The sequence below is a fragment of the Corvus cornix genome, chromosome 1A (genome assembly GCF_000738735.6).
Source record: "Corvus cornix cornix isolate S_Up_H32 chromosome 1A, ASM73873v5, whole genome shotgun sequence".
Taxonomy (NCBI): domain Eukaryota; kingdom Metazoa; phylum Chordata; class Aves; order Passeriformes; family Corvidae; genus Corvus; species Corvus cornix.
In genome coordinates, this window is record NC_047057.1 from 12,631,159 (window position 1) to 12,834,605 (window position 203,447).

Here is a 203,447-nt window from a genome sequence, read left to right on the forward strand (position 1 = left end):
GGCATGGACAGCTCCACCAGACCAGGTTGTTCAGGGCCCCATCCAATCTCCCCCTGAGCACTTTCAGGAATGGGACATCCACAACTTCTCTAGACAACCTGTTCCAGTGCCTCACTATCCTCTAAGCATCCCTTCCTAACATCCAATCCAGATCTCTCATCTTAGTTTAAACCCATTTCCTATCACTGTCTGCCCATGTAAAAAGTCACTCTGTATTCTTCATAAGCCACCTTTAAATACAGGAAGGCTGCAGTGAGGTCTCCCCAAGAGCCTTCTTTTTTCTGTGTTGAAAAACTCCAGCTCTCTCAGCCTGTTGAGTATTTCTGGTTTGAGTCTTAACAGACCACACTGAGTAGGACTACAGCAGTCCTCACAAGCTAAACCTTTGGAGAGACATGATATACTGCTGCATTTCTACTTCTGAGTAACATCTACTGCATGACCATGCCACATTAACAAGCTCACAGATGGAGCAGTCACAGTAAGAAGTTTCAGTAGGGTTTCTTTTGTCCAACATGTAATAAGCACAAAAACACAGCAGCTAAGATTTCCTTGGTTTCTGAGCTTACAAGAAACACAAACTCTTGCTTTCTGTGACAGGACCACCTTCAGCAGTACTTTTGGGATGTTAAAGTCTCCAGTTCAGTAATTTCCCAACTCTGGCACAGTCCAAGTCTCCAAACTGGCAGTATTTCCCCCCATTTTCTTCCTAAAGATCCTCAAAAAGTACCGTTGTGCATATACTACTCGGGAACCATTCAATCACTGGTTATTTTCATCTTCATCAAAGAACTGCTATTGACAGTGTTTCAGGGATAGTGCTGCATTATAGTCATGTCTGAGCACTACCTCACTCATGAAAGTAGCTACATGGACCTTAATACTGCTCTCCAAAGCAACTAGGAGCTCATCAGACTCTACTTCAAGTAACAAGGTTACTTCTGGAAGGAGAAAAACCACTGCCCCACTTCACTATCCAAAGGTGATAGCAGTGAACCTGGTGCTAATTCCCACTAATCCCAGGATTAGGAGGCCACACAACAGCTTTAAAGTTGCTTCTTTAAGTGAGGAACTCAACTGTTAAGAATTGTAGAACTAGCCAATAACCTATTTTCCTCCTAAAGCAAAACCTTACTAATCTCAACTTTTTCAGAAAGGCTCATTATAACACAAAGCCTGAAGCAGTGCGCAAAGGAAATTCCTGTCCTGCTGCTGTTTGAGCATTCAACAGTCCTTCCACATCCAGGTCGATAAACTGATCAGTTGTCAGTCACTAGAACTCCTTTACCTCGCAAATAATGCAAATTCATTTGACTAGTGATTACTGAGACCCACAGGTATCACTTTTTGCTATTAGCTAAGAACTCATCCTGTAGGAATAATTCTTCACTGAATACCCCAGCTATTAGATTATCAGCCACTTCTGGAAGAAGCAAGCTTATTTCAAGTTTTACCCTGTACCAAAAAAAATATGCTTAAATCTAAAATCCTGTGAACACCTAACTAGCCTGTAGTTGAGAATAACATTTCACTTAATTTTACAGGCTACAATTTCAGTGAATCTGAAGTGCTTTGGCCACCCACAACTGGAGGTCAATCTAGCAATGACTTATATAGTCAAGGTTCAGAATTATTTTTTGAGAGTGCCTGACTCAGTGATTCTGGCTACATTAGCCAAAAGCCTTTAAGACATGCCCCTCAAAACTCCCTAATAACTACAGCTTTCCTGACAAAAAGCACACCTAACTTCACTAACAATTAAAACCTGCACATCTCCATTTTCCCAGCAGCTGCTTCTGTCTACTTCCATACAAACAGGACCGTTTGTCAAGCCACACAATGAAGATTCACATTAGAGAACCATCCATTACAATTAGGCTTATGTTTGATCCATTCTTCACTACTACTTCCCCCATGAAGAATGAACAACTGAAAAAAGGTGCAGGATCATCTTTCAGCATGAGCACTTCAACTGTCTCAACTATGACATTAATGCATAGTCAGATCGATTACACTGTTAGCATCTCTCTCCTTTCTCCCCTAAATACCCTTGAACTCCTGTCAGTCCCTTTGCAGGGCCAAAGGTAAACAACGGTGTTTAAATAACAGGTCTTAGCAAGGGCTCAGACCACACATACGTGCACAGACAGGCTACCATGGCAAGTTAGAACCACAAGTTTAACTGTTGGAGAACATCCAGCCCATTGAAGTATCCCCATTAAAGAACAAATTGTAGTTCAATAGAAATTGTTAGTTTCCCCGGTAAGCTACCATAAATGTAAACTACACGCCACTTTTTACCCAGTCTCCCTCTCCTACAGATCTTTTCTTTCCTTCGAGATTAAAACACAGCTTGCATCAGACTGGCTGTTGGGCAAATCCCCTGTCTCAAAGAAATATGCACATTTTGCTTTTACTCATCTCCTGCAGCACAAGTAATTCAGAATCCATAAGACATTGTTTTGAGACTGCACTGCAACACTGCTGGAGCTACTGCTTCTTTGAAGATAACTAATACTGCTTCCCTGAGAACTGCTAATAAAAACAACCTTGAAACAAGAAGTTACTACCAGCTCATTAAAACTTGCCTATAGCTTCATATAAGCACAGCCACACCTCCGTTCAAGTACTGCTGCAATAAGCTGTGAGTTATACAGAGAACTTTTAAAATAATTCATTTATTGGTTTTCAAGCAAAATCTGTATCAAAGTGAGTTACCTAAAAGGCTGGTTTAAGAATTAAAATTCTAGCTGATTTTCTATATAAACCATTCTCTAACATAAGCATTCAAACAATTATTTTACAGTGAGGCAGGCAATTACTCTGTTTCATAATTATAGAACACATGCCTAAATGCAAGTAGCAACAAAAAGGTTTATTCCCCCTCATCTTTAGTTCAAATTAATGTTCTTCCTTAAACACATCTGCAACAAAGTAGTCACAATGTCAAGTCCCACATAAATCTGTGCTGTATTAAAAGAATCACTGTACACTGAAAGCATCCCTGGAAGCTTCCATTACAAAGGGAGTATTTACCTTGTGTCATACAATGCCTACACAAGAAGGATCAGTAATCCAGTCATTTTAATGTTTGATCAACAAACCAACTGCCTCCTCCTAACACCATTTCCAGTAAGCTTTTTATTAAAAAAAAAAAAAAAAAGAAAAAAACCACCACAGCCTCACAATCTCTAGGACTCAAGAATCTTGCGCTTTATAGTCTGCACAGAAGTCAGCTGGCACAATGCTGACAGCCACCTTCTGACACAAAAAAGGGGGGATTGCTCTTTCAGAAACCAGAGCTTACGTCCTAAAACCTAAGCTCAAATGACACTACAGGCTTTTGAAAGCTTCACACTGTGTCATGCTTAACTGGTATCCTCTATAAACCTACAAAGGAAAAATGTAGTGCTGTTAGATGCTTCTAATCCTGTTTTTCTACCCCTCCTCCCACAATATAGGGATGCTCTGCAGGCTATATATGCGACCAGTATGAACTACTTACAGTAGCTCCCAAGTCCCCAGTCAGTTCTTATGTAACTGAACTCCACCTCACCATATTACTTATGTAACGCATAATAAAGAGCATCTATTATACAGGAATCTTGTATATTAGTCATACAGTCAGTTACTTTAATTCCCGTAGTTCTCAAACAGCACATTTGTGAAATATTCAGGCTATCAGGTTACTACTGTGGAGGTAAAAAGAAAAAAAAAATCCTATCTGCCTAGGGACGGACTAAGAACAAAAAAAGTGAAACATTTCTAAATAGAACAAACCAACATATTAAACCATCAACAATTTTAACTGTTAATTTGTTCATGGGGTTAGATGCAGTGGCTAAATTTACACCCTGGCATACAAGAACAAGACATGAGAACCAGCACTAAACTGCTCTGAAAACACGAGAACCTCAACCAAACAGTAAGAGGAGTTGCACTCCTTTAAGAAAAGAGTTAGGATTGGAAAACATACATTTTTTGCTTCCCATCCATCGAATATTGAAATAAGACACCCAGAAAATAGATTTGCCAACCTTCCAGGCCTATCCAGACCTGTGTAACAAGTTCATTTTCCTATGGATCTCAAAGTACAACATGGGGAACGTTCATCATATTCGCAGACTGTATTTTTCATTTGCACTAAGCATCCACATCAATTCCCATGTTAAAGACGCAGGCCGTATGCGGCCTGATTTAGGAATATACCCATCACTCCACAGAAAGCTGCTCAACTCCTGCAATAGGAATCAACAACACACAAAGAACAGCGATCCGTTTTTCCTGTTCAAACAGAATAAAGTCATGAACACCGGGCAGATTTTCCCTTGGCCCCTCCATCCCGTACCCCCGGCAGAGCAACACTAGAACAGCAAAGACCTCCTCATCAGAAGAACAACTCCGCATAGCCTGTGCGTTTTCCTCAGCGGCTTTAATGAAGTCATTTAGACATCGCTTAAAACGACTGTTCCGGCAAGAACCGCTTCATAACCCCCGGGAACTTAACTTAGAGCAGAGTGCCTTCGCACCGAGCGGGCAGCACTACCGTGAACGCACCCGGCTCCCACACTCGGGCGGAGCCAGCAGGCGCCCAGGGAGAACTTTCCCTGGCGGTGGGTAAAGCCTTGCGCAGAGAGGGGGCGAAATGGAAAGCTTCCCCCATGAGCAGCTACACCCTGGAAGTGGGTGGAGAGTAAGGAGAGAAGCGAGAACCTTCCTCGGCAGCAGCTACACCCTCGTGCATATAAGTCTGATGGGGGAAGGGAACCAGCGCGGGACCGACGACGTTGTGCGGGAGGAGGGGGAGGGAAGCCCGGGCTCTCCCGGGCAGCCCGCCGCCGCCGCCTAAGCCAGCTTGGTCCGCAGCCAAACCCCACAGGAATGCAACGCGGTCACATGACCTCCGGCGGACGTGCAACTCCCTTCCCTCTCCAGGGACACCCTGCGCCATCTTGTACTGACGCAGTTACAAAGGCAGGCACGAGTTGCTCCCCTCTCGCTCGTTCCCCACTCCTCTCCGCACAGCCCCGGTACTGTTTGGGAAGGAAAAGCCCAGGCCTGGTCCTGCTTTCCTTTTCGCCAGCTCTTCAGGGACGCCCTGCCCGCGGAGTCCTCCCTGACGCTGGGATCATGGCGCCTGTTTTCTCCCTTTGCCTCCCCCGGCAGCTCCCGACCCTGCCCAGCTGCGGCTGCCCCTGCTGCAGGATGATGTCAGCACCAGCCAATCAGGGCGCGCCGGGCCACCCCGGCCGGCCCGGCCATTGGCTGCGCCGCCGCTCCCGCCCCCCTCCTGACTCGGCCTCCGCCGCGGTTCGCTGCGGAGCCGCAGCCAAGGCACAAGTGCGGGGAGGGGAATGGGGGGAAAAAAAAAAAACCCTACACAAAAAACCGACAACCAAACCCACCAAGACGCCAGCCGCCATTTCGCGCAACAACAGGCAGAACCCGAGCGAGCAGCCCCAGCCAAGCGCCCTAAGGAGAGAGAGAGAAAGAAACAAGAGACACACGCACAGAAGAGTTAGACAGGAAAAAAATACCCATAGACTCCGCCATGATCACAAGACGTTTAATCACCCCCCCTCCTCCCTCAGACTTAATGCCCCATTACAGCCGCCTCCTCTGCGTCCAACCAGCTAGCAGATCCCTTCACCTCGGCTCCCTCCTGCCGCAGCAGCAGCTGTTTAGAGCCCCAAACTCTCTGTGCCCAAGGTGTGGGGGGACGCTAGTCTATGACGCTGCTGCTAACTGCTTCTCCAATCACCCGAATGTGGCGGCTCCATCGAGGCAGAGAAAGAGCTGCCAGCCCAGCTTTTATCTGGTGCCCCGAGTTTGCGCACTGGAGGAGGCTCGCTCAGCCCCTGGTGGGCGTCGAACGAAACCCCAGCCGCCGCCTCCCCTCCCTCAGTCAGCCGTATCGCTGGAGGGGCTGAAGCCGGGCAAGGGAGGCAGGGCGGCGTACGGGTACAGCGGGAGCTGGGAGGAGATATGGTAGCAGGAAGAGGGGCTCCTTACGAATGGCAAAGGCTGTGTCTGCCCTGAAAGACTGAGCGAGTTCCTGGCTGTGGCAGCGCCCGCTGGTCGGGATGGAAGGGCGCCATTCCTGCTTCCCGAGCGCTGTCCCTTAAAGGGCAAACGAGGCTCGTTCGCTGGTTGTCTCGTTCCCTGCAGAACAGAAACGCCTTCAGCGAGTGCTGTCCCACTCGCTTTAAGGAAAGAAGCTTTCTCCCACTTGCCTTATATATGAGTCCTAAGCGCTTCGGGGAAGATTCTCAACCTCGAGTGTCAGAGTTTCAGTCAAAACCTCCTGAGCAGGTCTGCAAATACTCCCGCTCCTTTCTCGGTCCCCTCTTCCCCGCCCCTCAGTTCTTCTGCGTGTGTGAGATCCGGCGGGTCTGCCCGGCTTTTCGCGGTTTGGGCCGAAAATGTGCTGTTTGAGATTCACAAAAAACACATATGCCGAGAGCATCGATGGTCGTGAGGAAGAAGCCGGAGGTTGGGGGTGTGATAGCGGCCGAGGAGGGAGTTTTTGCGCTTATTCCTCCGAGGATGCAGCTGTGACTCAGACACCCTTGCTCCCACCCGCGCTCGGGCCCACAACAGGCCAGGACGGAGCCCCCGCCCCTCCCGCGCGGGCTACGCCGCCGGGGCTGCGGATCGCCCCCGGCGCCAGCCCCCGCTGCAGCCGCCCCTCCTCCGCTGCCCTACTTCCCGCCTCACGGCCCCCCTGCCCAGCCCCTGCCGCAGTCTGGTGCCGCGGCCGCGCCCAGACCCCCGAGCCATTCAGCGTGTTGCAAAATGGACTCTAAGGGCTCGGCGGGCGCGGGCTGCGCTCCCGGCCCGTAAGCAAAATGGCGGCTGTTTGGCTTCGCCTTGGTAACCCTGCCCCTGTCAGGCGGGGCGGGTGAGCCCCGTGCAGGGGGAGGGAGGGGAGAGCGGACGCCATTTTCCCAGAGAGAGGCAGTGACATAGAAGAGAGCGTAGGAGGCTGGAGGGAGGGAGGCACGGGAGCAGCGGCGGCAGCAGCGGGGTTTGTACACAGGTCCCAGGGCAAAGGCGCTTTTGAGCTGGTCCCTGTAGGGTTCTGCACACTGAGCTAGGTTTGGGGGGAGGGGGGGTCTCCTCTTGCCCTTTTCTTTCTTTTGCTGGAGCCTACTGAGGGCTGAGTCCTGCCTAGGGTAGGGATATCCGCAGTGGGCTGTTGCATTGTTTTGGTTGGGATAGAGAAGGGGCTCAGCTGAGGGGTCCTGTTGCCTGGCCTGTGACCATTACAGGTGAGTCTTTGGTTATTCTGTTGTGGGTGCTTTGGGGGAGGGGGGGTGGAAAAAGGGAATGAAATGCGACGGGAACGTCTCATTAGCTTCGGTGCGAGTATAACTCCTTCCCACCCTGAAATGTGTTTAATTTCTGTTTAAGTTGCCTTCAATTTGCTTATCCTTTTGTGGGGTTTGGTTAAAAATGGCAGGCTGTCGCTATATCTTATGAATATGGCGGGTTACTGTAACTGGAGGAGCTGAGGAGAATTTTTTGGCAGTTACGCCAGATTTATGCATTATGCTTGGAAAATGAGCCAAAAGGAGCTATTATGTGACAACATAGGCTTTCTTGGGCTGACGGTTTTCAGAACGGGTTTGTGCGTTATTGGGACTGCGTATTGAGTTTTATGAAGCTTGGGGAAGCCTATTCTTTTCCTCCATCCTGTATATTTTTGCTTTGTGGTACTAAAATGGCTCGTTATAGGCCTAATCTCTTTGCCTTCCACACCCCCGCCTCCCCGCCTGCCTCCCTGTTAATATCTCCGCTTCGTGGTGTAACCTGGACAAACGGAGAGCTGTCCCCAGGAGTTTCTGTGCCAATTTAAAAGGGGATCATTCTCCCCACCCCCTTTCTCGAGGTTGTAAGTAGTTACAGTGGTGCACCCCTTTCTTGCTTTAGTTTCTGCAGCCAGTGTTCGTGTTCCTTGGGTGGCATATTTCAGTCTTTTTCCTGAAGCAGTAAGTGTTGGTGGGTTAGACCGTATTGCTGCAGACATAGGGGAGGAGAAACAAACGGTTCACTGTGTACTACTAAATAGGGTAGAGAAACATAATATAGTCTGATTATAAAGGTCCTGTATTCCCCCATACTCGTCTATTAGGGAATGTGCGGTGTCTGAAAGCCCTGAGGTCCCTAAAATGGTACCTACTACGTGTCGTCAAAAGCAGAAGTTCAGTGCTGCATCTAGATTTAGGAATGTTTTAGTCCATTTATTTACAGTACCTTAAAGGAATAATAACGAAGCGTTTCTGTTACTCAGGGTTCAGATCAGAGAAAAGCAGGAGATATCCACGGCAGTACTTACAATGCATGATTAATTGATTATCATCACTATACTTCTAAAGTTACTTTTAAAAAAATATGGAGCAAATTTATTAATTTCCCTCTTTTGTCCTTTAGAGATTCTAAAAATGGCGGCCTCAGGCTGATGTTGTGGTAATCTAATCAGCTCGGGTCCTCCACACCCCATGCAGTGCGTTTGTCTGCAGCATATTAGTGTCTTACTATGTTTAAATGAAAAGGCTGTTCCCTTCAAATAACGTACAAAACACCTCTTGACTTTACTGTGATTTAAAAATGCTGTGTTCCAGCTGATTAATTTTATTGGTTATGTGTGTGAAAGGCAAGTGAACGAGACCACTCTTGTCGGGGAGAAGGGGGGTGGAAAGAGGCAACAGACTCAAGCAGCTCCTTCGAGGGGTGTGTATATGGTGCTGTAAGGTAATATGTATGTCAGTTTAGTAAATTGGAAAAGCTGCTGCGTTTGCGATCAGTACTGTCCTGTGTCTGTCTTACTAACGATATAAAATCGGTAATATTTATCAACACGAGCAGTAGATTAAGATCACTGAGGCAGTCAGCTAAATTCTTCCTGGAAACACATTTGTGAACCTCATGTTCATCTTCCAGGAAATACCTTCACTGGACATCAGTGTAGTAATTCCATCTATTTGTAGTTGGAGAATACGAAATGAATTTAAGGGAATAATGCATGCAAGATTATAACCTGTTACTTTATTTAAAGACATGAAATTTCTTGCTGCCATGTAATCTTGGCATTACAATTTTTTTTCAATTTATTTTGTGTATTGCTGTATAAATTGTATATGTGGTAATACATGCACAAATACTGAGGGAAGGGGCAGTTCGTAACCCCTAATTTTTTTCCTAAATGAAATATGAACCTTTTAGTATCACCACTATAAATACGGTTGAGTGGGGGGAAGGGAGGTCACAAGGATTCATTATTTGGTAGTTGGTGTAGCGTACTCTGATGCATACTATAGAGGCTGCAAACTGTATGTTTTAAGCCAAAATAACAAAAAATAATTTTTCACTTTTTTTTTAGTGCCTGTCTTTAATCTCATCCTTTAAATTAATGAGATATTAATTCCTCTTCCAGTATAGCTTTAGAACCTTCTGGATTTAAGCAATCAGAAGTGATATTGAAGGTATTGAAGTGGCAAAGCTATCTTCAATCTCTGATGAATTTTAATTTGGATACCATTTAGAAACACTGATGTGGGATTTAAGGTATACCTAAAGTTAAACAGTAAGACAGTTAGACTTTTAGGGTGTTGTTAATGCATACCTTTAGTGTGTTTTGAGGCCAGAGGCTGAGTGATTTCGTTAATTCTCCAGTAATGCATGCTCCCATCATCTTTATATAAATGTGATTTTTTTTTTTTTTTCCTAAACCATGCCTTATTCTCTTTATTTAAAAGTACATGAAAAAAAACTCTAAAGAGTATATGGGCCTTTATGGAAACCTTTTTCCGTTTTTTCTTTCCTTCAGTTGAAAGCTCCTATTCTTGATTTTTTTCTGACATTGTGACTTAGGGGGCTGTACAGTCTGCAACTCTTCATGGCCTCTGTCATGTTCTCAAGCAGACATCTGATTCACAATTAGAGGAAAATAACTTTGTACACTTCACAAAAAGTGTTTGGGGGAGGGTAATGAAATAACCCAAAAAATACAAATTTTCAAATTTTATAGCTTGTTTTCTCCACTAAGAACCTCTTGGGAATTTAGAGAGATCTTCCAGAGTTTTCCTGTATGAGTTTTAATGAGTCAGTTTGCCTTTGTGACTCTTGTTTCTCCATTTGTAAAAACAGATCTGTGATTTTTTTTAAGGAGATGATGAGTCTACGAAACAAATTCTACTCTTATTTTTTAACTCCACTGATGTTTTTATTTATATATTCATAAAGAATGAAATATCTCTCCCCCCCCCAACCTAATACAAACCTCTTGAAAGGGGGAAGGTTTGAAATCTAAATTTCTTTTTTTTTTTTTTAAGATACGTCTCTGTTCCACAAATATTGTGTTACAAATGCAGTAGTATGGATTGAAGTTATGAAACCATATATGTATCTTGAAGCTTTTTGTGTCTGAAGGAAAAATTTGCTTAACTGTCACTTAGCCTTTTGGGTGAGTGTTTTTGCTGTCTGGGAAATTCCAGAGGGGAAATAATACTGACTCTTTAGACTAAATCTAGGGAAAGTTTCTCTTAGGACTAAGTAACCTCTTCAGGTTATTTTGAGGTAATGCAGCTCCTGATTTCTCTTGCACAGTTTCAGCACACACAACTATTAAAGTTCTGTTGGAAAGCAGCAGAAATACAGAAATCAGTGTCACACTGAAGGCCGTGGTGTTTCTCCAGTTCTGATCTTGGTTTGACTAAGGACAGTCTTAATTTTGCATGCATGCTAATACTAATTTTAGTAAGGACTATTTGTGGGACTGAGTTAAGGAGTGGTGTATGTAATTGTGGAATCGTGGTATTGTTCTGACGAGATCAATGTAAATGAAAGTTTAATTAAAGTATTTTGCTGTTGTCATGCGACATTCTAACAAAATTTAGTAGGAGGGGTATAGATGGGTGAAGATACAAAATAGAACCCAATTCAGACTTCTGCAGAGATCCTAAAGAAGTGCATCTATGTTATTTGCCTCATGACTTCCATACAAATGAGTATTTGTGAATCTCTCAAAAGCAAATTTCGTTGGACAGTGTTTTTTCAACAGGTACACTGTTCAAGTGTTTCCACTGTGCAAATAATAGTTTTGATTTATTGCTGAGAGTGACACTTAAGGCATCTCTGGGGGAAAAAAAGGTTCCAGCAAATGTGGAACGTGGATTAGGAAAAAAACCCTCAATTACATCCTTCCAAATTCTGGATTATTTAAAATATTAATTATAGTGGACTTTGGAATTGTGCAAGATGGATATTTCTGTCTAGTTCAGTGTTCACATTTTCTTAGTAACCAAAGGATTGTACCCACAAAACCTGATTTCTTTGAGGATCCAAAATTCTGCTCATGACCTTCATATTACAGAAAAAACCTGCTGTAGTTGTGTTCAAAGAAAAACTGCTGTTACCTTTAAGGCATAACAAACAAGTACTTAAAAGAAACCTTTTCAAGGTTTCATATACTTGCTAGGAGAAAATGACATTATTTCCTCTTGCAAATCTTAATGTGTTAATGAAACAGGCAAGATTTTAAGCTGTGTTGGTTGTTAGAAAATTTTAGTAATTAAGGTTATCTGTAAACCTTTGAAGATAGTTCTGTTCCACAGAGTATTTTTTTAACATGCCTGACCCTGTATATTATTTTTCAGAATTAAAATATGGGTAAGAACTATGGTAAGTCAGTGTCCATTCAAGTTACGTATTTCAAAAGTGCATGTGAGGAATATATTATAGTAACACACAGATTGCACCCTGTGCAAGTAGAGTGTGTTTGTTACTTTTGCATATTGTATTACAAGAGTGCTATCTCTTGTTTCATGTGATAGTTCATGCATTGCTTAGGTGGAGATCCAGTGTTGTAAAACCTAACTGAGACTTGGAAGGGACCAGCAATTTTGCAAATCAGGCACTTGCCAAAATAGTATTGTTCCTAGTTTTACAGTTTAGTTTTAAGTTAGCACTTGGATAGTGTGGATATAAAAATTTCATACTGCAGGCTCAGGTTAAGGAAAGCTTTTTTATTTTTATTTTCATTTGTAGTTGCGTTTTGTGTATTTGATACCATTGTAATCTAGGTAATCATTCACTTTTATATCTTCATCGCAAAAAAAAATTGCCATCAAGTTCAAAGACAAGATGATAAGACTAAATTTTCACTACATTATTGTAATCTATATTGCAATTTAAGAAGGAAGACATATAATCTGTTGCTGGCCCCCTTATCACAGAATGGTGTGAGTTGGAAAGGACCTTGAAAATCACCTTGTTCCAATGCCCTTGCCATGGGCAGGGACACCTTCCACTAGACTGGGGTGCTCAAAGCCTCATCCAGTCTGGCCTTGAACTTCCAGGAATGGGACATGCACTGCTTCCCTGGGCAACCTGTTCCTAGTGCTTCAGCACTCTCACAGTAAAGAATTTCTTCCTACCATCTAATCTAAATCTCTCATCTTTTGGTTTAAAACTTTTCCCCGTTGTCCTATCACTATCTACTCACGTAAAATGTCACTCTCCCTCTTTTTTTATAAGCCCCATCTTGGTAGTGAAAGGCTTCATTGAGGTGTTTGGAGCCTTCTTGTCTCCAGGCTGAATAACCCCTGTTCTCTCAGCCTTTGTAGGAGAGGTGCTCAGCCCTCTGGATTATCTTTGTGACCTCCTCTGGATCTGCTCTAACAAGTCAACTTCTTTCTTGTGTTGCGGACCCCAGAGCTTTATGAACTGCAGGTGGGATTTCTTGAGAGTGGAGTAGAGGGGCAGAATCTTGACCTTCTGCCCATGCTGCTTTTGATGCAGCCGAGGGCATGGTTGGCTTTCTGGGCTGTGAGCACATGCTGCCGAACTGTGTTGTGCTGCTTGTGAACCAGCACCTGCAAGCCTCTGTGCTCCTCAGGGCTGTTCTCCACCCATTCTCTGCCCAGCTTGTACTCGTGCTTCAGATTGCCCTGACACAGGTGCAGCACCTTGCACTTGGCTGTGTTGAATTTCAAGAGGTTCACAGAGACCCACCTCTCAAGCATGTCAGGGTCCCTCTGGATGATATGCCTTCCCTCCAGAGTGTTGCCACACCACAGAGCTTCATGTTGTTGACAAACTTTCTGAGACTGTTTAATCCATGTCACCAACAAAGATTTTAAACAGCTGTGGTCCCAATACCAGTTCATGAGGAATGACGCTCATCACTTGTCTCCACTTTAACATCAAGCTTGACATCTCGCAACTTGTGCGAATGCAACCATGCAGCCAGTTCCATATCCACCAAATGGTCCGTCCATCACATTCATGTCTCTCCATTTTAGCGTTAAGGATGTTGTGCAGAACCGTTATTTATCAGTCATAGAAACTGATGAAACTAACAGCCTGTATTTGCCACTTGAGAATTTAAAATTGTATACAGGATGGTAGATTTGGGTCTTTTACCCTGAAGAGTTCTGAATACTTAAATTTGTTTGGTGTTCATTACTCTTTAACTTTTCTAAATTGATAGAGCTAAAGATACTTTTTAACAGTTGGTGATGCTCTTAGGTTGCCTTGAGTAGACAGAGGCACCTAACTTCTAATTAGAGTGGTTATAATGGGGCTGGGTTGAAAACTGTATCACGAGACAGATGATATTCCAAGTCTAGACGGTTAATCCTGTTTTAACTATTGATTTAAAGAAACGTTTCCAATAAGGAGTGGTTTTAGTCAGTTCTGGTTAAACTGAAGACTTGAGAGTTGCAGCAGTTTATATATAGCTTTTGAGGAAGGTACAGAGTGATTACATGTCTCCTTTGGTTTCCAAACCTATCATTCTAGAACTGTGGAAGAAACATGAATAGTTTATATATAATTCGTAAACAATACAGTAGTTATTTTACTGGTGATAAGGGTAAGGTTCCTCCCTCAAATGCCTTACCAAGTAATTCACTGATTTTTTTTAATTTCTTTTGCTTAGAATAGGAACGTTTGATGTGAATCTTTAATACCTTTAATATTATGCAGGATTTTTATGCATGACTGTGTTGTGGGGTTCTTCTAAATGTTTGTTCTCTGTCTTACTTTCCAGTCATATCTTTTGTGCTGAAAGACAAATGAAAGCCAAACACTGCATCTTTTTGTCCCCTTCTGTGTGGCAGTAGTAGTGAAAATTAAAAGCCATGTGTTGAGCTTCCATTGCTGGGCAGAATTTCTTTGTGCTTGAAGATTAGGTATTTTCTATCTCTGTTACTACAGTCAAAAATACATACTGAAACCTCCTTTGAAAGCACAAAGCTATAGAGTTAAAATGCATGGAATCTAAATTTCCTAACCCAGATAATACAGTTTTGCAAGATAATTGCAATTGAAAATAAATTGGGGTTTGTTTTCTTGAAAGTAGGAAAGGTCTTTCGATCTTAACACTTCGGGTTTTTTTGTGTGTGTCCTTGAACATGATATAGTCCCTCCATCTGTTCCCTCATTTTTTCTTGCCAGTACCCTCCCCAAGTTTTTGTAAAGAACATTTTTGTTACCAAGAATATTTTTGTTACCAAAAAATATAGTCTAGGTCGAACTGTAATTAAAATTACACAAAGGAGTTCTTCTAACTGCCAGAAAGAATTAAAAGTGTGTGTTTGAAAGACTGACTTTCTGACTTGCTTCTGTTTAGATTCCTAGGCCTAAGTGTAGCAGTTGGGCGAATGCTTACAAATTGCTTCCATGGGTAGAAGTAGAAGCACTGTTGATCTAGTTAGGTAAATCAAATGCCACAGATTAAAAAGAGGAGCTAGTTTTTGGAATCTACATAAGTGAAAACTTATCAAAAGAAAAATATGTTTAGCTGAAGTGTCAGACTTGAAATAAGTCAAAAGAATTTACTTCTTCTGTAGTAGGTAGCTAATAATTACAGTAGACTCCCAAGTCTTACTAAGCAGCATAGAAAAAAAATAATTAGTCTATTTGATTTCATGAAGCCAGCAAAATGTTTATAGTGTTGAAGGCAACACCAGTATCTATTTTTAGCCACATATTTTTCCATCCCAAAATCTGTACTTGTTGGGAGGAATATTGGTGACTGAATTGCCATTACTGTTATATTTAATAAAAAAAAAATAAACTTAGCCCATACAGTTACAGACATGAATTAGAATTCTTACAGAATGTGGACTGTATCTACTTGCAGAAAGCCTTTATATTTTAGGATGTTTGTCAAGAGTAACAACGTAAGGTAACAGATGTAATGTTTTCTTGGTGAGCAATTGTTAAGTCACAGGCATTTTGTCTAAGTTTAATCAACTGCTTTTTATCATTTTGTGCTAGATGGAGAAATAAGCATTTGCAGTAAAATAGTTGACACAAAAAATGACATAAAGCCAAGATACTTTTACTGGGAAATCACTTTATTAGTGTTCTTAGCTTTTGAATTCTTCATTAAAGGCATTTTACATTCTGTGATATACCATAGCAGGCTAATGTCAGGTAGCTAATATATATACTTCTTCAAGCAATAAGTGATATTGCTATGAAAAAATAATTTTTCTCTTACTTCTCTTCATGTGCTGTACTTGTTTTGTAGTTTACAGTTCTTTGACTCTCCAGCTCAAATAATTTATGGTTTTTGAATGGCTAGGCCTTTTTTTGTGTGACTTACTTTCAGTTGTATAGCAGGTGTTTAGTAAACTTAGAGACATCAAGCAATTTGCAGTTAATTTTCAATTTTGGTTGAGTTCTGCAAATAGAAAACAAAATCTGTAAGCATGGTGTTTGAGTATCTCTGCTTACTGTGTCTTTGATAGATTTCTGTTCAATAAACTCATTCTTACTCTTTCTGTGACTGCTGTTACCTTTATTTCCCTTCTACCACTCATTCTTTTTCTCTTCCTAGTCCCATATTTTGTCTAACTTCCACTGAGAGAAGAAAAGGAGTGAAGAGAGTGAGGAGGTAAGGGCAAGTCTTCATGTTTTAAGGGACTGATGTAAATATTTGAGTAAGAGACACTGCTTTCACTCATGGGAATAAGCAAGGGCAGCACTGTTGGACCAGATAGTAAAGGAAAATGGCTTATGTCCAGTGGAAAGCAGCTTTGCTGTATAGCAGAGACTTGGGTAAACTGGCAGACTTACTCTTGGTTTATACTTAAAAGTGTGGCTTGCTCTGTGCAGACTAGAGTCTGTGTAGTGCATGTTATGACCTGTGTACTGATGGAAACCTTGTTACATGATAATTTTTTTATCATAAATCAATTTTTTTATGCATAAATCTTGGATATCATGAAGGAGACAGGGGTTTTCATTTCTTTCTTTGAGATACTAAACTCTGACCAATTCATAAAGTTTGGCTGCCATTCCAAATGTGACTGTGCTCTTTGTTGAAGGTAAAATCCTGTGTTTGTCTCAGGATGTTCATAAGCCGAAAGAAACAGTTTGCCCACAGAAGTTGTGGATGCCCCGTTGCTGGAAGTGTTGAAGGCCAGGTTGGATGGGGACCCTAAACAGCCTGGTAGCAGAAGGTGTCCCTACCCATGGCAGGCTTGTTGGAACTGGGTGATCTTTCAGGTCCCTTCCAACCCAAGCCATTTTGTGATTCTGTGCTAGTAAATCGTGCTTATTTGCACTACTTTAAAAGCGAAGTTGGAGGAGGAGTCTTACTTTGTCAGTTGTAATAGCAGTATTTCTGCTGGTCTAATCATCAGGTAGGTCTGTGTCAGTACAACCAATAATGTCATAAAACAGAAGTTTGACAGGGCTAGGAGCTTAGTACCCTTGAGCTCTCTGAAGCTTACTGAAAATTCAAAAGGTGATGGGGGCAGCTATGAGCAGTATCCTGCAAGAAACAGGGAGAGAAAGCATAATAATTTTAGCCATTATCTGTCATGCTTAACTTCAAACCAGCCATAGCAGGTACTTTTTTGGGTTTTTGTCTGACAGGGCACATGAGGAGGAGGTTAGAGGGATATGAGTACTGACAAGGTATAGGTGACAGTGGACAGCATAGGAGGTTTTTGAGGGGCTTGTGAGTGAGGCTGGAAGAGTTATTAATACTGTGATGGGGAGGAAGATACTGCTGAGAGGGATATAGAGAACATTAAATCAGTGGGAATGTTTGAGCACACACTACAAATACCAGATTCCTTTTAGAACATGTTGTTTCTTCTATATGATGTGCAGGAGTTGGTCGTTAATAGGTATTAATTTGTGTATTTGAGTGTGCCTACTATGTCATATTTTTCCTACTCCCCTTTCTTACTTGTCTCAGCACAAATTAGAAGTAAGCTGCTAATTTATCTGTTACATTACCATGGAAAGCAGCAAACAGTAGCAAAGGTCTTAAATTGGACTCACAGTTGTTCCTAAGCCTGCACAGTTCTTACTGCACCTGCAGTGGTGTAACATCTGGAAGTTGGATATCCATCCTAATCTCTTAGGAAAATCTATACAGTTATGGAGCATGTTAGGGGAAACAGAGAAAACTTCCTTGTATGTAAGATTAGTCATTTATTCATGTATTCTGCTTCTAGGTCTGATTAAAGATGTGTTACCTTCTGAGAAACACACAGCAATGAATAAATATTGATTACTTTATACATTTATTTATGGTATATGTATATATGCTGCATATTTTTTCCACATTTGTGTGTTGATACATGCATATACATATATACATGTGCATAGTGTAGTTTACTATTTGAAGGATATCTAGAGTATACCATTAAAATGCCAGTTGCTCTTGCAAATTTTAAAAATAACCTAATTCTTGTTAGACTTGTATGCTCAGAGCACTAGTAGAAAGCAGTTTAGAAAAGCGTGATTTTATTTAGTAAAATCCTCTTTACATCTTCTCTCTTCTCCCTTTCCCCATTAAAAAAAAGTTAAAAAAAAACAAACAGAAAAACCCAAGAAAAAAACGGAACCCAACACACACATACCTTCCAAACCAAAAGCAAACAAATTCCAAAGAGGAGAAAAACCTGTAGGTAGGAAAGCCAAGTAGTAACGCTTAGTTTGTTGGTTTTGTGACAGTTCAGGACATGAGTTTTCACACTGTATTTGTGGACTCTGCCAGACTATTGGTAGTTGCATTTTTAATTAGATTTCTCCTGTATAGATCATGCTAGGGCATAGGTGTATCAGCTTTCCTTAGCTCCATTATTGTGGATTTCTTGGGATCAAGGGTGGTTCCCATGACCATGGGTTAAAATTATTGGCATGTAAATCTGAAGGAAAGTATGACAAGAATTGCTTTTGCTCATGATTGCAAAACGTGTGTACACATATGATGTAATTGGAGGGAGGAGGAGAATGTTTAGATCGCATTCTCAATAAATCCAGCTTATTAGAAGATGCATGGTGAGGTAATAAAATACAATAAAACAGAATACTACCTTTTGGTCATCTGTTACCTGAGATGACTTTGTATAAACAAGTAACAATAAGATATGCAGGAGTCCGCAGAGGTCTGAAAGCAGTAATACAGTCTTGGAAATCTTTACATCTTGACTGAAGGACCTTATTGGTATCAGAAACAGTAATTAGTTTTGTAGTGATTCTTTGTAATTTTGGAGCCAACGTGGACTCACAGTAGCATGGATTTTCAGCTGGGAGCAAATGGAAGTTAGAGTTTTGGTTTGGGCTTAGTGGTGTAGAACACTTTTACAATCAAATTGACTTGAAGTTACAACCAGGTTAGCATTGTGAGCTGGTTAAACTGAAAGGTTTTGCTTGGCTCAAGACTGTCATGCAGGTAGTTTGTGTTTTAACACTGATGGGGTTTTTTTTATCTGTTAGTCTCATAACTCTTCTACCCTTTCTCTTTTCCCTTGGTCAGTGCTTGAGTGGAAAATTGCCTGTTTCAGCAATTTCATTTGTTGCTTAAAGTTAATTCCCTTAAGATTTGTACACATCTCATGAAAATGAGCCTTTTTATATACTTTATAACTAATGTGTGTATTCTGATACTTAGTGCTGCTCCAGGAAATGGTTACTAATTTCTTGCCTGGATTTAAAGGTGTGAGGCAAGGGGTTTACCAGTACTCTTAGTTTAGCAAAGGAGAGCCTCTTCTGTACTTGTGTTCAGGGGAAATAAGCTCTACTTGAACATGAGGTGGTGAACTGTCCATTGTGGGATAAGTTGGGAAACAGTGTAGTTTTTTAGGTGTTCGGGCCTGACAATTAATTACTCTTGGCCAATTCAGTTACTCAATTTACTACATATGGGAAAATTACTGCTTTTACCTTTTATGTATTTTGTAGTACATATTTCAAGTTACATAATTCTGCTTTTAAGTAAAGGTAGTTGTCATATGTAGATTAGAAGGTTTTGATTAATTTTTCTTCAACTCTAGTTCTGTGGATTTTGTATATGGACCTTGTGAAAATACAGAGTAGATAGAGAGATGGTAATTTGGTTAGTATATTAATATTTCTGTAGTGACATTAGTTAAAGACTTTAAGGTGAAGTTGTATGCGTCAGTATAAAATCTAAATAATTATTTATCTTCAACCAGCACTGTTTTCTCTAATGAAATACTTAGCCTAATTATAGGCTAATTAGAATTAAGTTTTCCTCCTTAAACCTCTGTGTTTAGGGAGATCCTGGTAATTCTCTTCGCAGAGGCATTCTGTGATGAAATCTCCCAAATCTTGAAACTATCTAATAACTACTTAATAGTTATTAGATATCTAATATTCTAATATCTAATAAAATCTAAACTATCTAATAACTATTTTTTTAATCTTGTAATTGTTGATGGGTGATTACTGATAACTGCAATTGGCAGAAAAAATATTGAAGAACTTACATGTATACTGAAGTCATAAAAACAGTAACAATAAGACTTAGTATTTTTGTAATGCCTAGTGATGTGAGAAACTTGAACTGATTTAGCAATCAACTTAATTTAGTGTAGTCTTCAGTGTGTGGGAAATTATTATATTTGAGGTAGGATATAATTTAATTGTGAGCTTAATTCATTATTTCACTGATGTCCTTTTTTTAATTAGAAAACAAATGTTAAGTCTCAAGTTGCTTTGTTCTCAACTTCTATAGTAAATGTATTTTTTGTAACTTCTGTATGCTTTTTGGTTTTTGTATTTGTCACATGACAATAGAATCTGAAAATTGATTCATGGAAAGGGAAAAACAAGGAACAGTAACCCTGTGTAAAAAAACTGTCAGAGATGTGAAGAAGAATAGTAAAAACAGCTTTCATTAATTTTTTTTTCCTCTCTGGTTTTTGTAGTATTAGACGTAAATATGGTTAAAAACAACACCAACAAACAAAAAACCCACACCATTTTGTAATAAATAACATTAAGTATTATAAGTAATAATACTATCTTGATATATTAAAGTCTCTTTAGGATTTTTTAATATTTAAGACAAATAAGTTGTTACTGGTGTTGCCACCATCTCTTATAATTGATTTTTATGGAAAGTTTTGTATCTCTGCATCTAGATGAGAGCTTTAGTATTCTTAGACATACAACATAGGGTTTAGCAGGTTTAAAACTACTAATGTAATTTCAGGAGATCACCCACTTAACTTCTGATTCAGGAGCTGAGCTGTCTCTGTTTGGGGCTTTTTCCTCCTTTGTGTACCAGTGGAAAAGTTAAATTTTTTCTTCTGATGTGACACAAGTGATCTTAGCGGTATGTGACAGAAAGGAAATGTGGTCTTTGTTAGACCACAGAATAATGTTGTGTAAGTGGAATACCTCAGGGATAATATGTAAGGGTTTTTTTGTTCTTTAATGCATAAATTATGTTCTCTGTACAAAGTCATAGAGATTAATATTTTGGAATGTATTATGCTCTTATACTGCTGTTGTTAGAATACAATTAATTTTTTAAAAAAGGGTTCTGGTGTCATAAAGTGGATCATGAGAAGTATGGTGAGGCTTCAGATATTTTAGACTTGATGTGGCTGTTGAGTCAAAAAGCTCCTCTGTATTCTGTAGAGACGCGAAGTGCCATTAAAAGTATAAACCAGTATGAACGAGCAGTGAAGTGTGATGGGTGTGAAGAGGTTGATCTTGGACAAGATAAATGTTTTAACCAGATAGAACAGAAATTTGTTTGGGTATAAGATGGACATTTTATTATTAGGGCAAGAGAAACTTTCTTACTGCAACTAAATAAAAGCAAAATTTATTTTAATAGGGGATGGTTTTTTTTCATGTAATAAAGGTGTAGGGTGATTATGAGAAAATTTGTGAATCTAAGACATTGCCAAAATTCTTTCAGAGCTTAGAGTGTACTATCACTAATAGAGTGGACTATAACAAAATTGGAGGGCGTCTACTGTTATTAATTAAGGTACAGTAGATGAGCCATTTTGTCCAGTAAAGAGCTGATCAATGAACTTTGGACTAGCAGTTTGTATATAGTGGCTTTTAACTCTGTGACCCTGAAATTAACTGGACAAACCAGTGTGGTCTTCCTATCTTTAAAATTCATGTACTGCTTGAAGAAAGACTTTCTTAAACAGGAAGTTGTGGAAATGAGTGTACCTATGAAAACCGTTTCTTAAAGGCCACAGATGACAGATTGTCAGAGTTCTGAAAGAATAATTACTTGAAATAGATGGATGCTTGCAGAAATTGGAAAGTACCAAATCATGACAGCAGGTAGTATTCTGCTTCAAAGGATAAGCAATCTCTTCTTAGATAAAATTCCCCAGTGGTTGTGTTATTTCCTTTCTGAACTTATAAAAGTACTGGGAATATAAGTATGTCATGATAACGCTTCTGTTTCTGTTGGTGAGCCTGCTTTCTGTTGGCAGAAAATAATTATTTCCCATCATCCCAAATTTGACATCACTGTAGTAATCATTATTGGATGGCCTATATATAAGGTCACAGTTTTGTTTAATAAGTGGGTGTAGTGTTACTAATTTATCCTGCATCTCCCCCCACTCCCATTATGGGCATTTGTTGAGCATGGCTACTCATAAATAATGAGCAGTATTTGTTTGAATTAACTTGGCTGTGTAAGTATTGCAAGCCAGTGACTGCCTCCATTCTTCCATACTTAACTGTAGGTAGAGGAAAAGCGTTAGAGGGTTTTGTGTGTGTGATGAAAAAGGTCGTAAAAAACAGTGAGTTACTATTGCAGTCATGTTCCACTTCCGTTTAGGTGCCACAACATCTATTTACTGCTCTTCAGGCAAAAAAAATATTTGATTCCTCAAGTTTCTGATTTTATTCGGTGTAGATCAGGGTATTAGAATTTCTGACTGAATTCTGACAGAGCTGTATTTGAGTAGCTTGCCATAGGATAGGGGGTTTGTTTTGGCTGTTTGTCCCCCCCCGTTTCCCCCCCCCCCCTTTTTTTGTTGTTGCTTTGTTTTGTTTTTTGTTTGTTTGTTGTTGTGGTTTTTGAGCAAGAATGGTGATGTATTTGCTTTGTCAGAGATTGTCATTAATTGGGATATGCATTAGCCGCTGATTTTCAATCTATACATAGCTCTAAAAACATGTGTAGCTCTTCTTCTGCATTACATTTTAAAAAGCACCCCAAATATCACTTGATTATCAGATTTGGTAAGCAAATCTCTTCTTTCTGTGTTGACAGTGGAGGTTACTTGAATATATGATGATTGGGTAACCTCAGGGGGTGTTTTTGCCTGCATTATTTTACAGCTGATGCTCTACCTGGTTAGAAGTGTTTAAAACCGCACCATCACCAAAATCAAGTTAAAGTACAAGAAATATCTAAGTGAGGATCTTGATCCCAGGCAGTGGTGTCCAGTATGTCTTTTAGACCTACATTGAACCACTAAAACTGTTTTTTTAGAATTACCTAGTAACAGGCATAAAGTAAAAAGTCCATTCTGCTAATGATTTGGTAACACAGGTCACACTGCAGGGAGTAATGGAACAGCCATTAACCCTGGGCTAGCTGATATACCTGGATTTAAAACATTCATGGTTTCAGTTACTGGGTAATTTTTTTACTTTTTCAGAAGGTGGGAACTAAATGGTGATTTGATGTTTCCTGTAAATTGTAGGTGCAGCTGTTCAGGATTCTGCCCTACAAGTAGAGTTACCTGTATGGCGGCAAAATGAGAGCTCACTTAAACTGTTAGAGGGGTTTACGGTTTTCTTCATGCCTTCTACTGAAAGTACTCTATACCTGCTTTTGGTTTAACATATTTTTCTTGCTACTTATTCTTGAAAATAGTATGTTTTTTCTTAATTTTATGCATAGCTAGTGATACGGTTTGTTATTTGTGGTATTTAGTAAGAAAACGCCAGCATTTAAATGAGGAAAGCAAAATATTCCGAAGGCTACTTGGCCCGATAGCTTTCCAGTTCACTGTATAATAGGACCAAAACACACCTTTTGCTGTCTAGAAGGAGAATGAACTGTATGTTTAGGCACTTCAAGCATCTTGGTATGTTCTTATGTTAATTGCCAAACTTCAGTATTACAAAATTTAGGAAGTTAGATGAAGACTTGCTGCCATCTCGTACTTTAGAGATGTCTTGTACATGCCACTTTGTCATCCTGAAAGTGCTGACCTATTCAATAAAAGAAGAAATTCAGATTTAATTCCACAGTGTTTGTCTCAAGTCCATTTTTCACTGGGGGCTTGTGGTTTTTTGTCATCATGGTGTTTGACAAGGGTAAGATGTTAAGATGAAGTTCAACCAGGGGAAGTGCGGGATTCTGCACCTGGGGTGGTCCAACCCTGGATGTACAGACAGATTGGGGAATGAGAGGCTGGAAAGCAGCGCCATGGAAAGGAACCTGGGGGTCCTGGTCAGTGGAAAGTTGAACCTGAGTCAGCAGTGCCCTGGCAGCCAGGCAGGCCAGCCATGTCCGGGGGGGCATCAGGCGCAGCATCGCCGGCCGGGCAAGGGAGGGGATTGTCCAGCTCTGCTCTGCTCTGGGGCAGCCTCACCTCGAGTGCTGGGGGCAGTTCTGGGCACCACAATATAAAAAAGACATTAAACTGATAGAGAGTGTCCAAAGGAGGGCAACAAAGACAGTGAAGGGCCTTGAGGAGAAGCGACTATGAGGAAGGGCTATGAGGAACAACTGAGGTGACTTGGTCTGTTCAGCCTAGAGAACAGGAGACTGAGGGGAGACCTCATTGCAGTTACAACTTCCTTGTGGGGGGAGGAGGAGGGGCAGACACTGATCTCTTTGCTCTGAGGGACCAGCGTGACAGTACCTGAGGGAGCATCCTGAAGTTGTGTCAGGGGAGGTTTAGGTTGGATATTAGAAAAAGGTTCTTCCCCCAGAGGGTGGTTGGGCACTGGAACAGCTCCCCAGGACAGCGGTCGCAGCACCAGCCTGACAGAGTTCAAGAAGCGTTTGGACAATGCTCTTGAGCACATGGCATGACTCTTGGGGATGGTGCTGTGCAGGGCTGGGAGTTGGTCTTGATCATCCTGGTGGGTTCCTTCCAAATGAGCACATTCTGTAATTCTTTGAAAATACATTAATCTCAAAATTGTTGTGCTCTTGTAGACATCAGCTAAGATACAACATTTTGTGGCGTGAGTGTCTTTACTAGGCACAGTACGTGCTTCATTGCAAAGTGGTCTGTGGTCTTGCAGTTTTGACATTTTGGAAAGAGTTTGCAATTATTTGTTATGTAAGTACTGAAGATACTGGTCTTATTTTACTTAAATTATGTAGTCATTTGTGTAAAACCTGGTCTGTATTAGTGTATAAAAGTGCATTAGTTTACTAATCAGTGAATAGCTGAGAGCTGTTTACGTTTCTCCTGTACTTGATTGGATCTTCTGCCCTATGCAGTAAGGGAAGTGGGGGACTTGTAGTAAGTGGCAGACAGGTCAGATGCTTTATGCACTCGTGGAAGTCAAGCAGGTTGTAGTTTGCTCTACAGTTAAAAGCTACTAGTGATTATTTTAATTTTACTTCTTTAAAAAAATCACTTCAGAAAGTGGCACTGAACAGGCGTTGTGTCTTCTAGCAGTGATTTATTAAAATGGAAAATGTTTCCTATCATTATTGTGAATTGTTAGAATGGTTTTGCTTTTAAAAAAATCCTAAATGGTAGTTAAGACATTAGATTTTTTTTTTTTTAAGTGCGAAACAAAAGTGAACAGTGCTGTCTGAGACCTAGTTGCAAATTCTCTAACTAGGTTTCTGTTGAAAGGTACAGCAACTAGGCTTTGACAACACAGAGCAGTAAGCAAAAGTATTTCATGTTCAGTAAGTCTGCCATAAAGTGAGTCCTTGGCACTTCCCTGATTGTGCTGGGGTTTTTAATAATAAATTTGAGTGATTGTCCATTTGTAATATTTTCAGGTTCAGTTGTTAAGATCGTCACACTCCTTAAAGAAGTTTATTTGCGGTTAACTTTTAGAGAGGATTGAATGTTTTCCTTTCCTTTTGCTTGTGTAAAATTAATGAAATAATTGTGACAGATATAAGTGGCAGTTTTTAAATTAAAATACATACGTGATGTAAAATTGCCTGGGTTTAAAATGAACTCCCTTAATCTTTTGCATGTTTTGGGTTTTTTTAACAGGGTTTGTGGATGCACTTAGATGTTTGCAATGAGCACTGTGGCTGGCATGCCCCAGTGTTTTGGATACCAATGCATAGGACTCCGTAGTAATCGAATTTATCAGAAACGAACGTCATGAGCATAGTGATCCCATTGGGGGTTGACACAGCAGATACTTCTTATTTGGAAATGGCTGCAGGCTCAGAGTAAGTATGTGAACATAATTTGTAAGTTTTCTTACTTAATTTTTTAATTACTTTTTTATTCGTTCATGACTCTTCCTTGAATACAATTGGAGAAAAATGTCTGCTTAGTTTTGTTGAATCTTTAATTAGTTAAATTAGTAACTGTCACTTTATTCTTATGTCAGTTTCTTCCACTTCAGGGGGAGCAAAGGAGAGAAGCTAAATGTTTCTACAAATGCATATTTTTCTTGCTTATTACACTGAGAAGTAAAGATGCTGCTTGGTTTACTTTTCATGCTTCAAATATTTTGCCATTTCAGTTTCCTTTTTAACTACATGTAAAAAATATTTTTGATTTTGCACATTACAAAGGTAAATTAATTTGGTGCATTAAACTGCAAGAAAGTAGTAGTAATTAAGACAAGGGTGCATTTCTTCATGGAAATTGAAGGCCTAGCTTAAATGGCCAATACCATGTCTTCAGAAAGTTATTTCTAGTTGTAAAGCCTAGTAGAAAATAATTCATTTAGTAACTGTGTATAAGCGATTACAAAGAGCCAATGAAATCATGCATTCAGTAATCTCTGGCTTTGCATGAAGTAAGTGTAGTGAGTTTCTGGGTTTTGGGGGATGAGGATGGTGGCTTGTGGGTTTTTTGTTAGGTTTTGGGGGGGGGGGGAGGGGTGTTGTGCATGTACCTGTGTGGTTTTTTGTGTTGTGGTTCTTTCTGTGTTTTTCCCCCTAGTCTCCTGTACAGTATTGATTGGCTGAGGTTTAGGTATTGTTGATCTCTGACTGGATACTTCTCTTGTCAAACATCTTTCCATGTGTGTAGCATCAACGTGACTGTCAAATGTTTGGAAGAAAAACCACTTTCTTCTCAAACTTTGAAGGGAAGTTTGAGGTGAACTCTAGAATGGCTTTTTTAAAGGATGTTTCTCTCCTGTGCTTCCAGTTATATATGAGGCTCTTCCAGGTTTGCACCGTTTCTTTGAAGAGAACCAAGAATTTGCAATTCAAAGTTTTTTGTTACATAAAATTTTTAAAGTTGTTTTATCTTTTCGTATTATGAACACTATATACCTTGGTACAGAAGATTTTTTAACTTCAGTAAACCATTCATGTATCTTTTCATTATCTTTTCCTGTGCTTTTCTTTTATGTTTAGAGAGGGTCATGATTCCTGAGGTTGCTGACATTCCTTGCAGACACAGCATGTCATGCTGAAATTAAAATAAATAAATATAGTTGTCAGTATAAACAAGATAGGGTTCACAGTGTGTCACTTGCTTGATGCTGTGGCAGAGCGACCCAGTTAGTAGCTGCTTTTCTTCACATGTTAAGTGGCTGTTACCAGTTAGATGAATTCTTGTCATCTCTGCCATACTCGTGCTGAAATATGTGTAGCTGCATGATTGGTGTACGCTGATTCAAAAGCCATGTCCCTGTCACAAGAAGTGTGACACAAAGGTGTGTCCCTAACCTACCAGCTTACACAGTTGTAAACCTTTTCTGTCACTGTCTATGTGATTTTACTTTTTGTTCTTGTACATTTTCCTCCAGAGAGTAGTGTGTTGGAGATAGAGTGCATTAATAGCAGTCATAGATGGTCTTTGAGCACGTTCTGGGGTTTTCCCAAGAGGGAGGAGCTGAATTTTTCCACTGTGACTGGCAGGTCTGATATTGCTTCATCAGTTGCTGAAGCATGAGCAAACACAAGAATGGGGGAGTGGCAAATTTGATTATGCAGGAGAAGCAGCTTCGGAAAAAAGCTCTTTGTGTAGTGCAGTCTCTTAGTGCTGGAAGATTATTCTTTATGCTTCAAACCAAGGCATAAGCCCATTAAAAAAGGGGGTCGTTTATACGATTAATAGTTCCACATATTTTAATAATTGTAGCAAATAGCTGTCTATAGAATAACATACTAAGATGTTTAAACACCTTAAAAATTGGGTGAGATGGTCTGTTTCTTACATTACGTGTACTTAAGTGGGGTCTCCAGATAGATCTTAGTGCTGTCATAGTCAAAACACACATATTTTGCCTTTACTTATAGATCTTACTAAAGATGAGTATGTGTGACTTTTTAGTGGTAAGGTCCTTGTAATAGTAAGCAGAACAAGCCATTTCTGAAGGTTCAAAATGTGCTTCCTTGGCTTCAGAGAGTGCTAGTGTAGCTTAGACCATAAGTATAAGCTACACATTGGGAAATGCCATTGGTGGTACTGCTTTTCTGGTTTTAATATTTATACATGTTCTTTAGAGAGAAGGCCTGTGTAATAAACTTCACAATTACAGTGTACAGATCACTGTATTGAGTTCAGTATCCAGGAGAAAAAGAACACTGGTGTATTCTTAAATACAGATAACATCCGACCAGCCTATACTTGTAGGGCCTGCTACAAGGTGCTTGGGTAGCAGAACCCACTCAGTTGTAGAGAAAGCAGTCCTTGGTTCTTGTTGTCTAGGTAGTGAAGCCTGTCAAATGTGTTTGGTTAGAAGCGTCTTGAAATAGAAAATGTTGTTTCTCATGCAAAATATATTGTATTCTTTTATCTGAGATGGCCTTCAGCTAGATACTGTTCAGGTGTGCTGGTACAAACAGAAAACAAACCTGGATTGTGGCAGATTGATGTTGCTGAGGTTGCATTTGGAGTTTAGATGCATTTTCAGGAAGTACTGTTAGCTAGGTTTTCACAGCTTAAAGCTTGGATACCGCACCTGCCTTTGAACATTTTAGTTCTAATGAGATTTTGTTTCCCATTTGAATATCTACGTATTTATGCCAGTGGTTGATGGCCCCAAATTCTAATAGATTGTATTTTGGGTGTTAGTCAAACGCAGTGTGCTTTTTTTTGCTTTTACCCCCCCCCCCCCTTTTTTTTTTAATTTATTGCTAAATGGTCAGAAACAAAACAATATTTAAAAGGAGTGGAGTGGGGAGATCACATTTTGGAGACGAATTGACTTTCTTTGAATCGCTGCAGGTCGACTCCCTTGATACAAGTTAGCTATAAGCGTTTGGGGACTGAGGTTTGGTAAATTAACTGGTCTCGTGTGTTCCTTTAATTTCTCACTAATGCCATCTGCTGGCAACATGCAGAATATTTTGTTTCCATTTTAGATATGAACAGTAGGAAATGACCCAGAACATGTAGTTGTTTAACTTGCTAAATGAAAATTCTCTCAAGGTTTTTTGGTTTTTTTATATATATATAAGCATCTCTGCTTTTATAATTGATTTGAGAAAATACTATATTTCTGTTTTCAAGGTATAGGTATGTCTTAAATCACTGCAGCCCAAGAGCATGTAGAAAGCTTTTTTATGGAGCTTTTTGTTTTGTTCCCTGTGAACATTTCACACAGTTTTGAATTGCTGACCACAACGCTTAATGAGTATATATGATATTTTAGCAAAATAACATGGTCAGTTTATCCCAGTAATGTTTGTTTATGTAGGAAATAATACTAACGTTTTGGTCAAACTTCATATATACTGTGTTGTAATGCAAACATTGCAGTTTTGATGAAAACCAGAAATACAATAAATATCTTTCTTCAGTAAGACTGAAGTTGTTTGAGGTGAAGCTGAAAAATGTGGTATGATCAGTAGGCTGACAGGCTTAGTATCTCAGTCTCTTACAGAACTGGCTAATGTCCAAAAATACAGGCAAGGAAAACCTTACAGTGTTCTCACAGATCTGAATGCTTACACTTTTTCCTCCTGAAAACTTGCTGGGATGCCTGTAGAAATGCCATTGGTGGGATTAGGGGGTGTTTGTCTGTAGCACAGTAGTTAGTGCCTTGCTGCTTGGGCCCTGCTACTTGAGTCCCAAAAAAATGTAAAACTTGATTTTTAAATTAGGTGATATCTCATGCTTTAATCATCTGTACAATTAAATATTTTTCCAAGAGGCATTCCTTCTCAAAGCTATCCAACTCTGAGATGCCTATTTCAGAAGAAGGGCTTGACCTTTGAACAGACAGTATTATATAGGGCATGGTTGGCAAAACCAAGGAATTCAGTGACCTATCTGCCAAAGTTGATTCTGTCTGTGGCTCTCTGGAAAAAGGGTGCTCATTCTGTACTGCTTATGGGGTCTGTATCACCTTTCTGTTGACTGTAAAGGAAACCTGTGAAGGTTAATTTCTAGCTTCAGTGAATGCTTTTGGAGCTCCTTCCTCTAGTTGTTGGTTTCTTCCACACTTCCCCAGCCCAGTGCAGTGGGTAAATGGAACAGTAACAGTTACATTCAGAGCTCTAGTGAGCATCTGTTACAATTGAAAGTAGTGTCTGTGCCTGGGTGAGCATTTGAGAAAAGTTTTACTGAAAGCTGATTGTGCTCCAAATTTGTATTTATGTTACAACTTCTTAAATAGTTGCCTTTCTGTATCACCTGATTTTTCTCCCACCATTTTTGTGGTTTTCCTTGTTCAAGTAATGACATGCCTTTTTCGTATTAACATTGTTCTCTGAATCTGTTTTATGAGTGTTAAAATAGTGATAAATGAATGGTTTTGGAGGCTTTACACTTCTGCTTCCCACCACTGTTATGCCTCTAAATACTAAGTATTGTTCTCTTAAGTGGTTTATAAATTGTTAGAGTAAGTAAGAAATGGATGTAGGGATGTCTTTCCTCATATTTTGCAAGAGACCTGGAGTATCTTTCTGATTATTGTAGTCAGTTGATGAAATACACAACCTCTCTTTCTTAAGACACTTTCATTCTGGTATGTTTCACTGAATGTTTCTGTGTTTAAGTTGCTGGTATTTAGGTCATAATAATACTCACTTTTAATGAAGGAAACTCTGCTAAATTAATCCTGGATGGATTGTACCAGAATCCCCTCCTGCTTGTCCTTTATTAGTAAGCCTTCCTGCTCTGAAAACTTAGTATTTTCCAGCAAGACCTGGGTTGAGCATTGAATGCAGAGTGGGTAAGAGTACCCGTGTTATTACTTGTGCCATTCAGGAAATGGTGAAGAGTAGTAGTAGTAGAAGCAATGCAGTGATGAAGATTTATTTGTACTGGAGAAGCTAATTTCTGCCCTAGCCATGAGGAATGTGTAGCTAATGCCTCATTCACTGGCATTTTAGTTGGCTAGGTCATCAGAAGGATTACTGGATCGCAGAAGAGGTGTATGATTACAGCATAGATGTGTTGGTGAATAGGTAAAAGCAAATCAGTTGGAAAGGCACAGTTTTTTTCATTTTTGTCTTTTAGTCATGAGCTAAAGTTCTGAGCTGCTTCTAGAAGCTAATTCTAACAAACTCCAAATAAAATCGTATTTTCAAGTTGTGAAGGGGTGTAAGAGTAAGCGAGGATTTTTCTGGGTTTATGAGGTAACAAAGAGCAAGTGCTATCAGAGTTGGTTTGTCTCATGCCAGTCAGAAGTTGTATTTTTAATATTAATACTTCACATGATTTGTGTGCTCACATGTTTGTTCACTCAAAAAAAGGCAGCTGATGACTGTTGGAGACAATAATCTTTTAAAAAAAGATTTTTTTCTTTGGACTCTAGAAACTAAAGCCCTCCCCCAGTAGTGCTTTTAACTAGTTTCTTATTAAACAGTTTTATCATGTGGTAACCTCACATGGGAAAAAGCTCATAAGGAGAAATGGGCAACCAAACCCATAAGTAGGACACTTTCAAATAGATGTGAAAATACTGCATTTTGTTCAGAAAGTTAATGATTAATTATATTTTTTCCAATGTTGTTGGTGTCCTTTTAAATCAAGCTAGTATTGCTTCATGGCATAGCAAAAAAGCCTCTGTCAGGTATCTTAATGTCGAAGAAAAAAATCCCGTCAGTATCTATTTTAATTTAAGATTCAGAAATACCAAGTTTATTTTAAAAATCAGTTCAAGGAATTGATAAGATATGTGATAGGAACTGGAATTCACGCACAATAAATATAAAACTAGAAAAGTAAACTTGATTTATGATGTGAGTCAAGTCCACTTCAGTTTTAAATGTTGATACTTTGTGGTGCCTTTCACTGTTTAAAAAAAAACTCACTGTAGGTAACCTGGATTCAATTGTCTTAGTGTGATTAAATCATATGGTGCAACAAAAAACCTGCAAGTTATCTCAGTCACGCAGACACGAGTAACTGTTTGAGAAAGGTCGTGAAGATGTAATTTTTTGTGCTCAAATAGATCTTCCTGTTTTAGTACTCCTTTATCTTCTTTCATATTGTGGTTTAGTGCATATCTACCATAGTTTGTATATTGAAGAAGGCACTGCCTTTGATACAAAACATTCTCTTGCAAATTGTTATCACCTTTTTCCCTCTATTTAAAGATAAATCAATAGAAACTACCTTGTTCAGATAATTTGCTCTAGTTAGGATTTCTGGTTGTAGGAGCAGTTAGTGCAGGTGGTGCCCTGCCACTGCCTCTGTGTGTCGCTGCAGGGCTCTATTGTTGTGCAGCCCTCGGAATCAGCATCAGTCCTTGGGCAGAATTCCTTCTGGCAGCTTCTGTTACTGCTCGATTTTTTTTTTTTTTTTTTTTTTTTGGGGGGGGGGTTTCTTGCATGAGGGGGCTGCTGGAGGGGTTGCAAGTTTGTTCCTGCCTCCGTGTGCTCCTTTAAACAGAATCAGCAGGAAATTAATTAGAAGTTGTGCTGCAAGTACCTCCAATTTATTGATATAAATTACATAGTAATTGCATTTGTTCTTCATCTGTCTTTTGCCTTGCAGACCAGAATCTGTAGAAGCTAGCCCTGTGGTAGTTGAAAAATCGAACAGTTATCCACACCAGTTGTATACCAGTGGCTCGCATTCACACAGTTACATTGGTTTGCCCTATGCAGTAAGTTTTGTGCTAACTATTCTGGACAAAATATATTATGTAAAAATCTGCTGGTTTTATCTGGAAAAGCTGATTCGTGCTTATATTTCTGTATCTTACTGGGAGTTGGGTAAGTTGACTAAAAATGGTCTGTTAGAAGCAAAATACAGAATATAGTGCACTTAAATATATGACATAGTTGAGAAGTTAGAAAATAAGATTGAATTGTGACATAACTAAAATTTTAACCTTTTACTACAAAAATAAGAAGCCTGAAGTTCTTTGGCAAATCAGTTCTTACATGTTGGCTTGAATAACCATCGGTGTATGAACATTTACAATAACTTTACCTTTTAACAAAATCCTAGGACCATAACTATGGTGCTCGGCCTCCTCCAACGCCTCCAGCTTCTCCTCCTCCATCAGTGCTTATAAGCAAGAATGAAGTAGGCATATTTACCACTCCCAACTTCGATGAAACCTCCAGTGCTACTACCATCAGTACGTCAGAGGATGGAAGCTATGGGACAGATATTACCAGATGCATTTGTGGCTTTACACATGATGATGGATATATGATCTGTTGTGACAAATGCAGGTAATAAATATTAAAGTAAATTAAAAAATAAAAATTACTTAAAACTTACGGCTGCACTGAAAGTAAATGTAACTAAATGGTGTTTTAATTACATTGAGTCACAAGAAATTTCCTTCCATCAGAAAGCGCTTGAAGGTTGTGTGGTTTTCTCATAGGCAATGTACTCGGTTAAGGCCAGTGAATATTGTATAATTTATTCTGGTCAGTCTTGACTGCTCATTAGTTTGGTCATGCCTTCACTTGTGCATTGCTGCTTACTAAGGGTATACCTTTTCCCCCTCTAAAAATAATGTCTCTGGTACTCTGTCCCAAGTTATTTGTTAGTATGGTAAAATAAAGACCTGGGCATTACTTAATCTGCATGTACTGAGTAATAAAGCGTCTTGGTGAATTGTGTATATGTGAATCAAAGAACTGGAAGGATGCAAAATAATGTGAAAGAAACTTCTCGAATATTGGTTTCTCTGTGCATGATCCTTCTGATAACTGTTTAATTTTCAAAGGATTTAGTTAATAAGTATTAAAAGACTAACCTAGATTCTTATTGGAGAAGCTGAAGTTAAATGTTTAGACTTCTGAGTTTATGCTTAAGCACCTACTTGATCATAGTATAATAAGAGACTGCTGTTAAATACTTGGAGTTGGAAAAAAAAATCAGAAATTTTTAGAGCTGATATATTTAAGAGAAGAAGACAAATCTCATGTTTCTACTCAATATTAGCCTGTATTTTTCCATTCAGTATGGTTAATGAATGCTGCTGAATTTCTTCGATCTTTGTGTATTTATAAAATGATAGTTATAGCTAATTAAAATACTAATTTGAGCTCCATTCTTCTGTCTGCTTATGTAACAAGCTTGTTAGTAATTTCTGATGGTCCCTGATTCTGATAATCTTGCTCATTATTTTGAAATGTATTAAGATGTTCTTCCAGCAGTAAAGTTGTAGGCAGTCACCAGAGTAGGTAGAGTTTTTTCCTTCGAAGAAGAGATTTTCTGTGAGGAGTTGTGAATTTACCACGACTCTTTCCAAGTGGGAAGATAACTATTTTTGTGTCCCTCATCCTTCTAGCAGTGTAGGGATGAGTGTTAGCTACTGTTTTAGGTTAGCCTTCAGTCTAGCAAGCAGTCTCTTCCCTGACTCTGGGAATCAGTTAAAGCTCTTTCTATGCTGCACAACAGACTACCAGTTTATAACAGGGTGTATAAAAATATGTATTTATTTTTCTCTTAAAATAGGTAAGGAAATCAAACCATATCTTAGTGTATATTTGTCAGTATAAAAATATTTTATGTATCCGTTTCTAAAAGGAAATTGAATCCTTTTGTTTAAAACCAAACCACTTGTTTCTACGTAAAGCGTAAGTCTTGTTGCTGAGGGTATTTGTCTCTATCTTATTGTCTATTGTGATAATTTGCCATTTTATTTCTGATGCTAGAGAAAAATTTCCAAGAGATAAAATGAGTCAGCTAGCAGAGTGGTGGCAAAGACAGTGATTGAGATGTAGTTTCAGGCAGTATTGAATCTGAGTAAAGATGCCAATGAAAAAAAAGAACAGCTTACTTTCTCTGTGTGTTCTGCCCACTGTTTTAAAAAGTGTACTTTAAAGTTGGGATTTTGTTTTGGTGTTTTCGTAGTGTCTGGCAGCACATTGACTGCATGGGGATTGACAGACAGCATATTCCTGACATATATCTGTGTGAACGTTGCCAACCCAGGTAAGTAGTTTTGTTGATTTTGAACTCTAAAACTGAATGGAACAGTGCACAACTGATGTTTTCTAAGTATCTGAACATTCAGGTAGTTTTCTGTTTATTCTGTAATAGTCAATGGTAAATGCTGGAGGTCTGTTTTAATACTTAGACATACTGATTTATTTTCTAATTTCAGGAGTTTAGATAAAGAAAGAGCAGTGCTGTTGCAACGAAGGAAAAGGGAAAATATGTCAGGTGAGTGACATGTAAAGCTCTTTCCTTAGTAAAGGTCATAAAATAAGTATAAGTTACGTATATAGACTTAAGAGTGCGTACATGGTTCCTGCAGTTTTGACAGTCTTCAGCATATAAGGTTCAGTAAATCAATGCCTTTTACTTGACTGTATTTTACCAACATAACACCACATCAGAATTGTTGTAGTTTCACATGTCTTTATTAATGGTTTTCAGCACTGCCTTTTTTTTATAGCAGTGCGGAATAATTCAATCTGTTGAACAATGTTCAAGTTTCATAATAAGCAGTGTTGCTTTTCTAATAACTGTAACTCCTTTGAGTAAGGTGCTGAAAATAAGATGGAAAAGCTTCAAGTTTCTTCTATTGGTATGAGAGAGGGTTTCTAAGTCTTTCTTTCTGGAAAAAAGTTTTGGGAGGAAGTGCTGGTTTGTTGGATGTAGCTTGGGTGTTTTGTTATGGCTCTGGGTTTGTTTGGGCAATGGGAAAAGTTGCTAAACTGAGTTAATACAATGTAGGTTATAACGATGCTTTGAGGGTTTTTTACCTTTGATAACCAGATGGCGTGTAGTGCAAGTACCCGTTTCAATCTATGTATTTTATGCAAGTAGTTCTTGTACCTGTTCATGGGATTTTAAAACTCATCTGGCCTAACTCGTCAGAAGTTCTGTCTGGCCAGTACCAAAGTGTTTTGTAGAATTCTTGGTTGGCAGCTGGTGCTTTCAAGCTCTGTTACAAAAGTAATAATTTGAGAGGAGGTTATCCTCCTAAATGTAACATATTTTACTTTCAGATCACGTCTCTGAAGCAGTGGAGTGTGTGTGTGTGTGTGTTTTAAGATTTCTTTTAAAAATACCATGTAGATATGGTCCTGCTGCCCACTTCTTCGGCTTCAGAAAATTTGGGGGTATGCGGCACAGCTGTCCTTGATGCCATTGACACTTGGTGTTGTCAGGTACTAAGTTGCCTAAAGCCCCCTAAAGGCATTCATGACCTACTTAAAAAAACACAGTCATTTTTTGTTTTGTCTGTTTTCATTTCAACAAAACCAAGCTTATTTTACAACGTTTTGGTTGATGACTTGGTCACCCAAATTTAAATTCTAAATATTTCTAGAACTTAAAATTATTTTTGCTGATTCTATTAAAATAGTAGAACAAGTAGATTTATAACTCGCTTGGAGTTAATGAGTTCACTAAGTGGTCTGACAGTATTGTGAGGTTGAACTTGAATTTTCATACAGAATAGGGGAAGTTGATGATCTGAGCTATTCAGTCTCTTAGGATTTGTATGCACACTATCTGATCATTTACTGTAAACTTAAGGGAAAAGAAATAAAAAATCTTAGGAGGAGCTGACAAGATCTTACCTTTGAAGTTAGTGTTTAATCCTCCTCAGTCTTGATGATCAGTGTTCTAAATCTGTTACGCATTCAATAGGAAAGGAAATACTAAATGGTAAAGCAAAAGTATCAAAACGGAGTTAAAAAGAAAGGCAAATTCAGGTCCTCTTTAATCTAAAATGTGGTCAAAGTGCAATATTGATTATTGTGATTTATTAATACATAACTTGAATGTCTGTGCTTACACCTCTTAATTTCCATTTAGCCTGGCTGAATGCACATTATATTGACTGCTGTACAGTTCATTTGGACTTGGTGATTTTGGGTATAAACTGTGTGAGACATTAGTAAAATGGGCAATTTTCATGGATGATTTCAAGTAGGAAAAGCAAAAGTGGCATCAATTTGAATGGATCTTTTCAATGTTTTAGATAGTCAACAGGAGCAGAATGTTACTTTTAACTTAATTATCACTAGTTTACAGGTATTTGATAAAATGTAAGTGCGTATTTTGGGTGCTCTTTGAATAAGTCTATATATATAGGGCTTTTTACTTAGATATGAGAATTCTTCACAGTATAATGTTTTCGTTGTAAAGATTTCTAAAGAGTTGCTGGCTTAGCTGTGTTTCATCCAAAGGTAAGCAGTGGGGAGAAAGTAGTAGATCAGTTGGTGTGTTTCAAGAAAAGAGCTTTTAAATGAACATTTCACATGGTAGAAAATTGTGTGTGTTAAACTTTTATATGTAACCACATCACCTTTCTTTCTGGCAACATTTTTAGCCTGTTGTTCTGGGGCCTGTCATTGCATGAGATGTTGTTGATTTTGTGTTTCTGGTATAAAAGTCCAGTTCTGGTGCATCTTACTGTGCACTGGATTACCTACTATGGTTCAGTGAAGCAAGCACCTTCGTTAAGCCCGTACTTAGTTGTATACTGGATGGTTTGGGTTTGATTGGTGGGTTTGTGTTTGGTTTGTTTTTATTTTTTAAGATAAAATATCTAGATGTACAACACAAGGATGTTGCTTTAAGCTGTTTGGCCTTGAAATTGATGCTGTCAAGATCACTTGCTGCTTCTGGGTAAATTAATCTGGGCCCATAACTTGTTGTGAAATTTGGAGAGTTTGTATCTTACTTATGACATGAAAATTCAAGATCTCCCCTTAGTGTGCTTTACCAAGGCTCTTCAAAGTGAAAGCAGGTTATGTAGGTTAGGAAGGAGTGTCTCAAAACAACACTATGTAATTATATGCTCAGTTGAGGTAATTATTCTTTGCAGTAAGTTAGAGCACAGTGTAGACAACAATATTGAAATGTTGCTTCCCTAAGGAAGACAGTGTTTTGTGGGGTTTGGGACAAGGGGAAGAGGTGTGTGGCTGTGATGTCATGATTCTGTAGGCACTACTGTATGTACTACAGATGCTGACAGTTTCAAGAGGGCCTGGGGTTTCTGTTTCTCAGGTGTTGGTTATTCTGCTACTTCTTCTTCTTTGATTAGACATTTCTTCTTTTTGTGTGCTTTTTGTGCTCATTTAGAAAATATTCTCCACAGAGAAGTAAACAAATTGAGAAAACATCGTCAGTTCCTAATTTATGAAGTATAATTACGTGCCTGATAAAGTGTTCAAAAGAATGACCAAGATGGTAAAATGGGTTTGTTTGCTATGCACAGAAGAATCCTGTTAAGGAATGTTGTGAGCAGGAAAAATCCAGAGTAACCAGTAGCTGCAGTTCTTTATTTAGTAAAGAAGGTTTCGCGAATTAGGACTGCTGAGTGCACTGATTAAAGCAACATCCTTCTGAGATCAGAAGGAATGTTTTCTCTGTTCTCGTATTAAGTATTTGTAAAGCCTGCTTCTGTGCCTTATGAGAAAGTTTTGCTTAGTGTGAAGTGTGTTTACTGAATGCAGACTATTTGGAAAAACTGCTAAAATCTGAGAAGTCTGTACTGAGCACATGCAAACAGCAGTCTCTTATCTGTGTGCATCATCTCTCTTCCAATCCTCCCCATCCTTCACAGCCTTTCATCTTGACAGAACTAGGGTAATCCTGTTTCAGGTCAGGATATGTGTTTGTCTGACATAAATGCTGATGTGTGCTAAATTTCAGGCTGTGGCCTTTAGGTCTGTGAGAGCACAGCACAAAGAAAAATGTCTGTCAGTTTGTGTCTGATGGTCTCTTTTCTCTTCCCTAAGTAGCAGAATGTTATATTAGGGGATTTTGAGTACAAAAGGCTTTTGGCTAAATTGACATATAAACCCTGAAAAAGGCATTTGACAGTGCAAATTGCAGCTGAAATAGTTGATTATGACTTACATGTGATGAATTAATAGAGGTTCACTAGAAATGCTGGTCAGTCATTAATTTTAATCCCTTCTAGAATACAGTCTTCTGAGAGAATCCAAATGCCCTATTACAAGTAAAAGCTATATATAAGTGAATAAGTTAACAGTTTGTTTTGGGGTTTTTTTACCTTTTTTGTTCTGATTCTAATTCTGCTTATAATGGACTATGGTCATTAATTCCATTCAAGGAATGGAATTTAATCTGGTACCTTTTTCTTACCTCACATTACAAACCTCTCTTAATTACCAGTTTCTCATTGGTGCGTCATTTTCATGGTGTTGCAACTGTTGGTGAATTTTGCATATGAGTGCTTGGAGCGTTTGTCAGTATGAATTTCAGTGTTTTGAAAGCAGATGTAGAGTAACTAGTGAATGTTCTTTCTGCAGGACTTGATTATTTACAGAATATTCTTTGTTTTAAAGATGGGGATACCAGTGCGACTGAGAGTGGTGATGAGGTTCCTGTGGAACTGTATACTGCTTATCAGCATACACCAACAACAATTACTTTAACTCCTACAAGAGTTACAAAAGTCAATGATAAGAAGAGGAAAAAAAGCGGAGAGAAAGAACAGAGCATAGCAAAATGTAAAAAAGTAAGTGAATTTCTCTTATTATTCTGTGTTAGAAATTACAGCTATGTGACATTTCTTACCAAGAGACACTGATTTAAAAATCAAGCTGTTTTACTACCTGGTTTTAGCTTGAAATGTACTACTCTGCAGTAAATGATAGTCTTCTTGGGTGCCTGACCCCCATGGCCCCTCCTTACTTCAAGTTAATGTATCCTGGCTGGGAATGTTCAGTTTTATAATTGAGGCAGAGTCTCACCACAGGAATTGAATTTAAATGACTCTTTGAAATACTTAGAGGTGGGACAGACCAAGCTTTGGGATACCCAAAGGAGAATTCCTTGATAGTCTTCATTTGTGGTGGTTTTGAGCACAGAAATGTTTGCTGTCAGTTGTCCTGATGTGACTCCACGTTCATTTATTTGAGTTGCAATTGTGTGGAAGTATGCTGTCAGAAAGTTGGCTGCTAAACTAACTAGATTTTTAAAATGCTGGCATTATAATGTTTAGCTACAGGTGTACAAACAGTATGATACATGGGAAGACAATACCTTTGTGAAGAAGTAAAGTACATGGAACTTCCTAAACAAGTGGTTTTCATAGTTAATTTCATTGGCTTGGATGAGAATTTTGTCCTTTAAAACTTGAAAGTCAGAATAAGTTACTGATGTCTTTTTGGAAATCTTTAGTAAAATGTTCCTTTGATTGAACAATCCTCAAGACAAATCTACTGCCGTGTACTCTTCCGTTACCTCTGATATTTTGGCTCGGATTCTGAAATTCTAGAGAGTCAAGTTGTAAGGAGGGAGAAAGGTGGAGGTACCTGACCACTGTGCACTTAGGTTGGAATGCTGAATTGGTTTTTAAAATACATTTTGTGAGATGTAACCTCTTACCTTCTTGAGATTTCAGCATAGCTTGTTCTGTTGTTTTCATCTTGCATGTTTAATTGAAAAGTTAATTCCTTTAGAGATTTTGTATTTCCTCCAGTGACTATAAATATCTAATTTTATTCCAGGCATTTCGAGAAGGATCCAGGAAATCTTCAAGAGTAAAGGTAATGTGATTTTGTTTGGGTTTTGTTTCAAACCTTAACTGTACATTACTTAAATAATAAGCATCAAGAGTGTAATTTGGGCTATACACTAAGCACTACAATATTCTCTTCTTAGTAACTAATACATTACATAAGCATCACAGTGATTTTAAATTAAGATAATGAGCACTACATCTTTGTCCTGCGAAATTAACTGAAATAATTAGTGCAAATTTTTGTCAAGAATAGGTGGTTTTCAAGAGCCAGTGGATGAATTGGGGCTCATGTGTGCTATGCAAGGGAGTAAAATTGAGTGAACACCTCATTCGAACTTAGTGGCTCCAGCTTTTCATAACTGTTAAGCAGCGAAATAATGAAATGGCTGTATTGCATTTGAAAGCTAAGTTAGTGGTTCTGCTCTTGTCAAACCTCCCATCTATACCTGGTGGGACTCCTGGATGTCTGGTGGGATTTTACTCACTGGTACTGGCATAGTCCGAGGGAATCATTATTGGGATGTCTGCTTTGTAAGATCTAAGTGTTACAGCAGTCTTTTAATTTTCTGTTAGATAAAAATGTCCATGGTATGAGAACTAGGTATTTCCATAGTTCATTCATGCTTGGTATATATCAAAACAAGTGGGATGCAATTTATGCTTCAAATATGTAAGATGTGCCTTGTGAAGATGGAATTGGGGAAAAAAAATCTCTAATTTTGTGAGGTTTTTTTAATATGGTGCTTGTAAGGTTCCACTGTTTTTTCATGGTTGTCTTAGCATCACACCTTTTAAATGCTGTTTGTCTGTATGGTTTTCTTCATGCACAAAAGAAATGTAAACAGGTGATTTGAATTGCTGAACTACTTGTGTTTTATTAATGTTTAATAGTGTCTCTGCTCAGGTGGATAGAAAAGGGAGCGTTGGCTGGCTGCTGCTGTCCGTAAGGAGCTTTGGTTGGCTGCAGCCTGGCTGCTGCTTGTGAGGTCTGGAGGTACAATGGCACTTTCTTTAAAAGTGAAAGGATCTGAAGCACTGCAGAAGAAAATTGTATAGTGAGGAGCAGATAAGGAGAGAAAAAATTTATGTGCAAAGCCTGTAACATTAGAATTACAACCTTAATGTAGCAGATGTACGATTAGTAAAGTTTAGTAAGTTACGCAGCGGAAGAAAAGATAGGCATGATCTTTGAAGTTGAAAGGGGAAAATCAAGTCTGTGTATTACAGGATAAAAGCTGGAGTTCTCTATATTTGCATATGTTCACAAAAGTTGAGTGGGCAGGGAGATCTGACCCTCCAACTCCTGCACTTAGATTTGTGATGCAGTGCAGTTGTGGGAAGAAACAATGTCATTCTCCATTCTCATCCCACTAAGAGTGGGAATCGCTGTTGAGGAGGAAAAGTATTCCTGAACTTGGATGATATTTAGTAAATAATAAGGAAGGGACAATGAAAGGACAAATGTAAAGTGACTGAATTTAACTCAATGTTTTTAAGTAATGCAAAGTTTTATACCAGACTTGCTAAAAAAACCCAAACTTTAAATCAGTGGCATATCTTTTCCCATCCTTTTGTGTCTTGTTGTAGACTTTTTTTTTTTTTTAAATTTTAATATCTTACCTTCTAATATCTGGTCATTTACTTTAATTTTTAGGGCTCAGCTCCAGAGATTGATCCTACTGACAGTTCGAACTTTGGATGGGAAACTAAAATCAAGGCATGGATGGATCGTTATGAAGAAGCAAATAATAACCAATACAGTGAAGGTGTCCAGAGGGAGGCACAAAAAATAGCTCTCAGATTAGGCAATGGAAATGACAAAAAAGAAGTCAGCACCAGCAATCTGCTTTTCAAACCTCCAGTAGAGGTAATGAGCTGTGCCTTGTTGTGTTACTGCATGCTGTTTGTGCCATGATATTAGATGCCTTAAAAAAAACCCAAACAACCAAAAAACCCCAAACCAAACCAAAAAAACCCCAAACAAAAATAAACACAGGAGGGGAAAAAAAACCAAACCAAAACAAACCACAACAAAAAAGGGATTTCACATTCAGTTTCTGTTCCTTGTCTTACCAGATCTAAGCATCAGCATTTTAACATAATTTTCAGAATTTGTAACTGATTTTTATACATTCTGTACCACCCTGGTTGTGTTTACACTTGCATATCATTTATCCTAAACAGTAGCTAAGGTGTTAGTCTCAGCCTGAACACTGGATTGTCCTTAGACTGTCTTTTGACACACAGTCAGCTTTAGTCAACTTTGCTGCTGTTTCTTGCTGAGGGATATCTCGAGTGGTTAGAGTAGAATCAATCATTGAAGCTGAATTTGGTTTTTTCCCCCCCTACTGTGTGTATCAAGATGTTCATTGTCTACATTTTTCTTAAGGTGTGGTAAGTGTTCTGGATGTTCATGGGTGGTGTTTCTGATACTGACTTTTTTTTAAACCTTGTGATCCTGTAATTTCTAGTTTATGAAGAAATTGTACTATGTCTTTTTCTAGCCTTACTTATCAGGAATTTATCAGTTACTTACAGGCTTAAAATCAGAGCCATGTAAAAGACTTAGCATTTTATAGCAGAAATCTTGAGGAGTAGTTACTGTAGCAGATTAATGGAAGCATCTTTGCTTCTTTTTCTCAAAGACCATCATGGCATATGGGACACCCTCCTTAGAGGAATATCCCTACTTACAGAGCCTTTTGCCTACATAGAGGCTACTTCCTTTTTGATTGGTGATGACAGTTATGAGAGGTGTGAGTTCACTAATTGCCAGGGTATGTATTGGTTTTTAATTAAAGCCATCCTTCCATCTAAAGATATGAAAATGAATTTGGAAACTCTCTCAGGATTCTATTTTTTTAATTATTATGTTTTTTCCCTGTTCTGTTTTTCCTTGAATGGTTTGTGAATGTCATTTTATGTCTGCATGTTTTGTTTTCTTCAAAGGAATTGAAGCCTTTTGAAAGTGTTGTGCAAAACAGTGCAGCAATTCATCCTAGTCATGGTGAAAGTTAAGTGCAGTAAAGGCTATAGTACTTGAATTGTGAGAACATGGATATGTTGGTTTTCAGCCATGTCCTGGAGAACTAGGGCTGAAGCATTCCTTGTGTCTAAATTGATTAGTACCAGCATTGGTAGGGGAGCAGGACAGCTTGGTCAGTTCAGTCTGGAGGTTTAACTACAAAAAGGAGGGCCTTTTTAGTTCATACAAAATTGTTTAGTAGTTGTGAAAGTATAATCTGCTGTTAATAATAATGGAAAAATGGTAGGAAGTGAAAATTCATAAATGAATCTGTGTCTTTACAGAGTTATGTGCAAAAAAACAAGAAAATTTTAAAGGCTGCCAAAGACTTGCCTCCTGATGCACTTATTATTGAATACAGAGGAAAGTTCATGCTGAGAGAACAATTTGAAGCTAATGGATATTTCTTTAAAAGGTTTGTTCATTCCTAATGTTTTAGTAAAGTAATTGTTAAAATGCTGTTTGCCAAACAGTTGCTTCAAGTACAAATGGGTCTTAGTTACCAGCAGTGTATTTTACTTCGTCTGTATTTTACTTTGTCTGATTAAAAGTAATGACAACTGGAATCTTTTCTGCCCCTTTCTCTTCTGGATATCCTGTTGTTTAGGAGCTAGTTTTCTCTTTTTTCTTCTTCCCTGATTACAGGATTCCTGCATGCTCAGTTGGGTAGTTGTGCACCTTAAACTAGGAAATAGACAGGTTCTACCATCCTAAAATAATTCATATGGTAATGATAAAGGCTGTATCTTTTGTGAGAGAAATGGATTTTAAGTCCATCAGGCTGAGAATGAAATTGGACACAGGTCAGCTTGGGGCCGTTTTACTGCTAGAGTTCTCTAGTTGGTTAATTGACTGTGCTGTGTGTGACTGCTTCCTTCTTCCTGTGAATTGTTTTCAAGGTTGCCACTAACTGCATGAGCACACCTACTTGGGAATTTGAAAAAGGCCTGTTGGAGGAGATAAAACACACAGCTTTTGCTCAGTAAAGATGGAAGGGTTCCTTGGCATTTGGAATAGCAGAACTTGAAGCATGGCTTCACAAAGTATTTTGGAGGCCCCTTTCCTTCAGGAGGGTTGGTGCTAGTGATGCTGCAGTTGTTAGGCAGATGTAGAGGTCTTACTTTTTCTTAAATGATTCTACATGGCATATAAATACCTGAGTTTCATTTTGGGGCCTGTCATAAGAAAAGTTTAAATTTGAAAAGCTTGGTATTTTCCATGTCTAGTGCTTGCTCTGTTAGTGTTCTCCCTTTAGATCCTATGCAGATGATACAGGGCTGTACCTCCATCTTGAGGTATTCTGAGAATACATTTGGGGAATGTACCAGTTAAAATCATGAAGCTTAAACATATCATTCTTAGATTGACCTCCAAGTTTGGTATAGTGTGCCAAGCATCATGTTACAAAGCTGACTAATAAGAACAAGCACTATTGAGCATCATAAAAATTACGAAATTCATGGTTTTCTTGTGTGTTTTTCAGGCCATACCCATTTGTTTTGTTCTACTCCAAATTCCATGGGCTAGAAATGTGTGTTGATGCAAGGACTTTTGGAAATGAAGCTCGATTCATCAGGCGTTCGTGTATGCCAAATGCGGAGGTGAGCGCATTTAGAAAGTTAAACTAGGTTTTATTTACTTAAAAATCTCCTTTTCCTTGAGGTTCCTGATAATTTGAGCAATCCCTACAATTTTTATACAAGTACTTGAAAGTAATTCATGGTAGTATAATAACATTCTCTTGACTACAGGTGAGGCATGTAATTGAAGATGGAACAATTCATCTTTATATTTACTCCATCCATAACATTCCAAAGGGAGCAGAGATTACTATAGCATTTGATTTTGATTATGGAAATTGGTAAGTATTTGAGAATGCTGTTCTAAAATACATCAAATGCTCATTAAGTTACTTTGCAATTCAGAATGGCTTTGGTTTTGTATCGTTTGCTTTCTTGCATGCTTTAGTAACAAAAGGCTCCTTAGGCACTGTATTTACAATGAACAGTGTGTGCGTGGGTACAGCTGTGTATTTTTATTACTGCGTTTCTGTGGCCTGCTCTTAAGCCAGCTTGGGTGCAGTGCTGTGCAGACATGCCTTTGCTACTTGACCTGAGCTATGTATGACCACAGAGTAGGTGTGGTAATCAGCATGGGTTCAGACTCCCTCGAGATAGATACCCTGTACTGTTAAGAGTTGTAGACATACTCCTTCTAAAAGTACATCGTAGTTGTGTTTAGTACCTGTAGCTGACAGCGTGTTTCAGTTGAATGTGTTTGAGTAACATTTCCTGTGTATCCAAGGGGAGCTTAAAATTGTGCAGAGTGACTCTGAGTTTGGTGTGCTCATGCTGTAAATTGTGTCTGCCATCTTTGCATATGACTTTGATGCATCTGTTTATTTTGTGTGGGTTGTATTTCCGCCTAGGATTATACTCAGATTTTAGATGTCTTTTGTCTTTCAAGTAAAATACTAACCTTGAGTTCAAAAGAATTCTGTGTAGCAAAGCTAAAGAAGCCAAAACTTGTTTTAACCAATAGATAAGGTTTTTGAGTTACGGTAGTGTTGTATATTATGGTGAAAACTTGAGTCACCTGCATTTTAAGGTGGTTGGTCTGCATTATAGCAGATGCTAAATGTGAAATATCAGTGATTTAGTATTGGAGGGTGTCATTGCTGTACAGCCTAATCAAATATGCCTTCTTGCATTTAATTACTTGCAGTAAGTACAAAGTGGATTGTGCTTGCCTCAAAGAAAACCCTGAGTGTCCAGTTCTCAGACGTTCTGAGCCTACAGAAAACATCAATACTGGATATGAAACTAGAAGGAAAAAGGGAAAGAAAGAGAAAGATGTTTCAAGAGAAAAGGAGACTCAAAATCAGAACATCACATTGGATTGTGAAGGAGCAGCCACCAAAATGAAAATTGCAGATAATAAACAGAGGAAGCTCTCTCCCCTCAGGCTGTCCATTTCTAATAATCAGGTACTGACACAAGGATACTCAGAAATAAGAACTTTTAAATACAGATACTCTCTTTTTATAGCTACTAAGGAATTTTAACAAGTCACTGAAAAGCAATGTGGACATTTATCAAAAATCAGAATGATGGATAAGCTGTTTAGAATTTTATATATTATTTTCAGTTTTCCTTTATATTTGGTTGTAATTAAAAGTATATTGGTTTGGTATACCGGTTTTAAGTATATTTTTTTTCCTCTGAATGTCTTTGTGACTCTCTGATGTGAAGGCCTCGTGTCATGGTTTCAGGAGCTCCCAGTCTGTCCTGAAGTGCCTTTTGGTTAATTGTGTTACTCAGTAGTATTTTAAACATACCAGTAAATAGCCCTGTTATTAAAACAGAACTCCAGCCCAGAATACTGAGTGTTGACTGCAGCTCCATTTTTAATAGAGCTCTGCAGCTCCATGTTTAACTCAGTTGGGAGGAAGAAAGTGTGTTTTGAAGCTAAATGTGTAGGTAGAATGATAAAGCTACCTGGTAATGTACTGTGATAGTAAATTTTAAATTAGTCTTTTTTTGAATGTGTCAATTTGAAAGAGCTCTTGGGAAGGGTCCATGACATAAATTACTGATTTTGCAGAGCACCTATTAAAGATAACTATTTAACATGATTAGATTGTTACCTTAGTAACTGCCTATATTTCTTCATTTTGGGGGTGGTGGTGATGGGGTTTTTTTGTTTGTTTTTTTGGGTTTTTTTGTTTTAATATGATGGTTTTTGATGATGATTTAGGGGCTGAGAAAAGGGAGTTATTCTGGGAGGGAGCAATTCCTAGTTCTTTTAACGTCATTTAGGACTGAAGGAAATAAGATAAAAATGAGCATGTTGACACCCAGTTTCCCTAAGATGATAAATTGTTCTGGAGTGTTAGTAGCTAAATAGCTTAAAAATGCTTGGAAGTCCAGAAGGCATGCACGTGCCTTGCAAATTATCACCTCCAGAGAGGTAGTATTTAAACTTTCTCATCTTAAGTGATACTTGCTTTGTGTTTTGTGTCATGTGTCCAAGAAGTGATAACTGGTATATGGAACCTTCTCCCGATCTTCTAATGTAATATACAGTGCTTATATAGAACAGGAAAACTTCTATTGTTTTTCGGAACTAAAGAGTAGGAATTGTGGGAAGAATAAAGCTGTTAAAAGTACATTTACATTTTCCCATACACTTTCTTTACAGTAGCATCATATATATCATCCCAGGAAAAAAGCTACTAATTGACTGGTTTCTATGTTTAGATATACATTTTAAGATAAACTATAAATCTTTGTCTAGTCTTTTATGTAAAAGTGAAATTAAATATAGGACTAGTGAACACTTAATTCATCTCAAAGTTATGCTTCCATGCTTGGTTTTTCTTTCAAAACAGGAAACCATTGTTAGTTAGATAACTTTTGTGTTTCCATATGATATGGCACTGTCATTAGATTATATAGTGAGTGTTTAAATGGAAAGTGTGACTTCAGTTGAATACACTTCTGAGCTGAGAAAAAAAAAAACTTCTGTGTAATGGTTAACATCTACTTTGGCATTCATTCTATTTTACTAAAACTAATACTATTTTTATGGGTGTATGACATAAAGCTCCTAATTATTTAACTGATTATTAAGTGGTTAGAGCAGTGGGCATTGTTAGTGTCCAAAAGTTTCTTTTGGTTTTTTTGAAGTTTTAATTTTGATACTTCTCTTTGCTTGGTGGGATGGGGGAGCGGAGATGGAACACTTTCATCCTGTTTTTTTGGTTTGGTTACTTTTGGTGTAGCAATCTGAGGATTCTTAGCTCTGTGTAGCTTTTAGTTCACTCTAGTTTGTGAGAGGAGTAGAACTTCTGTAAAACAGTCATTTCTGTCTTCCAGGAGCCAGATTTTATTGATGATCTAGAAGAAAAAACTCCCATTAGCAATGAAGTAGAAATGGAATCAGAGGAGCAGATTGCAGAAAGGAAAAGGAAGATGGTAAGTTGGGAAGCAAGTAGTTGCCTAAAAGGCATCACTAAGGCTTAGTGAGACCTGCTCTTCCCATGCTAATTGCTGCTTTTTTGTGGGCTTGTAGAATCTGAGCATGTGCAAAGTCAGATCCTTACATGAACTTATCCTTAAAATGCAAGGCTTGCTATTTGAGGACACATCATCTGGGTTCATTACTACTTTCTGACAAAAATCTGCTTTTATCTTCAATTGTATATAATCTGTTTCGTGTCTTTAGATGATTTCTGCAATGTTTTTTTTAGATCTAATTATTTGTTCTTTATTATTGCTTGTTATTTGTAATGGTCATTTTTATAAATAGCATTGGGAATCTAGATTTTTGCCTATTTTATTTGAATTCCCAGCTTAAGTCAACAGTCTCAGAAATCCTAATTTTCAGATTTGGTTAGAATAGTGCTAATAAAAGTACCATCTTAAAATACGCTTTTTTTTGTTAAGTATTCAAAAATTTTACCAAGTTCTTAAATCCAAAATAGGATTCTCTTGTTTGTCAGGCTGGTATGGATGCAAGCCTTTCTTCAGAAGTCTAGTATTTGCAGTGATTGTAACATGTCAGTTTAATCTGAGGTTCTGCTGGACTCCATCTTCATGTCAAACATACATTGAACATGTTTTGAAGTACTTAAAAAATAGAGTAATTACATATTTATATATATGAAAGATTATTACTAAAACTGATCATGATTATTGTTAAATCCATCAGACAAGAGAAGAACGGAAAATGGAAGCTATCCTGCAAGCTTTTGCCAGACTGGAAAAAAGAGAAAAAAGAAGAGAACAGGCTTTGGAAAGAATCAGCACAGCAAAAACAGAGGTTAAATCAGAATGCAAGGAAGCACAGATTCTCAATGATGCTGAATTTATTCAGGTAGTTATCTGGAGCTTTATTTTAAAGCTAGCTTTTAACATCACATATTTTGTCAATTTGGATGGTGAGCTGCATGTTAAGATGTAAGAATTTTTTTTTCTTCTGAACTCAAATATATGTGACCAAAATCTATGTGGTTCTTTGACATTGTATTTTATTAGCTCCTGAATTTTTTCCAAATAAGATACATTTAGAATTCTTTAATGAAGAATTTCAGTTTACATGAGTTTATGCAAACATACACACACCAGCTGTGTAATTCAGTCTGTCTTTGAAGTTCAGGATAGAAGCATTTATTGATGCTGAATTTAGTCAGAGGTGACTTTCCTTAGGCACCCTCTGTAACCAGGGGAGAACAATTAGTTTCTTCAGTGGGTTTTTCAGGAACATACAATACTATAATCTTTCTGTTATTTTAAAGGAAATGAGTTAGTAAAGTGTATTTTTTTTCTGAGTTCCATCAGATGATACTTAATGTTTTATAAACAGTTTTTAACTCTGTTGTTAATGGATGCTTCTTAGTTTACAAATACTTACATAATGATTCTCAGTCCAGGTGGTTTGCCTGAGCAGTTTGTGTCAGCATTCTTTTAAGTACCTTCTGTGACAAAGCTAAACACCTAGTAAACTATAAATTGCAAAAAGAATATTGGACTGAAAGACATCATCATATAAGCAGTTGATTTCTAGCTTATGGATGAATGAATGTCAGTTCTTACACAAATCTGTCATGATCTGACTGGTGATGGTTTTGTGTGAATACTCTGCTGATGATACAGCACGTGCTTGGGAGGAAACTACAGGAAATCCTGTCATCCTTCAAGAAGGAGAGAAGTATTGTAGTTCTGACAATAAAAATGAGATTGAGGCTTTTTGGACCTGTAAAAGAAGAGGGAACTGACTTTTTTTTTTCCCCCTAAGAAAGATAGGTAGTTCTTAAATGTGTGTGGGATCTGTGTACTAGACATCTGTCTTGTCCCAGGAACCGGCAAAAGAAGAAACTGCCACCAAGCCCACCCCAGCCAAAGTTAATAGAGCTAAACAGAGAAAAAGCTTCTCCCGGAGTAGAACTCACATTGGACAGCAGCGCAGGCGACACAGGACTGTCAGCATGTGTTCAGATATCCAGCCCTCCTCTCCTGATGTGGAAGTCACTTCACAGCATAACGAAACTGAGAATGCTGCACTGGTAGCTGAGCCTGAAACAGAAACTGTTGTTACAGAAATGGTTACTGAAACAGAAGCTCCAGCACTTAGTAAATGCCCTACTAAGTATCCTAAAACAAAGAAGGTAAGTCTCTTGAGGAATGGGGAAAACAAGATGCACCTTAACAGAGTTTTAAAAAAATTATAGGCTGCTTCATCAGTATTCAACTGCATGTATGTTTTCTTTAAAATGTTCGCTCATTTCTTGGAAAAAAATCACTCACTGGTAATAGATTCAAATACATGTAATGAATGTCCTTTGGTGGAAGTTAGTTTGGATTTAAGACACTTCCAGAATACATCGTCCAGAGCAGTTTTGGAACAAAATATTTTCTAAATTGATTGAAATAATATACATAACCAAAACATAACTAAAGCTGTTAATTTAAAGAAAAACCCAAGGAAATAAAAGTTGCCTTTCTTTCCTTTGTTCATTGTGTGCTTCAGATAGCAAACAATATCTCTAAGGAAATCACTAACTTCTAGTACTTCTCAGAATGTCTGTTCTGAAGTGAATTGATAGAAACACCCCAAATGTATATGTGCATGTTTGGGGGAAAGATTCTTTACTCTTCAGTGATTCATTTTTTAATTTTTTTCCATTGGACTGCATTGCGAGAAACTTGCAAGAAACAGCACAATATTAAAAGACACTCAAAAACCTTAAATCTGCAAGTGCAATTAAAGCAGTACAGCTCTCTGCTTTAAAATTCACAGAATGCATTAAAAAGTATTTGTAGTGTGATGTACAAGAAGTCATGAAAATTTCCATCAGTGGAGGAAAAGGGGGAGGAAGTCATAGGTTGAAACTCCTTGTCAATAGAAAAATAACAATTTCAAGATGGTTTTTTGTCTTAAACCCCCAAACATAACTTACCTTTTTTTTTCCAAAAGGTACCTGAGTCATTCTGTAACACTGCTTACTGCATCACTGTTAAATTCTTGTGAGAGGGAACGCTAGAATCTTTCTTTCTTTCTTGCCTGTTGCATAGCAGAAAAGAAGGAAGGCATCCTTAATACTATGAAACAGAAAAAAAGTGCAGTAAAATTCAGGTTTCCGGTATCTGTGAAATGCCTCTGCATTGCACCCAGTGTACCCTAAGTGCAGAGAAGGTCTTGCTTTAAAAATTAATTAAATAAAAATGGGTTTCTAAAAGACAACTCAAAATTAAATATATTATGATAATTTGTGTTAAAGCCTTAATATCATATTAATACTTTTTAATGTTGCACGTCCTTAACTCTGAGTCATTGTAAAATCTAGGAGGTTAGTTTATCTATTAATAGAAACAAAAATCCACTGGCATATTTTTTAAAAACACTGAACTAGCTAGGAAAGAATACCCTTTTTGGACCAGTGTGTCTTCATATTAAATTACACCACATTTACTATTACAGTTAAAGAGTGTTCAAGGCAGCTATGTGATGTGTTGACTGAGGCACAGTCTTGACAGTATGGAAATCTGATGTGGTGTTTCTTTAACTTTGTTCTGTTAATGTTACACTATTTCTCCTCAGCCTCACTGTTCAGGTGCAAGTTTAAATTTTGGTTTGGAATTCTGTTACTAAATTGACATCGTAAATACAGTTGATCTGAGAACTTGTATTGTAATGTTCAGTCAGAATTGAATGCAGAAGTAAATGTAGTTTACAACAAAAAAAAAAAAAATTACACTACCCCCTCCCCCCCCCCCCCCCAACTGGCATGTAAGCAAATCTGTACTGATTTCTTCTGCTGTCCCCATGATTTCTCTAAAACTGACATCATTTTTGCCAGGTATGTTTAAACTTGGAGGCTGGAAACAAACTGTTTCTGGTTTGTGTAATAGTTGACTAGGTGAATAATTGAACTAAACACTTTTTAAAAGCCACTGATAAACACACTCATAAAACACTATGTTTTTTCTCTCTCTCTGTTTAGCACTTGGTTAGTGAATGGTTAAGTGAAAAGAGTGATAAAGCAGGGAAGCCTGTGGACAGTCTGCCAGAAAGGCCTCTACGCATAACCACCGACCCTGAAGTTCTAGCTACTCAGCTGAATTCTTTACCCGGACTCACTTACAGTCCACACGTATATTCAACTCCAAAGCACTATATCCGTTTTACTTCTCCATTCCTTTCAGAAAAGAGGAGGAAAAAAGAACCTGTGGAAAACATTACTGGCTCTTGTAAGAAGGTAATGCTTCCCTTCATTATGGTATTCTATCCCATATTAATTAAAAAGAAGTTTTTCTTTACTAGCATAAATTCAGGCAGAAAAAAGGCTGGTTGGGAAACCAGTCGTATTGCACATTTTGAAATGTTCGTCATTAAAGTTTTAAGTCACTAATTTGAACTTGTTGTATTACAGCGTTGGTTGAAGCAGGCTTTGGAAGAAGAAAATTCAACAATGATTGATAGATTTAATTCACCATCACAAGAGAGATCTAGAAGTCCGGCCATCAATGGTGAACATAAAAGTCCTTTATTACTGAATGACAGCTGTTCCTTAACAGGTGTGAAGCTTTTATAAATACACTACATAAGAGCTGTATCAGAGTAGCTGATTGTGGAGCACTGTTTTTTAAAGTGATCAGTTGATGAAAATTCCAGGGGCGTTCGCATGTTTTCCTGGTACTTTCATTGAAAGAAATGCTTAGTTTCATAGTGGTTGGGAGTTTTTCCCCTCTTTAATGTATATTAGTTAAGAAACCACTGTATTTCCTAGCATTTACAGTCAACAAAAGACTAATGGTTTTGGTATTAGTATTAACAGGTCAGGTTATAAATTAAATTTTCTATGCTTTCTGTATACTTAGAATCCCTTTAAAACTCAGTAGGCCAATGTAGCACCAGGGGAAAAGCTGTGTAATCTTGTAGGCGTAATAGAAAATCAAAGTGTACTAAAACCAACACCCTTCCACAAGCATACAGGGCCTATCAGGTGATTTCCTGTTTACAGTCCTGAATTTTGAATTTCCATCTTTTAGCTGAACAGTCTTAAAAATGCATAGAAGCTGACTTTACCTTTTCTGGAGACACAGACAGTTCTTCCCAGCATCCTAGCACACAGAATTCAGTTACTGACGTATCTGTAGGCTGTTAAGAGTTTATTTTTCAGGAAGTCTGTAGGCTGTTAAAAGTTCATCTCTCAGGAAGCCTGCCCTTCAGAGACTTTCTTTTAATCTTAGAATTCTTTAATTTGGAATTACAATTTCATTACATAAAGCACTTAAACAACTGTTAGTGATTATTATATTTAGAAATCTTCTAACTTTTTTCTAATTTTAACACACAGATCTAACCACACCACTAAAAAAACGAAGACTGTATCAGCTGTTGGAGTCTGCATTCTCAGAAACCTCTACACCTACTCCTTCTCCCTATGCCACACCAACCCATGCTGACATCACTGCCTCTGAACCATCGTTGTTTGCTACTCCTCCAAGGGTAAAATCAGAAGATGAAGCTTGTCGAAATGGTTACAAACCCATATATTCACCAGTTACTCCTGTAACTCCATGTATACATGGAAATACCATGCACTTTGAGGTGAGATTTACAATGAATTGTTGTAGAGTGTTCGGAGAAAATGTTCAGACATTGCAGTGTAAATCAGTATTTGTACTCCTGCTACAAAATGTTGGGGGGGTGGTCTTTCTGGAGGCTAAAAAATAAATTGACTTGCAATTTCTTCTTATTTATTTAGAATATTTCCTCACCTGACAGTTCCCCAGAAATAAAAAGGAGAGCTTACAGTCAAGAGGTAAGGAAACTTGCAAAACCTGCAGATGGTATCTTGATTTCACCTGTATGACTGCTCTGTTCTTAGCAAATGCTTTTTCACCAGCCATTGCAAGTTTCTGAGAATTTAAAGGGTAACTTCCCCATTAGTTTTATTTGCTTACTGCTTTATATTTCCACTTCACCTATTATATTCTCCATTTTAAACTGGTTTCTCTTTGTATCACTTAAAAATTTTGATTTGGATAAGGATCAACTCCTGTAATGGAAAGGAGTAACTACTGCAATTTATAGACAGGAACAGAAAAAGAACACTTTGCTTTCCAGGCTGCAGTTAGATTCAGATTAACATTTCTCCTTGTTACCAGTTTTGTTGATCCCAGTTACGCTCAGAGTGAGAGAGCAGAACAGAAAGTTAGTAAATCTGCATAGGTGGTGGATTAGTTGAAGAGCAAGTGCTGTTGGAATATGCCTGGGTACTCCCAGCCTGCAAGGATGCATGTGTCCTGCTGTGGGGCTTCATCAAGTGTCTTTCAGAAGTGTCTTGGAAAAACTTCTCCTTCCTTCTCCCTCTTCGAAATGGGTGTTCTGACACTGAGGAGGATTGATTTTTATATTGAAGCAGGTGCTTTGTAGCTTCCTGGCCTGGGACTTGCACCTTTTGAAGCTCCTCCCCTTCCTCTGCCAGTCATAAATAAAACCTGGCACTTAGTGTTTATTTTACTTGGATTAATGTACATTTTATTAAAATGCTTTAACCTGATACATGGGAATAGTAGAACTAAGTGTCTGGCTGTAGAATTGTTTCTTAAAAACAGATAAATTCATGGTACTGGAAGGCCTTCAATCCCACTTAAAGGCACATGTGAATGTCAAATAGTTGCCATTTTGATGGAGCGTGAAAAAATAGTTACATGCTTTTTCTTCATGCAGGGTTATGACAGAACATCGATTCTAGCACTGAATTCTTTCAGAAATTCCAACCTGACAGAAATGGGCCTGCAAGAAATAAAGACTATTGGATATTCTAGTCCAAGGAATAGGACTGATGTCACACGGCAGTGCACTGGAGAAATGGAATCTGTGTCAGACCTCCAGCTGGGACTCGAAGTAGTTGAGCAAAGTGCACTGCATAAAAACCTGGAAGCCCCCACACATGATAGGACTGATTCAAACAGCCAATTAGAAACTGCTCATTGTGGACGGGGCACAATTTATTCTTCATGGGTAAAAAGTCCTGACAGGACAGGTGTAAATTTCTCAATGAATTCTAATTTGAGGGACTTGACCCCTTCACATCAGTTGGAGGTAGGAGGTGGATTCAGAATAAGCGAGTCAAAGTGCCTGATTCAAGACGATGCAAGAGGCATGTTCATGGAAGCATCTGTTTTTTGTACTTCAGAAGATGGAATTGCACCTGGCTTTGGAAGGACTGTCAATAATGACAATTTGATGGATGGAAATTGCACACCCCAGAACCCTCCACAAAAGAAAAAGGTTATAACTTTAAGAACCATTTGGTCTGTCTTCCATTGTCTGCTAATGTTACTTCTATAACAGAAAGAATCCCAATGTAATAAAAACCAACTGGTGGCTCATACTTATGGTGTAGTAGACATTCAGGTGAAATGATGAAGGGCAAAGAGAAAAGCTGCATAAAACCATCAGTAAATGTATTTTTCCAGCGTAAAAGATACAAATTCTATTTCATATGAGTCTTAAATGAATTGCCCAATAAATAACTGCTTTTCAGGTTTGAAAATGGTTCCTTATGCCACCCAGTGTTACAGTATTCTGTTACACAGAATATATACTAGCATCATAGAGATCATACACTGTGAGCATCTGTTATGAATTACTGCAAGAAATTGCACCAACAGATTTATGCTACTCAGACTTTAAAGTTAGAACTGCACAGACATCCTTAGTTCCAAGAGGTATTTTTCTTGGCTTAATTTGTTTGGGTTTTTTAAAATATTGTTTGAAAAATAAGTACAATCTAAATTTTCTACTGTCATGAAACAGTTCATGTAGGTAAGTGAAGTAGTCATGAGCAACTCAAACCAGGATTGGAAATTACTTTGCATAACTCATAGACTGCATTTTACTGTCAGGTTGACTCCCTTTGCAGAAAGGATGACAAACATGAAAGGCAGTAATCTCCAGTGTACCAGCTTGCCTGTTTTGTCTCACCACAGACTCTAGTAATCTTTCTTGTTTGAAAGGTGTGATTTATTTTCTTTATGGAAGTAGTGATTAGGAGGGTGGGGTTGTTTCCTGCGTGTGTATGTGCATGCAGTGGGGTTTGGGTATTTTTGGTCACACTGCAGCCCCTTGTATATGCCTGCTCCTCTGGGGGCATCCTGCTGGGGAGCAGTGAGGAGTGTACCTTCAGCAGTTTGCCATCAGAACTGGAGTTTTGTTTACTTGCTTCAAGCTGAGACATAAATGGAGCAACGTTGCAGGATCTCTGTTCTTACCTGGTGACAGCCCTGAGAATTTGATAGATCTTGTGTGTGTTACTGCAGCCCTTCTGTTTTGGGAAACCCAAAGAAAAACCATAAGCTAAAATTTCGGTAACTTGACATTATTCTTTTCCTGAAGGCTAAATTAGTCTTCACAAATCCCAGCAGCACTTAGTGCTTCAGTAACCCTCCCCACCTCTCTTGCTGGCAAGGATTCTTCCAGGTTGTTGCTGCTGAGAGCTTACGCTACACTAATACTCAAATAAAAAAAGGGCTGGCTGCCCCCTGATGCCCCCCAATCACAGGATTCCTGTCTAGAAGTCTGTTTGAAGAAACAAGCAGAGAAAATTGTACCCCTGAAAGAAGGGGTTTTAGAGTTTCTGAGGACACACACACAAAAATTTGAAACATTTGACAGTATAAAAAAAGAGGCGGTGGGCTGGATCCCACCTAAGGTAAAAGGTGAGAATTCAGGAATTTTGTAGGAGACTAATAAGAGCCTTTTCCCTAGGGTCACCTAAAACAGCAATATCCTTAGGTAGGTCTTTGCAGGATGTTTTTGCATATTTCTGCATTTCAGTGGACACTTGGCTCCTGTTTTCTCTTACTATTGCACAAGTCCTTTATCAATACAGTCCTGTACATTGTGCCCACACTACATAGGTTTCTTAACATTTTAAGCTTTCTTTAAATCAGTATTCTGTAGGAGATCCCTGTCACATGACATGGAAATACTACAAAATTGTTTGAAAGCAAGATCAGTTCTTAACCTGAACTTTTTTTTGCAAAATCAGATATTTTTCAGTTTCTGCCCTGACATATGGATGGGTCTCTAATAGGTCTGTTTGAAAGCAAACAAACAAAACCCCTTGGGCCTGCAAACAGAGCAGCTGCCTTGGTTTTTCTCTCTGTGTGTAGAAATGGATGTCCAATTTTGTTGAGGACTAAGCCAGATAAAGATTTGATTTTTTTTTTTCATTATTGCACTTCAGTTTGTTGGTTTGTATGCTGTATGGTTCAGAGCAGGATGTTGGTAACTAGAAAATTTATAGACATTAAATTTTTATTCAGTAGTTACTGAATAAAGTAGGTCTGAAGGTCAGTATTTCAGTTTTCTACTTCAAATCCTGAAGATTCACAGTGGAAACACTTGAACATGTATTTTTTTTCACTGGAAGCAATTTACTAACCATTTAAACTGGTTTCTGTTCTATGGAGTGTCGGTGTAGTGAGTCTACATACATAATACATGAAATAGGAACAATGTGTCATTATTTTTGGTGATAATAATTAGCTTAAAAATGTGTTCTTAATCAGTCTCTCTTAAAATGCAGTAAAGACACAAATTCAAAGTAAACTCTGGGAAAAGTAAGTCCCAAATTCTGTATGTTAAGAAAAGGTATGAAGAGCTTAGCGAATCCTTTGATACGTGTAGCAGAAGGGTACTGGGTTCTCATGCAAGAGAGTAAGTCTTGAGAGCAGAATGTGACATCTCTTGAAATTAGCTTTACTAGATCAGTATAATCTTAAAATTCTGCAGTTACAGGAAAAACTGTAGGGTCCCTTGTAACTACAGCCAACAAAATGACTTCAGCAGTGGACCTTGTGCTGACCTGTGTCATCCCCTTCTTCCCTGAGGCAGAACACATACCTTCTCTTGGCAGAAGCATTTTTTTTACTATCATCTTTACAGTTGGTAGTAGCTCAGTAATCTGTAAATTCACTGCAGATGTGGTGAAATATCTTCAATTAATCTCTGCCCTTTTTTTAGAACCACTTATGTGGTATGTCTTACTGAAATATAGTACGTTTAATAGAAACTGTGAGAAAGAAAATGGGTAAAACTTCCTTTCTAATGTTTTTTCATGGGTTTTTTTTTCCCTTTAGGTGTCCTTGTTAGAATACCGTAAGAGGCAACGTGAAGCTCGAAAAAGTGGCTCAAAGACAGACAACTTCCCCCTGGTTACTGTATCTCCTCATGCTGCTGGTGGAGGAAATACAAGTAGTAACAGTGGTGCTAATGATGGGTACAACAATAGTGGTGAAAATGGGGAGCAAACTGATAACACTGCAAGCCTGCCTTTACCACTGCCAACTACTATTTATAATGCAGCTCCAGAAGACACTGGCAACAACTGTGCAATTAAGGAATCTTCCTCCAGTGAGAAGAGTGAACCAGAAGTTCAGTGGTAAGCCACAAAACTGTAGGACTAAAGTTCAGAAGAATTATTTATGTAAATTAAGTTTTTGGTATTTGAAATCTAGTTTTCATTAAGGTTGCTGTTGCAGATTACTGACTGGAAGCCCTTCTTTCAGCTTAGTAAAGAGTTGTCTTACCTTTTCCTCAGAAATACAGCAGATACCTCATAATGATTAAAATACATGAATGATTACCCATAAGATACTTGTTAAATGATTTTAATCCTGCTTTTTTATTTTCTAAGAGCAAAATAGGTATTGGTTTGAGCATTTATGTCCTTGTATTTCCACTGTGTTGTCTGTGGGCTGAAGAGAATTTTTCATGTTAAATCCAAAGCTTTTCCAAAAGTATTGTAGGGCATAGGGTGGAACAGGAAAATAATCTGTATTGATAAGCAAAGGTTTCTGGGAGACCTTCGAAGGTCTGTTTTTCAGTCATGTGGCTGGAATGTGTGTGGGATGTTTGCTGTTGCTTAATTGCCCGGGTGCGGGGCTGAATGCAGCCTGGCCAGTGGCTCTCACTCAGGTGGGAGCATGTGGTGACACTCACAGCATCGTTCTTGATTGCTCAGTGGTTCCCTTGTTTGCAGACCCGACTATATGGGCAGAGTGTGCAATGCCAGATACTCCAAACAACCCAAGATCCTGAGGAGAGGTGGAGTAGGGATAGGGAGGAGATAGAGCAACTTCAGTCTGTGTAAAACATGGCACAAATTTTCCACTGAGTTTTTGGTAGCTTTAAAACAGATGATCAACTGTGGTGACCCTGTCTCCTAAATGTTATTAGTGCAGAATAAACCTGCAGATATTTTTCATGCTGTAGTGAAGGCCTAAGTGTGGTGGGGAACAACCATGGGCTTAGTAGTTGAACATCCTTCTGCTCAGATGCTCTAGCTATTCCAGAATAGAAGGATTTTGTAAAGCCAGTTGAAGGGAGAACATAAGTGCAGTCTTCAGTGTTCCACTGAAAAGTGGCTGTTAAGTTCACTTTGCAGAAGCTACTGCACTAAATTGTAAGCAAAGACTGTGGAAACAGGCTAAACAGGGAAGAATTTACTACTAAGATTTTGCAGTAACCCTGCAGAGCAGCACCAAAACTTACTCCAGTGCAGCAGTATTGTGGAGTGACGGTGTATGTCCTTGCCAGAAAGGAAAATAGTTTTGTGGAGTGCTGTCCCTTAAAATGTTCTTGATCGGGTTGTGATTGAGAGATGTAATCAATTAAAAGAGGGAAGGTAGGACTGTCACTGCATGCCCACTAATCCGGCAAGTTAAGCGTAGAAGCTTAAACAGAGAGAGATTTGTAGTGGTACACAATTTACAGCTATGCATCTTCTATTAAAGAGCAGATTCTTAACAACCAACAAACAAGACAACTCTTTCCAATTCTGGAAGAAGACCGTTTTCTACAAATGGAGACTACGAACCAGTAACTGTGACCTTTATTTTTTTACTTTTCAGTTGTTCAGAGAAGGAAAAACCCACAGATCTACAGCTACTTCCTTAATAAGAGGAAATGCCAATTTTCGTAATATAACAAGGTTGCAGGAAATCACTGTATTCGAAGTGGGAGAAAATAGATACAAACCACTTAAGTAATAATGTTCCTTACGCACAACCAGTTCTTTGGTTGTTATGAGCAGCCAATGCTGTAAACTTTCTCTGACTCGGTATTTGCATATACATTGTCCTAAATTTGGTCCCTGGGAGTACATCCTCTTACATTTAAAATGTGTTTCTCTTGCAGGACTGCATCAACCTCTGTGGAACAAGTGAGAGAACGAAGTTATCAGAGAGCTTTACTTCTCAGTGATCATAGGAAAGACAAGGACAGTGGTGAGTTGATTTATTGTTGAAGATACATAAATCTAACCAGTTTCCCCATGGTAATAGTAATCATTCTAATACTGTGTTTGGGTCTGCTTCATCTGTAGGGGGAGAATCACCTTGTAGGCCATGCTCACCGTCTCATGTTCAGTCTCCATCTCATTCAAATCTCATTTCCCAGTTGCAACTTAAGGTCCCTTCTTTCACTGAAATTACTGAAGGTCAGTAAGCAGATGACCTTGTATGACACTTGACATATTCAGTAGTCTCTAACAACAGCTTTAATAGCTCTTTTAAACTCAAATATAATGTGCTTACTGATCTCTGCAAAAGATTTGATTTTCCCACTTTGACATGTATCTCTATTTCTGTAGAACCTGATTCTGAAAACGCAGAGCCAACTTCTGAATGTCCGTCCCCAGATACTTCACAAAGGACTTGTAAGAGTCCATCAAAAGCAAGCAAGGTAATGCAAGGTGTTTGCACAATAAGCGTAGGAATAGTTTCATCCGTCTCTTGATTATCTTTAAAAATGTTAATTGTAGGATTTACTACTTAGGTGACAATACACACATGTTCATCTGTCTGTGCAGTAATTTCACATAGGTAAACATTTGCAAGAATATTTGTCCATATACACTAAAAAGTGGGTTTATATGCTGTGCTTTCAGTAGCTGTGTGTGTTTATGGATGATCTTACACTCTCTAGACAGAGAAGAGATTGTATCATTGGATTCAGTATCAGTGCTGGTCTAAGGGGTGAGTGCTGAAGAACTGGCACTCAGAACTGACAGCAGTGATGTGATTTACCCTTAACAGGAGGTTGCTCTTGCTGTGCCAGGGTTTGGCACTGTTTGGCAGTCAGGGCTCTGATAAGATGGAGAAGGATTTTGACTAGTTGCCATATTAAATGAAGTAATTCAGGTTGTCTCATTTAGTCTGTTTGCTTGAACTACTCCAGCTTTAAAATGTTAAATCACTGTTTATTTCTGTAAATGATCTTCTCTGGAATTACTTTTTCAGATTCAGAAATCTAAAACTTTTAACAAAGAATGGATTCAGGCTTTGACCTAATGGATCATATTTCTGTTCCAACTTTAAAATACACTTCAGTAGTCTTTGACTTGGAAGAATTATTGATATATATACTTGCTAAAAATAGTGCCCTCTTAAGCTTACTCTTTCTGTTACTGATGTTTTTCTCACATCAAATAGACATCCTCTGCCTCAGCACTTTCTTTCAGAATCTAGGAGGAGAGTGTTCTGAGATGTTCTTTTCTGTTTATTGCAGGCATGGTTGAATATTTTGAACGTTTAGCACTGACTGCCTTTCTTTTCATTCCAGCCCTCTTCACCGAGTCCTGTAGTCTCAGCACAGTCACTTGGGAAAACACCCACAAAACCAGATTCGCACTGGGAAACTGCAGCTAATGCACCTGAGACTGAATGTGCGAATCATCCAAAATCCGAGCTGCAACAAAAACAGCTGACAAACAATGTCCAAGCACTTTCAAAAAATCATCCATCTCAGTCACATCTGCGCAGCTCTGCTGAGCAACTTTCACATTCACAGAAGTTGCCTTCTGCACCTTTGAAGCTGCATTGCCCCCCTTCGCCTCATGTAGAAAATCCCCCCAAGTCTTCTACCCCTCACGCACCTGTGCAGCACGGTTACCTTTCACCAAAGCCTCACTCACAGCAGTTGGGATCTCCATACAGACCTCATCATCCACAGTCACCTCAAGTTGGAACGCCCCAGAGGGAAACACACAGAAACTTCTACCCGGTAGCACCGACCCTTCAGCCCAGTAATCAGGCACAGGCCAGTGGCCCCCTCTTCACTCAGACAACATCAGGACAATCTTCAGCTTCCTACAGCCAGTTTAACCAACAAAATTTGAACAGCAACGCGCCACCTCCACCACCCCCTCCACCCCCTTCTTCTACTTACTATCAAAGCCAGCAGCCCTCTGGAAACTTTCAGAGCTACAGCCAGCTGAAGGGCAACATCCCCCAACAGACTGTGTTTTCATCTGGACCAAATCAAGCACTTCCTGGCACTGCAGGTCAGCAAACAGTGCCAGGACACCACGTAGCTGCAGGGCATTTTTTGCCCTCTCAGAACCCCAGTATTCATCATCAGGCGTCGGCATCTGCTGCTCCTCCTCCTCCTCCTCCACCACCTGCTCCAGGACCTCACCTTGTCCAGCAGCAAAGTACTCATCAGCAGCACTCTGTAGCACATGTTGTCGGTCCAGTTCATGCCATGGCAGTGGCTCCTGGATCACACATTCATTCTCAAGCTGCTGGTCACCATTTGCCACCACCACCTCCACCACCAGGTCCTCTCCCCCACCACCAACCTCCCCATCCTTCAACAGGACACCAAGGTTTGCAAGCACAACACCAGCATGTTGTAAACTCAGCACCACCTCCCCCGCCGCCCCCTCCCTCCAATGTTATCGGCTCGGGGCACCACCCTGCATCAGCACAAGGGTTACACCATCCATCCCATCAAGGACCCCCCCATTTCCCTTCCAGTGCTCACACAAGCGTCTCCTCCTATTCCTCACAAGCCCCACATCACACAGCATTAGGACCTGGACCTCAACATCAGCCTGCTGGCACAGGACCTCATTGCCCACTCCCTGGTCAGGGTCCTCACATCCAACCTCAAGGACCAAACAGTATTGCAACACCTACTGCTTCCGGGTTCTGCCCTCACCCCGGCTCCGTGACCCTTCCCCACGGAGTGCAAGGGCAGCAGCAGGCCTCGCCCGTGCCGGGACAGATCCCCATTCACAGAGCACAGGTGCCACCCACCTTTCAGAACAATTACCATGGGTCAGGGTGGCATTAAAACAGATCCCTTTAGTTATAAACATTTTTAAAATGTTCTGTAATATAAACCGTGTATATTTAATATGTACCTATTCAAGGTACTTTTTAAAGCTTGTACATGATACTTTGTATAAAAGCAAACACCAGTGCTCTTCCATTGTATCCTTTCCATTTTTTGCTTTTTAAAATTCCTGAAAATGTGCTGTTAAGCCAGTATTAGGTATTTCTTTTTATTTTCTAAGTGGACATTCCAGCTGTTTTTTCTGGCAGTAGGTTTGATGCTGCATAATGTTTAAAATTTTATTGTTGCAGTTAAATTCATTTAGTGAAAGTTTTCTATATTACTTTTATACAAATGTAATTAAATAAGTACACAGGCTAAGTGATGGCACTAACATTTTTTTTTCCATTTTCTGTCAACAGTTTTTGTGTGCATAGAGATAGGAAACAATGCAATACAGATTTTTATAGTTTTGGTGTGGACATGGCTTTTTGTTTCATCCGTTATTTGCAGAAATTGTAATTTAATGTATAGACTGTTTCTAATGTCTCAGACAAGTGCTGTAAATACTGTATTTCTTTCGCTTGTAAAGTTGCTTAAAGCTTCTTTCATTTGATATAGTATTGTATATAATAAGTCTTTTGCAAAAAAAAGTGTGATCTTTGTGATAGTAGTACAGTATATGATCTTTAATTTTTTTTTAATATACTGTCACATTGCAGCACTGGTTGGGCATTTTAATTCATGTTAATAAATCACAGTTACGTCAGTTTTACCTACTTGTCCTGAAAGGGTCCTGTATCAGCAGGAAAGTGGCCTTAGGTCTCTGATCTCCCCTGCTCCCTGTGAGGCTTCACTTCCCTGTAGTCTCCAGCTCTTGCTTCACTTCTGTAGCCCAGAGAGATGTGGAACAAGCTCAAGGAGGGGATTCTTTCCCCTGCTCAGTTTAGGGTCTTGGGTCAGTTTACTCCGCATGTAATCAGGAGCACTGATGGGGTATTTTGATGCTAGAGGTGTTCTGACCTTGGTTACAGAGCAGGGAAGTACCTGCCTGCTGCACTACCTTCCTGTTTCCCTTTTCTCGTGCTTCCTCAAGCCCTCCACTTGGGGTGTAGGGGGGAAGCTGAGTGGGTGGTGCTGTAATGGGGTACAGAATGTTACAAACTCTGTAGCAGTTTGGGGTTTTGGTAAGGGAAGTGATTTTATTCCTGTTGCTGAAGGCGGCAGCTAAGCTAGTGCTGTTGTGCTCATCAGTGCAGTTACTCTGTCATGGGTGAGGGTGTCCTTCCATCACAGCAGTAACTGCTCAGTTCTGCTCACACAGCAGGAAGGTGCTCAATGGCTCCACCTCAGACTAGAAAGGAGAACCCCAGGGTGAGAGGAAAGCTGAAACAGAATAGGAGGGGAAGTGGCTGCTCCTACCCCCTGAAAGTAAGTGGCAATTCTTTTAAACATGTAGGAAAAAAAAAAGGGGGGCAGGCAGCTTTAAATTCTGATTTGCTTATAACTACTGAAAAATCTTGCTAGTTGAAATCATCCACCAGAAATGCTTTCCTGAATAGCTACTGGCTCTGCAGAACACACACTGTGGAGTTCACATTTTACACTAGCATCTGTAGTGTAGGACAGGATTAGGCTAGCAAAAACAGCAGAAAAACCCAACCCACCCTCTGTGTAGTTGCTCAGACACTGATTTTGAAAATATGTGCATCATCCTGTATAGCTCAGCACTCAGATCTGGTTTTCTGCCCCTCTTCCATAGCTCCAGGAAGTGACAACATCATTTCAAATACAAGAGAACATAAAATACCAACTGTGACTGGCAAGGTCTTAGTACAGTACAGGGAGCTGCTGCACTGGGGAGCAGAACAGGACGAGGCCTGGACAGGGCTCCCCAGTGCTGCTGCAGCACCAAGGCCAGGCAGGGGGCAGAGCTGTGCCAGCCCAGTGCTCGCTCACCTGCCTTGGGCTGGCCCTGGCACTTCTTCCAGTGCCAGCATTTTCTGTGTATTCAAGAACGCCTTTGTAACTGGTTGCAGCAACCAGGCACTACAGGGCTAGGCTGGGTGTGAAGCTGAACATAATTTTTACCTCCAGTGTGAGTCCATTGTGGCACCATCCTTCTGAGCAGCGTTGTCCTTGCAGCCACTAAAAGCAGTTCCAGGGATGAGGACGAAGGCACATGGTCCTGAAACCCAACTGCAGTCAGGGCCTCAGCACTGGACGAGTTTCCCCGGACCAGAGTGTGTCGCACTGCGGTGCCTTGGCAGTTCTCTGGAAGAGTGGCTGCCCCAGCCCTCGGCATGGGACAATCGTTCCCTTGTTTACAGGACTTGTTACAGAACAGCTGGTGGAAAGACGCTTTTTTTTGGTCACATTTCACCCAGCAAACCACGCCCACCCAGCCCCTCCTGCCACAGGACCCGTGGGGTTGCTCTGACTGACACCAGGTGATGTGTTTCATAAATGAACACGGGAAGCTGCCTTTCTCTCACCAGGACAAGCCAGCCCCCACCTCCCACCCCTCCAGCACCCCAACAGCTGAGTCGTGGCTAGGCAAAGATTCCAATGACCAGCAACACTGTCTGAAAAAACAAAACACTTTAATTAGACAACTGCAAGCACCTCAAACAACTGGTTATTGTTACAGCATGGGGCTATCTTCTCACAATCTAGTTATTGCAAAGGCATGTGAATAAATTTTTTATGGACAAAGTCAAGAAAAAAGTGGCACTGTAGTTACATGAAGATCAGGAGTAAGCTTACATTCATCCCACTGACTTCTAAAAGAGGCCCAAACACACCTCCGTACTGTACATTCTAAAATCTGTATTGCCTATAAGCTTCAGCCTATGCAGCTTTTTTTCCTAGGAAACACATAATTGTTGCGTGCAACTTACAATGGGCAGTCGTATGTCTACGGATGGGAAAGAATAAAGCTAGTGCAATTTGTTTTAGAAACATGTAAAGCTATGAATGGAATGAGCATGATCTTGCTTCTTGGATTATTTTACCCACTGCACTGTAAATATCTGCAGCTATATCCTTCCTTAACTGATGCCAAGCACACACTTTTATTATAAAAGATCAGTAATTCTACACAGAGAGTGGTTCTCATGCTCTACTTTTAATTTTTTTTCTTTTTCTTAAGGTATAGTACAACTTACAGTGCTTATAAAAAGGCAACACCATATGGTACCATGTCTTCACTATCACATTGTAAGGGAAATTGCTATTTTTCTTTTCTTAAAAGCACTTAAAATAGGCAAAAGTTCTAAAAGGGAGTGCTAAATGATAATGCATACTTTATTAGAAAGAAGTCTAGCCTTCCTTTAAAGTGCCGTTTGGGGAATGAAATCCTGTAAACCAGAGCCACTTTGTTTAAAATCCAATGAACAGGAACTGCTACAGAATAGAAAGTTTACACAATTCCTTAAAGCAGTTTAAAGTCCACTACATGCAATTGGTTTGCTATAAAGCTCTCTAAAACTTAAGTCGCTTTACTCTGAAATTGAGTCCCCAGTCCCATATTTAAATGGAAATAAACATTTACAGGGTGCATTTACATACACTATAATACAAGAATGACATCCCTTTGCCAGAAGATAAAATTGTACAATTCCTCGCCGTAACTCAGTTCTGACTTGATAAATTTCTTACACTCGTAAATTATATAATATGCATCAGCTAAAATATTTTTTTTTTCATAAATAGTTACAAAACTTGCCAAAACACATGGGGGGGAAGTTTCTTTTGTTCAAAAATCTGACATCTGAATGTCACACAACACAAGAAACAATGCTTAAAGACACGTTAAGTGTTTTCTGAAGAAAGTGGGTGAGTAAACTACTAGCTGAGGACAAAAAGACTACCCTTCCCCAAGAACACAGTGCACAAAAAGCAAAATGTCAAACAGTACCTCAAGCAAAATAAAGGTCTGAGGATTGAAGCCAGCTCACGTGTGATCCTGCTAAAGATTTTGTGACAGTCACCATTTAGGTCCAACGCATTGGAAAGTGGTTGCTGGCTTTTTTTTTTTTTTTTTTTTTTTTAAACAGCTGGAAGATTCTGCTAAGAATTCAGCCACGGATGCCTAAGGCATTCTCCAGCTGAAGCACGTTTCTCTGGGACCATTTCTAGCATGGGGATCAGGAAATCTGTAAACTGTGCAGCATCTTCATGAGGCCAACCGTACTTCTCCACAAGCACATCAAAAAGACTCCAAGGTTTCAACTTGGTGATGTGTCGGAGTTCTCCTGCAAACAGAAATATTAACAGCATTAGAAAAACACCTTGTTACCCAGGTCAATGACTAATCCCTGTTTCGTTTTTCTCCCACTCTGCATTCACAGCACCTTGACCAGGCTGGGAATCATTGTTTAGGAAAGGCAGCACACACCAAGCTTGCTCGAGGTCCTCAAAGGAGATGAGTATGTTCGATGTCAAAGCCAAGAAACTGTTCCTACGGCCGTCAGTACGTTACACCTGGACTCCACTGGTTCTTCCTGCAGTCTTCACTCTCCCATGCACAAAGGCACTCATTCACACTCACACCATGGCCAAACAACACTGCAGGCCTTTCCTTCTTAATCAGCCACTGAATCCAAATTTCACAGAATCTGCTCCAATCCCAAAATGGAGGTCTCAGAAACAGGTCCTTGCCCCACTATGTGGCATTTGCCAGCAATGCAGCAGAGCACTGATTCAGAGCACTGATTCATTCCTAACCAAGCCGAGCAGAGGTTTGGTGCTCCAGAGATTCTGCTCCATCTCTCAGGCAAACACCCCCAGGAAGCTTGGTATGAATCCTTCCTGAGAGGGAAGCACCTGCTGCCACTCCAGTCTCTTTCAACCAACCACCAACACAAGCGGTAGCAGCAGCTGCAGCACTGAGTTTCCCCAAAGAGAGGGGACTTCTGCCAACCTGGCAATGTGTCCCAGACCAAACAAAGCAGGCAAGAACCCTTCTGTAATTCAAACCAGCAACACTACCCAGGTCTGTCCACGGGTCATCCAACATGATGGGGAAGACTCTTCAGTTTCCTGTTCCTCCATTGTGTGGGAATGAGGCCCAAAGCCATGAGATGTGCCATGAGGTACATGGTGAAGGGATTACCGTGGGCACGAGCGAGACAAGCAGCTGTCAGGCCAGATGACCCTCACTGCTGCCAGCAGGAGGGAGCGATACTGAGGTGTCACCTTGCATGCGACCCACAGCCTTTGAAATCCAGGCTCTCAATATCCCTCATTTATATGTGATGTGGCTGCCCCCTCACCATTCATGATGGCAGTAACAGGGTATTTGACTACAGTTGCATCTTTACTTCTCCCAAAAGAATATATCTGACATTTGAAATCCTCCTCAGAGAGGATGAGAACAGGACCCCACCTTGCAGACAAGTCGACAGGCTTGCTCCTCTCTCCTCCCCAAAGCAGCGGCATCTCTTTGGTAACATCTGCCTTCTGACTGTGTCAGACCACAGCTAGGAACACTTCTATGTAGTGCTATACACTTACACTTTGTAGATCCAGTGCATTTATCACCAACAATCTAATGAATCTATGGCCCCTTGCTTCAACGAACTACACTAGTCATGAATCTGTGTGTGTGAAAGTTCTTCCTGAATGTGACCAGACTTAAGAGTGCCAATCTGCTCTAATCAGTAATCAAGCTCTGCCACACCAAGCCCCTCTGATCTCTGGGGACCAGCTGGAACACAAGGGCAGTTGTTTCCTGCTGAATTTCTGTACTCTTAATGCAACCCATGGCCATCCCCCTTCTTCTCAGGCATATATCTGTGCCAGACAGTCTCCATGGGACACTGCAAAAACCTTTTGAGAGCCCCCAGTGATGCTTCTGCACTGAGGAGAGTAATGGGTCTCACCCAATACTGGAGGCTGAGCAGGCTTCACAAGCTCACTGCACCACCTGGGATGGGGGCATCAGGCCATACTACTTGTAAGCCAAGTGGTTTGTCAGCTTGGTGCTTGTCCGTGCCTGTAACCTACTGCCCATAAAATGCCATCAGACATCAGCTCATGGCTCAGAGTTTCTGCGCATCCCTGTGGCTAGAGAAGTTCCAGGGCAGGAGAAGTAAGCTGTGTCCGTATGATTGCCCCAGAGGCTGAGCATCTCAATGCAATGGATTAAAACCCCCAAAGGCTCAGCAGGCCCTGCTCAGCTCAGCAGTTTCTGCTGCCTCAGCCCTCAGCAGTAGGCTGGGTTGAGTGCTTGAAATTGCTAGGTAGTGCTTGAAAAAGCAGCTCTCAGCTGCTGTCACGAAGTCCCCACAAGAGCAAGTGTGCAAACAATCCATCACCCACAAGCTGAAGAGTCCTGCTGGTAACAGAAGCTCAAGGTGTGCTGCCCACAGCAAGGAATGCCAGCAGAGGCCATGTTCTGGTTTATGTGTGAACATTCACAGTCCAAGCATGTCCCATCAGTACCCGAAGACACAAAAAGGCTCTGCCTTGGGCCCACAGCTGCCCCACATAACAGGAAGGACAGCACATCTTGGACCAGCATATTCTTTTCCATGCTCACTCTCAGCCCTTTAAATTTTTGTGCAACTCTGCAATTTAACTGCCGAAAATCTTACCTTTTGGAAGGTTTCCAAAAGAGTGTATTGGTGACTATTTACAAGAACAGGTAGTAAATTATGTAACAGGAATGCACGAACTCAAATACTGCCAAAAAGCAATAGGAAAGTGAGTTGTTACTGACTGCAAGTAAAAAAATTACCAAAAAAAAAAAAATATCATGTCCATGGCTTCTCCAGCTCCCAGCATTCACTGCATGGGCTGCTGTAATCATGTACCAAATTAGGCTTAGCTATGGGGGAGGGTGGGTGTGTGTTCCCATCCAGCACCGTCTTCATCATTGCACTCACATTTTGTCATTTCCAGCATCTTTCCTCCCTCAGATCTGATCAGGTACGACTGCATGATGAGGCTGCTGGTGCCACAGCGGAAGGCGAGTTCTTGCTGTTTGAATACTCCTCATTTTGTGAAAGCCCATGCTAAGGCCAGCACAATATTCAGCAGAGTTCTGCTGAGGAACAAAGTATTTAGCACTATGGACTGAAGTTTTCCACAAGAAATTCCATGAAGATGGTAAAAGCGCTTAAGATAGGATACAGTAAAAATTATCTGTATGGGGCCACACTTAGACTAACGCTTCCATTTTCAGTAAGGATCATGATGCTAACTATGGAAAAAAATAGGGTAAGTGAAAGACAATTAACACCACTCAGGTGCACAAAAAAGTCTAAGAATTAATTTTCATGTGGGTCCTTCTCATTTTCCTCCTAAAGCGTGAGAGTAGCACAGGAAATGAAGGTGTCTGCCAACACGTATTTTCATCTAGTTCAAGAAGTTTGTACCATGTCATTGGAGGAGAGCAAGGCTGTACCTATATTTAAGGGAGAAATTTAAAAAGCACAGGCCCCACCAGTCTGACACCATCTGTATTCAGGGCATTAGCATGAATTTTCAAAGAAGTGCTAGAAATGGACTTCTTTGTGAGAACTTCCTAAGAGAAGCTCTTTATTTGGATTTGTGATAGTGAAGCACACAGGAGATAATGCACAGAGAACAAGGGAGTTTTCTGAGCCATAGAACTCCTGTTGCCAAAGCAGAGGCAGCAATGATCCCTCTGAAAAATGGACTGTTAAGTCAGAAGGAAATTACTAAGAAAATTTCTGAAGGACCAGGGGTTAAAATGCTATTTAAAGCTTTCTCTGCTGACCGTAATACAAAAAACCCAGCGCTCATCGATGAAATTCATCCAAGACAAATTTAAGGTGTGTCACCAGGCAAGAGGAAGGTTATTGAACACTAGGACATGGATGCTGTGAAGGGCTGGGGAAACAGCAGTGGGATATAATCTGCTGCTACACACCTATGACACGGTCCCAAGAACTAATGCAAGGACTGCTGGTATAGCAGCTGGAAGTGAGGAGCTTGGAGGCAGCCCTTCCTCCCTCCCTTCCGGGAGGTTAAATGAGCAGCATAACAGTGCTTCTCATTGCTCAGCTTCCAAAGGGCAAAGCCAGCACCTGGCTAGCATCTTGCACAGGTTTAGCTCACAAGGAAACAGGACTAGCAAATACCAGAAGAACAACAGAAGGGACCATGGTCTAGAAAAAACAAAAGGGTTTTATCTTTTAGTGCCAAAACATATTAATAATTTTTACAGTCAAAATAGCTCCCATGACAACACTGGAGAAAAGGATTCCCTGGAGTTACTACTGGGCTCAATCAAGATGAGACCCTATAAAAACACGTGAGCATTTGTGTTATAGTATAAGAAGTAACTTACAAATGCTTTTCCTCTTTTAAATGCACCGTCCTATTTGAGTGTCACAAACTGCCTCAGGGAATTACTGAGAAAGGACTCAATCCTATAAACTCATTAAGTTACTAACATTTTTCTTTTTGTGCCTGTGACTTCAGTAGCACAACTCAAATGTTTAAAGCATCTCTCTGAGGTCAGACTTGCTTATGGACAGGAGCAAAACTCAAACGGTGATTTCCTGATTTTCACTCAAGACTGATGTTTTCCAAACAGGAGCTCACAGTGGGATTTCTAAGTCCACCCTTAGACCACAGCAAGAAATTCTCCCAAGAGCCTCAGGCCTGTACCTCGAGGCTTCTGATCTCTGGTGCTCAGGCCACAAGCAGATGAGTACAAAATGCAGCAGCTTGCTGGCAGACTCTGAAGCCTATCCCTCATACCCTGCCAGGCCACCACACACAAATCCCTGCTGGGGACACCAGAGGCCAGCAGTACTGGGGTGGCCAGGGAAAAGAAAAAAGATACCTGGTGCCCAATGCAAAGATGCTCAAGTAAGCAAGACACTTGCCACCTCTCCTTTTCCTCCACTAAGCACTTCAGTTTCCCCAACTTGCAGCAGTAGAGTAACTGGTACGATCCGAAAATGCAGCTTGGTTTGTTACTCCTTTGTCTTGCATGTGACATTCTCTCGTTTAAGTAGAAACAGGTGGGATCCAGTCTACTTAATCTTCCACAGCAAACTTGCACTTGTATTTTGTGTGGTTGGTGAACCAAGCCTTTAATCCTACCTTAAATCCCACCCTGTGGATTTTAAGAGGCACCCCCAGTGCCTCTGAGGAATGTCACTGATGTTCAGGCCCTAGAGGACAACAGTGACACTCTGCAGTATAAGATGCTCGTGGAAGCACCAGAGACGCCCCACATCACAGGAATTTTACAAACTGCCCTCTCCAGTGCACTGCCAACACTGCAGTTACTGAGTAACTGTTAGGTCATTTTACAGTTCGTTGGCATCATTAGAAAATGCCAATCTGTCTGCTGTAAAGTGAAAATTAGGAATGTGAGATACACTACAGCAGCTGCAATCGCTGTCTGAAGGTGCCACAGGGTATCTCGTGCCCGGCCCTCTTACTGCTTTATACATTTACAGACTTGTGGGCCTCAAGTTTGTACATCTCAGTTACCAGGAGATTGTTTGAAGCCTGCTGACACAGTCTCTCTCTCTGCCCACCATGGCAGCCAGCTCCTGAAGCTCACTGCCTGCTGTGCAGGGAAGCACTTGTTTTAAAGACATCCTCTGCAAATTTCACTGGCTTCCCCCCAGCTCTGACATGGTGGATGCTGGCAAACAGCAGTTCTGTCTTCAGCTTATCCACTGACTTCCTAATTAAGTAAACCTTTCTGATTCCTCCAGCAACCCTCTCTGCTCCATACTCAAAAGCCCCAGGCATTTCAGCCCCCCTTTAAAGGGCAGCTGCTCCCTCCTAGATCATCACTGCTGCCCTTCTCTGCACTGCAACGCCATCACCAGCCTCCTTAAGGACACAGAGGCATATGGAGGTCCCCGCTGTACCACAAATATCCAGCACAGAACACGCAGCCCTCGTGCACAGGAGGGTCAATCACTGATTGTGTCCAGCCTCACGAGCTCCCAGAGCCCAGCACTGCCAGCTCAGCCCCCGGACACCAACACCTCACTGCAGCTGTTGGGCTGCACTGCCCAGTCCACGGCACAGCTCAGGCACATGGAGCCACAAAAGCAGGGCAGTCCACAGCTCTGGTCAGCAGGACTGCCCTCCCCAGCTGTGCCAGCCAGCCCTGGATGTTCCCCTACCGCAGAACAGGATGCTCCTGACAGACCCTGTCCCTCCATACAGCACAGCACTGTCTTGTACTTCGAGGGGATGGAAGACACTTGAGGCATCACCACATCCCCCACGTGTCAAAACCCTGCCTTAAAGCAGCCTGGGCAAAGACAAAGTTCCATCGCTTGGCACACACCCATCTGCTCTGCCTGCTCCCCCAGTGTGCAGTGACCACACTCAGCTCAGTGTCCACTGCCAGTTATTCCCTTCCCACCTCCATTACTTCTTACCAGTAGCACCTGCTGGTCACCATCTAGGACCACAGCTGCTGACAGATGTTCTTCCACCACGTTATGAGCCACACATCACTTGAGTCCTCACACTTACATGAACATTAGACAACAGATTCAGACAAGACACTTGTTAATATCCACACTTTGCTGAGTACATCCCCAAATGAATTTTAAATGAAATACTGAAAAGAACACCGCAAATTGTGGCTTTTCCCAGAAAGCCAAGTTTACACCAAAGTTCTTCTTTAATAACAGCTCTCCATTTAAATGGATATATTTCTTCAGTACCCATAAATGAACATATTCTCCTTTTGGATAGTATTATGCTTTAAATTAGTGTTGCATAAATACCGTTACCTTTTTTGGTGAAAAACTCCTTGGAATATTTCCCCAACATAGCGTATTTTCGAGGGATTTTTCCCAGCAGTTCAATGATCAATGCTATGTGGTCTGCATTGGAGAACATTGCCAGCAAAACAGAAACATACAACAGTTTAATCAGTACATTGCATGCACACACTAACACTGGCCCGGTACAGACAGAAATAGATTGATCCTGGTAAAAAACACACGTGCACACTGCTCGCTCAGTGGCTATTTTGCAAAGATGCTTTCAGCAAAACTTCCTTCTCAAAACAATGTTTGAGTGTCAGCTGCCACAAACAAGTTTTGCCATGTAATTTTAAATGTACCAACAGTTATTTTTCAGAACATTTGGGTAAAAAAAAAATTGTCAGAGATTCCTGGGAAGTTTGCTTTTCAAAATGAAAAATTTTGTTGTGTGATTTCAGGAAATGCTCCTCACTGGGACATGCTACAACCAGCAACAGCAATTCCACTTCTGTCTGCATCACGGCACCTTTCAAAAAGAAGAGGTACTACCTCTGCGATTGAAGAATTCCCGAGAATATTTTCCAGATAGAGCAAAGTGCCTTGGGATATTGCCTAGCAGCTCTATGATGTGTGCTATGTGGTCTATGAGGGAGAGAAAAAAAGGACACGGGAGTGGAAGGGGCAGGGAAAGGATGGGATAAAAAAGAAGAGGAAAGAAACTGGAATTAGTAAAAAATCAGAAATAGTTTCAAATCAACAATGTTTGCAGCAAATCCATGCAGAGGTTTCCAGGATCAGCAGAGCTCTGGCATCATTAGTAGCATTTAGGAACAATGAATGATGCCCACATTACCACTGCAAAGAGCATTTACAAGCAAACAAGCATGAAAATGGACAGGTATACAGATGGAAGCAGGAGTTAACTCTGATTTTAAAAAAGTAATTAGTAACTGTCTAATTAAAATAAAAATACACAATGTAAACATTATTCCAGTGTCACTCTTTTATAAAGAGAAAATACTATAAAGTTCAAATTTGTTGTTTCTTTTCTAAACTAAAATGTTGTTATTTTCAATCAGGTTTCCACACATATGCAATCTTACAAGAAGGGCAGTTTAAATCCTTCAGGCAGTTGTTAAGTAGATGAGTATCTGCAGAAGGGAGTTTTTGCCCACCCACTGCTAGTGGTGGAACTTAAAACTAAAAAGAAAAAAAATCACATTTATATTCTGAAAACAATGTGTATGAACAGTTCTACTCAAATACAAAACTTAAAACTCACTGTAAGCTCACTGGAAATTTAAGAGAAGGAGAATGAAAATATGAAGAAACTCTTACAGTATCTCAAGAGAGTCATACCTTCATCCCTGGAATAGTCTTCACCAGAGTGTGGTTCAAACAAGTAATCTCCAGTCGCTAGCTCAAACGCCTATAACGTAACAGACACGGTTATGGGTATTTCAAAAATAACATTTTCCATCATAAGATGTCAGCAAAACATCACAACCACCTCAGAAGTGAGAGGGAATTAACATTCCAAGCTCAAGGCCTATGACTTGGATCTAAGACTGAGGAGAGGCCACTTACCTGGGGACATCATTCCTGCAGTGCAGAGGCAGCACGAACCCAGGCACTGGAGAGAGCCTCGTGTCCAGCCCCGCGCACGCCCGGGGCCGGAGGCGCCAGCAGAGTGCCCACCCCCCAGGTGCTGCTGCCCATCCAGCTGGGATGAAGGAAGGAAATCCCACAGGGCTGGAAGTGCAGCCCCTCCCCGCAGCACCTGGCCCGGGACATTCCGCATTCCGGCAGCACTGCCAGCTCAGAGCAGCACCAGGCTGCCGAGGGAGCGGCTCCCCACAGGCCGGCTGCACTGGACTGAGCTGATGGTAAACACGGCTTTACAGACTCGTGCGTAGTCTGGTGATTGTAGTCAAGTATTTCTAAACACGTGTCAGGTATTTCTAAATACGTAATAAAATCTACACATGTATCTGAAGGCTATTTACCTGTCAGATTGCACGGTGGAGACTGAATTAAAGTCTGAATACCAAGTAAAATCCACTCATGACTATAATTAAACACTTGAAATTGGCCAACAGGGTAAGCTTCTTTGATGACTCTAAATCTGAGTTTTTTAAAATGCATTTTTGTTGAATCAGATGTCATCAAATTAAATACCTCAATGATGGGATAAACTGTGAGACTGACACTGACGGGGAATCCAGAACAGACACCAGGACATCAGATCCCCTCAGGGCAGGCAATGCTTCCACTGGATGCTAACCCTGTGTTAGGTGAGGGCAAAACTGACTTTCTCTTTATGGGTTAATGAATATGAAAAGCTGCAAGGCACCAAAGCAACTATGAGAGCCCCTACTTGTGTACAGACATGGATTCATCTGGTCTAATTTGTTAAACTATTCTCTTTCAGCTCTGGCTCACCAATTGCCCAAGCAGCCACAGGAATCTAATTCTTTCCAGGTGGTTCAAACATCAAACTATTTTCCATGTCCAAGACATGGGAAGACATCTGATCCAGAAAAGCATTCCAAAAATGAGGCAGAGCTTCCTGGCACAATTCTAGGATGGGATTTCACTCCATTAGAAGATTTACTATAAAATACTTGTCTCCTGAAAACAGACACTTTTCTGTTCCAATTTTTAATCTGGAGTTGTTAAATCACCTGTAAATTTAGCCTATTTATGGGCACTTGGCTTCTTCAAGCTGTGAACTGCAGTGTCATCCAAGTGGGCTACGGCCAACATAACTCACTGCAATCACACACAGCAGCCAAGAAAACAAGAACACTCCTTGTTGACATTTCTGTTGATCCTATGAACGAGCCTTTAACTTCTGAAGTTACCATCATTACAAACAGTCATTCACTATTTTCTTATTCTATTCTTAGCTCAAGATTGGCAGTTTCCTTTTACAGCTGAAAAAAATCTAAAGGACTTCATAAAGTACCAGGTTTCTAAACTGAAATAAATGTTAAGAGCAGCCAGAAGTCATCACTGGGAGAGATCTCTGAACACAACACAGAGAACATTGTTATTCTCCTGAGATGAGACAGAGAAGACCCAAGTGTCCTCTCTGTATCTCATGGGAATATATTTATTCTTAGGAAGAGCTGGGCCAGCTTTCCCAGGAGAGCACATACTGATGGGGCTGATTCCTGAGGACATTGAGAAATTCACTGCTATGAAACACAGATCCCTGGAGAAGAATGGAAACGTAGCTGAATTTAGCCACAAAGGTAGACTACACAAGAATACAGCGCCTGTCCCAAAACTGAAGTATTAATAGCTTGATATGTCTGCGTGGGACTAAAAAGATGAAACTGAAGAACTGTGAAAAGTGTTTCTAGAGAAGCACAAGAGGTAAGCATACTGCTGTGGTACTCTAAATTTGAGATCAGTCTGTGTATCGCAAGAGCTGAAAGCTCTCATAGATTTGGAGTATTTATACCACCCTCTCACTGAACAAAAACTAAAGCTTTTCAGAATGATGATGATGCTTCTTTTTTCCTTTTTGTATAGCTCTGACTCCATGCCCAGGATGGGCTGGGGCCACAGCCTTTGATTTTCTGGCTGTCCCTAAAGGACTCTAAGAACAAAAAAACTGACTCGGATGCACAGAACCAGTTGCTGTGGTAAGTATTTGTAATGATAGTTCGTAGCACCCAAGGAGGACAATGTCTCACAGGTTCATCTGTGGCAACCTGGTAGTATGTTCCCATGTATTATCAGGACAGACTGGCTACACAGTGCAAGATAAATGAAATACATTTGTCCTCATTTAACAAAGAGTAAAACCCAGACCTAGGTTTCTATCATAAAGAATCAGTGTTAGAGATACTATAACGAACACATAAATAGCTGTAAGAACGACAGTGACATCTCTGGGTTGTATCAGTCAGAGTTTTTTTTCTCTTTATACCCATATCCAAAGGTGTGGTGCACCGGAGAGCTTGTGCTGTTACTGACGCAGTGCCACTGGAAGAGCAGCTCTCTGCTGCTGGATACTGAGAGCCACAGCTCTGGCTGTGGAACCACTGATGCTCTAAACTTCCTGGGCGTTCTCAGTACTCTCTCACACTTTACATCCAGCTGTAGGCACATACAGTGCCCCAATCCCCATACAGGAGGTCACTGACACTGTGACGACATGAGGAGACCAAGACCCCAAGGGCGGCACAGTGACCACAGGTCTGGTTCGCCCAACTGTGACCCGTCTGGGGCCACCAGCATGAGAGAGACCGTGTCAAAGTGGAGAAAAGCCAGGAAGGACCTGGCCTCAGGCATTATGGAGGCTGAGCAGAAGATAGAGGAGGGGGAGGCTGGTGGAGCTGGGTTTGCTCAGGTGGGAGAAGGGAGAAGGAGGGATTTAATTGCTGCACTCCACTGTCTGAAGGCAGTGGCAGAGAATAACAAGATACACTCTTCCCATTGAAAGGACAACAGAGAGCAGACACAGGCAGCAAGATGGGAAATCCCAATCAAATATGAGGAAAAAAAATTCTTTGGTGAGACTGGCTGAGTAGTGGGACAGGCTGTTCAGAAAGGCTGTGGAAATGCCATCCTGACAGGTGTGCACCCCTCTGAGTGACCTCGTTCAAGTTTGACAACAACCCTTGTTCAAGAAGGGGGCAGATAACAGAGATCCCTTTAAACCTGATTTTGTCTATAATTTCCATGATGCTACAAATACAGACTAACCATATTTACTTACTTTCCCTTTTAAAGTGTTAATTTGTAAAAGCTAGTTTCTTGACTCCATGAAACTCCAACTTTAAAATATCATGATTTTTTTTACTTAATGTTGACATTTACCAAGAGAAGTCAGCATTTCATTTATTATGTGGAGATAAAAAATGAGATACAGCACACTCAACATATGGCACAGAAGCCCAAGGCAATCATCCATCCTTACAGACTGTTCTGGCAATTTCTACTTACCACTTTCCTAAGGTTATCACAGAAAACCAGTCTAGACTGCTTTTCTCCACCTGCAGATGGTGAACCTTTCATATGAACGGTTCCACTGCTGTTTTATAGGCTCTGAAGAGGCTCTTTTTCTTTCCTGCCACACGACTGCATGCGAACCTACCAGAGTACAGAACTGGGTGGCATCACTATTGTATATAATGGACCCATATCCAACCACACAACTGGAAATAGCTACATTTTCACTGTGTGACAGCTGTGGACTCAATCTGGTGATTGAAAAATGGATGCACGCCTAGGGAAAGCTGTCTGGGAGAGGACTGGAAGAACATTCACTTGGACTGCATCAGCCTCCCTGAATTGAAGCCCCAGCTGAAAAAGAACAAGCTATAGGCCAGAATTATTATTTTGACAGATGAGCTGTAGCTCTTGGCCAGAGCTTCTCTGCCCCAGCTGAAATGAAGAGATGTGAATGGGAAGACTGTAACTGCTTTAAAAGTAGGCTTGGTTTTAAGAACACTGTTCCACAGGTCAGTGGGAGCATGGAAAGAAGATCAAAAAGCTTTTTGAGATACACACACCAGCTGACAGTTTGTTCTCCCATGGACATCTCCCTCTGAAGAGCCAGGCAATGGGAAGAATATGAAAGGCATTTTGCAGGGTTAGTGCTTGGTAAGAAAGGCCAGATATACAAAACAAGAGACTTGCATGGGATGCTCGGAAAGGAAACAGGGTTCTTTTATTTGCTGCACTCCAATCTTGGAATCATGCACATACTGAGTGGTTGCCTTGGAAAGTCAGCTCCCTCTCGGAAATCATTTTCTGTTGAGTATTTCAGGTTGTCCACCCACCACCTTCAAAAAGGGGGTACAGCGAGTAATAACAGCATTCTGTACTGTATCTGCCTACTGAAAAATATGTGCATGGCAACTTCAGCTTTTTCTCCCCTCAAAACTCCATTTTTGATTTTTCATTTTTCCTCAAAATACTGCTTCTGTGCAGACTGAGGCTTGTCATCACACCTTTGGTATGTGCCACTCACACATACTAACACAATGATACTCATGATCCCATGGAGACATGATCATTTTTTCCTTGCTTACAACAGTGGAAGAGTAGCTAAGGACAGTTACCTCTCCACTACACATTCGAGAACATCATACAAAGAAGTAAATTGGGGGCGCAAGCCTGCAATTTACGTAAGGGCACTTACATGGAGGTTTAATTTTAACATCGTATCTTGCTCGTTCTTCATTCTGTTCCTCTGAGTTCTCTCACATGAACAGAAATGCCGATGAATAAACCCCACTGCTGTAAACTTGCTTGTCTTGTAGTAGCATGTCCCTTGTTTTCAAAGCTCTTTGCCTGACCCCCTTTCCCTCACACCTGGTAGTGATTTCTTTAATCATCTGTATTCTCTTTGGGTAGATAAAACACCAAGTACAATTTACACCTTCTCTGACTTTCTGCTGATCTACAGCTGTCATCTATTTGCTAGGTCTTATTACAAAGAGAAGACATTGCAGGAATCACAACTCTCCACAAAAGCCACCTCAGAAAAGTGTTAAAAACTTTAAAAGTCTTGTTCACGTCCCAGCCTGTAACACAGTCACCTATTTCCCCACAGCTCAAAAAAAAGGAAATGAACAGAAGTCAGATGATGAGATTCATCACTTCAGGTGCTTTTCCTGTTTCTAATCCAAGGAGATTGTAACAAGGAAAAGCAGTGGAATCATGGCACTTGCAGTCATTTCCAGAAGCAATACAAAAGGGATGCCGTCTGCCAGTACTAACTCTCTTATCTTGCCAGGATTTCCTGGCAGCAGCAGTGGAGTACTGTGTTCCATGTTTTCTGGGATTTAGAAAATGCTAAATCACTCCGTGTCTGTTCAGATTCTGCTCTAAAGACAGCAACCCTCTCAATACTATTAATGTGGAAATTCAAATCGATACAATTAAATCATCAACACTGTTTTCAATCCTGTCAAAGGTACTGCTGGTTCCAAATCTATTCCTTTTTTTGGGTGAAAATGAGAGATGCACCTCCCTGTTGGCCGAATTAAATTAGGGCTTAGTACAGCACGGGAACACCTTCTAGAATTTAGTAAATGTGGAGAGATTCCCAGTGTCTAGCTTTCCATGAGAGCACCTGAGTATTCCACTTAAATAGGCCATGTTGTTAAAAGAAAAATAAAAGGGCACTGTACAATTTCCCTAAGCAAACTTAGGAATGTCCAGCAAATGACAGCAACAATCATTCAGACAGAGGTCACCAAAGTTTAGGAAAAAAACTAAGGTACACTTCGTTGCATTCTTTGCCAAGCACTGAACAAGCAAACAACTCTACTGTGATCTGGAAAAGCCCACTGACATCTAACCTCTTTCACTGGCTTCACAGCACTTCATGCATGCACTGAGTATAGGCCTCCAAAGATATGCATCATCCTCTTTTTTCCCTTCCTTTATTTGTTTTTCTAGAGACTTCGACTCAGCTCACCTGAGCAGAGGACTGGTACTGGTCTGAGGCTATTCACATTCATCCTTTAAGCCTGATTCAAAGAAGATTGGAGCACAAGAACTGGGCCAAGTCAAACTATCTAAAATTAGAAGATTCAGCTCACAGGCTGCTGGCTTGCAATGCTACTTATTCACTGACATAACACCACAAAAACAGCACTGTAAGGTTATTAGCACTGAGTTATTCTGCCCTCTTTTGCTGTTTGGGTAAAGTCCTTACTTGGCTCTGATTACGTACACTTTCAGCACAAGTAATCCTGATCAGAAACTGGCTAGTCCCATACTAGAGTCAATACAAATAAAACAGGATTATTCTTTCCTGGAAGCTGCATCAAAACCATCGAGCTCCTGGCTAGATTAAGCCATCTCAAACTAACTGAGCCCAGGAAAGGAATGTTCTCCATGCAGACACAAAATACCATGTCCCAGGAGATTCGTACAGGGATATTCTGGAAGTTGCTGTACATACGAGAACACAGATGCTTTGCATGCTCAGGGCCCTTTTATCAGAGGCTTTTGTTTAATAACCTCATCTTCATCCTTATTATTAAAAACTGTGTAAAATTGACAGGCTAATGGTATGATGAAAAAAGACATTCTGCTGCTGCTGAGATCAAACACAACCTTCTGTGCTTAACACACTTTATGCCATAAATACAAGCCAATGCAAGAACCAGCAGCTGGGCTACTCATGGTCAGTGCTATCCCTCAGTGAGCAAGATTATTTCATTAGCAAGCAAAAGGCAGTGAAAACCTTAGGCTCAAATGGAGATCTATAAAGCATAAGACCAAGTTAAGACTCCAGGTGAATCCTGGTACCAAGCATTCCGAGTCATCCTTCATAAAACCCAGGACACATAAAATGATAGGTGTGTTTTATAGACACATAAATCTCTGACACAGAAACCCTATGGACACTAAGTTCCAAGAAAGGCCTTTTTTGTTGCAATTTTTTAAATGGAGATGTGAGCCAGAATATCTGACACAGGAGCGGATACAGAGAAAATCTTCTATTTTGCAATCTAAGCAGTACTCATGTGTGCTTGGTGCTGTCACATTAGGTGAAGTATGGATGGATGGAAACTTGACAAGGAAAAAGTAATGGAAATACTGCTGGACCACTCATTTTGCGCAGTACTGCTTCCAAAAATGCCCTTAATGACTCTGGACTTGTACAAGCAAAGTAATCTTTGCTCCCCTTTGAGAGTCCTGGACAACATGGCTAACAGGATATCTGAGCTGTTATTTTGGCTGAAAATAAACACCACCTGCTCCAGAAGACAATCCCTTTGAAAACACAGTAAACGCTATGGAACAAAGTGAATTAAATACGAAACAGGAGCAAGATAACCTAGAAGGGCATTTTTTGAACCAAATCTAGGTACAACAAGGAAACCAAACTTTAGAAAGCGAGTGGGGCTGTAGTGGCATTAAAACACTTCCTCATTTCACAGTTTTTGACTGCTTTAGGGATTGGAGAGATTCACATCATAATTTCCAAAGACAGCCTAAGTAAGTTATCTGGGAGTTTGCGGTTCCACATCAGGAATGTTTTCCTGGCTGTTAATCTCTGTTACAAGTCCTCTGCAGAAAGAGGTATTAAGGTCTTCAAGGCAATCCCTACCTCAGTGCTGTTTTCCATCTGATACAGGATCAGCATCCACAGTGCTCTGACCCATTTTCTCAGCCACACAGCAATGAAAGCAGATTCTGGGGGCTTTCCAACAATGAATTTTTTCTATGAGCTTGAGAGGCTGCTCTCTACTTTTTACACATCTATACCATGATGACAACTGAATTCAAAAACTGTATGTCAGGGCTGTAAATTTCTACTGCAGTTCTTAGGGGCAAAAACCTAGAGAGTGTGACACAAGGCAGAATTACAGCACTACTGCCTCAAATGCTTTTACTACCTGCAAAGCTTACGTAACAAAAAAGCAAAAATATATTTTTCTCATTAAAATACTGAAATTTCATTCATAATTGTGAATCTGAGTTAAGATACCTCCAGTGACAGTGATGCTTTAGGCTTTTTTCTTTTCTTGAGTCTGAAGAAAGCAGTAACCCTTATATAACATGGAGAAGTTGTAATAGGCTGGGCAACCCCGAGTACTGCGTGAATATTATATTCCTTAGGTGTGATATTGCTATTAAGTACCCCACTATCTTTAAACACAATTCTAGATAGACTTCAGCCTGATTTATGTGCCTTTAGCTACAAGACTAAAAGACTATAAAAGACTATAAAATTAGCAGCAATAGGTACAACTTGAAAGAAAGATGAATAAAGGGTGTCCAATAAAATAAAAGGTTACCAAGCTCAACTGAGGTTTACAAAATACTAGGCAACAGAGCAAATAGTCTCTATAATAATTTTTTAGTTAGTTAAGAGTAATTAAAAGAATTAAAGAACTAACTGTGAAATATTTTATATGCTTTATTTTCAACGTAATAGAAAAATTCTCCATTTTGCCCCCAAATGGAAGAGTAAATTTGGAAATGGATGGGTTTTCTGTGTACTAAAGGAAAAGCTAGTATTAAACTCCAGAGGAAACATACTTTAATTTAACTTATGGGTTAGTTACTTCCAACACATGGCCTGCTGAGCTTATAATATCTGTAGGATTTTATGTTCCTTTCAATCCTCCTCCTCCTCCTCTCCCTCCAAGCTGCGTAATTCTTCTCATCACCCACGCCTGCAAACTGTGTCTAGTATTTGAATCTTCTCCTCCTCCTCCTCACACATTTACTCCTATCAGACATGCATTTGTAAAATATAAAGACTTGATTAAGTTTTTGCTTTTAAAACAGGCAAAGGTATTTCTAAATTTATTTTTTGGAAATACGTACTATCTTTAATGAGAAGATGTATGCAGCTTGTTTATCCTCAAAGAGGTATTACAGAGTGTTTCAGAAAGCTGCATGATTAAGTTTTCACTTTTTCTGTTCTCTAAAGACTCTTAAAAAGCTGTAATTTCAGTTCTGTGTTAAAACTAATTCTACAGAATTTTACCATATATTTTACACTAATAAGCTGAATTCCTTCTCTTGAAAGTTTAGAACTAATCCTAATTCAATCCATGTTTTCACTGCACTTGGCACCAATTTAAAGTGTTTCACTGTTTTGCTACTTTACACAAGAAAAAGGGATGTAATCACAGCTAACAGTAGCACAGGTTCTATGACTGGAATGAAACAAGCAGCTGTACTTTTTCAGTTACAATTTGTCATTCAAAATAGACATATATTTTCTCTCTAAACTTGCATGTTTCTGACTACAAGTTTAAAATGCATCACATGAAAATTAGATGTGGCCTCCAAACTATTTCCTTTTGATTAAGAAGGCTTGAGAAATTGAAAGAAAGGAAAGAAAGCAGCAGCAATCTGATACAACATAATTTATGATAATATATTTGAGTCAAAATGTCAGAACCATCCGCATCAGGTTTCCTCACTGAATAACAACTGTTTTTAGAAGGTTTACTCTTGTAAAATACACATTGTATTGCTCTTACCATACATGCTGTACTCCAGATATCAGCAGGTGTACTGTAACCTGCTCCTATTAAAACCTCTATGGATCTATATTGTCTTGTCTGGATGTCTTCTGTGAAGTGTTTATGCTAAAATAGAAAGAACCACATTAATGGAAAAAAAGGACAATAAAAAAACTTGTTCTAAATAGTGAAAGCTAAAATGATGTAGTCACACTTACCACCCAGCAGGCATTCCCCAGGTCAGCAATTTTAACTCTAATTTTATCTGCATTTCTTGGGTCTAGTGGATTCACCAGTAAGTCAGCAGCACGAGTTTTTGCTAACACAAGCAAAAGGCAGAATAGTTAGTATTCATTATCTCTAAGCAGTTTTGCCTTGACACTTCATTCAGTGTTGTCATACACTGAAGACATCAAAATAATTCGCTGAATGTTACAAGAAATTAAAGCAACATAAATAGGATTTCTTACCCAGATTTCTAAATATCCTTATACACTTCAAGCGCAAATTTTTTGCATTCTTTAGCTGCCAAATGACTATTACTAGAATATCCAGAGGAGCTTCTAAGCAAACCCAGTGTATATGTTTCCCAGAACAGATTCAGACAGAAATTGTTAGAGAACTCAGACTCCAAGAACTCACCCACTACACGCACGAAAGATATGCTCTTGGAACAGTTTGGTTGAGAAAATAAATCTTGCACTTCCATGCCTGGCTACAGTAAATAAAATCTGGTTGGATTTTTCTTTTTTTTTTTAAAAAACCTATCCCAAGGGGTAAAAGACTCACCGGAACCTGGCTAATTTGAGAGCCTAGGGGGCTGTCATCCTTTTCACAAATAAGTCAGCATTCAAAGTTCTCTGAAGGTCCTATTTGCATCAACTATGATCCAGACTAAAAAGGCAGAACATTAATCTAATTAATCTTGCAATCTTTAGAGGCTCTTGGGACACTGAAACCTTAACTCAGACCAGTGGAGGTGCTGCTTTTTTCTCTGTTTTGACACACCACCTGCTAGATCCCAAACTGCACTGGAAAGAAAGCAGATAACAGAACCAGATATCACAAATCACAGGGCAGCACAGGACTGGTCTCAGCTACAAAGACTAAATTGGAAATTGATGGTAGGATAAGAAAGAGGTACAAGATCCAAAAAGAACTTGTGACTCCCAATGATCTGTTAAACTGGTAAAAGACTTGGAAGAGGAAAATACACCAGACATGGGACAAGGACAAAAAATACTGGAGGTCTAATGGTGAATTAGGAGTGACTGAAATCAGATGGGGATCTTCAACTGCTGGCACGGGAAGCCTGAATGGGTCATCAGAGCACTGAATAGTGGCCAAGCAGAAAAGAAAGTGGCAGGATCCATCAGAGGAGAGAAGGAATGAAAATACAGGAGTAAATGGCAAAAGAGGGGGTGGTGACCTCAACAAACAGCCCTCTAAAAGAGCTGGAATGAAGTCCAAGACTCAAGTTTATAAAAAGCACCAACATAAGGACAGAAGTAAAACACTCAAAAGACAGGAACTAGTAAGACTAGTAAGCTTAATATTAAAGTATTCCCTTAAAAGCATGCTGCATAGTACAGTGTAATTTTTTTAACACAATCACATGCATTACTCAAGAAATAACAGGACCTCAGCTCAGTAGTCTTTGCAAAAAAATAAAAATAAAAACAAACAAACCAAAAAAAAAAAAAAAAAAAAAAAAAAAAAAAAAAAAAAAAAAAAAAAAAAAACCACCCCAGCAAGAGATAAATCCTTCCCACATGTCTTGTTGAAGGACTGCAGTAAATAAAGTGGAAGGAAGGAGGGGGGAAAAAAGCCTCATGACTAAGACATCTGAATATGGCATTAGGCAACAGCTTTCTTCAACTCTTTTCTGAGAGGGACCTGAGCAGGTAATAGGCGAAAGTGTGCCTACACTTTTGTGTTTTTCTCAAAAATTTGTGATGCTTATGTCCTGTCTCTTCCGAAAGATGAATTCTTGGATTCTGTATCTGACAAACACAGATCATTTAAAACTGAAAGTGAAGCCAGAACAAGTGTATCTTTTAGAAAGTACTCACAAAAAAGCATCCAAAGAAGCTTAACCTGTGCACAAAATTAGTGAGCACTTCTGCGTCCTAGTTCCATAAAAACTAAGAAATATCACCTTAATTCTCACAGTCTCAGAATGACAGTGTACTTAGCAAACATTCAAACACTGGAAGGAGGAGGAGGGGAGTCGTGAGGAAATTACAGATCTATCTTCAGGGCATTTGGTCACGCAGTGAAAACTTGGAAAGATAAAAACTGCTTATCCACTGAACACAAATTGGTTTGTGCACTGAATGAAGCAAGTACCCCCCAAAAATGAGACCATGTCACTTAATAATGTATAGCCATGCCTAGAGAAAGAGGAACAAATAAAAGTCTACTTCAGTACAAGAAAAGGGCACTAAAATATGGTGGAAAATGGGTAGTAGCACCATTTAAAAATATTGAATAGCCTCTAACTCCTGTATGCATCTTCTTTCTAAATACCTTCATCTCTTTTATTACTGTTATACTCAATGTTATTATTGATGCCTTTAGTATCTGTAACATTCAGCTTTTCTTCTTTCTGCAAAAAAAGTGAACTATCACTGGATTTACTGCCTGTCTTTCTTTGCACGAAAGGTGTGTGAACTGATGGGATAACAAAAAGGAGGAGTAAAGTAGGTTTGCTTATGGAGATAAGCTGTTTCCATGAGGGCAAAACTGGCTTTAATCTCTGGAGGCATGAGGATTTTACACACCACTCCAGGTAAACAGCAGTAGAGTCTTTCTGCCTATATACAGCTGGCAGAATGAAAGAAACTACCAGGCATCTAGGAACCTCCTGTACATTGTTTCAGGGACTTCAGACTGTCAGGAGATGGACTAGAAGCCTTATTTGCCTGGATCTTCCAGAAATGCAGTTCTACTGAGCTGTACTTTATTTCATATTTCTTACCTTACCTGTCAGACCCTGTAATAAACTGTGTGAATTGCTCTTCTAAAGTCTTAAACCAAGAAATACACTTGACTGCATTTTTCAATGCAGCTCTATCTAAATTTAGTAACTTCATCTGCGACAATGGTGATGGCAGGCTTGGTGATCTTCTCCCTAAGCTCTCATTTTCTTCTATCTGCTTACAGATTTAGTCTCTCAGAATCTTCTTTATTAAAGTTGAAACCCATATATCTATCATTTAACCACTGGCACTATAAATAAGACCTGTGTGTAATATCCTGAAGCTATTTAATTCAGTGGCAAAAATCCAACTCTGCAATGACACCAAGATTTCACCTTCCATATCTTCAAATGGATTTAGAGGCAAACAGGATTTACAGGCAAAAGTTTTGGATTGATGGCCAGAATTTAGATGTCCAAAACCATGCTGAATATAGAAAAGCCATAATGATTTGAGGGTTGGCAACATGCCCTGTTGAGTTTTAATAACAGGTTAAGACAGGAACTGTTTGACACAGAAAGAATAATTAATGAATGAAAACACAGCATATTACAGAATTTTTCAATACGACAGAAAAGATGTGACAAAAAGTAACAGATAGAAGCTGCAGCCAGACAAATTCAAACTTGCTACTACTCCTCTGAAACAATTCAGAGTATCAAGCAGTGGAACACACTTGAATCACACTAGATTATAATCTCATTTGTCCACTTAAGAGCAGGCATCTCTTTCAAAAATATGTTATAAGCCAACAGTAAAGGTTACTGGGCTTAACAGATGGCATATTACTGACTTGTTATCAAAGGTTGTCAGGTTACATGAGCTCATGCTCATCTTCTACCTTTAAGCTACAGGAATGATGTTTCCTTGCAACTATAGATTTCCTTTTCTCTTTCCTGGGTAGACTGACTTGTCAATGCAAATATTTATTCTACGATAATTTATCTAATACCCCTTAAAAACAAGCTCTAGTGGAAAATAACCCATAAATCACAGTTCTGCGAGAAGAATCATGCAATTTATTTAAACAATCTTTTCTTAACCTAACCACTGCCTCTGTATTCCATTTACCTGCCTCTTGTATTTAATACAATATGCCCCCATGCTACTAGACAAAAGTCACTAAGAGGAACACTTACTTTTTGGCAAATCCCCAGTGCTGGAAGCTGAAACCGTTCTGCTCCTGTCATGAGATGGGCTGCTCTCCTCTCTTTCAGTTACAGTTGATCCTTCAGAAACAGCAGAACCACAAGCTACAGACTCTAGAGCCCCAGAGAACACCGACGCTGAAAATTCAGAGAACTGGGACTCTGGAATTTTATGACGTCCATTTGGCAATTCACCATTAAACTGTTCATAGGAGCTGCTATAAGAGTAATCACTTTTTGCATTTGGATCATCAAGATTATACTCCTCTGGATTTGGACATTCTTCCTCTTCCTCATCTTCATCTTCAATCTGTTGTTCCAATAGGAATGGGCCGTTCACAATATGGCCATTTGTTTTGGGGGATTCTATCCACTTAGGGTCTGTAGAGTCAGTGTTGACAAGTTCCTGCTCAACGTCATCGTCTTTTTCAGTGTTTTCCTTCTCTGTGTCTTCTTTTTCATCCTGGTCTTCTGCTTCACCTGAAAAATTTCAGTGAGCAACACATTACATCATACCTCAATAAATCAGACCAAAATTAGGCATTCACCATTTTTAACTCTTCAGTAACTACTTGACTTCTGACATATCACACAAGGAAACACTGAATATCACTGAAATATGCAAACCTTAAAATCTAAATTAAAGGCAAAAGAAAGGACTAATAAGGCTGTTGGAAAAATAAACAATGGGAAGTGGATCAGGAGGGAACAATCCAGAAGAGAATAATGTTATGAAGAGAAGATGAATGAGGCCTTGAAAGCAAGATTTAAAAATCCACAACTCAAACTGTGTCAGCAGGGAATCATCATAGAAGTAGGAAAATTCTCAGTAAGAGCAGAACAAAAACAAACCAAACTGAACTACAGTCCCAGTAGTTACACCTTTATCAGGACTGAAAAGTTGACAAGAAAGTCAGGGAAGCCAGAATGGAGCTGGACCATAATGATTATGGTCTAAGTCACCAGGATTAAACAGGAATTTTAACAAGACATCTCAAAAATTTTAGTGAAGAAGCTGCAATCATTGCTACCAGACAGATCATTAAAAGAAACACTGTAAGAAGAAAAGGGGAAAGCGATGATGACTCCAACTACTACAGTAATATTACAGAAAACAAATACATCTTATTGTTCTTTTACTTCACCAGGATATTCAGTTATTCCACTTAATGTGGCATGATGACTGTTCTGTTGAGTTTTCTATGTGCTTTTTCGAGCTGTTTATAGCTACAGGCTACTATTGATGGTTTTCTTCACTTCTGTAGTAGGTTTGACTTTTCTTTACCTTTTTAGGTTTTGTAGTTACAATTTTACCTACAGGAAAAAACTAACTTAATAATCTAAGACAGTTTGGGAGATTTTGTTCACTGCACCAGATGCAACACTGCACAATTACTTTCCCCTCTGAAACAGCAAACTCAGAGTCAATAAAAGAAAGTAATACTAACCATCATCATTTCCAGGTTCTTCATCTACTACTTCTTCTATATCAGCTGTTTTTAGTTTCACCTCTGGGTGGTACTCATCTTCTTGTTCATTTGATGGTACAGCTGAGGTTACATTTTCTTCTATTTTTTTCCTTTCAGCTTCCCGCTCTAGCTCTTCTATTTCCTGCAGGCGTTTTTCTAGCAGCTCAGCTTGTCTCTTCTGTTTTTTCTTCAGTTTTTTCTTTTTGTTTTTGGATATTTTTCCAACCTGAAACATTAATACCAAAGAAAGAAAAAATACCCCATAAACAATTATTTTCAAGGCATCTCACACCACTCATTTGCAGTTTGATTACCATTTTTTTGAAAATACTAGATGGCAACTAATATAGTAATTATATTGCTTTTTCCAGTTTACTACAAATCAAGAATGATATAGGGTTATATGAGGCAAAAATCCACCAAAATTTTACACAGTTAATCATGTTTTTATATGGTCATTATTAGACAGAAGAGCAAAATACATCTATACATCTAAGATGCCACAGTAAAATTCCTATGATCCTATAACCTTGAGTAAGCATAATAATCCTAAACTTCAATCCAGATTAATAGATGATACTGTACGTGGAAAATAATCTGGTATCATATTAGTTGTTTGCATATAAATTTAATACATAATTTCTCTCTGTGTACAATGCAAGTAATAACCAGCAAAAGTATTCTGAGAAAAAAGACATGAGAAAACTAAAGAGACTGCAAATAGTGAATTTTAAACAAAACCTGGTTTTTTCTTGTGAAACGAAAGCATTTTTATTATTCCCTTCTGGCCCAAAACATATGAATTACAAACAGCAGATGGCCATCATGAAGTTTCTCATTTTATATAACATAATGATTGAAAAACTCAGGTACAACAACAAGGAAATGAAAAATGAACACAACAGAGCTAAGATTGAAACACTCCCTTACATTTTAACTGAATTGTGACTTCTATTTTTACTACTTGATAAATAAGATCTATCCAATTTTCATTCATTAATGTTTAGATATCACAGTAAGAAATCCTCATATAATTAAAAAATTAAGTCCAAGGAACAGAGAGAAACATTTCCTCAAAGGTTTATCTGTTAATCCTGTTCTCTCTGTAAGAAGCCAAGGGATAGTCTAAACAAGACCGTCAGTTTCACAACCCTGGTAATTTTCATCCATGTTGCATGCCCACTGAAATGATACATGTACTGTGCACACAGAAAGCAGGCTTGACCAGAGATATTTCTGAACAGCTGTATTACCACTGGTCATTTGCTATATGCATATGGCAAAGAGATCTTTCAAACCTCATAAAATTGCCTCTCCTTAAAGGCCATGATGATTAAGGCCTTTATGCCCTTAAGATATCTGCAATGCACAATAGTTAGTGCATTCACCCATTTTTGTCAGGATTTGAACGAATGGATGATTCCTCAAGAGAATAAAATGGCAGTCCTTAACTTAGTTTGACACAGCTATAGAACTATATGTCTGTGAGGATTTCCATCACAAAAATACTGTGCTTAGAACTGGTAAAGCCAGAGACATGAAAAGAAAAATGTTCTGTGAAAGATAAAAGCTTTATTCAAAGGAAGCTTTTAAAAAGGGTCGAGACTACTAACAGTCTAATATCTACTAATACCCACAGAAACACAGAAAATAAGATAGTTAAATTGTGTTATATAACAATACTTACAGGCTTTTGTTGTGGAGCTGTACTCACTAAAAAGACAAAAAAAAATTATAAATAAAATTAAGATTTTCTTTTTCAAAAACAACTCTATAAAAGCAAAAACTAGTAGAAATAATTTCAAAATATTCTTAAATAAATAAGGCAGTGTTAAGTTTACTTTGTTAGCCAGATTTTTTACTCCTTACAAGTACGTGCTGCCTGAAATCATTTGATGTCTCCATTAGAGCATCTGGAATTAAAAGAAGCTAACAGCAATCTGTGTTCACTGTGTTGTAGTTGGCAAACAGTTTATGAAATTTCAAAAAAAAAAGTCTGAACCATGAAGAGTGGATAGAAAACATCAAATGACTGCTGAGCTGTCACAGATTAAATGGATATAGTCAGCTGGCTGAGCAGGTAGAGACTGATTAAATAATTCAGGGAATATTAGCAAAGATACAACTACTGTGTTGTACCCAACAGAAAAGCCAAGTATTCATGTTTTTTATTCTGAAACAAGGCAGTTTGATTGCTAGGGCTGGAGGCATGAAGAAGTGCCTAAGGCAAAAAACACACCATATCACAGAAAAATCAGCTCCAGCATAGACCTCTTCCTGAGCACCTCTGAGTAAGACTCCATCAGTGAGTGGGTCTGATGAGATTGCAATGCTGCCTGCGACATGCACAGAACAGCACCACAAGCCACACAAAACCTCCCTCCAGTGATCAAAACCAAAAGAAATAACCAAACATGGGAGACAGAAGCAAAGTGAAAGTGAGCAAGAGGAACTGAACGGGGGAGAACTTCTCACAAGCTTCTTCAGACACACAGGCCTATGGCAGTTAAGGAATGCAAAATAAAATACAGCATTGCTTTACAGGTTGAGATCCTGCTGCTGAGCTCAGAGAAAAACCTGCCTGAATACCCCTGAAAGGGCAAGGTTTTCGAAAAGGTTATTAAACCTCAGCACCATCACTGCTATAAAAAGGGAAATTATACACAACTTATTCTTGCAGTGCTGTAAAGAAAACACATCTTCAGCCATATATTTAATTACAATTTGCTAAGAACAAAGTGTGGTAAGAACCCCGTTACTTAAAATAATATTTATTTTAATGTCAGGAAGCAATATAAAAGCTGCATGAACAAGTTATTTCCCACACATATAACATACAATCTCTAGCTATGCGATTATACATTATGTAAAATTCAATATAATATATTCACCATTTAAACAATTTTTCATCTAAAAATATATAACGCTGTGAAATGGATTCTGACCACTGTATTTGTTCCTGATACAGAAACTATTTTTAGCATACCTCAGAGATTTTAATCTGCAATATATTTTCTGACAATATTACAAAGGGAGTTACTTCTCCCTTGCCTGTAGCTGATGTGCTCAACAGGCAAATTAGTAGCAACCATAGTACTAAAAATACATAGTGCATACTACTAAAAAAAAAATCACTAGAAAAGCCACACTTCCTCCTTGTCTTCGCTGATTGCTGTGAACTTCTTTACCTTGATTTCTCCTAGCTAAACATAAGGTACAGTTCCTATCTAAACTCTTAGCAAGCTTAACATAAAACATTTTATACCACTAGGAAAATGGGCTTACCACAAGTTCAGTTAGGTACAATAAATTCCATTTTTAAGGGTGAAAACTATGAATGTAAAACTTTTCATTGCATCTTAAGAATAAGTTACAACAGACAAGAAGGCAGGTAATTCCACAAGGACACTGATGAACTTATAACGGAACTACACGTAATTTAGATAAGATTATTAATTATTGTCAATATTAGACATGCAAGCTTCCAGTGTGACTAAAACCCAGGCATTGAAGCTTGTGGGATGGGAGGGGAATAAGTTTATACCAATAAATCTTTTTCTGTATTGGGTGACCCTGAAAACTTGAATGTGCAAAACCAGTAGGAAAGCGTTTCTCTGATAGTTTCCAGAGCAGGATAAGAATTAAACAGGCATGCATCTTTCACATGCAATTATTTAAAATGTGAATTTTCATTGAACAAAATACTGTTAGCAATAATATACTGATGGTAATTTACTACATTGCATTTAAATATCTTGTTCATACCTGCTGAGCCAGAGGGGGGAGGAGCACCAGCTTTCTGCCACTCGGTAGCTTCAGCAGCCATCCTGCGCACGTAGGCATCATCCACGCACATCAAGATGTTCTCTGGCTTTATATCCGTATGAATGATCTTGCACTTGCTGTGTAGGTAATCTAGACCCTGAAGTACCTAATAACAACAGGATTTTCAAAAAATTTGCTTGAAACTGCAATTAAATTTATTAAGAAACTCAGCCTTCAGCTGCATTTAAAAAAAAGCCTGATTTTATCCCAATGCTCAAAAGTACCCAAAAATTGGAAAAAATATAGTACCAAGTAATAGCATAACAACGTAATTTTCCATTGCAGCATGGAATTACAGTAGTTTATGAAACAAAATGGATGCATAGTAATACCAGTACAATAACTGAATTGCTTAATACTCAACTTTCAAAAATCAGTTTTTAAAACATGCATAGCACAAGTTTTGTCCAAGGAGAAAAAGAAAAAAATATCTGTATTACCTTTAATAAGCCTTACCAATAACCTGAAAGCCTTACCAAACAATGCCACTCTCACTAGTCCAAACAGTTAATTCCAGTCTCACAAAAATTAAAGCTTTTTAATCTTTCAGGACTAAGCTCTTCCTCTTTTCTCAGGTATGAACTGTTTCAATTACTTGGAATTTTTACATTTGTCTACATTCAAAAAGCAATTCAGGTTGGAAGACTGTGTGACTCAAACCTTTGTCTAAGTCATACCACCTTCAAAGTTGTATCCAACCTCAGAATCAGACCAGCCTGCTCAGAGCCTTCATCCAATTCACTTCCACCTACCTCTCAAATGCAGAGTTGGCTGGGCTGTGCACTGTCGGCTGGGTAAAAACCTGAGTGGACACCAGGCCCAAGAGCTTGGTGAGGAATGGAGTTACATCCAGCTGGTAGCCATCACTAGTGGTGTTCTCCAGGGCTCAGTACTAGGGCCACCCCTGTTTAATACCTTTATCAATGACCAGGACAAGGGTACTGAATGTATCCACACAGAGTTTGCAGATGACACCAAGCTGGGCAGGAGTGCTGATTTGCTGGAGGGCAGGAAGGCTCTGCAGAGGCATCTGGACAGGCTGGATGATGGCCTGAGGCCAGTTGCGTGAGGTTCAGCAAGGCCAAGTGCTGGGTCCTGCCCTTGGGTCACAACAACCCCAGGCAGCACCACAGGCTGGGGATGAGTGGTTGGAAAGAGGCCATGGGGAAAAGGACCTGGGGATGCTGGTTGATAGTGGCTGAACATGAGCCTGTGTGTGCCCGGCTGGCCAGGAAGGCCAATGACATACTGGCTTGTGTAAGCAGTAGTGTGGCCAGCAGGACCAGGGCAGTGATTGTCCCTCTGTACTCAGCACTGATGAGGCCACACCTCAAATCTTGTGCTCAGTTTTGGGCCCCTCACTACAACAACTGAGGTGCTGGAGCATGTGCTGGGAAGGGCAATAGAGCTGGGGAAGGGTTTGAAGCACAAGTCTGATGAGGGAGCTGGGGGTGTTTAGTCTCTTAAAAAAAAAAGGAGGCTGAGGGGGGACTTCATCACTCTCTAAAACTGCCTGAAAGGAGGTTGCAGCCAGGTGGGGGGTCACTCTGTTCTCCAAGGTAACAAGTGACAGGACCAGAGTAAATATCTTCAAGTTGCACCAGGGGAGGTTTAGATTGGATATTAGGATAAATTTCTTCACTGAAGGGGTTATAAGGCTGCCAAGGCAACAGGTTGCCCCATGAAGTGGTGGAACCACCACCCCTGGAGGTATTTAAAAGAAGTACAGATGTGGCACTTAAGGACATGGTCTAGTGGCAGACTTGGCATTGGGTTAATGGCTGGAATCTAAGCTCTTTCAGGTCTTTTCCACCCTGAATGATTCTATGATATGTTATATATATGCTTTCTCCTTGCTGAAACACTTTCTCCTTATGATTGCCTCTCATCAACTTTATTTTCATAGAATAGCAAAAGAACATATTTTGAAAGAACACATCCCAGTGAAATGTTCTTTCAAGTTAGCAAGTCTTTCAATTGCTAACACTCTGACTCTACAAAAACTTAAATACAGACAGACAGCAATTTTTTTAAAGAACAGGTTATTTTCATTTTTCAGAGAGATACCATTTTTGTTCATCACTATCATCATGCTAATGGTATTATTTCTTACTCTTACAATGATTTACTTTCCAGATTTTATTAAGAAGCATGACATGTCAACCAAAACTGCAATTTAATATGAGTATTCACACCTATGGAAAAGAGTCATTCCTTCAACTTTTTATTCTCTAAGGCAGCTCAGGAAACTCCCCTGTCATTGGGAAACCTCGGTTAAAAAACACAACCCAAACCCCCCAAAAACCCCAGCGTGCAGAAGTGCAGGCTACCCATTAAGATCCTCTTGCAAATCGCACTGAGATGAAAATAAAATTATCTTATCTTAGATATTAGTAAGAGTTCAGTTTAAATATTGTTATTCTAACCTTCAGACTGTAAACAATGGTGGAAAAACCTAATGAAAATATTAACAAAACTTACCTGTCGAATTATGCTTTTTACACAACGGATAGGAAGGCCTTGATAATTAGACTTGATTATCCATTTTAGAAGATGATGTCCAAGTACTTCAAAGACCATGCAGACATCTGGAATTTAATTAAGGATGACTTCCAAATAAACTTGTTCATGAGATCAACAAAAATGTTTGCTTCTGTTCTGGCTAAAGGAATCATCACCCCCTTTAGAGGGAAAACGGTTTCCCCTAAAATGAGCATGGTAAATGCTTTGGTACGTCATTTCAATTATACAAAACCAGTATTCAACTGCAGAACAAATTAAAATAAAACATTTTAATTAAGCAAATCTTGTCCATTATTTCTACATGTTAATAACAGCATTAGGGTGAATAATTAAAATAAGTAATTGTAAAAAGTAACTAATTCATTGTTGTTTTCTTTGAAACAGTTAAAAGTACTGATTTGGCCTATCATTTCTAGTTTTTAATAAATTCTAAATTATCTGAATAGGAGGTTTTAATAACAAAAGTGTGCAGCAACCATGTTTTAGAAAATGAACCATAATAAACATTATTTTATTAAGCTCAATATAGTCACTTGACAACAAATACTAACATAGTAAGAGAATGGATCTCTTAAAACCTGCAGTTTTAACTGCCGAGAATAATGGCAATTACCAAAGAACTCAAGAACAAAAGAAATGCAGAACTCAGAAGCAACATGCAAAAAACACCATGACAAAATATTTGACACAGCATTTACTACTGGCCACTGACAAGAGGCAAACAGTCAATTACCAGGGCAGGTTATTAGGAAAAAACAAGATGTAGGAACTTTCTGTGATTTGTGGTTCAAGGGCTTCCTAAGTTAAGAGACACTTAAGATGCCTGGGTATGCTATCTTTCTATTGAGAAAATCCTCAGATATTGAAGCTAAAGTTTCACTATCCATATCGTTCTGGCAAGAAGTTATATACAACTAGACTGTACTGTATTAATCCTCAAACATGAGCTGGGAATGACCTTAATGTACCTGGAAATCAGAAAGGATATTAAAATCTTAACTACATGATACTATAACCTTGCAAAGAATAATGTAATACAAATAACAGAGTATTAATTGATGGATACTGCAGGAAAATCTCAATGAATTAGACTATCTCAGAGACCATTCATATGGAACTACACTGCTAGGAGAGAAATCTTACCTAACTTCTCTAAGTTTTATTTAGTAGAGTCTTGGCAATGATCTTAAGAGTCACTGCCTTGTGTCAAAATGAGACATACCTTGTCTGTCAGTTTATCACACATATTCTTCTCAGGTACCTACATAAAGGTAACTCAAGTTTTGACACCGACATCCCCTATACTGAAGTTACACAAACAGTAAAAGGTGTTAAGACTGGTCAAAACACACTGTGAAGAACTGTAACACAACTGTTGCCAACTGTTCATCTCATATCACATTCCTGAATTCCTTTATTAGAGGAGACACTGAATTTCCCACTCACATCAACTGAATCTACTCAGAACATTATAAAACTCAGTTCCATTCAGAAGAGGAAACAGTCTTGGTTACTTTACCCCACAATGAACAGTAGTCACTAGTAGAGCATACAGCCATCATAAAGGATGAGCAGAGCACATCAGTTCTGCAGGGCTTTTTAACTGAGCCCACACAGTCAAGCTGCAAAGCTACAGAGATTTCAAAAAGGCAGGACACTGAAACATTCAGAAATGAAATATAGGCCACCCGCCCACAGTCCTTCAGACCACTGCTGCTGCAGACTCTCCAATGCACATTCCTGACATTCCTTGCACTTACGAAAGTGTTAAGCCTTGCCAGTAACCAAAAGAAAAGGGGATGTAAGGAAGTAAACAGCTGAGAGGGAAGGGGAGGCCACCAAGAAGGAAAATGTAGGAGGAATGGCAGAGGCAGGTAGAAAGAGGGAGGGTCACATGAAACTGATGCCTACCTGAAAAAAAGAGATTGCAACATTTTGCTGGGAGGACTTGGACAAACTCAAGGGACACTCCATACTGGAGAGACAACTGGAATGGGGAGAAGATACAGAGCAGGCTCAGTGTTGGGAGTAGGTATGCAAAAATGTGACTGCTGTCTGATTTACTATCCTGATCTGAAAAACATTAACCTGAAGCCAGACTGTCCAGAACAAAGAGTTTGGGAAAAGCTGTGCATTAACTATTAGGAAACCAGCCTTTCAAGTCCCAGGATCCTCCTACAGCACCAATAACCTGACTGATGAGGAGGTCCAAAAAGTCCTGCAGCAAAAAAATCCCTGAAGCCCACCCAGCAAACATGCTTCTTGTGAAAAGCTCTTTGAAGCAGCATGGGGGATGTCTCCCAGTGGGAAACTAAGCACAGCAGCAAAAGTGAGAGCAAATGTAACATTAACCAGCTGACAGACTTAAGTTCTGAGAGCTGTTCTTTCTTCACTCAAATCCTACCTGTAAACTATCTATCTATCTACAAATACACATTACTCGAACATTTAGAAATGACAAAGGTTAAAGGCTACTTAAGCTCTAGCACCATCACTGAAGTCTTTAGGATGCATCTCAGTTGCTTTTGGATTGGCAGCATTTAGGCACTATGGCATTTAATTAATACTCTATATATTTTCTGGAGATACATTTATTACAATCATTGTAATGTCTGATTGGTGGGAATGTTTTCTTCTTTATTTTTTCCATTTGTGTCTCCAAACTCTTGTTCCATTATGTGATTATCTGAATCTTTCATTAAAAAACTGCTATACTCAAATGAACATTTATTATGTCTCTTAATAAATGTCCACTGCAAACAAACATAATAATTTACAGTTACTGAAAACACCAAAGTGCCCAAGTTCATGCATTCTGTTATTTCATGAGAAAGTCATAATTGCAATCTACGTAAAATATACAAGTAGCTAAAAAATTATCAACCTAGTGCAGCATATTATTAAAATTCCTCTGTATATAAACACTTGCTACAGCTCCTAAGAGAAAGATGACAGTTTGCAGTCACACAGTGCAGGCCAATGGCTCTGCACATTCCCAGCTCTGTTCTACATGGTTCTTGACAATTTTCCCTGTTTGGAAGCTCCTTGACATTTTGTGGTATTAACCATCCAAAGGATTCACCCACCTCTCTTCTGTCTTGCTTTAGCTTTTAAATGCATTCCATGACCAATAATCAAGCTTCTATGAAGCACATGTTGTTTTATTTTATAGTCAAGCAACAGATATTTAGTGACTTGCCCAAAGGAAGCTGGAAACAGCAAAGCATGGAAGAAATCTCAAATTACTCTACTTCTCTAAACCTGTGCAACTCAATGACACTATTGTAGCACTAATAGGGCATTTTAAAAAGCAAACAGCACCAAAACATTAAAATCAATTACCTTCTCCATCCTAAGAGAACCTACACCAAAGATTATTTTCCCTAGAAGATAAAAAGGAGCTGATGAAATAATCAGTGCAACCAACTGCTGCTCAAATAACCCAGGATGCACAAGCTGTTCACAAGAAAACTCTAAGCATAAGATACCTGGTGTTCTATTTTTGCTGGCAGTCAGGACTTTGACAGACTTCCAGCTGTAATTTAAATTTCAGTCCAGTTATCAGCCCATCCTGCATGTATTTGTACTTTTCTGGAAAATGTACTTTTCAGTAAGGCAGGAACATTTGCTTTCCATATAAAAATTTCTGTACTGCCAGTTTTCAAGATGAAGGTAAAACTGAAATAGAATAAATCAACATCAGCTGTCCAATTTTAATCTGCCAACACAAAGCTACCTGACCCCTTATTTTTCACTAGCACATGGTCTCTTTTGGCTTTGTCAATGTAAGTGCTATATTTCAAAAAGAAATAAGTTTGGATATGCTTTCAAAGTATTATCACTAACAAAATTTACTCTTCACACCTAGAAACAGCCCTCACCTTTAATACAGTTGTATATATACACGTGAATTTTAGCAAGAATTTAAGAACATTATTGGGAAATTGCTCTGATAAACCGATAAGAGTTATTTCTATGTATAGCTATTAATGCATTATCCTACTCCGTATTTCGTATTAGTGTTTTACAATAAAACAGTAGATCAAAATTTTTGGTTTCTAAAAACAACTTAATTATTCTTCAATTGTACAACTGTCAGATGAAGACCTGAAGTGCTTTGGTTGCATTGTATTTTAGTGAACACAGACAAAATACAGATATTTATATAACACTTCTTCATAAGCATCTCAGCTCAAACAAAAACCTATCTTTTGCAGCACAACAGCAGCATGAAGAAACTCAACCCAGTGTTCTTTGCCTCACTGTGTTACGCAATTTCCTTGATCACCATTTATATTTTAAATGACTACTAGCAACTATACGGTTTATTTCAATTCTTTTTAATTTGATGGTAATACCCAGGACAAAAGCAGACCATACTAAGCAGAACATATCCTTCTACCACAGTAGCTGACCACTGAAGCAACCAGGAAACAAATAAAAATGGGGCAAAGGAAAAAGAGATAAGACACCAGTCTGTAACTGAGAATACTTGACCCCACACTCTCATTCTCACCACATACCCAAAGGCTCCACAACTAACGTCAAGAGATGGATGAATGGGATGAAAAGTGCTTGCACACTTCTCCCTGGAAGGACGCTTTCTAGTGAAAGCATATTTCAGTAAATTCACATTTACTGACAGTCACCTTCTATACTCCTCTCCTAGAAGGTGAGAGCTGGTGAAAAGTACCTTAATCTCATCTGCTGAAGACTGAAGGCACATCATCAAAATCAATGTATAATTAAGCTCTCTAGAGCAAGAACTGTCTTTCTGGCAATATGACATCATGAACAATGAGGTCTGCTACTGGGCTCCAAAACACAATGAGCACATACATAAATCCAGCCGTAACAGTAAATGAAAGCACAGTAATATAATAAGCTGCTAAAATGCCTAATATAATTAGCAAGGATAACTCAGTTTAGCTCAACTCTAAAATCAAATGTATTTACAGACCCAAAATTTACCCCGAGAACAAGTCAGTTATATTTCACTTCATCTCCTTTTCCACCTCCCCCCTTTTGTTTTTTTAAAAGAAGCATTTGAAGGCGAAGCTTCACAACCTTTGCCAAAAACAAGGTTAATACCTGGCCAAAAGATGATTACATGAACAAGAGAAGCATCTCCATGACCTCATGCTTCCCACAAGAAAACAGAAATCAGCTTTTTCATGACACTGACAATTTCTCTTTACCAATCTAGAACAAAAAAATATTTCTTTTAAGCTTCAGTTACTACAAATGTTTTCAGTAAACTCTAGTTTTTAAGTAAACTATCTCCAGTTATACCAGACTATGACAGGATACATGTGACTTCTTTTTTAATTTTGCACTGTGTTTAGAAAAGCTAAGTTACTTTCACTCCAGAGAGTGCCTTACACACTGCACTTCTCCTTGCATATACATATATTTTAGTCTTTCTAGTTTGTAAATGTGAAGTAAGATTAACTAGAAAAATCCAGCACCAAATGCTTACTTATTTCAGTAGAATATTTTTAATGAGAATGCCATGTTCTTAAAAGGATATGAATTCCATTCATTCCAGAAATTTTGAAGTCATCAATTAGCTGTACAACCATATCCTTGTTGGGATCATTAGGGTCACTTTCACGAACCTAAACCAAGAACGCAAACACTGACATTTTAGGAAAAAAATCACTTTAAAATACTAATTAGTTAGATTTCCACATAAACAGTATTTTGGAGCTTCAGAAAACATGGTAACACATAACAAGCCAGATGTTTAGAGGAGAATATGTAAAAAAAAAAAAAATCTAAAACCAATTCTCTGTGTTCTTTTTAATCCATTATTACTGTTATTATTGTTATTGAACACTGTATTGCAATAGTGATACTTACACATTTGAGCAACTTTATTTCATCCAAGGCTGTCTCTGTATAATGCTGGGCACTTTTTACAACTTTCATTGCAACAAACCTTTTTCCCCTTGAAAAGAAAAGATACATTTTCAACACATATGCTGAGCTAAAACAAACATACTTTGAAGGTTGGGAAATTTTAAATAGACTATTTCATAGTCTAATGCATCCTGACAGAAAATGCTGAAATTACACTTAACAACAAGTTTTAGCAATACTGTTAACAGCCTAATTTATTGAGTATTTTGTCTCCTTGATGCTAATGTTTCTAAAAGAGGAATCTGCTTACACATTTTATCATTTAATGAAGGTAATTACATTTTTTCATTAAAGATACAACAGAAATAAAAATATTAGCTTATTCTTGCATGCTCACGGCAACATGCAAATTCAATAAACAAAGCTAATTTGTCAAAGAAAATAGAATTACATTTATTTCTGAGAGCTTTGATAAACTACACCGCTAATCAAGAGCTAAATAAGACTGTAGGCATCTTTCTGCACAAAATGATAGTAAACAGTTACATAACTTTATCATGCACATAAAACAAAAGTTACTGCAAACAAAAGACAGTAACATATTACGAAAAAAGTATATGGAAATAAATAGTTTTCTTACTGCATATCCCAGCATAGCCACACTGTAGAGAAGTGTCCCCATCCTAACTTTCTAATAACATGATACCGGCCATTGAAAAGATCACCAATTTTCACTGGATGATAGCCTCCTTTCATGAAAAATAAGTAGAAAAAAGAATATTTAGAAAACAAACAATAATTTTCAGGTTTTCAAGTAATTCTCTCATAGTACAAATGTTCCTCTTCAAATTGTCCTGTACTATAAATAGGAAATCTAAAGAAAACTTTAATGTTAAAAATTCTGCCTTGCTTGGCCTGGAAGGAAAAAAATCATGTCCTGTAACTACTGTAGAGTTTATTCACCCTTCTCTCTTATGGCTTTTATTTATGGTAATATTACCATCTGTTCTCTATTTCCTCAGGCTTATCTTCCACTTCAGAGACAGGACAGAAAATATCTACATTATTTCTTTATCATATTTGAAGCCTCTCCAGTCAACGTATTTTGGATGATTGCAGAATCTCAGCAGAGATTGTTTTAATTCCCATTTGCTTTCTAGTAATAAAAGCAGCAATAAAATACTTCCTGAGAAAATGTTATGAACAATGCAGGATTTATTGATACTCTTCTACTTGGCTCCTGACCCACAGTAGCAATGCCTTTTTCTCATCTCTGAAGGTTTTACAGTGAGGAGGAAGAAGAGAAAGCAGGCAGCTCTGGGCTTTGTCCAAACTGCTTTTTCATTACCAAAGTCTGCAGTCCAAACTTACACTGCTACACAGGTTCTCCACAACTCCATTAGGCAGAAAAGCCAACAGGAGAGGGCAAGCTGAAGCTCAGGTTTCTAGGAGGTGTAATGAAGCCTTTTATTTCCTTTGTATTTTAGGAGACATTCCTACTCCTAGTTAAACACAGGGAAGACAATGAACACCCAAGATTTTTATTCAGACCTTAACACACCAACAGTAACATCCACAATTCTACCTAAATTGCAAACAATAAAGCTGCACCATGCAACCCTCCAGGACATCACCAGCAGCAGACTCAGAGCAGCTTTCAAGGAATCACTTCTTTGTCCCTTTCTGGTCCTTCACAATGTCATGGCCAACTGTCCTTTGGCAGGACCCTCAGTTATTGAATCATTAAAACCTCAGACTACTTCTGTAAGTTGCTGTATCTGTTTTGAATCCCCTGAAAATCTTGTTAGAACTGGTTAAGACAATAACGTGAATTTATAACTTAATTCCTTGGATTTAAAACAGGGACTTCTCTCTTATCTCCTTTTATCTGTGGGAACAATGATGTCCAATCTGGATATATTTATATTCTTTCTTTTGTTAATAACATCTTCTGCCTTAACAGAAGTTCAACAGTTTTTTTATGAACTCTCTTATGCTGCCAGAGCAGATTAATAAAGTTAACACAACTGTGCAACAGAATTATAAAGATTACATACTCAGGAGAAGCTTAAATGACATGTTGTGTTAGATGTTGGTATGTCTAACAAACTCTAAAACACACACAGCTTTGCTACATATGTGCTAAGGTGTAACTGCAAGCTTAGCAAACAGCAGACCCTTCCCTTGGGGAAGACCTCCCCACCCCTCCCATCACTGGGAAGGAAATGTTCCTGAAAGCTGCCAGGACAACTCACCCATCAAACTAAAATGATACTTTCATTTCCACTCCCGAGTTGTGCCAACCTCAGTAAGGATGCCCACACTGCCAAGCAGGAACTCCTTATTTCCAAATCAAAAACCAGATCACTTTTGGAACCCCTGATGGGATTTACTCTCAAGGAGAGAAGGGGGGACATGGACTTACTGAGAGTAAGGGCTGTCTATTATACTGTCCATTTACAAAAAGCAACAGTATCAGCCACATATGAATCCCAAGTCTATTGCAGCTTCATTATTATAGAAATTTTGCTGAATAAATGCAAATACATGAATCTGTACTAATACAAAAACTAAAAACAAAACTAAATTTTATTTTGTCTATTTAAGCATCCTTCTAGTAACAGCTGATGGAGATGTTTAACAATCTGGATAAATATGATCATTATTTAAGACAGTTATTGACTGGTTCAAAACAAACAAACAAAAATATAATTACTTGGCAATTTTTTTTCCCGCAAAATTCTATGCAAGATGATGAAGTCATAGATGCCAGAGGAAACTTAAGAGAACATACAGGAATTCTACCTTTCCATTACTAAAAAGGTTTGCATTTGTTAAGTGAATCAAATCTGATGACCTGCAAAATTTATATGAGACTTCTACACAATACACCATCACAGATAAAAATATATTCCTATAAATAGTTTAGGCAAACAAGTGCCTTTTAAGTCTGACTCTACAAATAGCTTTTGGCATACTTGTGTTTCAAAGGGTCAAAAATAATCAAAAACTTGTGATAGTTTCTTCCCATCACAGACAGAAAACAGCAGAGGGGAAATAAGAGAAAGACTCCAAAGTTAATAAACTGGGGATTGAGAAGTTATTTTAGTAAATTCTACGTGTTGGAAGCATAACAATACTATATATGTAAAAACCATGTTATTTTGGTCCCTACACCACTGTCATAACTAATTATAGCAATACATCAGCATATGTGACAGATGCCAACAGTGGTAGCATATATAGCATACAAGTATATATATTTCACAAGATACTTTCCACTGTCCTGAGTCACAACAGGAGCAGTTTTGGAAATAATCTGTTACCACTCCTCTACATGTTATTCTCTGATTATTCATATCAGCAACATATGCGTGTACACGTTGTGGACAACCAGGTAACAACCCACTTAGTTATGTGTATTTTAAAAACGGTGTCATGCCATGATTAATGTAACCATTTAGTCGTCCATGGTAACAAAAGTATTTCTAAATATTAGTAACAAGAAAGCATCCATGCAAAATTAACAAGCTGATAAAAATTATGTGCTTTTGGAAGAACAATACTGGCATTTGAAAATATACAATGTATAAGTGGCACTGCTGATAATGTAACCAAAAAAAAAAAAACAACCAAACCCTGTTGTACTATTCACTGCAGCACACACAGAAAAAAAAGTGTCTCTCACAGCTAGCTAGCTACATGCATGCAAGAAAGAGGGTCAGAAAAATGAGTTCATTATTCCTGAATGTCTCCTGAATGTGTTGGTAATTGTAGCTGGCTCGTTCTATCTTTGTATAGGGAATTATTCCCTTTGTGAACTGGATGAATGGGAGACATCTCCAGGGGGCAAAGAAGATGATCAGAGAAGCAAAAAATTCCAATTACACCCATGGCACAACACACTGTTGAAAAAAATCTCCAAGTGTTTCAAGGCTTTTCAGAGAAGAAGAAAATCTAGCTTTATAAGGTACCCCTTGAAAAAATCATTCAGTTGGACTATTGGTATTTCTATTCCTTAAACAAATAAATATTTGAAAAGCCTGTTATGCAAATTAAGTGACACAAATGGAAGTAATGTCACAGATTTAAACAGGCCCTGGAGGAACCCCCCAGGGAACAGAAGTTAGTCTGCTTTTCACAGACGGCTGTTAGTCAGTCTCTTTCACATCAGGTGCTAATACAAATTGATCCATTTTCCTCATTAAAAAATACTACTATGACTATTTACTAATCATGATGTAATGTGGTCAAGATGCAACCCAGCACACAGTAACATACCTTAAAAATAAAATCAGTAACAAAAATACTCAGGAAGTACAGCTAAGAGGCCTTATGTTGAATTCCTGAAAAAAATAGTTATATACTCGTCATCAAAATTTCCCTCCTATGAAATTTCAGATTGGGGTTGAGAAGAGATAAGTATGCTCTGTGCCTCAGTCAAAAATCCTGGAAGACTGCCATTTTGAAGACCAAGTTAGGAATAAAAGAGACACTCCAGTAATAAATAGTAATTTCCAAATCTTTGTCTTCCATTTTGTAAATACAGATTAGGCTACCCAAAACAGAAAAGGATATTCAAGCTAAAAAAAAAAATCTCTCAAAAAAATGGAAAATGTATCTAAATGCCATTCCTGGAGTTCTTTACCAAATAACTTATTCATTCCCTATATAGAATATAAAACATATAAACAAATCCCAATGTGGTCATGGAATTCAGATCCTTATGGTGACCTTCCCTTCAGTTCCACATCAGCAGACTGAAAGAAGGAAATGCACTGCTCAGTCTTACAGGAAATTAGGGTCACAAAATAAGTAAATCCTCTACTGAAGCAAAAAAGCACTGCTCTTGTAGAAACAAGTAATGATCACGACATCCAAATGGACCAAATCTTGAACCATCTTTAATATACTTTCAAAAATTCAAAGCCTCGGGATCAGAAGAATTCAGAAGAACCTGTATGCATACAGGAGTTCCCTTTAACTTTCCAGGAAGCCTGCAAGTATTTTTAACGTAACACGTAGTTTATTTTAAAAGTATACAGATCTCACTACTGACCTGCTCCAGTTAAACAGGTAACTCATAAGCAGGCTCTCAACTTAGACTATTTTTTTGTTTTGTGATCTAGCTTCTGCAGATGGTGACTTTTGCAAGAGATATTGGAAAACAGACAACAATGGATTGTTTGAAATTAAATGCAGCCCTTACTTCGGGAAAGAATTAAGTGAGAGCTTTGAAATGCTTAATCTCAAGGAAATATGGATGTTTACAAGTACACAGATGTTTAAACAAATCCTTATTCACTGATGGAAGATGTTAAGGACACTGAAAGAGTTATCTTAAGGAACAAATGTGTTTTAACAAAATAATAAAAAACCAAAATACCGGAGCATGGTTTAGCAACATGTTTTTCTTTGCCCTGCCACAGACTTCGACATTTAGTTTGAGTTCATTCTTTAGCTTTCACTACTGGCATTTCTAAGCCACTTATACATTTGAAATATAATATACTAATAAAACTCCTTACACCAAAATGAAACAGTCACTTTCCATTGTTAAATCTAAAAACATTAAACACTTGTTCCAGGCTGGGAAGGGGAATTCTTAAAATAGCACATTCCCAGGCTTATACAGAAACTTCTGATAAAACAACATTATCATATTTGACACAGGAAGTGTTTCTTGGTATGAGGAATACAGAATAACAGATATAGTCAGTGTCCATACAGTGCTTTTTGACTATTCAAAAATACTAATCTGAAGTGATAGAACTCTGATGTAAGTATATTTGTATTCTTGAAATCTACTACAATAGATAACCCACAGTTGATAAAACTGTTATATATAATTTTTTATGTAAGTACAGTGTACATTCTACCCTAATGGGAACAGACTTGCAACTTTAGCAGTGACATTAAAAAAAACTTAAGTATTGACACGGCTGTACTGCAGTCATGCTTTTACACATTTAACAGTATTTTAAAACTGAATATAACCAATACAAAAATTAAGGAAATTGAGTTAAAATGAAGATGTAGAGAGCCTCAGACAATGCTGAGAGCTGTGGAAGACACCATGTGGAAAAGAAGCATGTAACACCTTAAGCTAGTGCAAGTGTGAGAAGAAAGGAAACAAAAAGATACAGTTTAAAAAATAATTTTAGGTAATGCTGTTAAAGGCACCAAGGCATTTTAGAACCTTTTGGAGTGTGAGAGGGGTTGTTTGTCTTGGTTTGGGTGTTTTTGTTTCTCTTACAACTCACATCAATCAAGGGAAGTTTATTCTCTATTCTTCTAACTAGGACATCAGGAAGAATACAGGGATGAAGTACTTCCATATTTATTGAAAAATGTATAAAGAAGCTGTGGCTAAGTGAAAAATTAAAGCTGAAGACAATTATGCGTCGGGACCTGAAATGAAGAGTTGTTCCTAGTTCTTGTATAAGCAAATTCCATAATTAAAGATCAGCTCTTTAAAAATCCCTCAAGAACAAGAGCCAAGACTGGCATGACAGCGTTTACCTCACCGCCAGTGGTGAATTGCACACACCTTTACAGTAATCTGCAGGATCCTCTTGCTCCTCATCGTCGGACCCTAAAATCTCTTCCTCTGGCTCAGGCGGGGCGGGCTCCGGCAGGGGCGGAGGCGGGGGTGGGGGTGGAGGCGGAGGTGCAGAGGGAGCTTTCTGCTGAGGCTCTGGCCTGGAAATGGGAGAGAGAGCACACTTAGTAAAGAGCCTAGCCTCATCACTAGGGTAGCCCAGCCCTTCGGGGGGGATGAAAAACCAGTGGGAAATAAAAAATGAAAAAAAACCCGTGAAGCATCTCCATTCTCATTGTCACCTTTTGTATCTCCCTTGGTACACTAGGGAGGCATGGACAGAGAGGAACCTGGCCAAACCAAGAGCAGGTCTCAAGTGAAAGAGCTTGCAAAAGATACATGAAATACATAATCAGATACAGACAAGCTTTTGAAATTCCTGATGAGCAAATGAGATGTTAGACCCATCTTCTTGAGCACAACTGGGAAGTATTTTTTCAAAAAATATCAAGTTATTCAGAAGCTCCTGCCTGCTAGCTGCAGTAGGAAGGATCTCATGAATAGACAGCAAGAAACAATCTTCTAGAGACACTGACCCAAATCTTAATGCACTTCTCATTCTGTAGCTGCTGCCAACACTATGGAAAGCTGTATCAGTATACAAAATACTGAAAACATCTATTAGAAAGTAAGAGAAAAAAACTGATCTTCCTAGGTAGTCTACGATTCTCATTCCAGAGCATATCACACGCTTTAATATGCACTAATTAATTAAAAAAACCAAAACAAAATCACCAAAGCCTGACACCACCAATCAAGAGATGGGTTTTTTCCTTGTTTTGCAGCTCCAATTTAAAAAAAAAAAACAACCAAAGTGAAATATATTTTATATCCTGTTCCAAAGAAAGCCATACTAGGTACAACTATGAACTACTCACATTTCAAAATCGAGCATTTTCAACAGACTTAAGTTCAGGGTTGAAGTGATATGACCTCTTTGTCATATAACTAAGAAAGCCTTCCCCAAACAGGCTGGTGCTGTTATTTTTTGTATTCATACCTCTTACAAATAAAAAGTATATACTTTCCAAATACAATTTCAAAGTAACTAAAAGCATTTGTGCCATCAAAAGCTGCTATAACTTACATTTATATCTATTTCAAATTAACCACATCTAAAAAACACCATATTAACAGTATTTTATCCTTCATGTCATAAAAAACCCAGAAATCTGTAATTTGCTGATGTTTCAGAATTAAGATCCGAATACTTCCTTGATCATGAGTAAAAACTGTACTTATGTTTATCCCACTTCTAAGTCCCCTTCCTCATAATTTCTTTTTCTTCTTACACACTGCAATTGTTCAAGACAGACAGAGCACTTGGTGTCAAAGAGAACATGGTTGGTCAGAAACAAATTCCAATGGCAACATTCACCACCTGCACAGCAGCTGCTGTTACGCCTTTGCTTTATAGGACATCACTGCAAGCTGCATGGAATACCAAATTTATCTGCCTGCTACCCCTTTCAGATAATAAAATTCTTCAATCAATAAATGGTCAGATTTTAAAAGGAGTATTTTGAACTAATTTATCAATGATTTAAGTTACGATGAGAAATCTAACGAAGTAAATAAATTTATGTAATTTTTAACCACATGAAACTAGACAGAATAGAAGAGAAAGAAGGGATCCATTTGTAGGAGAAACAATAAATATATTTGCAATGCTCCTACTTAAATTATGTTGGTTGTTTGCCTCCCTCTTTCATTTCTGGCTCCCTACAGAAGTCTTTATCTGGTACACTGAGAGGAAAGTAAACTGCAAATGCAAGGTGCAGCAAATCCTCTGACCAGCTAATCTTACCACAAACCAGATTACTGGCCCTCCTGGTTTCATGAACCAGCCAGGTTTCAGAGTGTCAGCAAGCTGACAGCTCCCACACCTGACCTGAAAGCTTTAATCCAACAAACCATCATACATATAAGGATCTACATTACAAACCCTGAAACTTCATCTGCTAGGCACAGGACCATTTTGGATACACAGATCAAGAGCTATGAACTCTTAAAAATTAAAAACCAATGGTTGGACTTGATGGCCTTAAAAGTATTCTCCAGCCTAAATGATTCTACAAGCAGCAAAAAAGAACACATAGTGAAATAGTGTGCACTTCATCAATATATCTGAAAGCAGCATGCCAGGAACAGAGGCACATCCATCAGTGCCTGGACTCCTTATTTTGGATGGTACCATCATCTTCCTTTGTTCTGACCACAAGTTTCCATGTTACTATTTTGGTCACATGAAATGGTACAACTATAGAAAGCCCAGGGTAGGGTAGGGAAATGCAATATGGGGGTATAAGTTCAAAAATTCGTTGAAATTGTGCTGATTTTGGTTTTTAAAATGACAACTACTTGCTCTATTTCTTTACATGACAGATTTTAAAGAGAATCAGAAGCATTTCAGGAATTGAGATTCACACATTTTGTCAGTCATTTTCAAATAAATATTAAGCCATTCCAAGAATCTCCCTCTGAGAGAGACAGAAGTATCCAGCACAGGATTTCAAAAAAACCACAAGATAAATTTATTCCTAGGGAAACAGGTTAAGAAAACAGGGTTGGCTCTGAGTCTTTCTCAAGCTACTGTATTTGATTTTGGTTTGAAAAGGGTTATTTTTCCTGTCTTCAATCCCAGTTGATTTTTATATTCAGGACTGCTTTCTTACTGTCCTTTGTGGACACCAGGAAGAAAGGAAGAATACTACCTTATTTCCTTCTGGATTTATGATTTTTATCTGCAAATAACAAAACACTGCTTTAAACTGAGGAAGATCTTTGATTTGTCCATTTAGCTTTGCTTGCACCTTTTGGAGCAATCAAATATTAGTACAGAAACATGAGGGAAGGAAAGCAACATGCTGAGTTACATCAGTCTGACTGCTAATTCTGCATTTTTGGCAACTTTTTCCTCTAGTTTAGAATTCTTAGCAAGAGATTCTTGTTGTTCTTTAGTTTTGTTCACTTTTACTTTTCTAGGGTATATGTAGAGATCAAGCCTTCAACACTTCACTTGACAGCTTAAATTCTGCCTACAGGTTGAGTAACTCATCCTGGCATCCCCAATCCAGCTCTTCTGCCAATTCACAGTTCCACAGTGTTAGGAAGGACATCAGTGAGAGAACTCCAATGTTGCTATTTCTTAGTAGGCCTTTTATCGAATTGCAAAGATAAGTCATGATGAATGCTTTAACAACATCTTCATTTGCAATTTATGGCATGAATATACAGTTTATTCAGCTTAGATTTCATTTTTTCCAGTATAGTCTGCTAAAATGTAAATTATTTTTCTTTTGAGTAGATTTTCAAACATCACTGGCATTAAAAAACCCAACCATTTAGAAAGCTGTGACTCACCAACATGTCTGTAATCTCCATTTCCTTTTCAGAAATATAATTGTCAAATACTATCATAACATCAAGAGCTATTCAACAACCATTATTTCAAGTTATTACTCTTTCTTACTCCTAAAATGCTTTGTAATAATGTGCATTATGTAGCACATGCATGCAGAGATAAATACTAAACCTGCTTTTCTTTTTTCTGAAGTAATCACTTGGTACTCTGTGGTCTACCACTATTAGGTTGCTCATCACCATCCAAGCATAAACACTTAATTAACAGAAGAAGACGACACACCATTCTAGAGTCTCAGTATTTTGTCAGCAGGTATGCCCAGAACTGACCATCTCCACAGGCTACAATGACAAACCTTATAATTGTATTGAAAGAAACACTACAAACAATTAGCAAACACTAGCCAGCATTTTTTGTCTTTTAATTACTGCCTTTTCTGTGGACAAAAATAAATTTACAGCAAAGTCCAATAAAAACACAATTAAAACCTATTTTTAAATTGCTGTTAGAGGGAATACTTAGGAAAAGACAAAAGAAAAGCTGAAGTATTTCTCCTCTGCAGTGAACTTGAAGCAAAATACGTCAAAACCCTGCATGGAGTCTCACAAAAAAACCAACTGCCCACTGTTATGAAACACAACATTTCCGACAACTTAATTTTATTATTCTCCCTCATGGACATGTTGCTTCATGCTCCCACTGGGTAACAGCCAACAGTAAAAGCAATCTCCTTAACATTCAGACCTTAAAATGCTGAGAAAATTATACTATGAGAAATCCAGAAAAATCCATTCATTTTTTTGCTGTTGTTGATGTTGTGGGTTCATTTGTTATTCTTCTGTTCTGAAAAAGGTAAAACAAGAGCAGTGAGAGTGATTAAAATCACAAAATGCCTTCCATATGGGAAGCATCTGAACATACCAGAACTCTTCAGCCAGGAAAACAAGACGGAAGAGTGCTACAAAATCTTGAGAGATACAGAGAAAGCCAATAGGAAATGGCTGTCCACTGCCTCATCCCACACAAATTGGGCCAAGGTGACAGAAAATGCAAAAAAAAAAAAATTACTCATGCAATATGATGTTAAAAACTAAAGCGAACTTTTTTCCCTTTGATATCACGCATAAGAAAAGTTAGTTAAGTTCAAATAGGGCTCAAAAAAACTCAAGGAAGAAAAATCAACTGATGGCTAACCCAGGAGCGCCTTTGGCTCGTGAAGCCCAGCAGCCTGAGACCGCTGGATGCAGAACAGTATTCAGCACACTGGGGCCCAAACCCTGCACTCCTCCCCAGGCAACTGCTCCTGGCCAGAGGGAATGTAGGTGCACCTTGGGTCTGTCCTTGTGCAGTCACCTCATCTTTTCCTCAACAAATGAATCATTTCCATTACTCAAAACCAAAGCAGACTTCAGGCCTCTTTATCCAAAACCCTCATAGACACAAAGTATGTTTTTATTATGAAGTAGTGGATAAGAATGTCTTGCAGGCAAGACTGCTATAGAACAAGACTACCTGAGGAAATCCTCATGTTCTCATGGGGAATAGGAATGCAACAGCAGGAGTCCTTCACTATGAACACTGTACTGCACACATGGTGACTACTAAAACCTGCACCCGATTCTCCTAACTTTAGGAAAGCATTTTTCAGAAGGAAACAGACTGTGCCAAATGAAAAAAAATTGTGAGACAGAAATTGGTCAGATTAAGCTAAGAACTACCTCAATCTGAGGGGAAAACAAAACTTTCCCTAAGATTTTCAGATGAACACAACCAAAGACTTTTTTTTGCTAACAGAAAATGCAATTAAAATTAGGTTAAATAACTTCTTCATATACCTAATAAAATAAAATATGGAATAAACTATATTCTAACAATGTTACGAACCTTCTGACACGTCCACAGAGGTTCTACAGGGAATTTCACTCTGAAGAGGTAAAAAGAGGAAGCAAGGGGGAGAGTGAGCATCAGAAGACTTACGCTGTAAGCCTCCTAAGAGATGGGAGCTTTATGAAATCTACTAGTGTGTGTGGGTCCATCTGGAAGGAGCTCCAGCTATGCTTCTGTCCAGCTCCAGAAGGCAATAGCTTTCGTGCTCCTGGGAAAGGCTCTCAACGTTCTGTAGAGTTAAAAGTCTGAAATCTTTATACACAAATTTCTTACAGCTGTTATTAATTCCTTAGAGACTCAGCTATTTGGATCTCTTTCTCATTTGTTCAAATGGTGTCTGCTTTATGAGCTGAATTCTTGCCTGCTCTTTTTTCCCAAATGCAAATTTAGCTTAATTAGACAGGTGCCTTCTAACACTGAGCTCTTTGAACCGGAGGCAGCCTTAAATGGAGGCTTTCTAAAAAAATCCACATACATAAAACAAAGAACAAAAACCATAAAAAATATCAAAATAACTCTGAAGTTATCACTCAATGAACAAAATTATGTCGCATGTTTTAAGTAAGATTTTAAGTGGATTGTAATTCAGAATATTTTTAAATTTTAATAGTTATGATAAATCATTTGTAATTTAATCATTATTTTTAATTATGCCAGAGGTCATCTTACTGCTTTCAGAAAGAAAGTCTACAAACCCAGAAGGAAACAGGGCATAAGGTGATGTGTTTTTACCTAACTCCAAGAAACTGTTGATGTGAACTCCCAGGGACAGCTTTGCTTTGTATGAAAAGCGCTATTTGTGTTCTTACTGTGGTACAAAACTGTACTACAATCTCCAATTCTAGCAAATTTATGCATAAAAAGAGAGTGCTGGTATGTCATAAGCATTAAGCAGTTTCTACATCTGGTCATTATCAAACAAAATTATCATTCCTCCTGGGACTGTTAACATTCCTTCCAAAGATACTATCCTACCATCAAACATTAACAGAAGCACCAGTAAAAATCCATCCCGGAACGGAGCAGGTTGAGACACAGTAGCTTTCATAACCTCAAACAGAAACACAGAATGAATTTTTCATTCCCATCTTGCTTACTAGTCTTTTGGAGGCCACCTTGGGCACACTCAAAGTCCAAGTGAAATGCCAAGGAACACTGCCTTCTTCCGTTCAAAACAACAGCTACTATAAATAAATGCCATTTCACGCAGCAAGTACTGCAGTTTTACCACGTCACCACCCCAGCCCAGCATCACAGGAAGAGCACATCACCATGGGCAGAGCTGAAGGGAGCCAGTAGCAGCCTACCATTACATCAAATCACACCTAGGATGAAGAAGTAAAGTCTGCCAAGCTGAGGAGGCAACTCTTATGGCCTTTCTCTGACACAGTTACAGCAAGTTTCCAGAAGTAACTGGTTTCAAGCTCTGAAAGTCAGTCCCAAATGAAGTTTTGCTGTCAAACAAATGCAATTCTGTTAAACTGTTACTAAGACAGTCAACCAGAAGCCAAATCTACCCAGAAAGCCTCAGGCTTAATTGGACTTGCCAAAGTCATGTGTTTTCTTCCTCAAATACTGCTTTTCCCGCAGAGTTGTATTTTCCAGACGAGTCATTCATTACAGACTTGCAAAGAGAAAAAGTCAACAGTTAATTAAAAAATAAAGACCCACCTGGCAGCACAAAAAGAAAATATATGAATAGATACTCAGCACCTTACCTGTATTTCTGGTCACCAGTAAAGTGTTATAAAGGCTGAGAATGTTAAAATCATAGAATACCTTGAGTTGGAAGGAACCAACTAGCATCATCAAATCCAACTCCTGGTCCTTCAGAGCCCCAGAAATCACATCATGTGCCGGAACATTTCATCCAAATGATTCTTAACACTGTCAGGCTTGGTGCTGGGACCATTTCCATGGGGTTCCAGTGCCCAACCACTATCTGGGTGAAGAACTTTTTCCTAATATCCAACCTAAACCTCCCTTGACTCACTTCACGCCACTTCCTCAAGTCCTGTCACTGATCACGAGAGTGAAGAGATCAGTAACACACCTTCTGCAGAAGAGGTGACTATCAGACCCAGCTTCACAGAGAAGCATCACGCACTGGGCAACCTGACACCTAAAGAGCTACACCTACCATCAGGTTTGTCTGGATGGAGGTCCCTGTCACAGGTGTGACTCCATGCAGTGACTCCAGCAGCTACAGGGGAATGAGCTCTGAGGCATGACCAGACCAACCCTGAGCAAGAGTTCACTACTGAGACTGGGGATCAGGGTGCCTCTTTGTGCCCTTCTGCACCAACTACTGAGTCTGTCCACTGCCTCTGTTAGCAGCTCCCAGATGTCACGGTCTGGTGCCTGGGTTACATGTACTTGATTCTTTCACTCTGCCAGTGGAATGGCCTCCTATGGAGAGGAGCCTTTCTTCATGCCCTATTTGCCTACTGTGGTTGCTTGCACTCACTAGGGGCTACATTTCATAAGCATGGAGGTGGTTATACTGCATTTCCATCTCCCACCGCTGCTCTGGCAACACCCAAGTCTCATCAGTAAGTCCCACAAGAGCTTTTGGCTGCTACAAATTAAGAAATTCCAAAGCTTTTGGCTACCACAAATTAAGAAATTCCAAAGAGCCAAAGAGGAGAAACAGACACCTGTCATAAATCCATGTACCATGGACTAATCAACAGAGAATTCAGTTCCTTATATGTGCATCCTAACATGTCAAAATAAAACCTCCACCTAAAGTACGTCAGACATGGAATACCACTCCAAAGCAAAGATAAAAAATTAGTTAAAAAATAAACTAATCTCATAAACCACACATGAAGCTTCACCTTCTTCAAATCCTCTTGCAACAAGAGTCTCTTCTCATGCTGCACAGCTTCTTCCTCTATCTATGTGCAGGAACCTCCACTTCTGACCAACAGGATTACCTGACAGAAAACACTGGCAGACAGTGACAGAAATGGACGCTATTTTGACTTCTTTTTCCTCTCACTATGGCCGCATGATGGATTACTTTTAACAGAATGACTCACAAGTGTATAAATGGAAATCAATTTTTTACTTTCTTTCTGGCATGTTATGTTGTAGTATTTAATTTCTGCCTTTCTCTTTGGCATGTTAAATTATAGTGTCTCTAGTCTTTTTATTAATAAGATATATTCAGAAAACATGCTGTTGTTGCTTCAGTATCCTACAGTTGCCACTAGCAACAAATTTACAAGTTTTGAAGGAGAGGGGGAAGAAGCACCCTCTGCTCTCCAACAGCCCTAACTGACCCTGGAGTAGTTAGCAGATTTAACTTGATTTGGCACCAAAACCACTTAAGTAACTGGCCCTTTGAGGTCAAATATGGACTGAAATATGAACTCATAACTAAATTACAAAATACGGGATTTAGTCTTTATCACAGGACAGTAACTCCTTCAAGGAAGTATATATTCCATTTTTATGTTATAAACCATATGAAGATAACTGAAGACAAATGAAGCAAAATGAGCTGAAGTAAACCAATAAATGCAGTGTTTCACACCCTTCTTTACCTATTTAACGGCCTAGTAGAAAAGATTTCAGAGGAACAGTAAAATTGTAACCCTTCACTTAATATCAAATGCAGTCAAGCAGCAGAGTACCTCTTGCCTTCGGTTGGCTGTTTCTTCCTGACCCCTAAAGCACCCTGGTAAAATGTAATCCTGACTTCATGTGATCATCTCAGTGCAAAAATGCATTTTTCATGTCCATGTTTACTTAATGTTTAAAAGACCCATTCATCCTGTTAAGTGCGAATGCATCATACTCTGGATTATGTCTGGGAACTCAGTTCTTCAGGCAATGAGAAAAGGGACGGAATAAGGTTGCATGACTAAGTCAGCAATTAGAAGAACCTCTCTGTCTCCAGCAAATACAAACATTCACTGCAGTGATAAATTCTGAATGCACCAGTTGGAACTCTGATAACTAACTTCTCCTTGTTAACCTTGGTTTCAACAAGCTGAAACAAGCATCTTACATGAACTCTTTACATTAACAATCATAACTCCTTTTCACTAACAGGCTTTCTTAAATAAAGAATTCATCTCAATCCTTCAAAAAACACACAACTCCTCTCCCAAAACTTCCAAATTCCAGTAGCATTTCCTCTATAAAACAAGAGTTTTAATAAATCTCTTCGCAATTCCTACTAGCATTTTATGAAAGTACCCAGCTTGCACTGCAGTATCAGTAAAACTGATAAAAGAAAGCTAAATATGCAACTCAAAACATTTTAACTTAATTATTAGACAAAATTTGGAAAAATGCCTATCATGCAAAAACGTTTTGCTAGTGTTCAATAGTCAGTTATATTCTTCCATTTTGGTACATGTGGTCATAAGTACAATATATGAAATGTCTGCTTTGAGTTTCTCTCTGTATATTGCTCATTCATGTTAAATTAAGCATTGATTTTCCTAACAGAAGTAAGTAAAAGCAGCAAAAAGATTGCCAAGTCCAGCTGCAGTCAAAAGCAAGCAAATGGAAAAATCACAGATATGTTTTTCACAAAAACTCATTCTCACCAACACAGATAAATAACAAGCAGCTGGTTTTAGCTTCATGACCATTTAATCTTTCTGTCTTCTTGTCTTCATAGAGGCAGTAACAATTGTTACTCTTCAGACACATGAAAACACACTCTTATTTGCATAACTTTGATAAACTGATCTTTAGGAAAGCAGTTACTTAAGCTCCTTGGGTTAAAAAGTATCTTTTTTTAAGTGCCTAGATCTCTGATATTCTTTTTTGTTGCTGTTAGTTTACTTTTCATACTTCTTAATGCAAAACTTAAGTTGATCTCTTGTCCAACAACCTCATAGAACATGGTATATTTTATTTATTTTTTGCAGATGTTGTTTCCAAAAGCCACTGCATTCAGCATGCTCTCCTGTCACATTCCCCCAATGAAGAGGTCATCATTCTCAGTCTCTAAGGCTCCTCCATGAGCCCTTTGACTTTCCAGATGTTTCCAGGGAAATGCCTTTCTATCCCTTATGCCCATCAACCATTTGTCTTGGGGGCTGTAGAAGCAATTTTAGAGCCTTCTATTATTTTTACAGCTTGCAAGTGAAGGACCTTTCATTTGACTGGATCTTCAACAAGCAAGCAGCCACTCAGCAGTTAGGAAAGTCACCCCAGTATTACAGAGCACCGTCCAGCTGGCTTGAATGAGGCAATTTTGGATACTAAATACTGTGACAATTCCTGTTGAGATTTTCAGAATCCATTTTGTGTCAGCAAGCCTGAGAATAAGGGTTATCAGACCATCTGACTCATCCCAGCCTTGGCATGCTTTACGTCACAGCATGGATGCTGGATGACTCACTTACTGGAATATTCCTACTTCCAACAGCAAAAGAGAGTCTCATCCATGGTGGAAAAGCATTCAAGGAATCCCAGCTGTTGTGATATCCCAGATGAACTGTCTCCTTTGTAGAGAAAATGCAACTCTTCAAGAGGCACCTGCCTCTGCGAGTGAGATCTTTCCATATCCTGTGCCTTGCTACCAGAACGCTGTGCCTGAAGCTTCCTCCACCAGGGCAGTAAACTCTACAGCTCAGGAAAAGAAGCTCACCTTGTAAAGCTAAATTCTGGACCCAGTTTACAACAGGAAGTGGACAGCAACTATTATTTCCACGAGGCTACAGCCTCCAGTTCACTTCTTTTCCAGGGGTAACCTTATCTCAGGGTTTCTCGGAAGGACAATGGTGCCTGCTGCACCTGATCCCACACAGAGCTGTCTGAAAAAGTGAACAACTTTTCTATTCTAGGTTTCAAAAGTCAAATGAGCAGGATGATTGGCAAGGCACAATGAAGATGAGAAACACCGTGGTGCTGAGTTCTAATGGCAGTAAAGGACCCTGATAGCATGACTTCAAACCCATGACATTTACAAGCAGAAACTGAGGTCCAAGGAACATGGCAAGCTTACTGCTATCGAAAATGTAAATGTTTAGGGTTTATGTTGGTGACACAGCTTCTGATCTGACTGGTGCTAAAACTATGACACACTACATGTTGGTGATGTGCCACTGCCATGACTTTCACTGAGACAGTGTCAAAGGCAGTTAAAGTGTTCTTTGCCACTGGCTCAGTAACAAGCCTCAGAGAAGTCTTCAAGCTATGTAGACTCTCAGTAATAATGAATAGAAAAGAGCTGAAGGAAACTCTGAGTTGAATCACTGTGTTTCAGAAGACAAAGCTAAGAACTGGAAGCATAGAAGGTTCATCTCCCCTTAAGTACACATAGTTACTGCAGAGGCAAAGTTGGTTTTCTCCTCCTAAACGAGGATGCGTATATGCGGTCAGTGCCACTGTGCACACAGGCTATCACTGAGAGTTATGATTTGCTAAGCCTCTGAAAACATGATAGCTGAAGCACAGGCTGATTGTAGGATGGGATGGAGATATTCCACTATAAAATGAGACATCCTTAAATCATCAGTGTGACAAGGCAGCCAAGCCTTGGACAGCTGTAAAATCGAGCTTAATCCTGATTGATAGTGTGGGTGCCAGACATAGGAAGAGGCTAATATTCTTCCACGAACATTTTATCTACTTGGATTTCTACAAGAGTCCTAGCTAGGGTAAATCAGTTCCCTTTTAGACATTTGATGAATTGTTGCTAGGCAACATCAGACACAGACTAACTGTATAGTGCCAGGGTTGGGAAAGAAAGATGATGATTCATAGGGATGAAAAGAGCCCTTCACACTTCTAAAGAATACTGCTTCCAGTTCAGTTCATCTTCTCAGAACATCCCACTTCCCTGAGGTGGAGCAAGAACTTTGCGTGTAGGAGGAATACAGAAAGTCGAAGAGATCGTAGAACCATTCAGGTCAGAGAAGATCTTTAAGGTCATCATGTCCAACCATTAACCCAGCACTGTCAAGTCCACCACTAACTCAGGTCCCTAAGTGCCACATCTACACATCTTTTAGACACCTCCAGGGTTGGTGACTCAACCACCCACTCAACAGTCAAGATGAGCAAAGCTTCACCCTAGTCACATCAAAACTGCAGGCTTAAGAACTCCCTGCCCTTAATGAGTCCCACTACTAAGTACCGCTGAAGGATAACAGAGGGCTGAAAGAACAAACAAGCAAGGACTATCTTTTGGAAATACAGAAATAGTAAAGAAAACTAGAGTGAAAGGACTACCATGAAAAAAAAGAACAGCATTTTTCTTTAAGTCTGCAAAGACCTTTGTGAAAATGATTTGAAAGGATTTCAGAAGGTGAAAACTAGAATGAAAAGGCTAGGAGACTATGCCTCAGTCTGTTTTGCCCATTTTGCCTCAGTACAAAACCTCCTTTGTCTTCAGTACATACATACGTCTCCTTGCTATTTCCATGCAAATATAGCAGTTATAATTGTGTATATATTGAACAGTGGCTTTCTGTAATGTTAGATAAAACTAAAAATTTATTTTCTATTGCAAACAGCAAACAATAGGTTTCAATTTCTATTATTAGATGTATCTACTTATCCAACAAATTTATAAAAGTTGCTAGATGCTTTTGTGCCTTGAAATACATTTCCTGTCTAAAAATGTAGGTCTGCATCTCTTCCCTTGCATAAAAATACCAACCACAGCACAGCATCAGCCTTTCTCCCAGTGCCACTGTGTTGCCATGGAAACTGGACCTGATTTCGACTGCCAACATAGCTTCCATGTAAGCAGGAAATGAGCTTAAGTAATATTTATATAATATGCAACAGAGAACATATATACAACATTCAGATTTCATTGGAGGCCTCCAGACTGGCTGAAGCAGCTTTAAGTATTCTCAGACAGTTTCTATCACACATACAAAGTACATTTTTATTACTAGCCTCAAAAGCACAGCATAGGAAATGCACATGTATGTGGAATTCAGTATATTCCTTTCTCCTTGCTTTTAATCAAAAAGACAGACAAGCTCCATACTTCATCAGTAAATAAAATCATGTGTTCTTCAATTGCCCTGTGAAAAAACTAGAAGTTAATTTATTCCTTTAAGGGCCTTACTCTAAAAAAGGCATGATAGGAGACTATGAAGGCTACTTTGTGTAACACAATCTGAAACAAAGGAAAGCCAACCTAACCTTCAGCATTCCCCTTCTTTTAATAGGATGGCATGTCTTTCTTCTCTTTCCCCCCACCCCCTTTAAAAAAATTTCCTGCTAAAATATTGCCATAAAAACACTGCCCCACAATTCTGGTGGGGGTTTGGTGTCAGTTTTTTCCTCTGAACACAAACTGTGTTATGTCCACAAGCATAGAAGGGATCTCTGGAGATCATCTGGTCCAACATCCTTGCTGCTCCAGCCAAACCACCTAGAGTCAGCTGTCCAGAACCATCTCCAGATGGCTTACTTGGAATATCTCCAAGGATGGAGATTCTACCACCTCTCTCATGGGCAACCAACCCATGCTGGTGCTCATCTTTCAGCACCAGGCATGAGATCAGGAGACACTGTCAAACTTCTAAACAGCAAACAACCCACTAAATGATGCCCAAAATACATTTTCAATACCAAAACAACTTTATTAGGCAGCTTACTGTAAAACGACTAACACAAAATACCTTTCAAGACTATTTAAAGGGGTGGTAAATGCTGCCAAGACTTTCACGTAGAAGTAAAAAAACTAAGTCTAATTTCTCTCACCACTCTTAGACTCTCTTAGAACACTGTTTCAAAGGTAACATGTTTTGAAAAGAACTACTGCTCTTAAGCAATTTTTTTTTTTTTTTGTCTGGATGTATTTATTACTAGAAATATCAGAGTGGGAGACACAGAGGCTACACATACTCTCCACGTGCAGACAACATGAGAAAGACTCAAAAGCTGATTCAAATCCTTGATCTGCACAATCAGAAACGTAATTTTTACCTCAAGTAGCTAGTTCTTCCCTATACCATAAAGCCAATACCCAAAATCTATTACTAGAGTCAAGTCTTACCATCTTTCTCACCTTTATCGTCTTTCTTCCAAACAAAATGCTTTAAAATTGCAAACATTAACTGGAATGAATTATCTTGAGGGCAGAAATCCCATAAAAAGGAGCAGACCCAGGAACTTGAGTACAATGTTATTAAAAAGGCTATTCTAGGTCAGTTCAGTGATCTAGACAGACCAATAACCTATATTCAGAAAAACAGCTACATGCAGATGTCAAAGGAAAAGCATAAGAGCAAACTAAGCACACAGGGATCCTTCCTCCCATAAGCAGTTTCATGGTCTCCAGAAAATAGCAGCTCAGAGGCCACCAGATGGGATTCCTGTGTATTTAGTAACTCCCACCTGATGTTTACTCTGCAAATCTATCCAGTTCCCCTCTGAGCAAATGGAAACTTCTAACATCCATCTCGCATGGCATGGAATTTCAGAGCACAAGTACTTACACCTTTTCCAAAAGATCATGACCTTGTGTTTGCTCTGTATCTGCCATCTCGTAGCTTCAACTGATTTCTTCTGATTCTTGTCCTGAAAGCCTGCGAACATTCATTCTGCAGTCACCTTCTCCCTGGCACACAATTTTAAGAGACATCTACTGTACACCCTCTGCCATCTGTTTGTCAGCCTTGAAGAGTCCTACTCAATTTTGTCTTTCCTCACAGGAAAGCTGCTCTACAATTCAAGATCCTACCCTTCACTCTTCCCTGAACCCTGTCATGCTATTCTCTTTGTAAGCAATATTCCACAGGCAACGTGTGGAGGGTATGTATTTTGGTACAATGACATTTTCTACGATGTTGTCTCCTCCTTTGTTTCTAATCATGTATTTGCCTCTTTTTATCACTACTGAGCACAAAGCTGATGATTTAATGAAACATCTATTTCACCAGTAGTTCCCTAAATAATGATTATCACCTCAGAATCCTTTATTTTATATGAAAAGTTACGATTATTTCTCAGTGTGTACTGCTTCAACATTCATCTAGGCTGAATTTCATTTGCCATTTTGACATCCAAAATGCTGGTATGAGTATGGTGAACTGGGGCTGATGTAGCTTTTTTGACCAAGATCCACAAAGACAAAAATGAAAAAGAAGAAATGCACATACTTCCATCACATAATATAATCAAAAAAAGTTTCTTTGTATCTCCTGGAAAACAAAGATTTGATTGGTTTTTTGTTTGTTTCTAACATCCCAGGTCTATGACTAGCTCTTATAACTGTGACTCCCCAGAACCACCTAATTATTTTCTAACGAGAGTGTGATTACGGTATGAGTTATTAGATCTTTAAATAGAAGCAGATTAATCAGTAGCTCTAAAAGGAAATGACATTTCCTTTTAAAATATCATTTTACATAAAAATAATTATGTATCTCATGAATTTTAAATAAATAAGATTCTAGAATTGTAAGAGACCTGAAATTAAAAATATTGACCAAAGTCATACACAAAGACTCCTGCTCTGCTTTAGTTAACTTTGGACAGCCCCAAAAAACATATGCTTTGCAAAAGAATGCAGAGAAGACATATTCTCTAAAATAATTTTATCTTTGGCTCAAAGATACTACTCAGGTGTCATCTCTCTTGAAAAGAACATATGCAATTTATAATATAACCTGGGACTTCAAAACAGTCATCACATTCATAGAAATTCAAGTTTAAAGATTAAATAATTGACAGGAAGAAAGTATCAACATGAAATACTAGGTAGTACAGACTAAATTAGAAGAGAATAGTGTTCATAATCACAATTCTGAAGCCATATGCCAGGAAGATAAAAATGTACCTACCTAATTCAGAAAGGTGAGGAGACTAGAAACTAGAACTTAGAAACCGAGTTGACTTCAACTGTCTACAACAATGACAGAAAAAAAGGGCAATTTACACATTAGGTGACTAGTAAAAATAGGCATTTAATTTCAAGTGAATGAGTGCTATATTAATGAATGAATAAACTTTATTAAAAATAATTTTGCTTTTTTATGGGGAGAGTGTTACAACTGAAAGACAGGGCTACCTAAATTCGGGTGGTAACTGTTTACACTCCCAGAATATGAATAAAATGAACCACACAGGGCACAAGTTTTGATCAGAAAAACTGTACTTCTCTGGAAACAGCTGCATTAATAAAATCCTAGTGACAATAGGTAAAGATAATTGAGAACAATTTTAAAATCAATCATTTAGGCTTCATTGCTAGCTATTTACAGAAGCCAAGGATCAGTGTAGGCCAGACAGCTCCAAGCTTAAAGAAGATTTTTGCTTAGCAGTCTAGAGAAGATAGCAGTTTCTTCAGGCAATTTATAAATTAGTAGAAGTCATCCATGTGTTTGTAGCAAGGCAATATACTGAAAATTTTATTAAGTTTTGCAGTGTAGTATGTTTTATTTTAATTTCATTACTACAACTGCAAAGAGACCTGGACTTTATAACGTTATTTATTATTTTTCAGGTGACTGGAATATATCCAAATAAAGATCCTACAAAATTACAGCAAGCTGCAACTTAATCCAATAACATAAAAAAGAAATTTTCCCTTCAGCTATTTCTGTACAAACTGCTTTTCTCAGAGATGCCTGTTATTTACCTATGTCTATCATTAAAGAAAAAGTAAAAAATCTTTATGAATCATTAAGATCTATAAAAATGAATAAAAAAACCAATACTAGTTTGAAAGCAGCTGCTTCTTCGTGCAAATGAGAACTCCAGCACCAGAGTGATCTTTGTTCACACAGTGACATTCAGCAGCATTCTCAGCTGTACCTTCCACAAAAGGTGTACTTTCCACTCCATATGAACAACGTACACATTTGTCAGTACCATCAGGAATTTTAAGAGCAACTGGGCAAAATACAAACATACAAAATACACGGGTAATAAATACAACTAAATTAACAGGAATTAATCCTTAAATGAAAACTGCTTTTTAAATATAAAATACTAGTTTGCACTTAAAATTCATGGTAAACCTCAGGAAGCTTGCTCTGACTTTCTTAAAATTTTTTTCTGTCAGATCCCACTGGAAAAAGCACCACACTACCTTACGTGCTAACACACAATTACAAGGTGTTGAAATGGTTACAAATAATACTTCATAATAATCAATGACCAGATGCAAAATTGTTATTATAAAGTGGGGCTTAAGCCCTGTGGATATTTCACGTCTGTTTGGGGCTTTTTTTCCCATCTGTAGAGTAAAATACAAATCTAAGGTAGGACAAAGATAGGTGAAGGAATACTCCCTTGCTGATCTTCAAGGCTCTGCTCACTCCAGCCTCTCCACACAGATCCTCCAGCTCACCCAGCCCAGCAAGAGCAGAAAACAGTCGTAAGATATAAACAGGAAGATTCATTCATTTATTTCCTGTAAATTTTCTGACTCTGCTAAGTGTTTAGATCAATTAAAGAAAAACAGAGACATCAGAAATGTGACTTAGCTCATGTTCTCCTGCCTGGTTTTGAACTGTGACTGGAACTGCAGGTACCACAGCATCCACTAAAAGAAAGGGTTTTGGTTCAAGAGCGGAGATCACAGCAAGAGGAGTGTGTAGGTACAAAGATTTTACTTCAGTTGAGAGGCAAAAAAACCCGTCTTTGTTTTGCCCCTTCAGCCTCGGCCCCTCCTTTTTTGCCATTTATTTTAGGCATTTATCTCTGGTAATCATATTTAATATTCAGTTAAGGGATATATTATCTCCATGAAAGTAAACCACAATCTTCGTCACAAAATGTCAGGAGTAGACAAAAATTAAGCACTCCCTCTCTCCTTCTGCAAAGTATAGGCTGCTTAAGGGCCTATGCAAAACTAATTTGCAAAACATGGTTCTTAAAACTCTCAACCCTGATATGTAAAGGAAGGACCAGAATGCATCATCACTCTGGGTACTGCAGTGAAATGAAAATGTCAAGAATATACACATATACAAGCAAAGGAACATGCACACACAACACCAACACAGATGCCTCAAAAGATACATAATTTTGAGGGGTTTTTTACCTTTTTAAAAAACAGATTTGATACACAGCCACCACAGAATTTCTAAGCTCCAGGTGTTTTTTAGTCTGTCAGATATAACAAAAGCAAAAGATAATCATACTGATTCTGTAGATGACAAAATTATGCAAGAAAACTTTGTTCAGGTTGAGGAAATTCTCAGGAACCAGAAACAATGTGAGCAAAACTGCTGTTACAATTTTTTAAAAAATGGCAAAAATTTGCATTGCAGTCAATGTGCAGTGCAAAACACATTGTGAAATAAAACAGCATTATTTGCTCCTTAAAAAACAAATCTAGGATTTCAAGGTCACACAAATACTGGGGGTGAGGACCTCAGGAATCATAGTGAGAAACTTTATTACAGATGTCCTCTAAGAAACACAGAAAATTATCTGAAAACAGGTTTGAGGGAAATTCAAAACTTTCAATTTTCTTTCAATTACCTACCAATTGTATATTTATAACTGCCCTAGTAAGGATTTTATTTTAAAACTGAAATACAGCAGTCAGGCTGCATGTTTGTACAGGAATGGTTCTTTAGGAAGAAGTAAAAAGATTAGAAAACATGACTTGTTTGTTGCACTGTTACTTCCCATGCTCTACTTACTGTTGTTTAATTAATTATTTTAGAGTTAGGGGTTTTAAATTCTTTAGAGAAAATGAGAACCAGGATGCATGTACTCTTAGTGCTACATGTGACTACACCTCAGAGAGAGCTCGAACTACAGCATTCTCCTACTCATACAGGTACTGTAAACTGAATTAATCACCTGAAAGGCAGCTCCATTCCCAGAGGTGGAGGAGCCAGGACAGAAACAAGTGAAGGGGTAGGGCCTGCAAAGCCATACTATTTTTTAATACAGACGAGAATACTGGTGTGGCAACACACATGAAATGAATTGCTACATTTTGGTTTTCTCAGCTTCTGACAGTTCTGCAAGGCTAAGCAACCAAGCATATGACTCCACGCCTAAAAAAGGTTTATGGATATAGACTTAAGAGAAATCCCTACAGTTCCTGCAATACTCCTGACATTTTGGTTTTTTTAACTTAAATTACATTGCTCTTTGAAAGATACTGGAAGAAATTCACTAGTGGGAAGTAATTCACTGCTGGAAAAGATCAATTCTAAAAATGAACAGACTGCCCAAACTGTTAAAAACCCCAGATTTACCAAGCAATCTACCTGAAAAGCATAGGTATTTGAAACATGCTGGTTTTATTTAGCCTGAAAAGCATAGGTATTTGAAACATGCTCGTTTTATTTAGTCTATGGCCAAAAATAAAGTAACAATTCTTCTGCCTGCATCCTTCTATCTCAGATCAAGTAACAATTAGGAACTACGCCCAAATGACCCACAATAATTTGCTCAACTTAAAACTTCACAGAATTTTTTTTTACTGTAAAATTGCATGACCCTAAATAAAACTAGTAAATTCAACTTCTACAAGCTAAAAATTACTGTAAATCAAATTAAAAAGGCATGTAATGATTGTGTCATTAAGTATGCTGCTGCACTAGTGGCTACAAAGACTGGACAAACTCCTCTGCAAGAAGTTAAATGCTTAAGAGAGAATGTGGCTATGAACAATGTGTTCTTCCATATTTTTCCTCTAAATCAAAATAATGAGAAAAAAATCAAAAATAGCAAGTAACTTTAAAAGTATTTTTTCTTAGAAATATACTCTTGCAGGTCCCATTTTTACAGCTCAATAACCAGTTCAAACCAAAGGAGGCCATGTTTTGCAGAACCAGCCTCCTAAAATAAACATGCAAAAAGGACAGGAAAGTTCAAAAATTACTGCTGCGAGAGTGTATGAATAGAACAGCAAGTGACAGTTTTGGAAGTCTGCTTTCAGAACCACAGAATCTGCCCTCAATTCTCCCAGGATAGGGCCTGTAGCTAAATCAAAACATGTCTGAATACAGGGTCTAATCCACACTGAAAGTTTATAAATGTGGGCACACTCTTCTGCCATGGTAAGCCATACTTCAAAAAGACTTAAACCTAACTCATAACACAAACAGCTCTTAAGCTGTTATCTCATTTACTCCTCACACCTAATCTAATCTACAGTAATTTGGAAACATTGTAAATAATTATATAAATTTAAAAGGACAAGTTATCCTGAATAATAGGATAAAGAAATATTTTATGAAAACTTTAAAAGGACAGTCAAACATCAAAATGCAAAATAAAGTCATTCAGTATTTTTTATAGGACTCAGCCTTCACCTGCAAGTGCATCATGGTGGTGTTAAAACTGTAAAAGCCTAAAGGTAAGAACAGCAAAAATCTTTTAATAAACAGTTCTTGATACTGGGAATGATAAGCAGGCTAGTATTCAGGCTCAGGGTTATTCAACCAGACTGATAGTAAGCTGGTTCTTGTTAGAGCTAAGGAAGAAGCTCTAAGCCCAAAGATATGTTCACTTTTTCCACGTAATGTCATGTAATAAAAGCGTAAGGTATTCTGTAATTTTAACAGTTTGCATTGCAAAGTTATTTCAGAAAAACACTCTTGCCTGTATCCGTCCAGATGATGGACGGAGCAGTTATGTGTAGTTGTAACAATGATTCTTCTGCACACAGACAATGCGGAAATCTTCAGATAAAGGCTCACAGATTTGCCTTCATTTCTCCAGCAGGTGCCTTTCAGCACTTCCTCAGTGTCAGCTGCTCCAGAACAACACCTCTGTGTTCACTACAGGATGACCTCTCCAGCAGGCTGGTTGCCAGGCCCTCGGGCTCAGCTCCATGTCCTGCTGCCCAGCACATCCACCGGCTTTCCGCAGGGTGAGATCTCCACACTCCTCTCTGGCGCCGAGTCCCAAGGAGTTTGGGAAGAGCACGGTAAGTGTGAGAAGTGCCAGAGCAGGTACACACTGAAGAGCACAGGCAGCTCCAGGCACAGGTACCCCAGGCACAGCCTGCCTGGGGAGCACTCCAAAGGCACTGAAGGCACAGTAGGGTATGCTCGGCTCACGGCTCTCTGCAGTCCCCATGAAGTCCTGTCATTACACTTCTACCCACACAGTAAGGTTGGACACCTACAGATAATGGCAGCCTTATCGGCACAACCAGGGAGCTTTAGCAGAAAAATTGAGATGCCACCTTTGAACATAAAAAGCTGAGTGCTTCTGAAGGACTTACTGCTTATATTATGGATTCTTTGCTCTATTAAATTATGGTATGAGGGGAGAGAAATTGCTGTAGTCGAGAAATATAACATGAAGGCATCCAATTCAGACTCTCATTTTATACTTAAGATTAAAAAAATGTTCTCATAAGAAACAGGATCATTGCATTTCCATTGCAATTACTGAATGTACACTTATATCAAAACAAAGCCTGGAGTTTAAGTCACTTGCCAAAATATTACACTCTTTCCAAAAACAAAGGAGTTCTTTTTAAATAAAACTGAGCATCACTGGAAGTGCCTGACAGTCAATGGGCTGATTAAGAAAGGAGGTTCTTTGTAGCAAAACTGTAGAACAGTCTGTGTAAAAAAACAGGCTAAAGACAACCTTGAATTTTGTGAGAAAGAGTCTAACAAAACAGAACAAATTAACTGTGTTTCTATGAGGATTTTTTTTCTCCCTTTTTGCACAAGGAAGAAACTGCAGTCCAGAGTCACACTGCTTACACAGTACCCAAATCCAGAGTACGCCACTTGCCTTCAAAACTGCAAATGGGTCTGGCTGAGTACAATCTTACTCTTCAGCACTGCCCATGAACTGTCATTCAGATTAAAAAAAAAATTTAAAAAATATAGACAAGTGAGTGTAATATTCAGGCAGCATGTGCTACACGTACACAGTGGTGAAAGGGAATTCAGCAGTTGATAAGGCACTGTTAACATCTATAAAAAACTTCACAAGTTTACTTGTAAATAAGCTTATAATAATGCCTTTTCCTATTACTACAAAAAAGCAGTGGTGTAACGTATTTTTATACAAAGGTGATTTTTAGCATTTTAAAGCATTGCTAAAACTCTGGACAAACACTGCATCACTTGTAGTGGCTTGTAGCTTTCAGTAAATAAATTAGCGTGTGGGTGCAATTAAAAACTGTATGGCAGTACTATGGCAAACAGAGACTGAAGTTACTTGCAAGACTGTAGTCACATTTCTGTGAAAGAGACTGAAACTAAACTGGGAAATCAAAACAGATCTGAAACACATATAAGTGACAAGATGAATGAGATGTCAGCTACCATATGCAAGAATCAGAGAATGGAATTTGTACACCAGTTATGAAAACAGGAAAGCAATAATTGAATCTACTTAGATTTAAAATGGACTCCATTCATCCATACGAACAGGCTATAGGGTAGCTTGAAATTTCTCAACTGTAACAGAAGCAAAAAAAAAAATGAAAACTAGAAGAGAACTTCTAAATTTTTAAAGTTTATATAAATTTTTAAGCCAACTTAAAATCAGGATTGCAACCTAAAGCCATTAAGGCCCGAGGTTAATTCAGTAAATGACACAAATAGAAAGACAACAGAACAGAAATTTTCCAAGAATTAGTACTCTTCTCGCAACAGAAAAATTCTGGCTTTGGTTCTCTTAAGGAGAACTCCAAAACACTGTCATGACTTCTTCATTAATTCTGTATGTACTCCCAGCTCTTCTATTTCTATAAAATACATATAAAATGTATACCACGCATATCTAAAGCAGCATCAAAACCAGGCAAGTACTGGAAGAGTTTGTCCAGTTTTGTGCGAATCCCATCACCCTGCATATATCTCACACATACTGTAGTTACATTGTTATTGTCATCAAAAACTATGTTGCATCCACTCAACCGTTTTTTACTTAAAAAACACATGCCCCCTTGAAAAAGAACAACTCAGAACACAGGAAGATGTAGGATTACATACCCTCCTTTTGCAAGTTCCTTTTGCAAAAAGCTTGAAAACCTTTATATTTTCCTTTTGGAATTTAAATATTTTTCTTGCTTGTTCTTACCTTCAACATAAAACTACCATCTATGTTTGAAGATTCTGCAGGTGGTTACAAGAATTATGTGATTATGACTTCAGAGATGATTTACCTAAGAATCAAGATGAGATGTGAGGTTTTATTCTGTTTTGTCCTCTCCACCTCAGTCTGCGCTGATAAGGATTCAACAACTCTGCCACTTTAATTAAAACAGTGGGAACTACTAATGCACATCTGACTCATGCAAAACAGAGAATATACCAGACTAGAAATTTTATTTAAAAAATGTAAAGACCTGGATGAGTATCGAAAACATTTCTGAGAGTAGGAGGGGAACATTTCAGAACACCTTCACAACTTCTGTATACATTTCAAAGATAAGGTACAAGTTTATTTCTTCCTTATTCTGTACATGGCATGTCCAAGTGAATAATCATTAGGGAGAGAACAGTTATGGCCTTTAGCATAGCACCTGAAATGGCTTCAACAACTTACTGCTCACCATTTCAAAACAGTCTTCACAACAAAGGACTAATACAGAAATATTTTCTAGAAAAAAAACACGAAGTTTGTGATTTTTACTATATACTACTGATCACTTCCAAACCCACACATATTAACTTTTTCTTATCTACAGATATAAGACTTTATTCAGGGATCTACACTGAGCAAGGTCTTCAAAAACGTAGCATGAATTTACAACACTCCATACTTTATGTACTGCATATGTCAATCACTTTGCATATGTGACTTAACCCATCTTCTAAAATTTAATATAAGACAGCACAACTGTTATTCTACCTGTAGAGGTAGAGTAACCAACAGTTGCATATTTTTATCTTCAAAAAACATTTTTCTTACCTGAAGAGTTCAGAAATTATCAGGGTCAAGTGTGGTCCATTAAAGCTCAGTAAGAAAAGTCTCGATTTACTTGAGCCATTTACACATTATAACTAATCTTCTCCAAAACAAAACTTATCTTGACAATCCATGCAGCTACTTTGAGTTCTGCTAGCAGAAGAACAGTTACACTGAGTCACATCAAAGTTGCATCTACCTTGTCCATTATCCTACTCCTGGCAGTGGCTGAAAGTGGGCATCTTGGGAAGAATACAGTAATGATCAAACAACAGCCAAACACTGGCCCAGTCTGCAACAATGTGCCACTGTGGCCCACAGACAAAATCTTTGTATTTATCAGTCTTCAGTGAAGTATTTTTCTAAAAACTTGTTCAGTTGCTCCTTGAACTGATAAAAGTTTAACATCCTGTGGCAAGAACTTCTACACACTTAACTGCCCATATCTGAAGAATAATTTCCTTTTTGTTTGTTCAGAAACTGTATGCAAGCTTCCTCTGTTGGAAGAAACAAAGGAAAAATATTTTTTATTTACTTTTTTCATTTCACTCACCATTTTATATTTTCCATGTAATTTCTCTCAATCATTTTATTCTTTCTGAGATGAAAACCATATTAAAGGCACGAGACAGTGCTTATTCACTACTTCCTTTCCTGACAGTCTTTACAGTCCTTTCACAGCACTGAGCTGTGACTTCTGTGGACCCAGCATTCCTCAAACACTGATAATAATTGCACTAGATCCCATCCGTAGATGTAAAAGGTTTTTCCCCCATGAGCTTCATTTCACATTTCTCACACTTAGGCACATTATTTCCCTCTTGTAGCATTTTTCTGCAATTTTTCAGTAATCCCTCAATTTTACTATCCAGACAGTATCAGCATGACTAGTACTAACACTACAAGTGCAGGAAGTCAAACTCCCTACTTCAATTTTTTTTACCTGCCTCCTCTCCTGCTAAATCCACCAAAAAGTCCCCAAAACAAAACCCAACTGGCTAACTTTTCTGTCTTACAGGTTAAATGCAGTGAACAGAAGAGCTGCAAATGACATAGCTGAAGCAAGATAGGGCACAGAATAAACACCACCAGAAGACGGAATCAACACCTTCCCTTCCTTCCCATTTTTGATGGCAGGAACTAATCTCCCCTTTTCCTTTCCTGGGGCTGAGCGTGGATCTGTGGCTCAGTCACACATATGAGGTCAACCTGAACTCAGTGTTGCTGTGAAAGAGGCAGTTTGCTCCTCTCTCTCACAGCCACGGGCATACAGCTCTGCCCTCTGCAGCAGCTCTAGGACTCCTTTATTCATGTCTTTTGGAAGCTGTTCTAACAAGCTGAAACATAATGGGCAATTTGCAAAGTAAGTGCAAATGCAGGGATAACCTGATGTGGACAACACTGTACAGAGGATGGATAAGTTATTTCAATGGTAATGAGGTCTTGGATTTGCTGTTATTCAGTGTATCTTCTTAGTGGTATTTATTAGAATTACCACTTTACAATCTGCACAATTCACTTGCATCCAACTCAATTCTTCCAGTGAAAAGGACTTCTGCTTAATTCCAGGCACTTCCTCTGCCTGTGTTTGTGTTCACACCACTATGCCCCATAGCTCCCTAACCTGGACAAAAACCTGCTTCCATCCTCTGTGGCGATTTTCAGGCTCAACAAACCTTCATCCAACTGATTACATAAAAAGCATCAGTGCCAGCACTAAACAGAAGAAGCAAGCACTGGGACTAAGGCAAGACTTTAAATGTGGGCTTAAGCCAACTGTGAAACAGCAGCCTTGTTGTGTTTTTTCTGTATGAAATATCTTCTCTGAAATTTTACACAGAACCTTAAGAACTATGCAGTAACACATGGAGTACAAATGGCTTAAAGGGTAAATACACATAGTTCATTACAGACTCAAGAACAAAATTCAGGTGAGCTGGGTGATTCACCCCAACATTTCTCCTGCCAATGATACTGAAATAAATGCACATACACAAATCTTCTCATACTCTTGATCTGTACAGTATAGCCTTGTATTGAAAATCTTTAGCATTCTATGTAGACTTCAGCATCATCTTAACTGTCTTACTGACCTGACTAATTCAACATTCTGTATTGTAAACTATGATAAAGAAACACAGCATTTTTGAGCAGATGAACAATGATTTCAACAATGTTGAGAGTATAGACATGAATGAATATTTTATAATGATAGGTATTATATGTATTTGAGCCAAAACACTTACTAGAGGTAGAAAGCTCTTACATTTTACTATATTAACAGGGTTCCTTAGCCAGGTGTTGCCTTTCTTCTCAGAATGAAACTGAATCGTGCAATATTTTTAGTCACTGGTATTTGAAGATCCCTCCTTTTAAACTGCTTCAGAGAGAGCAAATGCCATCACCCTAAGTCACCTCGTCAAAAGCCCAGTGACTGGCAAATATTCTTATTCTACCTCCATAAAGAGCTATCAACAAGGCAGCCCCATCTCCTGGGGTTACTAAACCTTAGATCAAATGTCCTTTCATACTAGCATGATCTAGCTATGTACTGTTCTAACTTTAAAGCTTTAACACTTTTCCTGCAACAAAATCATAACATTTTGGAGACAGTGAACTTGAAGCCATTATTACTGTCTATAACAGCTACTTTCATGTTTCAAATGGGTCTTTGACAGCTTTTAGATCTCCAGCTTCTGGCTGACGTACCCAGATCACTGAAATGGGCAAAAACACGAAAGGTAATTCTCTAGGGTATTTTGGTGGGATTTTCTTTTACAATTCAGAAAACTTTTCTTAAAAGTGTTACTGTTGAACCAGGGTTAATATTTAGAAACATTTTTCATTCAAAGACTGGTCAAAAAAAGCCGCAATATTACGTGCTGGACATGTAATCTTTGCAGGTCAAACTGTTACACACTTCTTTTTTAAACATGTATGACTACATTGTCAAAACTTTAACAAACAGAAACAGAATGCCTTAAAAGTCCAACAGTTCCACTGCTGCCAGTAAGAACTGCTGAGACAAGACATTAAATGCCTTATACCACACAGATTAATTGTTGCTGTTGATCTGTGAATTAGAAAATGCTGGATCAATTAATGCTGAAAAGAAGTGGTAAAAACGGAAACCATCAAAATGCAAAGATAGCCAGCTATCCTAGACACTTCTGGAGAGAAGTGATAAAATGTCACACTCATGATGCTCCTATAAGAGGAACAGGATCCAGAAAAAAACACCCATGAAAGTCTTAACTTTCATCCCCCCATACTGGAAGGAATTGTGTGATAAGGCTCTACAAGACCAAATGCACCTGTGTTTTGTAGGTCAGCTCTTCTTCTACATCAGCCTTCAAGTAGTGGCTGACTTAGCAATTCCTGAGTGGGAACCATATACCCAAGAACATTTCGTAGTTTTTCTTCCCGCTGTTTCATTTTAATGTACCTTGAACCCAAAATACCCACGCAGTATGCTAAGGTGAAGATCGCACTATCTAATCATTAAGATGAAAGAAATGTCTGCCTACTTACCAGGTAGACATTGAAGGATTGATTACTAAATAACTCAGTTATGTGGAACCATGCACGAACTTTATTAGGCATTTGATTATTCAATATGCTGGAAGACATTCCATATTCTTACTTAATACTAAATGAGCTTTCATGTAGATCATCATACTCTTTTATGCCAGAATTTCTGTTAAATCCTAAAATTTCAATTGCAACATTTTCTTTTCACTAATGCTTTAATGTTTGCCAACTGCAGTTACAATGGCAAGGACTGCAATAAAAAAATCCACAAAATAAGGGTGAAGCGCTAAGGCTGACTTAGAACAGTAATAAAAGAATCCTAGGTGAAGCTTTAAAACCTAAACACAAATGTTATGCTCCCATCCAGCATTCAGGCTCTGGCACTTACCTGATGCCCCAACAAACCAACTCAGCTCATTGTGGTGGAAAACTTGTTGGGGCAAAGGGGACTTCATGAAGGCTGGTGCTAGTGAGGAAAGCTGCACCGCTCATTTGGGCTGCAAAATACTTAGGTTGCAGTGAGCCCTTCTCACAGACCCACACACAAAAGTTATTTATTTATCCCTTGTAGTTTGGTGGGAAGCATACGGCATCTGGGTAAGCCTGTCATGTCACCAGCACTAAAATCCTGTTACAGCATTTGCCAACTGGAAATCCAGCAGCTATCCACCTCAAAGACAGCCGGGACAGTGTAAGATATCACCAGCTCTCTAGGTACTTGTTTCTGTTCCAGAAATCAGCCTTCCTGAAGGAAGGTAAACAGAAGAGGGAACTAATACTATACCCATAATTCATTAATCATTAATCCCAGTACTACCAGATACTGGTTCCCTAACAAGCCTACACAGATGCAAGAAGGGCAGCAGCATTAACTAAGCAATCCTCACACTCGCAAGGTCGGCTTGGGTTGGGTGTGCACACACACAGAGCACCTGCCAAAAGCTTCAGAACAACTGCTGTTTCCTGCAGTAACACCAAAAAATCCAAGAAAACACAAGCTTCATCAAAAGGTAAATCAAAGTATGTTAAACCCAGTAGAGGATCACCACAACCATGCCTTAGTTCCTCGCTGATCTGTAACTGCATAACACAACATGGAGAAATAAAAATGACAATAAAAATGGCCGCAAGAATGATCAAAATAGCTTACAAGTTAAGGCAGTACGAATACAACAGCATTTGATAACCAAACACAGGACTTTTGCTTTGACTGTCACAGGCTGGCATCATTTCAGCCACAGCACAATCAGATCCTGCGGGACAGTAATGACTTTTGATGCTCTGCTTAAAACCCTAAGGACTATCCAAATAAATATAGTCATTGATGAGTCCTGGAGGAAGATAGATCAAGCTTCCCTCAGGCAAGGATGTTCTAATCATCAGCCCGGTAAAAGTAAGCTAGAAACAAGAGTATTATATAGACATAGGTACTTTCAATCAATGTGGGCATAAATTAATGCTGCTCATAGAAACCAGGGTTTGGCTACCCTCAGTCAGTATCTGTTTCTTTTAGCTAATGCTTTAATGTTTGCAAACTGCAAGTGTAACAAGAGTGGGAACAAGATAAAGAGGCACCTAAACAATGCTGAGGTGTTAGGACTGACTTAAAACAAGCACAAGAGAAGATCAGGTGAATTTTTAAATTTTATTTAAAAAAAAGCAAGAGGTACTAAACTAAGTTAAACACATAACAAAATTTAAAAGATATATTTCATTTACATGTGCCTTTGTATTTACATTTCAAACAGTTTCTCAAAACTGAAATACCATTCCTTCTGAAAAAACGAGAACTGGGAGAAAAAAATCCTTCTCTTCAGACAATACACATACTATGTCTCTCCATACTTGTTTGGAAGAAACATATATATGCATCTTTCATACTAAGAATCCCAGTCCTTAAGAAAAATCAAATCACTTGGAAGGAAAGTTCTAAATAGACAAATCACAGTCATACAATTGAAGACATGCTAGCATCTCCTGTGAATAAGACACTCCCTTCATGTTTATACTGTTAATGAACCTAATTACACCACAACACCATCATCATCATCTTAATTATGTTTATGGAGTCCAGCTCAACAAGAGCCTGGATTGCCCTGAAGTATGCAGATACAACCACTTGCAGTTGACTAAAACTTAAAAAAAAAAAAAAGCACACAATATGACCTATGCAAAACACAGTATATTCAACAGATTTTGGAAAAATTACACTACTCAAATCGGCAACATTGGAACAGTAATTAGTAATATCTAGACATATTTGCCAAATTTAACTAGAAGGAAGCTCATAAAACTTAGAAAACTACACTGCCAAATCAAATAAATATTGCAACAGTATGATGACTCATGCAAGGCATTTGACACTGTCCCACACAATATCCTTGTCTTCAAACTTGAGGGACATGAGTTTGACAAACAGATCACTTGTGGATAAGGAACTGGCTGGCTGGATGCACTCAAGAGTTGTGACCAACAGCTCGATGTCCAAGAGGAGAGCAGTGAGGGCTGGGGTTCCTCAGGGGTCAGTCTGGGACCGGTGCTGTTTCACACCTTTGCCAGTGACAGGGATCGAGTGCACCCTCGGCACGTTTGCAACAACACCAAGCTGTGTGGTGTTGTCATGCTGGAGGGAAGGGATCCAGAGGGACCTTAACAGGTTTGAGAAGTAGGTCTGTGAGAACCTCAAGAAGTTCAACACAGCTGAGTGCAAGGAGCTGCACCTGTGAAGCAAATCTCAAGGCAATCTGAAACACAAACATAGGCTGGGTGGAGAACAGAGTGAGAAGAAGAGAAGGATTTGGGGGTGCTGGTGAATGAGAGACTTGACACAATTCAGCAATGTGTGCCTGCAGCTCAGAAAGCCTGTTGTGTCCTGGGCTGCATCCAAAGCAGCACAGCCAGCAAGTCGAGGTGATTCTCCCCCTCCACTACTGTACTCCTACCTGGAGTACTGCATCCAGATCTGGGGCCCCCAAAATTAGAAGGATATGGATTTGCTGGAAGGAGTCCAGAGTAGCCCCCAGGATGATCAGAGGGCTGGAAGAGCCCCTCTGCTATGAAGACAGCCTGAGAGAGCTGTTGTTCAGCCTGGAGAAGAGAAGGCCTCTGGCAACACCTTAGAGCACCTTTCAGTGCCTAAAGGGAGCTACAGGAAAGCTGAAGAGGGACTTTTTTCAAGAACATGTAGTGGCAGGACGAATAGCTTCAAACTGAAAGAGGGCAGATTTAGATTCCAAAGACGTTAATTCTTTACTGTGAATGTGCTGAAGCATTGAACAGGTTGCCCAGAGAAGCTCTGGCTGCCCCATCCCTGGAAGTGCTCAAGGCCAGGCTGGATGGAGCTTTGAGCAACCTGGTCTCAAGTGGAAGGTGTCCCTGCCCACGACAGAGGAGTTGGAACTAGATGGTCTTGAAGGTCCCTCCCAACCAAAAGCATCTTATCATTCCATGAGACATTACTCTTCCTTACATTTCATTTTTTTTTCTTTTGTAAAATAAATAGTGCATTTCATGGTTCCTAGTAATTGGCATTTTGAAGTAAAATCAACATACAAAATAAGATGACTTATAAACTCTCAACTTTACATCTTCCTATCCAGTTAGTGATTCACTCCCAGCAAATCACCTCCACTGACATTTTGCTGACATCACCCACACCACTACAAAACAGCAATTTAAAACCAGTCTGAATTTCACCAAAGTTTTAACAATTTCTGCTACATTCCATGAAATAACATTCTAATTAAAAGCAGACTTTTGCATTGCTATGGAATGATGGGACTGAATGCTAACAGCAGCAACAAACGTGCCAAAATATAATTAGAAAGAAACTTGAAAACTCCCAGTCTTCTCTTGTAATTTAAATTACAAAACTCTGATTTTCAGCTCTGGAGGACTTGATTAAAAAAGAATTAAATTACTTGGGAACAAAAGATAAAATTAGATGTATCACGCTCATGGCTTTGGGACAAAATGTTAACTATGCTCTTAACCAATTCCACCTATAAAATACTGTGTAAATAAATAGTAGCTGCCTGTAATGCCTTATATCTGCTGCACTTCACAGAATCATAGAATCACAGAATTGTTTGGGTTGGAAGGGACACTGAAGCTCATCCAGTTCAACTCCCCTGCCACGGGCAGAGCCACCTTTGACTGGGTGGGGTTGCTCTGCACCCTGTCCAGCCTGGCCTTGAACACCTCCAAAGAAGGGCCATGAGGATAGTGAAGGGTCTGGAGGGAAAGCCACATGAGGAGAGGCTGAGGTCACTTGGTTTGTTCAGGCTGAAGGACACTGAGGGGAGAACTCAGTCTTCAACATCCTCATGAGGGGAAACAGAGGGGGAGGTACCCATCTCTTCACTCTTGTGACCAGTGACAGGACTAAACGGAATGGCCTAAAGTTTTGTCAGGGGAGGTTTAGACTGGCTAACAGGAAAAGGTTCTTCACCCAGAGGGTGGACAGGCACTGCAACAGGCTCCCCAGGGAAGTGGTTACAGCAGCAAGCCCGACAAGAGTTCAAGAAGTCTTGGACCAATATTCTCAGGCACATGGTGCAACTCTTGGGGTGTCCTGTGCAAGTCCAGGAGCTGGGCTCGATGATCCTGATGTGTCCCTTCCAACTCCGCATTTTCTAAGATTCTATGATAATACATTCCTCCTCCAATCAATTAAACTACTCACAAGAATTCATTTACATATGGCAGTACGCACAATATAAATCACCAAGGTTTACATTTCAATAAAAATAGCTGTAGCCCACTAATTATTATAACATGCCTATCCTAACAAAAATGCAGTGCTGTGTATTTTACAAGTAAATCCTTGTGTACCAGTATCTAAAGCATCTCTAAGCACTGAAAGGAAAAGAAGGTTATCAGGAGGAAACAACACGGATTCACCAAGAGGAAATCAAGTGCGACCAATACGATACCATGCTACGATGGCATGCCCAGCTTGGGTTGATAAGGACAGAGCAGTGGATGCTGTCTACCTTGACTTCCACAAGGCTTTTGACACTGAATCCCGTAACATCCTCATAGGAAAGCTCACAAAGTGTGGGTTAGATGAAGGGACAGTGAGGTAGACTGAGAACTGGCTGAATGGCAGAGTTGTGACGGAGTATATACTTCGACCACTTTTTTGCTATATCACAACACATTCTACTATGTCTCTTGTGAACTCTGGCCATTACAAGCTGATAATTGAGTTACCAAACTTTATATATATACACAGAACTGAAGTATTTTCATGTCTCTGACTTTCACTTCATATATTCCACATCTCTTTCAATGCATCAATACTTTAAAATAAATGTTCAAATAACTAGCACAAAATCAAAGGTATGAGGTAATGAAACAAACTGATGACAGAGGACTGTGACCAGATGGTAACTCAGCAAAAGGAGTGACAAGAAGAATGAAGACTGGAGTGGGAGGTAAAGGGAAAGCTCTAGGATAAATCTCCCACTGTATTATTTCCATGTAGAACTCCACTGCAATTCAGTCTCAGATTACTTTTTGCAGGCAACTGTACACACATGAACTACTAGTTGTGAACAAAACAACAAGGTCTTAGAAGTAGTTTACAGAACCAAGAAGCTGTTAGTCTCAGAAGCTTTCAGGACTTAAGGAAGATAGGTTTTTTTCAGCTCTAGCTGACTCATACAGGTTTAGACCAATGGAGCAGGGTGATGAAGCACCAGATGAAAACCTAGTGAAGCCTTCTAGAGAAGAAAAGCAATCATTTAGAAGGGGGGAAAAAACCTACAACCAAAACCCAGGATGGACTTAATCTAAACACTCTTGTCCCAAAGAAATCCAGTGGAAACCTGGCAGAAGCCTTGAAAAACAGATCTTAAACCAGCTCACACCTGTCCATGGGAAAAGATCTGGCAAGAACTATTTGCAGTGAAGGGCAGGAGTCCTCAGATACCATACAGCATGACCTGGGAACAAACTGCAGTGCCCAGAAAGTTAATAAAGGTATTACAGTGCACATAAAGACATTTTTTAAAGCTATACTTTAGGTATAGCATTTTTGTCCTACAATTTTATGTCTAAGATTGAGCTACTCTCTAAGCATTCAGTATTTGGCTGCAATCAAGGCTGAGAGTTGGGCTGAATACCCTCCTTTCAGTCTCAGTAAAAAAGGAACATTAGGTCTTTTACACAACAGCTGAAAAAGCAGGAAAAAAAAAACCCAGCAAAAAAATGCTGTGCCTGTGATTTCAGGAGAGAGTTGCGTGGGGTTTTTTGGGTGTTGTTTTCTGAATTTTAAGGGATTTCTTTAAGTACAGTACTTGCTAGACAGGCAGACTTGAAAACATCAGCAGAATAACTGCTTGTTGCACTTTGTTTCTACTCTGCTCAAGCAAATGAGCTGTGCTTACATGTTTTGTGTAAATAAACAGCACTGCACGCACACACACACAAACTCACAACCTTCAAATAATATAATCTATTTCTCTTCCTGAGAAGAACAACTTGGCAAAGCCTCAAGCATTAGCTCTCTCCTGGGCTCTGAGAGTAGAAATAATACATGCCAGGTTTTCCGAATACCAATGTCAGATAGCCAGATACTGACTAACACGCATTGTGGCTCTGTGTCTTTTGTCTGCTCAGCTACCTTGCAGAGGAATTGAGCAGTATCTCAACGCCTGCGGCTCAGATTAACAACTGGTCTTCCAGTCTACCTTGGTGACACAGCCTTGTTTAGAATGGGAGTAATATGATTCTTTGTGCCTTTTTTAAACTGGCGCTTTTTGACCACTATTATCAAGACATCCCTTTTCTGGACCAGAACACAGAGAAGTAGAATGTGAGACCGTTTATGCTCCAGAGCTGTTATTATTATTATATTAGAACTATTATTATGAATCCCTGTGTGACACTGATCGTGCCGTAATTATGCCTCTCCTGGTGGGAGAGATCTTTAAAGTCCTTACTAGGAGTTCCAGAGACAAACGGGACTCTCAGCCTTCGCTGCTTCTTGATAGTTGTTTATTAAGTCTTATCAGAGAAAAAGAGTCACTAGTGTGATCCAGACACAGCACAAAGCAGAGAATGCAGGAGAAAGCCTAATTATCAAGATTACACGGCCTTTTTAAAGGTAAATCAACCAATGGTTACTAAAAATGTACATTATTTTTACTTTTCTACCAATTATTTAGTAACACAGCCAGGAACTGCAGAATTCTTTGTCCAATCATCCCAAACTACTTTTACTGCAGAATACGGAGGAGTAGAAGAAGAAGGTTTGGAGAACAACAACAATCCTCCATTTTGATGGGTTTTGCTTTTATCTATTTACTACATTAACAAACCCAAAACCTCTAAATTTTTCACCCTGTGACAATCTTACAATAGTAGTCTATCACCTAATTTACACTAGTGTCATTTCTGGTTCTTCTCTAATAGTAGGCAGTTTTTTCCACAGACAGAGGTCAAAAGCTGTGTTGTTCAGGGGGGTGAAACCCCTCAAAACAGGCAGAGAAATATTCTCCGCACTCTGGGCTCCCACAGCTGTGCTGCGCTACCTCAAATGGATTTTGTAACAAGCACAGATACCAGTTCAGCAGAGTCAGTAGCATTCACTACTTGCTTTTGGTCATGCCTGAGCTTTGCCTTCACAAGATGTCTAAGCCCGACACACCCAGCAGCATAAGTTCGAAGCACAGAGTATGTATCTACACATGGTAAGAATATACATCACTCTTCCTTTCCAGAAACATAGGTCCAAAAACTGAATAGGAGTTACATAGTAGACAAAACTCTATAATAGCAAACTTCCAGGTGACTGAGAAGTAGTAGCAAAACATCTGTGCATTTCATATCCTCAGCTAATTTCAATCTTTTGGATGCTCACATTATATGGCCAAAAATCCAAACAGACCTAGATCCAGTTTTGACAGGTCCTACTAAAGCCCTGTGTAGTGGTTTGGTCCAAAATACTCATTACTCTTTACCTTCTGTGAGGTAAGAATTAGGAGAAACGCAAAGCAGGCACCAACCTTGAAAGAATATAAAGAAGCTTATTAACAGACCTAAAAGAAGAAAAAAAAAAAAAAAAAAAAAATCATACCACACCTTCAGAACACTTCTCCTCCCCCCCCCACCTTTCTCCCTTCTCCCACTGACAATGTAAAAAGACAACCCTTGAGATGTTCAAGTCTGTTTACCACTTCCATAATAACCTTGTTCAGTCTATTTAGGAAGAGGAGTCTCTCTTGCCCATGCTATGAAAACATTATCACAACGAGGCAGCTGCCCAGGTTGGTTCTCTGCTCGCATGCGAGTCTCTTCCCACGACTTGCAGCTTTACCCACAACTGCTTTTGAGGGTCCACTCTTGAATTACTGGAGTACAATTTTAAGGTTGAGCCGTTCAGAAACAAAAGTTCTCTTCACCCATCTCTGGGAGCATTTCATCTCTAAGAACAGAGGCCCTTCTCCTTCCCTGGGAGCAAAGGGTCTTCCTCATCTTCATCTCTAGGACTATCTCTGGGAGCATTTCATCTCTAAGAACAGAGGCCCTTCTCCTTCCCTGGGAGCAAAGGGTCTTCCTCATCTTCATCTCTAGGACTATCTCTGGGAGCATCTCTAGGAATTGAGGTTTTCTCCTTTTCCATTTGGAGCAAAAGTCCTCATCACTTCCATCTCTCCCTGTTCAAACTTCTCATTAAATTACAGCATCTGCCTATCTCAGTGCAGGTGCTTTTTGCTCACAAGTACAAGTCGAACACTCCACCCCCCATGCCTTCATGAAATTACAACAGGTACTCTGATACATCATAGCTTTACAGCAGAATTTCAGCTTTAAGCATCTCCTCTTTCTTCCCCCTCAGGTTTTCAGCTCTTCACAGCACTAAAAGGGTTGATCTCACCCAGGCCTTGCAGCTGGAATGAAGCGTATCGCTGTCGGTCCCATGATCTCTGCCCAACAGCGGTGGGCAGGTGGGCAGCTTTTGGGCAGGTGAGCAGCTTTTGGCTGAATCTTGGCCGCACTGGAGAGGGGGAGCCAAGCCACTCCGGCTGCCCACAGCAGGGCTGTGGGGGGGTTCCGCGGGTGGAACAGGTCCATCGGCTCCAGGATGGCCGTGGCCCGGCCCGGCCTGGCCCGAGCAGGGCCTGGGCTGGGCCCGCTGGCCCCCACACGGGGCCCGCAGCCACCTGTGCCAGCGCCGGAAACGAGAGAGAGCTTGGGGAGGAGTTTGTCTACTCTTAAATGTGGATCACAGAGGCGGTCACAATTTTAAGTGGCTCAAAGAATTGTCCATATTCAAACTGGCCAGCTGATAGGTTCTGTCAGGTCACAGAGAAAGCTGTAAGCACCCCTTGGCAAGGACATCACTTCCGGGACTATGCTTGCTAACCTATGACACCCTGGGAGACCGGTGTTAGGTTATCTGATTAAAAGCTAATCATAATAGAAAAACAGATCCAGCAAGGATCAGAAGCAAAACAACAGGTCAACCCTAACAACCCCAACAGTGAAAATGGAGCATGTGAATCAGCTACTCCTACGACTGTCAATTAGACTTTATTCCCCCAGTGTGAAACCTATCATGATGACTCAAAGAAGAAAGTCTTCCCAAAAAACACCTTGAAAACTAAAGGTTATTGCCTTAAGGGGTATGGGACTTACTAAGGGATGTAGGGAGGAAGAACATTTTGGGATTGTGTAAAACTTAGCACAGTACTGTGAGAATAAGCAGGATGCTACGAAATGCTTAGGGGAAGGCATTAGATGTGGAGAAAGACTGGTATAGAAGTGGGTAAGGGAGAAATAAGTAAGGGAAAATAGATAAATGGGACAGGTCCAGTGCAAATGGGCATCTGGTCAGGGCACTTGCCTGACTAAGCCCTGCCCTTGATCATGACAGTCCATCCTATATTGTCACTAAACCCTATACCTGTCTTCTTTGTGAATGCACTTTCTATTTTGAGTTTGTGTGAACTCAAGCCAATTTCAAGTCAGACTGGCTATCAAGTAAATAAGGTCCAAGTGCCAGCAATTGGAGTGAGAACATGAATTCTGGGGGTTCATGGGTTTAGGGGCCAGAAACTACACAGATCATTTAGAATTGGCTGGGGGAGCACAGAGAGCTTGTGTATGAGTTTCTGCAAAAATTCCACTGGACTTCCATTGTGAGGAGCTGGAAAGGAGGAAAAGGACGGGGCTGTCCGCGCAGTTTTTGCTACAATGCTCTGTGTGCGTGTGTGCGCGTTTATGTGGGTGCCAGTAAAAACCCTGGTTTAAGTTTCTGCTGCCCTGCATGGCCAGCTGTGTGTGCATTTTCTGTACGTGAGCGAGTGCACGCACACACACCTGTGGGGAATACACGTTCCTCACTGGCTGGCCCTGGGGACACAGCAGTCCTGCACTTACCTATTTAGCTACGACAGGAGATATTGCCCCTGGGACACAGAGCCCTCCATGCTTGGCTACCTCTAACAGCTGGCATGGCTAAAAGGACACATACTTCTACAAGTTTCTTAGCAAAGCTATCAGTAACACTTTGAAGGTGAAGTGTCTATATCTGCCTTAGATTTGAGTTTGGGTAGTCTTTAAGACTTTTAGTTGCAGACTGCTTAAGCTGTCCTGGCATCTGTTGGAACACACTTCATGCAGTTTTGCTAAGGCACTTTTTAAAGCACGGCGTATTTAAATTGTAGTAAAAAAATGTATTGGCATTCTCAGACACTGTTCTGGTTCAACTGGATGACTTCTGGTTCTTTTAATAGCCCTTGAAATTCCTGTGTGCTAAACACATTTGAAAAGAATCTTGACCAGTTCTTTCCTGTATGTTTTCTTTTCAAGCCAGGATTCATTTAACAGAAAAGTAACATAAATAAAGCAAACATACAGGTGAAACAAAGTAGATATAAATTAAACTACAGGAACATGTTTAATAAGATTGCCTCAGAGAAACCTGTGAAGAGATTTCCATAAAGAACACTACCACTTTTAAATATTAATGGTCTGCACAAAAAAAACATGCATTCACTGGCAGCATACCATAGTTGGGATGCCCAAGGAATAGGGTCTAAGCTAATTCATCATGTCAGTAATTCACTCACAAATATCAAGAGTTCTTGAGAGAAAGAGAACAGTTTTAACTTGATCACCAATTTCTTTTTAAGTTCATTCTTTTACTTCTGTTGTGGAACACAAGCATTCTGAGGATGGCTTTATGTGGCTTTCTAGACTAATACTCTGAAACATTAATTACCTGGAAAGCAGCCAAGTGAGATTTCTAACTAAGTCCATGAAGACTGTACTCTTACTTTCAACAGAATGAAAGGTTTTAATTGATAAAAATGTACTTCAGAATCACTGTGGCTGATGATCTTTTTCATACCTTAGGGAAGTCTTGGTCCAAAGCTGTATTAGTCTTCTCGGAAGCTGGCACTTCTCATAGCTAAGACACCAAGCAGCAGTGGGAATTCCTGATTCTTGTCACATACGCAACAGGAGCTGTCAGAAAGGCTTTACACTGTCATACTGGGGATGACAAAGCACCACTCAGAGGAAATGTGGTCTGCTAAGGGCAAGGTAATCCTTTTATAGAAGGATTCATAAAGAGCAGGGCTAATTCCAAACATCTTCCATTCTAGTTCATGGCATGAAATAAACAGAGGTGGATACGTGGCTGGTATGTGGGCATAGCAGGAACTGAATGCTTCTGTGGACAGTGGCTGCAGCAGCTGAAGACAACAATGAGAATCTGTAGGTCCTGATGCTGGATACAGAATAACAGAAGAGCTGTCCACTGAAACCCACAGAAATTTCAAACCACCTTTCCATCTCCACCAAAAAAAAAAATCATTGCTGGATGTTCTGATATAGCAGTTGCAAGAGAAAAAAATACTCTTTCTAGTAGTATTAATGAAAAAACAATTCTCCAAGTTTCTGCCAGAACTATTACAAGTTAAGCTTTGACAACACAGGACAGAAATGAAGCTTAATAGGACTTTCTGTTGCAATAATATGACTTTCTTTGCCCCCAGAAAAGATACACACTATTGCCATGTACAGTTGTACTGAGCAACAGAAGTAAGGACGAGTTCTTGCCTTCTTAGAAAGGCTGTGACCATTCCAGCAGATTTGTGGCATAGGAAGTTGCTTCATGAAAATAAGGCACTGAATTCTTAAAAGGTTTCATGTTACTCCAATGACATTTTACCAAGTAAGAAGTAGGTTCAAGAAATTCTCCTTTCCATGGAATTAGGCTGCTCCAAGTTTGGGGGAAAAAGGTCTGGAAGACTAACCAGCCCAACAGTAAAATACAAATGTTTCACACCCTCTCAAGAGAAGAAAATATGCTATTTTAGTAAATGAGGGATGACCAATTTATGGCCATTTAGCAGATATCAAGATAAAATTAGGACACTTTTATTAATACAGAGAGGTTATTTAAAGTGCCTTTATTAAACACAATGGTCAAAACTTCACACAAATAGAACATCTACATGGGATGTGGTTCTGGTTTTGAACACTGTCCAATCAGGAAAGAGAAGCAATCAACCAGCCTGACTGACCTAAAGCTATAACTAGACAAGGAAAGCTGTGTAGATAAACTTGGTGAAGAACATAGGCACAGCTTGGAGCTGCACACATTTCTTTTGAAACTGAAGCTTTAAAGAATAAAAAAAGAGAGAGTGAAGCAGAAAAAAAAAGGAAATCGCAGCTTACTATCCATCTAGTCACAAATATCAGCATGAGTTTGGCAGACATCCTAGATGAGAAATTTCAGATCTGTTTTTAAGGTAACAGTGACTGTTTAGGTTTTGTCAGGGTTTACCCAAGAGTAAAGGTGAGTTTTGAAGACAATACAGAAGCACCTAAGGCAGACACTGGTTCAGGAAGTGTAAATTCCTGAAGACAGAACTAGTAAAAGACCTTCTGGTCACAACATCCTTTGGACAGAAAAAGTATTTTTCAGTCCACTGGAAAGTTTAGATGTCCTCCAAACTGTATAGTAGGATTCTCATCAAGTCAAAAGCTGAGAGATGCCACAATTTCCTGATAATATTCTTGTAACAAAAAATATGCAACAAAATGGAATGCTTAAATTTGCATACATTTGCTTAATCTGTTGCTAGCATCCCTCAGTAACTACATCAATTCCGGATCAATGAAAATACATGTATCACAACACAGTAAATTCACCAAATTACATGGAAGTCTAAACATTTTATTATTGATTTGTAAGTATAAAATATGAATAAGTGCACTACAGCAACAACAGAAACGCAAACACTGGGCATAGGTACACATTGTTTTATGCAATCTATCAAGTAACATTCCTTTACCATCCACCATGGGGCTGGAGTGGACCTTTTAGTGAAGGCATGACTAAGAAAGTGATTAGGCAAAAAGTTTCAAGTCATGAAACAGAGTAAATCTGTAATACAAAAGGCTTTGCTTAAAATGTTCCATTCCTTTTATCCAGACATTTTACCCTGGGATAGAACTGGAATACCTTGGAAAGTATATTGTGCAAGTCAGTTTTCAAATTTTTGACGTACTTTTTTTTTTTAGCCATTAAATAACTCTATTCAAACCAGCATTGGATTGCTCGAGTTAGTTTCCAGTGAATAGTTCCCACACAGGAAAACCTCATACAACTCCCCAGAACTTTCAATCTCTCTCTTTCACAAAATTCTCCCATTTTCATTCCAACAGGAAGTGACAAAATCTGAGATTTTAGTTTTCAAAAGGTATATTAGAAATTTCCCTGTAATAAATACCTCACAAATACCTGCATGATGATAAGTTCTTAATAATTTTTTTTTAAAAATTAAAGAAAAAAATTAAGTAGTGCACAGGCCATCTGAGTAATAGGGATACTAATGGCATATTTCACTTGTTATTAAATATCAAAGTACACAATTTTTTTACTTACAGCATGAAATTCCAGACAGAAACAGAAATAAATCAAGTCTATCCCCGAAAACCAAAATACACTTCAAATTCTCCATCTTTTCAAAGCCAACTGATAAACTGATAGAGGCACTCCCAGCTCCAAAAAAGAGTACAGTATCCCCTAAAAATATCACCTCAAGTGAAAGACTTGCTCCACAAGTGGCTGCTTCTATACAGGCTATTTCCATTTTTTTCCTACACAAGGACAATGGCATGTGCAACATTCCTTGCCTCTACATCCCTTTCATACTTCACTTAAAAGCCTTGCACACTAAAACAAGTGAGACTAGGAAACCTTTAATAGGAAAACCACACAAAACGTATGATTTATTTTGGGCCAGGACTGCTAATCTAAAATCAAGCACCTAGTGTAAGAGAGCTATACAAGTACACTCTCACCCAACAGAATTGGTGGTGGAATCAAGTGCCTCCCTGGACAAATAGCTTAGGGCCCACACTAAGATAGGATGATTTTCTTTCTACTTCTGAGATAAAATACAACAAATAGAATCAGCTTGTAATTTGGGGGGAAAAAAGGGGGAAAAATATATACTGTTCACTGTTACCATATATTAAACAAAACACAGAAGTTGTAGTTGTATGACTACTAAAAATAGGTTTGAACTGTCCTGAAGCAGAAGCTGTGCAATACTTCTTTTATCCTATAAAAAAGAACAAGTAAAGCAGGAAGAGAACTGAAGAAAATACAGTATTTTGAAAATGTGTTTAAAAGTTACTGGAACTGATTAAATAGTTGCATTATTCTGACAACTATTTTTTCTTTCCACGTTAGTTACATAAGTAATAGAATCATTATCTTACAATGCCCTATTATCTAATAATTATTCCAAACCATTTATCTGACACACAGCAATATCAGCTTATAGCCCATGTTGTTAGCTGATGGTTTCTACTTTTAAACATTTTTTCTATATTTATTACAAGTTACACTTCTGCCTTAGAAGGAGTGCACCCACAATTAAATTAAAAAAGAGAAACACACAGACAAAAACTGAAAAAAAAAAATTCCCTGATGTTCCGAAACCTGAAGCAATCTTTCAACATCATAACTTGTTTCACAATGCCTCCTCTTATAACTAACATTAGGTCTCTTAGAAAAGGAAGCAGACAGTACTCAGTCTCCATCCTTTTTCTTCCTTCTCATTATTTTAGATTTCTTCCTCCTTTCTTTTATCCCTGACTATCCCTGACTACCTCCATGGCATGACCTGATGAAGAAACCATGTAAAAGCAGTGAGAAATACATTAATCTGCTCTTCAAAGATAAATTACAAAGATAGAGGGGGTACATATAGCCCAAGGCCCAAAAAAAAAAAACCCAACAAAAAGCCAAACCAAAACCACCAGTGTTCCATAAACCCAAATACTTCTACCCATTAACACGAACTCGTCATTTGAAAGTATCTTCCCTTTACTGTTATTTATAAAACCCCTCAAAATCATGAAAATTGAATTATATACACACCAGCTACCTACTTTAAGACTGTTCATGAGTGCCCACTATTAACTTCTTTTAAAAACGTTGAAGCAGAAACTTATTTCAAAGAAACATGCATATGCAGCCTTTGCAGAATGAGGGAAAAAGAGCAGGTCAAACACTTCAGAGTGATCAGCCTTGCCAAGAACCTTTATCAGAAAATGCTCCATAGTCAAACTGCATTGCTGACACAGATTTAGAATCCAAAATCAGAGCTAAAGAAATGACAAGTTCTTTGTCTTAATATGTGAAAAAGAATACTACATACATTAGGTTTGAAGTCTTAAGAGTATCAAGTGATCCAGGTGAAAGAATTAACTTTTCTCAAAAAAAAACAGAAATGTGCCAAGAGTTCCACACGGCCCCTAAAAAGGCAAAAAAAAAAAAAAAAAAAAAAAAAAATCTGTGCAACTCAAAGGGTTCACTATACTGTGATGAGAATACGTAGATGAGAAGAGTGCATAACTCATACAACAGAAATGAAAGTATTTTGGCTTTCCTGGAGAGCTCCTGAAAGACCATCTCTCCTCCATCTGGGTGCTGCTACTTGCTTCCTCATGACACTTGCAAGACGTGGACCTTCATGCAGCCTCCAGGAAAACACAAAGAATATGAGGGTACGTGGTAGTTTAATTACTATTTATTAGATAATGAAATCAGGTGAGTGTCACATCGTAAGCACACTGCAGGAAAACATCCATGGTCTCCTTAAGGCTCAGACAACCAAACAAATCAATTCAGCAACACCAGCTGCAGCGGGTTACCTGATCCACCGCCCAGTCCATGTGCACACATGCATCCACAGTTACCTGGGTTACCCTATCAACAAGGAACCAGGACTTTGGCCAAAGGCAGCATTAACTACTCGGAAATTTAGGACACAGAGATGCTGTCTGATTGTGTCTGCTAATGAAATATCCCATAGCACACCAAAACACAGGTATCTTAATCTTATCACCTCACTTCTGCAACTTCAGTTTTTCTAAGGAGAAGGTAAGGGGAAAGGAAGGAATCTATGAATAATGTCTCAGGTTTGTATTAATTTACTTTTCAAGGCTGCCAGTGTCTTTAAACATCTCATATGTTCCTCAACAAAAAGGTTCATCTTTCTTCCTAATGTCTTCTAAAAGGTTCCCAAAATTATAACAAACAACTATCCTAACAAAACACTGAAGGATTTCTAAAATGCTGAGCCTCCACAACAGCCAAACCATCCATTATATTCCAGCTTTCTTCTCATCAGTAAGACGTGACAGCATGTTGAACTTGCCAAATGAGCAGGAAAACCTACAAACACTAAACTGTCTTGTAAAAACAAAGACCAACCAAAGAAGGAGGCAAGTAATGGGCTTCTCTCTCCTTCCTTCTCTATGCCCATCTCATCAGTCTCTGTAAATGCGCAGAGCACCTCCTCTCCCCTCCCCTCTGGCTATGCAAGCGCTGTCTAGCAGCCTCTGCTAGCGTGGAAAACAAGAAACAAGCCATGGACTCTTTCAGATCTTCCACACAGCATTCCCACACGGAGAACTCGAGCTTCTCAAAAACTCTAACCACTAGGAGCAAGGATAAAAAGCAGCAATAAATAAATATGCAAGAATTAATTCCCTTTCTGTGTTTTTCAAGAACATGCATATTCTTATGTCTGTATGGCATAAACACACATCGCATTTTTTCTACAGAGCAGATTAGGCCACTTTAGCAGTTCAGACACCCAGTATTATAATTATTTTTTAAAAATCTTACATATTAATTTTCAAAGAGCCTTGAAAGGAACTGGCAGCTAATAGGATAGACAGCACTGTTTCATAACAGCTTGCAAAAAAATTCAGTCTATTTTTAGATAGGTGAAAAGAATGTGGTTATTTCTAAAAAAACCCCAAAAAACAGAAAACAAAAACTCTCCTATAAAACATAACAATGTTTTCATTTATAACTGACCATGCAGCTGATATGTCAAATCAATCTCCAGGTGAACAGTACCACATATTTAAATCCTCAAAAGAAATCTGTGTTCATATACAACAGTCACATTTTAATCTCTATTGCATGATAACACATCGTGCTGTTAAAAAAACTTACGTTTTAATAAACCACATTCATATGAATCTCAGACAAATATATCTTTTTCTAATTGTGTGTTATGAGCCTTTAAAGGACCTCTTCATCTAGGACTACCATTAGTTCAACTATGAGCATGTTCTGCTCAAAACCAGACTGATCAGATGTTGGGTGCTGCATAACATTCATTTTGATAAAATAAATATCTGTGTTACATACCAAATTCCCACACAGCAATGCCAACAAAAGTCTTTCCAAAATTCGAGTTAACACCTGTTTCCTTTACTATTTTCACTCCATCACCCTCCGTGTTACCACCACCATTTTATGAGTCTTGTACTTAAAAATTTTAGGCATAAGAGTGGGATAAAGGTTACCAAATAAATATTTGCATTTTCTCTCCTCATTCTTCATTTTGAACAAGTAAATACTAAAATTTCTCTCAAAGCTCTTCTTATATTTCTCCATTTTGGAAAGGTGACTTAACATCCCATTCCCCCCCACCATTTTCTCTATCTCTCATTGCTGATATTTTGTTATAACTACAGCTGGTGAAAGGCAATGCAGTTTACTTCTACATACCTTACATAAATACACTTGTAAGTCAAATTGAATTGCTCATTTTGATTTTTCAAACCACCCATGCCACACAGCACTCGTTCATTTTGAAAGATGTCTTTTAGCCTGTTTCCTTAAGATAGCATTCAGTGCCTTATCATGGCTCTCTGTGCTGAGCCATTCAATAAAATAAACTTCAGACCATCATTTCAGCCTAACACAATTTGATAACTTAAAATTAATAGTATTTTTTTTTGCCAAGGTCCAATATTAAAATGGAGAAACAGAACATTCAGAGGGTCTTTTGCATACAGCCAAAATGTTTACTGTAAATAATGGGGGGGAAATGGTATTATGTTTCTCTAGACTGAAGCAGTTTCAAAAATAAAAATGCCCTAAAATTCAGTTGCAAGCAAAACAGAAGCGAGCAGGGCTGGTTTATCTGAAATCAACAAAATCATCACTAGGAGGCTATTTCACGTCAGAAGACTTAAATGTACATTTAGTTCCTTTAAGTATTTCTTTAAAAATGAAACACCTACTTGAAATAGCACTAATCTGATGGACAGATAAAATAATTGCTTTAAGAACACTTCTGAGTCATTTTGTCCTTACCTGCAGGCATGAACCATTACTGCATGCAGCGACTGCTCCATTTCCTAGCACAGACTTGAACAGGGATCACATCTATCTTACAAAATGTGACTAATAGGGGGATTTGCGATTCCTGAGCTACTTTCCAAAGGACACTCCCTTTTCCACATAACAGGGCATGAAACGCTTCGCCAAGTTCTATTTCCTGCCCATCTGAAGCGGCAGGAGCGCGGGGAGCGCGGCAGAACGGCGGGGTCTCTGCGATGCCGCTCGCGTGACAGGCGCGGACGCGGGGTCTGCACCAGCCAGCCCAGCCCGCCCCGCCGCGATCCGCATGCTGCAGCCCGCCGGGCTCCGGGGGACAGGGTGGGACCCGGAACCCTCGGCAAAAACGCACAAAGCTCGACCAGGAGGAGAGGCTGGGTGGGCACGGTGAGAGATCCAGCATGCAGCACGCGGACAATGCCAGCAGCCCCGCGGAGGCAGAGGGAGAAGCCCCGCGTTCATGCGGACGGGGATGCGGCCGTACCTTTCTGGAGAGGACGACTTCTCAGAGTTAACTGACATCAGCAGCTCAGTCTTCTGCTTGATTTCTGGAAAAATCAGAAAACGTTCACCACCGACCCCGCCTGCCCTCGCCTTCCGGAGGTCTCGCTTCCCTGCGCCCTTTTGTCCGCCGGAGGCCCGGGACGCGGCGCTGTGCGAGGCCGCCCAGCCGCGCTCGGAGGGCCGGGCCCGCGCACATGACCGCGCACGGCGGGCGGAACCATCACCGAGCGGGGGGCGCCGCTCCGCGCCCGAGCGCGCGCAGGCACCGCGGGGGCCGCGCCACCGCTGCCGCCGGCGGGGGGGACGCGGGGGGACCTGCCGAGGGAAAAAACGCCGAAACAAAGGATTCCCGACACGGATCGTCTTCCCGGGTACCTTGCAAAGAGGTACTGCACACCCGCGAAAGCCTCCAGATCAAAAGCCCTGAAAAATATGGCTCTTTGAATCATTTTTGTCACAAAGAGCGAGGTATTAAATCACTACTTTCATACACGGGTGAGAACCAGACGCGGAAAACGTTAGGCACACCTGGATTTCGGTTGTAGGGGCCTGCCTCTAATGTCCCCCAAATACATTGAAAAGTTGTGTTTCATTTTCCTTTATTTTTCTTTTCTTTTTTTTAATACCCGGTACTGCACCCAGAGGGTGGTTGGGCACTGGAACAGCTCCCCAGGGCAGCGGTCACAGCACCAGCCTGACAGAGTTCAAGAAGCGTTTGGACAATGCTCTTGGGCACATGGTGGGACTCTTGGGGATGGTGCCGTGCACGGCCAGGAGCTGGACTTGATCGCGGTGGGCCCCTTCCCACTCAGCACATCCGTGATTCTGTAATCACCAATCCAGCACTGGTAAGGCCTGGGCTGGTGCCTCATTACCAAAACGCTGGCAGCACGCCCAGGCACGGACACCCAGCGTGCTGTCACCAAGGGGAGATGTACCCTGCCACTCACTTCACAAGACCCTGTCGAAGCAGAACAGGGACTGCTAAAAAGAGAATTCACCAGCAGCTCTGGAGTCGAGAGGTTTGTGACCCAAAAAACCCAAAGAACAAAGTCAGGGACATGAGCATCATTGTAAGATCATATCCTCGCCAGAGACCGTAGTGCCACCTATGGTAATACTGGTAAGACCTGAGCAACACTACATCCACTTGTTTACAGCCACAGTAAACCCGAACTGTTTGGGATTAACCATTCCACAACAGAAGACCTTCAACCTGAATTTTCTTTCTCTCTTCACACCTATCTCAGGTACAAAGCCTCGGAAATTTCTGAAAACAGAGGAGAAGCTGGATAACTAATTAATTTTTTTTTTTCAACCAAAGTTACAAAAATATTATTACTATCTGAATGAGTTTATCACCCTCATGCTCTGGTGGAAGGCTTGCAAGCTAGCAAGTGATCATCACTTCTTTAAGCATATGCGACTTGCTCTTCCCAAAACATACTATTCAGAGTAACCTCCAAAAGTATCTCAGTTCTCACATCCAAAGTAGATGCCTCTCAGATCTTTGGAAACATGTCTGTTAAATGTCAGTATGTTCACAACTGGCTCCACTGCATGACTGCAAGTACCATAAAAAGTGTCTTTTACCATTGTCCATCCCAGGCAGCGAGTGTTCCTACCATCACAGCTAGTGGGATACTTCTCTGCACACCCAGACTCACATCCCAATGCAGGGATGAACTGAAGTTCATTTCCCCTACCACAGATCCTTGACACCAACTGACACCAATAGATATGATCCTCAATCTCAAAGTCCAACAAGTTTTTTAATTTCTTCTGAAGATGCTTAAAATTGAAAATTGATTACATAAACAGATATTAACAAGGCAAGATTTTATAGCAAAACAAAATCCACAGTTTGGGATGAAGTGATCAAATGATCTATTCCATAATTAAGTCTCCACATAGGCTTTGCAATAGATGTCTAGAGATTATTACACTAATAGTTTATTGCTAACAGTATGCTACAAGATGTTAAAAACAAACCCAAGATATAAGTTACTTCACTGCAAACTTTGAGTCCCTGGATTCTCTTAAGAGATGCACAGACATTTCTCCATGATGGCATCACAGCACATAATTTAATTTTACTTTTAGTAACCAAGTGACAACAAAGACTTATTTAATATTGCTGCAAGAAGAATTTAAATAAAATGAGACCTCACAGGAAAAAAAAATTCTAATGTCTTAATGAGCATTCTACTCCACAATTAGATAAAACTTTCATCACATGATTTTGGGGTTTTTCTTTCCTCTGTTTCTCTTCCGTCAATTTGAAGTATTTTCTTATTTGGGATTTACCAATCTTTTTTCTCTGCTACCTGACATTTTTGCAAGTGGACCCCTTTTGTTCATTCATAAAAGCAAATGTGTACCTTTACACATCCATATTGCATCAGTAAGGTCAGGCTGATAACATCACTATCACTCCTCATCAAAACTGATTGTGGGAATAATGTCAGCAAAATAAAACAGATGAGTTTTACACTAAGTGCCTATAGGCCATAAGAGAATAATGGCTGTGGAAATAGCAATGTTTCATTTATTTTGATTATTTATAAATTACATATCCAGAAATCTGGGCTCAATTACAGAATTTATTAGAACTTAGAACTTGCATCCCAAGTCCAAATAACTACAGAAAAAAACCTTCAAACTGCAGTCACCATAGCACCACTCTACCAGCCTTTGCAACCAGAAGAATGCAAATTACAGTAGTATTTGTTAAACTCAAAGTAACAGAAAAAGAAAAGAGAGGAAAAAGTAAAGTTTTACAACTGAACAGCTCTTCCTGGAGGTTTCTTGGTTCAACACCCTCCAAACCCAGCACAGAACTAACAGTTCCACCTTCAGTTTACCTCAATTACACAAGGGGCACAAAGGCAAATGCTGGACTGTTCAGGACCTACACCTGTTACAGATTCCAAGAACCACCTTTAATGGGTTTCATGACTTAATTAGATAACTGGACTGATCAGCACCCAGAGGTACAGTGAACCTCTGCTTAGTGAGCACGCATTTATGTCCTCACTGAAGAGTTTTGGGTTGTCCTAATTTCTGAGGCCACAAAAAAGATAGCACTCTACATAGAACCACATCCAGAATAGATCGTAACACTGAAAAAAAGTTGAAGATGAATGAAAATTAGGGCTTGCACATCTCAAAGCAGCAGTTAATGCAGCAAATTTCTTCAGCTACAAAATAACAGTAAGTTCAGGTATGGGGTAGTATCATTGTCACCAACTCCTCAGTCATTCCATGCACTTCATCAGCCCACTTTGCGTAATTTCGCACTGTGTACAGATCAAGTGCCAGACAACTGGCTGTCAGCCAAGCCCTGAGAGAAGCAGATACACTAAGTCTCCTAAAGCCATACTATTCAAGCTGTGATTGAATGAAAACAAAAACCAGAAAGCCTCTGCACTGCCCAAAATGGCTTCCTAATCATCATGATTTTTATTTTTTCAAGCCAAAGCAAAGCAGAAACTAACGATAATTTTATTTCTTTTTTAGCCAAGATGTTTGCCTCCTCCAATATGTTCAAGTGCAAATTCTGTGTTCGACCAGAGAAAAAGGCAACAGATCAAGTAAAAACAGGAAGGAATCTCCTTTTAGAGAAAGACCATTTGCTTTGCCAAGAAATAAAGAGACCAGAGGCTTGGAAAAATGGAGAGGGGAGTCCTAGAAAGAGATGCTGGCAGTTTGTAAACTCACAGGGGATTTTCAGAGAGCATCATGCCAAAAGCTCCAAACAACCTGAAGTTTCCCCACCAAATCTAGAACAAAAAACTTCAGAAGGGAAGAAACTCTTAAAGAAGAGAAATTTTTTTATTTCAACGGTGTGAAAGAAGAACAAAAAAAATTGATATGGGAACTGGGAATCTCTGAGGAATATATACATAAGATGGAAAAGAAAATCAGAGGAGCAGAATTAGCCTGGAGTTTTGTTTATTTATTTTATCAATAAAAAGACCACACAAGAGCTCTCCACAATCAAAGAAAATAAAAAACCCTAGCTGCTGTTGAAGCACAGATGGAAAAGTGTGGACAAGGTATATGGCACTGCACAAACTGTTCCCTATGACATATGGGTAGTTATCAGAGTCACCACAATTTCAAAGTCAAGTGACAGAAGTCACTGTTTCACTAAAAATTTAATCATGTCTACCACAAACAGATTATCTCAGTGGTCTACAACATGTTCATCAGTCAAGATTAAAATATCTTACTGACAGTGCATGTATTAAATTTATCCAGGGCAGAGATCCACTGTTGCAGAACTCAACTAATACAGCTTTCTCCCCCTGCAACCCCCATGCCTTTTGGGTGCAAAGGAAGAGACAAAGTAGCAGCTAAACATAAGTACCTTCAATTTTTTGCAGTGTAAAGCCTGCCATACATAGTTTCCATATATGCTTTTTAAAATAAATATTATACTAAACAGATGCAAGAAAAAGATACTTCGTTTTTAATTAATAGGTAAGCTCATCCACACACATTTTGTTAGTATAATCTGATCATACACTAGCAGGTTCAGAGCTTTTCTTCCATTTTCTGTGTGGTGTGTATGTTGGGACACAAGCTTGAGGTGATTTTAGCCTTTCTTCTACACTGTCTTTAAACATGTACTTCCTTATCAATATCCATCCTAGTCTATTCTCCACTGAATCTTCCATCCTTATATCACAGCTACAGCTGCTTGGCTCTTACAGTTTGCCTATAAAACTCTCATCCTGCTGCAAGTTGACTACTTCCAGTGTTACTGTTAAAAGAAATAGTCCTGCTTCCCAAATGAATCTATGAAGACAGATCTGAAACTATTCAACAAATCAAATTAATCAAACTGCCTATTCTAAGTAATTTTTCAGCCTTGAAGTAATGAAATGCGTTAAGAACTTTGGTATCAGTAACGTGATTTGGTGTGGACAGATCTATGTTTTGAGCTTTGGATAACTGTTGTAACAAGTGACATGCTAAACAACACAAAAGAAGGCAATAAATTTAAATTCCCCTGATGAAGCACTGGACACCAGACAAAATTAGACAGATTTGCACACAGCTTGAGAGGTTCACTGCTTTATATCTTTTAGATCATGTACTTTTAAAATAAATAGTTCTAAAAGACTGCTAGAATCACAAGCTCTGTGGTTGAAACAGGGGTTTCAAAATGGCACAAATCCAGAGCATGCCTAAATTTGATAAGCATATGAATACTAAATGGAGTAGTATGGAACCATAATGAGTATAACTGCCCTAAAATAAATTGTTCTTCCTGATATTACTAAGCTTTTGAAGTGAAGAAAAAAATAGTAGCTTTATGGACTTCTTCAGGTCTTTCATGCATAACATTCACATCAATGCTGATACACAAGCCAGTGACTGCCTCACTGAAGAGTAAGTGACAGAAAACCAGCTGTTTGCAATCTCCTGTTGAGGAGATTACATTACTATTCTTAGTATTATTCCTCTTCAATATGTTAAATAATATTTCTGCTCAGAGCATGAGGAAATTACAATAGAACTTTTAAGGTTATGCCATACTTGAAATATTAAAATCACCATTTTAAGAAACTGTTTACTTCAAAATGATAAAGCAAACTCTCTCCTTTCCTAAAGACCTGTATAAGAAGAAGTCAGTAATATTGAAATGCACTTTAAATTTTAAACATTTTTGTAAGAGTCATGTTTTAATTACTGCTCTGAATGTAAAGTATGTTTTGAAAAAACACTCCCTCATCCCACACACAAGGTCTTAGGGACCAGATAAAAGATAAAACAGGAAGTACAGATCCTTTCTTTCTACACACTGCACAAGTTCAACTACAGCTGGGTCCCACTCATGCTCATCTTGGCAGACATACATAATAGAAGTCAATATCTAATGAGAGGAAAAAATAAATAGGAAATTTTTTTAAAGTCTTCCATTTTCCCTTGCATAAAGGGGAAGATGGATTTACTCAGTATCTACAAGTACATTAACTGGACTTAATAGTACCGTATCGTTTGGGGTTTTTGAGAAACTGCATGTTGCTTCTGATCTTCTCTTAGTGATCTCAGAGCCTCTGCTTTTTACATTTCTGATATACTTGAAACTACTGCAATCACATGCTCAGGTACTTTTAAAAAACATATTCATATTCATAGTAATATCACTGTGATCCTTCTAAACAGTTTTCCAGACATGAGCTGTGGCTGAAAAACAATACTTTCAGAAAATATTCTGAGAAAAACCTGTCTTTTTTCAAAATGGCTGCTACTCCCAGTTAGCACCCAAGAGTTAAGTCTACCCTAATTCTTAAAGACAGACATCATTCATATCCAGATGACACTGACAGTTGCTAGCACTATTCTCCTTAACAGATATAGAGGCCAAAGCTGATCTGAAAGACAGTAGATACATTTAATGGTAGCTGATGCCTTGTTTTTGCAGAAGAAAATGGAAGACTGTTTACTGAGAACTTACAGAACAATGGTATTTTACTCAAGAAAAATAGCAACACCAGTACTTAACATTTTACTGAATCTTCACCGCGAGGAGGACACCGACAAACACAGGATATAGAAAGGAGTGAAACATGGTAGGAAGGAAATACACACTGCAGACCACAAGAGTGAAAACAAGCTTGAGAACATCCACCACACAGTCAACTTTGTTTCTGTTTCTCCAAAAGGGAAAAAACCACACAAAATGCACAGATGAATTTGTTTTTTACTCGTTTAAATAATTAGTTTCCAAATACGTAAATATACATAATTCACGTAAGTTACACCTCTGAAGAATTTTTAATAGTGTCTTAATATAGCTTTACAGTTTTAATATACATATATATACATGCATATATATATATATATATATGAGAGAATAATTTTGGAGGAAGTTTGTAGATAAATTTGAGGAAGCATTACATATTTAAGACAAAAAGCATTACAACATGCTACAATTAGTCAATAAATGGCCCATTATGAACACAGGGAAGCAGAATTACCTAACTATATTTAACTAGCTAAAGCTAACTATTAATTTGAATTTCTTTTAGTCACCCACATAACTAAGCCTCGTTGACATAATCTGGCATTTTATCTATTGCCAGACTGTAATATTCTTTAATGAAGTGCTTACTGAAATACAAAGGTGACAATAAGAGGAATTCTTCATTCTCCTAGTTCTGCTGGGTCTGGCAGCATTTGCTGTACCAGATGTATGCCCAGCACCACGTTGTTTCTTTCCCTCCCTCCTCTCATCTCATGCCAATAACCAACTCTGACTTAAGTTTCTTTGAAAATCTGTGCTTCTACAGAAAGCCATTCTGCAAAGAAAAAAAAAATGTTCATTTTGCATAACTACTTGTCAGATTAAATACCAGTAAGCACACCAAGGAAAGCACTATTAACCCCAAATATATCTGTGCTTGTTATTTACCAATTATTGATGTACTGACCTTCATTATTTGTAAGTAGTTAAGGTTTATGAGAAAGATTTTGTTTGGAAGGGACAGAGTTAAGGACATTTCCTAGAGCCGCTAGAAAGCAAAAAGCTTATTCCTACAAGTTTATTCATTTTAGGGTTAAAAAAAAAAAAAAAAAACAACAACCCAACACAAAATATTGTAAGTAGGTTAAAACATATCCTCTGTCCTTTAAAAATCAGCTGCCAGTCAGTTATTACTAGGCAAAAAAAATACTTCCATACAGAAATAACTGGACACAAGGTAGCTACAGACAGAGTGATTTAAGAACTTATTATTCTGTTAGATAAAATAAAGTAAGTCATCTGCTGTATTTTCCAAAGCTTGTCTAGAGGTAGTGGTTTGCCAAGCATACATGGACAGCTTTTCTGCCAAAGCTGAAAAAAATTCAACTTCCAGCAAAATGAGTGTTAGACACCCTCAAACTGCATCATTTCTACTATCTTTACTATCTTAACTCAATGGATGGAGTGAATGATTTCTGATTTCTAATCCAAAATTAGCATTATTAGTATTATTTTTCCATCATTTGTTATTATGTGCTTTTGGGGTTTTTTTCAAAATTCAAGAAAAAAAATAAATTGCTCTAATGTAGCAGAATGACAGTTCCAGTTTTAAAGAAAACCTTATAAAGCAATGACTAAAGCAATGACTCATAAAATCTTGCACACATTGATTCCTCCCTCTCCTAGGAGATGAAGTTACATGATTTACCCAAAAGGATTAAACGAGGTCACAAGTATTGAATACGTGTTATAACCTTAAACTTCAGGTTAGAATTTCTTCTCAGTCATATTTTTTAGAATCATTCACACTGTTCTAAAAAGCTTTATATTTTTACTTTTTGTTACAAAATTTACAGCTAGGAATCCTTATAGTAGAAATATTTTAAAATTAAAATAATTAGACAGCATATTCACCAAATGCTTTTCAATAACTTTTTATATTGTGATTATCATCACAGTATCTACACAACTGGTTTTTCCAAATATTCTTGCAAGGTTTTTGACATTTCTTATCCAGCAGATCATCGGGCTCTTATACTCCTTGAATTTTCGGATGCAAAAACATTCTCAGCTCTGTTCCTCTAGGACATGAGAAGGACTTGTTTCATCTCTTCCTGGCCTCATAAGAGTACAAGCACTTCTCAGGAAAAGCTCCATCAAAAAAGCACATTATTCCAAGCCCAAAGCAAGCCAAAAATCTTTCCACTTTAGCAGTGACTTGTGTCCCACTGGGAGGGACATGGATCCACATGGTGATCAGCTTACCCAAAGTCTTAAGTCTCGAGGAACACTGGACAGGTTACAGAGTTGTCTCTGTCAAACTTCCCATTAAATGTTCCATATTGTTTATAATAGAAACAAGGGGCAGAATAGGGAAAAATAAAGTGGCTTTACATGAAGGAATAAGAGCAAGAGGAGCATCCTCAGCAGCCATTAAAAGTGCCAAAACCAAGATAATGATGCCAGCTGTACCATGCCACACTCACCAAATAACATCGTATACTCCTGGCTTTACTTCTAGTTCCTACATTTGAACATAGTACAACTCCTGTGTAAATAAGCCTGACCACGTCCACTCAGTCGTAGAGGCTCTGGAACCAGTGACCATTGAATGAAATAGAAAGGATTTGCCTCACAGCAACCTTCCCAACATTAAACAAACCTCGAAATTCTGTATCTGACCAGTCAGCCATCCTTCAAGTATGTTCTCTGCAGCTTGTTTCTTGTAGAAAAGACAACTGAAGGGCCAAAGCAAGCTCTGAAATCCTGCTAGAGCCTGTCAGACCAACATCAATTACTGCAAGGAAAAGGCTTTGGATCTGTGGCACCTGCTCATACCTTTGCTATCTCTGAGCTAAAGCACACAACTGGCAGAAGAAACTTAACATGAAAGCACCACCACTTTCCAGTCTTTAGAAATGCACGTGCACTGACTGCAACCATCCCTGCCTCTCGCACATGGTTGTGCCTTCCTACTGCCATAACCACGACCACTGACAGCAAAAAAGACCCCTGAGACACTGCATAGAAGGAAATCACTGTCTACTGTAACACACACCCCCAGTAACCACGATAAAGCTGTAATGATCACACCTGAGAACAAATATGATTCTCCATTAACATAGCATCATTACTTTAAAATTTTTAGTTAAGTAAATGGATCTACCTATTCTTAAATTACAACTTGATCAAGTTTAATCTTTTGCAAACAATATCATCAGTAAAGCTGTAACACAGAAAAATTAAATTTCAGAATTATTACTGGAGATAAAATTGTACCGATGACAAATTTTAAATACGCATGCAGTGCCCACGAAAGGAGGAACCTTCTAATTATATTTTAAGTGTTTTTCTCACATATACCATTTTCACTCTTTAATTGCCAGTGCTCTGGATTAACATAGCAACATGAAAATACTGGGGATTTTTCTAGTGGGCTTCTCTCTAGTGCAGTAGACATAGCAGTAACACAGGAAAGTATTTCTTTAAACTGATACAAATGTTAAACAACCCAACACTGATAAGTTGGCATTCAGCCAGCTTACACTTCCCACTTTGTAAGGAACGGAAATACCGTTAATTCTTCAGATGCCTTTGTGAAGTCTGAATGTAATTACAGCATAATACATACATGTACTGAATACCTGTAATTGGAAATATTGAAAAGAACATACTATGTTGACAAAAATGGAATGAGAAAATATGAGGTGTTTCCAGGTAAGGGAGTGCTATGAAAGCCTTCTACTCCTGAAGGACTTCTATTAGGAATATTTTTAATTCTATAGATAAAACATACAACATTCGTTCAAATACATGTCAAAATATCCCCTTGCTTTGTTTTTGCTCAGTTCTTCAAAGAAATGGGATGATTTAAAAAAAAAAAAAAATTATACATATGCAACAACAATAAATGATTGAAAAGGAAACTGGAGAAATATCTGTAAATTTTTGCTGCAAGATATGAGAAAAGGAAGAAGAAATTTTTTAAAATCTGATCAGAAAAAAATTCTGGATACTAAGGACAAAATATTTTTATAGGAAAGAAGAGAGTTGAAAGCAATCCCAAGAAGGGAGGTATTTACATAAAGCAAAGGTTTGTCCAGAACTGATGAGATCTGATCCTGCAATTGGTAAGGCTATTTACATCTCTGCTGCTTGCCTTTTTTTTCCTGTTGTTCATTAATATCTCATCTACATTTTATCATAATCAGCCACTGCTGATGAAAAATTACAAGTGTTCTTGGCTGGCCTGCAAACCTACCTCTTAAACATTAAGACTTTCAAGGTTATTTTTTTTAGCTCTACTTTTTTACTTTTTTTCTTTTTACACCCTCTCCTCTTCTCCATCTGACTTCCCCATCACTTAATTCAGCAATCATATGAGAAACCTGCTATTGTCTTGCCTAAAAAGCTGGCTACAAATAGTTTCTTCTGTAGTGAAGACACAGTGATTGTGAGGAATGAGACAACTCTTAAAAAGATTAATTTATTGAAAACAGAAAAACTGAAAAATTACAGGAATTAGAAAAATATAAAAATTTGGGATCCTATGGCTCAGTAGATGGTATGCCCCAGGAGCGCAGGGATGTGAGATCTTCTGGCTGAGACAGCACTAGACCTCAGGTAGAGAAAAAGAACTTGCAGCGCTGGGCTGACTTTAAAAAAATTACTAAAAGCCCCTTAAAAGGGGTAAGGCTTTTAATGCCCAGCACCGATGTCGCCCACAGCCACCCTAGACAGAGCAAGAGGAGAGAGGAGACCCGGCCGCTCCACTTCGTCCTTTTTATAGTTTTTGCTCCGCCCCAGTCCGCCCACAGCCCACCCCTTTGGTCCAAAGTGATTGGTGTTTTCCCTTTCATGGATCATCTCCGTCCACCAATGGCTCATCGTTGTGGGGGGGGGGGGGGGGTGGTATTGGTCGAGATAAGGGAGTTACAATGCCTTCATTAAAATTCAGGTCTTCAGGTTGCCGTGGAGCTTGCCTGCAGAGTAATGGCTCTGTAGCTAAAAATAGCTGCTGGCTATTAGACTGGGTGGGGGTTTTTTTGGCCTTGGAATCAAAATGCAAGTGAAAACACCAAAAAAAAGTATTAAAATACACCCAACACACCTCAAAACACTTGTAAAAGTATACAGTAAACACAGGAAAGGTAGCTCTTATGGTGTACCAGTGGTTTGAAGTTTGAAAAGGGCAAGTTTGTGATTTTTAACTGGGGAATTTTTAATTGGGAAGGGTGCAACTCTCTTAATAAACTATTTTGAACAATTGAAAACACTGATAATGGAACTGGATTTTTGTACCTGGGCTGATGGGTTAATTTTAAGATTCAATTTAAAAATATTTAACTCAAAATTAATTAATTAAAGCACTTAATATGCAAAGACCAAGCACAAATAGGGATTTCATGTATGACAGTGATGTAGGTGGCAAGAAATCACCCTCCACTCTGCAAATGTGTGGCAACGTCATAGCCCTCTGGTACCTCCCATCTTCTCCTAGATTGCATGAAGCAGATTTTATTGAGCCATGCTGCTAGAGGTGCAGGAGGACATCACCCAGCCTGGCACCCAGACTTCGCCTCCCCTGCACCCCCAGGCGCTCCACTCCTGGTCCCAGCACTGGTGGCTGCCGTGAATGAGCCAGCAAATGGCATCACTGCCATGTGCTCATACCCAGCTGATGGCATCTTCAAACCAGGAACTCAGGACTTCTACACATCTTTCCCTGCACAGGAGGCACAGACTTCTGTGGTGGCAAGACAGGTTTTCAACAACACAGTCCTAAGTTTGGCAGTTGTTAGAGCAACATCTAAACAATATACTGTTGAACGGCTGCCTATAGTGTCAGTTACATCTTCCATAAAAGTAAAACCCTACTGAACTAAAATAAACTGTTTTAGAAACTGACCAATGCAGATAATCACAAAGACATGAAAAGGAAAAAGAAAATGGGAAGACAGAATGACAGGTAACACTCTACCTACTATTGTAGGTTTTGCTGAGGACTCAGAGCAAGGGTGCATCCTTAGAGCATTTCCCTTCATATAAACACAGGGGAACAAACTGAAAACTTTGTTAAATAAGATAAAAAACCTGATGAAATAGCATGGAAAGTTGTATTATCTGAATTCTCTTCCAGTTTCACTATCCTATTCACCATTCCCTAAAGTATCTAAGTTTACAGTCACAGAAGATATGTGCATGAAAATCAGATCACTCGAGTTTCAAAAGGACTGGCAAGTCTAGTCCAGACAAACCTCACCGATGATCACCCTGGGTCCCATACAAGGAAGGAAACACACTTCAAAGATTATGTATTTTTAAATGCCACTACTACTTCCCCCTACCTTTGGGAAACATGGAATGTGAATACATTTATATCATCTTTATTTGCTCCTGGTATTTAACACCCATAATGAGAAACTATGAATAAGCATCATAAGAAGAGACCATCTAACAAATTGATTCTAAACAATGTGATTTTGTTAAGTTATAAGAATCACCAATACGGCTTCAAATGTTAATTAGTAACTACATGAAGGAAAAGAAATTAAAAAGAGTACAGAGACAGTTGGGAAACACATGGAGTAAAATAAAATGGGCAGAAATCACTGAGAGCAGAGAAAAATTAAGCAAGAGAAAAATACAGCAAAATTTCTGGAAGAAAGAGAAGGAACATTGACAAAGAAAAGGTATGTTGCCAAGGTGAAAACAGACAGCTGAAGACAATAGACAAAGAAGGATGAGAAAGCTCAGCAGAGTGTAGGAAGAAAAGCAAACTAAAAAAAGATGAGGACTAAAACTTACAAGGGAAAACACTAAATGCAGCAAATGTGTTCAACTTAAGTGAGCTGATAAGAGGTCGTTAAGGCGAAGGACAACAGCAGCATTTTGAATATTTTAAGGAAGACTGACGTGTGCGTTTCTGTGCAGAGTCTACACAGTACCCCAGAATATGTACTGGAAAATAACACTTGCTTTCCCCCCAAAAGGACATGACAGTAAGGACATTACTACTCCCCCTCCATGCCTGCACTGCTGCTTCTACTCAAACAAGCAACTAAGCAATGACAAGAGCAGCTCAGGAAATGGCAGATTCGCAAGTTGCACCCATCACCTTACATTTAAAACCATGTTTTGGAGATTTCTATACAGTGGAAAATATGGTATCTTGAGTACAATTTAACCTGACTTTAAGAGAGTACAAAGTGTATTTAGAGAACCTGCAGCATGTGCTTTTTTACATTAGAAATTCAGCTTTTGCCCATTGTGAATAAGGCAGTACAATAACATCATGGAAACAAGAAGTAAAACATAGATTTAAAAATTGGATCGTCTTCAGAGTTTTGATTAGTTATTCTTCATGCTTATTATATAGTTATTCTTCATGCTTATTATATAGAAGACTAGGGAAAAGAGCTTGCTTTTTTTATTTTTTAAATATGGAACACCCCCAAATTGCTATGTTAAAGTTGGAAAAACTTCCAAACAAAATGAGTCAGCAAACCATTCCTCCAACAAGAATAAAAAAAAGGCAAGACTTAACATTGCCCTGGTTTATTTTTTCTTAGAAATATCATTAGGAAAAGTGATTGAAAGTGACAAAATATTCAGACTTTATCCCTCTAGGAGAATTATTACAATTATTTCATTCCTCTGTTAATATGCTTGAGAAAGCACATAAGGGGACTAGATAAAGAAAAGGCCAGATCCAGAAGAAGTGTAAATTAAATTATTTTACGTTACATTCGGCTAGGTCCAAAGATCCTCGTAAAAATCTAGCTGGAACAGTTGTAAAAGCTACTAAACCCAGGATGTGCAGGTGTACAAATCCCTAGTGTACTATCAAGATCATTGAGGATATCAGCATTATTTTTAAGAGATAAAAAATGGCTTTCCTGCAGTTCTACTTGTTCCACTGACTGAACAGGCATAATGACAATTCTCAGCCACTAACTTTTAGACAGATTGAACTAATTCTGCCTATTAGTGTCTTCATCTGAGTTACCAAACTCCTTTTACTATAGGCAGGGGGAAAACTGCAAACTCTGGACAGAGTTCAACTCATTACTTGGTTAATCTAATCCCAAACAGGCTGACTTCCCCCAGGTGCCGGCATCTCTCCACCAACAATAAAGATGTCTGTGTAACCAGGTTGTATGTGGATGCCTACACTGAAGATACCCACATGAGATCAAGTGGATCCCACCTTTGCTGTACAGATTCAGGTAGTTGTATCAATTCATATAATCTTCACCCATTTAGTTACCAAATTCTGTTGTCATTTAACATGGGATTAAAATATCAATCAACATCACCCATCTTTGTGTATTAATGACACCAACTCACTTTCCTTCTATAAGGTATAAACAGGGAAAGAAGGCTACGGCTTGGATGGTTTTTTAGTTTGCTGAACAGTAGAGTCACTCAGCTGTAATTTTTTAAATTACTGTTATTCACTGCAATCCATACATGATAAATATTAGTACAGGTACTAATATCCCTCCACCAGCACATAAATCCCCTTATACAGACACAAGTCATCAGTCACATTAACATTTCATCTTCATTGAAAAAGAAAATAACATGGATATGACAAAGTTTGAAGACAGGAAAGGCACAACTAACCAGGGAGAGTATCAGTGGAGAAAAAATGGAGTGCTTATAAAAGTTCAAAGAAAATTGTAAGAAGAGTGCATAGGCATGTCGGCTGAAAAAAATAATTTTTAAAAAGCAGACAGGGAAAACCAAAGAAATTTCTGTTGTGTTTCCTTGTCATCATTCTTATATCTATGCAAAGTAACAAAAGGGGTATTTGATTTTTTTTAAGTACTATGGCAAGATAGGCAAAGAAGTACACAACAGCACAGGGAAATTTAAATACTGATGGAAATGCACTCAGTCTGATAAAGTTAAATGGGATAAATCTAAGCAGATATATATTTGTGGATTAAGAGACACATACAGGACTGTAAGAACATTTTCAGACCTATAATGCCCCTAATCCCTATACATATGAAACTTCTGGTTACCAAGCCAAATTTTTAAAACCTGTGATTTTTTTAAAACCTTTATTTTTTAAATATGGAACACCCCCAAATTGCCCCCTGTGATGGGTAGAGTAAAGGCCATTGTAGAATCAGTATTTTTATTTACTGTCCTAGAAAATATAAAACTTCATGGGGGATAAATATCTTGCTACTGTTGGCAGCACAATATAATCATCAATGTAGTCACTGTGTTGTTTCCAGAGCACAAGTGCTCCAGAACAGGTATGGCCCCAGTCTGTGTTCTGCAGCCAGGGCCAGGCTCTGAAAAACTCTGGATACTGCCACAGTTACAGCAACCATTATTGACCCTTTTTGACTCAGTTGTGCATTTCATTTTTTTTTAAACTTTGAAGCTAATACCACACTATCTGCTCACATATATAGAGCATGTGAACTCCTGACAGAAGACAAGGTTTTAAACACACAGCAGGTTCAAGGAATCCTCATCAGAAAGACTAAAGTATCTTATAAAAGGGCACATTTTAGTAAACATCAGTTGAAAAGTGTCTGAACAGAACAGTTAAACAATAGAAGACCTAATCCTGTAACCATTCACTGAACTAAGGTTTTAACAAATCTACTAGAAGGCAGCTGCATGATAGAATAAAATTGAATCTTCCACAGTCCAAGTAACAAGCAAAAGAGAAATAGGTCAATCAACAAAGATGTCATCTTTTGCTGTGTAGCAAAATCCATCCCAGAGTGCTGACATGTAGTGGTTTTTGCTCTGACTTAACACTTTTGTAATAAATGTTTATATTAAAAAAAATGATGCAACATTTTAAAATATAAAGATACAGTTAGAATTCAAACCAAGAGTGCAATCATTAAAGTGAAAATACTACCTAAATTGTAGCTATCTTTTATTATTAAACCATGTCACAAAGTATAAATTATTTTATTCTGCCAATTAACCTGCAGTATCAGATCACTGAAATATCTTTGAAGAAGCTAATGAGAGGCCATCTAGTGATGGCACAGGTTGGCTCATACCTGGATACTGCCATGCATACAGATTGGTGCCACAGCAGCTTAAATTACCTCTCCATTACACTCCTGACAACAGTATACGCATACTGAGTGTCCAAGCAAGAATAGTTGCATGAGATAATCAGAATTTAAAAACAAACACACACAAAATACAACCATACTCTAACTACTTTCTGTGCACTTCTGGCACAGCACCCACAAAAACTAGTCAGCTGGAAGATAACTGGATGATTTTGTTTCCTTCTTTTTTTTTCTTTTCTGTTATTTTTTTTTTAACTTCTCCTCTGAGATGGGAGGATCAGTGTTTTGCAAAACAGCCTGAAAGAGCAGAGGATTCACACAGGTGTGGGATTTTCAGTCATTGCAAGTCACTTAAGTCATTACAAAACACCAGAAATGCCTGACTTGATAATTTGGCCCTCCTTGTATAGCACTGGTGTATGTGCCACTGGGGCAGAGCCTATTTTTGCCTCCTCCCTCTTGCCCTTGGACAGCCACAACAATCAAATATTCAAGACTGCTGCTAATTTCACAAATTTTGCCTTAAGTTTTTCAAACTTTACAGCCAAGATTTGTCTCTCTTTGCCAGTTAAGGAGGTTTTGGTGATGCTAAAACTGGCACAAGTATGAGACCGAAATGTAACGGCACTTAGGGGGTTACTAGCAGAGATAAAATCCTGCATATCATTAGCTGCTAACACATTCCAAAAGCAAACCTGTGATCTGCATGTATTTACTCACAAGTGGTATCATTAGTCACAATCCCAGTTTAAGCCCTCTGGCAGGCCTTTACTCCTTTCCTTACTTCATTCTTTCCTAACTTCATTGTGAGTACATGGTCTTGAATCATGTCAACGACTCCTCTTTTTTTTTACCTTGTTCTTAAGACTATTTTTGTATACCAAATAGACTATCTATATATTTTAAGCTGTGTGTTAACCTCCTAAGATCTACCCAGAGAGAATGTGCTCAGAGAAAACATATTTTAAACTACTAATCTCCTTTATATTGTTCATTTTCTCAAATAGTTTTGTTATGTGGTGGCATTGTTGTGACTGACTCAAAAAGCAGCAACCTTCTACTGAATATGAAAAGAATATGTAAATTGTTATGTATGAATGAGGAAAACTAGCATGGTGAATAGCTGTGTTTTCCATTTTTAAACACAAAGCTATATATCCCACAGCTACCTGAAATACTGCTCCTGATTAAGTAATATTCACTTCAATTCGCCTGACCCTGTCGGTCAGTTCAGTGTTTTCCATGTGTAGAGCTCACAGCAGGTTTCACCACAGGTTTCCAATGCTGAGACAAGAACCATTTCAGTCTTGCTATACCCACAGAGCTAGACTGGCTCTCTGGAAGAGGAGGACATGTTCATCACTGACCTGAGTTCTGCCCTGTAAGACCCATTTTGACAAAGTACAATGAAAACTTTCATTAGTGTGGCAGAGAGGAAAAGGCGTTGAAATCAATATTTTATTACAGTCCATGTTTAAATCCCTCTAGTAATCCCTGTTCCTTTGCAGTTTGCTTTACTGTTTAAAAAAAAATCATTAGTCATCTTTTTCCTGCGGCATTCCTCAAGGCAGACTGATTATAATACTGCCTTCTCTCTCTTTGTGAGCAAAATGCTGCAGAGGACACTTGGCGCTGGTTATGTTCTTGAAGCACCACTTTCCTTTCATCTCAGAGACAGCTGTACTGCACACAGTTCCTCAAAAAGCCACGGTCATGCCCAATAAGTACCAGGATACGTTTGTGTTTTATTGACACAACACTGTAGTGGAAATTCATTCAAAATCCAAAATGCACATTTTTCCAGTGATTCTGGAGAGTGTCAACTGTCAGGGAGATGCCAGACGTTTCCCTTTTGAGGACTATTATAGTACCTTCCAATTAAAATCACTTTCTTTTTCTTCACACATTAGTAAGTACTTTCTGTACCTTCACAAAGAAATGGTAGGATAAGTGCGCTCCAAATACTTACCTACATTATAGTATTAAAGCCTTTTTAAGATACATTTTCATGCTAAGTCCTTATTTTTATCTCCTTCAGCATTATAGCCATGGAGCATTTGTGACAGACTTTAAAGCCTACTAAGACTCCAGTTTTTCATATTTTAGCTCCAACACTGCCATCACAAACACAATTCACAGCAAACACTGAGGATCCCATTTACACCAGCCAAAACATCTTACATAATAATGAAATATTCTTATAAGAGTTTACATTACATTACCCTCAGTTAGGGTTAGAACATACTGTTCCATATAAAAACCTAGAGACAAGACTGATTCCCTGAACCAAGAGCTTATGGGCTAAGAATACAAGGAGTATACCATGGGGGAAGAGAAGGCAAGCATGGTGAGATAAAAGCATTTTTAAGTGCATCTACACAGGCAACATTTATCATTAGAGTAATGCAATTGCCAACCATATCCATCATCCCTCAACTCCTTATAGCTAGGATGGCAGAAATGGCTAAGGATGTTGAAAAAGGTGAGTGCAGCAGCTACAAATGTTGGTGATGAAGGGTATTTATAGGACAGGAATACCATGGAAAGAAGAATGGAGCATCTACAGGAGATAAGGAATGAGTGGGGAAGGCTTACAATGCTGACAGATATGAAGAGACAGATGATGCAATCAGATTTGCACATGAGGGAGGAACACAGTGGGCAAATGTAGGTAACAAGGAAAAAAATAATCAGGATCAGCTTAGCAGCAAATGTTGATGAAGAAATCTTAAAAGGATACTTCAGTCAAAAGAATTCACTGTGCATGCTTCTTGGAAGGACTCAAGGGGATGATCCTGCAGTGATCAAGCTGGTAGATAAGGCATACTTATTTCCTCTCTCACATAAATTCTACGCACTTGAGAAGCTGCCTTTTAGTATATAGATATACTGCTCCCAGCCTCAATTAAGATGCTCTTCCGCATTTTGTATCTTAAGTCACAGCACAACATCACACACTCCAGGGGTTTTTCAGGGATTTTGGGGTTTTTCTTAATTGTTCTAAGAGTTTTCATGGTTCCATACTAGCTTCACGTGGAATGAACTGGCAGTCTAACACAATTTCATCTGCAATATGGTATCTTTAGCAGCACAGTGTTCTTTAACATATGGAATTAATGTTATGCAAAATTTGAAGGAGAAGGGATTGGTAATAATCTTGCTGCAATGCCTCTGAGAGCAGGAATATGAAAATACTATGAATTAAATGACTGTGTCTTCTAGAACCATGTACTTTAAAATACCTTCCTGTTATTGGTTTTACGACTTCACTAGATGACAAAATGACTACACATTGATTTCTTAAATAAATGTGCATTTCTTTCAATCTCTACTGAATTCTGTATTCACTTAATTATATGCCTGAATAGTAGGATCTCAGTATTATTTAACCCTTAAAACAACGGTGCATACATTTAACACTGTGTCTATCTGCTTTTTGCCTCTAAGTATGCAGCAATATGGAGAAACTGCTACCATTCATTTATATTCTAATGCTTTTCTTGAATCACACACTTCTGTATGATGAAGTAGGCAACTGCACAGTGTCAGTGGCAGCTAGTAATTATCAACAGTCGCATGACCAGTCAACATTTCCTCTCTACAGCTGAACCCAAACCACAAAAGATGCTAAATTATTCACCTAGTTCTCCAAAAGATGATCACGGGTCTCTTTCCCAGATTCTTCAATAACTACAGAGATCAAAGTAGCCTTCACCCACTCCAACCTTCACTCTGAATCTACTCTCAACATCCAATGTTAAAATAAACTCCTCTGTCAAAGAAGGTGCTAAGCATCACTTCAAGGACAAATTTGGCATGCAGAATTTCTAACTATGTGCCTAGCCAAATCATGCAAGAGAAAGGTTAAACAACTTTACCTATACCTATTTAAAAAAAAAAAAAAACAACCCGAAGGTCATACACCTAATGATTTTCTAGAAAAAAATACCAGCTAATAAACGAAGATCAAAATATTTTGTCTATTGATTGCTTCTCTTCTCATTCTTGAGCAGAAAGTCCTATTTTAAGTCAAATTATGCTAATTAAATGTAACAATCTCATAGCACTGTCACCGTCATAAGCACTACCTGCTCACTGAGAAGAGCCCCTGAAGACTTCAAGTTGTAATAGTCATCAACACATGGATGAGTGTGTATCATCAGGACAAACCAGTTCAAGGTCCTTGCTTTTCTACCATCAAGACAATCAATTAAAACAAGTTCAAGGAGAACAGATCTAGAAGCAAAAAAAATGACATAGAATGAAATTACTCAAACCCCTGAGTCTTCAGTGCAGCTGTCAGAGATATCAGTGTTAGGGACATCTGCAACATTTATGTCAAAAGGTTTATGTAGATTCTAATGGCTTTACGTCCACATAGTCTGCATACAACCCTGAATCTCAGAAGGTCCTGCCTCTTCAATGAGGTCTTAACTGACCAGTGCATTTAATCTACATCCCATTAAAAATAAAGAAGGTAAGTAAAAAGGCAGAAATATAACTTCTGAAACCTAGTGATACAGGGTTTCACAGGATAATGCTTTAATATTTGTAGATCATCAATCAAAGCATGGAAGGCCACATTTAAGGGAATTCATTTTCAAAGCATTCAAAGCATCCTCTAATTACTTAAAAATAAATTGACTATTGTATATTTAATCATTACAGTCAAGGAATACAATAATGTAGAAAAACTGTCATTCTTTTTGAACTAAGATATCACAAGCAATCCCCAGACTTGGGTTTATGCTTGAGGTATTTTTTCCTGTGGGAAGGGCACATCTCAAAATTCAGAACTGCTGATACTGATGAGGGAGTTTATGAGTTACCCTGAGTGAGAAATGTCCAGCAGGCTTCAAGAGCCCTCAGCCATAATTTCTCTCAAGAAGGAGGCAAATGAAAGAATATAAAACCTACTAAGAGGGCAATTTTAGAGAATGCAAAGTCTTTTTCTCTGTTGGAGAGCTGGCATATGGTGAGCTATCACAATGTTCAGTATTATTTACAGAAAACAATTACAGAGCTTCCCATTATCTGAAAGGTAAGTCACTACATCAGCTTTAAACTCCTGCAAAATGAAATACAGGTATAGGAAAAAAATGAAACAAAAAAAAGACATCACTCTCAATGTTACAACAAGAAACATATGTACAATATGATAGCTCAATGTGTCTCTGCAACCCTGTGCATTGTGCTCTAGGATGACCCTGCCTGGCAGTCCCTGTACAAATGCCTCTTCCTTATACCAGTAGCCTGTGTTCTGAAAGCTGAAATCAATGCCAGCAGGGAAATCCTTCAGATAAAAACTTTGAAGTAATGAGGTTCAAATCAAAATTTTTCCTTTGCAAGGCAGACTAAAAATCAAATACTGCTCCAAATTTAAACACCCTGAGAACATTTATAGGAATTTATCTTTTCCCTTTACTTACAGGCTATTATTAGTTATTTTCTTATCAAGGCACTGGAAAAGCTTGCTTTCTCCTATGATGTATTAGGGCTTCAGGTTTATAACTATACAGTTAATGTAAAAATATTACTATACAGCAGAACTAACATCTTCAGTCATCTCTAACTAAGTATCAAAAGTAGGCAAAATGAGCAAATAATTTCTAAAACACATATAGCAGAAGATAAATAAAAGCTTTGTCAATCCACAAATAAGTCTGACAAACAATTCTACTTTGGAAACTCTGCAGTACACAGATCTATCACTTGAAGGCATAAAAAAATAAATAACATTTGTTCTGTTTAAAACATCACAAGTGTTGAACCCACCCTCTTATTTTTGATCTGCTTTAGATCTGACAAGTAATTCCTGCTTTGATGGAGCATCTGACTGTACAAATATTCTGAGTGCCTAAGACAGTATTTAACTTTCATTTGGTAATTTAATAACTGTAAATGACATGCACATAAACAAACAATTTGTTTGGAGAGCCCCATCAGCTGATGTCTGAGATGTGAATGAAAGGTCTCCTTTGTCTGCCTAAAAGATGTTTTTCCAAGTGACCTCTGGCATGTCACTTAAAGGAGAAGCTTGACGCTTTCATGAATCTTGAGGTTATATTCCTACGTGACCTTTGCTAAAGGCTTTGAATTTACCTAGCCTAAGTTACTACAAAAAACACCAGTATGTTAAATTTAGAATATCAAATGTGCTACAAGTAACATCAAAAATGAACAACATGTAGAGCCCAAAACAAAATTAAATGTAGGCCTCATGTAAAAACAAAATTGTCTGGTTTATGGATGGCTTTCAAATAATGATTCAAGGGTTTATGGATGCCTTTCAAATAATGATTCAAGAACACTTGATTCAAATACATGTATTGCTGCAAGTAGCTAAAAATCACTACAAGACTGAGACTATAAAAATCTAATCATATTCATCTCCTTATATAGATTTATTAAATTACCAAAGGTCTTGATTTCAGTTCATCACCAGCAGCAGCACACTCAAATATTGAAGGAAATTCACACTGGCTCATTCTAGAATAATCCACATTGACTTAGCATTTTAATTACTCATGTTTCAGCCTGCTATCAGCTACTGTACAGTTTTTGTTTACAAGTCAGATTTTTTTTTTCTCCCATCACTGTCTAAATAAATAGCTAAGTATTCATACTTGCTTTGGGTTTCTATTTCCATGGAAGCCTCCACAAATATGAATAAATGCCCTAATGCCTGGTTTAAAACTTCATTCCCCAAATCTGACCCAGAAAAACTAAATATGCCAATTTCTCTGATTACTTTTTTTTAAATAATTCCCAAGCAGCCTCCTTAGTGATCTAATTTATTTAAAGTAAATTAGCTTTCTCTCCCTGTTCTTCTGGTATTAAAATTAAGCTGTGTCCCATTGTAGTTTTTGGTGTTTTAACTTGATATAGTAAGATTAAATAGCACTTTGATTGCTCTTCTCACACAACTGAATACAAAGCCTTTCAACCATTTCTGCCCACTCCATACTTTTCACCTCAGCACAAGTGCAAAAAGTCACGTCTAAGGCAGTTACATCACCCTAATGGTGTTCAAAAAACTAAGTAACACAATATTAGCTTCACTCACACTAGTCACTTCTTAATGCATTGTTAAATAATACCACACAAACTAAAGAACAGCATAGAATTCATAACCACGGCTCTTTGAAATTATAACCCTGGTGGACCAGAACACATATTGCTGTCCTGAAACACCACATCTTCAAAGCCATATCCACACTCCTGATCACTGCAGTTAAGATATGCAGATAGACCTGTATTCTAAAGACCAAAATAAAGCAGTATAGGAATACCTAATTCTTGCTTAAAGTTCCAGTTTTAAAACCACAGTGATGAGATTTCCATAAGCTTTGCTTTCTACAGCCATTCCACCACAGCGTGGCAGTGAGTCACAAATACAGTCACACAGACACAAGTTCCAGATTTGCAGAACACAAAAGCCATTTTCCAAAGCAGCACAGCACAAGAAAAATCTTCACAGCAGCATAGCTCCCTCTCCAGCACAAGGTAAATCCACAGCAGGAAATGAAATAACAAGGTTGTCCAGGAGTGTTTTTTCTTAATGACAATTCTGATTAGTATTTATGGTGATTTTAGGAAAAATTTAACCAGCTACACAATTTAAATAAGATGGAAGTACCCTTTCCAGCTTCCTTCCCACACTAATTTTCACATTTAGTAATATTTATTAAGATAAATTTGGATTATATTTTTTAATTGTTAAAATATTGAGATTTTGCATATGTTCACTAAATAAATTCAATGGGGTGGGTAGAAATACTTGCAGAAATAACTAATCACAAGAACACTGTCATAAACAAATTACATAATAACCAGAACCTGATTTCCTATGATTTAAAAACCTTTTTCCCCACCACTCTCTTACTCCAGCTACTGCAAGCTTCTCCAACACCCTTCAAATACACCTTCCTGACACAGGACAGCAAAACTCTGACACCTGCCCAAACCAGAGGTGTTAATTCAACACTCCCTGCCCAGCAGGCAATTCCAATGCATTTTCATGGTTTGTCTTTGAGACCCAGATCTCCTGATTTGGTTTTAAGACTATGCTAGAAGAAGTTCTCGCTTGCAAAGCCTGTTGGGTACCTGGAAGATTTTGAAACACGCAACTTCTCTGGAATATTACCTGTCCTTAGAAGTTATAAAAATTGGTATTTTAGCATTCGCTACTATTTTCAGTCTAGGACTGATTTATATGCACATCAAGGGATTTATTAGCATGTAAAGTTCATCTTAGCACCTCAACATGCTAATGTGGAGATTACTTACATTAGCTGATGCAGTTTAAAGCAAATTAAAATTGTATTTTAAACCTACCACAGCACAAAGATGTGAGACCCTTTTTACTTCACAGACTATTCTAGACAAAAGCATAAGCCAGTGTCCTCTGGCTCTTAAATCTACCAAAGCCAAATGTAATTTCTATGCTGAAGAATAAAAAGTAAAGTTTTGTTCAAAGAAAACCTCACTGTAGAAGAGGACAGAACTCACAGAAAATCTAAACAGGACAACAGGTGGGACCTTTCACCTACCTCAGACTAGCACATTACTTAAGTTGCTCATTCTTAAAGTGAAAAAAATCAGGCTGTGTACTATATCATGGCAGTTACAAGGACAGTTGCATTTTTATTATATACTCCCCATGCTCCTAGCAACAAACTACAAAATACCTAATTCTGCAAAACATTCTATATAGTGCATTTTTGACTGATTTTATCAGTCATGCAATGCAAACGAAAGTAGTAAAGAGGTCAAGCCAAGCATGCAGCTGACTGATGGCCAGTATTCTGCTTGCTACCACAGACCTGCCAAACCTCTGTGGGAGGATAAAGAAAAAAAAAAAGAAAAACAAAAGGTCCAATTTAAAAAATGCACTAAAGGGTACTAAAAGATGCAGCTTTTTTTTTTTTTTGTGGTTGTGAGACTGACTTCCCTTTACTATTTGCATTTGTGTTTATGTTCAAATTGTTCGTAAGCCCACAGATAGCTGGCTGCTTTGCCAGCTAAAATTTCAATTTTAACCCTGTAAACATGACTTACCATTTACACAGCTCTTTATATGTCAAACTTCATTCATGTTTGACAGAGCAGTCACCTTTTATTGCAGGAAAAATGAAGTAAAATTCAACATGTACCTTGTAAACAAATAATTACTTGGGACACACATGGAAACAAAGTTTAATTTAATGGGAACACAATAGATTCTGCAGCATATAACTTGATTATCTTTCAAGACAAGATCTTGGGCCTAGGCTACGTGGATAATTTGTCTAAGACAGGAGAAAACTCAACACAATAGAAACACTATTTTAGTTTTTATTCAGGATTTTACAAAATGAGCCCTGTAGCCAAACTGCATTACATTTGCTTTTCTTTTTCAAAGTAAAAAAACAAGTAAGGAAAATAATTCTGCTACACGCAAAGAAATGTTTTTGTATTGCAGCTATCAAAAATAGATCCATACTTTGCTGAACCCATTTCTCAAAAGCATGCAGTACTGAATAGGAATGAAAATCCACACAGGGAGCAGATGATTCAGATGATTTTGGAGCAAAGACCACTGCCATCCTCCAAAATTTCTCAGACCACCACCAAAACTCACTGTCAACTTTTGTGTTTAATTGTAGTTCTGCAAAGTCACTGCAAATTATTTTTCCCTGCCTGTCAGGTCACAACTAAGGAGCCACTAGAACACAGGTGAACCAGAAACACTTCTTATTTCAGGGTCTACAAACACACACACACTGGTAGCACCTCCTGAGCACAAACAGTAAGGTACAGGAAGAAGCAGTGAACTCTTTTACACACTTCTGGTGATTTTAAAGAAACAACAGATCAATTAGCATGGGTGCTGAGTGTTCAACTGCTTTCAAGGATCTCCTCCTCCCCAGGAGCCACATCTCCCTCACTGCAGAAGCTGCCTGCAATCCCTGCTCCCCAGGGCTGTATTGCTGCTAGACACAAAACAAGGTACTGCTTTGCTGGATCACTGGGAGACAGAAACCAAGGGCACACCTACAGAATTTACTCTGCCTTTAAGAAGCAGAAGGTAAAATAACAAAACTGTTATTTGCATAGGGGAAAAAAGCATGTGCAATCTATAAACTTCAAACTGGAAAGCACTGCAAAAAAAATGTTACAATTGCCTTAAATTAAGGGAATTAAAGCATTTGCAGCATGTGAGGCAGACAAAAAAACCAGAGATCCCTCAAAGCATCTCACTTTCTGATGGCCTTAGAGAAATGCACAGGACTGTCTACAGAGCACAAGTCCTGATAGGATACTTGCTGAGTCAGGTAGTTCAAGCAGTCCATCTGTTGACTTTTGCTACGTTTTTGCCTTTTTTTAACTTATTCAAGGATTCTTGTTTCCAAAGGAAAAAAGCTCTCTCAGATATAAATGTGATCAGGGACCTGCTTAGTGATTAACCCAGCTGAAACCAGTAAAAGAAGACCCAGCTTTTATAAGAACAAAGGCATTCAGGACTCATTCTTAATGGGATTCCTCAGTAGAAAAAGAAAATTCTAATGAAGGACCATTAAAATATCAGAAAAAAAAATCACAACAAGGAAAGCATGACAGACACTGAAGTACAAGGAATGTTCAAGTTGTGTCACAGCTGTCCTTGTCCCTATAGAAACCAGGAGCTGCCTGAAGAGGCAAGGGAGCAACACTAAGGTAGAAAATCACAGAAAAGTGTCAGAAAACTGTTAAAGGAGACCCGTTTGAAAAGACTCAGATACAGTAAGCCTGTGGTAACACAGACACCAGACCATCACAGAAAGCAAAGCACTCAGAACAAGAATGCCAGGTGGGCATGGACACACGCTGTGCCAAGTACATGCCACACATGGAAGAAAAACTGTTAAGCAGAAATGACATAACATTATTTCTTGCTACAATACGCCCTGAGAAAAAGGACAGCTAAGAGAATTATAGTATGTTTCTTTGTAGCAAAAGAAATACCACCAGGATTCAAAATTGCCACAATCACAGACAATACACCCTAATGTATAATACAGGCAAGTTTCTGCCTTGCACTTAACACAGGCCTCAAACATAACCAGGATACTTCACCTACAGAAACATGCAACAATGAATACCAGTAAGAGGAAAAACAGCAAGAAAGTCAGCACTGGACTCTGGGACAGAGTCTAAAAACCTCTAACAGCATTTGCCAACTCATTTTGCCTGCTAAGTGAATTTTAGCATTTACATTCCCTGCTCAGTTATCCCAGATATAATATTGACGTGGCTTTACTGATCCTTATGCCTAAGACAGCCCATAACCATGAGGCACTTTCTACACAGCCTCTGACAGCATAGTGTATAAATTATAAATTATTAAACTTAATAAAACCTTAATAGCAGCAGACTCTACAGGCATAGGTCTTACCACAAAATAAAGTTTTGGAAAGATTTTCCTTTTATCCCAGTAGTGTTTGAATGTCTACTGTAACAGAGTAAGATTAAACTGCCTGCAATTACAGAGGCAGCACACGCACAGAACCAAGTTACAGTGACAATACCACCGTGTATGATGTCATTACTTATCTTAAAAAGAAAATAGAAAAGAATCTGAAGTTAAACCTACAAAGAAACTTAAACAAGCAAACAAAAAAACCCAAAAAAATCCAATCCTTAAGGGCATGATCCTTAATTGCCTAGACGTCATATACTAGACACGTACTTACTGAAACACTACCACAGACTTTAGGAAGCACCACTCACAACCTCTCTAACAAGCAGTCCAGTCTGATCTATGACAGAATTCACTGGGCACAAAGACCACCAAATCAAGATTTCTTAACACCACTTGAAAAGCAGCACTTTGACGGGAATGCTTGTGCTGTATCAACCACACCAGAAATAGATCAGGAAAAATTGCATGACATAAGGACTGAGAAGCAGAGTCACTGCAAAACCCTAATTACACGGCAGACAAACAGAACAGAGAAAGGCAAAATATGAATCACTCCAAGATAAATTAGTTTGTCTAGCCACTGCCTGATAAAATGATTATAAATCCTAACAAAATAAAGACCAAGTATTAAAGTAATAGACAGCACTACCTCCTCAAAAATACCTGATGGTCACAGCAGGGTTACTGACATGCCCATTACTGACAAGCCAAAGCATTGGAAATAAACCTCAAAAAACTAAAGCACCCAGGAAGAAAGCCTAACAAGAGAACAGCATACTACACAGATGTTCCAAAAATGCATGTGGAGTGGTACAGGCAGGATGGAGCAGGCAGACAGGAGCTCCAGTGAAACCACACTGAAGCAGAAATGCCACTGTTACTGCATTCCAGCAATTTCATTATATGTATTACCAAAGTAATAACCCAAACAGGAGCTTGAACAGTTCCTGAGCAGAAACACCAGCAAAAGCATCTTCCTGAAAAAGGATATACATATCTAAATAAAAGGACCAGACTAAGACAAGCTCTGTGACATGGGATATGGTTTCTATACGTGCTAAGCTGCGCTCACAAGCTATTTAATGACAAGTCTCTTCAGTCTTCTCTCTCACATACAAACCCAGCCTGTGTGCTGTGCAGTGCAGCGGCACCTACACCAAAAAAGATATAATCAGCACATCCATTAATAAGTGTCTATTTGTAACAGACAATTAAATATTTCATAATTTCATTCACTCTAATTTGCCATAAATAAATTCGTATTGACTTTAAATTAACTAGCTCTAAATGTTTCATGTTCACACCAGTGAGGATTTGTTTCTCAAGTAACACTGATACGACCCAACTGATTCTAACTGGTAGGTTAAAACAAGTTTCATCAAGAAGTAGTATGATAATAGTTCACCTTTGCAAATGTTTAACAAACATTGCAGACATACAAAAAGGGGAAACCACATTTCCTCTCTATCCAAGCAAATACACCCAGGTGTCCTCAGTCACCAATCACCCACACCAAGTGCTTTGGCAGAACACTTCCTCTCTACATCAAGAAAATTTTGCATACAACAAATTGTAATGTTTTCACTTTAATCAAACTCCTTAGTGCCCCATTTTAGATGAAAACTTGAATTGCACGTCGTGCAAAATTTTTAATTGATATTGCCACCTAGTGGCTTGTTTCAACAATATTGAATAATCATAAAAGCCAGCAGGAGAACATCAACTTCTACAATAAGTTTCCCAAAACCCATCAGATACAGTATTTCACCAGTATAAAAAAATCTAATAGTGCTTTCCACCCAAAACAAAGGAAATCCCCAAGGACTACTTACAGAACTAAGCCTAAGGTAGTACACACTCCTTATAATAAAATTATTTCTATGGGCAGAATAAAACAGCATCATAAAATCATTTGGTTTGTTATGTAATAATGCAATATTGAAAAACTCTCCAAACACATAGATTTTCGTAGTGGTACTTCTCCTCTGAAATTATTTATAAAGATTACTTTTTTTAATTTCTTGAATACAAAATAGAGAAGAGGAACATATTTCCCATCTCTCTGGTATTCAGTTTACTGTAGGTCTGTTGTTGTACGTTTCACGTCAAGGTGATGTGAGTACCCTAAATACAGAAAACAAAATGCAGAACAAGTCCTAATATAAGGGAAACCAACTTTCAAAACACTTCTGCTGGCAAGTGCATTTTAGTTATAAAAGAAACTAAAAACTAGACAAGAAGTTCTTAGTATTTATGCAGCTTTTCCATTGCTATTTCATATAACAAAATTGTTTAGGTTGGAAAAGACCTTTCAGATCATCAGCTGGAACCATTAACCTAGCATCACCATGTTCACCACTAAACCATGTCACTAGGGCCCACACCCACATGCCTTTTGAACGCTTCCACAGATGCTAATTCCATTCTTTCACTGGGCAGCCCATTCCTTTGGCAATCTGACCACCCCTTCAGTGAAGGCATTTTTCCTAATACCCAACCTAAGCCTCCCCTGGCGCAACTTGAGGCCATTTCCTCTGGTCCTATCACTTGTTCCCTGGGAGAAGCCAACCCCCACCTGTCTGCAGCCTCCTTTCAGGCAGTTGTAGAGAGTGATTAAGGTCACCCCGGAGCCTCTTCTTCCGGCTGAACACCCCCAGCTCCCTCAGCTGCTCCTCATCAGACCTGTGCTCCAGACCCTTCCCCAGCTCTGTTCCCTTCTCTGAACTCATTCCAGCACCTCAATGTCCTTCTTATAGTGAGGCACTGAAAAAAAAATGAACACAGGATTCAAGGTGTGGCCTCACCAGTGCCAAGTACAGAGGGACAATCACTGCCTGGTCCTGATGGCCACACTATTGCTGGTACAAGCCAGGATGCCATTAGCCTTCTTGGCCAGCCAGGCACACACAGGCTCATTGTGACCCAAACCTACACACAAAATAGAGTCCTACAGTTACAGATAACCCTGCTCTCTGTTCAGACTACAGCCATCTTCAGTATCTTGTGGAAACATTGGTGCTTATTACGCAGCATTAGTAAAAGCTAATTGACAAGACTGTAATTTTCATCCTTTCTGCTTCTACATCCCTATTTCTAATGGACAAAGACTTTCTTTTTACCTTGCTGCTTAAAAAAACCTACATAATTTTCATGTGTCTAGCCATCCAAGCTTTTTTTACAGCATGAGGTTCAACAAGACCAATGCCAGGTCCTACACTTTGGTCACAACAAGGCCAGGCAGCAGCACAGGCTTCAGGCAGTGGCTGGAAAGCAGCCCAGTGGAAAAGGACCTGGGAGTGCTGGTCTACAGCAGCTGAACATCAACCAGTGCATGCTCAGGTGGCCAAGAAGGCCAATGGCATTATTATAGTACAGCCCACAAATATATATATTCACATACACATAGAGAAAGACTGGTTATTACTCCACTTTGTTTTTTTTACACATTTTATATAAAAATTATACTGATGTCATAATCAGGAAAGAAAAAAGCTTTTTTTTTTCCTTAACCTTGAGGAGATACACAGACCAGGTCTTTTGCTTATAATATCATTCTCTAAAATACTCAAAAAATCTCTCCATTATTTGCTGCCATGTTTCTGATCTACTTTAGAACACTAAGTATTTCTATAATGAAGGAAGATAATACCTTGAAAATGCATTCAAGCCCTTTCAATATTTAGCTAAAATGTTTATTCAATACACAATGCTACATAGTTTTGTCTTCTTATACCTCAAAGCCCTTAGAGCCTCTTTCATGACTTCAGGTACAAAAGTTCTATTGTGAGAAGAAATAACAGCTTTCTAATGAGGTGCTGAATAACTACATGTTAAATGTAAATAAATCAAAAGCTACTCTGCAAACCACCAATATTTAAAGATACTACTTCAACAAGATCCAATCTTCCTAGGTCTTCCCTTCCTCATAAAATTTCTGCTTGTACTTTCTGCAAATACTTTCTCAGATGTGCTGATTTAAGTACCATCTTTTGAATTCCCACATCATCCATCTTCCTGCAAAAAGGCCCAGAATGCCACTTCACTCAGCCATCACCAGATCAACACTAAATTTATGCCTCGTCACTTCCTAACTGCCTCTTGCCAGCTTTGAAATCACCTGAGCAGATGCAAGTCCAGAACAGCAATTTTATGTATTCAGCATATTTGCATCCAGGCTACCTGAACAGAGAACAGTGATGACTGCTCACCACAGTTCACACTAAGCAAGACCATGGAGCCAATAAAAAACACTGCTGCCATTGTTTGTAATGGGCCACAGACTTTGCGTTAAGGTGAGCCTTGGGACTTACCACTCTCTGTCTGAAGATTTGGCCTGCCTGGAGATTTGTTTTAGCATTGAACAGAAACAGCCCACTGATCAAAGGACTATTACCTACTTTGTTTCAGCTGTTGCTTCACCTTGTACAGTTGTGCGTGTAGCAGCCATTGTTATACATAATATAGCAATAATAATTATTCTTTGTAAATAACCATTTAAGATGCTGGAATAAAATGCAGTATCAAGCGTTCAAGACCTGGAGCCACTGCAGAGGACTAGAAAGTGACAGGATGATACAGAGACTTGGGGCTACAAACATCTCACCAGTGGTCAGCTGCTGGCTGCAGAACTGCAACCTGTGAGCTGGGCAAAACCACTCACAGAAGGAACAAAGAACAGGCATCAAACTGATGTAAAATACACCACTATATAGTAAATCTGGATGGCTTCACATACATTGTAACATGGATTTACAAGGCAGCACAGAAACAACATGTAGAATCACATAAAAATTATTCAAGTGGATTTCAGAATAAGGAGTAAAAAGCTACCAACATCAACCTCAGACCTTTCAGCAGGGCCAGGAGGCTGATGTCTGGCCATATCCCTCCCTTCTCCCAAATAAAAGCATCCACCCCAGAAGAGTAGGCATAGCACTGGAGAAAGAGCAGGTACTACAAAGTTTGGGTATGTATCATTTTGTCTGTAAGCAACTGGAAACAAATGCTGATATCACTGTAACTCAGCTCTCAATAATTATTTGATTGGCCCTTTAAGACTATAGCAACCTCTCTGAAACCTGTGCAACAAAGCAGTGAGGAGAGACTCCAAGATTTGGAAGGGCAGATACAGATGAATCCATTAGCAGCTATTTAACCTGCACAGAAATACAGGTCCAAGCTGCATTAATAGAATACCTCAGCAGCTGGTGGGTGCAGATCATGCTGCAAACGTGGGAGATAAACAGCGAAGAACTTCAGGATGAGAAAGGACACAGTTGGAATGGTTACTGGATTCCTCCTTCCCAGCCTCCATAAAGAGAAGAGTTCAGAATTAATGTATCATCCTCTAAATAGGACAATGTATTACTAGGAGGGGATATAGCAGGCCATTTTATTTATACATACAAACACACAGACATTCTCTCTTCACCTCACTAAGTCTCCATTTCCAATTTTCCCAGAATTATTAGAGCATTTTGGGTGCCTGCTCACATTAACTGGAGTACATGCACATTTTTTCCCCATCAGTGACACCCTACATTGTACATCAGTCTTTCCATCTTCTGCTAAAGCAATAGTCCCCTGACTCTGGCTTCTGCCCTGTCTTCTATTTCCTTTCTCCAAAGACCCCCCCTTTATATTCATGTGTATCTGCTAAGATAAGGCAATGTCACTATATGCTCACTGACTTTTCATTCTGATATTCTAGGTATATTCTATTTACTGGCAGCAAATCACAGCTTTGCTGCTTTCCATCACTGCTGATAAAAGCCAAAATTAAATTCTATGCTGTGAAATGGGTTGAACATGCTTTTAATTCTTGATTAGGTTTTATTTCCACATGATCTGTAATAATTCAGTTTGAAGGAAATTATATTATCTTAAAAACAAGGCAGATTGCTCCTTTTTATTTCACTTGTTTATAATATCATCCTACATTGATGGGAACACCACAAGAAGCAAACCCAAGAACAAAGGTGATAATACTACGCAAAGAAGTGAGAAGAGACCAATTTTTCTACTTTGTGGTTTTTAGCCTCTCCTGGAACACTAAGAGATTACACACTTCATCCCTGCTATGAGACTATTACCTCTGTAGAGTGCTAAGGGACTTTATCTACTGAGTTTAAATGATATTTAAAGACTCCCAAATTAAGTTCCTTATGTTAAGGCAGTATTTTATGTACATACACATACATAGCTATTGCTTATTACTTATGCCAATGCAAATGAACTGTGAAATACGAAGTATAATGTATTGGCATAAACTGTGGAGAAAAAAAATTGGCTAAGGATACAAGCACTGAAAAGCAATAAAATCTTTGTCTTAGCTTTGCAGTATTATTTTAAACCAGCTCCTTTATTACCAATGTAAATTTCACAGCATCAAAATTGAAATACACTACAGAACAAAATCTGAGAAAAAGTTTGAAAAGCAGACTCTGAGAATTACGATTCTTCTTGCTGGAGATTGCTGCTTTGCAACAATCATTGCTAAATCAAACATACCAGCATCTGGTGCACCACAGTTCAGAGCTTAACATAGTAATTTAAACCATGCACAGTTTCAATTCAACTTAATACCTCGGGCTGTGAACTGTAATTAGGAAGAAGCTGGCACACATTCAGTTCCATTGTCCTTGCATATTAACATCGCTGTGTCTTAAAAACACTCTGAATAAACTAACAAGACAAGCACGTTCTCTGCACTTTGCCCATCAGGTCCTGATGCTAAGAAACAACTCTGAGGTCCCATGTGGTTTGGTTTGCTTTTTTAAGTTTTTGCTAACTCTTGCATTATTTTCATTATTTTTGCCATAATTAAACACATACTGTATAGATTTGAGAGACACTGTCAACACATATATAATGCCACTTTCTGATTTAAAACCTCAGTCACATTCTTCTACTTAAATGTATGTCCTCCATAAAAATTCCCACTTATTGAAGAAATCACATAAAGTGATTTTTAGCAATCTATGCATCTCACAAATAAACTGAAAAGATAATTATTTGCTGACACTTAACTTTCTGGTGTTAAAACCATCATAAGAGGACCTTCTTTTACAGTTTCATAGTTTTATTTTTAAAGTTGCTTTACTACTTGACGTACTTGTCTAAAATTTTGATTGTTTTAAAGTGGGAAAGAAGACAGCATAGCAATGCAAATATGTCAAATTGTTTGATTTAGATTGCAGCACAATTAGGAGAGTGAATTATTCCTTTTTACATGTACAGACCACAAGTTAGCACATTCCTTTTTCATCATTAGCAAAGGCAGAATATCAGACAAAGCCATTAAGAGAGCCCTAGAATTTTAACTACAATATGAATTCTGCTCATTAGACACTGATACATACAGTAAACCCACACACTGATGTATAGAAAAAACTGTAATGAAAACAGCAAAACTTTCAAAATAAATCTGTGGTTTTGTTTCAATATATGTATTCAGCTGTGGTTTATTTTAACATTCCTTTTAGTTGCAGCTATTAAAAATTCTCTGTATTCACTGGCATGGCGAAGCACAAGGCAAGGATTAAGACAAGCTGCTACTGCAGAGAAGGTACAAGTGGAAGAGAAGGAGTCTGATCTACTTAAACTTTATCTCAAGCTTTCATAATGCTACAATTAGGACAAGATATGGCACCCTGTGAGACACAAGCTACTGAGAGTCATTCTGGAAACAAAAAATTAGATCAAAATGATTATTTTAAAAGGGTAACATCTTTATTCCCAAGACAAATATTCTCATTACACAAAACTGATTTTCTGGCTTCAGAAATAAACACTAGAGAATACAAATATACTACTTTTCAACTATAGAAACAGGATAAATATTTTTATTTCCTGCACCATGTTTCTTATACAATATGTCGAAAATTTGTCAAACTTTATTGCAACATTTTTAGATAAACTAAAAATCAATTCTCAATAGCACTTGTTTTAGACAATTGAAGAAAAATAGGTATTGTCTATTGGAATATATAGTTTCAACCTTGTTTTTTTCCGGATTTACAAGCAACCTGGATTAGCAGTGAGAACACAACACTTAAAAGTAACTGATCCATACTAAACACCAAAGCAGCTATGTAACAGGTATCTGGTGATCTAAAATATACTGGTAGCTTCAGCACAGTTCTTTATAGCTCTATTTCACATTTTGAGCCACTCTATTTCACATTTTGAGCCCACTCGAGACTCACATGTGCTTTCACATCCAGCTTCTTCAAGAGCCTTGACTGGCTGGTGTGCCCAAATTATGTTTGCCCACAGCAGCATTGCTGAGTTCATCACAAAGCGCTCAATTCCCAAAACTGTTCATTCCTGATTGAAGAGTGTCTCTATGAAATGCACAGTGTGGAAGCAAATACCAAAATCGCTGTGTGTCAACTTCTCAACACTGTTGACACAATCTAACTTACATGTTGCCATATAGCAAACATTTCTGGGAAACAAAAAAATAAACATTAAAATCTCTAATTAACATTAAAAAGAGAGGCAATGCTCTAAGCATTTGAGTGGAATTTAATTAGATGTCTAGGGACCAGCATCACGGACTTGGACACCAACATGTGCTGGACACCATGTTACTAATATACAAAACAGGTCACCCCAAGCAATAGACTACCTTAAAAAAAAAAAGTAAATGGATAATAGTATCTGAAAAAGCATTTAAGATGATTTTATTCTTTTGAGCCAGAACTCCTAATAGTACCATGAAGCTCCTGGTTGTATCCAGGTTTCCCTGACACTTTACAACATTCACCTGGGAATAGATTCTGGCAAAAGGGATCTGTCATACTGTGCCTTCTGACACCAGGAAAGAGAACTTGAAAGAAAGCTTAAGCCTCTGATCTCCTCAGGGCTCTCTCTTTCATAAAAATGATGAATTGGGACCGCTGTGCTAAAAAGAAAAATCATTTAATGACCCATACAGCCTCATTCTAACCAAATCACCATATGTTTGTTTTGTAACTCAGAGCTACCTGGCAGCAGTCAAGCAGCATGCTGATACCTGTTTATTAGTGAAACTTGATAGCAACGCTTCCCTTTTCATCACTCACCTTCCAACTCCATCAGTCTGTTGCTCTTATTTATTCTGCAGAAGGGTGGTAAAGCCACTGGCCATCCCTTACACACCGAAGCCTAGCACAGCCTATTATCTTGTGATTGACACTTGCACATGGAAAGTTGAAATAAGAAGTTTGAAATTCCTCAGGCATCTTAACTCTTACTTCACAAGTGAGTGAACTACTGAGCTATTACATAAGCATGGGAACCAAAACCTTAAAATAGAGCTACTTTTTCACAGCTACTGATCAAATAATCTGAATTCTTAGATTCACAACTTTAAAGCAATCCCAGGCTCATTTTGACATCAAACTCAGACCTGCAGATGGCATCAAAGCCTACAGGAAAGTAGCATTTCAAGCATGCCCATTTCTTCACTGTTTTTCACTCCCAGGAAAGCCTCCCCCACCATCATCATTACCTTACTGGTATTGGGCATGAAAGCTCTTCTCAAACACACCTCTACTGATTGACTGTACAGATTTAGTAGCTAACTCCAGTTTTACGGCTCCTTCTTGAGCCAGGTACAGAAGTGCTACACATTAGATCACCCTGCTTGGATCTAGGCTCACAGATCCTGTCAGGCTTGTGCATACTGTCAGATGCTGCAAGTGATCCACAGAGGTGGCCTTGAAAATCTAGGGGCTGCCACACTAATCTAGGTCAAACGAGTACCTAGGCCAGTATTATACCAGTGGGTGCCAGAAACATATGCTTAGAGATGAGTATACAAGTGGATCACTCTCTATTAGGACAAATTTACTTGATAGGGCTTGAGCAAACAGGGGCTTGGAAGATCACACTGCACTGACAATAGCATTCTTAAAAACTAATGGTTCTAGTTACCAGTCTTATCCTTCTTAAACCCACCTGTAACTTGGACTCTACAACATATTGCAAAGCCACATTCTGCTTTTTGTACTGTACAAAAAGAAGTTGGGTTGGAGTTTTTTTCCACTGAAGTCATTCACTGTTTTGTAATGAATAAAGGCAAGTTATTTCTTCTTCCCCTTCTATACCTGTAATGATTTTTCAGGCATATCAAAACATTCCTTAACCAGCTTTACATATCTGAAAACTACTAGTCATAAATTAAGCTGCCCAATATCCTCAATCACCTTTACTATCTCCTCTCCTTCTTTGAGCAGTTTTTAGTTCTACATAATCTTTTTTGAAACAGTAAGATGTGAACTACATAACAACCATACATGTAAACCACAATTTATAGAGAAACACTATTTATTTTAAAACTTTAACTTTCAAACATTAAAATAGCCATTAAAAAAAGTTGGCTTTATTTATTACATTTTTAGTTAAGTACCTTACTTAACTAAAGTCTCAGCTGCACTTAACTGGCATTCTTTTAATTACTTTCTACGTGGATTTTAATAACTTATGCTTTCTTTTCCTAGGATTCAGTGTCCTATGGTTTTATTTCTACAGGGCACATGATCTCAAATTCCAAAGGTGCTAAGTGACCACTCTGGCAGGAGAAAGGAATAAAACCAGCTGCCTTAAAGCACACAGAGTGGGCGCAGCCTGTGTAACTGCCCACCTGGCAGCAGGATGAATCCCAACCAATGAAAGGAATATGGAATTGTTTCTTTCCTAACCACTCTAGAAGAGGGAGGAGTCACCCTCTGTATTGACTGTACCTTCTCTCTTGAAGATACCCCTCAATCATGCATTTGCTCACCTTATACCAACCTTTCAGGCAACCAGTCACAGAAACAGCAATTCCATCACACCCATCTCCAGGCTCCAAGCAGCTACCTAAGAACCTCTTCTATAGTGATTCTGTACAAACATCTATGTCCCAGTCTGTGATAAAGGAATAACATCACATACAGGTGAGCAACAACAGGAGGGTACCAAGCAGGAGACAAACAATTATTACACAGAGAAATTACTGGGGTGAAACATGAGACAAGAAAAGGCAGAGCAAAGCAAAGGGAAGAAATACATCCCAAGAGAGCTTTCTTTAGAAACATGAATATGAAACCAATACAATTTTAATACAGTTTGAAAAATAACAAACAACTGATTTTAACATCAGAATATAAGGTACATATGCTGTAGCTAGACAGCTCTGACCTTTATCATTGCAACAAGAACAGTAGAGATAAAAATTTTTTTCCTCAGGGATAGGAAAATATAATTGACCCCTAACTATAGAATACTCCCTTGCATTTTAGAAAACTGCAAACTAAGCATTGACAGTAGCTCAGGGCAACTGAAGCCCTTGATTCTTTTAACCTCCTACATTCAAATTATCGACTTTTAATTGACTAACTTCTGTTGAGGAAAAACAGTGAGGCACCAATACTGTCAAGAAGCATTATTTCACCAGAGTCTATTCAGTGGTTTGCCTTTAACCAAGAAGCTCAAGATAAGATTCCTTTAGCATTAACATTCAGAGACATTTCCTTAGCGGAACATTACTTCATTATGCAGGACATCGATATAAAAGTCAAAAGTCTGCCAGCTGCTTTGCTGGATAAAACCAGAATGTGTTACTTAGACATGCACACTATTTTAATCATAGGATTTCCCAATGTACAGCCTAAAATAAAAACAGTACACAAGAAATGCAAAAAATGTTAGTACCTTTACAGAGGTACACTTTGAAACTTAGACCACCTTTTTCCAGCCAAAAAGCTTGTTCAGAGTATCTTCCTTTAAATACAAAAACTTCTTCTATAGTTACCTTAGGCTCAGATGCAGACTGCTGCAATTCTGTTCTGTAACTTGTGCTTTATTATATCAGGCTTATTTTTCCAGCCACTTCTCTACATACTTTCTGCACACTATCAGAAATCCATCCGAACATAATAGTTTCCAAAAGCAGAGTTCATCCTAAAAGGTGTATTACTGGGGTAGAAAGCAGACACAAGAAGACTGCCGTCAAAGCTCTGCCAACTTCAGACAGGACCATCCTTCTCACACTTACCATGTGCTGTAACTGTTAACAGATTAGAAGTGAAAAATGAGAAAACAAGGATAAGAGTTGCAGAGAAGGGGAAAAAAAAAGAAGTCTTGCTATGAAAACTGGAAAGTGAGGGCTGTAACTTCAAATATATGAAGGATGAGACACAGTACTTTAAAAACACAAATACTGGGAGCTGTAATGACAGGTAGAGAGACAATTTTTTTGTTTCTTCAGATATTAATAAAATATTTTTAATTTTTTTAAGCAGCCTAGTAGAACACTGCTCATTCCCAAAGTCCCCATAGGCAATTAGAACAGAATTAGTTATTGATTATAAAACTATAGGTTAGATTGCAAAGACAACAATCTGGTAGAATCACAACAAAAGCAATTACTGCTAAAAGGGAAGGGATCAATTATGAATACAACTGCTATATAGTTACATTTTCATCAGTCCTGTCCCTTTCTTCTGTAGATAACTGAGGTCACCTCATTCGCTTTCATTAGATATTGGCATAACTTTGGGTTCTATCCTTCTGAATCTTTCCTAATCCTCCTCTTTAAAAGCTTTTAAAAACTTAACATTAGCTTCTCTGACATTCTTCAGTAAATCATCCCAAGAAGAAAAAACCAACCAACAACTTCAGAAACATTACACTTGAGGGGCAGATACAACACCACTGCAGACTGTGAGAGTTTATGGTCATTCTCACATAGAAAGGCCAAGAGCTTCATCTGTAGCCTTTGGTCAGGGCCCAGAATACATTCAGTCAATACTCATGAGAACAGGAACTACCTAACAGATGCTGCTTCTAAGAAAAGAAACTTACTGAAAGAGGCTGAAAAACACTGTGGTAGAGGAACACTAACAAACAAAAGCAGTGAATTACTTTTACTCATTTAAGATTTCATAATAATGTTATATATCCTAAACCTTGATAGCTGTACAATACTTGTGGGTTCAAGAAATTAGATATCTGGAAGTTCACAGTACAGAAATCTGGCACTTCCCATGTTAACCAACATGGATATACTGCACCACTACGAAGTAGTATCACATGGTCTATATCACCTGTTCTAAAGTGCTGCTTAAAAACAAAACCAAAATCAGTCTTTGTATTTGGATTTATATATTTCTATCAAAATATGCAGCACACATAATCCTCTCGCCATAGGTCCACACACCATCATCTGGATTTTTTTTTTACTTACAAAATGCTTTCTTTTAACTTCGGATAAAAATGTACAGTTGACGTGCTAAAGAGGACAACTCTAACTGGTTTTTGTCATATTCACTTAGAAATAAAGTCAAGCAAAAAAAAAAAATCCAAGGTAGAAGTTCACCCCAGTTGAAGGCAGCACTAGTCTGAACACAAAGAGCCTACCATTCTGCTGAATGCAAAAGGTAATATACCTGAGGCCATCTGTTTGCACTAAGTGAAGGACAGTAAACAGGCTTGTCTGTCTGTAAGCACGTTTATCTCTCTCTGAACAGACTCAGGCATCTGTCAAAATCACTATTTCACAGACCTCTCTCAACACAGACCTCCACTTCAAGGAGAAATAAATTGCAGAGGACCCAAATTAACAATTTTGATTAATCTTTTATCCAGCTAAAAAAATACATAAGTAGTTTGCACACACTTCATGCAAGTCCATCTATTACAACCAAAATCAAGTGCTAACTTATCTTAATACAGTGAGATATTCTGTTTCAATAGCCTGGATGTTTGATTTCAAAGTAAGGCCGTATCAAGTAAATTTTATTATTACATGCAACTATAGATATAGTCTTGATTCAAGACAAAGTGCTTTCTCTTCAGAATATGAGACACTTAGCTTCTATTTTCTTTTTTTTCCACCCTGTTGCAAAAAAAATACAGATTCACCTCCACCAGTTCTCATCACTGACTTAGGGGGTCAACACTGAGCAGCTACTGAGGACCAATCTCACAGCCTTCTTTGGCAAATAAGGTCATAACAAACAAAAAGCTATTCTGAGTACCAAAATTTTTTCTTCTTGTGTCATCATCCTAATACTCTTCAAACAAAAGCCTGCAAGTAAGCAACAAAACGATATAACTCTCCTAGCCAGTTTTACAGGAGGATTCCTGCAGTTCCCTTTGAAGCACATTGTTACCAGCATCAATGGAAGTTACTTCATAAAGCTATGACCTGGCAGAGAAAAGTGTTCCTAAGAATCACAGTTAAGAAGAAGAAAACAAAACAAAAACCTAAAAAAACTGCGTTGGATTCAAAACTAATTCACAATTTTCATGTAGTGAACAAGTTCACTGCAAGGAACTTATGCCACAGATTCTCCACCCCTCAAATCAATATTTTCATTTCCATATACTGTACATTTGATGCGCATCACAGATACCATATTCCTCTAAAACACTAGTATATGCTGTAGCAGCGGAATTTAAAGCAAGGCTAGGAACAGGACAAAAGAGATACTGAAAGAATATCTGATACTGGCTTTACTTTGGGGGCCTCAACTATTTGCAAGGAGACTTAAAAACTTGAAAGGAGTTTTGCTTTCATATAGAAGCATAAAACAGAGTAGAAGGCCTCCAGAGCATAAAAGTGGTTTGCAGAGGAAAACATACGTAGCAGAAGAGTTGACAAGATGGCTCTTGTCAACTACAGCAAAACCACTTGTTTCATGAGGCAACTGACCAGATTGGAGCATTGCATCTAGAAATGCCGACTCAGTAAGGCAAATGGCCAGCTCCTGACTGTGCACCCCGACTTAACAGCAGCCAGTTTCTTCAGCAAAAACAAAGACTACCAGTTCTGTACTTATTAAGTGTCTGTGAAAGCAAACTTTTAACAAACTCATTCAGCAAAACATCCCAAAGCAGCTCCACTAAGAAGTTATTAAATGTTCTATCACCTAAGAATAGAAGTTTATTAACAACCTTGTGGTTAAGACTTAACTGAAAATTTCAAAAATAACTCTGAACCTAGAGCTACAATGAAATTTAACCTATTTCCATTTTCAAACTGGCAAAAAACAAATCCATGTAACACTACCAACTGAATTTCCAAAAGGTTTCTGGAAACAAGGGAATCAATTACTGCATATCTTGCACATAACATTTGTTTGTTTCCATTGCAGTAACTCCAAATTCAAACAACTGAAAGCATAACACAGCTTTTACACAATGCTGGAGGAAATAGCACTAGTGGAACAGGATGTGAACGAAAGTTAGCTGTTGAAGTCTGATCACTGCTACACCAGCACCTCGTCCGATGTTATTTTTACCCATCTTAAAGGGGAAAAAAGCACCCATTCATTGTAACTAGAAAAAAAAAAACAAACCAAACACTTCATGATCAGAGATATATTATTATTTCTTCCAATAGAAGTCATAAAGAAAAAGACCTTGCCCCTTGAATCATTTGCCATAGCACATAGCAACATCTCTCCCCACCACATATATATCCATCCACCATACACTGCTTTCCAGTTCTAAGACTGACGAACTAGGAGGAGAGGGGAATGAGTGACAACAGGACATATTTCCCTGTCAGAACAAAGCAGGTAGACTAGATCCCCAAGTACCAAAACAAAGACAAGAGCCAGTTGGCAACTTAATGAGTCACCAATAAAGTCCCACTGAACAAAACACAGTGAAAGTTAGTGACAGAAGCATGTAATCCTTCAAGGAGAAAAAATGAAATAGTCCAAAGCCACATTGTCCTAGGAAAGAGCAAAGTGTGAACACGATAGAGATGGAAAAATGTTCCTATGGGGTTCAGTGAAAACAAGTATCATGAGAATGAAAAAAGATCAATTGACAGTGACAAGAACATGAAGAGCTAGCAGAAGACAAGGAGGGGGAAACAGAGAGCGACTTCTGTTCTTATCTGTAAGATTAACAGAGACTTAAAACAAGGGATACGGATATCAGCATCACTGACGATTAGACACATATGGGAAGGGGAAATAGCCTGATGGTACCGAAGAGGATGAGAAAAGGACTGTCTATAGATGGGACAATGCTGCAGAAAGAAACCTCGGAACAGAAAGCACTGAGAAACGAGACCACAAAGATGAGAGAACTGGAGAGAGAATCAAGAGGAACACGTGGGCTGGGCAGATCCCCGACAAACCGGGGGTTCTCAGGGCCGGCAGCCGGATCGCCTGGCGCGGGTTCCCACGGGGGCACTGGGAGGCCCTGCCCGAAGGATGCTGAGCCCGGCACCCGGGCTGGGGATGGCGACATCCCCCGTGGGAGGGCCGGGCCCGGGCGGGTGCAGTGCCCTGCCGAGGGAGCCGCCGTGTGTCCCGCGGGCGGCGGGACCGGGCAGCCGGGACCGCCTGCAGGGGCGTTGCGGGGCGCTGGGAGCGACGCGCGAGGGACGCACAGACAACGGAGGGGTCGCGGGGGGAGGCTCCGTCCCGGCGGGTCGGGGGTCCCCGTACTCACTTTTTCGCCAGGTGCTTGTCCCTCCTGCCGGCCGCCGCGGACTGCTTGGGCCGCCGCCTGCGGGCCTGCAGGGCCAGCACTGCCGGGAGAAGAGAACAGACGGGAGCCGGCGTGAGCAGCGGCGGCTGCCGCGCAGCCCCCCCACACCCCGCTCCCGCCCGGCGGCACAGCGCGGTACCTTTCCGCGAGTTCATCGCCCCGCGCCGGGCGCTGCTCGGCGGGCGCGCCGCTCCCCGGCTCGCCCGGCCCCGCTCCCGGCCCCGCCGCCAGCCGTGACCGCGCGCCGGGCACCGTCCGGCAGCATCGGCACCGCCGCCCCGCGCCGCCGCTGCGCAGGCGCGGGCGCGCCGGCGGGGCCGAGGCCGGAAAGGCGCGGGTGGGGCGGGGCGGGGCGCGGCAGGTGGCGGCGGGCGGGTGCACCTGAGGCGGGAGCGGCTCCGCGGCCGCCGTCCAGGAGCTTCGTCGGTTTGTCGAGCGAAATCGGAATTAATTTTGCCAAGTTTTGGGTCCTGGTCGGAGTAGCGGAGCGCTCCGCCCTGTTGCTGTGCCACGTTGGGAGCTGTGGCGAGGGGCAGAGGAGAGAGGCGTCATGTTCTCTCCACGGCAGCAGCTGGGGCGAGATGAGCTTTAGCTTGTCCCGAAACCTTTGTGGGGTGAGATGCCAGAACCAATTAACCTCATGGTCAAATCCAGGGAAATTAGATTTCCTTAATTCTGATTCTCCCTAAGTTGTTTGATTATCATGACGGACAAGTCTTGGCAATTGGTTTTTTCCTGCCAACGGCATCTTGTTGTCCATAGTATCAGACACTGCTCAGATTTGGCATAATAATGACCCCCTGAACGCTGTCCCTTCTTGCTTACTGTGCGCAGCATGGCTCAATGCTTGACAGTGTTATGACTGAAATTTTGTGCCATCTCTACCTTAATACCCGGGGCCAACTATGATCTGGTTAAATATCCTAAACTCCAGTCTAAGTGTGAGGCTTGTCTGGCTTATCTTCACGTGGGACTGGAATTCCAAGGCATAGTAACTGAAAGGTAACAGGACAGTCATTAAAATTTGAGGCAGAACCACCTCTCTAAATGGCCACACAAAGAATCCATAAGGATGAAGATCCTGAAAGCAGCTGCAGTCAAGGCATTGTGAGAGTGAAGGGAACTAGCAGTAATTGCTGGTCTTAAGTAATTGGATCATTGAGATTTCATCTAGACAGAAGATTGAATCCCTAGGTCTGGTTAGTTCAGCTTAGGAAGGGGAGAGCCACAGAAAGATAAAGCTAGACAACCCAAAAAGGAGGCACTACACTGTATAATGCTTTTTTGTCTGACTAGAGAGCCTGGTGAACAGAAAACAATAGGACCATGAAGTTTCTAAATTGCAGCTCTCATAAGACATCCCAGCTGCATTTCTAAATCAAAACATTTTCTGTGTCCCATCCTCCATCATAAAAGTACACAGGAAAAAAACATTTCTGCTGCCAGTAATACACAACACTGGCAGGTCACACTTCTCCCTTACTGTAGTTAGCCTTTTAGTTCAGTGGGATAGGTTAGGTAACAGAAGGCTTTATTGAAATTTTGAAGGCTTTCTGCCGAGAAAGTTCAGGTGCGTGAAAACTAATAATAGCTGAAAGTTAAAAAAGCAGATTATGTATTTACTCATTGTTTCCAGACTAATTCTAACTTCACTGGGTAAATTGTGGGCCTGCATGAATACTTGTTCCTGTGTAGAGAATGACAGAGACAAGCAGCTGATGATGGAGAAAACAGTGAGACTTGCTTTTTTTCTTTGTCAGGGCAGTGCTGCATTAAGGTTATCTTGTGGCTATGGTTCTAGAGCAGAAACCATACCAGGGTCCTGATCATCTTTTCAGCGACTTGTGTGCCATTCTATTTACTTTAAGAGGAGTTTTATATGTAGAACTATTGGACAATTGGGTCTTAGATAAGTACAGGGAGCTTTGCTTACATCAACAGGATTATAAATCCACCAGATGAGGAGTCAGGAAGGAATTTCCCCCACGAGCATAAAGTCAACAACATAATCAGGACAAGGGAACAATCTGCCAGCACACAGAGAAAGGAATTGTTAGGACCAGCTGGGTGTATATTACACACACAATTTCATTCAATTCTAGTGGAAACATATTTTGGGACTGTATTCTTTCAGGGTTTTGTTGTTTTCTTCCTCCCCTACTGTGCCAAGAGTCACTCAGAGGATGATCATGCAGAAGTGCAAAAAAATCACTGAGACTCTCTATGTATAGAGGATTACCATGTGCAATTAACTGACTGGAAAGTAAATTAAGGTCAGTAGAGGCTAAATATATTTCAGAAAATGAAAAAAAAAACCAAAAACAAAACCCCCACCCTATTTCTCAGACTCAATAGACTAAGTCCCTGAGAGCACAAATAGTAAATGAAATTTTTAAAAAATTACAAGAATAATTTTATTTATGTGCTTGTTAAGAAAGAATCTAGCCCGTTTATTTGAATCCACTCATTTCAGGGAAATTTCCCATCTTTATTTAAATAGATGTATTTTTCTAATGGAAATGATGAGCCAAGAGAGAAGACAAGACTAACCAGCAAAAGGCAGCATTTGCAAAATCAGTGTACAACATAAAGGTGGACTGAGCCATAAGGCATCTGCCTCTCTATGAACACTATATGGGAACAAGTGTCTGTTTTGTTGCAGGGATTACCATAGAGCTCATTCACTCTGGGAA

At 39.1% G+C, this 203,447-nt stretch overlaps 2 protein-coding genes and 1 long non-coding RNA gene across 8 annotated transcripts; 1 reads left to right on the top strand and 2 right to left on the bottom strand.

Moving 5' to 3' along the window:
- The first annotated feature begins 6,954 nt into the window (after window positions 1-6,954).
- On the top strand, window positions 6,955-64,208 carry KMT2E (lysine methyltransferase 2E (inactive)). 3 transcript variants are annotated; one of them, XM_010395644.4, is made up of 27 exons: window positions 6,955-7,271; window positions 15,851-15,907; window positions 25,473-25,657; window positions 32,343-32,454; window positions 32,802-33,031; window positions 34,668-34,748; window positions 34,921-34,979; window positions 39,089-39,261; window positions 40,256-40,294; window positions 41,924-42,136; window positions 43,579-43,709; window positions 44,778-44,895; window positions 45,046-45,155; window positions 46,019-46,280; window positions 48,172-48,270; window positions 49,007-49,171; window positions 50,154-50,462; window positions 52,299-52,553; window positions 52,728-52,872; window positions 53,655-53,908; window positions 54,066-54,122; window positions 55,034-55,597; window positions 58,453-58,754; window positions 60,512-60,600; window positions 60,699-60,812; window positions 60,966-61,057; window positions 61,937-64,208. In XM_010395644.4, the coding sequence occupies exons 3-27, from the start codon at window positions 25,587-25,589 to the stop codon at window positions 63,449-63,451; spliced, it is 5,559 nt and encodes a 1,852-aa protein (XP_010393946.2). In that variant the 5' UTR covers window positions 6,955-7,271; window positions 15,851-15,907; window positions 25,473-25,586; the 3' UTR covers window positions 63,452-64,208. The 3 variants fall into 3 exon arrangements, with proteins under 3 accessions (XP_010393946.2, XP_019139094.2, XP_010393945.2); XM_019283549.3 differs by lacking the exon at window positions 15,851-15,907; XM_010395643.4 differs by lacking the exons at window positions 15,851-15,907; window positions 60,699-60,812.
- A 1,809-nt stretch (window positions 64,209-66,017) lies between these two features.
- Window positions 66,018-200,974, bottom strand: SRPK2 (SRSF protein kinase 2). 4 transcript variants are annotated; one of them, XM_039570247.1, is made up of 17 exons: window positions 200,894-200,974; window positions 200,716-200,794; window positions 109,480-109,631; window positions 103,570-103,678; window positions 102,930-103,017; window positions 102,598-102,685; window positions 97,026-97,132; window positions 94,485-94,650; window positions 92,407-92,432; window positions 90,699-90,945; window positions 89,242-89,730; window positions 85,340-85,440; window positions 85,140-85,247; window positions 75,520-75,589; window positions 74,710-74,802; window positions 74,185-74,277; window positions 66,018-67,689 (listed from the first exon to the last, which is right to left on the bottom strand). In XM_039570247.1, the coding sequence occupies exons 1-17, from the start codon at window positions 200,907-200,909 to the stop codon at window positions 67,505-67,507; spliced, it is 2,217 nt and encodes a 738-aa protein (XP_039426181.1). In that variant the 5' UTR covers window positions 200,910-200,974; the 3' UTR covers window positions 66,018-67,504. The 4 variants fall into 4 exon arrangements, with proteins under 4 accessions (XP_039426181.1, XP_039426184.1, XP_039426183.1 ...); XM_039570250.1 differs by lacking the exon at window positions 74,710-74,802; XM_039570249.1 differs by lacking the exon at window positions 74,185-74,277.
- LOC109144116 lies at window positions 191,982-196,463 on the bottom strand. The gene is made up of 2 exons (XR_005604405.1): window positions 196,055-196,463; window positions 191,982-195,168 (listed from the first exon to the last, which is right to left on the bottom strand). It is a non-coding gene; the product is annotated as an uncharacterized LOC109144116 (long non-coding RNA).
- Window positions 200,975-203,447: the final 2,473 nt, after the last annotated feature.

Bases quoted from the DNA above. Each gene is read 5' to 3' on its own strand.
- SRPK2 (XM_039570247.1), bottom strand. The intron at 85,248-85,339 runs GTAAGTGTGACT...TTTCTATTTTAG, and splicing joins TGGGGAATGCCTGCTGGGTG to CATAAACACTTCACAGAAGA. The intron at 67,690-74,184 runs GTAACGGTATTT...TTCTGTTTGCAG, and splicing joins GGAGTTTTTCACCAAAAAAG to GAGAACTCCGACACATCACC.
- KMT2E (XM_010395644.4), top strand. From the start codon at position 25,587: ATGAGCATAGTGATCCCATTGGGGGTTGACACAGCAGATACTTCTTAT. The intron at 42,137-43,578 runs GTAATGAGCTGT...GTGTCTTTACAG, and splicing joins TTTTCAAACCTCCAGTAGAG to AGTTATGTGCAAAAAAACAA. The intron at 44,896-45,045 runs GTGAGCGCATTT...TCTTGACTACAG, and splicing joins CGTGTATGCCAAATGCGGAG to GTGAGGCATGTAATTGAAGA.